This window comes from Bufo gargarizans, chromosome 4, assembly GCF_014858855.1.
Source record: "Bufo gargarizans isolate SCDJY-AF-19 chromosome 4, ASM1485885v1, whole genome shotgun sequence".
Classification (NCBI taxonomy): Eukaryota; Metazoa; Chordata; class Amphibia; order Anura; family Bufonidae; genus Bufo; species Bufo gargarizans.
The window spans coordinates 149,650,017-149,904,468 of NC_058083.1; the positions used below are offsets into that span (position 1 = coordinate 149,650,017).

At 44.4% G+C, this 254,452-nt stretch overlaps 1 protein-coding gene and 1 non-coding gene across 2 annotated transcripts; both read left to right on the forward strand.

Annotated features, from left to right (window-relative positions):
• Nucleotides 1-59,206: 59,206 nt before the first annotated feature.
• Nucleotides 59,207-236,972, forward strand: ARHGEF26 (Rho guanine nucleotide exchange factor 26). The gene is given in 16 exon segments (XM_044289881.1): nt 59,207-59,487; nt 63,407-64,210; nt 64,212-64,532; nt 68,808-68,847; nt 79,116-79,258; nt 107,878-107,934; nt 108,955-109,115; nt 142,860-143,012; nt 144,993-145,122; nt 147,663-147,737; nt 167,927-168,016; nt 178,909-179,063; nt 220,793-220,999; nt 229,146-229,213; nt 232,877-232,981; nt 233,755-236,972. Coding segments are annotated over 15 exon segments (2,577 nt in total). The 5' UTR covers nt 59,207-59,487; nt 63,407-63,481; the 3' UTR covers nt 233,898-236,972.
• On the forward strand, nt 189,365-189,466 carry LOC122937016. The gene has a single exon (XR_006389442.1). It is a non-coding gene; the product is annotated as a U6 spliceosomal RNA (small nuclear RNA).
• Nucleotides 236,973-254,452: the final 17,480 nt, after the last annotated feature.

Sequence of the window (254,452 nt, forward strand, 5' to 3'; positions counted from 1 at the left end):
GTGGGAGGCACATATGCAAACTGTTGTAATTCCTACACTGTTCACCTGGTTGTGTTGGTGTATAGAGCCAAAAATTTTACAATTGTGTCAATGTCCCAATACTTATGGACCTGACTGTATAGTGGGCAGGGAGAAGGTGCACAGGGTAAACAGAGTGCAATACGTTGTTATCCATAAGGGTCAGGGTCAGTGAGCCTGAACTCTTTAACAGATAAGGACCACTCAGTGATGTGTCAGTAACCTGACATGATTATGCATCAGGTATAACGCTAGGACTACACAATATGTGTCATGTGACTTCTTTTTGTCCAAAAGTCGCTCAACATTTGTTACAATGATAGTCAATGGTGTCACACCGTGACATGCTGTAACTGCGACACAACAGCTGCAAAACATCCAAGTTGGATTTTTGTGCATGTCGCCGTGTAGCCCTAGCCTAAATCACAATACATACTGCTGTCTGAGGCCAACGCCCCTTCCTTATCTACTACAAATATAGAAGCCCTCTCTGATCTGTGAGAAACCTAGACTACTACAGACTGGAACCGTTAAATCTTTAGCAATGAATGAAGGTTCTGTTTGGTATCCCACGACAATTGGTTCAGGTATGGAGGCCTCATGGTAATCGCTTCATTGCTGCCTTTGCTGTGGAGAAACACACTGCCCCAACTGCTAATGTGATGATCTGGGGAGCCATTGGATACAACAGTCATTCACCCCTAGTGCAGTGACCCAGTGGATTACTGCTAAAAGTTAATTGTTATGATTTAGTGTTGAATGCACTTATTTATTTATGCACTGTGCATCCTAAATGGTATGGAAAACAGTTAACACTGACAGTCTTAGCCTAGCAGAGCTAGAGTCAAGATCTTCATGTGTGAGCTTCTGCAAAGTAGGCCCAAAGAGAAGCTTCATCCAGGAAACATCATACCTAAGGCCTCATGCACACGACCGTGCTGTGTTGCCTTCCGCAATTTGCGGAACGGAACGGGCACGGCAATATAAATGCCTATTCTTGTCCGCAAATGCGGACAAGAATAGGACATGCTATATTTTTTTTGCGGTGCCGCGGAATGAAGCCACGGATGGGGACAGCACACGGAGTTCTGTCCGCATCTTTTGCGGCTCCATTGAAATGAATGGGTCCGCATCCGAGCCGCCAAAACGGCGGCTCGGATGCGGACCCAAACAACGGCCGTGTGCATGAGGCCTAAGACTGAAAATCTGCCAAGATAACACCTGAGGACTACCCCTGAGGGGAAGAGAATAGACATTCATAGAAGGACTAGAAGGCCATTCAGGATTCAAACAGTAAGGTAGTGCATGTTTATGGCAATAAGACTTTACCGCTATAGAAAGAGTATATTGCTTCGGTGCCCACCACACTTTAAATAAAGGTGAACTGGCCAGCCAGATTAAAGATCTGTTTCCTGCAACTGGGAACTGCAGAAAGAGTTAAAGGGTTATTCCGATTTTTTATTTTTTTTTATTATTTTTTTATTTTTTCACCCCCCTTGTTGAGAATAACAATTTTTCCATCAGGACTGGTTACAACCCACAATAAACCTGTCATATCACTGACAACAGGTTCATGGCCTGCCCCCTGTGCTCCACAACAAGAGCATACATGAGAATGAATCTCTCACTGGCACTGTCAGACCGTCCACCACCACTCCTGGCCTCCAGCAAACAGTTGCACCTCCCCTGCAGCCGGCTACATGTCACACTCCTGGTGATACGAAGGACACATGTCTTGCCTCTCATGGCAGGGCTTCCAACCGGAATTTTTCAGTGGGATAATGCTCGCCCGCACACAGCAAGGGTTTTCCAGGAACATCCCTGCCATATTGCAACCAGTGATGAGCAGCAGGGGCAATATTCGAATTTGCGATATTTCGCAAATATTTGGCCGAATATTCGTCATATATTCGAGAATTCAAGAATTCGTGATCTCGACATTATTTTCTTGTTTGCGAAAAATCGGCAATCGGAAAATTCTCGATAAAATGTGCGATACAAAAATTTGCGCTCAACACTACTCCTATAGACAACTTTCCTATTGGTTGCTAGGAATGTTGCCAAGTGCTGATATTCGCAATAAATTTGCAATAAATTCACAATTTGAATATTCGTAAATACTAATATATAGCACTATATTCAAAATATTCGCGAATTCTCAAAGTGGCGATAGTCGCGATTAAAATTCACAATTCGAATATTCGCGCTCAACACTAATTGCAACACTTGCTTGGCCTGCCTGGTCATCAGATTTATTGCCAATCGAGCATTTATGGGACCAGCTGGGATGCCAGCTTCAGCAACCTACAAGTGGGCAGGATCTACAGGCCTAGCTGAAACATAAGTAAGCAAATGTGCGACAGGCTACCATAACGAGTATGCCCAACTCTGTCTCATTGTGTATCCAGGCTAGAAGTGGACCAACAGGGCATTAGAGCCTCCTTTCAGTTCAGTTTTCCTCAATAAACTTATATATCATTACATTCACACATAGAAAGTTTCATTTGATTCTAACCACTCCTTCTTGGTGCTCTATTTTATTATTATTTACATTTCCTAATATATTTATATAGTGGTTAAATACATTTTTCTTGTAATAGATCATCTGCATCCCTTCACACAGCCCTAGAGTTAGGGTACTTTCACATCTGTGTTTTTAAAACCAGATCCAGCTGGTCTCCGGCATGAGTGCATGTACTGGTTTTTGTCCAACCAAAACCCGACACTCATGCTGGAAACTGTCCGGATCCACGTCGGATCCCATTGTTGTCAATGGGGTTGGCAGGTGAACATCAGTATCCAGCTATGCTGGACACGGTGAAATCCAGCAGGCTCTTATTCTGCGGGAACAACCTGCCAGATGTAAAACGCAGATGTGAAACTAGCATTAAAGGGTTTTCCACCATTCTCTTGAATAGGAGCTGAGTTGCAGTACATCAGCACGTCCACTGGAGAGTGGATAAGAGTGAATGGGAGCTAAGAAGCAGTACACCAGCCTTCTGCCTACGGCTCCATCTACTGCTGGTTTCCAGTACTCCTGGCTGCTACAAACAGCTGATCAGTGGGGGTGAGGAGTGACTTCTACCGATCGGATATTGATGATAAGGAGGATAGGTCATCAGAATGTAAAAACTGGACAACTAACACAATGCCTATGTGAAGGGAATAGCTGACTTTTTTTTATGTCTGTACTAGAAACAAGAGAGTCATATAAAGATATGAAGTGATCAACATTTTTTTTTAAAATTGAATGATAGGTAAACTTTAAAGGTGTTTTCTTGGATTTTAATATTGATGATCTATCTTCAGGATAGGTCATCAATTTCAGATCGGCGGGAGTCTGATAGCCGGAACCCCCGCTTATCAGCTGGTTGAAGGGAAGGCTGCGCTCTGTGCGAGCTCTGCCTTGCCGTCATTGTTTACCTGCTCGCCATCGACATCGCAGCGGTGAGCAGGTGTAATTACAAGCAGTCCCATTCACTTGAATGGAAGGAGCCCTCCCATAGAAGTGAATGGGACGGCTTGTGTAAGGCCGATTCATTGGCCTGTATTTGTGGGAGGGGCTTGGCCGCCTATATCAGCCGCCGGCACCCTCCCACATGTGTACGACGTACGAAGTTTTCAGGGTCCCGGAGCGTGCGTTGTACCTGTCAGTCCTGCCGAACAGGCCAGGTAAGTGGACGTCCGATTGTGCGGTCGGCCCTGTTGGTAAGCGGGCCCCGCGCTCCGGAACACTTCGCCCCCCGTCCCGCTCCCGCTCGTGTCATGGAGGTGGTGGAGCACACAGCAGACCGCGCTTCCCTCCTCCGCCGCTTCAGCTTACCTTCACAGGCGCGTCTCATGCTCCATGTCTGCCGGCGCTGCCCCGCTCCCCCACGTGGAGTGGGCGTGGCCTCCAGCGGCGGGCCGCCCCCCAGTTGAGGGGTAGCGCCCCTGCCACCGCACTGTGCCGGGGATCAAGGAGGCTCCATACGACCCTCCTTACCACAACCGGGGTGGGGCAACGTACACACGCCCCCCCCCCCCCCGTCTCTGTCTAAGCCAGGGGGCACCACCGTGTCCTCACGCGGTGGATTTGCCCAGCCGACGGTAGGTCGGCCCTCCGGACTCAGGGGGGCACCACCGCACTGGGCACTCCACCAGGGAGTGGTGGGCCTCCCACGTGGCTCGATGTTTAGGGGAACAGGGGGGAAGGCGGCGCCATGTTCAGACCCCCCCTGTTCCAGTTATGCCAGGGGGCTAAGCCGGTTCCCCACGCGGCGGACGCGCTCAGCCGGCGGAGGGTCGGCCCACAGACGGCAGGAGGGCACCCTCGCACTGGGCGCTCCGCCAGGGACCGGCGAGGCCCCCCACGCGGCATTTTCATTATCGGCAGGGGTAGGCCCTCACCACCGGGGGTCCTCCCTGCGCCGATCTAGGCCTGAGGGCTGCGCGGCTCCCCACGTGGCAGGTGTGCCCAGCCGGCGGGCGGGTCAGCCCTCGAACGGAGGGCGCCCCTGCACTGTGCACCCTGCTAGGGACACGCGTCACTCTCCACGTGGCACAAAGTCGTGTAGTGCGAGGCGTGAGCTGTTGCTCACAAGTATCCCCCCGCTTGGTCCTCTGTGTCAGGGAGCTCCGCGCTCCCCACGCGGTACAGTGGAACACGGTGGGGGATGCAATGGCCAGCGCCTCACACACACTTAAAGTCTGGCACGGGCCGCCGTGCTGCTTAGGTAGGTAGGGGTCCACCACACACGACAGACAGAGTCGGGGGGGGCGGAAAAACGTCTATCAACACCATCCCCATCCATTGTTCAAATCCACTGCCCACAGCTCGCACTCCATCAGTTTGTACCTTGCGTGTTGATTTGTTTCTTTGTGCTGCTTGTTTCCCAGGTTAGAGCAAGGAGAGAAAAAAAAAATAAAAATTTTTTCAAACATCCACACAAGAGAAGCCAGTCTAGGATTCACCCGAGTTACCACGAACAAGGTAGCGGGGGCTCACGTCAGTGGACGGGAGGTATTGATCACTAGCAAGGGAGAGGTCTCATGCACTCTTTTACGTACAGGTTTCCTTTTCCATTTAAAAACTTCCGTGAGGTTCAGAACACAGTGTTCCTCAGTCGGTAAGTAAGTCAGGTCCTGGCGTGTACCTTCAGGTGGCGGTTCCTGGCCACTCTTTCACGGCCGTCGGGGGTTAGGGTGTGTGCTTCACAGGGACAGTGCACCTTTTTCTACTACGTTGTCAAACAGCTTCACGCACTTGGTGGTCGCCCAGGGTAGCCGGTCACCTTGCATTATTTTCTCCACAGCTGTGATGTCGCACGCGTCTGATATCATGGAAGCATCAGTGGATGAGAATGCTGCAGGGACGTCCGAAGGGGGCAGCACGTTATCCCTGCGTGCTTGGACTATCCCCAAGCTGATGGCGGAGCTGACGAGACGGGGTGTTCCTTTCCCGGCGTCAGCCAGGAAGGCAGAGCTGTACCGGTTATGGAAAGACTCCTTGGTGCCCAGCGGCGGTGATCCCCCCGCAGCCACGATACAAACATCGCTGGCCCAATTACACCTCATGCTGAACAATTTGACTTCGGCCGTCACGTCCATACAGGCTAGACTCGAGTCAGTCGAGGCTCACAACTCGGCAGTGTCGGTTTCTTCACCCGAGCCTCCGGTCGCCTCCACCTCGGCGGCAGCAGACATTCGCACTGCCCAGCCAGTCCCCAACGTGGCTCCGTCTCACTTTGTCCCCATCAACATCAGAAAGGACATCCTAGAGGGTAGGGACATCAATCTCGCTTCGCTACTAATAGCCTCCAGGGACCTTTCCGACAACAAGGTCATAGCCTGCGGGGAAGTCTCGGTGGTGCTGAGAAGCCGCGACCACCGGCTCAATCGCAAACTGAACATTCCAGAGTTCGTCATGGCTTTCAGCCTTTTCAGGGACGTCATCTGTACTGCCAGGCCGGACAGGAGGGAGGAGCTAGACCTATACCTCTTTAGGGTCACTGAGTTGGGACATAGGTATGGTGGGAATGCGTTCTACGATTACCACTGTTCGTTCTCAGCCAAAGCAGCTGCAGCCCTGTCCCAGTTTCAACATGTCACAGACTGGTCCGTCTTGGACACTGAGTTGTTCTGCAGACACTTTGCAGGCCTGAAGGCTCCCTCCTGTTCGGCCTGTCAGTCTATCTTCCACTCAGTAGAGTGGTGCCATAAGTCGGCAGTCGGCACAACGTCATACCCCTCCGGCTCCTCAGCAGGACCACTCGACATCTTCAGGCCCCCCAGTTCAGTAGACAAACTAGGACGACCCATTGTCCAGTTAGGTAGGGCACAGATATGCAACAATTTTAATTACGCGTCTTGTAATTTCGGCCAGTGCCGCTTGTTGCATATCTGTACCAACTGCTTCAGGGCTCACCCCCGAGTAGCTTGTTCATTAAAATCGGTGAAGAATTATATGAGCGTGGTCGATACTAGTCGCCTACAAGTAATGTTGGAAGGTCATCACAACCCAGGATTCGTGCAGTTCCTGGTGTCAGGGTTCCATGAAGGTTTCCACACAGGGTTAATCACGACCCCAGAGGTCACACATGAGTGTGGGAACCTTCAGTCAGCCGAAAGGAATCCTGGCTCAGTAGACACACTCATAGAAGCCGAGTTAGTCAAAGGGTTCTTAATCGGTCCTTTCGAAGTACCCCCATTTCAACGGTGGAGAGTCAGTCCCGTAGGAGTCGTCACAGGCAAGTTCAGTAAGAAGGAGAGACTCATCATTGACTTGTCTGCCCCACATGGTTCACAGGTTCCCAGTCTCAATTCCCTCATTCCTTCGGAAGAAGTGGGTATGAGGTACTCTTCCATAGACCAAGCCATCGCCATCATCATGCAGACAGGTCCCGGGTCCGCATTGTCCAAAGCAGATATATCGGACGCTTTCAAATTGCTCCCCATTATGCCAGCACTCTGGCAATGGCACGGTATCAGGTGGCGAGGCCTGTATTACTTTGCCACAAAACTCACCTTCGGTTCCAAGAGCAGCCCCTGGCTCTTCGACCAGCTGGCCCAAGCCCTCCACTGGGTTCTGGTACACAAGGTGCGCTGTGAATTCGTCATCCATTACCTAGACGACTTCCTACTGATTGAGGGGCCAGGGGCTGCCCCTCTGGGGCTGGGGAAGCTACTAAGGTGTTTTTCCCAGTTGGGGGTACCTGTTTCTTCCAAAAAAGTAGAGGGCCCGTCCACCGTGATCACCTTTTTGGGCATCGAGTTGGACTCCCAACGCATGTTAGCCAGGTTACCCTCGGACAAGCTAACGAGAGTCCGAGAAGTGATCCACAGGTTTTCAGCCACGTCGGTGGTCACTAAGACTGACCTTCAGTCGCTACTGGGTATGCTGAATTTTGCTATGCGCATCATTCCGCAAGGCAGAACGTTTGTATCCCGCCTGCTGGCGCTCCTAAGCACCGCCCCAGAACAGGACAGCCCAGTGCGTCTGGACAGCCAGGCCTTAGCGGATCTCCGTATGTGGGATCATTTCCTGGACCAGTGGAACGGGGTGTCCCTATTCGTCCCCAAGCTGTCGTGCCAGTCCCCCTTAGTCTTCTCGGACGCGGCAGCCGGCACAGGGTTTGCCGCTGTTTTTGGCTCACACTGGGTTGCAGACAGATGGCCGGCCGAGGCGGTACTAATCCCAGGGTTCCTCCACTCCTCGGCACTGTTTGAGCTGTACCCCATTGTGGTAGCTGCTCACGTATGGGGCAGTCTCTGGGTGAACCAGTCCGTCCTGTTTGTGACAGATAACGCAGCCGTCGTAGACATCATAAACAGTGGATCGTCAAAATCAAGCCACGTCATGGGTTTCCTTAGGCGGTTAGTTCAGCTGTCCCTACACCACCATTTCCACGTCCATAGCGCACATGTACCAGGTGAGCGAAACCTGGCTGCCGACGCCTTATCCAGGGCTAACTTTTACCGTTTCTTTCAGATCATGCCAGAGGCAGATGCGACAGGCGCCACCGTTCCTCCTCACGAGTCCTTAATGTTAACATAACCGACCACCTTGAGACGGCCCACGCTCTGATTCGCAATTCTCTCTCGCCCAACACGACTCGAGCATACCACACCGGGTGGAAGATGTTCTGCAGGTTCCAAGGGGAGCATCCTCAGGGGGAATCCAGTTTTCCAGATTACATCCTGGCGTTTATTGGCTACTGCCACTCAGTGCACAAGCTCTCCCACAGTACAGTAAGGTCATACCTAGCGGGAGTACAACATTTTCTCTCCGTCAGTCATCCCGAACAACCATCAGTTTTCGCCATGCATGCTGTTAAAGCAGCACTCAAGGGCTTAAGTAAATGCGGGCCTCAAGGCCGAGGCAGTAGGCAAGCGGTCACCGGGCCCCTCTTCCGCAATCTATCCGACGTCCTGGACAGTAATCCGTTCGGGGTTTTGCCCAGCTTGGTACTCAAATCTGCCATCTATTTAGCCTTTTACGGCTTTCTGAGGCCCGGGGAGTTCACCTGCTCTTCCGGCAATAGCAAGTTCCTCACGGTCAGCCAGCTGGTCCAGAACTCCGAGGGGTTCACGTTACTGCTCAGGACGTCTAAGACCTCCCAGGTGGGCCCCCCTGTCCCGGTCTCCTTCTATCCCACTTCACACCAGTGGTGTCCCGTCACGGTGCTCCGTCAACTACGGTCCGCCTTGTCGGGGTCCGGGCCTAACAGCCCACTGTTACCCTTCGGGGTGGTTCCACTCACCACCCATCAGTTCGTGTCCCATGTCAGGTCATTGGTGGCCAGCCTGGGCGGTGACCCCTCCGCTATCTCAGGACATTCGTTCCGCATAGGCGCTGCATCTGCAGCCTCCAAGAATCAGGTACCAGCGCACGTAATTCAGAAATTAGGGCGTTGGCACTCGGCATGTTTCACCCGTTACATACCTCACCCCGATACCGAAATGTCAACAGCGTTTCAGAACCTGGCTTTGTAATTACGCCACAATAAAGTACTTTGCCTATCAGTATGTCTCTTGCCCTCTTTCAGGCGTCCCTCCACGACGCGGTTGCGGCACAACTCTGACCGCTTAGGGTTAGGTTCCCTAGGTAGGGGTCAGGTACGTACCTGGTGGCCACGACCACAAATTATAGTTACACCTGCTCACCGCTGCGATGTTGATGGCAAACAGGTAAACAGCGAGAAGACTGAGATCACATGGAGCGTGGCCTTCTCTTCAACAAGAGGATCTGCAGGGGTGCCGGGTATCAGACCCGATCTGATATTGATGACCTATCCTGACCTGTCTATCCATACAGATAGATGTTGTAATTCTTTTTTTGTGCGTGTGTTCAACTGTCTTGGAAATCGCTAGAAATATGGTTTGCAGTATATTGTTGGTGTTGCTGCCCTTTCCCAAATGTGGCAAATAAGTTGTTTGCCATTTTGGCCTGTGCATAAATCTTTTCTTGGCTGTAGCACAGGGCCAGTGATGACAGCGACATAATGAGCATAAGTACACTTTCAATCATAAATTCCCTGTAAATGAATACCATATGATTTAATAAACGTGTCCTCTTATTTTGAGAAGCCAAAATGAACTATGATTCATCCGCGCATGAAATCTGTTGCCAGTGTAAGCATATCTGACATTGGAACAGCTTCTGTGATTCAGAGAATGTTTTCTTTCTACTTAGATTCTTCATTTAGTGCCTTTCAATTTTATTAGCTACTGCGTAAGGGAGAAAATTCAGACACATCAATAACAGAAACTAAATAAACCAACAGAGTGATAACTATAAAGCTGCTCCATCAATAGACTGTGGGAATTTGCTAATGTCTAATGCATCTAACATAATGTGATTTCTATGAGTGTTTAAAATGCAGACTTACCACCTCCGATACAAAATATGTCGAACGCTGTTACTTACCTATGCTTCCGTGGGTCCTCTCAGTCTTTGGCTACATGCACACGAACGCTGTTTGTTTCCGTGTCCGTTCCGTTTTTTTTTTGCGGATAGGATGCAGACCCATTCATTTCAATGGGTCGGCAAAAAATGCGGACAGCACACCGTGCATAAGTATGTCCATTCCCCACAAAAAAAATGGAACATGTCCTATTCTTGTCTGTTTTAAGCATTGTTACAATCCGCAAAAAAAAAAAAAAGAACGAATGGTCAACAGCCAACCCCTTTTATGGGTCAGAGCTGACTTTAAAGGTGGCACAGCACTAAATCTGGGTAATAATGCAAAATCTGTAACAGGGTTCTGTGCAGTGAGTCCCAGTAGGAGTCGGAGCAGAGGATGGGAGTGGTGGTGGCCCTGATGAGATGATGTGTCACAGTGTAGTCCATCAGGCCGTCGCTCCCTGGAGTTGGTGCAATCAAGGAGGAGAACCCTATGTTCCGATGGGGCATTCCCTGTAGTCGTGAGCTCCCTCCTTGATGGTAGCTTGGGGGGTGTCCTTGATGTTAATATCCATGTGGGTGCTAGGCAGGGCATGTGATGGAAGAGCAATGGCCAGCATGTGGTGTTAGGAGAGTCAGTAACCAGACTAGTTTAAGGAAATAAAAGTCTTTTTAACTGCATGCACAACAGGAGTTGTAGTACATCTAGCAATTATCTGTACACAGTGCAGATTTCTCCCAGATGTCTAAGCATGGGCTGAGCAAGCAGTTTGTAGCAATAGCTCTGTAATTACTCACTCATTGGTTAAAGTCCCTATGTCTGAGATCTCTGGCTAGCAATTACAATCTGGCAACCATGGTTGTAGTGTCTAATAATCTAGGGTGCATAGGGTGTCTTAACTTGTTATCCCTTTGCAGCAGTAGGGTCTGGAACACATAAAACTGAGTTACCTTGCTGACATGCTGTGACCATGCAAATCCTCCTTAAAAACGTAATCTCCTGAAGCTCTTGGTGATGTAGAAAGCTCAAGGGCTTGCAGCTGGAGTCTGGGGGAGAGGAGCTCATAATGTCTAACCCCTACTACCACCCTTCTCAAAACTACTCTAACTGGAATCTTCTGGAACCAGGGAGAGGGGCTATCCCCCACTCTAAACTCCAGAGAGGAGGCGGGGCCAGGTTTGTCAATTCTGGCCATGCCTAGCTCATGCTGGAACATACTGAGTACAAGATGCATTAAATTAATATTACAAACTGTACAAACAAATTGCAGATACCCCATGTTGTACTGCATCTGCCCTTACAAAGTGCCATTTATAATACTGGTATCTATTTATATGCACCAGGACCAGAGTGCCACTGCTACCTCTGCGCCGTAAAGCTACCTTATTGGGTGCTATACTGTATAAGCCTACAGGAAACCAAAACCTTTCCACTCAGCTCATAATGCAAGTATAGTTGTTTATTCTCTGGATTTTCTGGCAATTTTAAGTTGGCCATACACATTACGTAAAATGTACTTTGGCCAAACCCCCGGTTTCGGTAGGACCAGGGCCGGTGCAACCATATAGGCGAACTAGGAGTTCGCCTAGGGCGCTGGCCTGCTGGGGGCGCCCTAGTGGGCTCCCCCTGACTGGGGCTGCAGCCCTGGGCGAGCGGCTCTTGAGCCGCCCCCAGCGCCGTTACAGGGGGGCCAGGAGGTGGAAGTCCTTCTAAAATATGGCAGAGCAGACATCTGCTTACCCTGATGGCAGGTGCCTTCTCTGCCAGTAAATTACCGGAGGAGAGGAGGCGGGCGGCAAGGGAGGCTGTTCTATCAGCTCCCCACTCCTCCCTCGTGCGCCCTCTGTGATGTCGGAATATGACGTCATTACGGCCCCGGCATACTAAACGGCGTGCTGGAGGACTGAGGAGCTGCATCACACTGGACTCCAGGGAGGTGAGTGTTTAAGTGAGTGTATGTATGTCTGTCTTTCTGTCAGTAAATGTATGTGTGTCTGTCATTGAGTGTCTGCGTGTGTATGTCAGTGAGTGAGTGTATATGTCTGTCGGTCAGTAAGTGTCTGTGTGTTTGTCAGTGAGTATATGTGTGTGTTTGTCTGCCAGTGAGTGAGTGTCTGTCAGTGAGTTTCTGTGTGTGTGTGTTTCAGTGGGTAGATGTATGTCTGTCAGTGAGTGTGTGTGTCTGTCTGTCAGTGAGTGTGTCTGTCTGTCTGTCAGTGAGTGTGTGTGTCTGTCTGTCAGTGAGTGTGTCTGTCTGTCTGTCAGTGAGTGTATGTGTGTCTGTCAGTGAGTGTGTCTGTCTGTCGTCAGTGAGTGTATGTGTGTCTGTCAGTGAGTTTCTGTGTACGTGTAGTGTCCCACTAGGTAGGAGTGGGCACTACACAAGGGTCAATTGGGTAACGTGTTACTTCTGCTCACAAGGGACAGTGATATTATATTTATCCATGCATTGTAATGTATTTTCTGTGTGTTTTTACATTTGTATGGTTCCCCTGTTAATGCTCAGCAGGCCTATTTGGGTGTAGTTAGACATCCTAGACACTAGAGGGAGATAGGGAGCCCCTAGTATAAATGTCCAGGCCCAGACAGGGAGGGGAGGGTCATAGTCAGGAGTCTGTGGAGACAAAAGTGAGAAGGCAACAGCCAGAGACAAGCTGAGGGCCTCTTCCTGACATGCAGCTGGATAGTCCAGGCTTCTAGTTGCCCCAGGAGGCTAGTGAAGGAGTACAGCCTGCCTGGAGACCAGTAATCCAACAAGCACAGAAGAAGTGACCCCAGTAGTAGGGATGAACCTCCTGGGAGAAACCTGCAGCTTCCCCCACCACAGGAACAGGACCACCAGCTCAGAGAAGTAAGCTCAGAGGCAGAGGTACTATAAGATAAAAGCAAGGGTCAATACGGGAGGAAGATTTTATACACCAAGGATTAAAGCCAGCATTTAGGCATCCGGGCCTTGGGATCCAGCCAGCTAGAATAGCTGAGGGGATAGTGCAGCCTAGTTCTGCGAAGCATTAACTGTTTACCCTCCAAGTATCTTGCAAGATTTATACCTGCCATATTGTGAAGTAAACCTGCTGTGGCATTTGTGATATAAGGGACTGCATTATTATCAACTGTCTGTATAAAGTTGGACTGTTTTCCAAGTAAAGCAACGTTTGGTTTACCATCTGTGTACTCCATTACTACTCCGATAAATCGGTGTGCCACCGTTACAGGCACTGGCGTCACGATCCTTAAAGGGACCTCGCCTCAGGCACTCAAAACACCTACAACATCCAGGGCACCTCATCCACCATCAGGCCTGGTCCCTATTTACAGAGTGTGCCCCAGAGGAACTTGTGTCTACCTCTCCTTCACTGACGCATGCCTGCCCGGGGTTCTCCTAAAAAAAGTGAGTAACTCTCGATTGCCCATAACCGTGACCTCACTATCGCATTACCCTGCAGGTCTGGTGTGCTGCATACATCATTCAGTGAGTGTCTGAGTGTATGTCTGTCTGTCAGTGAGTGTATGTGTGTCTGTCAGTGAGTTTCTGTGTACGTCATTCAGTGAATGTCTGAGTACGTGTGTGTCTGTCAGTGTGTGTGTCTGTCAGTGAGTTAGTGGATCTTTGCCTAGGGCGGCAAAAATCCTTGCACCGGCCCTGGGTAGGACTGGCCAGCCATCTCCAGATGTTGGAGCAGATAAGGATGGACCAAGTCGGATTTCACCTTCCCTATCCTTTTTGTTCGCTGGGAGATAAGCCAGAAGAGTATGGCAGCAGCTACTTTCCTTTTTTGCTACTGACGACACATGCTTTCTCAGCCGAACTGATCAGGCATGTGTATGATGGCATCAGAAGTGATGGCTGTTTGCTGAACGTACAATAGCTATAATATGTGAATGACCAGCCTCACTTTCTAGCAACCTTGGGAAGTTTATATTCACAAACTTATAAGAGTTATTTATTTTATTGGCTTAGGTTTTGAGTTACGACACGGGGTTTGTCTGTCGGCTACATTGCATACAGTATAGATCACAACAGACTTGTGCTTTATTGTTCTACAACCAGACTATATGCATTTACTGCTAAACATTTAGGAAGTGGCCAAGAATGAAAAGCAATGCAGGACATCTACAGTTACTGCTGCACTGTGCAGATTATTCAGATTGATTCAAATCTGGTCTTTCAAAATACCAGGAATGACTGTATTAAAGTTATGCCCACTTTGACACATTTGTATATGTCACAAAGTGGTGCATAGGCTGGCTTGCTATCACACAGTGAGAAATCTTCCCCATTAGGGTCCTACCTACTAGTATGTAAATGTATGCCTATTCAGGTGGATAAGTCTGCCATTGCTTGACATAGAAAAGCATATGATGCTGTACACTCTTTTTCAATATATACAGTACTTTGCAAAAGTTTTGGGTGTGGAAAAATGCTGCAAAGTAACAATACTTTCAAAAATAAAAGTATTATTATTTTAAATTTCAATATATTCTGCTGCAGGACAATATACAGCCAATGTCATTAAGGACTCATGCACACGACCGTATGCCGTCCAAGATATATGGCCCTTTAGCGGGCCATATGTCCCGGAGCGGCATACATCGTGCGCATGGGAGTACATGACATCATAGATTACAATGATTCTGTGCACGTCGGGCTGCCCGCGAGACTATTGTCCCGCGCTATTGATGCACAGCATCATTGTAATCTATGATGCTGTGTATTCCCGTGTGCACGATCAATGCCGCTCTGGGACATATGGCCCGCTCATGGACCGTATATCTTGGACAGCATACGGTCGTGTGCATGAGCCCTAAGGGTAAGGTAGAACAAAAAGTGCTGGAAGTGATGATATAGCCCCCACAGAGTCCTGATCCCAAAATCATCAAGTCCGTCTGAGATTACATGAAGAGACTGAAGGATTTGAGCAAGCCACAGAAGATCTGTGGCTAGGTCTCCAAGATGTTTGGAACAACGTTCTGCTGATTTTTTTTTTCATTCAATTTGCATTTGTTAATTGATAAAAATAAACTATCAACACTCTGTTTTTGAAGCCATTCCTTTGCAGCCTTTCATCCACATCTGCCTACAGTTTTTGCACAGTACTGTATATGGTTGTATTAAAAAACACAGTCGCATAGGCTTTTCAATAAAGTTTGTCTGCAGGATCCCAGTGTTAGCAGTCAATGTTATTGTGACTCCTTGGTGTATTCCTGGCAACACTATACCCAATGCTATTTATCATGTGCTGGATTTTGAACTGGATGTTAGGCTAGCCCAATCCTCCCTACACATGCACACTTGAGGAGCATGCATGTGTTCTGGATGGGGAGAAAGAATTAAGCCACTGCCAGATATCTCTGTTGGTGGATCAGTTCCCCAGAGAACAAAAGTATCAGGAATGTTGAAATGCAACAGCCTGATCCATTTCACCCTTGCTGATATCTGCAAATGGTGGAGAGTCATTTGTATTACATGGTCAGCCGGTCTTAATCTGTTAGTCACACCAGACCTGCTTATAGATATGGTCCCCTACATACACCACTGATGGTCCCCTACATACACCACTGCCCTACCTTCTAGTTTAGCAGCACAAAAAAGCTACTTACAACACCCTTCAAACTAAGTTTGGTTGACTGTACATTAGACTCTTGGCCAACTCTTTACCTTCTTTACCTTCATTTCACATAAATTAAATTCTGCTTTTAAGGCGTTCTTATTTGTAAACCGGTGCACATTAAAGGGGTTGTCTGGGTTCAGCGCTGAACCAGGACATGCCCACAATTTCACCCAGGCAGCCCCCATTTCATGCTCCGATGCTCTCCCTTGCCCTGCGCTGGATCGCACAGGGCAAGGACTTTTTCCTTATAATGACTCACTGTTGGGCGGAGGCTTCCACCTAGCAGTGCTCCCGTTTTACAGGCTAGGGCAATGCTAAAGACTGCCCATTAGTGCCGGTGATGTCACCAAGCTCACTGTTAGGCAGAAGCCTCCACCTAGAAGTCCCTATGGAGAGCCCGGTACGTCACCGAAACTCCATAAAATGCCTTTCCCCTGCGCGATTCAGCGCAGGACAAGAGAGAGCATAGGAGCATGAAATGCTCATATCAGGGGACTGCTTGGGTGCAATTGTGGGCATGTCCAGGGTTCAGAGCTGAACCCCTTTAATGTATCTTTAGTATATTACTAGTGTATTACTGAGCTGCTGACAACGAGCATCTTTAATTATATCATATATATCATTGTGTGGGAGTCGGTGATATACATATATCTATATTGAGGAGAATAAAATAGAAGAATAATTTTGCATTTCGTGTTAAAATCCTGAAAGGAGATGCCAAAAGCCCATTGAATTTCTGTATTTGGCAAAGAAATTGGTTATAATTAATTTGCCTTCCAATCAAACACCCACATTTAATCTGTTCTGATAAATGATTAGTTCCATGCAGATCACGGGGTTCTGTGTTTTTTCTTTTGCACAGTAAAAATAACTTACTACACAATATATGACATATATTTCCTTACGTATTTCTTGGAATAGCAGCACACCATTACACATGCTGACAATAGAACTCGGGATTGGGGATTATTCTGAGTTAAAGTGTCGTTATACCTACTATACATGAAAAATGGAAGCTATTTGCGCGCATTTTTGATCAAACGTGTGTCGGGCCCATCTACCAGCATCAAGGTGGCTTCTGCAAATGGGTACCTAACACTAACAGAACTGCCTCTCCTGGGCTTGACCTAAGCCTACAATGTTCAGGGCAGTGTAGGAACCAGCTACATATACGGTATACTCTGCTCAGAAGCCCTGGGCAGATGGCAGGGAGTGCTCAAGCTTAGGGTCCATTCACACGTCCGTGTGTGTTTTGCGGATCCACAGATTCGCGGATCCGCAAAACATGGACACCGGAAATGTGCATTCCACATTTTGCGGACCACACATCGCCGGCACTTAATTGAAAATGCCTAATCTTGTCCGCAAATGCGGACAACAATAGGACATGTTTTATTTTTTTCCGGAACGGAATTACGGACTCGGAAGTGCGGATCCGCAATTTCGGATCCGGGCAGCACATAGTGCGGCCCCTTAGAAATGAATGGGTCCACAATTCCGTTCCGCAAAATGCGGAACAGAATTGCGGACGTGTGAATGGAGCCTTAAGGAGGGAGTTACCCTCCAAATACACTGCAAGAAAATTTAGACTAGTTCTATTGTTTGCATGTGTAATTGTGTGCTGTCATACGTTTTTTATTTGCTGTCTGCATGCTAGCTTTATGGATGTGCACCTGTGACTTTGGATGTGCTAGTCAAAATTTTCTTCCCCCATGAGATGGGATAAGGCGATATAACAGAGTTTGGTGAAATGAAAATGATTTTTATTTTATAACCAGCATAGATATACTAAAAAGGCTACATCACAGGTGGCGGATGCACTGCGGATTTTCCACTGGATTTTGATGCAGAAATACTCGTGGCAATGCTGGGGGTTTAGCGCAGATTTCACCTTTTACATTGCAAAGGATGATATCCGCAGAAGAAATCAGCACCTACAATAGTGGATACCAAATCCATATCACATGTCAAGTTATGTGCAGATTTTTTCCCGGAAAATGTCCACAACGTGTGGATGAGATTTGTGAAAATCTCATCCACTTAGGCTACTTTCACATTTGCGTTCGGGGCTCCGCTTCTGTTTGAAGGCTCTCACAAGCGGCCCCGAACGGATCCGTCCAGCCCTAATGCATTCTGAGTGGATGCGGATCCGCTCAGAATGCATCAGTATGGCACCGTTTGTCCTCCGCTCCGCTCAGCAGGAGGACACCTGAACGCTGCTTGCAGCGTTCGGGTGTCCGCCTGGGCGTGCGGAGGCAAACGGATCCGTCCAGACTTACAATGGAAGTCAATGGGGGCGGATCCGTTTGAAGGTGACACAATATGGTGCAATTTTCAAACAGATCCGTCCCCCATTGACTTTCAATGTAAAGTCTGGACGGATCCGTCTGCGGCTACTTTCACACTTAGAATTTATTTTACAATATAATGCAGACGGATCCGTTCTGACCGGATCCATCGTCTGACACGGATCCGCTCTGAACGCAAGTGTGAAAGTAGCCTAAGCAATGTGCTGCCCGGATCCGGAATTGCGGATCTGCACTTCCGGGTCTGCAATTCCGTTCCCGAATTGCGGACAAGATTAGGCATTTTCTATTAAGTGCCGGCAATGTGCGGTCCGCAAAATGCGGAACGCACATTGCCGGTGTCCGTGTTTTGCGGATCCGTGGATCCGCAAAACACACAGACATGTGAATGAACCCTAAATGTGGTCGATTTTTAGCACACAAATCCAAAACATTTAGGGGGTCATTTATTAAACAGAAATACACCTAAATTTCTGCGGCTTCTCCCCGCTCACGCCAGGTCATGGAGCGGGCGACGAAGAGGAGGGGCCGGTAGGCCCATCTCTTTTACCATTTTCTACGCCTGGTTGAGGTGCAGAAAATGGTCTAAATGTAAGACAGCTAGGAAGCTATCTGCCACATTACTAATTCCTGACCACATTACCAAGAAATATCCACGATCTCAGCCCCTGGTTATACTTCACACCTATGGTTCTCAAATTCGTGTTTTCAAGGAATCCCCAAAAGTCATGGGGAATCAGTATCCATCTCAAGCATTATATTAATTCTGGTCTGTCTCTTATGATCACCTAGTAATAATAGTGCCAGTACCCGCGCGCCGCCGCAGACCAATGGCTCCTGCCGAGGCAGTTATAAATACACAAGTGGTGGTTGGTTGGTGGGGCTCACTGCTAGGTATGGCATGGTTAGGCAGCAGGGGTGCTGTTTGGCTGCTGGGTCCCGCCGCCGTCCGGGATGGCGCCGCAGCGTTGGTGGTCGCAGTGCCACGCCGCGCCAATTTTAGGTTAGGACCCACTCATAGAGGCAACCTTGGCGTGGTGAGTGGGCTTATGCCTTTTGATCAAAATGTACACTAATGCCTCATGCAGCATGTAGCATAGGAGGTGGTACACATGCTCTATTTAGCGCTGTCTTCTGCAATAGTAGCAGGGATGAGATCAAAGCATCAGCAGTGGATACACACTCACCAGAGCCTTTTAGATTTATTTCTATCAAGAGACTAATAGATTTTAACCAACAATATAAATAAAGTTAGTTGTTTTCGCGTTTTAAACCGTCAATTCCTTTCAGTGAGTTAAACTAGTTAATGTCCATTATGAACACAATACTATAGACAATATATATGGAGTTTAATGACACTACATATGTAATGATAGTTATTAGTAATTGATAGTGATGGAAGAACATCGACTAGGAAGGTTCGCGAACCACGCGTTCGTGGGGGGCCCCATTGACTTTAATGGTAGGCGAACCTTCAGGTCATATTTGCAGCCACCAAATACTTACTAGAAGTACACAAATAGTCCCACAACATGGACAGTGTTATACCAGAGGGGGTCATTCCCACAAAAAATATGTATTTTAATTAGGGGCCATTTTTATGCATCTTAAAGGGAAACTCTCAAAAATGTGCCCTGTTGGAGCCTAGAAGAATTTTATTTTAGCCACGGGAGTACAGGTTCCAAAAATTAGACATTCACCTGACAGAAAATAACTTGTGATTATGTGGCTGGAGGCAGGGCCGGCTCCAGGCTCATGTGGGCCCTTGGGCAATAAATCCCAGTGGGCCCTTGAGTCCCCTTGAGGCATTTTTGTACATTTACATGTCCCTCTGTGGCTCCCACATGGTATAATGACCACCAGTGGCCCCTATACAGTATAATGACCACTAATGACCACTAGTGGCCCTTCACACAGTATAATGAACCCCCAAACACAGTATAATGACCCCCAGTGGCCCCACACACAGTATAATGACCCCACAGTGGCCCTCCATTCAGAATAATAAACCCCAATCGCCCCCCATAAAGAATAATGACCCCCAGTGGGCCACACACTGGGGGTTATACTGTATGGAGGGGGGCACTGGGGGTCATTATATTGTATGGTGGTCACTGGGGGTCATTATGGGGGGCTCTGATGGTCATCATACTAAATGGAGGGTCATTGGGGATCATTATACTAAGTGGGGGGCACTGGGGGGCATTTTACTGTGTAAGGGGCCCTCACAGTGTAATGACTCCCCCAGTGGCCCCCTCACATACCTATCATTGCTGGAGCACAGGGGAGCCGGCGGTCCTGCCATTCACTAACCGCAGCTCCCTGCGCTCCTTCTCTCCTCAGGCCCGCTGCAGCAGTGAGACACACATCATGACTTCACTGCTGGGCCGGGCCTGGAGCAGAGAAGGAGCTGTGCAGTGATGTAGCTAGAACTGACTGGGTCCCACCGAAAATTTTAGTACTTTTTCACTTTAGAAAAAAGACGACTGAGGGGAGATCTAATTACTATGTATAAATATATCAGGGGTCAGTACAGAGATCTATCCCATCATCTATTTATCCCCAGGACGGTGACTGTGACGAGGGGACATCCTCTGCGTCTGGAGGAAAGAAGGTTTGTACACACATAGAAGAGGATTCTTTACGGTAAGAGCAGTGAGACTATGGAACTCTCTGCCTGAGGAGGTGGTGATGGTGAGTACAATAAAGGAATTCAAGAGGGGCCTGGATGTATTTCCGGAGCGTAATAATATTACAGGCTATAGCTACTAGACAGGGGTCGTTGATCCAGGGAGTTATTCTAAATGCCTGATTGGAGTCGGGAAGGAATTTTTTATTCCCCTAAAGTGGGGAAAATTGTCTTCTACATCACAGGTTGGTTTTTTTTGCCTTCCTCTGGATCAACTTGCAGGATAACAGGCCGAACTGGATGGACAAATGTCTTTTTTCGGCCTTATGTACTATGTTACTATGTTACTATGTACTGACAGAGAGATACCTGGTCTTGGTGGTCAGGGTTGAGGACTGTGTTTCCCAAGGATCATTTATCTACTGTGAAATACAGGGCACAGTATAATACACTAGAATCTATATACTATAAAGATATTAGCCCTACCCCCGAATAATAAAACAATTAGGGGGTCATTTATTATATAGAAATACATCTATATTAGGCGTATTTATGACACAGATTGTGGCGCAAAATCCCTTATCATCGCAATCTGCATCTTTTTCCCATTCATGCCAGGTCTAAAAAAGGTGGCATGGGCAGGGAAAGAGATACAGTTATGGCCATACAGTTTTTGGATACCACTGCCATACAGTGACCGGATAACACCTCTGTACAGTGACTGGATACCACCGCCATACAGTGACCAGATAAAAGGGTATAAGAGGGCACAGTACAGAGAATGACTAGGGGCACTGTACAGGTGTGGTAAGAGGGCACAATGCAGGGTATAATAGGGCACAGTACGAGGTTCGGGGCACAGTATGGGGTGGGTGGCACAGTACGGGGTGGGGGGCACAGTCACATGACCCTGTGACGTTAGAAGGTCCTTATGGTGAATGCGGTTCAGCCACCATAATAAGTGGCAAAAGAGTGAGACAGAGGCCCGGGGCCCTGGATGGACAGGAGGGGTGAACACAGCAAGTAGGTGGAAGGGGCTCTGAGGGAGATTCATACAAGACGTAGTGGCAGGGGGTCTGTGCAGGTGCAGCGTCTCACATATGTGTGTAAATGGGACACTTTAAACATCTGAATATATATGTATTTAAATGCAATGTATGGTATTTCCTTTTATCAGACTGGCAATGTCATTTGCACCCATTCGCCCCTAGGTGGTGCTGGCACCACATAATACAGATAGCTTGGGTGAGAGTAGACAGGAAGTTAGTTAGGAGTTAGTGAGAGGAGGAGAAGCAAGTTCATGGAGGAGAGAACAGGCATTGACCAACATGTAGTCTGCTATTTCTACACCTTGGTCATGGCCAGGCTAAGGGAGTACACCTAACATTGATCTACAGCAGCAAAGCATAAGACAGTAAGCCTATGTCTGGATATGGGGAGAGACTAGTGAGAGTAACAGCTAAACTCGGCTTATGGACCTCATTGGCACAAGTGCCTGAGAGCAACTTTCCGAGTGCCAGGACACAAATGGACAGTTAGTGCGCAGAATTGTCTTTATCACTAACTAAACTTTCCGGGTAGTAGTGAAAACCAAAAACCTTTTCAGAAGAGTATCTTGTAAATGATGTGGTAGAAGTGTTTGCCTGCCACGAGGGGACCCCCTTATTGGATAACTAACAAATATCATATTCAGTACCAGAGTGCTAGAGTTGGAACTTAAAGTAAATCCTCAATTTGCCTGTAAAGTATCAGCGTTAGAAGAATCCCTCCATTGACAACTGCCACTACCTGATATTAGGATTACCAGTGAACTTATTGTTACTTATGCTATAAAAAACTCTTTCCATTGATGAACTGTACCAACTCTCCAGAGACTATTGATTCTTCAGTAAATGTTCAACTGGTTTACAACAGCCGACTCCTCATTCTTACTACTGCTACTCTCCACATTTACACCTAACGGTGCTGGCGTCACGGACACAGGGCCCAGCCACCAAAGCACCTAACACCAATTACCATCAAGGGCACCTCAACCAACATCTGGCTGGTGTTCCCTGTAACCAAGAGTGCCCCGAAGGATTTAGTGCTGTCTTCCCATCCACTGTACGCCAGCTCAGGGAGGCATATGCTAACTGTGTGAAAGGGGCCTAAGGCTAGAGGACGGTTAGGGCCATGGAGCAGATGTAAAGGTGCAATTATTATATTTAATACAATGACGGAGATATAAAAATTGTTGCTCCAGAATAAAAATATATCGAACAACTGAACTGCACAAAAAAAATTAAAAAAATAGAGAGTAATCTGGTTGGACTGCATAGACAAGATTATTTAGGGTAATTTATCAAACTGGTGTAAAGTAGAACTGGCTTAGTTGCCTATAGAAACCAATCAGATTCCACCTTTCATTGGTGACAGCTCCTTTGGTAAATAAAAGTTGGAATCTGATTGGCTGCTATGGGCGACTAAGCCAGTTCTACTTTACACTAGTATAATAAATGACCCCAATTGTCTTTATTTCTATGTTCATTTATAATTCTGCCTATTGGCAATGACATGAAAAGCTTTGGTACTTTTCTTAAGAGAATGTTCTAACATATCATGCATTAATGCTAAGGATTCTTCTCAAAGAATTTGTTTTTGGAAATGTTCCTTGACCTGCCTGCATGGAAAGTATCACTGTATGCCAGACAACCCAAGCATTCTTCAGAAGGACACTTGGATGAGAGCAGGCCCGCTATTGTGTCACCAAAAGTCTGATGGAAGAGCTACAGGGATGCTACTGAGATCTACATTGTTTTCTTACTTCCCTTTGGTTATCGCCCCTGTGGTTGTTGTTGTTGATACTCTTTGGCAATGTGAGGTTAAAAAAAAAAATGCATTTTTAAACAGGAAATAATACAGGGTAGTTTGTATAGGACAATGCTTATAGGGCCCCATTTATCAAAACTGTCTTAGGCTCCATTCACACGTCCTCAATTCTGTTCCGCATTTTGCGGAACAGAATTGCGGACCCATTCATTTCTATGGGGCCGCACGATGTGCTGCCCGGATACGGAAATGCGGATCCGCACTTCCGGATCTGCATTTCCGTTCCCGAAAAAAATAGAACATGTCCTATTCTTGTCCGCAATTGCGGACAAGATTAGGCATTTTCTATTAAGTGCGTATCCGCAAAACACATACGGACGTGTGAATGAACCCTTAGATGCTAATAGCAACCAGAGCTCAGCCTTCATTTTACTAAAGCAGTTTAAGAAATGGATGAGGCCGTTCCATGGCCCCGCCAAAAAAATAGAACATGTCCTATTCTTATCTGTTTTGCGGACAAGAATAGGCCTTTCTAAAAATGGGCGGTATGTTCCATTTCGCAAACTGCGGAACGCACACAGGCGACATCTGTGTAGCACTGCACTGCACAATGGTGTCCTTGTAGTCTTATCACACAAACACAAGACCTCACATGGCTATGTGGACTTAAAACCTTAATGACATTGTGTGGACCAAGATGTACTGCGTGCATTTATTCAAGATGGAAACTGATCATTTGTATCCACCTCAATACACCTATTAGGACCGCATGAGCACAATAATGTATCATCATCAGGCTCGGACTGGCCCACAGGGGTACAGGGGAATTCCCCGGTGGGCCCCTGAGCAAGGTGGGCCCCTAGTCTCCCACCCCCTGCACAAGTGGCACATAACACGGTAGACTTACTGCACTACATACATATATTCAATGTACAGAACCTCAACCAGCCTATGTTCATATAAAACACTTGTTAGATTATTTATTATATTTGAATGTATCCGTACGATGGGCCCCAAAATAAATTTTTACTGGTGGGCCCTAGGTACCCCAGTCCGACACTGATTATCATTGCGAAATGAGTAATATACCGTCATTTTTTTTATCACTGAAATCTTTGTGTGGTGTCAAAGCTGGTAGTTATAAGCTGCTGCCAACAGATGGCAGAATGTGACTTCAGATAAGTGGCATATTTCAACTATTTTAGTTAGAGAATTACGGCAATAGTCAGACTATGTCTGTATGATTACCCTATGTAAAGTTTTAGATTTTTTTAACATACAAAGGCATAAAAATATTTAACCTTTTCACAAACTCCCAACGTACATTTACATTGGCGGCCGGGGCATTTAAAAATGGTGCTCGCTGGCACATGCATTGGACACCATAGCTGCATTAATGTCTGTGACCGGCGGTCAGATGTGACCACGGCATCTTCATGCCCTAAAACCCGGAAGCACATGCTTCCAGGTGTGCTCCGGCTCCCCCGATCCCCGCAGGTCTGTATGTGGCAGCCCCTGTCCTCCTGTGTGACAGGACGTTGCTGCATATTAGTTTCTATGGAGTCCCTGCCTGTGGCTAAAGCATTGGAGTCTATGAGACAAGCAATCTGATGACTGCTTGTTATAGTTCCATATGAGAACTATTAAAAAGTGTACAAAATTTTACAAAAATCTAAAAATTCAAATCACCCCCCTTTCCCAAAATTTAATTAAAAAACAATAAAAAAAATACACATCATGGGCATCGCCACATACGAAAACTGGCATACTATTAAAATATCAACTTATTCTTCTCATACGCTAAACGGCAAAATGGAAAAAAAATGTCAAAATGGCCGATATGCCCTTTTGTTTTTTTTGTCGCTTCACCTCCCACAAAAAATGTACAAAAAAATTAGCAAAAAGTTGTATCATTGAAAGGTACAGATCGCACTGCAAAAAATAAGCCCTCACACAGCTCCGTACACATACTGTAGCTACAACAAAGTTAGGCTCCTTGCAGACGAGCGGATTAGGTCCGGATGTGTTGTGGATACGTTCAGTGAAAAATGAACGCAAGTTCATTCAGTTTTGTATGCGATTGCGTTCAGTTGTTCAGTTTTTATCGGGCGGTGCAATGCGATTTAATGCGTCTTGCATGCGTGTGATAAAAAAAAAATTAGAAGGCATACAAACAACATCTCTTAGCAACCATCTGTGAAAAACGCATCGCACCCGCACGTACTTGCGGATGCGATGCGTTTTTCACTCAGCCCCATTCACTTCTATGGGGCCAAGGCTGCGTTAAAAACGCAGAATGTAGAGCATGCTGTGATTTTCACACAACGCACAAGTGATGCGTGAAAACCAATGCACAGAATGGGTCCGGATTCAGTGTGGGCGCAATGCGTTCGCATCACGCATTGCATCCGTGTGGAAAACTTGCTCGTATGCAAGGGGCCTTAGAGGGGTCAGAATATGTTGATGAAAAGTTTAAAAAAAAATTCAGTATTAAAACGCAAGAAAAATTATACATATGTGGTATTGTCATAATTGTACTGACCTGGAGAATAAAAGTCAGAAATATGAAATGGTGTAAAAAAAAAAAACATAATACTGTGGTGTAATGGTGTTTTTTTTTTTATAATTCCACCCTATTTGGAATATTTTTTCCAGCTTCCTACCATATTTTATGCAACTATATATGGTGCCATTAGAAAGTCCATCTTGTCCCACAAAAACAAGCCCTCATGGCGATGTGAATAAAAAATATAAAAATGTATGGCTTTGGGACAGCTAGGAGTAAAAAACGAAAATGAAAAAAAAAATTGAAAATTTCCCGGTAATTAAAGGGTTAGTCCTAATTATACTAATTGTCATTTTTAGATAAATGTCGCATAATTACTGTTACGGGCAGTGGGTTTGGATGCACTGTAACAACTAAGGCCTCCTTTTTTCCCCGTTTACTGGCCGTTTTTTGCGTTCCGTATACGGAACCATTAATTTCAATGATTCCGCAAAAAAAACTGAATGTACTCCGTATGCATTCCGTTTTCGTATTTCCGTTCTGTTTAAAGATAGAACATGTCCTATTATTGCCCACAAATCACGCTCCGTGGCTCCATTCAAGTCAATGGGTCTGCAAAAAAACGGAACACATACGGAAATGCATCCGTATGTCTTCCGTTTCCGTTCCGTTTTTTTGCTGAACCATCTATTGAAAATGTTATGCCCAGCCCAATTTTATCTATGTAATAACTGTATACTGTATATGCCATACAGAAAAACGGACCGGAAAAACGGAACAGAGATGAAAACACAACGAAAACAAAAAACGGAACAACGGATCCGTGAAAAACGGACCGCAAAACACTGAAAAAGCCATACAGTCATGTGCAGGAGGCCTAACCGGTTTGGCTTTGGGCTAAACCTCAAAGAGTTGTTCTGTGGTTTCCCGTCACAACCAGACAGCTGAGAAGCTCTGACAGAGGCCTTTCAGAACCTCCTCCTTGAGTTCTCTTTGTTGTGCTGTTCAGTTCCTCATCTCGTTAGCCTCTCTCAGCTGTCATGGAGTTGGACTGATTGCTTCCCTTTAAATTCCTCCCCATGGTGCATTACTGGGCGGCTTATACTACTTCCTGGAGTGTGTGTGCATGCTGATCTTGTTTTCCAGTCTGCTACAAAGTTAAGTGCTGAACATTTATCTTTTATTTTCTGTTTGCTGGATCCCAGGTGACCCTGACTCCCTCCGTGTCTGGTGTAGGGAGCCGGTGGTCGTGTCCCCTCACTATTGTAGGGTGTTCAGGGGTAATATAGTCGAGGTACGTGGATATGCAACCTTCCACCTCTGGGATCTTTGCATAGGCTGAGCAGCCAGGGAAAGTCTCAGGTCTTGTGCAGGGGTCTCCCTTTTGGTTCCTTAGCTTTGGATCCACTCAGTCATATATGCATGTTGCTTTGTCTTGTTTCCTGTACACCGTCCGTGACATTATAAGCCGCCAAAACCGTCTCAAGCATGGATCCGGTTTCACTTTTGGCTGAACGCTTCCAGGGTCTTTCATTGGAGGTAGCTGATCTCCGTAAGACTTTTTCTCAGCTTCAAGTGACCGGTTCAGCTTGCGTTCATAGAGTTTGTTCTGAGCCTAAGATCTCGCTCCCGGATACGTTCTCCGGGGGTAGTGAGAATTTTGTGCGTTTTAGAGAGGCTTGCAAACTCCATTTTCGCCTTCTTACCCATTCCTCTGGTGATGAGGAACGGAGGGTGGGGATCATTATATCGCTGCTCAGGGGTAACGCTCAGTCCTGGGCCTTTTCGCTGCCGGAGGGGGCACGGCCTCTCCGTTCAGTGGATGAATTCTTTTTAGCCCTGGGTCAGATATATGATGATCCGGATCGTATTGCTCTGGCTGAGTCTAGACTACGTCTATTATGCCAGGGTAAACAATCCGCAGAAATATACTGCTCAGAATTTCGGAGATGGGCAGTTGATACTGGTTGGAATGATGCTGCACTCCGAAGTCAATTTTGCCATGGTCTTTCAGATGGATTGAAAGATGCATTTGCCTTTCATGAGAGGCCTATTTCTTTGGACTCTGCTATGTCTCAGGCCATTCATATTGACAGGCGTCTTAGAGAGAGAGGAGAGATGTCCCCTTCCTGTCATACTCAGTCCCAGGACAGTGCAGCGGTCCCATTCTGTGTGCAGGGGTCTCAGTCGCTGTCAGCCCCTTCTGAGCAGGAGCCCATGCAGCTGGGGTTGATTGCTTCTGACAATAGAAGATTCAGCTCGCATGGAGGGTTTGTTTTTGTTGTGGAGGTATAAATCATTTGGCAAATATTTGTCCCTCTAGGAGATTCAGGCAGTTTTCTGGGAGTAATAAAGAAACAAACAGGAAAAAATCTTTTTAAAATGTTTCGTCTGTTACTATTGGCAGGGTTGAGGCGGAAATTGAAGGTTTTCCTTTTGCTTGTAGTTCCCGTTTTGTCCTGCCTGCTAGGGTGGCGCTAGAGAGCAAGAGCATTTTTTGTGAGATTTTTGTGGATAGTGGAGCAGCGGTCAATCTCATTAATAGTCAATTTGCAATAACTCATGGTTTCCAGGTGTGCACTTTGGGAAAGGATATTCCTGTTTTTGCTATTGATTCCGCTCCACTTTCTCAGAAATCATTAAAGGGCATAGTTCACAATATCCGTTTAATTGTGAGTGATGCTCATGTTGAGGATGTGTCATGTTTCGTCCTTAGCGGTTTGCCTACTCCTCTAGTGTTGGGGCTACCCTGGCTCACTAAACATAACCCCACCATTGATTGGCAAGCGAGGCAAATAAATGGTTTGAGTGACTTTTGCTGAGAGAATTGCCTCACGACATCTGTTTCTGAGGTTGCTACTAAGACTGTACCATCTTTTCTCTCTGAATTTTCGGATGTCTTCTCTGAGAGTGGAGTTCAGGATTTGCCCCCGCACAGGGAGTACGATTGCCCTATTAATCTCATCCCAGGCGCCAAACTGCCTAAATCTCGTTTATACAATCTTTCCCAACCTGAGAGGATCGCTATGCGTGCTTATATCTCTGAGAGTCTGAGAAAAGGACACATACGACCCTCGAAGTCACCTGTTGCCGCTGGTTTTTTCTTTGTTAAGAAAAAAGATGGTTCTTTAAGACCTTGTCTGGATTTCAGGGAGCTGAACAGTATCACTATTCGTGACCCTTATCCGCTTCCTCTGATCCCGGACCTGTTTAACCAGGTTGTTGGGGCTAAAGTCTTTTCCAAATTAGATCTAAGAGGGGCATACAACCTGGTCAGGGTCAGTGAAGGAGACGAATGGAAGACGGCCTTCAATACCCCTGAGGGCCATTTTGAGAATTTGGTTATGCCTTTTGGTTTGATGAATGCCCCAGCCGTTTTTCAGCATTTCGTGAACAGCATTTTTTATCATTTGATGGGAAAATTTGTATTAGTGTATTTGGATGACATTTTGATTTTTTTCTCCTGATTTCAAAACTCATAAGGAACATTTACGTCAGGTCTTGCTCATCCTGCGGGAGAATAAATTATATGCGAAACTGGAAAAATGTGTGTTTGCGGTTCCAGAAATTCAATTTCTGGGGTTTCTTCTCTCCGCTTCTGGTTTTCGCATGGACCCCGAGAAGGTCCGCGCTGTGCTTGAGTGGGAGCTTCCTGAGAATCAGAAGGCGCTGATGCGGTTTTTGGGCTTTGCCAATTATTACAGGAAGTTTATTTTGAATTATTCCTCTATTGTTAAACCACTCACTGATATGACCAGAAAGGGGGTAGATTTTTCTTCTTGGTTAGTAGAGGCGCGTAAGGCTTTTTCTAATATCAAGGAGAGTTTTGCTTCCGCTCCCATCTTGGTGCAACCTGATATTTCTTTACCCTTCATAGTTGAGGTTGATGCTTCTGAGGTGGGTGTGGGGGCGGTCTTGTCTCAGGGTTCCTCTCCTGCCAAATGGCGACCGTGTGCCTTTTTCTCGAAAAAACTCTCCTCTGCAGAGAGAAATTACGATGTGGGAGATAGGGAATTGTTGGCCATCAAGTTGGCTTTTGAGGAATGGCGCCATTGGCTAGAGGGAGCCAGACACCCTATTACCGTATTTACTGACCATAAAAATCTGGCCTACCAAGCGTCTGAACCCGAGACAGGCCAGATGGTCTTTGTTCTTTTCTAGGTTTAATTTTGGTCACGTTCCGCCCTGGAGTTAAGAATGTGAAGGCAGATGCCCTGTCACGTTGTTTTCCGGGAGGCGGGAATTTTGAAGACCCGGGTCCCATTTTGGCTGAAGGTGTGGTGGTCTCTGCTCTTTTTTCTGAATTGGAGGCAGAGGTGCAGGCAGCCCAGTCAGAGGCTCCTGATCTTTGTCCTCCTGGGAGGTTGTTTGTGCCTCTCGCTTTAAGACACAAGATTTTTAAGGAACACCACGATACGGTCCTTGCTGGACACCCGGGGGCAAGAGCCACACTGGATCTCATCGCTCGGAGATTCTGGTGGCCTGCGCTTCGTAAGTCGGTTGAGGGTTTTGTGGCAGCCTGCGAGACTTGCGCTCGTGCCAAAGTCCCTCATTCACGGCTATCAGGTCCTCTCCTTCCCTTACCCATTCCTTCCCGTCCTTGGACACATCTGTCCATGGACTTTATAACGGACCTGCCTCGTTCCTCGGGGAAGACTGTGATTCTGGTGGTGGTGGACCGTTTTAGCAAAATGGTGCATTTCATCCCTTTTCCTGGTTTGCCCAATGCTAAGACGCTGGCGCAGGCATTTATTGATCACATTGTCAAATTGCACGGTATTCCTTCAGACATAGTCTCTGATAGGGGCACGCAGTTTGTTTCCAGATTCTGGAAGGCTTTCTGTTCTCGCTTGGGGGTTTGGTTGTCATTCTCTTCTGCTTTCCACCCGCAGTCGAATGGCCAGACAGAGCGCGTCAATCAGAATCTGGAGACATATCTGCGCTGTTTTGTGGCGGAGAATCAAGAGGATTGGTGTTCTTTTTTGTCCCTTGCTGAGTTTGCTTTAAATAACCGTCGTCAGGAGTCCTCTGATAAGTCACCATTTTTTGGTGCATATGGGTTTCATCCGCAGTTTGGGACTTTCTCGGGAGAGGGGTCTTCTGGTTTACCTGATGAGGACAGATTCTCCTCGTCTTTGTCATCTATTTGGCAAAAGATTCAGGATAATCTAAAGAGCATGAGTGAGAGATATAAGCGTGTGGCAGATAAGAGATGTGTGCTTGGTCCGGACCTGAATGTTGGTGATCTGGTGTGGTTGTCTACCAAGAATATCAAATTGAAGGTTCCCTCCTGGAAGTTGGGTCCTAGGTTTATTGGGCCTTACAAAATCCTGTCTGTCATCAATCCTGTTGCCTACCGTCTTGATCTTCCTCAGACTTGGAAGATCCATAATGTTTTTCATAAGTCCTTATTGAAACCTTATGTTCAACCCATTGTACCCTCGCCTTTGCCTCCTCCTCCGATTATGGTTGATGGGAATCTTGAATTTCAGGTCTCTAGGATTGTGGATTCTCGTCTTGTCCGCGGTTCTCTTCAGTACCTTGTTCATTGGGAGGGTTATGGTCCTGAGGAGAGGATGTGGGTCCCAGTGACGGACATTAAGGCCTCTCGTCTCATCAGGGCTTTCCATAGGTCCCATCCTGAGAAGGTGGGCTCTGAGTGTCCGGAGTCCACTCGTAGAGGGAGGGGTACTGTCACAACCAGACAGCTGAGAAGCTCTGACAGAGGCCTTTCAGAACCTCCTCCTTGAGTTCTCTTTGTTGTGCTGTTCAGTTCCTCATCTCGTTAGCCTCTCTCAGCTGTCATGGAGTTGGACTGATTGCTTTCCTTTAAATTCCTCCCCATGGTGCATTACTGGGCGGCTTATACGACTTCCTGGAGTGTGTGTGCATGCTGATCTTGTTTTCCAGTCTGCTACAAAGTTAAGTGCTGAACATTTATCTGTTATTTTCTGTTTGCTGGATCCCAGGTGACCCTGACTCCCTCCGTGTCTGGTGTAGGGAGCCGGTGGTCGTGTCCCCTCACTATTGTAGGGTGTTCAGGGGTTATATAGTCGAGGTACGTAGATATGCAACCTTCCACCTCTGGGATCTTTGCATAGGCTGAGCAGCCAGGGAAAGTCTCAGGTCTTGTGCAGGGGTCTCCCTTTTGGTTCCTTAGCTTTGAATCCACTCAGTCATATATGCATGTTGCTTTGTCTTGTTTCCTGTACACCGTCCGTGACATTTCCTGGTATTCACCTTTAGGCTACGTCTACGCAACGACATTTGTCGCACGACAGATAGATCACAACGACACTGCAACATTTGTAGCGCAATATTTTGTTGCACCAATGTCGCACAACAATTTTTATAATGGCTATGTCTATGGTGTCGCACTGCAACATGCAACATGCTGCGACTGCGACACAACAGTCGCAGAAAAATCCATCTCGAATGGATTTTCTGCGACTGTTGCATTGCAGTCGCAGCATGTTGCAGTGCAACACCATAGAGTGCCATTATAGAAATTGTCGCGCGACATTAGTGCAACAAAATGTCGCGCAACAAATGTTGTTGTGTAGACGTAGCCTTAACCTTTATACAGGGCTCTGGACTTCATTGCAGGTTACCTACCAGGCCGCTACCTCTTAGAATAGACCCGGTGTAGTTGGCAGCTGACCCATGGGGTCAGAGACATTAGGGCATAACGGGGAGAACAACGACTTTGATAGGGGGAATCACGCCCTCTAGAGCGGGATCTGGATCGTGAATAGCTGGCATTTCTTTTGGCACAGACACGGATGTAGGAGGTTTCACCTTCATGAGAACGAAACTTTGTGTCATCCAGTTTCCTCAACGCATACTCCATGCCTTATTGCAAATAAACTCCACAATCCCCATACCCAGGGGCGTAGCTATAGGGGGTGCAGAGGTAGCAGTCGCTACCGGGCTCAGGAGCCTGAGGGGGCCCAAAGACCCTTGTGCCGCATGTGAAGACAATGGTATTATAGAAAGTGCATGCTGGTCAAGTTACACCGCTGGCTAGAGGTAAGGGGTTAGGTCATGGAGGGTAGGAACCCCCAAAATTCCTACCCCCCATGACCTAACCCCTTACCTCTAGCCAGCGGTGTAACTTGCTGGCTGGCTAGGCCGGGCAGAAGGAGTGTGGGAGACTGTGAGGCCTTTTTCTCCAAGCTGCTCCGGATCAGTGCTCTGGGCAGTTGGGCTCTGGGCTGGAAGTGGGCACAATAAGAAAAAAATATTTTTCATTACACCTCAGGTCAGACCACCAATCAGACCCCCAATGTTAATCAGACCTCAGCTAACAGCCCCAATAAGATCCCCAATGTTAATAAGACCTCAGATCACACCTCAGCTCAGACCCCAATATGAATGACCCCCAATCAGACTTCAGATAAGAGCCCCATGCCTCATAGCAGCCCCCAGTGCCTCTCATCAGCCCCCCAGTGCCTCTCATCAGCCCCCCAGCGCCTCTCATCAGCCAGTAATAACAGCCCCCCAATCATGTGCCAGTAATAACAGCCCCCCCAATCATGTGCCAGTAATAACAGCCCCCCCAATCATGTGCCAGTAATAACAGCCCCCCCAATCATGTGCCAGTAATAACAGCCCCCCCAATCATGTGCCAGTAATAACAGGACCCCCCCCCCCATTATGTGCCAGTAATAACAGCCCCCCCCCAATCATGTTCCAGTAATAACAGGGCCCCCTCCCAATCATGTTCTTCCCTGTTCCTGGCCACAAAGCACTGAGAGAAGGGGGGCCCAAGCTGAACTCCAGGGCCCATGAGCCTTTAGCTACGCTCCTTCCCATACCATCTTTGTGTACATCAGCATAACAGACATCTCCAGCTTCCCTCATATGATTGTTCAGATCCTGCCAACTCTCAGATGGGGGAAGACCTGAAGCAGTGTGCAGTCTGCCAGTCCTCCCACTGCCATTATAGACGCGTTCACGCGTGACTGACGAGGACAGGCGGTAAATTAGGCCCACTCCATGTGCGGCCATGTGGGGAAGGGGGGATGCTTTATATAGCAAAAGACTGGCAGCCATTGGCTGTGGAAGGATTTGGATGAGTACACTGGCCTTTTAAAGAGGTATTCCGGTAAATTAACTTAATTTTTCAAAAACTGCGTTAAGGCTGCAAGCCCTTATGATGGATCTCAATACCGGAAAACTTAGGCTACTTTCACACCTGCGTTTAGGTGCGGATCCGTCTGGTATCTGCACAGACGGATCCGCACCTATAATGCATTAGGCCTCATGCACACGACAGTATTTTTTCACGGTTCACAAAACGGGGTTCCGTTGTTCCGTGATCCATGTCTGTTTTTTCTTCCGTGTGTCTTCTGTGATTTTTGGAGGATCACCAGACATGAAGGAAAGTTCAAAAAAAAAATCGTTTTGGTGTCCGCCTGGCCGTGCAGAGCTAAACGGATCCGTCCTGACTTACAATGCAATTCAATGGGGACGGATCCGTTTGATGTTGACACAATATGGTGCAATTGCAAACGGATCCGTCCCCCATTGACTTTCAATGTAAAGGCAGGAGTCCCTATCGAAGTTTTCTCCAATCCGATGGTATATTTTAACTTGAAGCGTCCCCATCACCATGGGAACGCCTCTATGTTAGAGTATACCATCGGATTTGAGTTACATAGTGAAAACTCAGATCCGACAGTATATTCTAACACAGAGGCATTCCCATAGTGATGGGGATGCTTCAATTTAGAATATACTGAGAACTGTGTACATGACTGCCCCCTGCCGCCTGGCAGCATCCGATCTCTTACAGGGGGCTGTGATCCGCACAATTAACCCATCAGGTGCCGGACCTGAGGGGTTAATTATGCATATCATAGCCCCCTGTAAGAGATCAGGTGCTGCCAGGCAGCAGGGGGCAGACCCCCTCCCTCCCCAGTTTTGAATTCATTGGTGGCCAGTATGGCCCCCCCGGCCCCCCCTCCCTCCCCTGTATTAAATTCATTGGTGGCCAGTGCGGCCCCCCCGGCCCCCCTCCCTCCCTCCATTGTATTAAATTCATTGGTGGCCAGTGCGGCCCCCCCCGGCCCCCCCTCCCCTGTATTAAATTCATTGGTGGTCAGTGCGGCCCCGCCCTCCCCTGTATTAAATTTATTGGTGGTCAGTGTGGCCCCCCTCCCCTGTATTAAATTAATTGGTGGCCAGTGTGGCCTCCCCTCTCCCCCCCCCCATCATTGGTGGCAGCGGAGAGTTCCGATCGGAGTCCCAGTTTAATCGCTGGGGCTCCGATCGGTAACCATGGCAACCAGGACGCTACTGCAGTTCTGGCTGCCATGGTTACTTAGCAATTTTAGAAGCATTATACTTACCTGCGCTGTCTGTGACCGGCCAGGCACTCCTCCTACTGGTAAGTGAAAGGTCTGTGCAGTGCATTGCTTATAGCACAGACCTGTCACTTACCAGTAGGAGGATGGCAATCTTGTGTGCCTCCGTGTTTTTTCACGGACCCATTGACATGAATGGGTCCGTGAACCGTTGTCCGTCAAAAAAATAGGACAGGTCCTATTTTTTTGACGGACAGGAAACACGGATTACGGACACGGATGACAAACGGTGCATTTTGCGAGTTTTCAACAGACCCATTGAAAGTCAATGGGTCCACAGAAAATCACGGAAAACGGAACAACGGACACGGATGCACACAACAGTCGTGTGCATGAGGCCTAAGTGTAAGTCAAACGGATCCGTCCTGACTTACATTGAAAGTCAATGGGGGACGGATCAGTTTATAATTGCACCATATTGTGTCAGTGTAAACGGATCTGGCCCCATTGACTTACATTGTAAGTCAGGACAGATCCGTTTGGCTCCGCATCGCCAAAAGCAGTGTTTTGGTGTGTGCCTCCAGAGCGGAATGGAGGCTGAACTGGAGGCAAACTGATGCATTCTGAATGGATCCTTATCCATTCAGAATGTATTGGGGCAAAACTGATCCGTTTTGGGGCCGCTTGTGAGAGCCTTGAAACAGATCTCACAAGCGGACCCAGAAATGCCAGTGTGAAAGTAGCCTTACTGATTAACTTTTATGAATTCTTTCTGGGAGGGGGATGGTAAAAAACAGAAATACTGAGTTTTTAGACTATAAATTTGGAGGCGTTCATTTTTGCAATGATAGCACGATAACTTTATATTCTGGATCAGTATAATTACAGCAATACCAAATGCATATAGGCGGTCATTTATTATTTGTTTTACGCCAGATCTGTGTAGGGGTTTGATTTCATTTGTATCATCTTGGGGTAAATAACACTTTTTGATTGCTTTTTATTCAGTTTTTTTGGGGGGGCAAATAAAATATCATGCGCACAACCACCGTTGTTGTGGTCCGCATCCAAGCCACATTTTTTGCGGCTCGGGTGCGGCTCGGGTGCAGACCCATTCACTTCAATGGGGCCGCAAAAGATGCGGACATCACTCCGTGTGCTGTCCACATCCATTGCACCATTCCGTGGGCCCGCCCAAAAAATATAGCATGTCCTATTCTGGTCTGTTTTGCGGACAAGAGTAGGCTTTTCTACAATGGGCCGCCCGTTCTGTTCATTGCGGAAGGCACACGGGCGTCTTCAGATTTTTTCTGCGGTTTGCGGACCGCAAAAAACGGTCGTGTGCATGAGGCATAAGACAAATAATTTGTTTGTTGTTTTAAAGGACATTCATTGTCTGGGATAAATTACATGGTAATTGCATAGTACAGGTCATTATGGACATGGTGACACCAAATATGTGGAGATTTTATTTTTGAAATTTTTTCCATTTAAAAGCATTTTTTTATTCAATACATTTTTTTTTTTTACTTTTTCTAACCATTTAATGGTCTTACGAGTGAACTATAATAGGCAATCTTTTGATCCCTTGCACTATTCCTGCAGTGCATTGTATTTTAATGTCAGTGCTACACTGACATTCACCAGCAGGCTGCGCCAGAGAGGCATGGCATGCTGGGACACTCTAGAAGGTGCCAATGGGAGACAGAGGGAGTCCGCTCCCTCTGTAACTGCTTACATGGTGTAAGACCTATTGCCAGCGGCATGTAAGGGCTCGGATCGGTATTCCTGCCAGTCCGGGCCTTGAGAGCAGGAGCGCAGCTCTCATCAGGGGTGCCAACCAGAGTTTTTCTTTTTTCTGGACAATTTCTTAGAGAATCATGGACAGCCAACATTCTTCACGAATAAACTGGAAAACCATAATGAATGATAAAGATTATAAGTAATTCATGTCAATATACTGATAAGAACTCATTACCAGCATTTAATATGAGCTGTAAAATGATGATAATTACCACAAAAATAATCTAGTCAAGAGCATTCAGCCTAAAAAAAAAATAATCACAGAGATATCTATTTATGTTCATGGCCACAGGAAAAAGGCCACCTATTTTTATGGACTTTCCAGAAATTTCTGGATAGTTGGCAACCCTGGCTCTTACGGGAGAGTCAAGCACCCCCTCTAAATGGGAGACCTGTGCAGTGCTTAGATTGGGCCACTGTAAAAAGGCAGCAGCCGGGCTCAAGGCCACTGTAAAAAGGCATATTGGTGATGTAGTACCCCAGAGTGGGCCCAATCATTCCTACAACCTGCCACTGTCTCTAAATGGCTAACCAATAATGTCATCTGTATATCTGATTCCAGGTCCTTTGATATTGTTTATGCCTTAATAGTATTCCTATGTAACAGTTATTTATTGTGTTTTATGCACTGTGCCTAGTTTACCAGCAGATGGCAGTGTGTCTCGCAGTGAGCTATAGGTAGACTGGAACTAACCATTCCATTCTCTCCCCCTCTGTTCAGAGTTAGTTGAGTCTGAGTTTTGGTCCTAGCCAGAGGATAGAGAAGTAGTGCAGCGCAGCACTGGCCTAGAAGCCCAACAGGGAGCAGAGCAGGCAATCTTCAGCCAGAGTCAAGTCAGCCCTAACCCAGGGGTGGTAAGAGTTGCAGCTGAGACCCTAGAGTCTATCAAAGTGTGGTCAGAAGCCCACTGGGCACTGAACTTACTATCAGTAGCATGTAGCCAAGATGAAAGCAACATGTGGTAAGAGGACCCCTTTGTGCTGCAGCAGATTAACCCTTTAGAGGGGAGGGCTCTGGTTACTGACACCTTTGGGGGGCTATTGTTACTGGCTAGTGAGGGCAGGCGGGATTAGCCTCAGGGTGAGGGCAGTGGCGGCCATCTTAACCGAATAGTGAAATTGCAGTTTTATGCAGACTGGTTGCTAAGGGCTGAATCTTATTAAATATGGGCTAAGTCAGTCTAATAGTAACTGATTCTGGAATATCCTGTTATTAGTAGCTACATATATGAAAATTGAAATTAAGGTCTAAATGTGACAGGGCTTCTGTGACCCCACTAAACTCTTTTTTTTGGGGGGGTACTTATAATCCCTATACTGCGATATATCTATACATTATGTTATTAATCATTTTCGTTCTGTAGATAAGGCAGAAAACGTACTTTTATAATATGCTAATTACCTGTCTACCAGCAAGTAGGGCGTCTACTTGCTGGTAGCAGCTGCAAAAAAACGCCCCCTCCTCCTGTTTATTGACAGGGCCAGCCGCGATCTCCTCCTCCGGCTGGCCCTGTCTGCATTTCAAAAATCGCGCGCCTGTCTTGATTCGGCGCAGGCGCTCTGAGAGAAGGAGGCTCGCCTCCTCAGCACTCCCTCAGCCGATGACGTCGTCGAAACAGAAGACGTCATCGGCGCAGGCGCACTGAGGGAGTGCTGAGGAGGCGAGCCTCCTTCTCTCAGAGCGCCTGCGCCGAATCAAGACAGGCGCACGATTTTTGAAATGCAGACGGGACCAGCCGGAGGAGAAGATCGCGGCTGTCCCTGTCCCCTGTCAATCAACAGGAGGAGGGGGCGGTTTTTTGCGGCTGCTACCAGCAAGTAGACGCCCTACTTGCTGGTAGACAGGTAATTAGCATATTATAAAAGTATGTTTTTTGCCTTATCTACAGAACGAAAATGATTAATAACATAATGTATAGATATATCGCAGTATAGGGATTATAAGTACCCAAAAAAAAAAAAAAAAAGAGTTTAGTGGGGTGACAGAAGCCCTTTAATCCCGTCTAAGCCAGTAGCGGCTCCATAGAAGGATCATGTTACACATGCCAATGTAAGTCTATGGAGAGAGGAGGAGTGAGCAGGGGCATACACAGACAAGCGGACTACTGCCACTCTATGGGTTAAGATAAGTGTTTTATTCACACCCATACAGGCCAGTACTTCTCTGTAATGTCCTCCATGATGCTGGGGCTGATTCTGAGTGCATAAGAGAAGGTTACAGAGGAAATTTTCCTCTACTTTCTGTGTTCAGTAGAGGAGAGCTGGTCTCCATTCACCATCTCTGAGACAACGGCAAACTACACATTTAGCATACACAGGGGAAAACTGCTAGAAATGCCAGATACAAGTCATATAGTGGACAGAAATTGTGTTATTCCTCATGTATACACTCTTTATTACTGATTACTGCCAAGTGTGTTGAAAGGTTAGTGACGCTTTACCATCATATGTTTTTTTTCTAGTAACAAACTAATTTTGCTATACATAAGTTAATGTGCACTCTTCACTAATCCATTTATTTCTCTGTAAAATTGTATCCAGACCCTTATGACTAGAGTGTCTTCTGACTTTCATCAACAGGTTGCTTCCACCCTCATTTGCCAGCCTTTTACTCTATTCTTCTGACAGGTTGAAAGCCTCTACATACCATTGCGGGCAATTTAAACCCTGAACATTTCACTACCCAGGTGTCCTTAAGCTTCTTGATAAAGTATTCTCTAAGAGCCGGGGAACTCGTTACGGTCACTCAGTTAATCTTTGGTGATGATGGTTGCTGGTTCATGTTTGAAAGAAATGATGATTTCCCCTACAGTATTTTCCTATTGCAGGTATCTGGAATATTTCAAACATTTTCATGCATTCTTCAATGCCTGCCGGGATCACAGGAAACAGATGCTTCTTTCACATTAGTTTTCTTTTTACTGAACCTGTAACATGAGTGTCAATGAAACAATATCTATGGGGAAAGTTACTTTGCTAAAACAGTAATGTCTGCATTGCAGGCAACAACAAAAAGAGAGCATAACACTGAAAACATTCCTTTACATAAACCATAGTCTCATTGAGATCCACCAAAGGTTTAATAAATGACTGTATATAAAAATATAGAAAAAGAGCATCTATCTAATATGTCTCTAACATTACTAAAGCTATCAAACAAGTAACAGGCAGCACTTCCCCATGGCAATACTACTGAGAGCACGTCTTAAGGAGACTGACCACTCTCCCATCCAATAGATATTAAGTAAGGCTACTTTGACACTTGCAGCAGGACAGATCCGACAGGCTGTTCACCATGTCGGATCCGTCCTGCGGCTATTTCGCCGTGCCGCCGGACTGCCGCTCCGTCCCCATTGACTATAATGGGGACGGGGGCAGAGCTCCGGAGCAGCACGGCGGTGCACGGCGAAAGCCCGCCGGACTAAAATTACTGCATGTCAGGCTTTTTAGTCCGGCTTTCTCCGTGCACCGCCGTGCTGCGCCGGAGCTCCGCCCCGGTCCCCATTATAGTCAATGGGGACAGAGCGGCGGCACGGCGAAATAGCCGCAGGACGGATCCAACATGGTGAACAGCCTGTCGGATCCGTCCTGCCGCAAGTGTGAAAGTAGCCTTAAAGTGCAGAACAGTGCAAGCCACCTGTTGTGCACCAATGTCCTACACCTCAAGGACTTATGTAACACCCCAGAGTGGTGTTACCACTGCTGCACCCTGCTACTGTTTTTATTGGTCTAACCTGTATGTCATCTATGTATTTATTTCCAGGTCCTTTAACACTGTGCATTTATATTAATGTTATGTAACTGTTCATGTAATGTGCCTGGTTCACCAGCAGGTGGCAGCAAACATGGCAGCGCTGTATATAGGTAGAATGGAGCTTTCCATTCCATTCTAACCCCCCTCTGTAGGGAAGTGGGCTAGCCCTACTTCCTGAAGGAAGGGTGGGGACTAGTTGGAGTTTTCCCCCTGCAAGGCGAAGGGTATGCAGGAGCACGTCTCTGCTGGCCAAGGAGACTGAAGCTTAAACACCTCAGAAGCCAAGAGCATAGTTCCTTGGCCTAATCTAAGTCTGACTAAGAAGAGAGACGTGCCGCATAAATAGGAAGCCAAGTTATTCAGTCAACTTGTCAGTACAGCAGAGAGGAAGAGATAAAGCAGAGTTGAGTTTGCCTGCCAGTTCATGCTAAAGCCTGCTGAAACCAAGACAAAGCCTGAAAATTGTTGCAAGAAACGTTTATGCAAGTAAAGCTGCTGTTGAACTTCATCTCAAGGTCTGGAATAAAGTTATTTCTTCAAATCCCTCAATTATTCCCCCTATTTATTGCTTCGAAGCCAAAGCCTGGGGTCGAGTTGTATCCAGGTACGAGCATAGTGACACATAAAGAGACATTTAGGCCGCACTACACCACTCGGCATTCCTACTATACCTGGGTCGCGATATAGAGGGCCCTAGGGGGAGGCGCCCGTTGCACTTATATTTCCAAAATAAAATGTACTTCTATATAGTGTACAAGTATCTATGATATTTTATCTTTCATGTGAGGATCTATGAATGTATTGTATTATTAGCCAGTGAGAAACTAGCTACTTGCATTCTCCATGTGCAGTGCCCCAGTGGACCACTGCAAGGGTCAGGCCCCTGTCTGGTTAGTTTTGTCTAGTTTAGAGTCTGGCTCTGCCTGTTGTTGATGGCAGATGCTTTTTGAGTCTGGCTGAAGCTGATAACATGGAAATAATTTTCTCCAGGGAGAAGACTATTCCTGTGGAGTGAGAAGCTGCCAGGACATAGCAATTGTGCCAGGAGAACTCCAAATGAAAGCAGGAAAGATACCCACTGACTGGGATCACAAGGGACTATGCGTGATAGCAAAGATAAACCTTGTTTATGGCTATAAACTGTTCTGCCTGTTGAGAGAGCATACTGCTTCTGCGCCAACCACACATATTGGCTGTCCATTTGAAGATCTGCACCCCCTGATTGTGAAACTACTACTGCCATCATTGCCACTGCCTATACACAGCCACCAGGAAAGAAAATTCTGCCTGATTTATGCTTGTACAGCGGTGCCCATCATCTGCAGTAAAAAGACATTGGGGGTAATTTATTATTAGATATACGCCAATTTGAAGAGGTAGTCACCTGAAACGGTCTTCCAACAGTCTTGAAGGAGTTCCAAGAGATGCTTAGCACTTGTTGGTCCTTTTGCCTTCACTCTGCGGTCCAGCTCACCCCAAACCATCTCGATTGGGTTCAGGTCCGGTGACTATGGAGGCCAGGTCATCTGGCGCAGTACCCCATCACTCTCCTTCATGGTCAAATAGCCCTTACACAGCCTGGAGGTGTGTTTGGGGTCATTGTCCTGTTGAAAAATAAATGATGGTCCAACTAAACGCAAACCTGATGGAATAGCATGCCGCTGCAAGATGCTGTAGTAGCCATGCTGGTTCAGTATGCCTTCAATTTTGAATAAATTCCCAACAGTGTCACCGGCAAAGCACCCCCACACCATCACACCTCCTCCTCCATGCTTCACGGTGGGAACCAGGTATGTAGAGTCCATCCGTTCACCTTTACTGCGTCGCACAAAGACACGGTGGTTGGAACCAAAGATCTCAAATTTGGACTCATCAGACCAAAGCACAGATTTCCACTGGTCTAATGTCCATTCCTTGTGTTCTTTAGCCCAAACAAGTCTCTTCTGCTTGTTGCCTGTCCTTAGCAATGGTTTCCTAGCAGATATTCTACCATGAAGGCCTGATTCACACAGTCTCCTCTTAACAGTTGTTCTAGAGATGTGTCTGCTACTAGAACTCTGTGTGGCATTGACCTGGTCTCTAATCTGAGCTGCTGTTAACCTGCGATTTCTGAGGCTCGTGACTTCGGATGAACTTATCCTCCGCAGCAGAGGTGACTCTTGGTCTTCCTTTCCTGGGGCGGTCCGCATGTGAGCCAGTTTCTTTGTAGCGCTTGATGTTTTTTGTGACTGCACTTGGGGACACTTTCAAAGTTTTCCCAATTTTTCGGACTGACTGACCTTCATTTCTTAAAGTAATGATGGCCACTAGTTTTTCTTTACTTAGCTGCTTCTTTATTGCCATAATACAAATTCTAACAGTCTATTCAGTAGGACTATCAGCAATGTATCCACCTGACTTCTACACAACGCAACTGATGGTCCCAACCCCATTTATAAGGCAAGAAATCCCACTTATTAAACCTGACAGGGCACACCTACAGGGAGTGCAGAATTATTAGGCAAATGAGTATTTTGACCACATCATTCTCTTTATGCATGTTGTCTTACTCCAAGCTGTATAGGCTCGAAAGCCTACTACCAATTAAGCATATTAGGTGATGTGCATCTCTGTAATGAGAAGGGGTGTGGTCTAATGACATCAACACCCTATATCAGGTGTGCATAATTATTAGGCAACTTCCTTTCCTTTGGCAAAATGGGTCAAAAGAAGGACTTGACAGGCTCAGAAAAGTCAAAAATAGTGAGATATCTTGCAGAGGGATGCAGCACTCTTAAAATTGCAAAGCTTCTAAAGCGTGATCATCGAACAATCAAGCGTTTCATTCAAAATAGTCAACAGGGTCGCAAGAAGCGTGTGGAAAAACCAAGGCGCAAAATAACTGCCCATGAACTGAGAAAAGTCAAGCGTGCAGCTGCCAAGATGCCACTTGCCACCAGTTTGGCCATATTTCAGAGCTGCAACATCACTGGAGTGCCCAAAAGCAGAAGGTGTGCAATACTCAGAGACATGGCCAAGGTAAGAAAGGCTGAAAGACGACCACCACTGAACAAGACACACAAGCTGAAACGTCAAGACTGGGCCAAGAAATATCTCAAGACTGATTTTTCTAAGGTTTTATGGACTGATGAAATGAGAGTGAGTCTTGATGGGCCCGTGGCTGGATTGGTAAAGGGCAGACAGCTCCAGTCCGACTCAGACGCCAGCAAGGTGGAGGTGGAGTACTGGTTTGGGCTGGTATCATCAAAGATGAGCTTATGGGGCCTTTTCGGGTTGAGGATGGAGTCAAGCTCAACTCCCAGTCCTACTGCCAGTTTCTGGAAGACACCTTCTTCAAGCAGTGGTACAGGAAGAAGTCTGCATCCTTCAAGAAAAACATGATTTTCATGCAGGACAATGCTCCATCACACGCGTCCAAGTACTCCACAGCGTGGCTGGCAAGAAAGGGTATAAAAGAAGAAAATCTAATGACATGGCCTCCTTGTTCACCTGATCTGAACCCCATTGAGAACCTGTGGTCCATCATCAAATGTGAGATTTACAAGGAGGGAAAACAGTACACCTCTCTGAACAGTGTCTGGGAGGCTGTGGTTGCTGCTGCACGCAATGTTGATGGTGAACAGATCAAAACACTGACAGAATCCATGGATGGCAGGCTTTTGAGTGTCCTTGCAAAGAAAGGTGGCTATATTGGTCACTGATTTGTTTTTGTTTTGTTTTTGAATGTCAGAAATTTATATTTGTGAATGTTGAGATCTTATATTGGTTTCACTGGTAAAAATAAATAATTGAAATGGGTATATATTTGTTTTTTGTTAAGTTGCCTAATAATTATGCACAGTAATAGTCACCTGCACACACAGATATCCCCCTAAAATAGCTAAAACTAAAAACAAACTAAAAACTACTTCCAAAAATATTCAGCTTTGATATTAATGAGTTTTTTGGGTTCATTGAGAACATGGTTGTTGTTCAATAATAAAATTAATCCTCAAAAATACAACTTGCCTAATAATTCTGCACTCCCTGTATGAAGTGAAAACCATTTCAGGTGACTACCTCTTGAAGCTCATCAAGAGAATGCCAAGAGTGTGCAAAGCAGTAATCAAAGCAAAAGGTGGCTACTTTGAAGAACCTAGAATATGACATATTTTCAGTTGTTTCACACTTTTTTGTTATGTATATAATTCCACATGTGTTAATTCATAGTTTTGATGCCTTCAGTGTGAATCTGCAATTTTCCTAGAATGAGAAGGTGTGTACAAACTTTTGGTCTGTACTGTATGGCAGCAATAATTGGATAATGCCAGACTGTGCAGGGACACCCCCCCCCCCCTCCCCCTCACAACTGGTAAAATCCAGATTTATTCATAAACTTCTAATAGCAGTAACTGAGGAATGCCCTGAGTTATTGAGTTCTATGAAAAGAGACTCTAGAATTGCTATTACGGTATATAGAGAATATTATATAGATAATTATTTCATAAAGCAGATATGTCAGGAGAGGTGACAGGTCCTCTTTAAAGGAGATTAGTTACGCTGAACATGGTATCTGATCTGCAGACATTATGTTATGGAGAAGAAGTAGCCGCAGCAAGTTGATACAGTATTAAGTTTTATGGAAAAAGATTCAGTATAACTTGTATTACATTTGCAACGGGCCGCCCCCTGGGGCCCTATTAGAGGGTTGGCACCCAGGTGTAGGAATGGCCGAGTGGCATAGGGTGGCTTAAAAATGTCCCTTTACATTGAGTGAGTGTGACGGTGCTCCTACCTGGATACGGCTGGACCCCAGGCTTTGGCTCTGAAGCAAACAAAAAGGGGAATTAGTTGAGGGATAAAATAATAACTTGAGTCCAGACCTTAAGGTGCAGTTGAAAAGCAGCTTTATTTTGATAAACTTTCATCAGACACAATCTTCCAACTTTGTCTCGGTCCCAGCAGGCTTTCGCATTAAAACTCTGGCAGGTAAACTCGTCTCTGCTACATCTGTTGCTCCTTGGCTCTGCTATACTGACAGGCTTGCTGTATAACTTTGCTTTTGCTGTATGCTGCAACTTCTCTCTTTGTAGTCTGTTTCCTCCTGGCTCCTGATGCTTTAAGCTTTGGCCTCCATGACCAGCAGAGCTGAGGGTGCTCTGGCTGGCTTGGCTTGGGCACATCCAGCAGAGATGTGCCCAGCACACCCTCCCTTGGCAGGGGGTAAGCTGGAACTAACTTTCACTGGTGCCCACCCTTCCTGCAGGAAGTGGGACTCGCCACTCCTTCACAGAGGGCTCCATGGAAGGTTCCATTCTAGCTAAGTACAGCTCTGCCGTGTTTGCTGCCACCTGCTGGTGAACCAGGCATATTACACTAGAACATAACAGTTACATTAGATATAGGAATGCACATTATAGTGGACCAGAAATAAATACACAAGATGACATGATATAAGCATACACGGATAGAAGCAGGGCATAGGAGTGATAATGCCACTCTGGGGCATTACACATTGATTTAAATTTCTGTTCTTTCTATGCCCAAGAGCCCAGTGGTAGAGGTTCTACTTAGTGACTGACAGCCTTTCCTGTATGAGTCTACATACATAGATAGCTGTAAATCACCAAGTATGAGCACCCATTGGGCTCCCAACCAAGCATAGTGAAAGCCATGAGTTAAAATAAAATACAAGTTATAGTAAATCTTCTCCTGCTCTATAACATGCTTACCACAGATAGGGTTGCATGTACAACCAGACAGGGGTACTCTGGTTGTTTAAAATGAGCTACTTACCTCTTCAATCTGCAGAGATCCCCTGAGGAGCCAGTGCAGAGGATGGGAGTGGTAGTGGCCCAGATGAAGTGTTGTGTCACGGTGTACTCTTTCAAGCCGCTGCTCCCTGGGGATCATTGCAGTGGCAAAAAACTCACTGAAAAAAGTGGCCTAAGGGTCCATTCACACGTCCTGTTTTTTTTCATCCTGAAAAACGGTCCGTTTTTTGCGGATCCGTTGTTCCTGAAAATGTTTCCGTATGTCATCCGTATGTCATCCGTTTTTTGCGGATCCGCAAAAAACGGAAACATGTATACATTTCAATAATCAAATAAAGTTGTTTGGATTTCTTTGAAAAAATAATTGAAAAAAAAAAGAAAAAAAAATTTATTATGTGTTTCCAGGAACGGAATCCGCAAAAAACGGATGACATCCGAATGTCATCCGTTTTTTGCGGATCCATTGACTTTGTATTGTACCAGGATCCGATTTTTCAGGACAAGAATAGGACATGTTTTATATTTAAACGGACATGCGTAACGGAACAACGGAAACGGACAGCACACATTGTGCTGTCCGATTTTTTCCAGGACCCATTGAAAATGAATGGGTCCAGATCTGGTCCTGATCTGTTCCTGAAAAAACGGAACAGATCAGGAAAGAAAAAACGGACGTGTGAATGGACCCTAAACGGGTGAAAATGCTCCAAACCCAGACACTGTGGCGTGTCTATAACCGGGGGGGAGCAACTCCTCTGCATGTGGTCCGCAGACAACGGCAATCCCCAGCAAAAAATGCGTACAATGGAGGATGCCGGGGCGGACCGCATGCACCACAAGAACATCTTACACAAAATGATACATTGTGCAGATGAAAAATATACATACACAAATCAAAAAAAAAATGCACCAAAATGATACGCAACTGACAATACTAGCTAATTCCTCAGGCCCATGTTAAAAGATGAGAACTTTGCCAATATCTTCCAGTCAAGAACTGGTAGCTTCTGTGTCACATGGTCTGTTGTGGGTGCGGCTTCTGTGTCACATGGTCTGTTGTGGGTGCGGATCACAGCTTTATCCTACCTCACAATGCATTGGTGATACCACTATGGAGGCATGTGAGGGCCTGGCTGTGAGTTAATTGCACTGTTCAGACCCTGTTCACACACCACGGGCAGTTTAGTGGTAGGACCCCATGCGTGCTGAGACACCGTGACGTGGTGCATGAGGGGCTCCGATATGTTCCTGACTGGAGGATATTGGCAAAGTTCTCAGCTTTTAACATCGGCCCGAAGAATTACTAGTATTGTCAGTTGCGTATCATTTTGGTGCATTTTCTGCAGTGATTTTGGATCATTGCAGTGGAAATGTAGTTTTGAAGAACTAGGCCAGAAGTGAATGTATAAAAGTCTCTTTTACTAAGTGCAATGTATAACTTCAGGTACATTCAATAGCAGCTGATTCCAAGTGCAATTTTCTGGCACAAGTAAGGAATATGGAGGAAGGTTGGATTTAGCACTTGTAAATGTAGATGTCCACTATCATATCTAGACACTATTGTAACTGGCCTAGTAGTAGTCTGGGTGGTGGGTGTCTTAGCTGTAGTCCCTCACCTCACAGCAGTGTCTTTGGTGCAGGTGTTCAGCTGTTCACCCTACTGCCTGGTCTCTCAAGGACTTAATTGATGATGTGATTTACAGGAGCCAGAGCTCTAGCTTCGTCTCCTCTCTGCCTTTGTCAGGAACTCCCCCTCCTGCCAGGAAGCAGGACCAGTCCACGCCTACCAAGAGGGGAGTAATTGGGTTAGCCCTGTTCTTAGCCAACCAAATTCTTACTGGTAGTAACGGCCAAAACATGAAAAATGCAATACATAACTATCTACAACAATTGCTGGTTCCCCGATGTCTGGGGTACTGCAAATCCCGCAATGATCCAGTGCAGATGTTCTGGTGGTCCCCTGCTGGTCTCTATTTACAGGCTGCCTGTGATGTCAATCGGTGATCTCTGCAGTTGTGCACCTCATACAATCCCTTTAAGTTTTACTATAGAAAATATTAAAACTAGTTGATAACTATGTTACTGTACGATTATGTTATTAATTACATCTTGTCCATTAATATAAGGTATATAATACTAATTTCCAGGCAGAGTCACGTGTCTCTATAAAAACCAGCCACGTTATGATTTATGTGTAAATTTTAATAGCTATATCTATAAAACCATTAAAGTAATTACTTCAGTATTATATTGGAATGACTGTGTACATCGAGTAGTGACATGATCCATAGTGTTCATTATACTGGAATGTATGCAATGTATTACAGTCACATTGTTCTGTCTTCATACACGTTCACACAGTGTGCAGTCTGACATTCAGCATAAACCATTCCTGTCTTCCAAATAAGAGGACTGTGTTCTGTAGTCTAACTTGTTTATTGGTCAACAGGTTGTACTCTGCGCGGTGCGCGTGAGTCAGAGATTGTACAAGTGTGCGGTAAAACTCTACAAGAATACAAATAACATGTATAAGTATAAAGCATAGCATGTACTATAACATTTGCATTTGCAGGGACAGGCTGTTAGGGACACCAAACACTAGCTAATAGGGCCACAAAAATCATTTTAAGGACTAGTATAGGTGTGCTATTGATAGGTGTGATACACAGAGGGGTGCGATATACTTATAATATACTTTTATAATAAGTCAAAAACATATAGATCTATATAGTAATCACCTGGAAGTCAGAGGCCTAGGGGCTAGGGGCTTACTAGGACCATTTTTATATAGGGTAAGGGTCCGGACGGGGTCGCTCTTATCAGGGTGGGTGGTCTGTGCTTAGGCTATCTGGGCCAGAATAGCACCCCCCTGTAGGGCAATATCAGGGACAGTTCTTTGCCCACCCTGTCCTTCAATACCACATCATCATCTAGCCCAGGGATAAATGTTTTTTGCTTTCCCTCTGGGATTCATGGAAGTGCACTGGAACCCCCGGGATTGTGGTAGGACATATGGTTTCTGATTTGGTGCCGCCGGGCACTTGTTATTGCCTACTACATTTATGCTTTTTGCTTAACTTTAATAATTTTATTTATTTTCATTTTGAGGGATATCTTTTCCATTCACACGTCCGCAAAATGGGTCCGCATCCGTTTCGCAATTTTGCGGAACGGGTGCAGACCCATTCATTTTCAATAGGGCCGGAATGTGCTGTCCGCATCCGCATTTGCGGATCCACATCCGCATTTGCGGATCTGCACTTCCGCATCTGTGCTTCCGTTTCCACCAAAAAATAGAACATGTCCTATTCTTGTCCGCAATTGCAGACAAGATTAGGTATTTTCTATTATAGTGCCGGCGATGTGCGGTCCACAAATTGCGGAATGCACATTGCCAGTGTCCGTGTTTTGTTGATAGTAACATTATTAAAGGTTACGTTTTATCTTTATGTATATTCTAATGGATTGCCTTCCTTGTACAGTGTTATAATATACTTTCTATGTTAGAAAGTATATTACAGTGCATTTGTATTGTGCGGCAGTTGTGTGCGGTTCTGCTGCGATACTGCAGGTATATAGAGGGACAAGCGTTATTGGAACAAATAATTTCTACAGGTGTGATATATCAGTCCCCCCCAAAAAAACACTGATTGAAGCGGGGTGTTATATACCAATATACTTTCTTTATAGTGCATTTGCGTATGTGATAATTATATTGCCGATATTTCGCATTGAAAAAAATAATAAATGGAGATCGCAAATTCAAATAATACATCTGGTATGTCACTGTCCATGTTGTGGGACTATTTGTCAAGTAATTATTTCTTGGCTGCAAATATGAGCTGAAGGTTTTTCAGGTTCGCCTGCCATTAAAATGAAAGGCACCTGCCGCGAACTTGCGGTTCGTGAACATTTGATCGCATTCGCGAACCGTCCTGGCAGATGTTCGTAAATCACTAGCGATAAACACCCGGATCGTTTTAGCGCTAGTGTGAAACTAGCCTAAGGTTAATTTACAAGCACAACACCAAATATTCCTGAACTTAGAATACCGTATAACCCAAGACTTTTTTTATTTTGCAAAAATGTTGAATGTGCTTAATAAATTAGGTGAACATCAGCAACAAATTAACCGTCAGCACAAAGCTGAACGCTATGAACCAACATGAAAGACACCACGTGTCGGGAGCTATTGCAGCAGCTGCATCTCATGTAGTTAAGTGAGGCTGTACTGGGACGCCAGTTTAGGGGAGGCCGACATGAAGGGTTTTGGCGAGAGGGGGCCGGTAGTGTAAGGGTTAAGTTGTAGAGGAATTTGGTGGGTGGAGTTTGGAAGGGGACGGGCTAGAGAGTTTATATTACGAGGGGAGTGTCGGCGCCATTTTAGATTGTAGTAAAGAAAGAAGAACGAACTCCCACCCTCCCTCCCATAAAAAGGGGTTTAGCAGGTGGGGGGACATGTGGGTAGGTGGTGTTGTCTTATGTGCGGGTTTTATGTTCGTTATGTGTGTTGTGTGTCTTATGTCGCAGCAGTCTGGGCGGTGGGAGGTCCTCGAAGTTGGTGGTACGGATGCTTCAGGAGAATGGCAGGGCCTTAATGGTGGGGCTCGACTCCCATGGTTGGACAGTTGGCTCGGATGAAAGGCGTCCGTCAGGTGGTCTCCGAGCTGGTGCTTTACGGCTGGAGGCAAGATGGATGTGCCAGTTTGGGGAGTTGTGTTTAAACGAATTTTGGGCTTCAAGAACCTCCCTCGTCAGGGGTAAAAAAACTGTGTAGTTATGTTATTTATGGTTATTGTATTAATTTTAATAAACGGCTGCTGTGGCCATTAAAATCCAAATTTTGTCTCAGTGTTTTTATTTGAGGAGTTTAGAGTAATAATTGGGGTCTGAGCAGGTAGGGGAGGCCCCCGTAAAAATAGCCAATAACCTACTTATGCTCCTAAACATACGTGTACATACCGTGATGCCACTGCACAGGAATAATTACTCCAGTAAAATCACAGAGTTTGGATAATGCACATGTTATCCCAGCTGAGGTAGGGATGGCAGAGGTACTGTATCTCAACACAAATATCAAGTGATAGTGATGTCACAGAACAAGGGTACTGACTAAGCGTAAAAAACCGCACAGGCATAGATAATAATGATGCCACAGTGATAATGCCACGGGGCCTGATAATAGACATTGAAGTTGTAGGAAAGGTTATAGTACAGTAGTCATGGTCAAAGTGTATTTTTATACAAGGTTGGTGCACACAGTGATGTCACAGTATAGAAATCAAGTTTACAATGATGTCACAGCACGGAACCTCTGCCGCAAGTGTGAAAGTACCCTAAGGCCCCTTTCACACAGGCGAGTTTTCCGCACAAGTGGAATGCGTGAGGTGAACGCATTGCACCCGCACTGAATCCGGACCCATTCATTTCTATGGGGCTGTGCACATAAGCGGTAATTTTCATGCATCACTTGTGCGTTGCGTGAAAATCGCAGCAAGCTCTATATTGTGTGTTTTTCACGCAACGCAGGCCCCACAGAAGTGAATGGGGCTGCGTGAAAATCGCAAGCATCCACAAGCAAGTGCGGATGCGGTGCGATTTTCATGCACGGTTGCTAGGAGACGATCGGGATGGGGACCTGATCTTAATTATTTTCCCTTATAACATGGTAATAAGGGAAAATAATAGCTTTCTTAATACAGAATGCTAAATAACTTAGAGATGGAGGGGTTAAAAAAAAATATAATATTTAAACTCACCTCATCCACTTTCCAACCTTCTTTCTTCTTCTTTGATGACCTGGGAGGAATAGGACCTTTGGTGACGTCACTGCGCTCATCACATGGTCCATCACCATGGTGATGTACCATGTGATGGACCATGTGATGAGTGCAGTGACGTCACCAAAGGTCCTTTTCCTCCCAGGTCATCAAAGAAGAAGAAAGAAGGTGAGCCGGGCTGCACAAACAACTGGATGAGGTGAGTTTAATTATTTATAATTTTTTTTAAACCCCTCCATCACTAATTTACTTTGCATTATGTAATAAGAATGCTATTATTTTCCCTTATAACCATGTTATAAGGGAAAATAATAAAATCTACACAACACCGAACTTCTGTGAAGAAGTCCGGGTTCGGGTCTGGGTACCAAACATGCCTATTTTTCTCACGCGCGTGCAAAACGCATTAAAACGCTTTGCACTCGCGCTGAAAAATTGTGCATTTTCCTGCGACGCATCTGCATCCTATGCGGCCCTCACACGCAATGTCTGTGTGAAAGAGGCCTAATAGAAACATGTTCGCTCAACAAGGCTTAGAAAAAGAAAAAGCACATGAATAATAAACATGGCATCATAGTACAAGATTGAGGTACATAGTAATGCCATAGTGCAGGCGCAATAAACAAAGGGATTCCCTTATGTGGCAAACTGTCCAATGGGCCCCTCAGGCCTTAGCACCCAGATGTTATTGAGACCTAAGCTTCTTAAAGTTCTGCCCCTTTCCCTTATTATTATTTATTTGAAAGTGCCATTAACTCCATGGTGCTGTACATCCAGATGGGTTACACAAATATAAAAATACAAGAAACAAGAAACTATTAACAGACAGGTACAGAGGGGTAGAGGACCCTGCCCGCAAGAGCTTACAATCTACAGTGGGATGCGAAAGTTTGGGCAACCTTGTTAATCGTCATGATTTTCCTGTATAAATCGTTGGTTGTTACGATAAAAAATGTCAGTTAAATATATCATATAGGAGACACACTCAGTGATATTTGAGAAGTGAAATTAAGTTTATTGTATTTACAGAAAGTGTGCTATAATTGTTTAAACAAAATTAGGCAGGCGCATACATTTGGGCACTGTTGTCATTTTATTGATTCCAAAACCTTTAGAACTAATTATTGGAATTCAAATTGGCTTGGTAAGCTCAGTGACCCCTGACCTACATACACAGGTGAACCCAATTATGAGAAAGAGTATTTAAGGGGGTCAATTGTAAGTTTCCCTCCTCTTTTAATTTTCTCTGAAGAGTAGCAACATGGGGGTCTCAAAACAACTCTCAAATGACCTGAAGACAAAGATTGTTCACCATCATGGTTTAGGGGAAGGATACAGAAAGCGGTCTCAGAGATTTCAGCTGTCTGTTTCCACAGTTAGGAACATATTGAGGAAATGGAAGACCACAGGCTCAGTTCAAGTTAAGGCTCGAAGTGGCAGACCAAGAAAAATCTCGGATAGACAGAAGCGACGAATGGTGAGAACAGTCAGAGTCAACCCACAGACCAGCAGCAAAGACCTACAACATCATCTTGCTGCAGAGGGAGTCACTGTGCATCGTTCAACCATTCGGCGCACTTTACACAAGGAGATGCTGTATGCGAGAGTGATGCAAAGGAAGCCTTTTCTCTGCCCACAGCACAAAAAGTGCCGCTTGAGGTGGGATAAAGCACATTTGGACAAGCCAGCTTCATTTTGGAATAAGGTGCTGTGGACTAATGAAGCTAAAATTGAGTTATTTGTCCATAACAAGGGGCGTTATGCATGGAGGAAAAAGAACACAGCATTCCAAGAAAAACACCTGCTACCTACAGTAAAATATGGTGGTGGTTCCATCATGCTGTGGGACTGTGTGGCCAGTGCAAGGACTGGGAATCTTGTCAAAGTTGAGTGATGCATGGATTCCACTCAGTATCAGCAGATTCTGGAGACCAATGTCCAGGAATCAGTGACAAAGCTGAAGCTGCGACGGGGCTGGATCTTTCAACAAGACAACGACCCTAAACACTGCTCAAAATCCACTAAGGCATTTATGCAGAGGAACAAGTACAACGTTCTGGAATGGCCATCTCAGTCCCCAGACCTGAATATAATTGAAAATCTGTGGTGTGACTTAAAGAGAGCTGTCCATGCTCGGAAGCCATCAAACCTGAATGAACTAAAGATGTTTTGTAAAGAGGAATGGTCCAAAATACCTTCAACTAGAATCCAGACTCTCATTGTAACCTACAGGAAGCGTTTAGAGGCTGTAATTTCTGCAAAAGGAGGATCTACTAAATATTGATTTCATTTCTTTTTTGTGGTGCCCAAATTTATGCACCTGCCTAATTTTGTTTAAACAATTATAGCACACTTTCTGTAAATCCAATAAACTTCATTTCACTTCTCAAATATCACTGTGTGTGTCTCCAATATGATATATTTAACTGACATTTTTTATCGTAACAACCAACGATTTATACAGGAAAATCATGACGATTATAAAGGTTGCCCAAACTTTCGCATCCCACTGTATAAGGGAAGGGGAGAACACAGTAGGCGAGGGTATAGGCTGCTCATGTGGCTGTGTGGTGGCAGCATGCTATTGCAAGTTATAGGCTTTCCTGAAAAGGTGGGTTTTCGGGTTACTCTTGAATGATGTTTGGGGAGCGCCTGATGTCTATGGGTAGTGAGTTACAGAGTGAGGGCTTATTCACACGAACATAGGGGCTCCGTGTCCCTGCTGCGGACGGCATACGGTGGTTCTGCAATACACGGGTCATCAGCCATCTGCATTCTGCATCACGGATGCGGACCCATTCACTTGAATTGGTCCACAAATCCAGAGATGCAGTGCGGAACGGAGTGCTTCTGTGGTGTTCCATTCTGTGCTTCCGTTCAGCAAAAAAGTTGAACTTTTTGTGGAACGGACGGATTACGGACCCCATTCAAGTGAATAGGTCAGCGATCCGCATGCGGCTACCCTGAGGTCGGTGCAATGCGGTCCGCAGCACAGGCACAGAGCCCTTACGGAGGCCAAAGGGAGAGGCATGTGAGAAATCTTGTAGTCGATTGTGTGGAGAAAAGATGAGAGGAGAACAGAGGAGGAGGTCCTGCGAGGATCTGAGATTATGCGTGGGGACGTATCGAGAAAGCAGGTCAGAGATGTAAGGGGGAACTGGTTGTGGACGGCCTTGTATGTAGTTGTAAGGGCTGTTTCACACGAGCGGATGCCGTTGTCACTGTGATTTCGTAGTAAAGAGGTCACAGAGAGGCACGGAGCATTATCAGTCATGTTAATGCTCCGTGCCTCTGCAGTCTGCATCAGGTCTTGGCACTCTTTCACGGAGCGGATGCCACGCACGGCATCCGCTCGTGTGAAACAGCCCTAAGTATTTTAAATTGAATGTGCTGTGCAATGGGGAGCCAGTGAAGGGATTGGCAGAGGAGAAGTGAGGGGAGAGGGGGATTATCCGGGCAGCAGCATTGAGAATAAATTGAAGGGGACCAAGGGTGGTGAATGGGAGGCCACGCAGGAGGATGTTGCAGTGGTCCAGGCGGGAGATGACGAGAGCATGCACTAGAATTTTAGTTCAGTGTTTCCCAACCAGTGTGCCTCCAGCTGTTGCAAAACTACAACTCCCAGCATTCCCGCACAGCCAAAGGCTGTCCAGGCATGCTGGGAGTTGTAGTTTCGCAACAGCTGGAGGCACACTGGTCGGGAAACACTGTTTTAGTTGACTCAGGGGTGAGGAAGGTGTGAATACAAGAGATGTTCTTAAGCTGAAAACAGCCGGTGGAGGTGAGGGTTTGGATGTGTGGCTTAAATTTTTGAATAGTCTGTAAAAATAGGCGACTTTTTTCCTGTGTCCTTTAAAAAAACGAAATGTGTCAATGATCCAAGCCATTTGAAGGACACCCTGCACAATTCCACTGACTTCTTGGATGCAAGAAAGTTGTTGGTGTTGAACTGGCTGCACATCGTATTGTCCGACTTGGATCCCATAGCATTCTTAGGCCGATGTATCTGATTACTGACATCACACATTGACACAACCAGTAAGACCATGGCTGGTAAGGAAGGTATTGCACAGGTATACCATTGAGATCAGAACAGCTGGTCAGGAGATGACTGAGGTGAATTCAGGTTGAAGGCGGCTTGGTCCTTATGAAATGAGGTGCTAGGTCTTTTCCCTTTGAAGGCAGATGGAAGCAGTTTGACACCTCTGGTTGCAGCTGCTCGGATCTGGTGATGGCTTTGTTTTCAGAAATTCCATGACGCTCATACAGGGACTCATCTACTGTGAGCAGATCATGTGTTTCAATGTACAATTTGCTGTTTACATTGCTGGAGAAGAAATCCCATTGCCTGTATAATTAGAATGAAATGCAGCGTAGAAGAGGAATGTTTACTTTGGCTTAATTGGCCATTTCCTTTTATTCAGCTGGTGACTGAGAAGATGGGAATGGCTATAATGATTCCCTAGATGCCAGAGCTTTTAGTGGCCCCGCTAAGTGGCACAGGCTCATTCCACTTTGTCACCTCAATCCTCCGCTAACACTTCTTGACTGAAACGCCCCTTGTGATTGGACATGTGGTGACCTTGTCTGCCAGCTGCACCATACGGACATGTGCTCTGCATGTCAGGGGTTAATCAGATCAGATCAAGAGGCCTGTGATCAGAATTCCTGGAACCGTCGACATGTAGGACAATTGCTCGCGATTGCCAGAGCACGGAACACAAACACCATGGTGATGTCGCAACGGATTGTGCAATCGCTTGGGTCGTATTAAAGAACAGCCATGAGATGTTTGTTTCAAGAAAAATATTTCATTCAGAAGGGTGAATGTAAAATTGGTCGCGTTCCATAGACTTATTGTCTGGATGTGGCCAAATTTTTCTTCCAGTCTTGAGTGATTTCAGCTTGTGGAGATGATTTCATCAGTTTGTTGTTGGCTGTGGCTTTCAAGAAGAAAATAAAAATACAATCAAAGACTTTATTTTTCTGGTAATCTCAGGACACATGTGTGATGGACCATGGCTGAAAGTTTTGGACAATTCCTTAAGTGGCAACCCCAGAATTTGTTCCTATCAGAAGCTATTGCTTTACAAGCAGCAATGTTTCGGTTCTAGGGATGAGCGAACTTGTGTTTTCAAGTTTGGCGTACAAGGTTCAAGTTATCTAACCTACTTTCACACTTGCGTTTGGAGCGGATCCGTCTGGTATTTGTACAAACGGATCCGCTCCTATAATGCAAACGATGGGATCCGTTCAGACGGAACCGTCTGCATTATATTTCACTAAAAAAGTCTAAGTACAATTTGTATTCAGACGGATCCGTCCAGACTTTACATTGAAAGTCAATGGGGGACGGATCCGTTTGAAAAATGCACCATATTGTGTCACCTTCGAACGGATCCGTCCCCATTGACTTACATTGTAAGTCTGGACGGATCAGTTTGCCTCCGCACGGCCAGGCAGACATCCGAACGCTGCAAGCAGCATTCAGGTGTCCGCCTGCTGAGCGGAGCGGAGGCTGAACGCTGCCAGACTGATGCATTCTGAGCGGATCCGCGTCCATTCAGAATGCATTAGGGCTTCAAACGGAACTCACAAGCGGAGCCCCGAACGCTAATGTGAAAGTAGCCTAAGATTTCCGTTATGGATTCCGCTACCATGGACCATAGCTTACGGTCCTTGGTAGCGGAATCCATAATGGAATTCTTAGATAACCTGAACCTTGTACGCCGGACTTAAAAACACAAGTTTGCTAATCCCTATTCAGTTCCCTTTTTCCGCATGCGCTTCTCCTCTTCTGCAACATAGGCTGACTGAAGCCTCTGCCCACAATAGGGTGACCACCAGGACACACGCCCAGTATGGGTCCAGCAGGAGATTTGGAGAAGCCCATGGATGACACAGGAGGCATCATCCACATCAATCAGGGAAACATGGACTGGGGACAATCTAGGATACATTAAGGCTAGGTCTACACGACGGCATTTGTCGCGCGACATTTTGTTGCACCAATGTCGCACGACAATTTTTATAATGGCAGTCTATGGTGTCGCACTGCAACATGCGACATGCTGCGACTGCGACGCGACAGTCGCAGAAAATCCATTCAAGATGGATTTTTCTGCGACTGTCGCGTCGCAGTCGCAACATGTCACATGTTGCAGCGCGACACCATAGACTGCCATTATAAAAATTGTCGCGCGACATTAGTGCAACAAAATGTCGCGCGACAACTGTTGCGCCCTATCTGTCGCGCGACTTTTTGTTGCGCGACAAATGTCGTCGTGTAGACCTAGCCTAAAGGCTCCCAAAAAACAAATTAAGAAAAACCTTCATGTAACATCTGTCTGCAGTGTTTTTTGGGTTAAAAAAAAAAAGAAATCAGAACAATTGTCAGGAAAAATTCCATGAAACACTGGATTACTAAAAAAAATAAAACACCACCTAGGGGGTTCACGTGTCCTAGAATGTGGTGGGAACAACCTGACCAGGTTCCTTTTAGAATCTAATAAATTTACATTTTAAAGTTTTGGCTCCAAGCACTATGGGGGTCTTAATCCCTCTATGCTGCAGGTGGTTGCGCCAAAATCATGTTGAGGCGCGGCCTCTTCATAACTTTGGAGCTACCGCTGGTCGTGCGACATGCTTTAATCTATGCCACTTGCTGCCGTAGTTTAAGGTGATTTTCCACAGCAAAAACTAGCGTAGAAAATGATAAATCAGAGGGGCCTGCCACAGATTAGCCACAAATATAAGGACTGCATTGTTTTCCTAAATACAGACATATACCCCTCTAAGATCCCTGAATCCCCTCTAACCACCCGGGCTCATACACCGCAGCAGCAGGATGAACCCCCGCTGGAGCCGCTGCTTTCCTTCATCCTGTGACAGCACATCTGGCCATTTATTACTGTGACTCACCACCAGGTGGCGCATCATAGTGAGCGCGGTGGAGCCGTTTTCTTTGTGAGTCCCTAAATCAGTAACCTCCAGCACCACTAGGTGGCGCGTTAGGGACTGGCTGAGTACTGAGAGTGAGCGGAGGCAGAGTTTGCAGTGCAGTCCCGCAGATTCGCTGCGTTCCTGACACACAGCTCACCTACCTGTACGTGCGTTATTTGGCCGTCCCTGTGCCGCTGGACTCTGAGCCTGTCACTCCCCGAGGACATAACGTTCCCTCCGCCCTGTGCAGGTGGAGCTGCTCCTGCGGACACTTCTCCTGGAGCTCTCAGCTTTTCGCCCGCAGTGCTCGGCTTCTTCTATCTGGATGTCTGCGGGACGGGGCGGCTCCGAGCTGTCAGAAGTGCGTGATGGACACTGACTGAGGTACAAGATCACAGGTAGGTGGCCCGCCGGTCAGTGCCCCGGAGTCCCGGCATACCCTCACTGCACGACAACCACCAGCGTGTCCTCACTGCACTACAACCACCAGCGTGTCCTCACTGCACTACAACCACCAGCGTGTCCTCACTGCACTACAACCACCAGCGTGTCCTCACTGCACTACAACCATCAGCGTGCCCTCACTGCACTACAACCACCAGCGTGTCCTCACTGCACTACAACCACCAGCGTGTCCTCACTGCACTACAACCACCAGCGTGCCCTGACTGCACTACAACCACCAGCGTGTCCTTACTGCACTACAACCACCAGCATGCCCTCACTGCACTACAGCCACCAGCGTGCCCTCACTGCACTACAACCACCAGCGTGTCCTCACTGCACTACAACCACCAGCATGTCCTCACTGCATTACAACCACCAGCGTGTCCTCACTGCACTACAACCATCAGCGTGCCCTGACTGCACTACAACCACCAGCGTGCCCTGACTGCACTACAACCACCAGCCTGCCCTGACTGCACTACAACCACCAGCGTGCCCTGACTGCACTACAACCACCAGCGTGCCCTGACTGCACTACAACCACCAGCGTGCCCTGACTGCACTACAACCACCAGCGTGCCCTGACTGCACTACAACCACCAGCGTGCCCTGACTGCACTACAACCACCAGCGTGCCCTGACTGCACTACAACCACCAGCGTGCCCTCACTGCACTACAACCACCAGCATTCCCTCACTGCACTACAGATCCCAGCATGTCCTCACAGTAATGCACTACAGATCCCAGCATACCATCACATCACAGCACTGCACTACAGATCCCAGCATACCCTAACAGAAATGCACTACAGATCGCTCTGTTACTGCTGCACTTGTCACATTGCAGGTGAGGGGCGGGGTGTCCTTTCAGGTGAGGTGCTGGGTGTGCTCATGGTGAGGTGTTGGGTGTCCCCCGCAGGTGAGGTGTTGGGTGTCCCCCGCAGGTGAGGTTTGGTCTCCCGCAGGTGAGGTGTTGGGTGTTCCCCGCAGGTGAGGTGTTGGGTGTTCCCCGCAGGTGAGGTGCTGGTTGCCCCCCGCAGGTGAGGTGCTGGTTGCCCCCCGCAGGTGAGGTGCTGGTTGCCCCCCGCAGGTGAGGTGTTGGGTGTCCCTCGCAGGTGAGGTGCTGGTTGCCCCCTGCAGGTGAGGTGCTGGTTGCCCCCTGCAGGTGAGGTGCTGGTTGCCCCCTGCAGGTGAGGTGCTGGTTGCCCCCTGCAGGTGAGGTGCTCCTCTATAGGGATGATGACTGCAGAGCAGCACCCTCCCCGCCTGGCACCAGCACCTGGCACCAAGTAGGTTTCTCTTTCTTCCTTTTCATTGTTTTTAGTACAAACCAGAGAAGAAACTTTCCTTTAAAGACAGATTGGCTTTCCTTTGTCGCACAGGGTGAGGGGGGGGGGGGGGGGGGCTGTAATGTGAAGCTCTGTCAAAAAAAGGGAAACCGCTGATTTGTGAAAAGCGTATGATGGGAATTTAGAGGCCGGGGCGCGCTCCCATCCTGCAGACGTTTGTGGTATCTAATCCTGGGTGCTGAGGATTGGCTGTCAACCAGAGGAGGATAGGATCTGATGGGATTAGGGCTGAGACGATTGCTCAAATTAATCAATTAACTCGACACAAAAAAATCCTCGATGCAAATTTATTGCATCGATGATTCGTTTGTGCCATGTGACCACGGCCTGCCCGCACAGCGCTGGATCCTGACGTACACACATCGTCAGGACATTTTACTTCACTGGCGCTGCTGCTGGGCACTGATGGCTAGGAGGGGCACTGGGGGCAGCTGGTGGCATTGGGGAAGGAACTAATTGCATTGGAGGGGGAACTGATGGCAGGGGGGCTGATGAGTTTTAATAGAAAACGTACTTTTAACTAGTTTCTTCTTATTACTCGAGTACTCGCTTAATCGTTGGATTACTCAGTAGAATACTTGATTACTACAATAATGGCTAGCTGCCGCCCTAGATGGGATCACACAGTATGAGCAGCGATCAGAACTTGTACCTTCAGGCTTGTTCACAGGTGTAGGTTTGCTGCAGTGATATTTTTTGCTCTGAGCCTGACGTTTTTAGGGTCCCATACATGAATTTGGCCCTGCTGTGTTTTTACCATTAAAATAATGTCAGAATAAAACCACCTGCATCTTTTGTGATCAGCTGTGTTTTTTGCCGCTTTTATTCTGCTGGCTTTTCTGGCCTTTTGTTGCACACCACGGCCCAGACGGCTCTACTTTATACCAGTTTGATATATCCCCCCCTCTGGCTCTATACCAACTATTGGTTGGCTTATTTTAAGATTTTTACACCGCAGTCTTGCCACCTCTTATGGCCCTGCCACCTTTCCAGCTAAACTCCACCCCTTTCCACTAAGCCACACCCCCTTGTCAAGGATGTCAGAAGAAAGCTTAGATGTGCCAATTTGCACCACTTTTTAGGCAGACACATTGGTAAGTCTGGGCCAGTGTGTCTTCATGGAGGTTTTACATTATAGAGAAGATTTCAAAATGCTTGAAAAAGGCAAGAACTAAGGCTAGTATCACACTAGTGGCAAGGAACTCCGGATCCCTGCTGCCGCTAGCGCTGCCGTAGTTTTATTCCGGCCGCCTCTCGGCATGTTTGCCGTGCTGCCGCCGGACCTCCGGCCCGCCCCTGTTATAGTCAGTGGGGCCGGAGCGGTAGTCTGGGGGCAGCACGGATCCAACAGGCTGTTCACCCGCCGGGACAGCCTGCCGGAGTTCCTTGCCGCTAGTGTGAAAGTAGCCTTAAGCATGCTTAAAGGGAACCTGTCACCGGGATTTTGTGTATAGAGCTGAGGACATGGGTTGCTAGATGGCCGCTAGCACGTCTGCAATACCCAGTCCCCATAGCTCTGTGTGCTTTTATTGTGTCAAAAAATCGATTTGATACATATGCAAATTAACCTGAGATGAGTCCTGTCCCTGACTCATCTCACATACAGGACTCATCTCAGGGTAATTTGCATATGTATCAAATCGATTTTTTGACACAATAAAAGCACACAGAGCTATGGGGACTGGATATTGCGGCTGTGCTAGGGGTGATCTTGCAACCCATGTCCTCAGCTCTATACACAAAATCCCGGTGACAGGTTCCCTTTAAGTTTTGAAAAGGAGCCAAAAAGATGAAAAATGCCAGTAGCAAAACCTTATCATAATCCGCAAGTAGATCCACTCCTCACACCCAACTATTTATTTCTAATGTTACATTTTAATATCACAGATAGTTTGGTGTGAGGAGTGGATCTAGGTACCCCAGGGCATATACATTTATATATTTTTAAACCCGTGCCCGTGTGCAGGTAGCCTAATGCCGTTTTGCCCATTGACTTCTATATTAGACTCAAACAAATGCAGGTTACTAATGTAACAAAAAAAAAAAAAAAAAGGCACCAAAAGCGCTTTTAGAAAATGCAGCAAAAAAAGGGCTTTTACAAGTGCTGAAATTGTGTATAAGGGCTCATGCCCACGAACATGTGCCCCCTGTGCTGCGGACCTCAAATAGCTGTCTGCACTGCACAGGTCTCAGCCACGTGCCTGCCGTTTGGGGATGTAGACCCATTCACTTGAATGGGTCCGCAATCTGCAAGATTCAGTCCGCATCGGAAAAAAAAATGGAACATGTTCTATCTTTTTGCAGTGCGGAGGCGTGGACCAAAATCCCACAGAAGCGCTCCAACTCGGGGGATACAGTCCGAGCGTTTTATGTTCAGTTTGCGTCTACATTAATTTGCGTGCTACGTTAGTCCTACATGTGACGTATAGTCCTCGTGTACTGCAGCTTTAAAATAAGTGATTTAGAATGCTTTTTAAACACTCTACCTGATGTGATCTCTTTTCTAGGAATGGCAGGCTGTCGGAGGTTTCATGACCTTCATTAGGATTTTGGTGGCTTTTGAAGAATGAACAAACGTTGCCATGGAGGCAGAAAGTGAGGTGGAGTTTCCCAGCGATGTGAAATTTGTTCCATTGTGGAGGAAAGCTAATTCTCATGTCCCGCACGGAGAGGGACTGTACTACAGCCCCAAACCAAGACCACAGTCCTATCAGAGCCCGAATGGATTGCTCATTACAGACTTCCCTGTGGAGGACAAGCAGAGTTTCACAGTGACCCAACCTGCCGAAAGGATTACAAGTTCTCCAGAGGGCAGGATCCATCACCAAGGAGGAACTTGCTTGCACCGTCCTAATGGGAAATTGCAGCCATCATCTTCCCTATCATCTCTGGAATATAAATCATTGTCCCCAAGCCAAAAGCGTTCATCTCAGGTCTTGAAAGTGGTTTCCAATAATTCTATCACTTTTACTAACAGTGAATACCTTTCTTCTCCAAGCCAAAAACCAATGCTTTCAAGGCGGACATCTGGCAATGTTACACTGACGCCTGATCGGGAGAAGATTGTCTTTGGGTCCAGTTCTGGATTGGTATCTAATGGGATGGTTACCACTACTAACTGCAGCCAACAGGACGCAGATATTTCCGATTCTTTCTCTAGTTCTCCAAAATCTCCTTTAGAAGAAAAACAGCCTCTGCAAAGAGTCCCATCTAACCCAGAAAGGCAGTCCATCATTCTGAGCACAAACAGTGTGGTGTCTCTCAAAATAGGGGAGCGACAAATCATTCCCAAAGACTTGGCCACGGAGATCAAGGATGACCACCAATAAGAATAGCGCACAGAACAGTCAGAACATGGAGCCCAGCAGAAGGCTGCTCAAGACTCGTAGCATGGTGGAGACCAGCACAAGTGGCCGGGTGGCCTCTCCAGAAGATGGAGATGTAGAAGCAGAGACCGAAAGCCCGGGTGCACTACGTAGGGGGCTTAGGTCCACCTCGTATCGAAGGGCGGTAGTAAGTGGTGTCGATTTCAACAGTTCAGCAGATAGGAAAAAAAATAACAGAATGTCTCAGCCAATCCTCAAAGCCGTGGTAGAAGATAAAGAACGCTTCTCTAGTTTGGGAAGGATAAAAGTAAGTGGTTCCATCATTGTATCCACTAGCAGTGTTTGGCTTCTGTTAATCAATTACTAATCTAGTCATCAGTCCATGTAGTTCAGATCGGGTCCACACCTTGATAATATTCCTGGATGTATCATCCTCAGCTTCAGCTATGAACATCTGATATCTGCTGCTTGTGACTTTATTTTAAAGAGGACCTGTCGCTATTTACAACATAATTGCCCATTAAATAATAATTCTCGTAACTCTGTATTATGCCGATCCTCTGTTATTCCTCCTGAATAGAGATGAGCGATTTGATTCGTACAAATCGATTTGTTCCGTCACCGAGAGTTCTTCATCTCTACTGCTGAATATATATGCATGTGTAAATTAATAACTGGGCGGTACCATTACATTCTCAAAAGGGGTGTGTCCCTACACAGCTGTGATTGGAGAGTGTCAGACTGCGTGGAGACGCCCAGTTGTACATTTATTCATATGTTTCCAGGAGGAAGGACAGAGGAACGACGCAATGCCTAGGTCTTAGAAAAGATGATCCAGAATTCACATTTCTGGAGAAGGGACAGGTCTTCTTTGCTGCTATGCTGTTATTCACTGCAAAAATTGTGTGGTGATAGAAATTAGCTCTATATTTCTTATATTTGAGATACAGAAGGCCTCTAGACCACTCCAGCTGTTATCAAACTACAACTCTCAGCATGCGCCTTTCACTTTACAGACATTATCATCACTCGCTGTCTCCGGTGGAGCTCACAATCTAAGCTGTGTATCTGTATGTGGGAGGAAACCCAGACAAACCCAGGGAGAACATACAACTCCATGCAGATCTTGTATTTGGTTGGATTTGAACCTAGGAAACACTACTGAGTCACCGTGCTGCCCTTGGGGCTCCAAAAACAGACTAACAAGTGTGCATGTTGGGAGTTGTAGTCTCAGAACAACTGGAGTGTTGAGGGTTACTGACCCCTGATCTAGACAGTAACCTGGTTTAGTGTTTTGGGGGGATGAAGTGGATCTAGATATTTGACTAAGGGCTCGTTCACACGACCGTTGGTGTCCCGTTCCCGTATTGCAGACCGCATTTGCGGATCCGCAATACGTGGGCACTGTTCCATTGTCATTCCACATCACGGATTCGGACCCATTCATTTCAATGGGTCCGCAAATCCGGAGATGGGGAACCGTGCGGAACGGAAGTACGGAACGGAACACTAGGGAAACACTATGGAGTGCTTTCTGGGGTTCCCTTCCGTGCCTCCGCACGGAACGGAGGGATTGCGGACCCATTCTGCGATTCCCATGCGCCTGCCGCACAGGTGTCCGTGCATTGCAGACCGCAATTTGCGGTTCACGGCACGAGCACGGGACACCAACGGTCGTGTGAACGAGCCCTAAACCTGTCACTATGGCTGTTTGGGTACATGCACATGGCAGCGGATTTCATGTGGATTTTCTGCACGGGTTTTCTTGTGGTTTTTGCACCAAAATGCATGTGTGCTACTTGCCGTTTTTTTGTTGTGGATTTGCCCTCAGCTTTTGCATTGCAAAAATCTGCACAAACTGTTGACATCTGCACAAACATCTTCACCGCAGGTCAGTTTTTCGTGTTTCAAATTCTACCTACTGACGCTGTTAGGGTTGTCTCACTTCAGCAAATAGCATTGACTATGTAAAGGAAGTTAATACAAGACACTTACTAATGTAATGTGATTGTCCATATTGCTTCATTTGCTGGGTGGATTCATTTTTCCATCACATTATACACTGCTCGTTTCCATGGTTACAGACCACCCTGCAATCCATCAGTGGTGGTCATGCTTGCACACTATAGGAAAAAGCACTAGCCTATGAGTGCTCTCATGGTCCCAGCCACCAGAGAGGCCAGCACTTTTTTTTCTATATTATTCAAGCACGACCACCACTGCTGGATTGCAGGGTGGTCATAACCATGTAAACAAGAAGCGTATAATATGATGGATAAATGAATCCAGCCAGCAAAGGAGGCAATATGGACAATGACAATATATTAGTAAGTGGCTTGTATTAACTTTCTGTACATGATAAAGGCCATTTGCTGAAGTGAGACCACCCCATTAAAGGGGTTGTTTAGGCTTAAAAAAAAGGCTCTGCTTTTTCCAGAACTGTGCCAGTTCTGACTGTGAGCTGGTATTTGTATTGGTACTGAGCTACAAGACCAGACACAGCCCATGTATGACTGTGGCGCTGTTTTTGGAAAATGCAGCCTTTCCTAATCCCTGCCATCCTCTTTAATCTTCATAGAAAAAAGTGGAATCACCTTGGAAATATGTATTTTAACAGTCTCCTTAGATCTGGACATCCGCTCCATGTTTTTGGTATTGGGATTCCAGCTTATGGTGTAGGTACCAGTTCTAGCAGGTTCCCCTGGCAGACACAGTTACTGAGTATTATGTCCTCATCTGCCCTTACCGTACATGCACCCTTTATGTTAAGGGAGGACTCCAACCAATGTATTATTCCATTTACATCTAGCAGTAGAGCACAGATCATGGTAATGGCAAGGCCAAGGCTGAGAACTGTTGGGGAAAGATTTCTCCCATTTTTGGAACATAGGCGACAGATAACAGCAGGGAATAAAATAGGCTACAAGTAAGAGATGAAAATACAGCGACACTATACAAAATCACTGCAGTAGTGTACAGTAGTGCCATACGGTGCTCAGATAATGCCACCACACTGCCCTTGTGTGCAGGCTGCTTCTTCATGGATTTGTAGTAGGCCTGAATTGTGAATTGTGCTGGGAGGTCGTGAGGCACCAAGATGGCAGGTCCTCTCCTGTTTCAATAAAGGGTTGTCCTCAAAGAGACAGGAGGGGGCCGCTGTGGCTTCTTACTTTTGTATACACACCTGCTCTGAAGAAACCCACACCTCCATTCATAAAAAGCTCTCTGTGACACATCAGAAGTATTCAGGAGAGGCTCGAGAGATGGGCTGCGGAATTATACAGGGCTCTGAGCCCTTTGATTTCCCATTGGCCTCTCTTTGTGTTATTCAGTAGAGGTGAAGATGGACCATAGACTGGCATTACCAACTGTGGCTCATCTTCTCTACATCCAAATTCTTCTCCTCTGCAGAGTGCTGCCTTCCAGCTACTGTACTTGTTGGTGGCATCTTGATACCGTTGCCTGCACTGAAAATACTTGTCAGATGTTTTCTATAACCAGAGGAACACTTAAAGTAGAGCTGAGGGCCATGCTTCTCTTTAAAATACATCCTGACTGTATCCCTTTGCTGATTTGCACAAATTCACAAAATAAATCATTTGACAAATATGGAGTTGCACAAAAACTCTACTTAGGCTCACTTTAGGAGCCTACGATGAAGGCATATGTCAGAAGGATGTCCCAACGCTTACCACCACTGGAAGGCTGTGAGGTATCACACTGTGTAGGCATATAGTGGGGTATATCACTAATAGAGCTATTTACATATCTAAGTAAACTCTGAAAATACCATCCTGGATTCATATGTTACAAGAAGCCCTCCACCAAGCCTCAAGTCACAGCTCAGGGGGACAGTGTGGACTAATGTAGACCACCGTTCTCCAGCCTGTTATTCTCCAACTGTTAAAAAATAAATAAATAAAAGTGCCATATTATACATTTACTATGCTATTCTGTATGTATACCAGCCCAATGGAAGCCAGAAGGACACTATTTAGGCCTCCTTCAGTTGGAGGACGTCCAGTGGACTTGAGAGGTTTCCCGGAGTACCGTACGTGTATATGCCAAATGTAGGCTCTGAACATGATTTGAACATTACCTACCCCTTGGGTTTATATTATACTGTATTCCATCCATGTCTGTGTGGTAAACATTCTTACTTCATTAGCACATGAAAAGAGGATGAGAGGCATCAGTTTCCTCAGTAAATCTATTTTCTGGTCTTGGATTTTCCACCAATTGCATTCTGTAGATGAGTAGCCTGCAACCTGCTGATCTCTATTGCAAAACTACAACTCTTATTGTTCTCTGGCAGAAAGAGATCTTAGGGTATGCTGAAAGTTGTAGTCTTGTAACAGATGGAGAACAAGAGGTTGGAGCTGGCTGGTCTACAATACAGTAGTCCACACTGTCCTCCTGCTCTGACTGAAGGCTTGGTGAAGGGCTTCTTGTAAAGGGTGTTATCTAGGTGCTTACTTAGATATATAAATAGCTTGTTATCTCTCTTTTTCCACAGTTCGATTTATACTTCTATAATGCTTTGAATAACAACTTTTTTTTTTCTCTCTCTCAATTTCTAAAGCGCAAGATACTACGAGGACAAGGAACTTTCGATGGGGAAGGTATGTGGAAGGGATACATTTATAAAATACAAATTTATAGGGATTGTCCGGCCTTGGAGCTGACAATCCCTGGGGTCTCTCCCTGTTCCCCTGAACATTAAAAACACCCAGTCACCTGTCCACGTTCCAACCTCTGCTCTATTACCATCCATTTCTTGCCCTACAGCACAGGGAAGTGGCTTGGTCCGGTGACTGCTGTGTCCTGTCACAGGTTTCACCAGTCTTAAGTTCTCTTTGACACTTGCGTTCTTCTGTTCTGGCATAGAGTTCCGTCGTCGGGGCTATATGCCGGAAGAATCCTGATCAGGATTATCCCCATGCATTCTGAATGGAGAGTAATCCGTTCAGGATGCATCAGGATGTCTTCAGTTCCGGACCGGGTCGTTTTTTGGCCGGAGAAAATACTGCAGCATGCTGCGCTTTTTGCTCCGGCCAAAAATCCTGAACACTTGCCGCAAGGCCGGATCCGGAATTGATTCCCATTGAAAGGCATTAATCCGGATCCGGCCTTAAGCTAAACGTTGTTTCGGCGCATTACCAGATCCGACGTTTAGCTTTTTCTGAATTGTTACCATGGCTGCCAGGACGCTAAAGTCCTGTTTGCCATGGTAAAGTGTAGTGGGGAGCGGGGGAGCAGTATACTTACCGTCCCTGCGGCTCCCGGGGCACTCCAGAGTGACATCAGGGCGCCCCACGCGCATGGATGACGTGATCGCATGGATCACGTCATCCATGCGCATGGGGCGCTCTGACGTCATTCTGGAGCACCCTGGGAGCTGCACCGACGGTAAGTATACTGCTCCCCCGCTCCCCACTACTACTATGGCAACCAGGACTTTAATAGCGTCCTGGCTGCCATAGTAACACTGAACGCATTTTGAAGACGGATTCGTCTTCAAATGCTTTCAGTTCACTTGCGTTTTTCCGGATCCGGCATGTAATTCCGGCAAATGGAGTACACGACGGATCCGGACAACGCAAGTGTGAAAGAGCCCCTTAGCAGGTTGAACGCTACATTCAAACCTCTGTGAGCGATGAGGCATGCGATTGGCCATAATGGTCACGGCACCAAGGCACTTCCTGGTCCTGCGGAGACCGGAAGTGTCTGAGAACTGAGCAGCAGCTTCCTTTTATCTTCAGGGGAACATGGTTGAAGTGAGGACCCCAGGGATTGTCAGCTCCAAGGCTTGTTTGTTGTGTTGGTTGGTGGTTCTCCATTCTAGGACAATGCATATTCCATAACATTTCATTTATGGCGGTGTTTACCTTGGATTCCACAGTAATGTATGAAAATTAATGATAAAAGGGTATTGTACATGAGGGGTGTAAATCCAGATACCTAATTTTTGTTGCTAAAGTAATGATGGCCACTAATTATCGACTCTGTCACAGCCATCGATGCCAAATATCTGATTCATAATGAGACCTAGGGAAACATACAACTATACTCAAAAGTCCAAATCAGACCTACACCCGTGCCCCCCTATAAAAGGTGTACACCAAATGGGTGGGTATCGCACAGAGAATACATCATATGCCTATAGCCAGTTACCCTGGCAAGAGACATATTAAGCTTGGTGGCTCAAGAGGTCTTATTCAAACATCTTCACAGCCTTATGTGCCTTATAGGGAACCTGTCGCCATGGAAATGCCGCCAAGCTTCAGTGATAGAGCAGGAGGAGCTGAGCAGATTGATATATATCGTTTTGTGGGAAAAGATTTAGCAAACCTTTTTTATTAAGCATACAGACATAGCTGCCAGTCCTTGAGTAGCACCGCCCACTGGACTCCTAAGCAGAGACAAGGCTGGGATTTACATGAGAACATTAAAAGTTAGCCTGACTCTTTCCTGATAAAACTGTATTTCAGTCAGCTTAGCTCCTGCTCTCCAACATCCGGCATTTTCATGGGGACAGGTGAGGAACACTCAGCATCTACTTTTAATGGAGCTAAATTTTACAATAGTAACCAGGGTCAGGACCTCAGGGAAATGAGAACAACCTACAATACCTCCTGACAGCTACGGTTAAGCCACCTGACCCATCGCAGGCAATGACAACTACGCACCCGCTTCCTCCCGGATGAACCCTTGTCTACCTGTGCCTGGAGAGAGTACACCACTTTTATGGCCTGCTACCCGTCAGATTGTTCAGTATGGTTTGAAGGTGATCCAGTGTGCCTGCTGTTAGCCGGTGTGTGTTCATTTTCCTGACACATTAGTCTGTTCTCAGGATTAGACAGCAATCTAAAGCAATGGCCGGACTGGGGGGGAGGGAGTAGCCCTTTAGGGGAGGCCCCCCATGATGGGGGGTTTGTTTACGGAGGCCCGGAGGAGTGTTGGATTGGAGGGGGGTTAGAAAGGGGGGTTAGAGGGGGGAACTAGTGAGGTTAGGATAGGCCAGTTTGAGTTAGGGGGAGGAGTAAGGGGGGGTTTAAGTATTGGGGGGGATGAAGGAGAAAAGAGCCATTTTAGGTTAAAAATTAGGCTCCCATCCACCCTCCCTAGTTTTGGGGGGTCGGTTTGAGCGAGGGGAGGAGATATGTTGGGAGTTTAGTCATGTCACGGCGCCTGGGGGGGGGGGGCGTCCTTGGAGTTGGTCACTGTGGAACTTGAGGACATTGGAGGGGCCCCACGGTGGGGGCTGGACTCCCATGTGGAGCGAGATGTTGTAGTGAATTGAGGGGGTTTCATTAGGTGGTGCCTCTGAGCTGGGGGTAACGGCTGGAGGCAAGAATGGCTCACCCTGGTTCGGCAGCTTGAAGTTTTGGGGCGTCAATGACCTCCTCCCACTGGGTTAGGGCCCTTTCACACTTGCGTTGTCCGGATCCGGCATAGAGTTCCGTCGTCGGGGCTCTATGCCGGAAGAATCCTGATCAGGATTATCCTAATGCATTCTGAATGGAGAGAAATCCGTTCAGAATGCATCAGGATGTCTTCAGTTCCGGAACGGAACGTTTTTTGGCCGGAGAAAATAACGCAGCATGCTGCACTTTTTGCTCCGGCCAAAAATCCTGAAGACTTGCCGCAAGGCCGGATCCGGAATTAATGCCCATTGATCCGGATCCGGCCTTAAGCTAAACGTCGTTTCGGCGCATTGCCGGACCCGACGTTTAGCTTTTTCTGAATGGTTACCATGGCTGCAAGGACGCTAAAGTCCTGGCAGCCATGGTAAAGTGTAGCGGGGAGCTGGGGAGCAGCATACTTACCATCCGTGTGGCTCCCGGGGCGCTCCCGAGTGACGTCAGGGCGCCCCAAGCGCATGGATCACGTGATCACATGGAACACGTCATCCATGCGCACGGGGTGCTCTGACGTCATTCTGGAGCGCCCCGGGAGCCACACGGACTGTAAGTATACCGCTCCCCGCTCCTATGATGGAAACCAGGACTTTAATAGCGTCCTGGGTGCCAAAGTAACACTGAACGCATTTTGAAGACGGATCCGTCTTCAAATGCTTTCAGTACACTTGTGTTTTTCCGGATCCGGCGTGTAATTCCGGCAAGTGGAGTACACGCCGGATCCGGACAACGCAAGTGTGAAAGGGCCCTTAGGTTATTACTGTTGTTATGGTTGTGGTTATTTATGTATTTGTTATTTAAAGGGGTTCTGCACTTTCAATTAACTGATGATCTATCCTCTGGATAGATCATCAGCTTCTGATCGGCGGGGGTCCGACACCCGGGACCCCCGCCGATCAGCTGTTTGAGAAGGCAGCGGCGCTCCAGCAGCACAGCGGCCTTCTCACTGTTTACCGCCAGGCCGCCCGCCCACTGACGTCACGACTTGTATCAACTAGAGTGGGCGCGGCTAAGCTCCATTCAAGTGAACAGAGCTTAGCCGCACCCACTCTAGTTGATACAAGTCGTGACGTCAGTGGGCGGGCGGCCCGGCGGTAAACAGTGAGAAGGCCGCGGCGCTGCTGGAGCACCGCTGCCTTCTCAAACAGTTGATCGGCGGGGGTCCCGGGTGTCGGACCCCCGCCGATCAGAAGCTGATGATCTATCCAGAGGATAGATCATCAGTTAATTGAAAGTGCAGAACCCCTTTAATAAATGGCTGCTGTGGCCATTACATTCCAGTAAGTTGTCTGAGTCTTATGTAGGTTCGGTGGGTGGTGGGGAATACAAGAAAGGGCAATTAGGTGAGAAGGGGCGAACGATACATATAACAAAACAATAACAAATATAGGTGCACTCTGCAGAGTGCACCTGTATTTGTTATTGTATTGTTATATTGATTGACATACGCACTTGTTACCTTGTGTGAGATGTCTATTGTGGTACTTGTGGTTCACCGCAGGCATCCTCCACCGTATGCATTTTGCTGGGGATCGCCATTAGCAACGGGCCACAAGTGCAGGATTTGCTCCCCTGTATATATGCACGACTGCATGTAGGTTTGAGCACCTCCTGCTAATGCCACCCTGTCTTCTTAGTTTGTAGCGAACGATACATAACCAATTCCCCCGTCATGTGTATGGACTGCTAAACTTGACTCCATATTGATCTCTGTAGCCAGGTTGCATGTCATTGGTATCTCACATGTGCATTTGTAACCATATAGCACATAAGCTCTGTGCACTGTGTTTCACTACTAGAAGAGTGAGCCAAATCAGGTAACACTATAGGAGCGAATTCAGATGAACGTATCCGTCACGGTGTGTTGTCCGCATCTTTTGCGTCCCCGTTGAAAGGAATTGGTCTGCATCCTATCCGCTAAATTGCGGACTTAAATATACAGACGTGTGAATGGGCCCTAATAGAGAATAAAAGTTCTGCCTTCAGATTCTCATATTTCTTAGAAAACTCTAAAAGTATGTGCCTTTCACCTATTCCAGTGTGCGCAAATTTAAAAAATGTGTAAAAATGCCTGCCTCCACAGGAATGAGGAGCTCTGGTGTGGTCACTGGCTTCTTTTACGCTGGGTTCACACCTGAGCGTTTTACAGCGCGTACGATCGCGCTGTAAAACGCCCGACGCTCAAACAAGTACAGGAGCTTTTTTTGGCGCATTTGACGCGCGTTTGGGCCATAGACTCTTTGGACAACACTGCTGTCAATCACCCAAACGCGCGTCAAACGCGCGTTCACTATTAAAAAAAACGCGCATAAAACGCGCGACAAAAACGCGCATAGAAACGCCTAGGTGTGAACCCAGCGTTAGTGTCCGTTGCTAGGCAACAGCCTGACTAGATTCAGAGGCTACCACACAAACAAAAAGCATGAAACTTGCCCTCAAATGGGAAAGGCTTGAACAGAGTTTTCCTCTCATTGTGGTAAAAGAGGTGAGGCTTCTAGTGTTACTGACCGTCTAGTGACGGTGATTTACAGGCAGAGTGTCATCTCTGTGCATTTACTGGCAGTTACATGGAGAGCGAGCATGGCAGACATTCCTTCCCTTCTTTAGTTTTGTTTTAGCTCCAGTCTATATTGTGTTTGGTTTAGGATAGGAGACAGTGGCACTGCGGAACATCATGTTCAGTGCCCAACCTGATAGACCGAGATCCTGCGAGATTGTGAAACCACCTGGCAGGCAATAAGGAGACAAAACACGATCTTGTATTACCGCTCCTGTGTCTGCATAACATGTCCAGATACCGCGACTGACAGCTAGCTCTGCATGAGCAAGCGTCCAGGGAATGTGTCAATCACAGATAGGACCGCCATGTGCTGTTCACATCCGTATGTCCCTACTGCAGCCCCCTCCACCGCCATGTGCTGTCCACATCCGTATGTCACTGCCACAGCCCGCCTCCACCGTCGTGTGCTGTCCACATCCGTATGTCCCTGCCACAGCCCCCCTCCACCGCCATGTGCTGTCCACATCCGTATGTCCCTGCCACAGCCCCCCTCCACCGCCATGTGCTGTCCACATCCTTATGTCCCTGCCACAGCCCCCCTCCACCGCCATGTGCTGTCCACATCCGTATGTCCCTGCCACAGCCCCCCTCTGCCGCCGCGTGCTGTCCACATCCGTATGTCCCTGCCACAGCCCCCCTCCACTGCCATGTGCTGTCCACATCCGTATGTCCCTGCCACAGCCCCCCTCCACCGTCGTGTGCTGTCCACATCCGTATGTCCCTGCCACAGCCCCCCTCCACCGTCGTGTGCTGTCCACATCCGTATGTCCCTGCCACAGCCCGCCTCCACCGTCGTGTGCTGTCCACATCCGTATGTCCCTGCCACAGCCCGCCTCCACCGTCGTATGCTGTCCACATCCGTATGTCCCTGCCACTGCCCGCCTCCACTGCCATGTGCTGTCCACATCCGTATGTCCCTGCTGCAGCCCCCCTCCACTGCCATGTGCTGTCCACATCCGTATGTCCCTGCCACAGCCCGCCTCCACCGCCGTGTGCTGTCCACATCCGTATGTCCTTGCCACAGCCCGCCTCCACCGTCGTGTGCTGTCCACATCCGTATGTCCCTGCCACAGCCCGCCTCCACCGTCGTGTGCTGTCCACATCCGTATGTCCTTGCCACAGCCTGCCTCCACCGCCGTGTGCTGTCCACATCCGTATGTCCTTGCCACAGCCCCCCTCTGCCGCCATGTACTGTCCATGTGTGTATGTCCCTGCCACAGCCCCCCTCTGCCGCCGCGTGCTGTCCACATCCGTCAGTCACCGTTTGGCTGTGGGAACAGAGCCTTATGCTTTATTACATCTCCCTACATAAAGATTCAGTAAAAGAGAGTCCTCAATACATTGTATTTGCATGTCAGATCCCAGCCGTGCTCCTTGAACATATGAACTCAGAACGCACAAAGAGAAATGCAGAGAAATTGACACTGCCCCTTTAAGAGGGGATAATCTGTGTTGCCTATTGTTGTAGATATTGTAACTGTTTGGCTAATTGTAGGTGCCTGAGGAGGAGGACGGTATACATGTAATGTATGTAATACCGCGCAGCCTGCAGTCTTCTCAGAGGGCGACTGAAGTGGTTGCTAGGCTGTGACTGCTCCCATACAAACACTGCAGTGAATGTATACCGCCTGGAGGTTGGACGCTTGCCCAAAGTGCAAAGTACAAAAAAGTGACAGTACAATTTGTCACAATGGTTTGATTCTGCTGCTCAGTGTACATGTAGCCTGTGTCTGCTATAGCTGACCCTATATCAGTGCTTTGGCTGTACACATAATATTCCTCCTGCATCTGAACTAAGACCAAGGTGGTCTATTCACCCACAGCAAGCAGCCAGAACTCAGGTTTAATTTTTTTAGTACAGTTTAGGAAATGAGAGCGGAACCACGGTTTCTATGGGGACAAGATACATTTATCAAGACCGTCTGACATGAGGCCCACTGCTTTCTTCAGCTCCTACTTGTGTGTCCATGGTTAGGGAATGGCAGTGTTTGTCTTAGATTATAAAAAAATTAAAGTTATTTCCTGGAAAACTGATGGGGAGATTTATCAAAACTGGTGTAAAGGAAAACTGTCCTAGTTGCCCATAGCAACCAATCAGATACCTGTAATTTTCCGAAGGAGCTCTGAAAAATGAATGGTGGAATCTGATTGGTTGCTGTGGGCAACTAGGACAGTTTTCCTTTACACCAGTTTACGTAAATCTCCTCCACGGTTCTGTTTCATATATTCCTCCTGACCTCTGCACAGGTCACAGAGCATACCTAGAGAACAATAGGTTCAGCTAGTGATAGTGACTTGGAAAAACTTAAAAATAAATAACCCAAAATACCAATAATACATTTAACAATGAAAGATGTTTTAAACAATAGGTCATTTTATTTAAATTCCAGCCTTTGGAATTTGGCCAATCACATCATGCACTGACCTACAGAGAAAAACCCAGCTCTTTAACAGTCTTCATTTTGGCTTAAAGGGGAGGTCTGGTGGTAAAAGTATAGATTTTTTTTCAGAACAGCTTTAAAAAAAAAAAAAAAATATATATATATATATATATATATATATATATATATATATATATATATATATATACTCATCACTAGTTCCCTGCCCCCCGTTCCTGTGCTTCCCAGGTACCCCGTCAAACTCACCTTGCTGGTCTCTCTTGACGGAGGAGATGTGAAGCTCAGCCAGTCGCTGTTCTCAGCAGTGATCTGCCCCCCTGTACTGTGCTCATGCAGTCCCATAGAGACGAATGGAGTGCTCATGACCAATGTGTGCCCCCTACCCCCCTATTCTTGTCCTGGTAGTAGTACCCCCACTGATCTAATAGTTATCCCCTCTACTGTGGCGTTGCATGGAGAACTGATAGCTTGAGCCGTATCTACTATTCCAGTTCTCCTTTCCCCCACCTAAGCAATACAATCATAATGCCCCCCCCCCCCCCCCCCCCACCTCAGCGCAGTAATCACTGTACACATAGGCACCGCATGCTGTTTTTATCTCGGCATTGAGCCAGGGAAGTTTTCGTAAAGGCCACAGTATTGATATAGAAGTAAGTATACATAAAACAGATGGGACATGCTAGTCAGTTCCCAAACATTTCAATATGGATGATGTTGGGACTTTGTGTTTGCATTATACTGTGCTGGAAAAAAAAAAATGAAAAAAACCTGATGCGATATGGTGTATATACTCTGATGCAGCCATCTTTACTACCAAGGCCACGTCTGCTTTCATCACTGAACACCAATGCTTTCCATTGATGGCCTCATCAGAGTTGACAGGAGGGCTATAGAGCGTCTACTGCCCTCATGCATAGTGCGGAGACAAACAGGAACAACACCAGGTGTGGGGTGCCATTAGCTACATGGCTGTTCTCATCTGGTATTTGTGGTGGGAACACTGACCAGCCTTCCGTACGTCCGTACGTCACGGGACGTCACGGAACTAGTCCTAATGCCTTATTTGATTCTGTTAGGAAATGTGGTGTTCCTATAAGATAACGCCCACCCACCCACTGCCCGCGCTACACATCATGCTCTTCAGGGTATGAAGCTCCTTACCTGGCCAGCTCTGTCTCCAGATCTCCCCCCCCCCCCCATTGAGAATCTCTGGGACTGGATGGGGTGATGGATCTCCCATACACAGCAGCCAACAACCAACTACGGGTCCAAGTTGAAAGAGTTTGGAAAGACATATCTGAATGGCCATTACCATGTTAGGCCTCTTTCACAAGATTTCCGCGCAGGTGCAATGCGTGAGGTGAACGCATTGCACCCGCACTGAATCCGGACCCATTAATTTTTATGGGGCTGTGCACATGAGCGGTGATTTTCACGCATCACTTGTGCATTGCATGAAAATCGCAGCATGCTCTATATTGTGCGTTTTTCACGCAACGCAGGCCCCATAGAAGTTAATAGGGCTGCATGAAAATCGCAAGCATCCACAAGCAAGTGCGGATGCGGGGCGATTTTTACACATGGTTGCTAGGAGGTGATCCGGATGGGGACCCGATCATTATTATTTTCCCTTATAACATGGTTATAAGGGAAAATAATAGCATTCTTTCTACAGAATGCTTAGTAAAATAGGGCTGGAGGGGTTAAAAAAAATAAAAAATAAAAATTTAACTTACCATAATCCACTTGTTCGCGCAGCCGGGCTTCTCTTCTGTCTTCTTTGCTGTCCAGGAGGAAAAGGACCTGTGGTGACGTCACTGCGCTCATCACATGGTCCATCACATGATCCAACACCATGGCGATGGATCATGTGATGTACCATGTGATGAGCGCAGTGACGTCCCCACAGGTCCTTTTCCTCAAAGAACAAGACAGAAGAGAAGCCGGGCTGTGGGAACAAGTGGAGGAGGTGAGTTAAATTATTTATTTATTTTTAACCCCTCCAGCCCTATTTTACTTCTCTAGCATTCTGTAGTAAGAAGGCTATTATTTTCCCTTATAACCATGTTATAAGGGAAAATAATACAATTTACAGAATACTGAACCCAAACCCGAACTTCTGTGAAGAAGTACGGATTTGGTTCTGGGTACCAAACATGGCAATTTTTTTCACGTGCGTGCAAAACGCATTAAAACGCTTTGCACTCGCAGGGAAAAATCGTGCATGATCCCACAACGAAACCAGCCTGAGAGTGGCAGCAGTATCACAGCAAGGGAGATGCCACCCAGTATTAATGTGACCCTGCCTCAACCTATACCCTGCCGCAGAACCGAAAATAAAGGGGGCACCACCATGGTTGAGTAATCATTGACCAAGCGCCACTAGCAGATTATACTTTGGCAATCTAAGCTCATTCACATTAAGTTTGCCCGGTCTTCTTTTTTCAATTTATTGTAGTTTAGGTTATATTAGCAGTTACTAATATTATTCCTCTCTTTGTTTTCAGAGAACGCCGTCTTATATCAAAACTACAAGGAGAAGGCGCTGGATATCGACTCAGATGAGGAAGCTGATGGCAAAGAGCCGAAAGAAGATCGCATTGTTGTTTTGTACAAACCTTTGAGGTCCACGTGGAGTCAGCTGTCAGTGGTAAGACAATGGCCGATCATATTCTTTTTTTATTTTTATTATTATAAATAGTTTATTGCTATTGAATCATATCATTGGTAATAACTTTTACTCAAGTCAGAGGCTTTAATTTCTTCTACTTTTCCCCATAAACTATCATCCAAATACCGATATCATAAATATTCCCTTAATTTCTGACTGGGTACAGGCCAACACCATATTCCAAATATTCACAAAATGTTATTATCCATTCCCCCAACTACCCCCCTATTATTATTGCAGGAGCCGACTGAGATCATCCTCTCGGGTCCAGGAGTACACCATACCAGAGAATTAAGATCCATCCTGCCCATATCTGTTTCCATTATCTAAGCTCTTTTTTCTCCCAAAATAATACACGTTCATAATTCTTTATCCTGTTTATTAACTGTTTCCATTCCTCAAACTCAGGGTAATTTTCTGATCCACATTTTCTAACTATTATTACTCTTGCAATTAATAGCCCTTTCAACCACATTATATTTTCCTTCTTATGCCATTTATCCATGGGGAGGAATCCTGATATTGCAAGTTCTATTACTACCGCAGGTTTTACCTCCATCCTGCCACCCATCTCCTCAAATATCTTACCCCAATATTCTTGAATGATCGGGCAGCTCCATATAAGATGTATAATCTTCCAGTGACAAAAACTCCCCTAAATTTACATTCTGCCATAATGGAGTGTAATGAAGAGCTTGAGATAGCCCAAATATCTTTCTAATTGTATTCCATACATTCTGCAACATTCTACTTATCGGGCATTTTTTCCCCAGTATTACCAAATATCCTGTTTCCAAAATACTGAAGAGATCTTTCTGGGTCCCTTTACATTCGCTTATTAAATGCTGAATAAACCCATCCCCACCATAACCAGTACCCCATAGAATTTCTGCAGCCATGTAATAACCCTGCATATAAGGAAGGGCGAGACCCCCTTGCACCTCTGCTAACCGTAGATATTTTTGCTCAATCCGGACTCGCTTTCTTCCCCAGATCAAATCATTTATAATCCTTCCCAAGAAATTAAAAAAAGGGATCTTCTATCCAAATTGGGCATGCGGTCAGTATGTATAAAACTTGCAGGAGTAATACTATTTTCACTAGAGCAATTCTTTTAAATTACTATAATCCTTCAAATTAGCAGTGATTTTGATCCCCAGATACTCAAACTGTTCTGTGGGTGTCAGTATTCGAACATCGGTAACATTGCCACCAACTTGTCGGTTCAGTGGCAATAATACTGATTCTGCCCAATTTATTTCAAATCCCGAAATGACTCCAAAATCATTAACCATCCTCGTAACATAAGAAAGGGATTTCCATCCTGCTTTCAAAAAAATCAATACATCATCTGCATATAGGCTTATTTTATCTCTAATCCCACCTCCCCAAATCCTACTATCCTATCATCCATCCTGATTTTACACGCAAGTGGTTCTAGGAAGATCGCGTATACTAGAGGGGATAGAGGACAAGCCTGTCTAGTGCCTCAATATATCCAGCGCTGTTCACAAGATTCGCCGCGCCTGCGGACTTCATTCCCCATTATTGGCAGAGGCACAATAGTGTTTAATGTGCATGTGCCGGTCCGTACATCTAGCCGGCCTTGTGCCTCTGCCCATAATGGGGAATGAAGTACGCGGGTGCGGCAAATCTTGTGAATGGCGCTGGATTTCTGAAGAACCTAGGGCGGGCCAGAGGGGTGAAAGGGAAGGGGTTTCATATGCAAAGCGATGAGCGCTTGAACGCCACCCCTGGGCACCTTCAGACCTAATTTACATATTGAATAAAAGTGTTTTTTGAAGAAAATAAGCGACGGCCAGCTAAACAGTAAGTATCATTCCAATATGGGCACTATAATGCAGATCATAGTGTTCTATAATGGTCAGTTTAGGTGAAAGACTCCCTTTAAATGAGTCTGACCATACCCCCTCAACATTTATTCTAGCAGTCTATATAATAACCGCACCCACTTAATAAAGTTTTCCCCCATATTCATTTGATTCATAACCTTCCAGAGGAATTTCCACGCCCCCCTATCGAATCCTTTCGCTGCATCCATCGACAGGACGCAGCGGTCCTCCCCCTCCCCTAATTGAATATTTACCAATGCTCTACGGATATTTGTTTGGGCATGATAGCCGATCATATTCAATATTATGGGTGCATGTGGTGTTTACCTGAAGTATGAAGCATTGTGAATATGTTTGCGTAACTTTTTATTATGTAATTATAAGACTTTATTAGACTTGACGACACCTTAAAAGTTAAAGGTCATTTTAGATGAATTTACACAGCTGTAGTAGCAATTTACTTGTATAGTGCTATTTCTGGAATTGTTTCCCTTAAAGGGATTGTCTCACTTTAGCAAATGGCATTATTATGTAGAGACATTAAGACAAGGCATGTCCTAATGTATTGTGATTGCCCATATTGCTTCCTTTGCTGGTTGGATCCATTTTTACATCACATTATACACTGATGTATAGGAACAGTCTAGCAAAACCTGGTGTCCGTTCACATGGATTAGGATCCATGTAATACAGGGTTGTCCTGAATTTGCCAGAGGATGTACAGATGTAGCAGGGTTAACACTCACAACACTCTCTTAACTGAAATTTCTTAACTCATGACACTATCTTGAAACAAAAGCCATTGAAGGTGTTTGCTTAACGCATTTAGTTTAGATAACACGTCTCATAAAGCATGTGTGTGTTAACAGTACTACATCTGTATTAGTCCACTGTATGTGGCCCCTACCTAATCCGCAGCGCTGTGCGCAGATTGTATACACTCACATCTGACTTTGTGTCCATTGTGACTTTATTCCTGCATGTCGCCCACGGACAGAGGAAGCCGTTGATCTGTGGGGATGTTTTTCAGTATTGGAGGGAACCACGCATTATTTGTATGTTTTGCTACAGCTTTCTGTGAATGATACACGGATCGTCAACCTTTTTATCATCCTAAAGTCAGTGTCCTGAGGATACACAGATTTCCCTGAATCTGGATTATATAGATATAGAGTGTATACTCCTTTATACACTCGGCATCTAGTGTCCTGCAGGCAAGGCTGTGCTAGCTAGAGGAGACCTGCACGCTAGCATCTGCTGGAAATGTGGGACTTCGCTTCACGTAGTGACTATAGAAAGACAAGTCTGAATATAGTAGGTGGAATTAAAGGAGTTCTCTGAGCTTTCTTCAAAATCTCGCTGTGCTTTGTGTGGTGGAGGGAAGATAATCTACTCAGTACTTACCCCTCCGTCGTGCTGCCAGTTCCAGAGTCACCACTTCGCTCACCTGACCACCGGGACTGGATGTGGGCTCATTTGCTCAGGACCCGACTGAATGTGTTCCTTAGTCTTCCAGGTGCATACTGTAAATGCAGCTGAACAGGAGGACCTTTACCCTGGGTTCAGACCTGAGCGTTCTGAAACGAGCGCTCTGTATGCGCGATTGTACAGGGCGTTTACAATCGCGCATACAGAGACAGGCGTGCACACATTGTCGCGCGTTCCCGAATATCTATGTGCGGGAACGCGCGACAAACGCCCCCAAAAAAGCTCAAGAACTTGTTTGAGCGTCGGGCGTTTTACAGCGCGATCGTACACGCTGTAAAACGCCCAGGTGAGAACCATTCCCATAGGGAATCATTGGTTTCTCCTTGTTGAGCGTTTTACAGCGCGTAGGAACGCGCTGTAAAACGCTCAGGTGTGAACTTAGGGTCATACTTCCAGATGTTCAGGTAGATTATCGCTAACAAGCATTCGAACGTAGAGCAAAAATTTGCTGGTGTAAAGGTGCCACCGATTACCCAATAAATGAGTGAAACACTCATTCATCGGATAATAGGATCGTTGGTGCAGACACCTAAATCATCGTTTGCCGGCAGCAGATTGTGCTGTCCAAACAGCCCTCTGCTTCGGAAACAAGCGATGGCATTAGCGATCACTCCTCCCCATACTGTGGAGGTTTCCTCCACTGAAGAGCAGGCGATTGTCAGGAAGGAACGCTTACTTCCCGACAATTGCTTGCTACATGGGGCCATGAGAAGCCCACGCTCTGTGCAAGCGCAGCCTTCCCTTGTTTGTTTACCTGCTCGCCGTCGGCATCGCAACGGTGAACAGGTGTAATTGCAAGCCGTCCCATTCACTTCTATAGGACGGCTCCTTCCTATTCAAGTCTATAGGAATGAGCCTTCCCATTGAAATGAATGGGATGGCTTGTAGTTCCACCTGCTCACTGCTGCGATGTCGGCGGCGAACAGTTAAACAAGCAAGCACAGCCTTCTCTTCAACCAGCTGAGGATAGGCCATCAATGTTAAAATTTCCTTTACCCCTTTAAAGGGGTATTCCCATCTCAGACAATGGGGGCATATCGCTAGGATATACCCCCAATGTCTGATAGGTGCAGTTACCACTGCTGGGACCCGCACCTACAACGAGAACGAAGCGGGGAGCGCTGTGGCTGGAGGACCCCGGATTTCCCTGGGTCCGTCCACCACCAAGCGCTGCTCCCATAGAAGTGAATGAGAGCGCACCTCACATGCGTGGCCCATGCTCCCATTTGTTTCTATGGGGCAGATGGCAATAGCCGAGCCAGCACTAGGCTAGTTTCGGTGGCCCCATAGAAATGAATGAATGGAGGGTGGCTGTGCATGCGCAGTGCGCCCTCCTTTCATTTGCCGGCTCCTTTCTCATTGGAGGTGTGGGTCCCAACGGTGGGACCCGCACCTATCAGACAATGGGGGCATATCCTAGCGATATACCCCCATTGTCTGAGATGGGGAAAACCCCTTTAAGGCCGCTTTCACACAGTCAGTGTTTTGGTCAGTGATTTCCATCAGAATTTGTGAGCCAAAACCAGGAGTGAAGGCTACACAGAGATAAGGTATAAGGTAAAGATCTGCACCTGTTCTGTGTTTTGGACCAAAAAGTGGCTTAAGGGACAAATGCCATCAGGACCTGAATGGAAGAGCTCGCATCCAGTCCTTACAAGGGGAAGGGTGACACCCATTTATTCATACATTTCTACCGGAAATCACAGAGGAACAGTATAACGCAGAGCTCTAAGAGAAGATGCTCCAGAATTTTTATATTGGGGTTAATCTTTTTTTTTCTTTAATACCAATAGACAGACGACTCAGGAGATCTGATGGGCAATCTTTAAAGCGACCTGTAATTTACTTGTGGAGTATCTAGTAGATAGGCTGACAACGAGGTCACAAGGAATTTGCGATACTCATTGATTTCCTTCTTTTTTAGAAAATATTATAGTATTATATCACTATTATATTATAAAGGTGTATGTATGTATGTGTGTGTATGTGTATATATATATATATATATATATATATATATATATATATATAATCTTAAAACTACCAAGCACATACCGTGGCTTGTGGTCTACAGTTGGAAAGCTGTAGAGATTAATAATTTACGCCGTTCTCGTAGATGCTGGAGATTCAGAAGCTTCACCAGTAGTGGAGAAGGATTTCTGCCTGAGACATTTTTCCCATAGTTAAATCAATAGAGGTTGTACTAGGTCGCATGGCACCCATCATTTGTCTCTGCGTCCATCACAAATGAGTCTTTGTGGGTAGAGGGGAGGGTGCAGCCACATGCTGGGGAGGGCAGCGAGAGACCTTGGGAAGATCTGCGGTGGCAGAGGGACCTTTTAGTGCTCACCGTTCAGTGTGTGTAATGGTTTTTGTTAACGGGTTATTGAAATGCTGAGCCCATTGGAAGGGGCTTGTGTTTTAGTTGAGCGGGATCCAGTCTTTTCACGCTGTGTGCTGGACTCGGGAGGCAGGAGAACAGCAGCTACAGATGTGAGACGTATGTTAACTATCACTCCTGTCGTTTCACCCGTGTGGACCTCGGTCATGTCACATGCTGTGCAGACAGTCTGCTTAGGTTCATGTTTTTATTTCTACATTGATAAGGTAGAAGTCCTTGTGGCCCAAGGGGGATCTTTCAGGTTCTAGTAAGATATGTTGAAAAGTTCTTTTGGTAAAGTAATGGGGTTGCTGATGGCCTTACTCCCCTAGGCTTTGGGAACCTGGCTTTAGTATACTGCACGGCCCCCTCCAGCCTGCCGAATAGTGTAGGCTTGCTGACCACCGTGAAGGTATGATCTATGTCCTATTGGATGAGTACATGGAAGTCGTGTGTATTAAGTGAGGATAGATGCTTCCATAAGTAGCCGCATGGCCACCTGGGGTGCCGCACGAAAGCTAACACATGAGTCTTTTCACTAAATCTCTTAGTGTGTCAGCCTGATGTTTCCTCAGTTACTTGCAGAACTCACTGAGTGAGTTGAGATTGCACCCCAGCTCTGCGGACGGAGCCAAGCCCGGGTTTCAGTATTTCGTTCACAAATCCAAGTTAGCATTCATCACCATTACTGACGAGAGACCCGACCCTAGGAATCTCGTCGGTGAAATTACCCTGAGTGCATTGTGTGCTTGTATGACTTTGTCATTATACACTCTGTCATTAATTTAACCGCTTGCTTCGCATTTCGTTATGAAGTCTGCAATACGTCTGTATATAAGGCATCAAATTGGAAAGACATATGCAAACTGTTTGCTCATATTTGTGTTATTTTGGCGGTTTTAAACTATGGGGGTCATTTATGATCAGAAATACCACAAATAACCTTTACCCTGCAATCTGACTTTTCACTGCTCATGCCAAGTCTAAAAAAGTGGTCTTGGCAGGGAAAGGGACAGGCTGAGAGGCCCGACTCATTCGTCATTTTCTGTGCTTGTTTTAGGTGTAGAAAATGGTATAAATGTAAGACAGCTAGGATGCCAGCTTATATTTAGAGCGGCGCTGGATACGCTAAAGTTATGTAGAGGCCGATGCCTCTACATAACTTTGGCAGACCCACCACCAGCGCAGGGGTTGACCGCCTATATTTTTAATCCAGTTTTAAATGGCATCTGTCAGCAGATTTGCACCTATAGAACTGGCTGACCTGTTACATGTGGGCTTGGCATCTGAAGACATCTGTGTTGGTCCCATGTTCATGTGGTCGCACTGCTGAGAAAAATGACTAATATACTCTGGTGCTATATTTATACATAGATATACATACAGTATATATACAGGGGGACCTGTAGAAAAGGTCTGGAGGTGCCCTATAATGCCAATAGGTCAGTGGGGTCTGGTGTTTGGTCCACCCGCCACACCCTTCCCATGAAATTTACTCCAATTCAATACCTGTTCTTTGCACCGTTTTTGGCACCCAATAACAAGGGAGATGGCACCAAACATGGCAGATTCCCCTCTTGCCATCGGCCCATAGCAGCTGCAGTGCTGCCACTTTGAATATGCCATTAGTAATGGCCTTTTAATACCCTAAATAACTTTCCATTAATTAATTCCCCATATTCCATAACAAAGTTTTCAGGAATCTCATTTAGACTGGTGGATGATGGGATTCCACTCACAATTCCCTCTCCAAGTGTCTGCACTGTGGATTTCTTGCTGACATCTGGTCGGTCCCTGGTACTATCCGAAGCAGATAAGACTTTATTGGAATATTTCCAACTGAGACACAGAGCAATTACAGGAGCGCAACTATGTCATGTGTCGGGGGCAAAATGCGATTGTCACCCGTGTTTATGTCGTCATGTTATCTGCTTTGCTCCTCAATATTCAGCCATCGATCCGTTTTATTAGGAGCCATATTTTCTGTGTTATTGCTTTTGACTGAATTTCGTTCCAGTTGAAGATGTTCCTGTTATATCTAGTAAAACCGCTTTAGTGTTATGTTGCTATGCAATTCCCCCCTGGCAAAAGAGAGCTAGCCCCTTAAAGGGAATGCGTTACCTATATTTTTTCTGCCATTTTATACCAGATAGTGACACATATCCTTTTGTCTAAGCTTATTTTACATTCTAATTGTAGATTTATTTTTTCAGTTTTGTTGTCTATGCAGTCTTCTTGCCTGAATTGTTAAAGGGAATCTGTCACCATGTACCATAAAATACCTTATTTCTTGCAGTAGTCTTAATTTTTTGTTTCATGGTTTCATTAGCGATAAAATCCACTTTTTATGTTATGCAAATGAGTGTCCAAGGTGCCCAGAGGGGCGTTATTATCCTTCTCTGGAGCCCAGTAACTCCCCGTACAGTGCCCAGCCCGCCTTCCTTTAGAGCCCAAGCACGCCTCCTCCAGCATAAGTAACTGCCCACACCCGAACTCTCCCCTCCGCTATGTGATTATTTGGATGTAACTACGCCCACAGATTCCTTGCGTCCGCTCGGTGAAATCTCACGCAGGCGCAATACCGCGGACTGCCTGCGCGATGTAGAAGCTCATGAGGACAATAGCTTTAAATTTGTTACTGGGCTGTGCGCATGCCCAGTAACACATTTGAAGCTATTGCCCTCAGAAGCTTCTACATCGCGCAGGCGCAGTACCACGGTTTCACATAGCGGAGGGGGGCAGCGGCAAAGAGTTCGGGTGTGGGCAGTTACTTATGCTGGAGGAGGCGAGCTTGGGCTCTAAAGGAAGGCGGGCTGGGCACTGTACGGGGGAGGTACTGGCTCCAGAGAAGGATAATAACGCCCCTCTGGGCACCTTGGACACTCATTTGCATAACATATTATCACTAATGAAACCACAAAACAAAAAATGAAGACTACTGCAAGAAATAAGGTATTTTATTGTACATGGCAGTAGCAACACCTTAATATGCTCAAACCAGGTGAGAGATTCCCTTTAACATCATTTAGAGCTATGCTTTATAGGAGACACCATGGGCCATAGACACAGTGGAGAGGAGGGGGGAGAGTTCTCTGGGCATTGTACAAGGAAACAGTAGATAAGCTCTGATATCACCTACTGTAACTGGTAAATCCTGTGTTATCTATATATAGGTGATGTCTGTCATTGTCATCCTGTCTGTGCTGATAATATGATGACTGCTAAAAAGTGATCACCGCGGAACAGGAAGTCTCGACGTAGTATTATGATTAGTTGCCAGTGTGCAAACTACAGGATTTTTGGATTGTTTTTTTTTATATATATATATATATATATATATATATATATATATATATATATATATATATATATATTTTTTTTTTTATATAGATAGTGAAATAGAAACTTTGAAAAATCTCAAAAAAAAAATTAAAATAAGTTTAAAAAGCAATAGGTCATTTTGTTACTATTAAAACACCTTTAATGTAATATCTTTTGAGTTTCCAAGTCTGGAACTTAGCAACTTAGCACTCAAGTGCTGTTTTCAAATAATATCATTTGTTTGTTAATTTTGTTTGCTAATAAATACATGGGCTGTGAAAATAAATGTACTTTTCCTATGGCGCTTTACTTAGTCTCAACCCAGGGTGATCAATCAGTTCAGGAAAGAATTGAATTGAAACATCTTGAAGTTGGGGTCAATCCTTCTGCACACCTTTGGTACCCTTTAAGACTCCCCTCGACTCCTTTCTGTGCACCCATTATCTAGTGGACCATGCTCTAGTTGACAGCCACACTACGTGGTCTCCCCATCTTGTGGTCCTGTTGTGCTATATGATATTTGATGTATGATGCAGGTTAGAAGAATAACAGTAATACATAGCCGTCCTCTCCGCAACTTGTAGTAAAATTTTACTCTCTTTCCACTTCTCATCTTCTCATCGTACAGAAAGTACAGATATTTATCAGCTATATATCGGTAAATGACATATTGTACAGACACTTATCGATTTTTCTTGGAAAGTACATTGGCTTTGGGTGTATGTCAGGAAACCTATCACTGGTCACAAAGCTGAATACTTTTACTGTACCTACAGACTGTCTAAAAATGCTGCATATGAAGCTTGCGAGTGGACAAACATGCAGCGGGAAATCTTCAGGTGTTTGGTTAAACAAGCCAAACAGGTATAAGAAAAGATACCGCATAGAGATGATGCAGAATAAAACAAGGTGGTTAGTAGTATGTAAAATGAAGGCTTAGTAGGGAAAGCTCTGCGTGTTTCTAGGGTGAGCTACTGTACGAGCTGTACACATACTGCAGGTTCTCAGTCCGTGTTGTGTCAGGTACAGCCGCTCTCAGACACCAGACCTGTGGCTTTGTGTGTGACAGGAGGCAGTACCAGCAGATACCAGGGCGCAGTCTCCAGCCGCCCATGTGCTATATGAATGGTAGGGGTCCGCCAGTGCCGAACTCTTTGAGCAGCTTGTACCAGTCTGTTTACTGTATTTTTTATATTAAGTATGTGTTACCCCTCTTGATGTACAGCCCCATGGAATTTATGGCTCATTCAAATAATGATAGTCATAATAATTCACAAAATACTATTTACCGGTCAGCCATAAAATTAAAACACTAAAGGGCATCTGTCAGCAGATTTGTACATGTAAAAATTCTGTATGTACTTTAATTAACAGAGTCAGGCGCTGAAAACGTCATCACTGCCTGGTCCTGCAGAGAGAGCAGAGCCTCTAGGAGTAATGTCAACCCCCCCCCCCCCCCCCCCCCCCCCCCCCCCCTCCCGAATTGCTCCTAGAGGCTCATTTGCATATATTGAAACTTAATATTTCTCAGCAATGCGGGCACATAGGAATATGGGACCAACACAGATGCCTTCAGCTGCCAAGTGCACATCCTTTTAAAAGACACATGATGTGACAAGTGGGGAGGGACATATTAAACAGCAAGTGAACTATCAGTTCTTGAATTTCATATGTTGGAAACAGGAAAAATGGGCAAACATGGGTGTTTGTCCGACTTTTACAAGGGTCAAATTGTGATGGCTAGAGAAGTGGGTCTAAGCATCACCAAATGTCAAAAACAATGATTAGCAGGGTCATCTAGAGACTAGGAGACACTAATGGCAGGAGCATTCATTCCCCCAGTAGCTGAGATTTAGAACTCTGAATGAATGTACGGTATTAAAAGGGATTCTCTAAGACCAGGAACCCCTTTTTAGAAGACCAGGCAAGGTGCAGATGTTTAACATAAATAGTCTCACCTGTTACTGGTGCTTGGGACCCAGCGCCAAGCTCCTTTCTCTGCCGCTTCCAGTCCCTACTGGACCATAGAGTGATGTGCCACCTACACGCACTTGACCGCTGCCTCCACTGCGGTGATTGATTGGCAGTCTGTGGTGACGTGCATGTAGATGGCACCTCATACGTCCAGTCCAGAAAGAGCTTGGTACTGGACTTGGAGCACCGGTGACAGATTAGTCACAGTAATACTTTCAATAAGTTATATATATTCTGAGGCCAGTTCTTATGGTTACATATTTTGCTCAGAATTTTGCATCAGGATTTGTAAGCTAAAAGTAGAACTTACAGAAAGAAAAGTTTAATAGAAAGATTTGCTCTTTGTAAGTGTTTTGGACCCACTCCTGGGTTTGACTGAGAAGGGCGCACAAATGTATTTTTTTTTCCGCATCCAATCAACATTTTGTGCGGGTAGGATGGAGACCCATTCACTTCAGGTTGGCTGCAAAAGATGTGGGCAGCACACCCAAATGTCTGTTCCGCGGCACCCGCAAAAAGATAGATGTCCTATTCTTGTCCATTTTATAGAGGCCAGGACATTCTGTTCTGAAAAATGCAGGACACACATGCCTAGTATCTGTGTTTTGCGGATCTGCAATATGGAGACTGCATGAGCCCAAATATTAAGGCAAAAAAAACGTAATACCGCCATGTGAACGTGGCCTAAATCTGTGTTACCTGCGGAAACAATTACTGCTAATGTAGTATGTCTGTTCCATAATGACAAATGAATGGCCGGGGAGCGTTTGTAACCACATGATTATGGCCATAAGAGTTATTGGAACTTAAGGAGATTGTAAATTATTATTATTTCGTCTCTTTCTTAGATGTTCTTGGAGGCAGACAGTCTCAAGCCTAAATGAGGTCTAGAATTTCTTTTAAATTGTCCAAACGTCACGGCGCTGGATGCTGAATGTAATGCTGTGTCTTTTAAACAAAGAGCAGATTGTAGACTGTTATTCTGATGTCACTGGTGAAATATGATTTCATTTTCATTTTGGGAATTAAATCATACTTGGAGGTGCTGGAAGCAGAAATCTCTGGGACATCAGATCCTGGAAAGCCCAGTAACTTGTGTTGCTTCCAGTCTATCTGTCTATGAGAGACCTGTGCACTGGTTCAGGAAGATGGCGAATGAAAAAACTGAAATTTCTGATGACTCAATAAATCGGTTCATGTACAAGCAGAAACCAGTAAAGCAAACTGATGCAGCAATGCCGTATACAAGAATTACAAATCTGTCAGACTGATAGAAATAGCTTAGACAAATGGTTATTGTTCTTAAAGGCGTTGGTCCATCTAGAATGTTCTGTCAGTGTCATATAGACTCGGGTCCCACCTCTGGAGCTCACTCCTGTCTCCAGAAGGGGGACCCCAAAATGTACAGAGAGCAGTCACACATGCGTGGTCACCCTCTGTTCACTGCTATGGGAGTTCTGAAAATAACTGTCTGCTCAGCTATCAGTCTCATGGTGGTGAATAGAGATCAGCGAATTTCAGGTTATTAAATTCGTTTGCGCTTCGTTTACTGGTAAAAGGTGAATAGCGTTATGGATTCCGTTACCACGGACCATAGAGCAATTTTATGACGGAATGCATAACAGAATGCCTTTAGAGGCATTCCTTTTTTTTATTCCGTCATAATAGAAATCTATTGCCTGCAAAATCCATCCCGTTTCCATTATGCAGAGGAGTCCTCTCCATTTTGCAGCCCATAGACTTCTATTATAACGGAATGAATAATGGAGTGCCTCTAAACTAAAGGCATTCCGTTATGCATTCCGTCATAGAATTGCGTTATGGTCTGTGGTTATGGAATCCATAACGCAATTCACCTTTTACTAATATGAAGGTAGAAGGTACAATAGATGCTGTGTGTACAGATATATAGTATATACAACAGTGTACTGACATGTGAGGTACAAGGTATAATGGATGCTGTGTGTACAGATATATAGTATATACAGCAATGTACTGACATGTGAGGTACAAGGTACAATAGATGCTGTGTGTACAGATATATAGCATATACAACAGTGTACTGACATGAGGTACAAGGTGCAATAGATGCTGTGTGTACAGATATATAGTATATACAACAGTGTACTGATTTGTGAGGTACAAGGTATAATAGATGCTGTGTGTACAGATATATAGTATATAAAGCAGTGCACTGATATGTGAGGTATAATAGATGCAGTGTGTACAGATATATAGTATATACAGCAGTGTACTGATATGTGAGGTACAAGGTACAATAGATGCTGTGTGTACAGATATATAGTATATACAACAGTGTACTGACATGTGAGGTACAAGGTATAATGGATGCTGTGTGTACAGATATATAGTATATACAGCAGTGTACTGACATGTGAGGTACAAGGTATAATGGATGCTGTGTGTACAGATATATAGTATATACAGCAGTGTACTGATATGTGAGGTACAAGGTACAATAGATGCTGTGTGTACAGATATATAGTATATACAACAGTGTACTGACATGTGAGGTACAAGGTATAATGGATGCTGTGTGTACAGATATATAGTATATACAGCAATGTACTGACATGTGAGGTACAAGGTACAATAGATGCTGTGTGTACAGATATATAGCATATACAACAGTGTACTGACATGAGGTACAAGGTGCAATAGATGCTGTGTGTACAGATATATAGTATATACAGCAGTGTACTGATATGTGAGGTATGAGGTGTAATAGATGCAGTGTGTACAGATATATAGTATATACAGCAGTGTACTGACATGTGAGGTACAAGGTGCAATAGATGCTGTGTGTACAGATATATAGTATATACAACAGTGTACTGACATGTGAGGTACAAGGTGCAATAGATGCAGTGTGTACATATATATAGTATATACAACAGTGTACTGACATGTGAGGTACAAGGTGCAATAGATGCAGTGTGTACAGATATATAGTATATACAACAGTGTACTGACATGTGAGGTACAAGGTGCAATAGATGCAGTGTGTACAGATATATAGTATATACAACAGTGTACTGACATGTGAGGTACAAGGTATAATGGATGCTGTGTGTACAGATATATAGCATATACAACAGTGTACTGATATGAGGTATAATAGATGCAGTGTGTACAGGTATATAGTATATACAGCAGTGTACTGACATGTGAGGTACAAGGTATAATGGATGCTGTGTGTACAGATATATAGTATATACAGCAGTGTACTGACATGTAAGGTACAATAGATGCTGTGTGTACAGATATATAGTACATACAGCAGTGTACTCATATGTTAGGTATGAGGTATAATAGATGCAGTGTGTACAGATATATAGTATATACAACAGTGTACTCATATGTTAGGTATGAGGTATAATAGATGCAGTGTGTACAGATATATAGTATATACAACAGTGTACTGACATGTGAGGTACAAGGTGCAATAGATGCTGTGTGTACAGATATATAGCATATACAACAGTGTACTGATATGTGAGGTACAAGGTATAATGGATGTTGTGTGTACAGATATATAGTATATACAGCAGTGTACTGACATGTGAGGTACAAGGTGCAATAGATGCAGTGTGTACAGATATATAGTATATACATCAGTGTACTGATATGTGAGGTATAATATATGCAGTGTGTACAGATATATAGTATATACAGTAGTGTACTGATATGTGAGGTATGAGGTATAATAGATGCAGTGTGTACAGATATATAGTATATACAACAGTGTACTGACATGTGAGGTACAAGGTATAATAGATGCTGTGTGTACAGATATATAGCATATACAACAGTGTACTGACATGTGAGGTACAAGGTACAATAGATGCTGTGTGTACAGATATATAGTATATACAACAGTGTACTGATATGTGAGGTATGAGGTATAATAGATGCAGTGTGTACAGATATATAGTATATACAACAGTGTACTGACATGTGAGGTACAAGTTATAATAGATGCTGTGTGTACAGATATATAGTATATACATCAGTGTACTGACATGTGAGGTACAAGGTATAATAGATGCTGTGTGTACTGATATATAGTATATACATCAGTGTACTGATATGTGAGGTATAATATATGCAGTGTGTACAGATATATAGTATATACAGCAGTGTACTGATATGTGAGGTACAAGGTATAATAGATGCAGTGTGTACAGATATATAGTATATACAGCAGTGTACTGACATGTGAGGTACAAGGTATAATAGATGCTGTGTGTACAGATATATAGTATATACAGCAGTGTACTGATATGTTAGGTATGAGGTATAATATATGCAGTGTGTACAGATATATAGTATATACAGTAGTGTACTGATATGTGAGGTATGAGGTATAATAGATGCAGTATACAGATATATAGTATATACAGCAGTGTACTGATATGTGAGGTATAATATATGCAGTGTGTACAGATATATAGTATATACAGTAGTGTACTGATATGTGAGGTACAATAGATGCGGTGTGTACAGATATATAGTATATACAGTAGTGTACTGATATGTGAGGTATGAGGTATAATAGATGCAGTGTGTACAGATATATAGTATATACAGTAGTGTACTGATATATGAGGTATAATAGATACAGTGTGTACAGATATATAGTATATACAGCAGTGTACTGATATGTGAGGTACAATAGATGCTGTGTGTACAGATATATAGTATATACAGTAGTGTACTGATATGTGAGGTACAATAGATGCGGTGTGTACAGATATATAGTATATACAGTAGTGTACTGATATGTGAGGTATGAGGTATAATAGATGCAGTGTGTACAGATATATAGTATATACAGCAGTGCACTGATATGTGAGGTACAAGGTATAATAGATGCTGTGTGTACAGATATATAGTATATACAGCAGTGCACTGATATGTGAGGTACAAGGTATAATAGATGCTGTGTGTACAGATATATAGTATATACAGCAGTGTACTGATATGTGAGGTACAATAGATGCGGTGTGTACAGATATATAGTATATACAGTAGTGTACTGATATGTGAGGTACAATAGATGCGGTGTGTACAGATATATAGTATATACAGTAGTGTACTGATATGTGAGGTACAATAGATGCTGTGTGTACAGATATATAGTATATAAAGCAGTGCACTGACATGTGAGGTATAATAGATGCAGTGTGTACAGATATATAGTATATACAGTAGTGTACTGATATGTGAGGTATAATAGATGCAGTGTGTACAGATATATAGTATATACAGCAGTGTACTGATATGTGAGGTACAAGGTATAATAGATGCAGTATACAGATATATAGTATATACAGTAGTGTACTGATATGTGAGGTATAATAGATGCAGTGTGTACAGATATATAGTATATACAGCAGTGTACTGATATGTGAGGTACAAGGTATAATAGATGCAGTATACAGATATATAGTATATACAGTAGCGTACTGATATGTGAGGTATAATAGATGCAGTGTGTACAGATATATAGTATATACAGCAGTGTACTGATATGTGAGGTACAAGGTATAATAGATGCAGTGTGTACAGATATATAGTATATACAGCAGTGTACTGATATGTGAGGTACAAGGTATAATAGATGCTGCGTGTACAGATATATAGTATATACAGTAGTGTACTGACATGGGAGGTACAAGGTATAATAGATGCAGTGTGTACAGATATATAGTATATACAGCAGTGTACTGACATGTGAGGTACAAGGTATAATAGATGCTGTGTGTACTGATATATAGTATATACATCAGTGTACTGATGTGAGGTATAATATATGCAGTGTGTACAGATATATAGTATATACAGCAGTGTACTGATATGTGAGGTACAAGGTATAATAGATGCAGTGTGTACAGATATATAGTATATACAGCAGTGTACTGATATGTGAGGTACAAGGTATAATAGATGCTGCGTGTACAGATATATAGTATATACAGTAGTGTACTGACATGGGAGGTACAAGGTATAATAGATGCAGTGTGTACAGATATATAGTATATACAGCAGTGTACTGATATGTGAGGTACAAGGTACAATAGATGCTGTGTGTACAGATATATAGTATATACAGTAGTGTACTGACTCGTGAGGTACGAGCTGTAATTTATACCTCGTACCTCACATGTCCGTACACTGCTGTCCATGAACGGGTAGCGGGAGGGGCTATAAATGGGGCATAGGGGCCCAATTTTGATTCTTGCTATGGGGCCCAGTGATTTCTATGTACTCCCTGCTTATAATGGCCTTAAATGTTTCATAAGTTTTCCATAAGAAAAAACACTGGATGCTTGAAATCATAATATGTTGTTTTTCAAGGATGGTAGTTACATGGAGAGTGAAAAGTTTTCTGCGTCCAATAAACTATTTGCTGAAATGAGCTGAAAGAGTCATTGATTTTTGCTCTGTGCTGGAATCCATCAACAGCTCGTGTTTATTTGCCTTTTATTTCCCGACTCTTTATACCAGCCAAGCCAGAGGCCTTCGCAGTTCGGTATTTCTCCGCAGTCTTGGACTTATTTTGCAGCGTGAACTTGTACTGGTTGTATTTGCTGGAGTCGTTATGGACATGTTTCTGGCTGCCAGTTTAACCGAAGCCTTTTATCTCTCCTCTCCTCTGATGAAATTCCTGTTTCGGCTAATAAATGTCATTCTATAATGAAGTTAGAAATAGTTTCAATGTACTGTTTTATCAATTCCTCAAGGTTTCTGTTATATTTCTTCACAGTTGGTCAGATCTCTGCTTGCTGTCATTTAATAGGAACCTTCATTGTTTATTTCCAGGGGGTAAAAATATGTCCTGCTCATGTGGTCATCACACAGGTGCAAAGTTCTCCAGGGACCCCACATCAGCCACATGGTCTGCCACCGTAGTACATCACCCTTGTGGTCAGGCTATACAGGGGTATATAAATGTGAAATATAAACATATGTAGGGGCTGACTCATGTACTGAATTCTCAACAAAAATGTAGCGGCATTGTAATATGGTACTATGCAGTAATGCTGGGCGCAAGCTTCATTGGACCCTATTGGAACTTGAATATGCCACCAAGGAGGAGCTGAAACCTTGCCTTGTGAACGTGTGGGAATAAATTCAGTAGCAGGAGTCCTGCTTCGTCTTCTATGTACTGACTTGTATACTGCCTCCACCCCAGGGCTCTGATAACATTTCTTGTTAGTCATACTGCACCTCAGTGCGTGACGCCAGCATTTTTTCACCTTCTTTCAGGTCTAATTCTTTAGGTGCTTTAATGTGATTGTATGCTGAGCACCCTAAAGACACAACGCGACTGCAGCCATATTCTGTTTGACACAACACATTTTGCGAGATTGTATTTAATGACAAATTTATAGTTTTCCAGCCAAATAAATTATATGAAACTAGTAGAGCATTTTTCTGTAAAACCCGTCATTTGACCACATCTCATGAATAAGCCTTTTCAGGTCATTATTGTAAAATAATTTTGCATGGGGAAAAGGCAAATATTCAATTTTTAAGGGAGTCTGTCACCTACATAACCTGTTTTAAACTGATTTATATAGCGCTGTGGGAGGCAGATCCATAACACTGATGGTACCCGGGTTTAGTTTAGTTTAGTTTTTTAGAGCCTCCAAAGTGCCAAAAATGGCCAGCCATGTATCCTGTGTCATTCTCGTCTCTATTCATAATCCATCTCCTGTGTGCTTCAATGTCGGCGCATCCACACTGCATATCAGTATGCCTCTGCCAACAGTGGGGAATGTACTGCACATGCCCGGACCCGGCGGTGACGCGCAGAGGCGCTGGATTATGAATGGAGACGAGAATGACGCCGCAAGGTTACAGGGCTGGCCATACGATACAGAGGGGAGGAGTCAGGCGCGAGTAAGGCAGGGAGCACTGGGCACTTGCAGCACACTCTCCACCCCTGGGCACTTGCGATAGGTAATTTGCATATCTTTAAAAATTAGTTTTTGGCACTTTGAAGGCTCTGAAAAACGAAACCCGAGTACCATCAGTGTTATGGATCTGCCTCCCAAGAACATACCTAATATTTCCTTGCTACTGATGACTGGATCTCAGGCTGTGTAGCAGCTAAGGATATCAAGGACTTGTTTTAAAGCTGACAATTAGGGATGAGCAAATCACATAACACTTCGTTGAATACTGTACAGAGTGAGAGCTCAGTACAGTATTAGAATGTATTGGCTCCTATGAGCCGAAGGTATTACTTTGCGAAGTCTCGCGAGACTTCAGGTAATAACTTCAGAAATTAACTTCTACTGTTAAAAACCTTTTACCGAACTCTGTTTCGGTTCCAAGTGGTACATTGGAACCGAACCCGAGTACGGTAAAAGCGCTCGCTCTGTACAGTATTCTAACAAAGTTTTATGCGAATTGACTTCGGATGTTTCATCCGAAGCCGATTCGCTTATCCCTACTCTCAATCTAAGCTCTAAAACAAGACCAAGAACCGGATCCTTGTGAGAGCAGCATGTACTTTCAGTTCTCACTCTGAACCCTGTTTCTTTAGACTGCATCTCTTGATGTAGAACAGCTAGATTGTGAGCTTTAAAACGAGGCCTGGATCACATCTCTAGCTGCTACACAACCTGAGATAAGATAACGCAGCCTCCCTCCCCTTCAGCGTGCTGTGATCTTAGCCACCTTAGAGAAAGAGTAGGCCAGTGAGGATAGGTCATCAATATATACAGCCTGCACAACTCCTTTCATGCATTATATTAGGTTTAGGCATTTTTCATTTTTAACTTGAATTATAATGTAATGTAGGGGATGGAAAATTACATACTGCATAATTTCCAATAATTGCATCCAAAAGATGCTTGGTGGATTCTTGCGGTTTTTGTGTTTCTTTATCACATGCAATGTAGACATGTGCGGTATGTATGAACACCTCAGATCTTACAGTTTTGTACAGACAATAATTTACTTGCATAAGGACTCTAACAGAGTATTCTTTTTAGTCGCAAATTTTAATTTTCATCCAGTGTGTCATATATTGACTGATGCAGTGGCATAAAGGTAGTTGTGTGTACTGATTAGGTCCCATTCACACAACCATATTTTTGATCCACATCTGATCCGAATTTTGTGCGGATAGGATGCAGACTCATTCATTTCAATGGGTCCACAAAAAATGCGGACATGCCCTATTCTTGTCTGTTTTGCTGGACATGGACAGGCATTATTACTATGGATCCGCAAAAACCATGCAACACGGACGTCACACAGACGCCATCTGTATTTTTTGCAGATCCACGTTTTGCAGACTGCAAAATACATACAGTCGTGTGAATGCACCCTTATTAGGTTATATTTTTATACACTATATGCTGTGGGCTCTTAGGGTTCGACTACACGGTCTGGTTTCCTGATGCAGTTTTGGAAGCCAAAATCAGGTGTGAAGTCAAAAAAGAGCTTGGTTTTCCTTCCTTTGAGGGATATCTGGCTTTCACTGTGTTGAAGACCCATAGCTGGGGTTCCACGGTTATTTTGCATATCACTGTTTCCCAGGGAGCTTTGCACTTTGGATTGCTGTGTCGAGACTCTTAAATGAGGCTCCACAGTGTTTTCTGTAGCTGGTCTCCCTAAGATCAGCTATTGTTTCGTTTGAGTAGTCTCCAAGGCATTGCTCCAGGTTAGCCAGAATCCTACTCCACACTGATGAGGGGCAACACCCTGAAACAGCTGTCTGTGGATGGATAACTGGCTTAGGTCTTCCCAGTCACATCCTTAAAGCTTGTAAAAAAAACGGGACCTTGACATAGGGGCCACTTAATATGGTGGATTTGGTGATCTCTGTAATGGGGATACCCCTTTGCTTGGTTTTCCTTCCTTTGAGGGATATCTGGCTTTCACTGTGTTGAAGACCCATAGCTGGGGCTACATGGTTATTTTGTATATCACTGTTTCCCAGGGAGCTTTGCACTTTGGATTGCTGTGTCGAGACTCTTAGATGAGGCTCCACAGTGTTTTCTGTAGCTGGTCTCCCTAAGATCAGCTATTGTTTCATTTAAAAAAAGAGCAGAAGTTGTATCTGTCTTTTATACTTTCTCTCCTTTTTATGATAAACTCCTGATTTTGGCTTTCAAAACTGCACCAGGAAACCTGACCATGTAGCCATACCCATCCAAAATGATCTTGCTAACATGGCTGCTGTTTGCCATCTGCGGTGGGGTAAAGCTGTACCGGGATGTTAATCTGCTCAGTGCTGATCTTTGTGTCTGTAGCTAAACATTCTTTACAAATGAGTTTAAAGTCAAGCAATGATTTTGATGACAAGTTCACTGTAAGGCCTTTAATATCCCAGTTGTTGTGAATTCTTTTAAGCACCTGTTTGTATCTAGAAGTGGCCAGGTATGTTTGCTTTTGCTTTTTCCACGACCTGAACTTACTGATGTAAGTAGCAACAATACTTTATATGGCAACCAAATATTTAGTGTTCAACAGTATCCCAGACTACTGTTTAGTTTAAAGGGCTTGTCCATCCTGTGGGACCTCTCAGGTGAAGGACATTTACCTGTTCCCTGCTGCTCAGTTCTGGCTTCTAGAGTCCAGCGCTGTCTTCTCCGGACTTCCATGGCTGCATGTCAACATCATGTATGGATGGGGGGTCAGGTAGGCCAATGCAGCCAATGAATAGCTGCAGCAGTGCTGTGTCCCTTCAAGCAGCATGTCAGTAGTCACTTAATCGTTGGGGGCTTGTCACTGCTGCGGCCAGTCATTGTCGGACCACAGGAGTCAAAATGGGTAGGTAAATATGCTTCATCCAACAGGTCCTGCAGGGTGGGTAGGGGGTTAAAAAAAGCTGAAACAGAGCTGGACAACCCCCTCAAGAGTAAGTCCATATGGGACAGAAACATTTGATGCAGATTTTTACCACAATTTGAATCTGTGGCTAAAACAAGCATGTTTTACATGCAAATGGGTTTTATTTCGGATTTGCTGCACATCTCACAATATGCATTAGGGTCCATTCACACAGCCGTAGAATGGGTCCGGATCAGTTCTGCAACGGTGCGGAGCGATTCCGGGCCCATTTATTCTCTATGGGGCCGGAAGAGATGGGGACAGCACACAGTGTGCTGTCTGCATCCGCATTTCCAGAGTGTGGCCCCGATCTTCCGGTCCGCGTCTCCCGGGAAAAATAGAACATGTTCTATTCTTGTCTGCAATTGCAGACAAGAATAGGCAGTTCTACGGGGGTGCCGGCCGGGTGTATTGTGGATATGCGGATTGCGATACACTACGGACGTATGAATGGACCCTAAAAGATTTACAGTCCACACCACATGTCAAGTTATGCACTGGGAATCTCCGCAGCATGGGATATTTAGGCCTATGAAATTTGTTAATCCCACCCACTCTGCTACCACTGTATTCTGCATGGGATTTTACGCTTGCAAATCCAGAGAATCTGCAGCATTTCCACCACATCCAAATGATGTGAATTTTCCATCCAGATATGCAGACACAAAATCTGAACTGGAATGGAGGATCAGCAAAGTGAATTACAAAAAAGCGATTCTCATCCGCACGCGGCATAGATCTTCTGCACAGAAGCTGCCCTGCGGTCTAAGTGAATCAGTAATCGGCAGCATGTCAGTTCCTGATGCCAGTCTTCCCAGTGGATTTCACTCCTTTCACTGTAGAAAGGTGAACGCCACAGCGGAGCTGGACATGCAGTTACCGTTTTACAGATAGCCTGATGGTCTCTCATTCAGGTGCAGACTACGCACACCTTGCACAATCGGATGGAATATGAGCCATTTCCAAGGTCTTACATTATCCTCATTTTGTTTTCGGAGCAATGTTTTCAGGCTTTATGGCAGATTTGTGGGTTTTTGGGAAGGTGAAGATACTAAAAATAATAAAATATGATAATACCGTCCATCTACCCAAGTTCTTGAGGCTGAAAACAGATACTGTGCGGTTTGTGCTATTATGTGACATACAAGGAATTTCCAGGTGATCTGTTTGAGCATGAAAACAGTCAATCACCTTTTATTCCATCTGGTCACATAAAATATTATTAATGAATGTCTGTACATTTAGCTCTGGGGCACTTGTCATGTATTTGTGTGCTGCATTAAAACCGTGGGGGGACATTTATCATTTTTGGCGGTTTTGGTGTCCGTTTTAAGTCTGTCTTTGCTTTGTAAGGTTGTGCCAAATCTAAAAAAATGCACACACTAATAATATATTTGCCACAAGTGCAATGTGAAGTATGCCTATGTCTGAAAAAGCACACCAGGGGTTGAGATGCGACTTTTTAACTTCTACATTGCTGGGTGATTTTCATTTTTGCATTTTCATTTTACACTCCTTGCCTTTTCTGAGCCATAACTTTGTTATTTTTCCATTTAAATAGCTGTGTGAGGCCTTGTTTCCTGTAGGACAAGTTGTACTTTCTAATGGCATCATCTAATATTGCATACAATGTGGTGAAATTGAAAAACAATAATGCATTTCCACCACAGTTCTATGAATTGTGTTTTTATAGCCTTCCCTATGTGGTAAAACTGACATGTTCCCTTCATTCTCTGGGTCAGTACAACTACAGCGGTGCCACATTTATAGTTTTTCTTGTGTTTTAATACTTAAAAAAAAAAATTTGAAAACATTTTTATTTTATTTTTTCTTGTTTGCATCGCCAATGTCAGTCAGCTGCTTCTAAGGCTAGAAGGCTATTGTCATGTATTAAATGAGGCAGGGACTCAAGGTACAGGGAAGTAATATTACTTTGGAAAGTTTTGGTACGGCCGTATCTGAAATATTCAGTTCAATTCTGGGCACCAGTCCATAGAAAGGATGCCCTGGAGCTGAAAAAGTACAAAGGAGAGCAACTAAACTGATAAGGGGCATGGAGGGTCTTGGTTATGGGGAAAGATTAAAAGAATTACATTTATTTAGTCTTGAAAAAAAGTCTAAGGGGGGACATGATTAACCTGTACAAATATATAAATGGGCCCTACAAAAAATATGGTGAAAAGCTGTTCCATGTAAAATCTCCTCAAAAGACAAAGGGGCACTGCCTCCACCTGGAGAAGACAAAGTTCAGTCTCCAGAGATGTTAAAGTTTCTTTACTGTAAGAACTGTCAATGTGTTAAATATTCCACATGGACACAGCAGGAAGAATAAATTGTTTTCCACTACGCAGATCGCCATATGGGATAACGGTATGGGTGTTTTCGGACAAAACGAGTCTTATAATTCTTATTTATCTGCATTATTGATGATCACAGATCACTGGGTGTCTACTGTGGGAAACAGCAGGCATCCATTTATAGGTCATCAGTATCTGATTGGTGGGGGTCCAACACCTAAAGCAAAGATCATCAGTAAAAAAAAAACTTGGAAAACCCTTTTAAAGAACCTACTGCCGACATATATAGTCATACGGCGGTAGAGAAGTGGTTAAAAAGTCACACATCATAAATGATACTTCAAGGTGTTCTGATCTGAAATCCTGACCTAGTTTTCACCGAATGTTGCAAAATTTGACCAGTTGTCCCAAAAATATGCACCAAAGTTTACCCAACAAAACTGGAATGGCAGATTTGGTAAATATCCCCCTCTATCTACAATTATGGGAAAGCTTTCTATATTTTATTTTAGATTAAAGGCTCCGAGGCTCGTGTGGTGCTTGTACATTGGCTCACCCTAAGGCCTCTTTCACACGGGCGTAATTTTTTTGGCCCGGCTAAGAGCCGGGTGCGTTGCGGGAAAATGCGCGATTTTTTCTGCGCAAGTGCAAAACATTGTCATGCGTTGCACTCGCGTGAGAAAAATCGCGCATGTTTGGTACCCAAACCCGAACTTCTTCATAGAAGTTCGGGCTTGGGATTGATGTTCTGAAGATTGTATTATTTTCCCTTATAACATGGTTATAAGGGAAAATAATAGCATTCTGAATACAGAATGCATAGTAAACCAGCGCTAGAGGGGTTAAAATAAAATAAAAAATAATTTAACTCACCTTAGTCCACTTGTTCGCGAAGCCGGCATCTCCTTGTGTCTCCGCTGCTGATGAACAGGACCTGGGATGAGCTGCTCCATTAAATACCGGTTAAGGACCTTCGATGACGTCACTCCGGTCATCACATGGTACGTCACATGATCTTTTACCATGGTGATTCACCATGGTAAAAGATCATGTGATGACCGGAGTGACGTCATCGAAGGTCCTTAAGCTCTATTTAATGGAGCAGCTCATCCCAGGTCCTGTTCATCAGCAGCGGAGACACAAGGAGATGCCGGCTTCGCGAACAAGTGGACTAAGGTGAGTTAAATTATTTTTTATTTTATTTTAACCCCTCTAGCGCTGGTTTACTATGCATTCTGTATTCAGAATGCTATTATTTTCCCTTATAACCATGTTATAAGGGAAAATAATAATGATCGGGTCTCCATCCCGATGGTCTCCTAGCAACCATGCGTGCAAATCGCATGGCATCCGTACTTGCTTGCGGATGCCATCCGATTTTCACACACCCCATTCACTTCTATGGGGCCTGCGTCACGTCAAAATCGGACATTATAGAGCATGCTGCGATTTGCACTGAACGTACAAGTGATGCGTTAAAAACAACGCTCATGTGCACAGCCCCATAGAAATGAATGGGTCAGGATTCAGTGCGGGTGCCATACGTTCGCCGCACGGATCGCACCCGCACGGAAAAGTCGCCCGTGTGAAAGGGGCCTAAGGCTCTGCACTCAGCAGGCCAACATTTGTTCCTCTGTATGGCACTGTAAAGCAGAGATGTACAGAACTACTGTATGGCCCCATAGACTTCTGTGGGTGCTGGATTCTAGTTCCGTACAACTTGAAGCCTTCTGGTTACACATACATAGGTTGAAAAAAGACACAGGTCCATCAAGTTCAACCTTCCTCAGATCAATGAGACAACATTCATTGTTAGATTAACTATAACCCCAATGCCATTTACTATTAGATAGGCATCTAGACCTTTTTTCAATTCTGTGATAGTATCTGGCATTACTGCATCTTGGCATAGGGCATTCCATAGTTATTCCATCGTTTTACTGTAAAGGATCCTTTTCCATAATGAATGTCCCTGTCCACTGTAAAGTCCTTGGAACAGACATCCTGTGTCATGTGAGATCACGTCTAAGGGCTCATGCACACAACCGTATGTATTTTGCGGTCTGCAAAATACCGATGATATCCATGTGGCATCCGCATTGGATCATTTTTTGGGGGGCAGATCCATTGTAACAATGCTTGTCCTTATCAACAAAACAGACAAGAATAGGACAAGTTCTATTTTTTTGCGGAACGGACATGTGGGCATACGGAAACGGAATGCACACAGAGACATTTCAGGGTTTTTTAATGGATCCATTGAAATGAATGGTTCCACATACGGACCTGTAAAAAAAGGAACGTAAACTGAAAAAATATCTTTTGTGTGTATGAGCTCTAAGGGCTCATGCACACAAACGTATTTTCTTTCTGTGTCCGTTCTGAAGTTTTTTACAGACCGTATGCGGAACCATTCATTTCAATCGGCCGCAAGAAAAACTGAAGTTACTACATGTGCATTTTTTTTCCATTCCGCCGAAAAATAGACTATGTCCTATTATTGTCCACATTACGGACAAGGATAGAACTGTTCTATTAGGGGCCCAACATTCCGTTCTGCAAAATATGGAATGCACACGGACGTCATCTGTATTTTTTACAAATCTGTTTTTAGCGGACCGCAAAATACATATGATCTTGGGCATGAGCCCTAAGGCTTATTTTTTTCATTTGGTAACAAGTCCAATATTTCAAGCCTCTCATTGTAACTGACCTCCCATCCCATTTACTAATGTAGTCCCCCATCTGTGAACTCGCTCTCTTTTATTTCTTTTTTTTTTTTTCTTATTTATTAAATTAGATGACCATGGAAAACCTACTGACAATGGCCGATATGCCGCCTTTGTACCTAACACTTTATTTGGCACTATTCCTCCACTGTTATTTTACTGCATTGCGTTTGAACACTAGCTGCATTTATGACATTCTTATGCAACTTTTCCCTTCACAAAGATCCTTTTTGTGACTATAAAGCTGATGCAACTATTAGGATGTTACCTGGTTTATGATATTTACACGAGGGTGCATTCACATAACGTGATCCGTCAAAAGAAGAGAGAGATAAAAAATCAGGATCCAGTAAAAAAAAACGGATCCTGTTGCATCAGTTGTCATCCGTTTGAACCATTTCCGTCTGAGATCCGTTTTTTTAGACGGAAACAAAAGTACTGCATGCAGGACTTGTCTATGTCTCCCGTGTAAAAAACGGATCCTGTAAAAAAAACTAAAAACGGATCCTATGCAATCCTATGTATAGTTGATGCAACAGGATCCGTTTTTTACAGCATCCTGTTTTTTTTTTTCTCTCTCTTCTTCTGACGGATCAGAAGAACGAAAAGCTAAATGGTGATGTGAATGCGCCCTAATTCTGTACTTTGAAAGCCTACTTGATTGTAAAGTGGCCGCTGCCTACCTGGTATGACGTATCTCTGCTCCATTAGGGCAAAGCCATGATCAGTGACTAGCTTGGCTGCATTAGAATTGGCACCCTGTAGTATAAAATCCACCTGCTCACTATCTTATCAGACCATGGACCAAAAGAACAAAAAAAGCCGCTAGTGAAGAAAAAAAGATTAAAGTTCATGTATTAGGCGTAATCTGAATCTCAGCATTAACTTCTGGAAACCAAATGAATTGGGTCTTTTGACTGGTCTTCAAGTTTCTTGATAGATGATGTCTTCTAGAATTGTATTCCCCCATATCATTACTTGTCCTTTTCTTACTTTAGCTTGACCTGTTCTGAATTTACTTGTCATTATCAATTAGTTTAGCATTTTGTAAATCATTTGTACATTATGTGATGGATTGACTTAGATTGTGATTTTGTTTGTTTGTTTTCCTTGTCAATTATGGTAAAGTGAACGTGGACAACCCCTTCTTACAGTAAAGATCAGCTGCTCTTCTCCAGTTGATCTTCTGAAGCCTGAGCAGCCAGCTGTTATCACCAGGAGAAGCTGTAGACAAGCACAGCGCACACTGCCATGAAGGGGCAATCGTGTATTACACTTTTACAGCAGCTTTATCCTCAGTCACATAAAGGGGATCTCCACTAAGCCCCATCTATGATCTCTTTATATCGTAATAGGTCATATATTGATTTATTCATTCACTTCAGTGGTGCTGATCTGCAAAGCCAGATACAACCCCATGCCGGGGGGTGGCGCTGTTTTTTAAAGAAAGCGTCAGGTTTTTCTAATCCTGGAAAACCCCTTTAAGGTCTTTTGCGCCCATGCATTTCTTCAACATCTGGTTTCTTATAATGATCTTGAAGTTTTTTTTTATGTTTTTCATTAAATTGTTTAACCTCTTTACTGTCTGCATTACATTGGGCTAGCAAATTTGAAAAGTTATATCTATAAAGAAATTTCATGTAATAAAAGATAAAATAAATGCCAAACTTTATTTTTCCAGGTAAAGAAGAATGGCTTGTCACAGAGCATTGGCCAAGAAGAAAGAAAAAGACAAGAGGTATATATCTGGAGTAAAATACCGGCGCACCTATAGGTTTTTAGCACTTTTAAGCCATTTTGAACCTAAAGCTTATTATAAACATAAAACAGCTAATGGCTAAATGCTCATTCAGCTGCCAGCTAGTTCAGCCAAGCCGATGACTGTCACCTCTGACATCCTTGTGCCCCCCTAACATCACAGGGCCCTCTGCACATTATTCTATGCGCCTAATTCTGCCAAATTTGTCCGATTTTGGTAATGTGTCTGGGGAGCATGAATCTGACCGTTACAGCTACAGTTAAAGAGTTTGTCCACTTTTTTTTTTTTTTTTTAATCTATTGCTTCTATGCCCCGACTACAAACAAACCTTGTGTGAAGTCTGATCTTGTTATTTTATCCCTCTTACTAATATACAGACAGTAAGAGAGTGAGCAGAAGGAAGAGAATAGAATGAGACCAGGATCAGACTACCAAGATTTGTTTGTAGTCTGTCGCCATGGAGACACATAGGCCTTTATAGAAGCTGTATGCACAATTTTTTTTTAATTTTAGTTGCAAAATGGCTGAGAATCTGCCACCAGTGACCCCCCCTATACAACTTTGCATAGACACATAGCTGTAGTTCATTTGATTAAAACACATTTTTTTTTTGTTAATCCAAGGCTCTGTTCTTGATTTATGATACTTTTTCCTAATATTAAAATTAGGTCTTTGGAGCAATGAGGGTATCATCATTATTCTTGTTGCACCCAAACTCCACTCCCTTCTGTGGCCAGCCCCTCCCCCGCTGCTTTGTCACTGCCTGTACCTGAACAATGGTGACGGCCCTCATTGCACCAAATATCTAATTTGCATGTTAAGAAATAGTGTCATAACTCAGGAATAGGACCTGGGATCAACAAAAGAAAAACCGCATTTTAATCAGGTGAACCACAGCTACGTGTCTATGCAAACGGTTGAACAGGGAGAGTCCCTTTAAATAGCCTTTTTCTGAGTACTGTATGAAATGCTAAGCTCCTCTTGTTCTCACCCCCACAGGCAATGTTTGAGGTTATTTCATCGGAACATTCATATCTACTCAGTTTAGAGATTTTAATTCGAATGTTCAAGAATTCTAAGCAACTGAGTTCTACCATGACCAAGACTGAAAACCACCATCTCTTCTCCAATATTACAGATGTGTGTGAGGCCAGCAAAAAGTAAGATTTGTCTTGTGCATTTGCGCCGTCGGCAAATCTTCGGTAGCTTTTCTATCTCACTCATATATGATGCATCTGGATTGAAGAAGCACACATGCTATCCAACCTGTAATTTCCACCAAACTCTTCCTCACAGGGGTCTGGTGATAAATATTCTGCAGATATTTGAGATCTTCACAGTAGAGTGAAGCCTGACAAACTGATATAGATGGAGTCAGGTAGTCATTTATAAATGTCCTTATCTGACTAGCAGAATAGGGGCCCTGCAGTGTAAAAATATAACCAAAACTAAGTTTTGCAGTAATTATTTCTCAAAACCTCTATACCTTTTTAGTGTCATCATAGTACAGTACATGATATCTTTTCAAGTTAGTGAAAGGTGGACACTTTAGATAACTAATTTGTCCAACCTCTTTCCTTTCTGACGCCCCCAGTACACATCTATGCCCGGCCAAGCATGCATGTGTTCTGAATGGGGACAAGAGAGTAAATATTAGGCTCCATTCACACGTCCGCAAATGGGTCCGCATCCGTTCTGCAATATTGCGAACAGGTACGGACCTATTCATTCTCAATGAGGCAGAACGGGATGTGGAGAGCACACTATGTGCGCTCCATATCTGCATTTCAGGAGCGCGGCTTCGGACTTCCGGGCTTCGGCCCCGAACTTCTGGGCTTCGGCTTCGCAAAAAAATAGAACATATCCTATTCTTGTCCACAGTTGCGGACAAGAATAAGCTTTTCTATCGGGGAAGCCGGCCGGGTGTATTGCGGATCCGCAAAACACCATGGACGTGTGAATGGACCCTAAGGGTGCCAGATTTTCTGACTGATTATTGGTAATGAGCGTTCCTGCCTGATGAACATTCGTTGGACAGTCCAGATCTTTCAGCATGCTGAAAGATCTGGCTGAATTTGCCGGCAACAGATCGCTATTAGACAGCGCAAGCTCCGCTGTCCTGCATGGAGTGATGGCATAGCGATTGCTCCTCCCCACGTTGCGGATTACATCACTGTATGTAATAGCAGTGGTGTCCTCTGCTAGCTATCTGCAGATTGCCAGGAGAGAATGCTTCCCTCCTGACAATTTCCAGCAACATCTGGGTGTCTAATACACCCTTTAGTCAATGCCAGATACCTCTCAAAGTGGCTTATCTGTTCTGAGAACAAATGGATCATGCATATTGAAATCAGCAGCCCATTCATTCTTTCCCCTTACATCTACAGTTAGAGAAAAGTTGTGACACCACCCTACACATTAGATCAGGCATGCTCAACCTGCGGCCCTCCAGCGGTTGCAAAACTACAACTCCCAGCATGCCCGAACAGCCAACAGCTATCAGCCTACAGCAGGGTATTATGAGAGTTGTAGTTTTATAACAACGGGAGGGCCGCAGGTTGGGCATGCCTGCATTAGATGGTCAGTCATTCCAGGTTTGGCTGACCATTATCTAATGCAGGGCTGGCCAACCTGCGGCTCTCCAGCTGTTGTAAAACTACAACTCCCACCATGCTCTGCTGTAGGCTGATAGCTGTAGGAAGACATGCTGTAGGCATGCTGGGAGTTGTAGTTTTGCAACAGCTGGAGAGCCGCAGGTTGGCCATCCCTGATCTAATGAGTATGGCTAGCTTTAGTTACAGACTATACATTTAAAGTTGGTACAGTAGTAATGGGAATTATCTATGTCCTGCCTGCATGGCATTTATTTACTTGGGTGTTGGCTGTTTGGATGCTTTTTAACTCAAGTTGTTTCCCCTCCTTTTCCCCATGCTTTAGACTGCAGCTTTGCTTGTCAGACTGACTAGTGTGCAGGAAAGCAGTGCATTTAATTCTAATTTGTATTTTAGGAGGAATACGATCATTAGGCTACATGCACAAGAACGTTGTTTGTGTCTGTGTCCGTTCAGTTTTTTTTGTGGATAGGATGCATTCATTTCAATGGGTCTGCAAAAAATGCTGACAGCACACCGTGTGCTGTCCGCATCAGTATGTCCGTTCCGTAGCCCTGCAAAAAAAATACAACATGTCCTATTCTTGTCCGTTTTAGGCATTGTTGCAATGGATCTGCAAAAAAAAACGGATGGCATAAGGATGTTTTTTTTTTTTGGGCGGACCGCAAAACACATACGGTCGTGTGCATGTAGTCTAAATCACATTCAACCAGCGTCTGCTTATCCGGTAGATGCCACAAACGCATGGAGGCACTTAAAGGGATTCTGTCACCTCCCCTAAGGCAAAAAACGATTTAAAACCAGCCATGCAGCACAGCTTACCTGGATTAGGCTGTGCTGTTCAATCTTGAAATCCGTCCAGCAGTTAGTTCAAAAAACGAGTTTGATCAATGAGGAAATGCGTCCTGAAGGTGCCCAGAGGGGCGTTTTTTTCTTCTGAGAGAGCCCAGTCCCGCCCCTTTTTCAGTGCCCAGCCCGCCTTCCTTTTACTTCCTAACCGCCGCCCCCAGCCTGCCACAGCCTCCCCTTCCTCTCCTCCCCCTCCCTCTTGCCGAACGAAGTCTCGCACAGGCGCAGTACCCACTGAGGGCTGCGCCTGTGCGATCATCAGGAGACTGAGGGCGGCAGCTTCATCTTCGTCACTGGGCATGCGCCGAGCCCAGTGACGTCCGATGCTCGCTCTTCCCTCAGTCAGCAGGGAAGAGCGAGCATCGGACGTCACTGGGCTCGGCGCATGCCCAGTGACGAAGATGAAGCTGCCGCCCTCAGTCTCCTGATGATCGCACAGGCGCAGCCCTCAGTGGGTACTGCGCCTGTGCGAGACTTCGTTCGGCGTGAGGGAGGGGGAGGAGAGGCAGGAGAGGCTGTGGCAGGCTGGGGGCGGCAGTTAGAAAATACAAGGAAGGCGGGCTGGGCACTGAAAAAGGGGCGGGACTGGGCTCTCTCAGAAGAAAAAAACGCCCCTCTGGGCACCTTCAGGACGCATTTCCTCATTGATCAAACTCGTTTTTTGAACTAACTGCTGGACGGATTTCAAGATTGAACAGCACAGCCTAATCCAGGTAAGATGTGCTGCATGGCTGGTTTTAAATCGTTTTTTGCCTTAGGGGAGGTGACAGAATCCCTTTAAGTCTGAATAAGGGGGTAACTCCCATGTGAGGGTTGATGTTCCCATGAGTTTTATTTGAAGCATCTTTCTACAAGCAGGGACAGAGCCTAAATGCATTGTGTCTGGTATTCCAAAATGGTGCTATGTGCCTGCAGCGTTCCCTCCTGTATCATATATCCATTTTCAGAACAGATTTTCAAGGAACTCTGACCTCTTCAAAATGAGAATTCTTCGTTAACTCGAGGGCTCAGCTCCAGTTCACACAGCAGAGTATATTTTACATGAAAGGTGACTTGTCCTTGCTGATTGATAAATTGAAAGATGACACTTTCAGTGCTAGTAAATAGGATATTTGCTTTCAAAGCTTCTTCTTTGAAATTTGATGTTTTCCTTCTTGGTTGCACATTTTATTCCCTTTTTTTTCCGTTTTTGTGGAAGATTACAATCCATATATTCACCAGTGCATTTGAAGCTGTGGTGCTGTAGGTTTACATCCACTTTATTGAGCTGTACTTCTACATTATATTTTAAAGGGCGTGTATGCCTTTGAACATCATCGAGGTGGTCTGCTAGATGAGACCTCCGATAGGAGCTGTGACAGTCTAGTGAGTGACATTCATCCATTAGTGCAGTCAGGAGTTTCCAAGTGATGCTGTCAACACTTTCACTAAAATCGTTTGAACATACGCCATGATCTTCCCACATGGAAGTCTCTGAGTAAAAATTAGTTTGCTACAATAATGCTGTCCTTTTATTCTGCATATGAGTGGGCATCTTGGCTCATGAGATCCTACAGAGTAGCACAAGGGAATCTATCACCAGCGACCTCCCGATCCAGCTGTTTGCATAGACACATACAGCCGGGTCCATAAATATTGGGACATGGACACAATTCTAACATTTTTGGCTCTATACACCACCACATGAAATGAACAAGATGTGATCTAACTGCAGACTGTAAGCTTTAATTTGAGGGTATTTACATCCAAATCAGGAGAACGGTGTAGGAATTACAACAGTTTGCATATGTGCCTCCCACTTGTTAAGGGACCAAAGGTAATGGGACAATTGGCTTCTCAGCTGTTCCTTGGCCAGTTGTGTGTTATTCCCTCATTATCCCAATTACAATGAGCCGATAAAAGGTCCAGAGTTAATTTCAAGTGTGCTATTTGCATTTGGAATCTGTTGCTGTCAACTCTCAAGATGAGATCCAAAGAGCTGTCACTATCAGTGAAGCAAGCCATCATTAGGCTGAAAAAACTAAACAAACCCATCAGAGAGAGAGCAAAAACATTAGACGTGGCCAAAACAACAGTTTGGAACATTCTTAAAAAGAAGGAACGCACCGGTGAGCTCAGCAACACCAAAAGACCCGGAAGACCACGGAAAACAACTGTGGTGGATGACCGAATAATTTTTTCCCTGGTGAAGAAAACACCCTTCACAACAGTTGGCCAGATCAAGAACACTCTCCAGGAGGTAGGTGTATGTGTGTCTAAGTAAACAATCAAGAGAAGACTTCACCAGAGTGAATAGAGGGTTCACCACAAGATATAAACCATTGGTGAGCCTCAAAAACAGGAAGGCCAGATTAGAGTTTGCCAAACGACATCTAAAAAAGCCTTCACAGTTCTGGACAACATCCGATGGACAGATGAGACCAAGATCAACTTGTACCAGAGTGATGGGAAGAGAAGAGTATGGAGAAGGAAAGGAACTGCTCATGATCCTAAGCATACCACCTCATCAGTGAAGCATGGTGGTGGTAGTGTCATGGCGTGTGCATGTATGGCTGCCAGTGGAACTGGTTCTCTTGTATTTATTGATGATGTGACTTCTGACAAAAGCAGCAGGATGAATTCTGAAGTGTTTTTCGGGCAATATTATCTGCTCATATTCAGCCAAATGCTTCAGAACTCATTGGACGGCGCTTCACAGTGAAGATGGACAATGACCCAAAGCATACTGCAAAAGCAACCAAAGAGTTTTTTAAGGGAAAGAAGTGGAATGTTATGCAATGGCCAAGTCAATCACCTGATCTGAATCCAATTGAGCATTCATTTTACTTGCTAAAGACAAAACTGAAGGGAAAATGCCCCAAGAACAAGCAGGACCTGAAGACAGTTGCAGTAGAGCCTGGCAGAGCATCACCAGGGATGAAACCCAGCGTCTGGTGATGTCTATGCGTTCCAGACTTCAGGCTGTAATTGACTACAAAGGATTTGCAACCAAGTATTAAAAAGTGAAAGTTTGATTTATGATTATTATTCTGTCCCATTACTTTTGGTCCCTTAACAAGTGGGAGGCACATATGCAAACTGTTGTAATTCTTACACCGTTCACCTGATTTGGATGTAAATACCCTCAAATTAAAGCTGACAGTCTGCAGTTAAAGCACATCTTGTTCATTTCAAATCCATTGTGGTGGAGTATAGAGTCAAAAATGTTAGAATTGTGTCCGTGTCCCAATATTTATGGAACTGCCTGTAGCTGTGGTTCAGTTGGTTAAAACGCTGTATTTCTTTTGTTGATCCGAGCCTCCGCTCTCGAGTTATGTTGGTTTATATTAATATGCAAATTAGGCCTTTGGTGCAGTGAGGGCGTCACCATTGTTCTTGTTGCACCCTACCTTCCCTCCTTTCTGTGATCAGCCCCTCCCTCACTGGTTTGCTACTGCCTGGTCTTGTCAATCAAAACAGTGAGGGAGGGGCTGACCACAGAAAGGAATGGAACTTGGGTGCAACAAGAACAATGGTGACGCCCTCATTGCACCAAAGGTATAATTTGCAAGTATCATAAAGCCTCATTCACACGTCTGTGTTCCACGGACATGTGCTGTATGTGGTCTCTACATCAGTGTTTTAGCATGGTCCGGTTTTTTTAGCATGGATGCATGCTCTATTTTGTCCGCACTCTATTTTGTTCATGGATCTATCACTCCCAATATAGTCTATGGGTCAGTGAAAACCACAGATGTAACATGAATGCCATCTGTATTTCATCTGTGTTTTACGGATCATTAGGAAGAGATGCTTTGAAAATTATTTTTCAGCTGTGATGTGTCAATGGAAAACGGATGACACTTGGACAGCAAAAAATGGACACATGTACCCAACACGGATCCATCACGGAAATCTTCACGGAGGCATCACTGACCACCTTTTCATGGATTTAAACATGGACGTGTGAGTCTTAAAGCGGTATTCCTTTCACAACAATGGGGGCATATTGCTAGGATATGCCCCCATTGTCTGATAGGTGCGGGTCCCACCTCTGCTCCTATTCATTTCTATGGGGCAGACGGAAAAAGCCGAACCAGCGCTCGGCTATTTTCGGCAGCCGCCGTGAAATGAATGGAGGGCGACTGCGCATGCGCAGTGCGCCCTCCATTCATTTCCTCGTTCTCGTTGTAGGTACGGGTCCCAAAGGTGGGACCCGCACCTATCAGACAATGGGGGCATATCCTAGCGATATGCACCCATTGTATGTGATGGCAAAACCCCTTTAACTCAGGAACTGAGCTGCAGATATATACAACAAAAACTGTGTTTTAATCAGGGGAACCCGAGCTATGTGTCTATGCTAATAGTTGGATAGGGAAGTCACTGGTGACAGATTCCCTTTAGGAGGTTATACTGTTTGTGTCCTTTCCGGGGAGCAAATTTATGTGTAATCTTATTTTATTCATTTTAGTTTCCATAAGCAAATGACACTTTACATCACAAGCGGTGAAACAAGTAATGTGGACAAAGTCCAACACAGGGACACGCAGGACCCTAACAAAAGCTGTTACAACATCATAATGGTATCAATCATTAGCGGGACTCAAACGTCCCCACCAAATACAGAACCCCATTCAGGGAGAGCTTACAGTATGCAAATTAATTACCCGCATTCTAACTCCGAAAAGGGCAAGTGAACGCCCAAAGAAAGTAAACTTGAATGGGGGACCCAACCACACATTAGACAAAAAGGACACAGAAGGGAAGAGGAAAGGGAAAGGGAAGGGTACTAAGGGGGGCACGTTAGACAAAAATCCTACTTGAGAACGACTCAGGGACGCACCAAGTCATCAAATCTCTGAGAGTCTAAAAAGAGAATCAGAGGATTGTATCTTTTCTGGTAGATCCCACCTCTCTCCTGCCTATCTGCAATCAACTCCTCCATCCTAAGAATGTGCTTTAGTTCCTTGGCCCATTCAGACAGCGTGGGCGGGGCAGTGGATTTCCAGTGCCTTGGGATCACCATGCGCGCCGCTGCCAAGAATAGGCGTAGAGCGCCTTTCTTAACCTGCGAGATAGAGCCAGGAAGTAAGGACAGCAATGTTATCTGGGGTGTATTAGCTACAGACTGATTCGAAAAGCTGGTATAGATACTCAAAACTTTCTCCCAGAACGGTTTTATCAACTGACAGTCCCACCAGATGTGCAACATGGACCCTCTCTCCCTTTCACACCGCCAGCAGTGTTCGGGAACCGACGGAAACATCTGGTGCAGAGTAGTTGGGCAATAGTACCACCTAGATACAATTTTGTAATTCTTCTCCTTAATTTGAGACGCCATGGACAACCCATGGGAGAGTGTACACATCTTCTCCACCTCTTCCGCCGAGAAAGTAACCTGCAAATCGCTTTCCCATTTTGCGAAGTAGGGGGCTCTGTCACCATTTTGGGATTGCAGCAAAACCTGATACATGGATGATATTGTACCGCGAACGTCAATGGAGGCCAGGTAAAGTTTATCGAAATCAGACAGCTGACTTACTGCTCTGCCCTGGAACGTCTGAGCCATATAAGATCTAACCTGAGCATACCCTAACCATGAAACTTGTGCAAACACCGCATTCTGTCTAAGGCAATCAATGGAGGATAAGAGCCCCGAGGTGACTAAGTCCTTAACTCTCAAAATCCCATCCCCCACAGTCTTAATGAGAAAAGCCGATGGTCGAAGACCCGGTAAGAATGCAGGATTGCCATGCAGTGGGGTCATGGGACCTGGTCTAGCTGACACCTGTGCCATGGAGACCCATTTATCCCAGATGGAAAGAGCGTGTCTCACCAGGTATGGCCATTCCTCAGGGGGCGGACGTTTATCTAGAGCAAGCCAAGGCAGCGCTTGAAGAGGGAGAGGAGACAAGGACTGCTCCAAACCTATCCACAACTTCTGAGAACCCTTATGTAGCCAGTCCTTAAGTCTGGTTAGCACAGAGGCGCTATGATAAATGAGTATGTCTGGAAGGCCAAACCCGCCAAGGGTTTTCTGTTTAGTCAGGACTTGCTTCCCCAACCTAGGCTTGCTAGCTTGCCAGATGAACTTATTCAAACCCTTCTGCAACTCTTGGAAATACGACCGTGGCACATAAATCGGGACAGTTTGAAAGAGGTAAAGAAACCTCGGTAGGATATCCATCTTGAAGGCAGACATGCGGCCAAACCATGATAGCTTTTTGAGGGAGTATTTCTGCATGTCCTCCAGCGTTCTCCTCTGCAGAGGCAAGTAATTGAGAGTAAAAAGCAAATGTAACTGCGCAGGGATCTGGACACCCAGATACACCAAACTCTGCTCTTTCCATTTGAAGGAAAAGTTAGTTCTAAGGGCGCTTACATCCGCATCAGACAGAGAAATGTTAAGTAGCTCAGTTTTGGAGAGATTCACCTTAAAGTTGCTCAGGTGGCCAAATCTATCAAACTCCCTAAGCAAAGATGGGATTGAGATATGAGGGGATGACACATATAGGAGCAAATCGTCCGCATACAACGCCAATTTCTGATGCCTGTTCCCAACAGTAACACCTGGGATGTCCGGATTGAGGCGGATAGCTTGAGCAAGGTGTTCCATTTGCAGTACATATAGGAGAGGGGAGAGTGGACAGCCCTGACGAGTACCGTTGTGTATCTCGAAAGGAGGTGCTAGAACCCCGTTAACCCTAACTCTAGCTGTGGGATTAGTGTATAGGGCTGACACATACTCCACGAATCTGTCCCCCAATCCAAGATGTCGCAAGGAGGCTAGCATAAATCGCCAATGGACCCTGTCGAATGCCTTTTCGGCATCTACAGACATCAAACCAACAGGGATCCGGTGCTCTTGGACATGGTGGATCAAAGTAATAGTGCGTATGGTATTGTCCCTGGCTTCTCTGCCCGGGACAAAGCCCACCTGATCTAAGCTAATACATTGCGGTAGAATACGCCGCAACCTATTAGCCAAAATCTTGGAATAGACCTTAATGTCGCAATTTATCAAAGATATCGGCCTATAGTTACCACAGACCGTATTATCCTTATTGGGCTTGGGAATGACAACAACATGAGCCTCTAAGGATTGTTTAGGGAAGGGACAAGCAGGAGAGACACAATTAAACGCCTTTGCCATTAGAGGGCTAAGTAGATCAAGGAATCTTTTATAGAAAGCCCCAGTAAATCCATCCGGCCCCGGGCTCTTATGACCTTTAAGAGACTTAATCACCAGCTTTACCTCAGCCTCAGAGAAGGGTAGATCTAGATCAGCTTGCTGTTCAGGCGTGATCACGGGCAGGGCCGTCTCAGCTAGATAGGAAGATATACGACCATCTAGGTCCGAGGGCCGCATGTCCGCGAATTGGCCTCTGATATTATAAAGGGATGCATAGTATTCTCTGAAAGCTTCAGCAATATGAAGAGGATGATGCAATATCTTACCATGCGAATCCTTAATCTCAGGGATATAGGATTGCAATGATTTAGGATGGAGAAGTTTGGCCAGGGCCGAACCACATTTATCGGCATTCTCAAACAAGAAACCCTGATATCGTTCCTTAGCGTGCGCATGTCTCCTGCTGATCTCCTCCCTCAATTTTTCCCTCACTGAGGACAGTTCTGCCAACAGATCTGGAGTGCGAGAACCCTTATGACGGGACTCAAGGCGAAGTAGCTCGTCCGATAAGCTCCTGATGCGTGTCTCCCTTTCTTTTTTTAGTCTCGAACCGTGCTGGATGAAAACCCCCCTTAACACACACTTAAGTGCTTCCCACTGCAGAGGAGGAGCTGTGGAGTCATTGGCATGAGTGACCATGAAGTCTGAAATGGATTTCTCTATGGCTTGTCTACAAAGCATATCCTTCAATAAGTGTGCATTCAGCCGCCAAGTCCACTCTTTAGCTACTAAATCAGGTAGGGCCAGGGTAAGAAAAACTGGGGCATGATCTGACCACAATATCGATCCCATATCCACCTTCGGCTGATAAGACAGAGCGTGGTGGGAGATGACAAACAGATCAATCCTACTGTAGGAGTCATGAGCTGGAGAGTAGTATGTGTAGTCGCGGCTTGACGGGTTTAGCACCCTCCATACATCCACCAACCTATTGGCTCGCAATACAGAGCGGACCCTAGTAAGGGTCGAATGCGGAATCAGTGATCTACCTACAGAGGTGTCCAACAACGGATCAAGAGGTAAGTTAAAGTCCCCTCCCAGCAGTACAATACCATCCAAAAAAGGTTCCATCTTTGACATAATAGCGGCAAATGCCTTACCTTGACCCGAATTCGGAAGGTAAATATTACCTACTGTGTACACTCTCCCATGTATGACCAGCTTGACAAAGACGTACCGTCCGATACTGCAAGATCTAGAATCCAAAACAGAACATGGTAAATTCTTGTTCAACGCTATCGAGACACCTTTTGCCTTAGCATCTGGGTTTGTACTATGGAACCAAGTTGTATATGTCTTGGATCTGAAATTTGGAACATGGTGCGTCCTAAAATGTGTCTCCTGAAGAAGCAGAATCTGAGCCTTTTCTTTTTGTAACCCAGCCAGGATCATTGCCCTTTTGTCCGGAACATTAAAGCCCCTAACATTCAGGGAAACCAATTTGACCTCTGCTCTCTGGTTAGTCGGAGGCGCCATGTCCAAATTACAGGGAGGCCCTAACAGGATGAGGGACAGGAACGGGGGTGGGAAAATACACGCCGGTAAAACCACACAACAGAGAGTCCCACAAAGACACAACGGAACACAACGGAGGGGAACGGAAAGGGAAATCAGACAAGACAAGACCACAGAAAGAACACAAGACAAAAACTACAGACAGAGACAAATCCAGACAGGGGAGACACCCTAGAGTGCCAAAAAACCTCGGGACTGAGGAATAGAAACGAATAAACGTTAAATTGGGGACTGTCTTCCAACAGCAGGTGTTGAGACCTGCCTGAGAATATAAGTGGCTAACTGTGCACTCCAGCACTCCTCAGATAGATGGCGGACAGGGAAGGGGGAAAGCATTCCCTTAAGAGAGCACATAACCCCGACACAAACACATGAAACCTGAGGTAACCAAAAATAGGACTGCGGGGAAGGAATACTTGGTGAGATGGGATGCTTCTATCTAAAGGTAGAGAACCTCAACTCTAGAACATTTGGAAGAGACCGGTATTTAAAGGCTGAGTTTAAGCCAATAAAGGCTACGTAGGGCAACCATGAAGAGGGCACATCTCCCACCCCTAAACATAAACAAGAGTCACAATCAGAAAGGCCGTCTCCTGTCATCCGCCTCTCTGCCCCGTCCTGGAGAGGCAGCCTTCCAAACCGAGAATCTCGACGGAATCGGAGGGGTAATGGACCAGTCAGGTAGTTCAATATCAGGAAGGCCCAGCGCTGCTAAAAAATCGGCTAATTCAGATGGATCTCGCAGTTCATAGCGCTTGCCCCCCCTCCTGACCACCAGCTGGAACGGATAACCCCACATGTAGGGGATGTCCCTTTCCCGGAGGCATTCCAACAAGGGACGGAGAGCTCTTCTCTGCTGTAGTGTGGAGCGGGCCAAGTCCTGCAAAAGAGAGACATGAGCTCCTCTAAACTCGATCGTAGCGGTGTTACGCGCCTTCCGCATAATCTCCTCTTTAATGGAATAATAATGGAGACGGCATATCACATCCCTAGGTCTGGCAGGATCTGGATTCGGGGGACCGAGTGTCCTGTGCGCTCTGTCAATCTCTAGGTCATCCGAAATCGGCCTATTCAAGATCATCTTAAACAGTTCCTGTAGAGTACGAATAAGATCAGCAGAGGGGATAGCTTCAGGGAGACCCCGCAGCCTTATATTGTTGCGCCTACTGCGGTTTTCCACATCTTCGTGTAGGCGATAGAGCTGGCTGATGTGTAGATCTCTCTGCACCCCTCTATCCTCCAGCGTGTCTAGGCGAGAGGACAGTTCAGCCTGATGGGAAGACACATCGTCCACCCTCTCCTCCACCACTTGCAGATTCGTGGACAGGGTATGTAGTTCCTGCTTGTAAGAGGCTTCCAGGCGTGCAATAAATTGTTCCATCTCTTGCTTAGTCGGCAATTGCCGGACATGAGCTCTCCAATCCCATGGTGGCTCTTCCGAGTCCACCGTAGGGGTAGCCTGGGGTGAGGCCTGTTTTTGTGGAGACTGCGTGGCTCGTACAGACGACGAAGAGTCTCGTGGGGCCTGGCAAGATGGCGCTGACCCGCCGTCCCCGCCAAACATGGCGCCGGCCGGAGGAGGCGAGTCCTTTTTCTGGTGTACAGCGGGCGAGTGGGGCTGGCTCATGTTGCGGCGTATCGTCCCTGAATTCTCCACCTGTTTCGGGGTCTGCAGGGGTTGATAGGGGTGCAGCGACGTTCAGGTCACTAACAGCTTGCGGGAGCCCCGTGGCGCCCAAGTCACGGCCTGTTACCTTCTGGCCTTCCGAGGCGAAAAACTGCTGAATGTTCTTATGCCTCACATCCGTGGGGGTATTGACGGAACCGGCAGAGGATCCCCTTCTCGTCCGAACCATCGGAGCCAAAAATGCAGTTGCTGGTGAGCTGGAAAAGCTTGCTACAGCTCTCTCAGGGCAGGAGCTCACAGCGATGCGTGTTCACTCCGCCATAGTCAGGACACGCCCCCCCGGGGAGCAAATTTAATGGAAATAATGGAAAGGCTGTAAAGGGACTGGGACAATGATTTTTTTTTTTCTTTACAAATAAACAACAATATAAGGCAAACCTCCTCTATATATCCCACTATAAATCTCCAATTCTGTAATAGCTTTTCCTTGTGAAGTCACATAGCACTTAAAACACCCCCACCGCTTTACTGTACTGGATAAACCGCTTTCTAGACATGTCCCTATATGTCTAATAAGTACCTGCACTCTGTAAAACATGAACTTTGAGCACCGCATGCACTGTTTGCAAATGAGCTTCTTAAGAGTCATTGAGGTGGAGCCATTCGGCCCTATAAACACCTATACTGGCTTAATTGATGCCACTTAGGCAGGGATACATCATCACAGGCCGTCCAAAAACTTGCACAATCTTCTAGTTCTACAGCATGCGCAGTGTGGCTGTCTTTACCTGCATTGACTTCACAGGGACTATGTCACAAGGGACATTGTAAGGCCGGCAGGTTCCAGTGTTTGTGGGATTTACATGTAGAGGTAAATGATAATGATATCTGGGCTAGGGCTGCAGCTATCGACTGTTTTTGTAATCGGGTATTCTATCGATTAATCCAACGATTAGTCGAGTACTCTAATAACAAAAAAATGAATTTAAATAATGTTTTCTTTACAAAAACTCATCAGCTTCCACCCTGTGCCATAAGGCTCCCCCTCAGTGCCATCAGCTGCCCCCCCACCAGTGCCATCAGCTGCCCTTCCAGTGCCATCAGCTTCCCCCCCAGTGCCACCATCTCTCCCTCCTAGCCATGTCCCCAGCGCCAGTGAAATAAAATACTTACCTTTCCTGTAGGGGCGCCTCTCCACAGCTTGTCCATCTTCTTCTCTGCGCGCTGTACTGTCGTCCTGACGTCACACAGCGTGAGGTCATGGTGCGCGCTTACGTCCTGAGTAATAGCAAGAGGTTTACTCGCTCTCGGTGGTCACATGATACAAGCGAATCCTCGAGGAATTTTTAGTGCCGAGTTACTAAATCGAGTAATCATTTCAGCCCTAATCTGGGCATCAGAAAGAGTTGCAGTCAGTGCCCCAATGCAGTGACAAATGGAATGAAGGAAACAAAAAAAAAAAAAAAGGAAAGTCTATTTATATGGAGAAACCGGTTTCTGTTTTTATAGTTTTTTCCTGTAAAATATTTTGCATTGCTGTCTACAGAGCTCAGTGCTTAAAGGACAGTCTTAAAGGGCATCTGTCAGCAGATTTGTACCTATGAAACTGGCTGACCTGTTACATGTGCGCTTGGCAGCTGAAGGCATCTGTGTTGTTCTCATGTTCATATGTGCTGAGAAAATGATGTACTTTATATGCAAATGAACCTCTAGGTGCACTGGGGGCGTTGCCATTACTCCTAGAGGCTCAGCTCTCTCTACACCTGCCGTACCCTCTTGTCACGCGATCACGCCTGCATGGCCATGTCAATCAAAGTGCAGTGGGCGCAGCATTGCAGAGAACAGAGCTTAGGCCACATCAAAATGCGTCTCCATTTAATTGTTTTTATAATAAAAAGTACCATTAGCAGCACTGGTCTTCTGTTTTCTCAAAATTTGTCACTTAAGGGTACTTTCACACTAGCGTTATTCTTTTCCGGCATTGAGTTCCGTCCTAGGGGCTCAATACCGGAAAAGATCTGATCATTTTTATCCTAATGCATTCTGAATGGAGAGCAATCCGTTCAGGATGCATCAGGATGTCTTCAGTTCAGTCTTTTTGACTATTCAGAACGGAGATAATAATAATAAAAAAAATGCCGGATCCGTTTTTTCGGATGACACCAGAGAGACAAGTCCGGCATTTCAATACATTTGTCATACGGATCAGGATCCTGATCAGTCTGACAAATGCCATCAGTTTGCATAGGTTTTGACGGATCTGGCAAGTGTGAAAGTACCCTAAATTGGTTGTCAGAGTTACAAAAAAAAAAACATATAGCACTGTAAATCTGATGGTCAGCAATATATAACTGAGCTTAGCAAGTTTTAGGCAAAAAAAACATTTTTTTTCCTCATTTCCCTGGTTCTCTTCTGGATCTTTATTTCCCTGCAATAACAACAATCTCTGCCCCTCTCCCTGCTCTGCAAAGGAAGTGAATAAGTCTGCCCTGAGTGACATGTCTGCCTGCTGGGAGAATCAGCAGCATGTTGTATGTGTAGGACTACAAGTCCCAGCTGCACAAAGACACTGCTGATACACACAGGATCTTCCCCTACCTGTTCTTGTGCAATGATCTGCAGAACTCTTCTAGTCTTGTCAGCTTATGTGCCCTGCATTTGTCTCCTCACTGCCTGCAGCTACTCAGTAAAGCCTTAAGCCCTGAGTCTGTGCTCCTGAAGTATCCAGTGGGAGGGAGACACAAGGCAGACAGCAGCAGCTCAGCCAGTGCAGGGGGACGTGGCTAGAACAGTGACGTCTCCTGTACAGACACATATCTGCTCTCTCTCAGGCTTGTGCACAAAACATCATCAGAGCAGGGAGAGAAGCTGACATCACAGGTCATGTGACCGTCAGTGAAATCTGAGGAAGGAGCAACTACAGATGCAGTAAGTGCATGGTAAAGCTGTTACATTTGATTAGTTAGAAACATACAAAGAACGAAAAAATAACTCAGACAACCCCTTTAAAGAAAATGGCATTTATTATGTAGAGAAAGTTAATATAAGGCACTTACTAATGAATTGCTATTGTCCATATTGCTTCCTTTGCTGGCTTAATTTGTTTTTTTTCCCCATGAAATTATCCAATGTTCAAATCCAGGGGTTACGACCACCCTGCAATCCAGCAGTGGTGGTCGTGTTTGCACACTTTAAGAAATATCACCGGTCTCTCTGGTGGCCAGGACCGTGGGAGCACACAGAGGCACGTATGTGCAGCAGTTCATGTCATGGCCACCTCAAATCTGCTCTGCAGTGGTGGCCATAACCCCTGGAAACGAGCAGTGTATAATATGATGGAAAAATAAATCCAGCCAGCAAAGGAGGCAATATGGACAATCACAATACATTAGTAAGTGCTTTGTATTAACTTTCTCTACATGATAGATGCCATTTGTTGAAGTGAGACATCCCCTTTAAGAGGAACAGAAGTATTTACAAAATCAGACATGTCAGGAAAGCCAGCAGGTCCTCTTTACAGCAGCCAGGAGGTCCTCTATAGGGGCTTTATATAATTGTGTTGTTGTTCAGAATGCAGTTTGCTATTGTAATGTGTGCAGCAGTTTTAATATTAAGTTATATATATATTTAGTTAATTGAGTATCACGGGTACCGTGTCTAGTGAAACTTGGCACAACCAGGCAGAATATTATAGCTGAAGCTCACTGTAAATATCCGGGGCCATAAACGCTGGCTCTTATCGGTCTAGTGATCCCAGGTTTTGTCGACTGACTGCTGTTGTTGTATACTGTTTAACTGGAGAGCAGTTTATAGTGTCATCTTCTTCTTCACGGTTTTCTCTCTCGTGAGTGATAATGCATACATACTTCTAAAATGACTGCAGAGGTTTCTTGTTATGGAGTCCTGTGTGTCTCTCTCCTGTGGTATTAGATTTAATGATGTGTACACACTGCAGTTGCTATGAATAGTTTATATTTTGATGCTGTTTTTTTTAATATTGTGCCCTCACCTTTACTTATTTGCCCAGTCAGATAACGGGCATGGAGTGACCCTGGTGCTGACGTAGTGTATAGCTGCTACTCCCTGCTGCAGCTCATCTCATACTTAATGTAGGTGCAGAATAGTCTCTACTTACAATGAGGGTCACACATGTTGGGCTTACAAAGAGATTTACTGCATATAAATGCATATATATACCGTACAGACCAAAAGTTTGGACACACCTTCTCATTTAAAGAGTTTTCTTTATTTTCATGACTATATGAAAATTGTAGATTCACACTGAAGGCATCAAAACTATGAATTAACACATGTGGAATTATATACATAACAAAAAAGTGTGAAACAACTGAAAATATGTCATATTCTAGGTTCTTCAAAGTAGCCACCTTTTGCTTTGATTACTGCTTTGCACACTCTTGGCATTCTCTTGATGAGCTTCAAGAGGTAGTCACCTGAAATGGTTTTCACTTCACAGGTGTGCCCTGTCAGGTTTAATAAATGGGATTTCTTGCCTTATAAATGGGGTTGGTACCATCAGTTACGTTGTGGAGAAGTCAGGTGGATACACAGCTGATAGTCCTACTGAATAGACTGTTAGAATTTGTATTATGGCAAGAAAAAAACAGCTAAGTAAAGAAAAACAAGTGGCCATCATTACTTTAAGAAATGAAGGTCAGTCAGTCCGAAAAATTGGGAAAACTTTGAAAGTGTCCCCAAGTGCAGTCACAAAAACCATCAAGCGCTACAGAGAAACTGTCTCACATGCGGACCGCCCCAGAAAAGGAAGACCAAGAGTCGCCTCTGCTGCGGAGGATAAGTTCATCCGAGTCACCAGCCTCAGAAATCGCAGGTTAACAGCAGCTCAGATTAGAGACCGGGTCAATGCCACACAGTTCTAGCAGCAGACACATCTCTAGAACAACTGTTAAGAGGAGACTGTGTGAATCAGGCCTTCATGGTAAAATATCTGCTAGGAAACCACTGCTAAGGACAGGCAGCAAGCAGAAGAGACTTGTTTGGGCTAAAGAACACAAGGAATGGACATTAGACCAGTGGAAATCTGTGCTTTGGTCTGATAAGTCCAAATTTGAGATCTTTGGTTCCAACCACCGTGTCTTTGTGCGACGCAGAAAAGGTGAACGGATGGACTCTACATGCCTGGTTCCCACTGTGAAGCATGGAGGAGGAGGAGGAGGTGTGCTGGTGTGGGGGTGCTTTGCTAGTGACACTGTTGGGGATTTATTCAAAATTGAAGGCATACTGAACCAGCATGGCTGCCACAGCATCTTGCAGCGGCATGCTATTCCATCCGGTTAGCGTTTAGTTGGACCATCATTTATTTTTCAACAGGACAATGACCCCAAACACACCTCCAGGCTGTGTAAGGGCTATTTGACCATGAAGGAGAGTGATGGGGTGCTGCGCCAGATGACCTGGCCTCCACAGTCACCGGACCTGAACCCAATCGAGATGGTTTGGGGTGAGCTGGACCGCAGAGGGAAGGCAAAAGGGCCAACAAGTGCTAAGCATCTCTGGGAACTTCTTCAAGACTGTTGAAAGACCATTACAGGTGACTACCTCTTGAAGCTCATCAAGAGAATGCCAAGAGTGTGCAAAGCAGTAATCAAAGCAAAAGGTGAAGAACTTTGAAGAACCTAGAATATGACATATTTTCAGTTGCTTCACACTTTTTTGTTATGTATATAATTCCACATGTGTTAATTCATAGTTTTGATGCATTCAGTGTGAATCTACAATTTTCATAGTCATGAAAATAAAGAAAACTCTTTGAATGAGAAGGTGTGTCCAAACTTTTGGTCTGTACTGTATATGTATGTGTATGTGTATATATATATATATATATATATATATATATATATATATATATACGGAAACAACCACAGTACCACACCTGCCAGGAAATTATAAAAACTTCTATGCCAGGCCCATCTCAGGAGCCACTGCTCTGGTGACAACAAACACAACTCTACTGGCAGTACACGGTTGTCCGTGGTGGTAGCTATCCCACACTGCCACTGTATCTGCTTCCAACAGTAGCGCCCCTCTTTTGTGTCTACTGGTGAAAAAATCTGACTCTTTTCTGCACACCTCTTCTGTGGTGGCTCTACCTGTCCTGTACCTGACTATGGACCGCAGTCTGCCGCTCCACTCCTCTGCTTGATGCTCCATGTGCTTAGTCTGCAGCTTCCCTCTGCCACATCACCACAGGGACCTTTCTCCACTTCAGACTACAGGCAACAAGTCTTGGAGCAAAGTACACACATTTCTACCTCCTCCATGGTCCCTACCTCATGAATACCAAAGCACAGTATCCCTGTGCCCCTGCTTTTCCCAGAAGATCACCCCAGGGTTCCCACCAGGATTGCCAACCATCCAGAAATTTCTGGACAGTCCGTAAAAATAGGAGCCTTTTTGTGTCCATGATTTTTTTGAGACTGATGGTACTTGACTAGATTATTTTGATCATTTTACAGCTCACAGTACATGCTGGTGATGAGTTCTTATTAGTACATTGAGCTATGGACATGTATTACTTATAATCTTTATAATTTTTTATGGTTTTCCAATTTGTCCATAAAAAATGTTGTCCGTTTGTGATTTTGAGATAAGTTGTACAGAAAAAAGAAAAATTCTGGTTGGCAACCCTGGTTGCCACATGATGAGGCCCTCCATGTGACCAGCCTCCTGTGGAATGGTGCCCGGAGCCACAACTTTACCAACAACTAATAAAGGAAATGTAACATGACAGTAACAGTAATTCATACTACAAATATATCACAAACAACTAAATGAATTATAAAGTTTCACATAATAAACTGTTATGGTCCAAGGGTCATAATCTCACAAAATATATGATCCAGTCCATGATATTATATTCTTTTGTATTATATTATAAATCATTGACTGGTGACCCCCTCTACCCTATCGCTCTTCATAGGAGATACGACCATTTGCTACAATATCACAGACTTAGGTCTCATGCATGCAACCATAGCCTGTTTTGCGGTCTGCATATTATAGATCCGCAAAACACGGATACCGGCCGTGTGCGTTCCACATTTTTGCTTTCCCATTAAAGAGAACGGGTCCGCATCCAACCCACACAAAATGCAGATCGGATGCAGATGAAAAATACGGTCCTGTGAATGGGGCCTTAGCGTACCCTCAGAATAGTGCCGGATGTTTTTGCCTTGTAGTTTTGCAGTCCTACAAGTTTTCTGGTACAGCTGGCCATCTGGACACATGTTATCACTGTATTAGCTAACAGAACATTACTGTGTACTAGAGGAATGCAGATACCCGAGGAAATATGGAGAAGGAATTGTCCTGGCCTTCACTAAAAGAAGGCTCGGTATAAATAGCCCCTCTTGCATATGTCAGAGGGTCCTGAATGGAGCGGTCATCAATATGTGTTGGGACAAAGGGATCTTTGTAAAGCGTTGAATGCAGTCAGAATGCCTCGTCTCCTCCAGGCTGCTCCTTGGAATCTGTCCCCCTTATAATAAGGGAAGTGTTCCAAACAGTTGTCGGTTCCCAGCCGTGTGTGTAGTGGCGTCTCCTACAATGTTTGGCCGTCAGGATGCTTCCTCTCATGTCCACAACATTCCCTCGGCTGCTGCTTTTTATAACTGTCTGGTCCATTGAGGAATCGCGGCCATCAAGTGTTAGTAAATAGGACTATGGGATATGGTTCTCATCTTATCCAGTGCGTAAGAATCCTGTGTATATGGGGGTTTTATACTTTTTTATGCGACACAATGTACAGCTTTACATTTGCAGGTGACTATTAAAGGAGTTCTTCGGGACTAGCAAAAGATAGCTGCTTTCTACCAAAAACAGCACCGCGCCAAGTTGGTTGTGGTATTACGGCTCAGCCCCGTTCACTGAGCTGCAATGCCAGACTCAACCCTTTTAGGAATAATACAGCCATTTTTTGTTCGTATCCTGGACAACCTTTTTAAAGAATTTCATCTACATTGTTTTAACCCATTGATCACGGGCAGTATTTCAGTCTGTGGAATAAAGCTTGACTGTCTTTATCCAGTCACCATAGATCAGGGTTCAGGGCACATACACATAGACGCACTGGGAAGGACATGAGCCCCAGTGTGCATCATCTGGTTCCAAAGAAAAAAAATTCTGTAAAATCTATCCAAAGAATGTATTTAATGGAATCTGTTGAACAGATTGTATGGGTAATTGGGTGGGTGATATAAGGCAGAGGGTGGAACTGGCGGGGTTGCCAAAATGTACTTGACAAACTGCTTTTGGAGCTGGATGTTTACCGGTTCACGCGGCCAGTCTTATTAAATTATCATTTTATCACTATGCAGATTATAAGGCTGATTACTGGGAACAAGCGTTTCTTCGAATGCTTGTTTCCGATAATTGCTCTTAAAGGCGCTGCCGGTCACCCAGAACATGAGCAAATGCCGTAGCCATTTGATAAGTTGGGCTTTTTGGACAGACACTTGTGTTCATTGTCGTTGACGGTTTGACAAGATGCCTGTGCCGTAATGTTCTTCAAAGTGCTTGAGGGAAAAGGGTTTGCAGAATGAACATTTGTATGTTTTCTCTTGGATGCCGATTCCACAGGCTCGTTGCTGTGGGCTGAAATGTACAGTATGTGTCTTTTTCAAAGTTTTATAGAGTTTCAATGCCAAATTGAAAGTAAATGGACCGTATTCCCACAAGTTGTCTTTACAGCACTGAACTTATCCCACAGTTCACGTTTGCTATTAAGTAAGACATTTGGCATCCATCCAGGCGCGGGGTTGAGGTTACTGTATGTGGACTTTACCATGATAAAAGCTCAAACTAGAATTCGGTGACGAATGACACTCTTAGGATTGTGGGCAGGTTAATGTTTGTGGCAGTTCCTAGTAGGTTCTTATGTACGTATTCGTTATGTTTTCATTTTAGGTACTATGTATGATGTACTATTCCTACCCTTTACCATGCATGCCAGTATACAGTATATAATTTGCACACCATGGGGAGAGTCAGATTTATTAGAGAAAGCTACCATCATTTACTGGTAAATGGAAGAAGGAATGAACAGTATAGACATACATGGAGGTCACCACAAACAGGTCTGTCTCTGACTCAGGTCCAGATAGATTCATTCCTATTGACCTCTGGTTATAACTAAAGTTCAGTTTGGATCACAAGATCTTATAGATTGTACAACTATATAACCAGACTTTTAGTTTTGAGGAGCTATGGACAATTTATCCCTGCAGTGGAGGCCGCAGTGAGCTACAGCCGTGAAATCCACGATGCCCGTCTAAAAACTAAACTTCTGTCTTGTTATATTTTCATATTATGTTCCTACGCCAGTTCTCAATACTGAAGGTTCAGGTCTGGCTGGTAGATATCCCTACTAAACTAGTCCATGATATGACAACTCCCTCTGTGCAAAGCTTACTTCCTCCTACGTGGTATTTTGAATTTACCTGTGTTGTATTATCTGGTTGTCGAAACCTTGGTATCACAATTTGCTTTCTCTATTCTTGCATCATCTGTGGTGTATTTCTAGTTCTAAGGGCCCCTATACACAAGCGAGCTTGGCTGACACTCTAAAGTGTGTGGGGAGCTCCAGAATTTCCCCTCCATGGATGATGTGAGGGGAGAAGAATTGGCTGAAGTGAACTTTTTTGCCCGATTCTTTTATCCTTCTGGGACATAAGCCACTGTCAGAAGTGTCTTATAGCAGCTTTCTCCCCTCGCTCCTTTGAATACCAAATGATCATGTTTGTGTATGAGGGAGACAGGAGAGATAGCTGTCGGCTGACATCGTTTGGCCAACAGCTATTGAATGTCTATGGCTATGGCAGCTTTTAGGGTGAGTTGTAGAATTGCTACATTTGGACTTACCCTTAAAGCAATATGCATCTTTGTTTTCAGATGTGGAAGCGTAACATACTGTGCATTTTGTTTTGTGAGCATCTGATAGCTTGTCTTAAAGTGGATTAAGAGGTGCTGAGGAGCAGCAGATAGTCAGAAAGGAAGCGTTCCTGATAATCTGCCCAAATATTGCCTGTCTAAATCCACCATTAAGGTAGATTTAGACGGGCCAAGCTAATTCCGAGGAACACTTCCTTCCCAACAGTCGGCTGCTTGTTTACATGCAGCAATCACCTCCACAGTATGACGAGCTGCCCAGAAACAATAGTTTCACCCAATGAATGAACATTTTGCTCGTTCATCGGGTGGTCAGCTGCACCTTTAGGGTACTTTCACACTAGCGTTAAAGTTTTCCGGTATTGAGTTCAGTCATAGGGGCTCAATACCGGAAAAAAAACGCATCAGTTTTGTCCTAATGCATTCTGAATGGAAAGCAATCTGTTCAGTATGCATCAGGATGTCTTCTGTTCAGTCACTTTTACGATATTTGGCTGGAGAAAATACCGCAGCATGCTGCGGTATTTTCTGCGGCCAAAATTCCGGAACACCTGCCGGAATGCCGGATCCAGCATTAATTTCTATTGAAATGTATTAATGCCAAGTACGGTACAAAGTGTTCAGGAAATTGCCGCATTGATGCAGACCCGATTGGTGCAGATTTTTGCTTCGCAGGTATATAGGAGCATCATACTTGCATTTACCCCATACCATAATTAAGATCGTATAGATCGAAACGCGATGGTGGCGTCACCATCATCTATGTGACGAAACTGCATTATTTTAAATTTGCATGCAAATCAGTATGCATCTCTCTATTAAATGTACTGAGGTGAGGTTTAGTTTTGCCTTTATGTTGGGAGTCCGGTCTTTTCGGAAACATATTTATTGTGCAATTGGAAAACTGACTCCAGATATTGACATGTGAAACTGTTTAGTTGTTATAGATACGGCACACAAAGCTTAATAGATTGGGTACAAAGCCGAATTTCCCTAGAACCCTGGCAGGAAAGAGACCCCTGAGAACCATGGTGGAAACTTGTCCACCTCTAGTATTTTAGGGCTGTTGAAGGAATACTCATTAAACATGTATATGGGTCTCGTGGATTTTTCATATAATTTAGACATGGTTCCTGAATGTCTTCCATTACATCCAATAGGTCTTGGCTTTCAGGCAGCAATGCAGGATTTATTATTTTACTGCTGGTGCTGACAGAATAATTACAAAGGAGATTCCTGTAGCCATGCCAGCAATGGAGAGAAATCATTACCTCACAGTTTTAGAGGGATTTCAAAAGTGGTCCCTTGATATGATGTACGGGCCATGTATCACTGCAAAGAATCACATTATGATACTTATGTCAGAAAATAATTTGTATAAAGCAAATGCCTGCAGCATATGAATCTCCATCTGGGCTGAAACTCCAATTCTCCGCATGCACTGGAAGCTGCTGGCAGAGTATCATGGCATGCTGGGACTTCTAGTTTCACAACAAGCCTGTGATGGCTAACCTCTGGCACTCCAGCTGTGGTAAAACTACAACTCCCAAGATGCACACTTGCTTGGCTCTTCTCATAACCCCACAGAAATGAATGGAGCATGCTGGGAGTCGTAGTTTCACCTCAGCTGAGGTAAGCCATCATTGACCTAAGCTACAGGAACGGCCATGGGTCCATGCATGTCTTCTGTGCATCAGCTACAGTCTGACATGACTTCTAGTGTGAAAACACTATTCACAATGTGCTTGAGACCCACATCCATCCTAGATTTAGTACGTAAAGTTCAAGTTGTGGCAAGAGGCAAGCATGGGGGGCCTTTTGGAAAGAAAGGGTGCTCTGCTCTTGCATTAGCAGGAGCCGACACCTGCCGCCCCTTCCCCGGAGTCAAGCAACGCCCTTGCTGAGGCACCATAGTCATCCAGTGTCCATGTATTTTTGTATTTAAAGAAAAACTCATCATGCTAATTAAAAAATATTATCTAATATTATAGAGAAGGAGAAGCTGAGCTGATTAAAATATAGTTTTGTGGGAAAAGATTCAGTAAAACGTCTAATGTTTCTATTTATATCTCTGCTCCTTCTGGGCTTTGAAGTCAAGGAGGCGGCTCTATCTGTGATTGACAGCTATCTCTGTATACACAGCCATAGAGGAAAGGCTGTCAATTACTGACTGAGCAGATATATAAGTGGAAAAATTACAAGTTTTACTGAATCTTTTCTATAAAACGATATATCAATCTGCTCAGCTCCTCCTGCTCTATAACATGCTGCCTGCAGCTCAGACACCATGTTCAACGTGACGGGTTCCCTTTACCAGGAATAAGATATACAGAAATGAGACGCCAAGAAATTGGGTGTGTTTGAATTTCCATAGCTGAAAGTGTTATCTTTGCAGATTGTTTATTTTTATTGCGTTAATCAGTTGGACAATAAATAAGTCCAAGGTCCTGCAATATGCAGAGGCGTCTACCTCGGTGGAGGTGTTTCTTTTATCACTGTGTTGTCAATGAGCACACAAGTACATTATGTCTTCACACAGATTAAGGGAATATGGATTTGTAAAAATTGTTAATCCTGGATTAATTACAGAGGTATTCGGCTTCGTTTTAATCTTTTGTGATGACAGCAATTGATTCTGTGCCCTGTAAAGGTATACGAGTGGTAAAATACAACAACCCCTCCTGTTAGCCACTGTTCACATTATTGTCAGGGCTTCCATTTGCAATGGAGCCATGACAGCCTATGCCAGATGTGTATCTGAGCGGATCACGACAAATCCAGTAGGATTCCATAGACATACAGGGGCACATTTATTAGGCCCTGTGCTGGCGGTGGATCCTCTGTGGTTATGAAGAGGCACCGGCCTCTCCATAACTTCGGCGCATCCAGCGCCAGTTCTAAATGTAAGACGGCTTCCGAGCTTTCTTACATTTACACCATTTTACATGCCTGCCAGTCTGTCCCCTTTACCACCCTTGCCCACAATTTTAGACCTGACGTAGCGGGGAGAAGTAGCAGATAGCGGCTCAACTAACTATTGCACTGCCATCTGCGCCTGAAATACGCCTAATTTAGACGTATTTCAGTATAGTAAATGACCCCCATAAGGTCCATCAAGTTTTTGTCCAAGGTTTGGTATCTCTGATAGCAAGAATATTACTGCAGAATGCACTGTTCAAGCAGTTAAATATATCAGAACCCCTGGCAGAGAGCGTGAAACGCGTAGAAGAGTGAGATTTTTTTCTCGTTAATGAACGCAGGTCATCAATGTACAAGTGGAAGTGATCAGAAAATGTGTAGAGTTTCTTGTGGATTTTGCTGCGGATTTGGTGGGAATTCACAGCATAATTTGACGTGCTGCGGCTTCATTGCAGATTCTTATGTTCCACAGCGTGTGGATGAAATGTTTTAAAAATGTTATTCACTTTTCTGCAACTTTAAAATGCTGCAGATTTTCCATTTACAATTCTGTGAGCGAAAATCCAGAGCGCATACCCCCATGTGAACCATATTTCTCAAACGTATATATGAAAGCACACGTTAGACAGAAACCCAGCAAAACATGGCGAGTTGTCTCTTGTGAAGCCGTTAAAGTGGCGGCTGTATTATTTGTGAGGTGCATCCTTTGCCATCCACATTCTCTATTGTCTCCAGTGACGTACCACAGCACTTTGTCACTGGTGTGTTCAGCTCTTGCAGTTTCTGGGTGGTTCACCATGTGTGGAAATGTTCCCATCTGGTATCATTTAAGTACAGACTTGTTCTCCTTTCCTCCTGTTTTTTTAGGGATTCATATTTTCAGCTTGGGACTTGCACACCTCAGCATTTTTTTGTTAAATCTAGGTTATAGTAAAATTCAGATGTGGTGCCAACCAGAAGTGTTTATGAACATAGTATATATGGCCGATAAAAGACATTTGTCTATCTAGTTCGGCCTGTTATCCTGCAAGTTGATCCAGAGGAAGGCAAAAAAATAACTATGAGGTAGACAATTTTCCCCACTTAAGGGGAAAAAAAATTCCTTCCCGACTCCAATTGAGCAATCAGAATAACTCCTTGGATCATCGACCCCTCTCTAGCAGTTATAGCCTGTAATATTATTACACTCCAGAAATACATCCAGGCCCCTCTTGAATTCCTTTATTGTACTCACCATCACCACCTCCTCAGGCAGAGAGTTCCATAGTCTCACTGCTCTTACAGTAAAGAATCCTCTTCTATGTTTGTGTACAAACCTTCTCTCCTCCAGATGCAGAGGATGTCCCCTCGTCACAGTCACGGGGATAAATAGATGATGGGATAGATCTCTGTACTGACCTCTGATATATATTAATTAGATTTCCCCTCAGTCGTCTTTTTTCTAAAGTGAATAACCCTAATTTTGATAATCTTTCAGGGTACTGTAGTCCCCCCCCATTCCAGTTATTACTTTAGTTGCCCACCTCTGTACCCTCTCCAGCCTTGCTATGTCTGCCTTGTTCACTGGAGCCCAGAACTGTACACAGTACTCCATGTGTGGTCTGACTAATGATTTGTAAAGTGGTAGGACTATGTTCTCATCACGGGCATCTATGCCCCTTTTGATGCAAGCCATTATCTTATTGGCCTTGGCAGCAGCTGCCTGACACTGGTTTTTACAGCTTAGTTTGCTGTTCGCTAAAATTCCTAGGTCCTTTTCCATGTCAGTGTTACCGAGTGTTTTACCATTTGGTATGTATGGGTGACTTGCATTATTCCTTCCCATGTGCATAACCTTACATCTTTGACAGTGTTAAACCTCATCTGCCACTTATCTGCCCAAGTTTCCAAACTATCCAGATCCATCTGTAGCAGTATACTATCCTCTTCCGTGTTATTTACTTTACAACTGATATTTTACTGTGCAAGCCTTCTGTAAGATCATTAATAAATACATTGAAGAGAATAGGGCCCAATACTGACCCCTGAGGTACCCCACTAGTGACAGTGGCCCAATCTGAGTGTGTACCGTTAATAACCACCCTCTATTTTCTATCACTGAGCCAGTTACTTACCCACATACAGTCCAAGAATTCTCATTTTATATACTATCCTATGCGGTACAGTGTCAAATGCTTTGGAGAAGTCCAGATATATGACATCCATTGATTTGCCGCTGTCAAGTCTAGAACTTACCTCCTCATAGAAACTGATTAAATTAGTTTGACATGTCCAATGCCTCATAAAGCCATGCTGATATGGCATTATTTGCTAATTTTCCTTGAGGTACTCCAAGATCGCTTCTCTTAGAAAACCTTCAAACAGTTTATCCATGACAGATGTTAAACTTACCGGCCTATAATTTCCAGGCTCTGTTTTCAGACCCTTTTTAAATATATGCACTAAATTTGCTACGCGCCAATCTTGTGGAACACTCCCTGTCAGTATGGAGTCCTTAAATATCAGAAATAAGGGTCTGGCTATCAGTGATGGCCAGTTCGCAGTGTTTGCCAGCGAACACATGCAGGCTGCCATCTTGACTCACAAGTCCGGCGATACACAGGTAAGCCCTTACCTGTGCCGCGAGCCGGTCTGAAACAAATGCGGTCACTGGGAGCAGGCAGTTCCGAGATGAAGCCCCCCGGCGGCTGTTCTCGGAACTGCCTGCTCCCAGTGAACTCTGCAGCGAACACTGCAAACTGACCATCACTGCAGGCTATGACATTACGTAATTCTCTTAGGATACGGGGTTGTATGCCATCTGGTCCTGGCGATTTGTCTATTTTAATCTTTTTAAGACGCTGCTGTACTTCTTCCTGGGTCAGATGATCAAGTATTACTTCATCATCATCATCATATTTGATCTAGTACATTACCCTTTACAGGCACACAGTATAATATAGATACGGTGCTTCATTTACTAGATGAAAACTTACCATTTACTGACATTTACCAAAAGACGAGGCTCCTTAGGGTACAATTCAACTTTACAGAAAAAATAAAATGGCGAAACAGTTTTAATGACTGTTTTTTTACAGAGATGCCTTTCTGAAAAACAGCCATAAAGAAACGGACTCTTTGAATTGTATGGGGGCTGTTGGTCCGTGAAAACGGACAAAGTAGGAAATGTCTTATTTTTTGTCGGCCATTATTCATGGTTAAAAAAATGTCCATATGAATAGTCCCATAGGGGAAGATTTGGCAGAAAGATACACCACTTTTGTGGTATGACACAAAAGTGCTCACTGCACATTTGTGACTTTTTCAACAACATTCACACAAATTTTTTTGCACAAGTGCCGTATCTCCACAGACCTCACCACTTTCTGAAAAAAGGGGGTGTGGTGAGGGTCGGGAGGGCGACACAGCTTCATTAATAAAATCTAAGGGGCTGGCATACATTTTATTTCAGCTGCACGGACTGCCGCATGCAGTGGTCACTTGCGTATGTCTTGTCCTAAATCAGACGTGGCAGCTTGGTTGGTTGGCATAGCCTGGCGTACCTCGTTGGGCTATGACAAATCTGCCCTGTAGACTTCAGTGATTCTGCAAATGGTCTTGTGTCAGCAGTTAATAATACGGCCATCACAGGGACGTTTTTCGCTGTCATGTAAATGTTCCATTAAGCCTCATGCATGTGACGGTTTTACAGCTCTATTTTATACGGGTCCATTATATGGCTCCCATAAAAGTGTATGAGGCTACTACCGTACCTCCATGTATGAGAAACAAAAATGCTCTTTTGGTCTTCACATGTATGGAGGTATTTTCCGCTAGTAGCATTGCTTCTAAGAGACCCTAGGTGTCAAACATAGTTCCATACATATGGCTGAGCAGGGACTAGCGTTTTGGCCCCCATGCATTGCCGTACTGGCATTGCCGCACAAGCTCATATCACGATTTTTGCAACAATTTGTGCAAACTTTTTGCCAAAAGCCACAGTATAACCACAACTTGTGAATGCTTACATTGAGACTACACCCCTTGTTTTAAAGTGGCCCTGATCTAGCATGTTACAGAATGTGCCGCAGCACCTTTGGTGTGTTGTATTGGTGCCGGATGAAGCAAAATTTTATTATTATAATCTTTTAACTTATGTTACAAAAGCTTGAAAATCCATTTGCTTGTGTGTCGTTGCTGGGAAATTTTTCTTTTGTGGATATAGATCTCTCTTTCACCCTCCACTGCCTTATACAACGCTCTATATAATTTCATCAGATCTTCTAGCTTGCTCAACTTAAAACCTGCTTTTTTATCGTTGTGACCTTTGTACGAAGACACGACGTCAGAGCCGCAGTTCATATCTTACACCTGTTCATATTTATAGTCTTAAAGGGATGCATCCATATTATTATACCGCTTGCGTAATATGTTACTATTCTAAAGAACATATAAGATGTCATTAGGGCTGCAGCTAACGATTATTTGAATAATTGATAGTTGTCGATAATTTCATCGATTCATCGGGAAAAAACTCCAAAATGACAAAAAAGGGGTTTATATGATTTTACTTGAAAAATGATGTTCAAAGGCCATATTAAAACAAATTTTGGAGTTACACAATTATAAAAATGTTGCATTGCAATGTAAAAAAGACAACATATCCACATGGTCAGGACTGAGGGTAGCTCTCTTCTTACACGCTATGTTGCCTGTAGCAGAGAAGAGGCGTTCCGATGGTGTGGATGTACTTGGGATAGACAAGTATGGTCTTGCAAGTTTAACTGTTATGGGGGATCTGTGGATGGCACACTTTTATGGGGGATCTGTGGATGGCACACTTTTATGGGGGATCTGTGGATGACACACTTTTATGGGGGATCTGTGGATGACACACTTTTATGGGGGATCTGTGGATGACACACTTTTATGGGGGATCTGTGGATGACACACTTTTATGGGGGATCTGTGGATGACACACTTTTATGGGGGATCTGTGGATGACACACTTTTATGGGGGATCTGTGGATGACACTGTTATGGGGGATCTGTGGATGACACACTGTTATGGGGGATCTGTGGATGACACACTGTTATGGGGGATCTGTGGATGACACACTGTTATGGGGGATCTGTGGATGACACACTGTTATGGGGGATCTGTGGATGACACACTGACACACTGTTATGGGGGATCTGTGGATGACACACTGTTATGGGGGATCTGTGGATGACACACTGTTATGGGGGATCTGTGGATGACACACTGTTATGGGGGATCTGTGGATGACACACTGACACACTGTTATGGGGGATCTGTGGATGACACACTGTTATGGGGGATCTGTGGATGACACACTGTTATGGGGGATCTGTGGATGACACACTGTTATGGGGGATCTGTGGATGACACACTGTTATGGGGGATCTGTGGATGACACACTGTTATGGGGGATCTGTGGATGACACACTGTTATGGGGGATCTGTGGATGACACACTGTTATGGGGGATCTGTGGATGACACTATTATGGGAGATCTGTGGATGGCGCTGTTATCGAGGGGATCTGTGGATGGCACTATATAGCATCTTATGCTATATGTGTCATCCACAGATCTCCCCCATAACAGTGTCTCCTGAGTCCCAATACACCGACCCCGCCGCTCACAGCAATATCTAAAGAGTATTCCTTAACCGTTACCCTGCAGTAACTTTTACTTAAACTTTAAATCAGCGCTATGAATTGATCTTTACAAAATCAAAATTAGAGGGGCAAAGGTTTAAAAGTAATATCAGGAAGTATTACTTTACTGAGAGAGTAGTGGATGCATGGAATAGCCTTCCTGCAGAAGTGGTAGCTGCAAATACAGTGGAGGAGTTTAAGCATGCATGAGATAGGCATAAGGCCATCCTTCATATAAGATAGAGCCAGGGGCTATCCATAGTATTCAGTATATTGGGCAGACTAGATGGGCCAAATGGTTCTTATCTGCTGATACATTCTATGTTTCTATGTTTCTTTGTTAAATACAATAAAGCTCTGGTAACAGGCAGAGTGGGCGGCAGCGTAACATCACTCACTCACGTGACGCGCCTGCTCTGCCCACTTTATGAATGACGCAGGCGGAGCAGGCGCGTCACGTAAGTAAGTGGCGTTACGCCGCCGCTCTCTCTGTTACTGGCGCTTCATTGTAAGGTAAAATAAAGATGCGCTGATTTAAAGTAAACCGCCCGCCCGCATAGCAACAATTCGGCGATTATTCGATAACTGGATTCGTTGACAACGAATCCCGTTATCGAATATTATCGATAAAGTGCAGCCCTAGATGTTAGTAGACATAGTGATTTTGCTGTAGTTTGTGAGAACTTTGTGTGAGTACGCAGCACGTGTATATTCAGATGCAGCAGTGGATCTGCATCATTTGTATTGTACGTTCACCTACAGTTCAGTGTACTGTAATATGACTGATAACACTTTGTAAGCTCACGTCTAGTTGGATCAGATGACACCTGCTACGGAAAGTTCCATCTTTCTGCTGGCTTATTTAGGCTATCTGTATACAGCATAGTCCGTTTTCAGCCTCTGACCAGGTGACTAGGTATATAAACTATGAACATACAGAGAATTTCCAGTACCAAGTTAGGTTTTCTTTGCGACACCGTCACTTGCCAGTTTTAAAATGAGCAGTGTCCAAGTTTTCGAGCCAAACTGGAATCAGTACAATAGCTCATTGTTAGTATTGTTGAAAGCAATCCTTATCTGTCAGCAGCGGGCAATGCCAACTGCATAGTTCAGTTCCGACCAAGGCATGACATTTGTCTTATTGTGGCACGCAATAAAAAAGATGGAAATGGTGCTGTTATAGAGCAGTGTGTACCAATGAAAATCATTTCATATTTCGTATGATATCAGTAATTTATCCAGATTTCTCATAGAAGTGTATAGTTCCATAAGGTCAGGTCACAAGCTAAGGCCGAACCGTGCTCCCACTGCACATCCTTTTCAGATGATTCTTAAGATTGCTCCTAAAAGTTTAGTGGTTGGGCAGTTTCTTTTTGTTACAAAGGCCCCCTCGTGATTTTGGGTATCCTGCCTGCATCCGTTCTGATCTGGTTGTATTATCTGTAAAATGAACAAGATGGCACTAAAACCATTGTAAGTCAATGGGCGCCGGATACATTTTTTTTTGTTTTTTTTCCTGTCCCATTGACTTTCATTGTTTTTCATGCCGGATCAGTCTTGATCAGAATTCCATGATGCACGCAAAAACGCTGCTTGTGTCCGTTATGGGAACGCACCCAAACGGAACGGAATGCATTCTGGTGCACTCCATTCCGTTCACTTCAGTTTTGACCCCATTGACTATGAATGGGGACAAAACTGAAGCGTTTTCCTCCAGTTGTGAGATCCTATGACGGATCTCAATACCGGATAGAAAAAACGCAGATGTGAAAGTGGCCTTAATACCCCAGTGTAGGATTCTGCAGTTAGCTGGAGTTTTAGCCTTTTTTCAGTGACGTGTGAACATTTTTAATTCTACACATGGATAGTGATTTCAGATCTGGATATTTTATATGCACTCAGTTTCCTTGCTCGTGACTATTCCTGTAGCTGTTACTAATGCTGTTATATGGTAAAAAGAAGCCGCTATGACATTATTAGTCTGCTATTTCTGTTATGTAAGTTCAGTCTTGTGTGGAATGTAAGGAGTGAGAATGCTCTGATAACTGGACTGTAATAGCATTTCTTATAGATTTATTCCCGGCTCTCAGGAGAAGCTGATGTACTGAATAGCCCGGGGCCCGTCCCGACACTGTTCTTTTCACTCCATTAGGGCAGGGATTAGCATGAGTAAACATTTTATTTGGCAGACATTGATCTTCTTGCAACATCACTCCTCATTCTTCCTTTTCAGAATCCTCACATTATAAAGTACTACCTAAACCCCAGCAGCTGCTAGTTGTAGGACGGGTGAAGCATCAATGGAGCGCTTAGTGTTAGAATAAGACTATCACTGTTTTATGGAACGGCCATTGTTTGCAGCATATGTATCGCATGGCCTGACACAGTTTTGCTAGCTTATTTTTAGGTTGAAATATGTAGCTTCACATATGGTGCGTTTTTCATGCTAACCCAGCCATGTTGCACCCCGTCAGGCCCTGCACCAGGTATAACAGAGTATACATTTTCTTTTTTTGACTTATATTAAAGTGTCTTTTAATTAACTTTTTTGCATAGTGATGTACTGCCTTGTGCTCTCATTTCTACACTGACAGAATGTTGATTGTTTGTGTCTTCTAGATTTTTTAAAGAACTGGAAGGAAGACATCAAAGAAACATTCTCATTGAAGACATCAGTGACATTATGGAGAAACATGCAAAGTCTACGTTTGATCCCTATGTGAAATATTGCACAAATGAAGTCTATCAGCAAAGGACACTACAGAAATTAATGTACAGTTCACACGTTTATTTTCATCTACTTTTCATCAGCATGGCAGGTTTTTGACATGGGTGTGATGTGCAGGGCTTCCTGGGAATTTAAATTGACCCTTGAAAAAAAAAAAAAATCTAAAAGTGTCCCCATGTTGTAGGTGAGTCCAGGTTGGCAGAAAGCAAGGTCGAAATAATTAAGCAGGATTGGCAAACCATTAGACATGGTCACATTGCTGGTAGTTGGGAACATTGCAAAAGAAATACAGTATAGACTGAGCCTTTGGCTACATGCACACGACCGTGGTTTGTTTTGCGGTCCGCAAATCGCGGATCCGTAAAACACGGATGGCGTTCGTGCGAGATCCGCAATTTGCGGAACGGACAGCCTTTAATATAACTGCCTATTCTTGTCCGCAAAGCGCGGACAAGAATAGGACATGTTATATTTTTTTTGCGGGGCCACGGAACGGAGCAACGGATGTGGACAGCACACAGAGTGCTGTCCGCATCTTTTGCGGACCCATTGAAGTGAATGGGTCCGCATCCGAGCCGGCAAAACTGTGGCTCGGATGCGGACCAAAACAACGGCCGTGTACATGAGACCTTTCAGTAGGGAGGACTAACTCGTTGTAAACCCTGGTTACTTACATTGCAATGTGGATTCCACAACTAGCCCTAGTGTGTTCTCGTATAGCTAGAGGACTGCCACACATGGCATAATTGCGTGTGGAAAACTCACAGCATTTACAGTAGCAGCAAGGTAATCTCATCCACACCCCGCAGAATGTTTTCTGAATCAAAGCGGCATGTGGTACAGATTTTAAATTAAATTGACATGCTGCAGATTTCCGACACCTTTTACAATGCAAAGGATGTAATCTGCAGCATTTACGCCCCTAAATCCATAAAGAGAATCTGCACAATTTGTGTGTTTCTGCAGCAGCGGATTTGGACCAGGTCCAGCCACACTTAGGTGGCCACAGCAAAATCTGCCTGATTTGGTGCAGTTTTTCTGCCATGTGTGACTATACCCTTATAAGTTTTACATAGACTTCGAAGTTCTTACGGTGGTGGACACCTTCCTGGCAACAGTTGCAAGGGCAAGGGGCAAAGTGTGTCATACATAGGCAGTGAGTGTAGTAATATGATAAATTTCTCCTGAACAGACAGCAGATCAGGAGAAGTTTCAAGTTAGTGGACACTGGACTAGTATGGACTGACTCACCATCCAGTACGTGAATGCACCCTGAAGCAAGGGTGAAGTCTGCCACCCTTGCTTTAGGGTGCATTCACGTACTGGATGGTGAGTCAGTCCATACTAGTCCAGTGTCCACTTCACCAGAAACGGCAAGTCAAAGTAAGGCTGGTCACTTATCAGCCTTAGTAACTCTACCTCTGCAGTGAACATCACAGCATCAACCCTCATTGCAGGACCCCATCGCGTACTGACCCTGGGAGTGCCAAACCCATAGGTACCTGGCCAAATGCCAAGCAGCTCAAACGGACGTGCAAAATATGCATCAAAAGTTGTGTGAATCCAGCCTAAGGCATTTTCTTTTTTTGAGCCCCCGCCTCAAACCTTAGGTTGAGGCCTTATGCACACGACTGTTCAACACGGAAGCCGCCCTTGTGCCTTCTGCAAATTGCGGAACAGATTTTTGCGGGGCCACGGAACAGAGCAACAGATTCGGACAGCACACGGAGTGCTGTCCGCATGTTTTGCAGCCCTATTGAAGTGAATGGGTCCGCACCCGAGCCGCAAAAACTGCGGCTCGGATGCAGACTATAACAACGGTCATGTGCATGACGCCTGATGCTTACTTTGTCTTCCTCACTCCATGTAAGCAAATATAGGAATGATTGAAGCCTTGCTCGTCTAGTGTTGTTGGTTTATCATTTCCTTTATGTGCTGTAGTCATTCTTTCTTTCCACCTCTATATTATTTTTATGTCACGTTCTGGTCACTAACAATAATATATTGAACTGTTGGCCTCCTAGAGCTACAAATGCATCCTTCAGGGAGGTTTTGATGAAAATTGAAGCCCAAGAAGAATGCAGGAATCTCCCCATGATCTCGTTCCTCATCCTTCCAATGCAAAGAGTTACTCGTCTCCCACTCCTCATGGATGTAAGTTTTTTATGTGGTGCCGCTGATTATAATTCTGCACAAACGTGAATTGTAAATGACACAATATGCACATACATGTCTTCCTGAGAATTCTATTGACAAAAACCAGTGAGTGTATGGCAGATGTTTCTGCTGTCGTGTACTTTCTTTACTTTGTTTCCTATACCGCTGAGCCCATTGATTGGCTGCATCAGTGACATGTGGTACATGGAATGTCATTCCTGTAAGCAAAAACATTATGTCCCAACTGTAGCAGTGGTATTATTATTATAGCACTCTTCTTGCCAATAAAAAAATAATAATCTCTGACAACCCCTTTAAACTCAGCTTTTCCGAATGAATGCTCATTTAGGGGTGGGCGGTATAGGCGATATGCAACATAAATTTGTGCCACGATATGGATTTTGTGCATATCGCCGGACTGCGATATGACCACGGAGCGGCATCCGATCGGTTACCATGGCAGCCAGGATGCTACTGAAGTCCTGGCTGCCATGGTATGTCAGTGAGCAGCATTATACTCACGTGCGCGGTGGCCGCCGGGCGCTCCTTCTTCTGTCTGGGTGGCACATTGCTAATGCTTATAGCTCACGTGCGCCGTGGCTGCCGAGCGCTGCTTCTTCTCATAGGTCTGTGCGGCGCATTGCTAATGCTATAAGCATTAGCAATGCACCGCACAGACAGAAGAAGGAGCGCCCGGCAGCCACAGCGCACGTGAGCTATAAGCATTAGCAGTGCGCCGAACAGACAGAAGAAGGACCGCCCGGCGGCCACGGCGCACATGAGTATAATGCTGCTCACTGACATACCATGGCAGCCAGGACTTCAGTAGCGTCCTGGCCACCATGGTAACCGATCGGAACTGCTGCTGCCATCAATGATGTGGGGGGGGGGGGGGGGGGTAGGGGGCCCCTGCCACCAATGATCAATACTGGGGAGGGAGGAGGGCCCACTGCCACCGCCACCAATGATGCGGGGGGAGGAGGGGGACCCTGTGGCCACTGCCACCAATGATTAATACTGGGGAGGGGGGGTGGGTTTGAGTTACCAGAGGAGGCTTATAAGAGGGAGAGGCTGGGGGGCTACATCAGAGGCTGGGGGGCTACATCAGAGGCTGGGGGGCACATGAGAGGCTGGCTGCCATGGTCAGCTCCCTGCTGTTATGTGCACAAAGCACAGGGCAGCAGGGAGAGTGTAATGTCCTATTCACCCTAATAGAGCTCTATTAGGGTGAATATGACAAGGGTTCTAGCCCTTAAGGGAGCTAATAGTTATTAAATAAAAAGTAAAAAAAAAAAAAAGTTTAACCCCCTCCCCAAATATAGAAAACAATATATTGCGATATATATCGCACATGCTTAAAAATATATTGCAATATAGATTTTAGGCCATATCGCCCACCCCTATGCTCATTCTACTTCTTACCTATGTTTTTTTTAATCCGTGGGCAATGCTCCCATTATTCGTAGACCATTTCATGGTTAGTGCATTATCAAATCCTTGCTTGTAATACTGTAGGTCATTAATGTTTAGTACCATATGCTGTTAATAAAACGTAATTTCATCCATTATGATTATAGTCAGGGGTGCATCTACCATGAGGTGAGAACTCCTTGTGGCGCCCTTTCCTTCTAGTAGCCTCTCCGTTAGGCTTCTTATGTTTGTTATGCCTCAGACCACCAGATTAACATTCAGCATTAAAGGGGTTCTCCATCTTTATTTAACCTATGGGTAGGTCATCAGTATCTGATCAGTGGAGGTCCAACACATGGGACCCCGCCTATCAGCTGTTTGAGAAGGCCGAGGTGCAGCTTACCCTAGGCCAGTGACGTCACATTCATCAGCCATGTGGCCTAGGCGCAGCTCAGTCCCATTCAAGTGAATGGGGATCTGTCATGCCAAGCACGACCGTTATACAATGTACGACATTGTGCTTGGCTTCTTCAAACAGCTGATTGGTGGGGATGCCGGACCCCCACCCATCAGATACTGATGTGCTATTCTCCACTGACCTCTGCTATCTTTCTGATGGGGTTTACTGGCCTATAAAACATTTTTTTTTAGAAAAGGGGCATAATGGGTTCAAAAATAAAATGTGCAACACTGACCTCACCAATCCCCAACTACTGCCGTCCTAGTTGCTGCTGGGTCTCCCCCTAGTCTCTCCTTCCTGGACCTCTTGACTCACAGGAAATTCCTGCTTCAGCAGTGATCCACCTCAGCCAGTTATTCAGACATTTCTTGTCAAGAGGGACCAAGAGCCAAAAGATAGTGGGGGACCCAGTAAACATGAGAACAGCCATGTGGGGAATCCTTAAGGTTGTTGCTTGTTTTCCTTTAATTTCACTGTATTCAATACATATACATCTGAGTCATGCATCATTATTTATATTTTGCTACAATTATATTGTTTCATATACAATATCTTTCATTCTTAGTTTTTTTTTGTTATGTTAAGTAGCCATTTGTTACCGCATGCTGACATTAAAAGAAAAAACGTTAGATTTTATTCAATAATTTACTCATTTTCTTTTCTTTAGACAATTTGTCAAAAAACACCTAAAGATTCTGCTAAATATGAAGCCTGTAAAAGAGCCTTGAAAGAAGTTAGCAAGGTTGGTCTAATTTCTTATTCTTAAAGGGAACCTGTCACCAGGATTTTGTGTATAGAGCTGAGGACATGGTTTGCTAGATGGCCGCTATCACATCCGCAATACCCAGTCCACATAGCTCTGTGTGCTTTTATTGTGTAAAAAAAAAACTATTTGACACATATGCAAATTAACATAAGAGTCATATCTTACTTGTGTGACCAGAGAAGAGTCATATTTTCAAGCTCATCTCAGGTTAATTAGCAAATTTATCAAATCCTTTTTTTTACACAATAAGAGCACACAGAGCTATGAGGACTGGGTATTGCAGATGTGCTAGCGGCCATCTAGCAACCCATGTCCTCAGCTCTATACACAAAATCCCGGTGACAGGTTCCCTTTAAAGGTCTGTATCACTTATACGCTCCATTCACACATCCGCAATTCCGCTTCGCATTTTGAGGAACGGAATTGCGGACCCATTCATTTCTTTGGCGCAGCATGATGTGCTGCCCGGACACGGAATTTTGGACCCGCACTTCCGGGTCCGCAATTCTGTTACCGAAAAAAATAGAACATGTCCTATTCTTGTCCGCAATTGCGGACAAGAACAGGCATATTCTATAAGTGGATCCGCAAAACACGTTGCGGACGTGTGAATGGACCCATATTGTGCTGTGCATGCTCTCAAGTGATGCGTTATTCTGTAGCTGTGTTGTTACTTTAAACGGCAGTGGTTGTCGGTTGATGTGAAACACACTTGCCTTCAGAGGTTGTGCTGTTGAGCTACTGGAGGTACAATGCTGTAGAGCAAATGCAAAAATAGCAGCTGTCTGCCATTACTGGCCAACTACAATTTGTGAACAACCATCTGTTTAAGGGGATTCACTGTTAAACCAGGCACATTGCCTTGTATGACGAGCTCAAGATAATGATTCATTTCACTTAGAGATCTCTTGCTTCATTATGGAGATAAAAGTACTTTTAATCGATATTTAAATTAGCTATTAAAGGGGTTGTCTTATCTCCAACATTGGTGGCAGATAGGTACAATGTCAGATAGGCTTGGGTCCCAGAGGAGGGACTTGAAGTTGTACCTATCTCCAGATCGCACCACTGTGGGAGTTCTGAAAATAGCTGAGTGCACTCGTTCGGCTATTTTTGGAACTTCAATAGAAATGAATGTAGAGCATGATGCACATGCATTGTGCCCTCTCCTTCACTTCAGGGGCCCCGTTCTTGATAGGTGCAGAGATGGGACCTGCACCTGTCTGTCATTGATGGCCTATCTTAGTGATAGTCCACCAAAGTCTGAGATGGGTCTAACCCTTTAAGTGCACCATATCAGGCCACTGTGCATTTTTCTGCTCCCTATGCCAGCCACTCCCACTTCTTGAGTGCCTTAGGCCCACCCTAGTGCATTTAACTGCTTGTTTGCATATAAAAGTACTTTTCTCCAGGATGAAGCAACAGATCTCTAAGGGAAAGGTATTGTTATAGTCAGCTGAGCTGGCCCTACAAGGCATTGTGCCTGGTGTAACAGTGAATTTCCTGCTGACAGACTTCCTTCAAGTCCACCATGAGCTCAACTTCCACAGGATATAAAGTCAAATCAGAGTAGAAGTTACTGTAGCTAAGCTAAAGTGAGAAGAATCATGAATTGTCTCTGATCATTTTTGTAGCACACTCCCAATTCCAAAGTTGGGACACTGCGTGAAATGTCAATAAAAACAGAATGCAATTATTTGCAAACCTCATAGACCATATTTTATTCACAAAAGAACATGGGGTACATTTACTAAGACTGTCAATTTATATGCCGGTCTTAGTCCCTGTCCGCTGCAGCTTGATACGACTAAGTTATGTAGCTGCATGATCCGGTTGCTGTTCAACAAGATTAAATCTACGCCAGCTCCCTTGTTGGCGTAGATTTTAAGTAATTTTCTACACCAAAAACAGGCGTAGAAAATGATAAGTGAGATGGACCTGCTGGCTCGCCCTCTTTCCGCCCACGCCAAGCCCTCTTTTCTTAGAACTCGAGAAAAGAGTAGTAAGTGGTGTACACTGGGAAAAAGGCACAGATTTTTCACAAAAAATGGCGTATATGTTTTCATAAAACTCCCATAAAACACATATGGGTGGTTTAGTATTGTCTTGCTGAATTATGCAAGGCCTTCCCTGAAAGAGACATCTGTATGGGATCATATGATGTTCTAAAACCTCTATATACTTATCAGCATTAAGAGTTCCTTTCCAGATGTGTAAGCTGCCCATGCCATAGGCACTCCGGCAATCTCATAACATCAGAGATGCAGGCTTTTGAACTGCGCTCATAACAAACTGGGTGTTCCCTCTCCTGTTGAGTCCACAGGACACAGCATCCATGGTTTCTTAAAATAATTTCAAATTTTGATTCATCTGACCAGAGAACAGTGATACATTTTGCCACAGTCCATTTTAAATAAGCTTTGGCCAAGAGAAGATGGCTGCATTTCTGGATATTGTTGACATATGGCTTCTTCTTTGCATGAAACAGATTTAACTTGCATTTGTGGATTGTATGGTGGCCTGTGTTTACAGACAATGATTTCTGGAAGTTCTCCTGAGCCCATACAGTGATTTCCAGTACAAAACCATGTCTGCTTTTTAATGCATTGCCGCCTGAGGGCTATAGAACACTAGCATCCATCTGCCTTGTCCCTTGTGTACATGGATTTCTCCAGGTTCTCTGAATCTTTTGATCATATTGTGTACTGTATATGGTGAGATATTCAAAGTCTTCTCGACTTTACGTTGAGGAACATTGTTCTGAAATTGTTCCACAATTTCTAGACGCATATTTTCGCAGATTGGTGAACCTCTGCCCATCCTTGCTTCTGAGAAACTCTGCCTCTCTAACATGCTCTTTTTATACCCAGTCATGTGACTTAGTTGCAAATAGCTTTTCCAGCAGTTTTTATTAGTACCACTTACTTTTCCAACTTTTTGTGGCCCTGTCACAACTTTTTTGAGATCATGAAATGGTAAAATGTCTCACTTTCAACATCTGATATGTGCTCTATGTTCTATCAAGAATAAAATATGGGTCTATAAGATTTGTAAATCATTGCATTCAGTTTTTATTTACATTTTATACAGCATCCCAACTCTTGGAACTGGGGGTGTAATTGCTTGGTAGACCTTCCTGCATTACAGAACATTTGAGGTCACAATGTGTGTGAGAGACTTTAGTTCAAATGATAGAAGGCAAAGTTCACGTTGGCTGGAGGAAAGCCCAAATTTAATGGCCAATTACTTGAAATACTTGCAGGTGTTGCAACACAAAATTAGATAACTTGTTTAGAGATTGAGAGTTGCTGAAGTGTAACAGGATAATGCTTTGATATTAAAGGAAGTTTATTTTTACTGAGGAGGACTTAGGTTTACAAAATGTGTTTGCATGTGGGGCTCTGTGGAACTTCTATTTGAAGATTAACTTTAAGGTATTTAATCATAACTACATTACTGCAGAGTAAATGAAAGATCTTTATATAAAGCTAAGTGTATGTGCGTGTATGTTCACTAAAGGAATCCACACCGTCGCATTTACAATCACAAAATTTGGCACACGGGTACATCAGGTGTCTGGGAAGGTTTTAGACCGGGTCTCAGCTCACTAGGAAGTACCGTTCCTGAGATATTCCCAAAAAAATACATTAGCCAATAGAAGCTTGGTCACATGACCCTTATCAGCCAATAGAAGCTCACAGATCCTCCAGTCTCCACATACACAGTTTTACTCCAGGTTTCCATAACAACCCAGCCATTTATCTTCACTGCTGTAGGAGAGCTTTAAAGGAAATCTGTCACCAGGATAATCGCTATTGCATTAAAGCCATGGCCTATTAGCACTTTGTATCTTATTTCCAAAAGTGCCTTTGTTCCAGCAATAGATATTTTTATCCTCAGAAAATCCAGTTTATTTGGTATGCAAATGAGCCAGTAAGGTGCCCAGAGGGGCGTCACTCTTGCAGGAAGTAGCCCAGACAGCCCCCTGCCACAATGTGTCCACCCTCAGAATACTTAAAATCACAATCCCAGGTCCTGCTAAGCCATGCCCCCTCCCACTACTGAGCCAACGGGAATTGAAAAAATTAAGGTAAAAATCAACTTCTGTCAGCTGCAGGTGTGAGAGGGAGGGTGACTTTCTCCCTGCAGCATACACTCAGACAGCACAGTGCTGCTGTCTTAGAGGGAGCTGTTCAAAAGGACACGCCCCCGAACCGGTTAGGCCACGCTCTCTCCCACTCAGCCGACTGAGATTTAAAAAAAATGAAGTTAAAAATTAAAGGGGTTGTCCGAGTTATGAAAAAAAATAATAATATAGCACTGAAAATCTGATATATAACTGAGCTAAGCAATTTTTATGCAAAAAATATATATATTTTTCCTCATTTCCCTGGTTCTTTTCTGGGCTTTGTTTACATGCAATAAATAAAAAAAAAATCTTTGCCCCTCCCCCTGCTGTGCTAAGGGAGTGAATACAAGAGCTGCCCTGAGTGACATGTCTGCCTGCTGGGAGACTCTGCAGTATGTTGTATGTGTAGGACTACAAGTCCCAGCTGTATAATGACACTGCTAAGAGAGTGAAAACAAGAGCTGCCTTGAGTGCTGGGAGAATCAACAGCAACTTGTAAGTGTAGAACTACATGTCCCACCTGTATAATGACACTGCTAATACACACAGGATCTTCCCCCTACCTTCTTGTGCAATGCTGTCTCTAGTATATCAGCTCCAGTGCCCAGCATTATCTCCTCACTGCTGTGCAGCTGACGGGGTTAAGGATCCTAGCAGAGAGTAGACGGCAGTGAAGGGGGGGCGTGGCCAGCACAGTGACGTCTGGTTTACAGGCTTGTAAACAACCTTTATCAGAGCAGGGAGAGAAGCTGACATCACAGGTCATGTGACTCTCAGTGAAATCTGAGAAACCAGCCACTGGAGGTAAAGTGAGTGAATTGGAAAGCTGTTATATTTGCTTAGTTAGGAACATAGAAAGAACAAAAAAATAACTTGGATAACCCCTTTAACTTCTAGGTCCAGCTAAGCCACGGCCATGCCCCCTCCACTTCTCAGCTGACAGGGATTGAAAAAATTAAGGTAAAGATCAACTTCTGTCAGCTGCAAAGGTGGGAGGGAGGGTGACTTTCTCCCTGCAGCTCACACTTATGACAGCACAGTGCTGCTGTCTTAGAGTGAGCTGTTCAAAAGGACACGCCTCTGATCTAGTAAAGGCCAATGTTAAGGGGGTGGGCCCCTGTGGAGGTCACTGTCAAGGGGGTGGTATGCTGTAAAAGTCACTGTTAAAGGGAAAGGCTGCTGTAAAGGTCAAAGTTAAGGGGGTGGGCTGCTGTAGAGGTCCAATTTTAAGGGACAGGGCACTGTGGGTGGGTCAGTGTTAAGGGGTGGGGGGCTGTGGAGGTCACTGTTTTGGGAGCGGGGTACTGTAGATGTCACTGTTATAGTTGATAGTGTCGATATCTTTTAACGACACACACAAACATTCAATGAAATAGATTAAATATACCCGAGCAAAGCCGGGTCCTTCAGCTAGTGCTCTATAAAAATGAACCTGCTAACAGTTAAAGTGTACCTCAGGTGATCCACATACAAACCTCTTAGGACTGGCAACTCTGTGTATGCATTCACATTTCTAATCAAAAGCGGACAGAGAGAAAATGATTAAATAGATGGATTAAATAACTTATCAGGGGGTTGTTTGTAGCTAGAGGCAGCTTTCTAGCAAATAAAGCCCTGTGATTACAGCAGTCCCTCCATGAATTCAAGCAGGCAGGAGTTTTTTTGTCTTTCACTAGAGCGGTGTGGCCACGTGAGTGTAATAACAGGATACAGTGGAGGCAGAATAAGTGTCAAGAGTCATCTAAGATAGCAGGATTGCCAAAAACAGTGACTGTGACCGGGCAACAGCTCCACTGTATGTATATCATGGAAGACAATACACAGCGTCTGTCCAGGGTATATGTATCGTCGGTACATCATGCACTGCATAGTAATTCTACTAGAACGCAGAGCAACCCTGGGGTAAATTACAGGCTGTAATTCAGGACCAGTGTAATATTGTAAGGCAAAATACTTGTAATTTCACATACTTTCAATGTAGATTACAATCTGTATGGAAACTATAATTTCTGCTTTAAAAATGCAGGTAAAAATGGATGTGGAAGGTGATTTGAATCCACACAAGGTCTCATTGACAAGACCCACATCAGAAGGGGATGGGTCATCAGAATCTTTTAGTAATGCCTCCAAATGGCTCATGTACGTGGCCGCCTTCATGCATGAGCCATATACCGTAATTATGGCTAAGTCTGAGATTGGCTCCCATCCTGGTAGATCGGGGAGACCTTTCTCAAAGCAAGGGTTTTCTAATTTCCTAAAATGAGATACACACAGATCTTTGGCACTATAAATATGCCTCATGCATGAGCCATCAGGTGTGCAAACGGTGTATATTTTGCTCCAAAACTGTATTGGAACACATTAGGGTAAAGCAGGGAAACCTTTCCAGATCTAACTTCCCGTGACCGCCTCCTAGCTTCAGCACATAGCTACACTGTGACTGTGCGAATAAAGCTTCAGGCTTTGAAACTGGAACTGCAAGCACTTAAAGGAGTGACCTAGTCTCAGGATATAGACCATCAATATCCGATCATCTGTGTGAAGGGGCTGTGGCGCTTGTGCAAGAGTTGCATTCTCTCGAGTGTTTACCTGCACGACGTCCACCTTGTAGTGGCAGAGGAGTGCAATCACACCTTTCTCTCTCATTCACAAGAATGGGAAGAACAGCTGTAATTCCACTGCACCAGGTAAGCACTGAAGAGAACACAGCTCTTGCACTAGCGCCGCAGCCCTTGAAACAGCTGATGGACAGGGGTGCCAAGAGTCGAACCTCCACCAACATGAAATTAAGAATTGATATTGCTTATGAGCTGTGGTTTAGCACATGTTATGACTGAATACCACCCAAGGCACGCATTCCTCTCGGTGCCTCCTTATACACCTGAAGTAAAGCGACTTATTCTGGACTAGTCAGATCTTAAACCTCCAGGCTGAAGTCAGGTAATCCCTATGTGCATGCTGCAGCTACATCATGCCGTGCCTTTACTTACAAATGGTCTTCAAAGAAACGCTGCTTTGCATTGTAGAACCTCTCCCCGAGGCTTTGGCAATGATTAATATGAATGATGTTCTTTATTAATCTCTGTTTTCTAGGTTAAAAATGATCAAGTAATTCTCTAACGTGACCCATAAACAGATCTGTCATGATCGGTTAAAAAAACAGTCTAGTAAATTTGTTTCCACTTGTTAAAGGAAAGTTGTCTCGTTGAGGTAGATGTCCGCTGCCCTAAACATGCGCTGACTGAAGAGAAATAGTATTATACATTACTTTATAAGGGGTGGCAGTTAAAAATGATGGGTATTGGACATTAAAGGTCCAGTAACAACAGTCCTGGACATTTTTTGATATGTCAAAGTGTATTTCAACCTATGTTTCTAAGAAGAAAGGCATATGGTACATCTTTTTAGCTTCCACTCCATTAGGGGAGTCTTGTCTTAACCGTTTCTTAAAGGGACCTAAACGTTTGCTGAAACCATGAACTGCTTCTCGGAGTGCTCCACATCTTTGGGTTTCATTATCATGTGGAGTACACATCCCACATACTTATTCTGCATGCCGGAAGGCTGAGCAGAACTGATGAAACCTGAAGGTGCAGAGCTCTCTGGGAAGCGGTACTGCTCCCTCATGGTTTCAGCAAAGGTTTACGTCCCTTATAAAGGAAACCCCTCACCATGATTTGCCCCCAATAAACTATTGCCACCATAGTTTAGATCTTTTTAAAGTTGTAGATATTAGTCAGCTGTAGTACTGCATACTTTCTGAAGTGAACTACTATATATGCATGTATGGAAATGTCTGCTCTAGTGTTAGAGTACTTTCACACTAGCAATTATATGGGGGAGAAAAAAGAACTGGGTCGCACATCCACAGTGCTTGGCTTTGACCTAAAAAGTGTACAGCCCCCCGTATTGCATGCTGTACAAGAGGCATTAGTGTACATTTTGATCAAAAGGCATAAGCCCACTCACCACGTCAAGGAAGCCTCTATTGAGTGGGACCTACTCTGACAAAAGGGCGCAGCACGGTGCGATGACAAAGCGGCGATATCCTGGTAGGCGGCGGGACCCAGGAGTCAAAGCAGCAACCATGCTGTCTGACGATGCCACCCATGGCACTGGGTCCCACCAACCCACCAGAACAGCACCACAAAAACAAAGGCCACCGCACAGTACTGCACCATATGAACAGCTGTCTAACACAGCATGTCCATTACTATCAGGAGCTACAGGTCAATGACCACTATATGCAATCCTGTGTGATTAAAACCACCTGTGCCGAATGGGAGGGGTGCTGACACCAGTAATAAAGAAGAAAGATTCAAATAACAATTATATGGGGGAGAAAAAAGAACTGGGTCGCACATCCACAGTGCTTGGCTTTGACCTAAAAAGTGTACAGCCCCCCGTATTGCATGCTGTACAAGAGGCATTAGTGTACATTTTGATCAAAAGGCATAAGCCCACTCACCACGTCAAGGAAGCCTCTATTGAGTGGGACCTACTCTGACAAAAGGGCGCAGCACGGTGCGATGACAAAGCGGCGATATCCTGGTAGGCGGCGGGACCCAGGAGTCAAAGCAGCAACCATGCTGTCTGACGATGCCACCCATGGCACTGGGTCCCACCAACCCACCAGAACAGCACCACAAAAACAAAGGCCACCGCACAGACTGCGTTTTTATTTTCCGGCACTGAGTTCCGTCACAGGGGCTCTATACCGGAAAATAACTGATCAGGCATATCCCCATGCATTCTGAATGGAGAGTAAGGCCTCTTTCACACTTGCGTTGTCCGGATCCGGCGTGTACTCCACTTGCCGGAATTACACGCCGGATCCGGAAAAACGCAAGTGAACTGAAAGCATTTGAAGACGGATCCGTCTTCAAAATGCTTTCAGTGTTACTTTGGCAGCCAGGACGCTATTAAAGTCCTGGTTGCCATAGTAGGAGCGGGGAGCGGGGGAGCGGTATACTTACAGTCCGCGCGGCTCCCGGGGCGCTCCAGAATGACGTCACCATGCGCTTGGGTCGCCCTGACGTCACTCTGGAGCGCCCCGGGAGCCGCACGGACGGTAAGTATGCTGCTCCCCCGCTCCCCGCTACACTTTACCATGGCTGCCAGGACTTTAGCGTCCCGGCAGCCATGGTAACCACTCTAAAAAAGCTAAACGTCGGATCCGGCAATGCGCTGAAACAACGTTTAGCTTAAGGCCGGATCCGGATCAATGCCTTTCAATGGACATTAATTCCGGATCCGGCCTTGCGGCAAGTCTTCAGGATTTTTGGCCGGAGCAAAAAGCGCAGCATGCTGCGGTATTTTCTCCGGCCAAAAAACGTTCCGTTCCGGAACTGAAGACATCCTGATGCATCCTGAACGGATTTCACTCCATTCAGAATGCATTAGGATAAAACTGATCAGGATTCTTCCGGCATAAAGCCCCGACGACGGAACTCTATGCCGGAAGACAAGAACGCAGGTGTGAAAGAGCCCTAATCCGTTCAGTTTGCATCAGGATGTCGTTTTGACTGATCAGGCAAAAGATAAAACCGTAGCATGCTACGGTTTTATCTCCGGTGAAAAAAAACTGAAGACTTGCCTGAATGACAGATCCGGCATTTTTCCCCATAGGAATGTATTAGTGCCAGATCTGGCATTCAAAATACCGGAATGCCGGATCCGTCCTTCAGGCCTGCACATGCGCAGACCGGTAAAAATGTGAAAGAAAATACAAGACGGATCCGTCTGTCCGCATGACAAGCGGAGACACGGATCCGTTCTTGCAATGCATTTGTGAGACGGATCCGCCTCACAAATGCTTTCAGTCACATCCAAATCGGCGGATCCGGCGGGCAGTTCCGACAACGGAACTGCCCGCCGGATCACACTGCCGCAAGTGTGAAAGTAGCCTTAGCTGGGCTTATACGGACCAACAAAGTGTCCTCTTGAATCTTAACTCGGGCCATCCCCTGTTCCTTTGATTCACATAGGTGATGCTTCAGCATCATCCATGGGTCACACAAATTCTCACACTTGCACAGTAAAGCTGAAAACTGATGCATGAGGAGTATATTTTCTTGTGTGGGCCTTGAAATCATTTTTGTTCTGCACATGTTCTACATATTACTAGGGATGAGCGAACTCGAACTGTATAGTTCGGGTTCGTACCGAATTTTTGACACGGACCCGAACCCGGACATTTTCGTAAAAGTCCGGGTTCGGTGTTCGTCGCTTTCTTGGCGCTTTTTGAAAGGCTGCAAAGCAGCCAATCAACAAGCGTCATACTACTTGCCCCAAGAGGCCATCACAGCCATGCCTACTATTGGCATGGCTGTGATTGGCCAGAGCACCATGTGACCCAGCCTCTATTTAAGCTGGAGTCACATAGTGCCGCCCGTCACTCTGCTCTGATCAGCATAGGGAGAGGTTGCGGCTGCGACAGTAGGGCGAGATTAGGCAGATTAACTCCTCCAAAGGACTTGATTATTGATCGATCTGCAGCTGTGGGTCATTGAGCTGCTGATACTCAATTGCTCACTGTTTTTAGGCTGCCCAGACCGTTTGTCAGTCACTTTTTTCTGGGGTGATCGGCGGCCATTTTGTGTCTTGTGGTGCGCCAGCACAAGCTGCGACCAAGTGCATTTAACCCTCAATGGTGTGGTTGTTTTTTGGCTAAAGCCTACATCAGGGTGAAGCTGTCACACCAAGTGCATTTAACCAGCAATAGTCTGTTTATTTTTTGGCCATATACTACATCAGGGGCAAGCTGCGCCTGTCACCAAGTGCATTTAACCCTCAATGGTGTGGTTGTTTTTTGGCTAAAGCCTACATCAGGGTGAAGCTGTCACACCAAGTGCATTTAACCAGCAATAGTCTGTTTATTTTTTGGCCATATACTACATCAGGGGCAAGCTGCGCCTGTCACCAAGTGCATTTAACCCTCAATGGTGTGGTTGTTTTTTGGCTAAAGCCTACATCAGGGTGAAGCTGTCACACCAAGTGCATTTAACCAGCAATAGTCTGTTTATTTTTTGGCCATATACTACATCAGGGGCAAGCTGCGCCTGTCACCAAGTGCATTTAACCCTCAATGGTGTGGTTGTTTTTTGGCTAAAGCCTACATCAGGGTGAAGCTGTCACACCAAGTGCATTTAACCAGCAATAGTCTGTTTATTTTTTGGCCATATACTACATCAGGGGCAAGCTGCGCCTGTCACCAAGTGCATTTAACCCTCAGTAGTGTGGTTGGTCAAGCTGTCACACCAAGTGCATTTAACCAGCAATAGTGTGGTTATTTTTTGGCCATATCCCAGTCTAATTCTGTCAGTAAACGTATACCTGTCACCCAGCGCCTAAATACTAGGCCTCAAATTTATATCCCGCTAAATCTCTCGTTACCGCTGTCCTGTTGTGGCTGGGCAAGTTATTTAGTGTCCGTCAAAGCACATTTTTTGTTCTGGGTTGAAATACAATTCCCAATTTAGCAATTTCCTAATTTAGTGGTTTCTGCTGTATCAGAGCTATTTTAAATCTATCCCTAAAAGGGTATATAATATTCAAGGTGCACATAGGGTCATTCAGAATAACTTCACACACACGCTACTGTGCATTTCCAAGTCTAATTCTGTCAGTAAACCCATACCTGTCACCCAGCGCCTAAATACTAGGCCTCAAATTTATATTCAGCTGAATTTGAATACAATACTTTGGGCCAAATAATATTTTTGTTGTTGTGGTGAACGATAACAATGAGGAAAACATCTAGTAAGGGACGCGAACGTGGACATGGTCGTGGTGGTGTTAGTGGACCCTCTGGTGCTGGGAGAGGACGTGGCCGTTCTGCCACATCCACACGTCCTAGTGTACCAACTACCTCAGGTCCCAGTAGCCGCCAGAATTTACAGCGATATATGGTGGGGCCCAATGCCGTTCTAAGGATGGTAAGGCCTGAGCAGGTACAGGCATTAGTCAATTGGGTGGCCGACAGTGGATCCAGCACGTTCACATTATCTCCCACCCAGTCTTCTGCAGAAAGCGCACAGATGGCGCCTGAAAACCAACCCCATCAGTCTGTCACATCACCCCCATGCATACCAGGGAAACTGTCTCAGCCTCAAGTTATGCAGCAGTCTCTTATGCTGTTTGAAGACTCCGCTGGCAGGGTTTCCCAAGGGCATCCACCTAGCCCTTCCCCAGCGGTGAAAGACATAGAATGCACTGACGCACAACCACTTATGTTTCCTGATGATGAGGACATGGGAATACCACCTCAGCATGTCTCTGATGATGACGAAACACAGGTGCCAACTGCTGCGTCTTTCTGCAGTGTGCAGACTGAACAGGAGGTCAGGGATCAAGACTGGGTGGAAGACGATGCAGGGGACGATGAGGTCCTAGACCCCACATGGAATGAAGGTCGTGCCACTGACTTTCACAGTTCGGAGGAAGAGGCAGTGGTGAGACCGAGCCAACAGCGTAGCAAAAGAGGGAGCAGTGGGCAAAAGCAGAACACCCGCCCCCAAGAGACTCCGCCTACTACTGACCGCCGCCATCTGGGACCGAGCACCCCAAAGGCAGCTTCAAGGAGTTCCCTGGCATGGCACTTCTTCAAACAATGTGCTGACGACAAGACCCGAGTGGTTTGCACGCTGTGCCATCAGAGCCTGAAGCGAGGCATTAACGTTCTGAACCTGAGCACAACCTGCATGACCAGGCACCTGCATGCAAAGCATGAACTGCAGTGGAGTAAACACCTTAAAACCAAGGAAGTCACTCAGGCTCCCCCTGCTACCTCTTCTGCTGCTGCCGCCTCGGCCTATTCTGCTGCTGCCGCCTCGGCCTCTTCCTCCGCCTCTGGAGGAACGTTGGCACCTGCCGCCCAGCAAACAGGGGATGTACCACCAACACCACCACCACCTCCGTCACCAAGCATCTCAACCATGTCACACGGCAGCGTTCAGCTCTCCATCTCACAAACATTTGAGAGAAAGCGTAAATTCCCACCTAGCCACCCTCGATCCCTGGCCCTGAATGCCAGCATTTCTAAACTACTGGCCTATGAAATGCTGTCATTTAGGCTGGTGGACACAGACAGCTTCAAACAGCTCATGTCGCTTGCTGTCCCACAGTATGTTGTTCCCAGCCGGCACTACTTCTCCAAGAGAACCGTGCCTTCCCTGCACAACCAAGTATCCGATAAAATCAAGTGTGCACTGCGCAACTGCCATCTGTGGCAAGGTCCACCTAACCACAGATACGTGGACCAGTAAGCACTGGCCAGGGACGCTATATCTCCCTAACTGCACACTGGGTAAATGTAGTGGCAGCTGGGCCCCAGGCGGAGAGCTGTTTGGCGCACGTCCTTCCGCCGCCAAGGATAACAGGGCAACATTCTTTGCCTCCTGTTGCCACCTCCTCCTACTCGGCTTCCTCCTCCTCTTCTTCCACCTGCTCATCCAGTCAGCCACACACCTTCACCACCAACTTCAGCACAGCCCGGGGTAAACGTCAGCAGGCCATTCTGAAACTCATATGTTTGGGGGACAGGCCCCACACCGCACAGGAGTTGTGGCAGGGTATAGAACAACAGACCGACGAGTGGTTGCTGCCGGTGAGCCTCAAGCCCGGCCTGGTGGTGTGTGATAATGGGCGAAATCTCGTTGCAGCTCTGGGACTAGCCGGTTTGAACCACATCCCTTGCTTGGCGCATGTGCTGAATTTGGTGGTGCAGAAGTTCATTCACAACTACCCCGACATGTCAGAGCTGCTGCATAAAGTGCGGGCCGTCTGTTCGCGCTTCCGGCGTTCACATCCTGCTGCTGCTCGCCTGTCTGCGCTACAGCGTAACTTCGGCCTTCCCGCTCACCGCCTCATATGCGACGTGCCCACCAGGTGGAACTCCACCTTGCAAATGCTGGACAGACTGTGCGAGCCACAGCAGGCCATAGTGGAGTTTCGGCTGCAGCACGCACGGGTCAGTCGCACTACAGAACAGCACCACTTCACCACCAATGACTGGGCCTCCATGCGAGACCTGTGTGCCCTGTTGCGCTGTTTCGAGTACTCCACCAACATGGCCAGTGGCGATGATGCCGTTATCAGCGTTACAATACCACTTCTATGTCTCCTTGAGAAAACACTTAGGGCGATGATGGAAGAGGAGGTGGCCCAGGAGGAGGAGGAGGAGGAAGAGGGGTCATTTTTAGCACTTTCAGGCCAGTCTCTTCGAAGTGACTCAGAGGGAGGTTTTTTGCAACAGCAGAGGCCAGGTTCAAATGTGGCCAGCCAGGGCCCACTACTGGAGGACGAGGATGAGGAGGAGGTGGAGGAGGATGAGGATGAAGCATGGTCACAGCGGGGTGGCACCCAACGCAGCTCGGGCCCATCACTGGTGCGTGGCTGGGGTGAAAGGCAGGACGATGACGATACGCCTCCCACAGAGGACAGCTTGTCCTTACCCCTGGGCAGCCTGGCACACATGAGCGACTACATGCTGCAGTGCCTGCGCAACGACAGCAGAGTTGCCCACATTTTAACGTGTGCGGACTACTGGGTTGCCACCCTGCTGGATCCACGGTACAAAGACAATGTGCCCACCTTACTTCCTGCACTGGAGCGTGATAGGAAGATGCGCGAGTACAAGCGCACGTTGGTAGACGCGCTACTGAGAGCATTCCCAAATGTCACAGGGGAACATGTGGAAGCCCAAGGCCAAGGCAGAGGAGGAGCAAGAGGTCGCCAAGGCAGCTGTGTCACGGCCAGCTCCTCTGAGGGCAGGGTTAGCATGGCAGAGATGTGGAAAAGTTTTGTCAACACGCCACAGCTAACTGCACCACCACCTGATACGCAACGTGTTAGCAGGAGGCAACATTTCACTAACATGGTGGAACAGTACGTGTGCACACCCCTCCACGTACTGACTGATGGTTCGGCCCCATTCAACTTCTGGGTCTCCAAATTGTCCACGTGGCCAGAGCTAGCCTTTTATGCCTTGGAGGTGCTGGCCTGCCCGGCGGCCAGCGTTTTGTCTGAACGTGTATTCAGCACGGCAGGGGGCGTCATTACAGACAAACGCAGCCGCCTGTCTACAGCCAATGTGGACAAGCTGACGTTCATAAAAATGAACCAGGCATGGATCCCACAGGACCTGTCCATCCCTTGTGCAGATTAGACATTAACTACCTCCCCTTAACCATATATTATTGTACTCCAGGGCACTTCCTCATTCAATCCTATTTTTATTTTCATTTTACCATTATACTGCGAGGCTACCCAAAGTTCCAATGTTGGGTGACGTGAAGCCTGATTCTCTGCTATGACATGCAGACTGATTCTCTGCTGACATGAAGACAGATTCTCTGTTACGGGACCTCTCTCCTCTGCCTGGGTGCTGGGCCTAAATATATGACAATGGACTGTTGCATTGGTGGCTGACGTGAAGCCTGATTCTCTGCTATGATATGAAGACTGATTCTCTGCTGACATGAAGCCAGATTTTCTGTTACGGGACCTCTCTCCTCTGCCTGGGTGCTGGGCCTAAATATCTGACAATGGACTGTTGCATTGGTGGCTGACGTGAAGCCTGATTCTCTGCTATGATATGAAGACTGATTCTCTGCTGACATGAAGCCAGATTGTCTGTTACGGGACCTCTCTCCTCTGCCTGGGTGCTGGGCCTAAATTTATGAAAATGGACTGTTGCATTGGTGGCTGACGTGAAGCCTGATTCTCTGCTATGATATGAAGACTGATTCTCTGCTGACATGAAGCCAGATTGTCTGTTACGGGACCTCTCTCCTCTGCCTGGGTGCTGGGCCTAAATTTATGAAAATGGACTGTTGCAGTGGTGGGTGACGTGAAGCCTGATTCTCTGCTATAATATGAAGACTGATTCTCTGCTGACATGAAGCCAGATTGTCTGTTACGGGACCTCTCTCCTCTGTCTGGGTGCTGGGCCTAAATTTATGAAAATGGACTGTTACAGTGGTGGGTGACGTGAAGCCTGATTCTCTGCTATGACATGAAGACTGATTCTCTGGTGACCTGAAGCCAGATTCTGTGTTACGGAACCTCTCTCCTCTGCCTGGGTGCTTGGCCTAAATTTATGAAAATGGACTGTTACAGTGGTGGCTGACGTGAAGCCTGATTCTCTGCTATGACATGCAGACTGATTCTCTGCTGACATGAAGCCAGATTCTCTGTTACGGGACCTCTCTCCTCTGCCTGGGTGCCGGGGCCTAAATATCTGAGAATGGACTGTTCCAGTGGTGGGTGACGTGAAGCCAGATTCTCTGCTATGGGACCTCTCTCCAATTGATTTTGGTTAATTTTTATTTATTTAATTTTTATTTTAATTCATTTCCCTATCCACATTTGTTTGCAGGGGATTTACCTACATGTTGCTGCCTTTTGCAGCCCTCTAGCCCTTTCCTGGGCTGTTTTACAGCCTTTTTAGTGCCAAAAAGTTTGGGTCCCCATTGACTTCAATGGGGTTCGGGTTCGGGACGAAGTTCGGATCGGGTTCGGATCCCGAACCCGAACATTTTCGGGAAGTTCGGCCGAACTTCTCGAACCCGAACATCCAGGTGTTCGCTCAACTCTACATATTACCACTTCTGAGTCTTCGGTTTTCCCCATTCATTCAGTCACATACACAGGACATAAGGAGGTTATTTTGTAGGGCTCTGGCAGTGTCCTCCTGTTACTGCTCGGACAAAGAAGCAGGTACCATCCGGATGCTGAGTTGATGTCCTTCTTCGTCCCTTTCCAGTGCTCTTCGTTTAAGTGCCCAGTATTTTCAAGTATCATCTCTATGCTGTTAAGACTGTTTTGGGAGGCACATCAAACCTTCTTGTGATGGCACATATGGATGTGCCATCCTGGGGTAGAAGGACTACCTAATTTGATTGATCTGCAGGTACAGCCTCATGCTACCGGTGGTGACAAGGACACTATCAAAATGCAAAACTAGACCTTTGTTGAGGACTGTTTTGCCTATTCAGTGCACTTTCATTTGCACCAAAGCAAGAAATATTGATTCACATTTCCTAACGCTTGCTAACTGGGCAGGTTCACATCCCTGATGTTTAAGTGACTTGGGGTTATATTGTGATGCTTAAAGGGAATCTGTCACACTGATTTTGGACCATTATCTACAATAATAAATGAGTAGTTCTGCAGATAAGGAGTCCATATCACTATTTTTTTTATTTTCCTATTGCCCCAATATTTCCCTGTTGTCAGCTTTCAGAGTTGCGTTGAAATACATTGTCGGGACTACTGTGCATGCGCAGGGGTGTCTTCTCCATTGTGTTATGTTACCACAGCAGTCTGGACTGGGTATTTCAGTGCAGCTTTGAGTGCTGACGGCGGGGGAACGGGAAGCAGTAGGAAAATAAAAAATACTGACATAGAGTCCTTATCTGCAATACTACGCATGTATTACTGTACATAGTAGTCCAAAATTGGTATGACAGATTCTAGTTCACTGTGAGAAACACACTTGGGGTAGGAGAGTGATTTCTCCTCCTGAGCTTTGCTCTTGTAATGGGACCCCACAGCATTATAATGATTCTTAATGCTGTGTGTCACTGCCAGACCTCAGATTTACTGAATTGTACTGCTGGTATTATGCCAGTACAATTCAGTAGTAGATACTACAGTTCAGGATGGGAAATCACCCCACATAGAGCTTGTTTCCTGCAGTGAACTCGCCCATATGAAACTGGCTTAAAGGGGTTGTGTCACTTGGGCAAGTGGCATTTATTATGTAGAGAAAGTTAATACAAGGCACTTGTATTGTGATTGTCCATATTGCTTCCTTTGCTGGGTGGATTCATTTTTCCATCAAATTATACACTGCTCATTTCCATGGCTATGACCATCCTACAATCCATCAGTGGTGGTCGTGCTTGCACACTATAGGAAAAAATGTTGGCCTCTCTGGTGACTGGGATCATGGGAGCTCACATAGGCAGGGCCGGTTCTAGGTGAAATGGGGCCCTGGGGCGGAAAACAATAAGGGCCCCCCCCCCCCCCCGATTCCCCACATGTCATGTCATTGCCCCCTTCGAGTCACATTATTCCCCCCCCCCCTCCATCATGGCAGCACACTGTGGGCGGCGGGCCTTCCCTGGTGCTGCTGGCGCCTAGCAGAGTGTCAGACTGGGCTCTCTGGGCTGGGCTGTGGCTGGCTGCCAAATGCCAATGGACCGATATCCACTTGCTTGCTTTGCTAGTTGCTCCTTGCCTCAATGCCATTGCCTCCTGCTCCTTAAGTACAATCCGATTCCTCCAAGTTCTCTGCTCTGGGCGGGGGGGCGGAGCCTGTGGCAACGTAAGTCAGCCAGACGCAGACGTGCATGCCGCTGCTGCTCCAGTCTTGAAGTTGAATCTCTTAAAGAGACAAGCAGCGCAGGCACAGTCAGCAGCCGCCGGCTCCACACTTGACTCCAGAGTCCAGACACTCCAGTTTCCAGCCCAGTTAGTTTAATTAAGTGTTCTTGCATAGCAAGACCACAATGTTATCTCACATATATATTATTATTATTATTCTAGCCAAATTTGCCACCCTAACTCCTCCCACAGTTTTTACACTACATAGACAAAAATTTACCAAAACGTGCAGATTGTTCCCGATCGGATTGCTATTACTTTGTGGAACGTTTCGCCGAATGGTTCACGGAATATCGTGGTTCTTGTGGCGAAAGTTGTCCCATAGGAATGAATGGCAAAGCTAGAGTGGGAGCTGGCAAAAGCTGAAAAATCAGGACATGATTTCTAAACTGCCACCACTCCCTCATTTTCAGGCCCACCTACACAAATCTTATATCAGAACGTTCAGCTATCCCTGCTGCCACTAAAAATGTCCACGGCTAAGCAATCCACGTTTTTCCCATTGACTTTGACAGGGAAAATTTTCAAATCGCTCCCAGTCGCACTGATTTTAAACTAAAGTCACCAAACTTGGGTCACTTAGTCATGGGGTCCGACCCTTAGGTGCACCCACTCCAACCCTTAGGTGCACTCATTCTAGTCATTAGGTGCACTCACTCCAGTGATTAGGTGCACCCACCCCGACTGTTAGGTGCAACCACCCCGACCCTTAGGTGCACCCACTCCGACCCTTAGGTGCACCCACTCCGACCCTTAGGTGCACCCACTCCGACCCTTAGGTGCACCCACTCTGACCCTTAGGTGCACCCACTCTGACCCTTAGGTGCACCCACCCCAACGATTAGGTGCACCCACCCCGACCCTTAGGTGCAACCACCCCAACTTTTAGGTGCACCCACCCCGACCCTTAGGTGCAACCACCCCAACGATTAGGTGCACCCACCCCGACCCTTATGTGCAACCACCCCGACTTTTAGGTGCAACTTTTCCACAGTTACTCCAGCCAATCCAACCACACAACAGTTACTCAAGCCACTCCACCCAGTTACTCCGCCCACTCCAGTTGTAAGCTACTGGTGGAGGCAAGAACACTTCACACAATTTCCCCAGAAATTGTACCTTTTCTAGTTTATTAATTACATTACTGCCAGCGGCCGCTCGGCGCCGGCCCGTCTCTCCAGAGTCCAGACACTGTGACACCAAGACAAGAGAATCAATTATTCAATTATAGATAATATAATAGTAGTTGCGGCCGGGCCGGCGCTAGGGGCCCCTAAGGAGCGGGGGCCCGGGGGCAATTGACCCCCTTGCCTCTATAGTAGAACCGGCCCTGCACATAGGCTGGTGTTTTTTTTTATTGTATGCACGAACAACCACGCTGATGGATTGTCGGGCAGTCGTAATCGTGGAAATGAGCAGTATATAATGTGATGGAAAAATGCATCCAGCCAGCAAAGGATACAAATACATTAGTGGGTGCCTTGTATTAACGTTCTCCACATAATAAATGCTATTCGCTGAAGTGACAAAATCCCTATAAGTGTTCCCTTAATTTTTTTGGGCAGCCTATATTCATTCAGTCATTTATTCATTCATTAACTCATTCATTCTATAGTCTATAATTTACATATTCATTCTTTTGTAGCTGGTACGTCTGTGCAATGAAGGAGCAAGGAAGATGGAAAGAACAGAAATGATGGTGACCATTAACTCTCAGTTGGAGTTTAAAATAAAGGTATTTCAATTTACTCAGGAGAAATATTACTTCAAGTTTCAGTTTGTCTTAAGTAGAATCACCAGTCTGTCAGTATAGCCTCTTTCAGACAAGCGTATCCAATGTGGAATCTGTGGAAACTGCTTGTTTCACAGGGAAGCATGCCATTATAATGAATTGTAGTACTGTGTGTCTCTGCCTGACCTGGCATCTACTGAATTGTACTGACATAATGCAGTCAGTATAATTCAGTAGATGCAAGCTCAGGCAGAGACACACAGCATTATAAACCATACATTAGGATGTTATTTTTATATGTATAGTAATTAATGCTTCAACTGCTATTTATAGTAATTATAGGAATGAGAAGTGTATGTTTTTTACACCCAGGCCAGCTGCAGTAAGGTAGTTCCAGAGACTTAAATATCTGATTCTCAAATGGAAATAGTAATTTAAACATTTGGGATTGTAAAACTTCCAAAATGATCACGTTCCTCAGGTTCACGTTTTGTTCACTCGCATTGACTGGAGTTTGCCTATCTGTCTCCATGGAGTATTGCCAATAAGTCTCCCTACCATGGAGCACTTCCAGTAAGTCTCCAATCAAGGCTGGCCTCTTTAAGGAGATTCAGCACCCTACCTAAGCTGAATATTTTCTTGAAATGTCATATCAACATTCGAAAGGTTTTAATAGGAGTAGGTCCATCTACTGAGACCTCCATTAATCACTGGACAGGAAGAGTTCAGCTGTGCCCCTTTGGCTATCCTCCCTTACAGTGGACCGGTCGGCCATAACTACAGGCAACATTAGACTTTATACCATGATTGTTATTAAGTGGTTAATGAGCGCAAACAGGACATGGGACGTGTCCTAGAAAGGTACCCACAAGCCACTCTGCCTCGACCCATGATATTTAGATACAGGGCTAACGCAGCAAATGGTGTCATTGCCCCAGGTGAGTTAAAGTCTCTGCAATATGCTTTCCTGAAATCTAGCGTTTCTATTAAACTGTATAACTCAATTTGCCTTCAGGTTTTTAATGACTCTTAGGGTGGCATTACACTGCCCGATCTTCAGGCAGTGCGAGCGCTAAAGGAAGACAAAACCTCCATGGGAGCTCGATTGCATCAGCCTGATTACAGAGGCCGATACATACTGAATGTGGGAGGAACGATTGCTACTGCAGTCTCTCCTCCATCATTCTGTTCCATTCATTATTGGCAGCACTTCCCCGATTACACAGAAGGATGTGCTGCCGATAATTAGGAATCCTTCATCCTGATGAAAGATGCCGATCAACCAATGAACGAGCAGTTGCTCTATCATTGGCTGATCGTCTGCTCGATTATAATAGTCAATTATTGGGAACAGGCGTTTGTACTGGCCCAAAATCGTAGGGGTTTTCTGAAACATTATAACTGATGACCTACCCTGAGGATAGGTCACTAGTATCTGATCGGTGGGGGTCGGACACCTGGGAATCCCACTGATCAGCTTTTTGAAAAGGCACCGGCACTCCTGTGAGAGCCACCACCTTCTTACAGATTTCCCTACGTTATGTGGCCTAGGTGTACCAAGCACAGCCACTATACAACGTACGGCGCTGTGCATGCTGAGCTGCCAGAAAGCCTCAGTGCTCCCAGGAGCGCTGCTGCCTTCTCAAACAGCTGATTGGAGGGGGTCCCAGCTGTTGGAACCCCACCGATCAAATACTGTGGACCTATCCAGAGGATTTGTCTTCGTTAAAAAGTCCTGGAAAACCCTTTTAATGTTATAACCTAGTGATTCACAGCCAAACAATTTTTTAACGTGTTACATGATCTTTTATCCAGGGCAAGCGCTTAGTACATCTGAGGAACTGGTTTAGTTTCTCTGTACCCAGAAATATAAACACGAAGGGTAGGTCCAGGATTCTGCAGGCTACTGAGCTCAAATCTCCCAGTACCCTCTTTCTTCCGGGTCCTGAGAAGTGAATTATTACTGCAGATTGTTTCCGCAAACTGTTAAAGATTCCAGGAACAAACAAAATCAGGACTATAATATGACTAGTAACACAGCTAATACAGCGTAATGTAGATACAGTGGGGCAGATGTACTAATCCTGTAGATGGTGCACCAGATTTATCACAGGGGCTTAGGCTGGATGATACATCTGGTGCAGGGAAAGGCGCTTTTGTCTAATTTATTACCAACTATTTGTTGGCCTATTGGCCTATTTTATGCCAGAATTGTGGCGCAGGTTTGATGCTAGATGTTGCATCTTAGGCCACACCTATTTCTCACAAAGCCACACCCTTTTCTGGTAAGTCTCTGCCCCCTTGCGGTGCGAAGTGCAGTTTATTTCTTTAAACCTTGATGTGGCAAATTGAGACAATTGGCACCATAATCTAGGTGCGGTCACTGTGGGCCAGTGTGTATAGCATACACAGTCATACGGTACTACGCCATATTTAATTATTTGTAAATTATATACATGTGAGTTAATGAGGTTTTCCAGGAGTTTAATATTGATGACCTATGAATGGGAGCATCGCTGCAGTAACCAGACATGGCCACTAGACAGTGTATGGAGCTGTGTAGTTCTGGCGCCACAGCTCCAGAAAACACCTGATGGGTGGGGCGTGCCAGGAGTGAGACCCACTGATCTGATAGTTAATTCAAGGGATGGGATAGATATTTTAATGTACATTTATACATATTGCTTAGCAGTAAACTAACAGCGTGATGTGCGTCTATAAAATAGAAGATAAATATTCATAGAGAAGCCTGGACATCATTCCTTCTACAGACTTAGGGCTCATGCACAGGACCGTTGTTGTTTTGCGGTCCGTTTTTCACTGATCTGTTGTTCCGTATCTGAGGGGGTTTTTTTTCTCTGATTTAAGTCCTCTTCTGTTCCGTTATTCCGCAAAACATTTTTTTGCGGATCCGAAACAATAACTTATTAATCACCAAACACATGAGTAATATGGGCTGGGCATAGAATTTCTACAGTATGGATCCGCAAAATACGGATGAAATACAGATGTGTTCCATGTGTGTTCCGTATTTTTTGCAGACCCATTGACTTGAATGGTGCCTCAGACCGTGATTTGCGGACGATAATAGGACATGCACTACTTTTTTGCGGAATGGAAAAGCGGAAATGGAATGCACACGGAGTACCTTCTGTTGTTTTTGCGGACCCATTGAAGTGAATGGTTTCCGCATACTGAAGCGGAAAGAAAATACGTTTGTGTGCATGAGCCCTTATAGTGGGGATGATGAAGCATTTTCTCAGTTTACAACATACCAGCACAGTATAAATATTTTAAAGGAAACTTTCTAAATCCGTCTCTTTCTTTGCTCTTGGGGATTACAGGAATGTAAAGGTGTCAGAGAAGAATTAATCTGCGTTTTCCATTGCAATCACTTTATTTGTTTTCACTTCTTCATTTGGCCCCATTGTTAGTGTTTTCTAAATATTCTTTTTTTTTTTTTCATTATATAAACCACCAAAGATCTCCTTGCGTTGAAAGTTTAAATTATCAGAAACCTTTTTTTATCATGTTTTTTTTTTCTTTTGTCGCTTCATTTACTGGAAACACTTCATTGATTTAGCTGGTTTCCTAGCAGTATATTATAGTAGATATGGGAGACTAGACTTGTAGCTTCATCACCCTGCAGTTTACAAGACACGGTAGTATCACCTGTAGCTGAGACACTAATGGAGGCAGTCCTTTTTTGATGATAGCTAGCATCATTCCTGGCTTTCATTAAAAGAAAGACTGCTATGAGGAGGCTTTGCAAAATCTTTGCTTGTGCTGAGGTGAGCTGACCGACTTTATGTATTATATATTAATAGGGGCAAACCTATAGCTGAAACACTTCTGGGAGCACACCTGTAGCTGAAACACTTCTGGGGGCACACCTGTAGCTGAAACACTTCTGGGGGCACACCTGTAGCTGAAACACTTCTGGGGGCACACCTGTAGCTGAAACACTTCTGGGGGCACACCTGTAGCTGAAACACTTCTGGGGGCACACCTGTAGCTGAGTCACTTCTGGGGGCACACCTGTAGCTGAGTCACTTTTGGGGGCACACCTATAGCTGAGTCACTTATAGGGCCACACCTATAGCTGAGGCTCTAATGGGGGCACACCTGTAGCTAAGTCACTTTGGGGGGCACACCTATAGCTGAGTCACTTATGGGGGCACACCTGTAGCTGAGTCACTTATGGGGGCACACCTGTAGCTGAGTCACTTATGGGGGCACACCTGTAGCTGAGTCACTTATGGGGGCACACCTGTAGCTGAGTCACTTATGGGGGCACACCTGTAGCTGAGTCACTTATGGGGGCACACCTATAGCTGAGGCTCTAATGGGGGCATAACTGTAGCTGAAACACCTATGTAGCATGCTGTAACTGAAGCACTTATGGGAGCACACCTATAGCTTAGTCCAGTGATGGCTAACCTTCGGCACTCCAACTGTGGTGAAACTACGACTACCATCCTGCTCCATTTATTTCTGAGTTCTGAAAACAACCAAGCAAGTGTACATATTGGGAGTTGTAGTTTTACCACAGCTGGAGTTCCAGAGGTTAGCCATCACAGGCTTAGTCACTTATAGGGGCTCACCTGTTGCTGTGGCACTTATGAGGGAACACCTTTAGCTGAGACTCTAATGGGGGCACATATGTAGCTGAGCACTAATGTGCGCACTCCTGGAGCTGAGGTTCAGGGAAGATCATGGCTAAGAAATTCAAGGGGGGAGTAGCAAGAGCGCAAGAACATTTTTACGCAAATTTTGCAACACAAGACCGCCAGAAGAGCTGAGCTGCGCCTAGGCCACGTGACTGATAAACATGTCTTTACTGGCCTGGGAAAATGTATAAGAAGGCTGCTCTCCAGATGACCCACCTTTTGACTAATACTCAAGAGAGCACAATAAAAGTAGTAGAAAAGTCATGTGATGTTATATTAGGAGACATCTACTATGTTAGTCGGTTTCACCTCTCTAACCCCACTACTTTGTCTTAATTTGAAAGTACATGTAGAAAAATGTTGTGCTGTTCCTTTAAAAACGTTAAAGACAACAAAAGCTTCATATAGCAAAACCTGCTTTGTGGCCATGTGAAGTGTTCTGTAAGGTTGTCTAGCATTGTCTTCAGAAATCTCTGTTCATATGTAATATTCTTGTCTTACATATAGTAGGGGCCTCTCCCCGATTACAGCTCAGACAGAGTATCACCTGGGGGAAGATCCGCCACCCATTTATTCCGCTTACTTCCTATCTTTCTATGGTGTTGCCAGATGTACCGAGCAGCATGACGTTAATCCCATTGTTTACGTCTTTACGTCTTGCAAACAATTTGCCGGGCCCGAGGGATCTAAGTAATTATAAATCATTTATGAGAAAGTCAGGCTGATTAAGTTTTTAGGAATTTCATATATTGAGATATCATCATTATGTACAGACTAGCAATGAACAAATCTTTATGGCAGTCCTGAAGACGTTTCAGTTCTGAATAACTGGCTTCCACTGAAAATAGTTGTGCATAAGTATTGTCCCAGAAGAGTATGTGTTGTTCATAGCCACCAATCAGATCACCACTTTCTATTACAAATGAGCTCTGGAATATTGAAAGCAGGAGTCTGATTGGTTGCTGTGGGCAACAGTGATACTTTTTTATGCATGAGGCCCAGTATTTGTGGAATGGGGAAATAGAAAAGGAGAAATAAATGTATTCACTATGATAGGGGAAGATTCGTGAAAACTGGCTTAGTTGCCCATAGCAACCAATCTGATTCCACCTTTCATTTTCCAAAGGAGCTCTGAAAAATAAAAGTGGAATCTGATTGGTTGCTATTGGAAACTAAGACAGTTTTCTTTTATACCAATTTTCATAAATCGCCCACTTTGTGTTGGACACTGCAATGAAAAAAAAAAAGCTAAATTTACTAAAAAGCTAAATGTGCAAGAGTTTGTATATCCTTTGTATCACATTTATTATGTGTTTTAAACACTTTTTGCATCTCTCCTGCTAAAGAGGGGTGGTTTAGATGAAAAGGGTGTGTTTAAGGGGGGTGGCAGTGGCTAAAAATGCAACGAAATTTGGGCACAAAGTGAGCCAGTCGATAGTTGACGTACAGTTAGAAAAAAGGGTTGCACCATATGTATCATTCACAGGGGCGTACCTATAGGGGGTGCAGAGGTAGCAGTCGCTACCGGGCCCAGGAGCCTGAGGGGGCCCAAAGACCCTTGTGGTGCATAAGAAGACACCAGTATTATAGAAAGTGCATGCTGGTCAATTTACACCTCTGGCTCAAGGGGGTGCCGTTTCAATTTTTGCCTCGGGCAGCACGTAGGCCTTGTGCTTCCTGCCCCTGGCCACAAAGCACTGAGGGAAGGTGGGCCCCAAGCTGAACTCTTGCACCAGGGCCCATGAGCCTTTAGCTACGCCCCTGATCATTCAGCATAAGCTGCTGTAATACATGAGGCACATCTTTATACTGATCTAAGTTTACGCTGTCTAAATATTAGACAGGATTAGTAAATCTGTCCCACGTTATTACTGTGAAATGTGCAAACTAAAGACGTGCATAGTATACATGGTACTGACCTTGTATAGTCTGCCAAGAGGCTAGAATATACATACAAGTATTATACTTGTTTTTCTAACCGAGAATATACTATATATATATATATATATATATATATATATATATATATATATATCATTTTAATATCTGGAATTCTTAGGGTTCAGCTACACAGCATTTTTTGGGGCATGACATTTGTTATGCGCCCAGGTATTGTAGTGTTGCAGGGCAGCCATAGAAATGAATGGGTCACAGCGTGATTCGACGTTTACCGCGACCCCAGAATTGCAAAAAATCCAGCAATGTTGGATTTTTTTGCAATCTTAGGGTTGCAGCAAATATGTGAGTCGCATTGCAACCTCATTAATTTGGCTGCCCTCATACACGGTTAGGGCTCATGCACACGAACATGTGCAGCCCGCAAATACTGGCTCCTATTTACTTGAACAGATCCGCAAGATACGGAGCAGAAGCCCACGGAAGCACTATTGAGCACTTCCGTGGGATTTCAGTCCATGCCTCCACACTGCAAAAAAAATAGAACATGTTCTATTTTTTTGTGATGCGGACTGAATGTTGCTGATTGCGGACCCATTTAACCACTTCAACCCCGCTAGCTGAAACCCCCTTAATGACCAGGCCACTTTTTACACTTCTGCACTACACTACTTTCACCGTTTATTGCTCGGTCATGCAACTTACCACCCAAATGAATTTTACCTCCTGTTCTTCTCACTAATAGAGCTTTCATTTGGTGGTATTTCATTGCTGCTGACATTTTTACTTTTTTTGTTATTAATCAAAATTTAATGATTTTTTTGCAAAAAAATGACATTTTTCACTTTCAGTTGTAAAATTTAGCAAAAAACCCGACATCCATATATAAATTTTTCGCTAAATTTATTGTTCTACATGTCTTTGATAAAAAAAAAAATGTTTGGGTAAAAAAAAATTGTTTGGGTAAAAGTTATAGCATTTACAAACTATGGTACAAAAATGTGAATTTCCGCTTTTTGAAGCAGCTCTGACTTTCTGAGCACCTGTCATGTTTCCTGAGGTTCTACAATGCCCAGACAGTACAAACACCCCACAAATGACCCCATTTTGGAAAGTAGACACCCTAAGGTATTTACTGATGGGCATAGTGAGTTCATAGAACTTTTTATTTTTTGTCACAAGTTAGCAGAAAATGATGATTTATTTATTTTTTATTTATTTTTTCTTACAAAGTCTCATATTCCACTAACTTGTGACAAAAAATAAAAACTTCCATGAACTCACTATGCCCATCACAAAATACCTTGGAGTGTCTTCTTTCCAAAATGGGGTCACTTGTGGGGTAGTTATACTGCCCTGGCAATTTAGGGGCCCAAATGTGTGAGAAGAAGTTTGCAATCAAAATCTGTAAAAAATGACCGGTGAAATCCGAAAGGTGCACTTTGGAATGTGTGCCCCTTTGCCCACCTAGGCTGCAAAAAAGTGTCACACATGTGGTATCGCCGTACTCAGGAGAAGTTGGGGAATATGTTTTGGGGTATCATTTTACATATACCCATGCTGGGTGAGATAAATATCTTGGTCCAATGCTAACTTTGTATAAAAAAATGAGAAAAGTTGTCTTTTGCCGAGATATTTCTCTCACCCAGCATGGGTATATGTAAAATGACACCCCAAAACACATTGCCCAACTTCTCCTGAGTACGGCGATACCAGATGTGTGACACTTTTTTGCAGCCAAGGTGGGCAAAGGGGCACATATTCCAAAGTGCACCATTTTTTACACATTTTGATTGCAAAGTACTTCTCACGCATTTGGGCCCCTAGAATGCCAGGGCAGTATAACTATGCCACAAGTGCACCCCATTTTGGAAAGAAGAGAAGACACCCCAAGGTATTCCGTGAGGGGCATGGCGAGTTCCTAGAATTTTTTATTTTTTGTCACAAGTTAGCGGAAAATGATTTTTTTTTTACCTTTTTTTTTCTTACAAAGTCTCATATTCCACTAACTTGTGACAAAAAGTAAAAACTTCCATGAACTCACTATGCCCATCACAAAATAACTTGGGGTGTCTTCTTTCCAAAATGGGGTCACTTAGGGGTAGTTATACTGCCCTGGCATTCTAGGGGCCCAGATGTGTGAGAAGAAGTTTGCAATCAAAATCTGTAAAAAATGACCGGTGAAATCCGAAAGGTGCTCTTTGGAATGTGTGCCCCTTTGCCCACCTAGGCTGCAAAAAAGTGTTTTTTCTCACAAAGTCTCACATTCCGCTAACTTGGGACAAAAATTTCAATCTTTCATGGACTCAATATGCCCCTCACGGAATACCTTGGGGTGTCTTCTTTCCGAAATGGGGTCACATGTGGGGTATTTATACTGCCCTGGCTTTTTAGGGGCCCTAAAGCGTGAGAAGAAGTCTGGAATATAAATGTCTAAAAAATTACGCATTTGGATTCCGTGAGGGGTATGGCAAGTTCATGTGAGATTTTATTTTTTGACACAAGTGAGTGGAATATGAGACTTTGTAAGAAAAAACAAAACAAAAAAAAATAATATTTCCGCTAACTTGGGCCCAAAAAATGTCTGAATGGAGCCTTACAGGGGGGTGATCAATGACAGGGGGGTGATCACCCATATAGACTCCCTGATCACCCCCCTGTCATTGATCACCCCCCTGTAAGGCTCCATTCAGACGTCCGTATGATTTTTACGGATCCACGGATACATGGATCGGATCCGCAAAACACATACGGATGTCTGAATGGAGCCTTACAGGGGGGTGATCAATGACAGGGGGGTGATCACCTCATATACACTCCCTGATCACCCCCTGTCATTGATCACCCCCCTGTAAGGCTCCATTCAGACGTCCGTATGTGTTTTGCGGATCCGATCCATGTATCCATGGATCCGTAAAAATCATACGGACGTCTGAATGGAGCCTTACAGGGGGGTGATCAATGACAGGGGGGTGATCAATGACAGGGAAGTGATCAGGAAGTCTATATGCATGATCACCCCCTAATGTGATTCCCTCCTCAATGAACCTTGGTGCAGGGGCAAGTAAATCTTCTATTCTTCTTGTACAACATTTGGCTCAAAGCTTGGGTCTTGTGTTCTGAGGAGCCTCTGCCACAAGGGCCCTGGCTCGGAAACACTGCACTGGGGTTTAGCTCTGTATCTATTCTCCTAATTTTAAGTATGCGTCTCCTATGGACCTTTTTTTTTAAACAGATTGATGGCAATTACTGTTAGTAGTAACGCTCTAAAACTGAAATAAAGAGCATCTATCAGCAGATTTGTGCCTATGAAACTGGCTGACCTGTTGCATGTACACTTGGCAGCTGAAGGCATCTGTGTTGGTTCCATCCCATGTCCATATGTGCCCGCATTGCTGAGAAAAATTATCTTTTAATATATGCAAATGAGCCTCTAGGAGCAACAGGGGCGTTGCTGTTACACCTAGAGGTTCTGATTCCTCTGCAACTGTGGTGCTCTCTCCACTTTGATTGATCGGGCCAGGCAAGCGTGATCACGTTTACACTTCCTGGCCCTGTAAGTCAGTGGAGAGGGTGCGGCAGAGAGAACAGATCCTCTAGGAGTATTGGCAATGCCCCCATTGCTCCTAGAGGCTCATTTGCATATATTAAAGTCATTTTTCTCAGCAATGCGGACACATATGATCATGGGGTCAACACAGATGTCTCCAGCTGCCAAGTGCACATGTAACGGGTCAGACAGTGTCATAGGTACAAATCTGCTGACAGACCGCCTTTAACAAGAAAGCCTCAGTGCTGCTGTATTACATCACAGCAATACGTCATTGCTTCAGTAAGGACCGTTGGCTATGGATGAGTTAAAACTGACTGCTATCTTGTTATTTCTATTTCTGAACTGTCCTGTTGAGTCTTCGCGGGAAACAGAGTACTTTCATTTAGGAAAGGAGTTACCAGTGTTGGCACTGTGCCCTTCAGCTTCTTGGCACAGACTTAAGACATTTGATCATGCATTCACCAGTCCCATGGTTTGGTCAAGGACCAACAGACCCATTACTATACTCTTTGTAGTCGTTAACCCCTTGTTGTAAAACACTGGAAACACTGATAAATGTGATAAGTATTTAAACCGGACAGTTGTCAGATATTCATTCATAGTTTCTTTTGGGGTTTTTCTTTCTGTTTTCAGAACAAAATGATATCATGTTCTATTATTGATGTCTTCATTTACTGTATTTATATTGTATATCATTTATCTACAAAGGTTATACTATGAATGGGTTTTTATTACTAATAGCCCTGTATTGATATCTTATGTTGTGTCTTCTGCAGCCTTTCCCCTTAGTGTCGTCTTCTCGGTGGTTATTGAAGAGGGGGGAACTTGCATCCTTCGTAGAGGACACTGGCATTTTCTCCAAGAGGACAACAAAACAACAAGTCTACTTCTTCCTGTTCAATGACGTGCTCATTATTACGAAGAAGAAGAGGTAATTTACTTATGTTTACGTAAGATTCTGTAGTATTATCTCTTTATGACACGGTTATCAGGTTCAGTCAAAATATATAAAATAAAAAATTGAGGATCATTAAAGAGGTTGTCTAGTTTCAGGAGGAAAATGGAGAACTCAGGGGATTGACCTATAATAAACAATAGCTGATTACTTGGAATGAAATACTGTTAATGAAAAATACTATTATTACCAGCGCCAAGTCAGGTGTATGCCCAAACAGCAAAAAAGGATACAAATCAATATTGTATTGTAAATGTATTCGCAAGGCTATCGTTTTATATTGGTATATACTTCTTATTTCATATTATTACTTTCAGAGCCAGTCCCACTTATTGAATAGTTGATGAGTTAATTAACAGATTCTGCGCTGCTGCTTCGGTTCACCCGGCAGGACTGTGTTTTCCCAGCTGCAGCTGCGACAGCATGCCGACTACATGTGACTGCTGTAACCAATGGTGGACTGAAGTGCTGCAGTGTTCATATGCTGCGGCTGGGAAAACAGAGCTCTGCCGGCACAGGATCTGTCAGGTAAGTACCGTAATCATCTATACTTTATCACAGGTCGATCCCTCCTCTTGAAACCAAACAGCACCTTTTTAAAGGGATTTTTGAGTTTAGGAGAAAAAGCTTTATTTTTTTTAAAACAAAAAACAGCGCAACTCTTTTTTATGTTGGCTGTATATGTTGTTTCAGCCCATCCCTCTTCAACCCCATTAAGACTCCAAAATGCATTAATTGAATCCTTCACTTCATTTAACTATGTGGTTTTGTTGGCATTTACATGCACGGAGATACAGAAGACTTTAACAACCTTACAGTATGGATGAGCTATTGTCTGTGCATCTCTAGTGACCAAAACATACAAGGAAGTTACAAACATCCGCTAAACAGGAGATTTCCTGTATTCAAACAACAATGGCATGGAAGAGAGCCTGTAACTAGAATGAACTTTATATGTAAAGAAAGTAGAACCTGCATTCATGGCATTTCTGGTTTCAAACAAGGAGAAAGGAGGTCTTCCGACACTTGCTATAGATAATCTTTTAATAACATGGGAAGTGCTCAGGGGCCAGAAACAATTAAGGTTTTATCCTTGTTACGTACAATTTAGAGCAAATGCCCCACAACTAGAAGACGATAATGGAAACGTTTTTCATAATTGTTCCTCCAGATCATTTGCTACATTTAATTATAAGCCTTAAGCCTACAGCTGTTCTATGGCTCTCCTTAAAGGGGTTGTCCAAGTTACTTTTATTGCTGACCTATACACCTGGCACCCCCGCCGATCAGCTGTATGAAGAGAAGGCACGCGCTGTGCCAGTGCAGCCTTTTCTTCATTGTTCACCTGCTTGCCGTCGCAACCGCAAAGTTGTCCCATTCACTTCAGTGGAACAGCTCGTTCCTATACACTTGCTGCTGTTGTGACGGTGAGCAGGTGAACAATGAAGAGAAGGCTGCACTGGCACAGCAGGGGTGTCCTTGCCTATCTGATATTGATGACCAATCCTACAGGGACTCTTCCCAGTGGGCCGATGCCAAGAGGTCAGCTCTAGACCTTCTTGTGACTGCTGGCTGGGTACATAACAATCTGATGTTCTCAGCATTAATTACTGCTAGGAGCATCAGGTACTTATGCATCTGATTTGTGGCCGCAGGTCTCGACCCTGAATTCAACTGTATCTCCATCCTCAGGTGATATAGTTGAATACTGCGGTGGGGGCAGCAGTATATTGTGCTGCACTGTGGTATTTGGTTCGGTTGGGGCGGCATTTTGTGCTGCACTAAGGTATTGCTGGCCCCACCTCCAGTCAATTTGGACCCTCCAACAACATTCAACATTGGGGCTTTTTACATTTTTTCTCTCCAGGGCCAATTTAATTTCCCATTCTGCCTCTGCTTATCATAGGGTTAGATTTGGTTCCAAATCACAGATCAACTTTGGCAAAAACCTCTTCACCCAAAAAAATGTAAAATCTCCGAATGCTTTAATAAAATGGGTGACCCACTACAGCCAGTGATAGCCTGAGCTTTCATGTGCACAAGTTGGCAGGGGCCAGGAGGTACACAGACTGGTGGGGGACCCAGAAGTGTTGGAATGGGAGTGGCAAGGAGATCGTCGAGTATGAATTCTTTCATTATTTTAAAACATTCAGACCATTTTGTTTATTAAATTTGAGTGTCTAGACAACCCCTTTAACAACCCCCTATTAACAATGTTTTCTGTGATTCTTAAATACTTAGCCCAGGGCAGGGGGTTGGGTAAAATAAAGTGATTTGCAGCACTGGTCACATGTTTGATGGACATAAGATCTCTGCCAGGACCGGAGCGGCAGGACATATGAAAGGTTAGTAAGGGGGTTTTCCTTTATTTTATACTTCCCATGCTCTTGGGTCTGTTTTTTGAAAAAAAAATTGGAAGGTCCCTTAATGTGTAATAAATATGATATAATTAATAATTTTCACATGACATAAAGACATGATATTTTCACAAATATTGTGAGTAGTACAAGCAAGAATTTTATGGTGAGAATTTGCAATCATTTTCTGCCAACTTTCTGCTCATTTTCTTGACATGAAGTGCAAGGATAGAAATGAGTGGAATAGTTGGTCTGTGATTGGTGCAAATTTCCTTCTGCTTGTTTTTATTGTGAAACACTTCCCTGTCTACAGTATTTTGCTTCCCATATGATAAGTCCCCCTTAAAGGGGTTTTCTTAGAGTACAATACTGATGACCTATGTTCAGGATAGGTCATCAGTATCACATCAGTGAAGATATGACTCGCAGTACCCCTGCTTATCAAAAGTTTAAAAGGACTGAGCACTGCGGCCTCCTTACAGCATACATTGTATAGTGGTTGTGGCTAAGATGGCTGCCCAACAGCCAGTCATCTTTGCTAAGGGCAGGAGGGGGGGGGGGGGGGGTGGTTGTACCTCCTCCCTGCAGCCCCAATTGCGGTGATTAGCTCGTCAATGTTGACTGGTCAATCGCAGCTTCCTCAGTGTAAAAGCCATTGAGGGGGCTGTAGGGCTCAGATCGGGATGATTGGTGCTGTACAGAACAGCACTAATCACCTCCTCCAAGGTTACAAGGGGACATCACTATTTGGCATCCCCTCTGTGTGCAGTGATTGGCTGGTATGCTATGCAGAATAGCAAAGCCCTCTCTGGATGCTGCCATTCCAGTCTGTAACAGCGTTCTGCAGAGAGGGCTTTGTGCTTATTTTGTTACGTTTGGGTCTTGCTGGGACTTGTGGTGCACGTCTATAAACAAAAGATCTACTGCTTGTGAACTGCTGCAGGAATCATCATTATCATATTGGTGGGATCGAATTACTTGCAGCAGCTCCTAATCCCATCTCCTAAATTCCAGTCCCTGCCCCTATCCCTCTATTCCAAGTTTGCTGAGGAATACATCCCTGACAAAAAAAAAAAAAACAACTAAAAACATTCTGCTAGCTCCTGCCCTGCACAGGTTCCAGGTTTATGATAGGAGTTAGTGGGAAAATAGTGAGGGACTTAGTGCAGACACTGCTGTACCAGGATTACCATCTCTACACCAGCATACACCTATTTAAAGGGGTTGTCCGGGCTTTTAATATTAGGTCATTTAGGTCATGAATATCAGACCGGCTAGGGTCCGACTCCCCCCAAATCAGCTGTGTGCCCTCTCTCTTCCTGTTCACTGGTTCTTTGCCATAGACAGCAGCGGTGAGCAGGAAGAGAGAAGGGAGACGGCACATGCACACTGCGTGCGCCGCCTCCTTATAGGACTGATCTGCTGGCGTATCCTGTGGATATGTCCTCAGAATTAAACATCACCATTTGCTGAGTATGATGCTTATTGCTTGTCCAGATTGCCTTGCAGGCAGTGTATAATATACACACTGACTGTTCCCTACTACTGCCAGGAAAGCAGTGGTAAGAACTGCCACCCCAAAAAAAATATTTGTAAAAATGCATGAAATTTATAATGGTTTTTACACGCCCAAAAAATGCCTGCAAGTGTGCATGAAGAAAGCCCAAACGATTATTAGATATACCGTTTAATAGAATTAGAGTGATTTCTAAAAGATGACAGCCAGCATCAGAGTTGTGAAATGTTCCCTCACTTGGCTTGTACTGTTGAATATGTCCATTTTCCATTTCCAGGAATGTGTATAAAGCCAAAAGCACATTTGGAGCATAAACAAATCAAGCTTTCCCTACAAGTCGTTTTGGAAAGTTTGGGCCCAGACCTTCCTGTTTGCTGTTTACACGAAGGGACCATGAGCAGATCTCTTCTTCTTCTTTCCTCTCTAGCTCAATATATGAACACTTCTGACTAGGGAAACACTGTATTACCACATAGCTTTCAGCATTTATGCCAGTAATCTGAAATATTGAATGAGATGATGTGACAGGACCAGGGGGAAAGTGGTAGAAGGAGTGTACATTTCCACTAGGTTCCTGTCTTATACATTCTAAATAGCAGCAAGGAAAACTGTTTTCTGTGTGTAAGGTTTTATCAAAAACCTGGTTAGAAGGGCCTGGCCGCTTGGAGCAGGAGAGTTGGGTGGGTCCTTGCTCCAATTAGCCACTCCAGGTATTCATAGTAACTGTGGCTAATGACCTAAGAAGCTGGGTGTGCCATACAAGGGCAGACGGCTCACTAGCCGAGGGCCTCTGCTTCTGGGAAAACCTCTGATATGAGTAAAAGCAACTGTGTGTTTTGTTTAGGGCTCTTTCACACGGGCGGATGCCGTGCGGGTAATCTGCTGCGTGAAAGAGAGCCAAGCCCCGCTCCGGACAGCAGAGACACGGAGCATTAGCATCATTGATAATGCTCCGTGCCTCTCTGTGATCTTTTTACTACAAAATCACAGTGAGATAAAATTGTCACTGTGATTTTGTAGTAAAAAGGTCACCGTGAGGCACAGAGCATTATCAATCATGTTACTGCTCCGTGTCTCTGCTGTCCGGAGCGGGGCTTGGCTCTCTTTCACGCAGCGGATTACCTGCATGGCAATAAAAGAGCCCTTTATAGTGCTTGGTAAAAGGCTCAGTTTCCTTTAGTTAGGAACTACTTGATGTCTAGAGGTAGCGGCCAGAGTTTTCTTTTATTTTGTACGTATTTGTTTGATACTTTTGTCTGCAAAAGCCAATAAAACTGGCTGAGGCCAGTTGCACCAAACGTGCTTGGACTGTGTTTTGTGTGCCAACAGCGCCCGTCTATCCCAGGAGACTGTAATCCCGTGAGCTAATCCCGTTACCTCTCATGAGAGTTAAAGAGCATTTGCCCCTAAAATCAGAAATATATTCTATTCAGTTAAAGAGGTTATCCCATGAATAATGTAAAACATGAAAATCAGTCATATAATAGCGCACCGAGCAGAAGTTGTTGGAATCGAATGAAACTTTATATACAGTAATGACAATATAGTAGGTGATTACAATGTTGGATTGAAAAGAACATTTTATTGGGGAAAACTGTACAGTTAAAAGGTGGCTCTAGTACCCTGTTGGGTCACTTCTAGTTGGCGTAAGATGAGATACGGTTGGACATGGAGACATATAGGTTCCTTATGGTATCCTGCTGTACATTTGCCCACCGATGGTGCAGCTAGGCCTGTAGATCCTGCACACTCATAGGTTGCCAAATCTGGCATCCCAGCTAGTCCCATAAACTGGTGGCAACTGGGCAGCCAAAGAAGTGCAATCTGGTAAAGACATTCCTGGAAAACCTCTGATGTGTGTGGGCGAGCATTATCCTGCTGACAAATGCCAGTTGGAAGCCCTGCCATGAGATGCATCATATGTGACCGCAGGATGTCCTGCACATATTACTGAACTGTTAGTGTCCCTCATATCATTACTAGAGGCATGTCTAGCAGTCAACAATCACTCTCCAATAGATATACTATCCAAAAGTAGCATCTGAGAGCCTTTTTAAAGTTCATCAGGGGAAGAACTGTTATACCCTCTTGTGGAAGGCCTAGTGTCTAATATGACCACACCTGTATTAATGTGCGTGAGATATAACTGCAGGACAAGTTTTGCAGCAATCTAACATTCCTATCTGGGTTGGTATGTTTTTTTTTGTCAGTGAGTGTACATTACAATCTCTTTGTTAGGCTACTTTCACATCTGCGTTTTTGCTGTCCGGTTTTGTGATCTGTCAGGAGATGTCAAAACCACAGCTAAATGCTTTCATTATAATAATACAACCGGCTGCATCCATTCAGAACGGATCTGGTTGGGTTATATCAAGAATGAAGAAACCCGATCCGGCACTAAAACCATTGTAAGTCAATCATTTTATTGATGGCATTTTGAATGCACAGAGATACTGTGACGATATCCTGAGGCCCATTGTTGTGCTATTCATCCACGACCATCACCTCATGTTGCAGCATGATGATGCACAGCCCCATATTGCAAGGATCTGTACACAATTCCTGGAAGCTGAAAACATCCCAGTTCTTGCATGGCCAGCATATTCACCGGACATGTCGCCCATTGAGCATGTTTGGGATGCTCTGGATCGGCGTATACAACAGCGTGTTCCAGTTCCTGCCAATATTCTGCCACTTCGCACAGCTATTGAAGAGGAGTGGACTAACATTCCACAGGCCACAATCAACAACCTGATCAACTCTGTGCAACTGAGATGTGTTTCACTGTGTAAGGCAAATGGTGGCCAGGTACCCCTCCAGTAAGGCAAAACTGTGCACATTTCAGAGTGGCCTTTTATTGTGGGTAGTGTAAGGCACACCTGTGAAATATTCATGCTGTCTAATCAACACCTTGATATGCCACACCTGTGAGGGGAGATGGATTATCTCAGCAAAGGAGAAGTGCTCACTAACACAGATTTAGACAGATTTGTGAACAATATTTGAGAGTAATAGGTCTATTTACTATTAAAAAAAAAACAACACATCCATTTTTTGCTGGGTGGAATAAGATAGACATCTGCATTTTCCAGCAAAAAAAAAACACAAAAAAAACAGCAATGTAAAACTTTATGCTTGATTACAAGTGCAGTGTTGTAACTGAGTTCCTGCTGTATAGGCGGCCTCCCAAAATAGTGCCAATGTAGACTGGGGAATCCCATCCGGCAGAAGTTACTGTAATACATGAGGGAAGATCTATGGCATTCTTGAACAACACTGGGAATCCTGGACAGCATCACTGATTTATGAACACTTGTGAGGTTGAGGAGTCACACAGAAGATGACTGGGAGCTGCATGTGGATGCCAAACAACTCAGCACCAACTCCTACATACGAGTACCGACAGCTTTCTTGAGCCTAGCCAGAGTAGCTACATATTGTACTCCTCCCAACTTTTGAAAAGCCCATGGAGGGACAATATTAGGAAAGTTTTTTTGTTTTTTACACTAAACCACTCCCTTTATGAGGTTTTGAGCCAAAGCCAGAAAGGATTCAAACGGAATGGGAAATATAAAGGAGGCATTTATACTTCTCCTTCCTGCTGGATCCAATTCTAGTTTATGCCGGAAAAAAACCCGCTGGAAAATCGGCTTCAAAACCTCCTCCCAAAAACTCAGTACAAACACTAACTCTGCCAAGTGTTAACTCTGTAGTTATGCCCCTTAAGTGCCCAACAAATTAGTTATGTCCCATAGTGGCTACATGTAGTAGCTAGGCCCCCTTAGTGCCCCCACATAGTAGTTATGCCCCCTTAGTGCCCCACACAGTAGTATGTCCCTTAGTGACCACATGCAGTAGTTATACCCCCTTAGTACCCCAACACAGTAGTTATGCCCATTTAGTGTTCCTTCACATTACTTATTTCCCTAAGTGTCCTGTCACAATAGTGTTGCCCCTTAATGCCCCTCACAAGTGCTGCCAGCGGGATCCAGGATGCTTGTTTTGCTGACAAATTGTTCACTTTGTGGCTCCAGATTCAGCTTGTGTGTGTAAATTGGTGCAGTTCCGTAATGTCATAATAGAACCTGAAATCCTCCTAGTCATTTAATATAAGATCTCTTATTAATCTGATAAATAATGTCAAGTGACTTTTCATCAGAGGATGTATGTCAGCTTTCCTGGCGACACGACACCACCCAACACAATAAAGTAAGATTTCCCCCTATAAACTATTTATGAACCAATTCTTCAGAGGAAACTGGAGATGACGGACTGATGTTTCTAAACCACAGCTTCATCCAGTGGTTTTGTATTGACAGTGAATATCTCCGACAACAAACAGTACAGAAACCACCCATAAAATAGATCACATTACTGTAATAGTGATCAGACAGCTTTAAACAGACACTTTAACAATTTTTATAATATATATCAACCTAAGGATAGGACATCAGTATGGAAATTTCTGAGAGCCTCTTTAACTTCCTGTTTGCACTTTTAGCACAGACCAGGCAGCTGTTGGTGGTGACTCAGAGCAGAATACTCGCCTATGCTATCCCAGTAGTGTGGTCAATGCTTCTCACATTCTACTAATAAGTGCACTGCTCCTCTATGTGTATGTTTGTCTATTCTGTCAAGCATTCTAGTTCTCCACCTAGCAGTCATAAACTGAACTTACTTTGCTTTCCCATTTTAGACAGGGTGCTGGCTCTCTTTGCAGAGACTAGCTTTGTATGAGAACTTTTCAGTAGTGTTGCATTATCTAGATACTTAGTGATAATGGTCCATGGGAAAAAAATATGCAAAGGGTGTCTCTCAGGTAAAAATAACCGTATCGCTAGCGCCACCTTCAGGTAATGGCTCTCTATGAGTCAAAGTCTACTTTTCAACAAGCCTTGGAACATGATGTCACTGCCACTTCTGTGAGAAGGTCTGACAGACGTTCTTCTCTACCTCTTGTATGATGTTCTTTGTTTTGGTTTCACTTTATCATCTCCTTTCCTTCTGCCAGGTGCCACTTATTTAGACATAATCGTCTTCCTTTATATTCCCTCCCATACTGCCTCACTTTGCGGTTTATACAACTTCCTGGATGAAGTGTTCACTGCTGGAGGCTGCGTCTGCTGTTTGCTCAGATTAGTCCTTTACTTTGTGTTTGCTTGCTGGCTTGATTCTAGGTGACCCTGACTTGTGTGTGTAAATTGGTGCAGTTCCGTAATGTCATAATAGAACCTGAATTCCTCCTAGTCATTTAATATAAGATCTCTTATTAATCTGATAAATAATGTCAAGTGACTTTTCATCAGAGGATGTATGTCAGCTTTCCTGGCGACACGACACCACCCAACACAATAAAGTAAGATTTCCCCCTATAAACTATTTATGAACCAATTCTTCAGAGGAAACTGGAGATGACGGACTGATGTTTCTAAACCACAGCTTCATCCAGTGGTTTTGTATTGACAGTGAATATCTCCGGCAACAAACAGTACAGAAACCACCCATAAAATAGATCACATTACTGTAATAGTGATCAGACAGCTTTAAACAGACACTTCAACAATTTTTATAATATATATCAACCTAAGGATAGGACATCAGTATGGAAATTTCTGAGAGCCTCTTTAACTTCCTGTTTGCACTTTTAGCACAGACCAGGCAGCTGTTGGTGGTGACTCAGAGCAGAATACTCGCCTATGCTATCCCAGTAGTGTGGTCAATGCTTCTCACATTCTACTAATAAGTGCACTGCTCCTCTATGTGTATGTTTGTCTATTCTGTCAAGCATTCTAGTTCTCCACCTAGCAGTCATAAACTGAACTTACTTTGCTTTCCCATTTTAGACAGGGTGCTGGCTCTCTTTGCAGAGACTAGCTTTGTATGAGAACTTTTCAGTAGTGTTGCATTATCTAGATACTTAGTGATAATGGTCCATGGGAAAAAAATATGCAAAGGGTGTCTCTCAGGTAAAAATAACCGTATCGCTAGCGCCACCTTCAGGTAATGGCTCTCTATGAGTCAAAGTCTACTTTTCAACAAGCCTTGGAACATGATGTCACTGCCACTTCTGTGAGAAGGTCTGACAGACGTTCTTCTCTACCTCTTGTATGATGTTCTTTGTTTTGGTTTCACTTTATCATCTCCTTTCCTTCTGCCAGGTGCCACTTATTTAGACATAATCGTCTTCCTTTATATTCCCTCCCATACTGCCTCACTTTGCGGTTTATAAAACTTCCTGGATGAAGTGTTCACTGCTGGAGGCTGCGTCTGCTGTTTGCTCAGATTAGTCCTTTACTTTGTGTTTGCTTGCTGGCTTGATTCTAGGTGACCCTGACTCCCTCCGTATTAAGTGCAGGGAGCCGGTGGTCATGTCCCCTCACTATTATAGGGTTTTCAGGTGTCACATGCTTGCTTCGGCAGCACATATACTAAAATTGGAACGATACAGAGAAGATTAGAATGGCCCCTGCGCAAGGATGACACGCAAATTCGTGAAGTGTTCTTTTCCATCCTTCATATAAGATAGGGCCAGGGGCTATCCATAGTATTTAGTATATTGGGCAGACTAGATGGGCCAAATGGTTCTTATCTGCCGACACATTCTATGTTTCTATGTCACCCAGGCTTAGGTACATGGGCATGCAATCGTCTACCATCGAGACCCTTGTATGTGCATAGCAGTCAGGGAGATCTCATCCATGACACATGACAAGGGAAAACAGCCAAGCCAAATATCCATCCATAGACAGCTTAGCTAGGCTTCGCTATTTTCCCTTGTCACGTTCGAAGGCTTGTTGAAAAGTCAGACTTTGGCTCATAGGGAGCCACTTCCAGAAGGTGACTCTAGAAACCTCTTTGCATATATATATATTTTTCCCTATGGAGCACTGCAATAAAGTCTTCATACAATGCTGACCTCTTTAAGGCTACATTCACACAACCGTGCCGTGTTCCAATACCAATACACGGATGCTGCCCATGTGCATTCCGCAATTTGCAGAACGGTGGCCCATTATAGAAATGCCTATTCTTGTCTGCAAATCGGATAAATATAGGACATGAATTATTTTTGCAGGGCCACGGAACGGAGCAACGGATGCGGACAGCACAAGGAATGTTGTCAGCATCTTTTGCGGCACCATTGAAGTGAATGGTCATGTGAATGTAGCCTATGAGGGGAGCCAGAACCATGCCTAAGCTGCCTTCAACGCATCACACTTAGCCAGACAGAATCCTACTCCGTATTGATGAGGGGTCAACAGCCGTCTATGGATGGATATTTGGCTTGGCTGTTTTCCCTTGTCATGTTCCAAGGCTGTTAAAAAGTCAGACTTTGACTCATAGGGAGCCACTTGCACATGAGATGGTTCTCTTTCCCTAGGTTATACCTCTTTGCATTATGCTTTCCCATTGAGAGCTTTACCTCTGAGATTATTGCTACAGAATATTTAAAGGGGTTCTGCACTTTGTTTTAACTGATCATCTATCCTCTGGATAGATCATCAGTATCTGATTGGTGGGGGTCCGACCCCCGGGACCCCCGCCGATCAGCAGTTTGAGAAGGCAGCCACGCTCCAGTAGCACCGCGGCCTTCTCACTGTTTACCTCCAGCCCAGTGACGTCACGACTAGTATCAACTAGCGTGGGCGAGGCTAAGCTCTGTTCACTTAAATGAAGCTTAGCCCCGCCCATGCTAGTTGATACTAGTCGTGACATCACTGGGCCGGCGGTAAACAGTGAGAAGGGCGCGGCGCTGATGGAGCGCCGCTGCCTTCTCAAACGGCTGATCGGCGGGGGCCCCGGGTGTCGGACCGCCGCCGATCAGAAGCTCAGAGGATAGATCATCAGTTAAAACAAAGTGCAGAACCCCTTTAATATTTAAAGAGGACCTTTCACCTTTTTTTTTTAATTCAAGATAAATACCTTTACTTGTGAGGTACCATGCTGATGCTGCCACCCTGCCTGTTTTTTTAAAATATTGATCCTGCACCCAGCTGTGCCCCCCTTGTATTTTTTCCGCTCGGTATGTTAATACTGAGCATCGGTATAGGGAGCAGGAGACGCCAGGGTTTCTCAATGGGTGTCTCCTGTGCCGCAATCCAATCACAGCGGAAAACATCACAGCCATGGAAAAGATTTCTCCTAAAGTATTTATCTTGAATAATAAAAAAAAAACGTGAAAGGGCCTCTTCAATTTTCAATAGCCTAATACTTACAAAAAAGCTTTGTATAAATATTGAATTTTTAAAAGTATCCCTTTTAAATGAAAGTGTCTTTTTAAAACATGTAGTATTTTGGGTGGGCCTATTAGACTGATGTTTAGTTTCCTTCTTGTGGGAGAATAGATCAAGTCTGTATTAAAATGAAATGTTTAGCATGTGGAACATTTTTGTACTTGTAGCTGTAGTAATGGGACACTGCAGATTTTTCAGTATTCCCACTGATTAACCACACCCATGTTTGCATTAGGCAAGAGGAATGGCGCAATACAATGATGAATAATACAGTATTCATTTTATTTGTCAACTTAAGGCTACATGCACATGACCGTTGTGTGTTTTGCTGTCAGCAAATTGCAGATCCGCAAAAAACGGATGGCGTCCGCGTGCGTTCCACAATTTGCAGAACGGCACAGACAGCCATTAATATAACTATCTATTCTTGTCCAGAAAACGGACAAGAATAGGACAGGTTATATTTTTGGGGCGGACCACGAAACGGAGCACTTTGTGTGCTGTCCGCATCTTTTGCGGCCCAATTGAAGTGAATGGGTTCGCATCCAAGCCGCAAAAAATGCGGCTCGGATGCGGACCAAAACAACGTTCGTGTGCATGAGGCCTAAAGGGGATGCCTCACTTCAGCATTTATCATGAAGAGAAAGTTAATATAAGGCACTTACTAATGTATTGTGATTGTTCATATTGCTTCCTTTGCTGGATGGATTCATTATTCCATCCATTACACACTGCCCGTTTCTAGGGGCTGCAACCTCCCTACAGTCCAGCTGAGGTGGCCATGCTTGCACACTCTAGGAAAATGCATCGGCCTCACTGTTGGTCGGGTCCGCAGGAGTGCACATAGGCCGGCACTTTTTCCAGCAGTTTGCAAGCTCGGCCACCTCTGCTGGGTTGCAGGGTGCTCGTAACTGCTGGAAACAAGCTGTGTGTTATATGATGGAAAAATGAATCAAGCCAAGGTGGCAATATTCACAGTACATTAGTGCCTTGTATTCACTTTGTCTACATAATAAGTGCCATTTGCTGAAGTTAGACAACCCCTTTAAGGGGTTAAGCAGTGTGAGGGGACTTGCTCACAAGCCTTTTCACTCTGTTTAATGGAGCATTGCTTCAAGAACGGTGCAGGCGGTCTTGATGACCTCATCGCAACCTCCTGTGCCAGGTCTCAGGCGCTGTGATGACTTGATCACAAACATCTGCATTCTGGTGCAAGCATTCATGATCACTTCATTGTGCCACCTCAGGCACAGCGCAGGAGATTGTGGTGATATAATTGCAACCACGTTTGCCAGGTCTCAGACGGTGAGATGATGTGGGCAATGCCTGATGCCCTGCACAAGAGGTCACAGTGATGACATCACGACCGCCTGTGCTGTGATGTGGCAAATCAGGATGCAGGCTGGAAGGGCCTGTGACCTGCAATGTAGACGGCGGCATGAAGCGGGAGTCAGATGAGTTTCTTTTTTTTTATATATATATGTTGGCACTACGGGGGAGGAGGGTATTATACATACTGGCACTATGGAGCATTTTAATACAGAGGGCAATACAGGGGAGTTACTGCAGGTGAGCATTAGAACTACAGAGTGCACTGCAGGGGGACAGTAAAAATACTTTGGGCACTACAGGGAAGGGGATTGTAACTACAGAGGCATTATAACTAATGGGGCACTACAGGGTGAGCATTATAAATATTGGGGACACTACAGAGGGGATATTTAACTACAGGGACACTGCAGGGGCATTATAGGTACTGGGGCACTACAGGGAGGCATTATAACTAGAGATGAGCGAATTTCCAATGCAAAATTCATTCACACTTCGTTTGGTTGTAAAAGGAATTGCATTATGAATTCCTTTACTATGGACCATAACGCAATTCTATGACTGAATGCATAATGGAACGCCTTTAGAGGCGTTCCGTTATTCATTCCATCATAATAGAAGTCTATGGGCTGCAAACCGGATCCGTCCCTTTTCCGTCATGCATTCAGTCATAGTATTGTGTTAACACAATTCACCTTTTATCACCAAATAAAGTGAGAACAAATTTCAAAACATGAAATTCGCTCATCTCTAATTATAACTATAGGAGGTACTACAATGGGGCATTGTGAATGCCGGGGGTACTACAGAAAGGATTTATAAATACTGGGGGGGGGGGGGAAGGGAACTACAGGGGGCATTATGACTAAAGATGGCACTGCAGGGTGTTACAAATACTGGGGTCACTACAGGGGACAATATGGTAATGCATAGTAGTAATAATGCCCTCTGTAATGCCCCCAAGTATTTACAATGCCCCCTGGGGCTACTACAGGAGGGCTTATAATTACTGGGGGAACTATAGAGGGCATTATAACTACTGGGGGTACTATAGGGGGCTTAATACTATTGTCTTTATAGAGATGCCTTGTAAATTGGCCTTATTACCTTATAGAGGGGCCTTGTTATTACTGGGGTCACTATAGGAGGGCCTTATTTATACTGGAGGCACTATGGGCGCCTTAATACTACTTGGGGTATGGTGGGACCATTATTATTATTGAACAAAATATGGAGAGCGGGTCAGGAGAGGGAGTTGGGCTCCTTATCGGACCTATACCGAAAAAATCCAACATACATATTCAAGCCCACTAGGAGACAGAGTATTATGAGGTGGGAGTGGAGGTTCAGGATAATACACAAGGCCACATATGCCTTCGATCTTTCATACAGGGATGCCCTGTTTATTGTTAACTGTTAAGAAGAATATACTGAGACATTGGTTATATCCCACCTCTCCAACCTATAAGGAGGTGATTGGTACCATGAAATATCTCTTATACATGGAATTGATGGTACCGTTTCGGGACACCACGTGGTATCCTGAGGAACAATCTAGGGGCACCTTGGGAAGACTAATCCAGAGCCGGGAAAGGAGCTAATTATAAAAGATAGATAATATATGGAGGACTGGAGGATCTGGGTTCACCTATGGAGCAGACTATGTTTTGGGTTTGGTTGGAAAGGTTGAGGAATTTTATGGGGAAAAATAGGAAACAGGGTAATTGTCACTTATATTGAATTATTGCAGATGGTTTTCACCGAGTACTGTGATAAAAAGATACTGATACCATTGTAATCTCAATGACCATGTCAACTCATTGCTTTTTATTTGTCAACTTGTATACCTCTGCTTTTTCCTTAATAAAATATGTTTGCTACTAGTAGGGGCACTCTTGGAGCATTATTACCGTAGGGGACACTCAATAGAGTAGTGTTTGTAGGCATTGGGGAGAACAGTGGGCACAGTATTGGAGTTAGCAGCAGGATGTCATTGTGCCAAACACTGCAGAGGCGAGAAACAGCTATGTAAGAGGTACCGTATGTGGTGCTGTATTCTCCTGTATGTTTTGTAGCGCTTTATGTAATGTACATCCAAATAGGTCTCTAGCAGCATGATGGGGGAAGGGGTCTTGGAATGAGAATTTAGCATCAGAAGAGGGGGGAGTGCCATTTTAACTTTCTCCTCAGATAGCAGAGAAGCCGGATTTGGCTCTGATCATGCAGTTACAGTAGGCTCTCTTGCCACGGAGACTTTATTGTTACAGTAAATGACAAATAACGTGGCTTAAAGAAGACACATTTTATATTTGCTGTAAAATCAAGTAGAAAGTGGAAAATCCACAGCAGACTGGGCTTGTTATGAGAAAGCTTTCAAGTTCGTAATTCCAAAGTTTTTCTTTAGCTGCACCTGTGTAGCTGAGGCCTTACATTGCATATTCTGGGCATTATGGGATCAGTGTATAATTAGCACTTTTTCCACTGAGATGTAAATATATATGGAGTTCAAGGCCAGCAGTATTTAGATGTGTGGATTTTCGCTGCACAGCTTTCTTTACCATTTCTCATTCCTATGGGATTGAAGTAAATTGCTGAAGCTTTTGGCTCTGTGCCTTTTGGAGGACAGATATATTTGACAGAATGCAGCTGGAGTTTGGAGGTTGGACTTGCTCCAGGAGTTAGACAATGCAGTGGAATGCTACCTGTTTGCAGCTGGACAGAGAAATGTGTTCAGCTCAGGATAGATTGGGTGCAAGAGAGTAGCTGCTAAAAATATGACTTCTAAAAGGACATCTTAATCCGTGTTTGTTGGAAATAGCTTATACAACGTAACACAAAAGTATACTGCTGTGCTAGAGTTGTGTCTAGTATTGCAGCTGAGCGCCGCATATCCTTTTTTCTAATCTGTTTTTATTTTCTGATTGCAGATCTTTTTAAATTCCATTTTCTAAACATGATTATGGGGGGGCAGCCATCTTGCCTGAGCGGTTCTTAAAAGGGTTATCCAATTTCACAAACAGCCCCCCCCCCATGTGCCTGGCCCCTCAGAGGGAATATACTTACCCCGCTCCCCGCACCGCTCCTGGTCCCCGCACCGCTGCTGCTGTTTCTCCCTGTTACGGATGAAAACATCCAATGTCGGAGGGGAACAGTCAATGGCATGCGGGGACAGGGATGAACCTCCGTAGCGTCACCTGCAATGCTAGGGAGGCTCGTCCCTGTCCCCGCCTGCCACTGGCTGCTCCCCACCCCTTGACACCGGATGTTTTCATCCGTGTACAGGGAGAAGCAGCAGCGGTTGTGCGGGGAGCAGGGTAAGTATATTCCCTCTGAGGGGCCCGGGGGGGCTGTTTGTACCCTAACTGTAGGCCAAGCAGCAGGGCTACCACTTTCAGGTCAGCACGAATTTTCCATTTATGTTCTGCGTATTTGATTATTTTCAAAATTAACTCCATAGAAGCATGGGTCTCTTTCATTCCAACCACATGAGCCAATGGAGCAAATGGTTTTTAGTTGCCATTGTGCAACAAGGCAGCTTTTAAACTTGTTTTACTAGAGTCTATGAATTGCCTCCATTCATCTGGAACACATGAACCATCTAACTCCATCATAAGACCATTTACATCAGTACAGAAACAGACATCGCTTTCCATTGCATAGTATGCAGCTAACTTGTGTGTTGATGAAGAGATTGTGAAGTTATGGTGCCTCGTTGTAGCAAATTCCATTCCTGAAGTCTAGAAGCTGTCAGTTTTGATTTTCCTTTAGATAATGACAGATATCTTACCAGATCATCTAAATCTGATTGGCTCAGCAAGCGCGGCTGACCCTCTAGTTGTTCTGGATCAGGAAATACATTGTGACAATTAACATCATCTTTATCAGGATCAGAACCGTCTGTTTCAATTGCCGTTCCTGCTGTGGTTCAATTGCCGTTCTCTACATTGTGTGGTACTGGTTTAAGAGCAGACTCAGTCAGGATACACAATTTGTGACTTGTTTCTCTTTGAATATCCAGCTGAATGGTGATTTTTTGCTCACGCCAAACCATAGGCACTGCAAAAGCCATTCCTTTCCTTTTACCATTCAACCACTGCGTCAGCCCAGAGTAACACACAGTGCAACAAACATGAGGTGCCCAGCTTTTATCTTGATCTCCAATTTTACAGTCAAAGTAATACTTGTAAGCAAGACGCACTTGCTTTGTCAGATTCTTGCGCTGATCATAAGTAGTGTATTTGTCACATATGTAGCAGAAATTGTCTGGATCGTTAACACATTTGTTTTTATCCATTTTAAGTTTCAAAACTGATAGCACTATAACAGATCACTTTATCAAAATCTGTCCAGCTTGCCTTATATACTTACTGCTGACATCAGCCTGAGTGCATCCGGACAGGTCTGGACATTTCCATTGGAATATCTCCAAAATAATGCATTAATATTATAACTGAATAGGCTTTGCATGTATAACTTAAAATCTAGACGTGTCGGGCAAATTCCGAGTTCATATTTGGAATCAGCGTGCTCATTTTAGTATAAATCGTATGTTTGTCTCTCGGTAGCAAAATCATTGTTGTGCGGTGTTATTAAACAGAATAGAAGTTCTCTCTTACAATGAGAGGCTTAAAAAAATTGGGCTTGTTCAGCTTGGAAAAACAACACCTTAAATATATCTTATTTACATGTATATGTACATGTATGGTCAATACAAGGAACTGGCGCATTATATATTCTCAGCTAATGGCATTGGGGCTATAACAAGGCTAACAATTAATGTTATATAATTGATCTGAGAAAGGTTGAACTTGATGGGCCTGTGTCTTTTACAGTTATGTAATTGATTAGATTTTCTTCTGAAATTATTGTATAAAGTCACTTGTTAAAGTGAAAAAGGTATAGAAAAGTTGCCAACTTTTTTGCAAAGTTGAGAGATTGACCGGCACCAGCTGTATTATTACTGAGGGCACAATGGGGTTAAATTATATATACTGAGGTCACTGGGGGCCCATTACTTATACTAAGGGCGTAAAGGGGAGCATTACTAATACTGGGGGACACTAAGGGGGCCATTACTTATATTGAGGGGGGGCACTATGAGGGCCATTGCCTATGCTAGGGGCACTATGGGGGCTATTACTTATACTGGAGGGGCTCTATGGGGGCCATTGTTTATGCTGGGGCACTATGGGGGTCAATGAATGTTTAGGGGGTAGTATAGGGTAGTATGTATACTGGGGACACTACATGGGTTGGAATAAAAATAAATAAATGAAATTCATCAGTTTTTAACGGCTTTTAAAAACAGAGGCAAAACTGCAGTTTTGGCGGCTCAGATGCAGACCCATTCACTTCAATGGGGCCGTAAAAGTTGCGGATAACACTCCGTTTGCTGTCCACATCTGTTGCTCCATTCCGTGGCCCGCAAAAAAAAATATAACCTGTCCTATTCTTGTCCGCGTTTTGCGGAGAAGAATAGGCAGTTATATCAATGGCTGTCCGTGCTGTTTCCGCAAATTGAAGGACGCACATGGACGCCATCAAAGGTCGTGTGCATAAGGCCAAAAATGGATAAGTGGACAGAAAATAGATGCACACACTGATATAAAATGGACAGGCGGGAAAAACGGAGTTTCGTGTAAATGTTCCCTTATAGTTTGAGCTACTTTAATAACCCTGCATAAATTAATAGGCTAATCCCTGGACTAGAAGACCAGCAACCTGAGAACGGTTGAACTTGATGGACCTACGGTATGTCTTTTTCAGGCTTTGCAACTAACTTTACAATAATTTCATAAGAAAATCAGAAATTTCTTGGTAGAGCTGAAACTGTATAGAACAGTTGCCAACTCTCTTGCAAACTTGAGAGCTCGATCGGCACTAGCTGTTAGTCACTGACCACTGGATGGATAGCGCTGTCCTGATCTGTGAGGATAGAGATGAGCACTGAGAAGTGATATGGGAGTGCTGCAGGTGGCTTCATGATACATTATACGTGACACATGTGTGCCAGGTGATATGCCGACTGCATGCCTGATCCATGAAACGATCATTATTGTTTCTAGAAGTCATCCAGTTTGGTGAGTTGTCTTCACACTTACCTTCAGTAAAGGACACTCAGGAATGTACTGTGTTACACACAATGAGAGGAAGTTTCAGGACCGTGCTTCACAGTGCCAGGAATATTCTGTCTGTGAGGACTCCTCATTATTGTAATGTACACGTTCCTCTGGGGAGGTTTCCTAATGAATATTTCTCCTGTTCGGACTGTGAATGGTTTTCCCATTAGCAGATTCTGAATGTCCCATCATTCATACTTTTCTCTGTACAAAAATGTTCAGTACTGACAGATTGTTGTTTGGCTGATTGAAGGATTCAGGCTTGTTTTCCAGATTCTGTGCTCCACACCTGTCCCATATGGGAAAGATATTTGACGGAAATCATTGGCTCTCCTGGTATACAGCATTGTGTAAAATGTACAGCAGCCTTTTGCAATTTGGTGAACCTGTTTATCTGGTCACAGGCTTAATGTGCTGCTTCCTGTTGTTTCTATGCGTACAACCTACACGCTGATGACTTACATAATGACTGTTGCCTGTGGGATGTTGCTTGCCTCACATTTGGCAACATGTGGGCCTTGCCAGCAAAAATTCCATAACTCAGGTCATACATCTAAGAAAACAAGGAGGTTAGTACTCATTGTGAGAGTTGTGAAGATAGTTTCTAAAAATTCTAAATCATAAAATTTAGAAATTAGAATGGTTAGGGCTCATTCACACTACAATGAAAAACAGCCGTCACACAACCGTTTTCAGAGCCACTTAAATTCTATGCGGCTACTGATATGGCCATTTTTTTAATGGCCAGTAAATAGTGTCCGTCATAAAAATTGGACGTGTCGTATTTTTGGCCATTTCCTCGGTCAGACAGATCCCCATTGAAATCAATAGGGCTGTTTTTAACAGGCGCTTAGACAGCATTGAACTTGTATAATGGATATTAAAAATAGGTACAGGGCCTTTTGGCATTGAAAATAAAAAATAATCCATTTGTACGCATGGGAACACTCACACCTGACTGGAGGAAGCAGTAACTGACAGCTTGGTGACATCGCATGATCACGCTGGGTTGTTTTTTTTTAAAATTGTTGGTACTACTGGAGTTGAGGGGGAGGCATCAGCACTATAATTACTGAGGACACAATGGGGATCAATTATATTTACAGAGGGCACTGGGGGGCATTACTTATACCAGGGGCACAAAGGGTGACATTACTTATATTTGGAGGCATTAAGAGGGCCATTACTTATACTGGGGGGACACTATGGGGGCTATAACTTATATTGGGGGCGCTATGAGAGCCATTACTTATACTGGGAGGGGCACTGTAGGGGCCATTACTTATACTGGGGAGCGCACTATGGGGGCCATTACTTATACTGGGGGCGCTATGGGCCAATTCTTTATACTGGGGCATCATGAGTCCTTTAGATGTCCAGTATGGGGGGAGCATTATATATACTAAGGGTACTACGGGGTTGGGATTGAAAAAAAAAAAGCCTATGAAATTAATCTATTTTTAACGGCTGTTAAAGACTGATGCAAAACGGACATTAAAACATAGAAACATAGAATGTGTCGGCAGATAAGAACCATTTGGCCCATCTAGTCTGCCCAATATACTGAATACTATGGATAGCCCCTGGCCCTATCTTATATGAAGGATGGCCTTATGCCTATCCCATGCATGCTTAAACTCCTTCACTGTATTTGCAGCTACCACTTCTGCAGGAAGGCTATTCCATACATCCACTACTCTCTCAGTAAAGTAATACTTCCTGATATTACTTTTAAACCTTTGCCCCTCTAATTTAAAACTATGTCCTCTTGTAGCAGTTTTTCTTCTTTTAAATATTCTCTCCTCTTTTACCTTGTTGATTTCCTTTATGTATTTACAAGTTTCTATCATATCCCCTCTGTCTCGTCTTTCTTCCAAGCTATACATGTTAAGGTCCTTTTTAATCTTTCCTGGTAAGTTTTATCCTGCAATCCATGTACCAGTTTAGTAGCTCTTCTCTGAACTCTCTCCAAAGTATCAATATCCTTCTGGAGGACTCTTACTATGTTCTGTTATCCTAAATTCAGAAGCCATCAGATCTGCATTCAGAGGGTTGGTAAGGAGCTCTATGACATTGTTAATGAAGTCACATGGATTTGCTGTACAGCGGGAGCTCAAAGGCATGCAGAGAAGACACCATGTACATCTTTTCTGCATGTGCATGTACAGATTACTGGTAGTGAAGTCCATTCTGCAGATAGCACGTTTTACAGCACAAGGAGCCGAGTAGATTGATATATAGTTTTGTGGGGAAAGATGCAGCAAATCTTGTAAGGCTACTTTCACACTAGCGTTCGATCGGATCCGTTCTGAACGGATCCGATCATAATAATGCAGACGGAGGCTCCGTTCAGAACGGATCCGTCTGCATTATTTTAGCATATAAAAGCTAAGTGTGAAAATAGCCTCGTACGGATCCGTCCAGACTTTCAATGTAAAGTCAATGGGGGACGGATCCGCCTGAAGATTGAGCCATATTGTGGCATCTTCAAACGGATCCGTCCCCATTGACTTACATTGTAAGTCTGGACGGATCCGCACGGATCCGCACGCCTCCGCACGGCCAGGCGGACACCCGAACGCTGCAAGCAGCGTTCAGCTGTCCGCCTGTCCGTGCGGAGGCGAGCGGAGCGGAGGCTGAACGCCGCCAGACTGATGCAGTCTGAGCGGATCCGCTCCATTCAGACTGCATCAGGGCTGGACGGCTGCGTTCGGGTCCGCTCGTGAGCTCCTTCAAACGGAGCTCACGAGCGGACCGACGAACGCTAGTGTGAAAGTAGCCTAACATAGGGATCTAAATCTCTGCTCGCTCTTACCTTAGGAGTCCAGTGGGCGGTCCTAATCAGTGACTACTGGCTTTCTCTGTATGTAGATGTATATTCTCATACAGGGAAGGCTGTCATTTAGTGAAACCACCTTCTGGACTGCTAAGCCCAGAATCAGCAGTAATTTAAATCCATAAATTACTAGTTATACTGAATACTAGTTCCCACAAAACTATATATCAATCTGCTCAGCTCCTCCTGCTCTATAACATGCTGCCTGCAGATTACACAGTATTTTCAACATGGCGAGTTTCTTAAAATATGCCACATGCTTTTGAATTCTGAATTGTTTTGTAATGTGATTTATAGGTATCTAGATTTATACTGGGAGCTTAGGCTGTAGCATGCACACGTTCCCCAGCCTGCTGTAGAAAAGGTTTCATATATTTAATGAAATTACCAACTTGCTTTACTGGTTGAACAAGATCCCTGCAGAATGTTGATTTGTAGTAAATGGCAGTACAGGGAATGCTGCAGCAGACTAGATGGGCCAAATGGTTCTTATCTGCCGACACATTCAATGTTTCTATGTAGCATGGTGTTGGATTTCCATAAGAATCATTTTTTTCCCCAGAAATTCACAAAGATGTACAGAACGCTGGTTGAAGATTACCTTTCTACAGCTTTAGGCCACTTTCACACGGTCAGTACTTTTCATCAGTATCTATAAGCCTAAGGCCAGTTTCACATGAGTGAGTTGTCTGCGGGACCGTGATTTACCATCCTGGCTCTTTTAATAGGACCTCATGGCATTATAATGATTTATAATGCTGTGTGTCCCTGCCAGATCTCGGATCTACTGAATTGTACTGACAGCATGATGCCAGTATAATTCATTACAGATGATTTCGGGCAGGGACACATAGCATTATAAAGCCATGAGGTCCCGTTACAAGAACAGAGTCCTGGACGGGAAATAAAATGTTTCCTACAGAGAACTCACTCGTCTGAAACTGGCCAAAACCCGGAGTGGGTCCTAAACTTAGAGGAGGCACAAATCTTTCCCTTATACTTTTTCTCTGTATGTTCAGCTCTTTTTTTTAGCTTACAAATTTAGCTTACAAATACTGATGCAAAACATTGACCAAATACTGACCATGTGAAAGTGGACTTTACTAGTTATGTGTAAAATCCAGGACCCTTCTATGTAGTGTGGCAAAACCCAGCACCAGTTTGATCTTTGCTATAGGACCACCTCTCTTCTATATACAATTCTGAATGACCTGTATAGATATATATATACAGTTGCAAGAAAAAAGTATGTGAACCCTTTGGAATGATATGGATTTCTGCACAAATTGGTCATAAAATGTGATCTGATCTTCATCTAAGTCACAACAATAGACAATCACAGTCTGCTTAAATTAATAACACACAAAGAATTAAATGTTACCATGTTTTTATTGAACACACAAAGTAAACATTCACAGTGCAGGTGGAAAAAGTATGTGAACCCTTGGATTTAATAACTGGTTGAACCTCCTTTGGTAGCAATAACTTTAACCAAACGTTTCCTGTAGTTGCAGATCAGACGTGCACAACGGTCAGGTGTAATTCTTGACCATTCCTCTTTACAGAACTGTTTCAGTTCAGCAATATTTTTGGGATGTCTGGTGTGAATCGCTTTCTTGAGGTCATGCCACAGCATCTCAATCGGGTTGAGGTCAGGACTCTGACTGGGCCACTCCAGAAGGCATATTTTCTTCTGTTTAAGCCATTCTGTTGTTTATTTACTTCTATGCTTTGGGTCGTTGTCCTTTTGCAACACCCATCTTCTGTTGAGCTTCAGCTGGTGGACAGATGGCCTTAAGTTCTCCTGCAAAATGTCTTGATAAACTTGGGAATTCATTTTTCCTTCGATGATAGCAATCCGTCCAGGCCCTGACGCAGCAAAGCAGCCCCAAACCATGATGCCCCCACCACCATACTTCACCGTTGGGATGAGGTTTTGATGTTGGTGTGCCTCTTTTTCTCCACACATAGTGTTGTGTGTTTCTTCCAAACAACTCAACTTTGGTTTCATCTGTCCACAGAATATTTTGCCAGTACTGCTGTGGAACATCCAGGTACTCTTGTGCAAACTGTAAACGTGCAGCAATGTTTTTTTTTTGGACAGTAGTGGCTTCCTCTGTGGTATCCTCCCATGAAATCCATTCTTGTTTAGTGTTTCACTGTTTAGGATTCTTCTTCACCTCATTGAGCAGTCTGCACTGTGCTCTTGCAGTCATCTTTACAGGACTGCTACTCCTAGGGAGAGTAGCAGCAGTGCTGAACTTTCTCCATTTATAGACAATTTGTCTTACCGTGAACTGATAAACAGCAAGGCTTTTGGAGATACTTTTATAACCCTTTCCAGCTTTATGCAAGTCAACAATTCTTAATTGTAGGTCTTCTGAGAGCTCTTTTGTGCGAGGCATCATTCACATCAGGCAATACTTCTTGTGAAAAGCAAACCCAGAACTGGTGTGTGTTTTTTATAGGGCATGGCAGCTGTAACCAACACCTCCAATCTCATCTCATTGATTGGATTCCAGTTGGCTGACACCTCACTCCAATTAGCTCTTAGAAATGTCATTAGTCTAGGGGTTCACATACTTTTTCCACCTGCACTGTGAATGTTTACATGGTGTGTTCAATAAAAACATGGTAACAATAAATTCTTTGTGTTTTATTAGTTTAAGCAGACTGTGATTGTCTATTGTTGTGACTTAGATGAAGATCAGATCACATTTTATGACCAGTTTGTGCAGAAATCCATATAATTTCAAAGGGTTCACATACTTTTTCTTGCAACTGTGTGTGTGTGTGTGTGTGTGTGTGTGTGTGTATATATATATATATATATATATATACACAGGTTTTTTTTCTCTATCTAAACCATGACCATAAAGTTACAGCAAAAAATGCAGTAAAGCTTTGTGTTTGGCCTCCGTTTTGCAGCATGGTCATAATGTGGTTTTCTGTGCCACGTGTACATGTACCTTCAGTACATCAGCGTCTCCATGTTAAACGCTTTTTTCAACAATTGTAAAACCTCTGTGGAGCACCTCCGAATAGAACAGTAATAAACTTGCTTGTACTATACGCCATATCATGAGCCCTCAGTGACCACTGTAGTGACCACTGTAGTGACCAGCAGAAAAAGAACAGAGTGAGGGCGCTTAAACTGATTTTTCCAGTTATTGGGTAAAAAAAAAACATTTACTGAGCCAATAAGCAAAATGACACCATCGTGCATGGCATGTCAGATCTGCCTGTTGACAGATTGATGAGACACAGGCATAAGTCTTTGTATGGGCAGATTGGGAATGTTAGGTGACAACCTTAAGTTCAGCAGCACAATAAGAAATGTAGAAGAACTATTTATTTCCCCAAACAGAAGAATTATAAATCTTTCTTTACAAACATTTTTTTAGGACCTGATCCTGGTTTTAGTGTAACAAAGTAATTCGATGATGCAGTAGCGTTATATGATAAGAATTTTATGGGTTACTGAATTACCACAGTGGCCACAATGTTTCACACTAGTCACATGTGGCTTACAGGCCCATTTTAAATTACCGTATATGCCGGCGTATAAGACGACTGGGCGTATAAGACGACCCCCAACTTTTACACTGAAAATATAGAGTTTGGGATATACTCACCGTATAAGACTACCCCTTTTTCAACACACAGCAGTACATTACTGCATCCCACCACCATCCCTGGGTACCTCTGCCATCCTTGAATCCCACCACCATCTCTGGGTACCACTGCCATCCCTGGGTACCACCGCCATCCCTGCATCCCACCACCATCCCTAGATACCACTGCCATCCCTGCATCCCACCACCATCCCTAGGTACCACCGACATCCCATGGTATCACCACCATCCCTGCATCCCACCACCTTCCTTGTCCTCCCTCCCTGCCTCCCAGACCCTAAACATGTGCCACCTATACCCTGAACATGTTTTTGTTATGTTATTCTTCATATTCACATATGCACATCTGCGCCGCACTTAGATACGCCGCACGGAGATCTCGCACATGCGCAGGAGCGAGATGCGAGCGGCCGCGAGGATCCCGTGTATCCACGCTCACCGCATGAAATCTCGCACATGCGTAGGAGCGAGATGCGAGAGGCTGGGAGGATGGCGGTACAAGGAGCATACAAGGTACAGAGCAGGGGGAGGCATACAAGGTACAGAGCAGGGGGCGGTATACAAGGCACAGCGCAGGGGGGGGGGGGGCATATGCCGTGGGTTACATCGCAGCTCTCAGCTGCTGGGGATACAAGGCAATAGCCCGGGCTCTCTCTGTTGATAATTCGGGCGTCCCGGCACTGCAGCGCCCGCCATACCCGGCGTATAAGACGACCCCCCACTCTAGAAAATATTTTCTAGGGCTCAAAAGTAGTCTTATACGCCAGTATATACAGTAGATTTTGGAGTTATGGGTTCTTAGCACTGTTGTGAGGCTCATACTCTATGTCCTGGTAGATTACTTCTGCTCAATAGATTCATCTGTGATGTTTTGCAGCTGCAGAGATTGCCACAGGAGGAGCTGGTTACATGTTGGCTCTTACTAACAGGTTGCTCACATATAAGTTATGTAAAATAAGTAGACAAGGTCCTAGACATCTGCAGGGATATGTATTCCTATCTCTAGTTCTATTACTGGCCAGCACCATTGTCTCACTCAGGGTCATGACATTACCACTGAGTCCATACTTTGCATGGTCATCCAGCACGTTTCCTCTTTAGTAGGAGAGGGGGGAGATTGAGATCACTTCCTTGATCTTAGACTTTCCTTAATTAACTAATCTGCAATGAGTAAATTGTGGTACACGGTAGGGTATGATCCACATGGTGTAAGCCCTCTCTCCTGCAAAATGCTACCGCTACCCAGACACAGGCTCTTATATTAGCATTAGGGATGAGCGAATCGACTTCGGATAAAACATCTGAAGTCGATTCGCATAATACTGTACGGAGCAGGAGCTCCGTACAGTATTAGAATGTATTGGCTCTGATGAGTTATTGCTTCGTGAAGTCTCATGAGACTTCGCACAATAACTTCATAAATTAATTTGTACTGTAAAAAAACATTTCCCGAACTCTGGTTCGGTTCCAAGGGTTTTTAACATTAACATCATTAACAGATGTTAATGTTAAAATGTTAATACTTATAGTGTGTAATATAATGTTCACTTGAAGCACACAAGCATCGGCTCAGTTTTGGCTCCAACATTCCACATAAAGGCGCTATCCCACAAAAAGTATTTCTCACCAATTCACATGATTGGAACAAAGGAAATAAAATGTCCTTGTGTTAGAACGGAGGGGAAACAATCTCATCAGTTATGTCACTAGTGCTTTAGTACTTTTCAAATAAACCAGACAGGTTCTCCAGAGAAGATTGGATTATAAGTGTCGTTTCAACTGCACGACTTAGTAGACCCAAGAACTGAACAGATACTTAAAAGTAATACCATTGGTTCAGTTCAGCTACTGTATGCGGAAGCCACCATCTGATGTTACCCCTGATGAAAGTAGGTGTTGCTAACTTTTAGATGCCCTTGCTGCTTGTTTGTTCCCCCCACAATTTACAGCTGAATGCTGGCAGTATTGTTCAGAGAACCTTCTAAAAAATTAATTGTCCCCAAACAGATTGCTTCCTTAAAGCCCTTTGGAGCTAGATATGAAGATATGAACCTCTGTAGTTCAGAGCCTCAATCATAATGCCATTCAGCTCATGCTTTCCCAACTACCTTTTCTTTATCTTTTTGTTAAAACCCAACTAAAGACAGAATCCCCCCTCAAAGTGAACCTCCAGTTAAACCTAAAAAAGCATTTAGTATAATCAAAAAATGACTCGGCTCCAGTGGTTGATTGAGAATGGTTTTCTGTCTTCCTGGAATATGTGCCAAATGGGAAGGTTTTTGGTGGTCGGTCTTCTATTATAATCAGTAAAAATATGAGCAGTTTTTAATAAAGAAAATATATAGAAGAGTATTTTATTCATCTAAAGTCATACATTGTACCATATGTCAGTATGAGTACAAAAAGGGGAAAGTAATGTTCATGTCAGGGGCCCTAGACATTTGAAATATTTTAGATGACTTGGCACCAACGCATTCTCTAAACCCTGTTAAATCTGCAGGCAGATTACTATAAGTACATTAGGAAATGTACATTTTACTATGTATTGAGCTTTAATTACTAAAACTTATTTTGATGGGTAGAAGGTAGAGGGGTGTCATACATTAAACATATCATATCCAGACTGGTCACATGAGATAGTACTGGGCCGTGTTGGCGGTCATCACTAAATTTATGTAAAGTATTTTACACACTCAAGTAATATAATACTACTGAGGTATTTAGGCAAATTCGGAAACTTGGGTGGAGATGTGTAAATGAATGAAATGAAAGGTTTAGCACTTAGGATGTGAGAACAAATCTGCTATACGAATGGGATGAAGAACCGAAATACACTGGTCAACTGGAGACTAAAGTGCAGCCATATAGCTGCTGCCAAATCTATAAAGGTTACGTGGTACATAATAAAGGGGCATAGAGACGCAGGAAGAAAGCATAGGCTTGGTATAAATCCATTATTCCACACATTTAAAGCGTTTTTTTGTTTTGTTTTTTTACTCACATATTTGGAGGACTTTCTTTTCTTTCTGTGAGTGGACAGCAGCTCATCAAGTGCCTGCATCTCCCAGTATACATTGCAATTGGCTCTTGTTAACCCCTTTCTCCCCTGCATGGAAAATAGTCCCCCACATATAATAAAAAGTGTTTTTTTCATGATCTGTACGAGGGACACAGAAAACAAAGGTACCATTGTGATGAGGGTCAAAGAGTCTATAACCTGATCTGAGCGATTTTAAAACGCTCAGATTAGGTGAAAGACTCCCTTTAAATGTTGCTTTCATATCGTTTCATTAACTTTTTTGGGAATAATACTATTGTCCTGGCCCTCATATTCCTCACCAATAGAGAATATTATTCACCAACTTTTTTTTGGGGAGGAGAGGCAATTCTTGGTGCCCAAGGTGTTCAGATGGGGATCGGTCACATTTACTATGGGGAGGGAGGGTTGAACATAAATGCTTTTTGGGCTGAGACTTTTGAAGAGGTGTCAAGAAAAGTCAGACCACTCTCCCTCTCTCCGGTGATTGTTTTTTTAAGAGAAGATTCAATGTTAAAGGGATTCTGTCACCTCTCATAACACAAATTCAGATTTTTAACCAGTCATGCTCCACAGATTACCTTGAATCGGCTTTGCTGTTCTATACTGTAATCCGTCCAGTAGTTTTGCTGAAAAACGACTTTTATAATTATGCTAATTAATCCTGAAGGTGCCCAGAGGGGCGTTATGTTCCACTTTGTGTGCCCAGTAACGCCCCCCTGCAGTGCCCAAAACGCCTTCCTCCTGACTCCCTAACGGCCCACAGCGTCTCATCCCTCTCCTCCCCCTCCCTGACGGCCGAGCAAAGTCTCGCGCAGACGCAGTACCCACTGAGGGCTGCGCCAGTGCAATTTGCTTAAGACTAAGGGCAGGAGCTTCATCGTCGTCACTGGGCATGCGCCGAGCCCAGTGACGTCCGATGCTCGCTCCTTCCTCAGTCTCCAGCAAATTGCACTGGCGCAGCCCTCAGTGGGTACTGCGTCTGCGCGAGACTTCGCTCGGCCGTCAGGGAGGAGGAGGAGAGGGATGAGACGCTGTGGGCGGTTAGGGATTAAGGAGGAAGGCGTTTTGGGCACACAAAGTGGAACATAACGCCCCTCTGGGCACCTTCAGGATTAATTAGCATAATGATAGTTTTTCAGCAAAACTACTGGACGGATTACCGTATAGAACAGCAAAGCCGATTCAAGGTAATCTGTGGAGCATGACTGGTACTAAAATCTGAATTTGTGTTATGAGAGGTGACAGAATCCCTTTAAGATAAAACAGATCATTATTAAAGTTTGATTTCTGACTTGATTGGTCATAGTGCAACAGTGAATGTCATCAAAAGTGCTTGTGAAGAATGGGTAAACCTAATAAAGCTGACAGTGGCATATGGAGAAGTCTGGTACAAACAACTATACAAGGATGAGAAGAGATTTCAGGACATATACGTAGAGGAGGTGGTGTAACAAAAACTATCCTTAAAGGGCATCTGTCAGCAGACTTGTACCTATGAAACTGGCTGACCTGTTACATGTGCACTTGGCAGCTGAAGGCATCTGTGTTAGTCCCATGTTCATATGTACCTGTTTTAGTATGTGCAAGTGAGCCTCTGGGAGGCTAAGGCTGTCCGCAGCTGCCGTGCCCTCTGCATTTTGACTGACAGAGCCAGGCAGTGTAAGCATGATCACGCCTGACCCTGACCTATGCGCGTCAGTCTCCGGTACAGGTGCAGTACAGGTGAGAACTACCGCTCCAACCTCCCTTTCCTCCTTCAGCCTCAGCAGTGACCGCTGGGTTACATGCTGCTTGGGTACACGTCACCGCTGAAGACTATCATTGGCTACAGTGGTGCATGTGCCCCCTTCTGTCCTGAAGTTTACAGAACAGGGACCTGAAGACCCCTGAAGGGAGCTGGAATGGAGCGGTAGGGAGCAGGTGAGTATGATTTTTTTTTTCAACAGGTATATCAGAATAAAAGTTAAAAGTTAAAAAATAAAATAAAAAAAGCTGGAATTCTAAGAGTCTCCTTTTTGTCTTCTTATCTCTCTACTTTATTATATCCTATCCTTGCTATATTTGATAATATACTATCATGCACTTCATCTTTATGGAATAAGAACCTTATCCAGAAACCCTGAAGTCAGAGTCATTACTAGTAGGGGTGTGGAGTTTGCAATGGGACCTGGGCTGTCTGCGACATACGAGGACGCCACTGATAGTTAGAAGGAACATCAAGTTGCATCCCTATTCTCATGTTCTTCCATATAAGAGATTTTACATTAGACGTGTAAATAACACTTACTAAATAACAGGCAACCAAATAATCTTTCTATTTATATTCTCTTCCAGATTGATAAGGTCACTAACAGTGTCAATATATATTCCATATCGGTGCAGGACTTGGCTCAGTTCACATTGAACCATTGAGAAAGAAAGCACGCAGGTGCCCTAAAAATCCCTTTTTTTAGTGGTACAAAATGCCAGTGTGTGTAAGGATCCTAAAGCAGCAGGGAGGAAGATTATTTTACTAGTGAACCTAAAGAAGTAGCAGTTGAGTTGTGTGAGCACATACTTCACAGAACCTGGTATTTCAGATCATTCTCTTCTTTTGCCGTTAATTACATTCCCGGCTTGGAGAGAAGTTTGACTGAGGGGCCCCTGAGCTAAAATGTCTGTCTCCTACACTTTGTGTAGTGTTTATATGAAGGAGCACTCAACCTTTAGCAGTTGGCAGCAGATCAGGAATCGCAGATGTTACAGTGAATTTCATCTTAGTGTTTTGATTTCCTTCCAATGTGTTTCCTATCTGTAAATCTGTAAACAGGTAGTGAGCTAATGAGAAATGCTCCCAGAATAGCAAAAGGAAGAATTACCTTTCTCCTGTGCATCCTGTCCTCATAGCTGCTCTTTTCTGACTTTGCATGCAGTATATAGCAAATATTCATATACCTTACTTTCATACATAGCCACTCTTAAAGGGGCTCTGCGGGAACAAAGAAAATGAATGTACTTAAATATTACTTTATTATGAATATATTCCCAAATACCTTTCATTAGTTATAATGACTAGTTTTGTCTGAGGGGCAATAATCAGAAGAAATAAAATGGCCACCGTCCTATTAGTACACACAAAACCTGTCCTAATCCCACAGCGGGACAAGTTACTTTGCAACACTGAGGTAAAGAGCTGCCTCATCCTCCTCTCTGCTCTACTTGTCAGGGATTGTGATCCTAAATACAGTTGATAAGATCTTCTGCTGAATCTCTGTAGAATGGAGTTCATGAGGAGACATGAAGTTCAGGGAGGAGTTGAGGATGTGACTAATAAGCAGCACCAGTGGCGGATTATAATTGGGGCGTTTGGGTCGGTAGCCTCGGGCCCGGCATCGCTGGGGGGCCCAACGACCCAAACGCCCACAAACTACGGCGGGGCACGGGAGCGCATAGTTCCCTGCCCCGCCGCCGATCACTGCCATAGGCTTCAGGCCTGCTAGGCCTGAAGCCTATGCGGTAGTAAAATCCCGGTGCAGGCGGGCGTGATTACGTCATCACGCAGTGCCTGTGCCCGGACGCAGCACACTGACGTGTGTGCGCACGCCTGCACCATCTACGAGTGAGCGCCGGCTGGGACACAGGTAAGTATTAGCTTTTATTTTTTTATTTTTTTGTGTGCCAACTGCCGACTTTGGGGGACATTACTGAAGGAACAGGGGGGGGCAAACTACTACGCGGGGGCAAATTACTAGTATGGGGGAAATTAATACTGTGGGGGTAGTGTGGGAGACAATTAATACTGTAGGGGCAAATTACTACCATGGGGGGAATTAATACTGTGAGGGCAGTGTGGCGAAATTAATACTGTGGGGGGCTATTTACTTAGTGGATGGCAGTGTGGGGGCAAATTATCTAATGGGGGGCAGTGTGGGGGGTTATTACTTGATGGGGCAGTGTGGGGGGCAAATTACTTAATGATGGGGCAGTGTGGGGGGCAAATCACCTAATGGATGGCAGTGTCTGGGCAAATCACTTAATGGATGGCAGTGTGGGAGCAAATAACTTAATGGATGTCAGTGTGGGGGCAAATTACTTAATGGATGGCAGTGTCAGGTAAAATGATCTAATGGGGGGCAGTGTGTGGTGTTATTACTTGATGGGGGCAGTGTGGGCAGCAAATTACTTTGTGGGTGAAATTACTACATGGGAGGCAGTGTGGGGGAAATTACTGTATGGAGCAGTGTGGGGGAACTTACTATATGGGGGAAATGACTATATGGGGCAGTGTGGGGGAAATGACTATATGGGGCAGTGTGGGGGAAATGACTATATGGGGCAGTGTGGGGGAAATGACTATATGGGGCAGTGTGGGGGAAATGACTATATGGGGCAGTGTGGGGGAAATGACTATATGGGGCAGTGTGGGGGAAATGACTATATGGGGCAGTGTGGGGGAAATGACTATATGGGGCAGTGTGTGGGAAATGACTATTTGGGGGCAGTGTGGGGGAAATTATTATATGGGGGCAGTGTGGGGGAAATTACTATTTGGGGGCAGTGTGGGGGAAATTACTATTTGGGGGCAGTGAGGGGGAAATTACTATTTGGGGCAGTGTGGAAGAAATTATTATATGGGGGCAGTGTGGAAGAAATTATTATATGGGGGCAGTGTGGTGGAAATTACTATTTGGGGCAGTGTGGAAGAAATTACTGTATGGAGCAGTGTGGTGGAAATTACTATTTGGGGGCAGTGTGGGGGAAATTACTATTTGGGGGCAGTGTGGGGGAAATTACTATTTGGGGGCAGTGTGGGGGAAATTACTTTATGGGGGCAGTGTGGGGGAAATTACTTTATGGGGGCGGTGTGGAGGAAATTACTATATGGGAGCAGTGTGGGGGAAATTACTATATAGGGCAGTGTGGGGGAAATTTCGCTGGGGGACATTATTTTTGGGGACACTATACAGGTATTATTACCTGGAACACAATATAGGGTGTTATTATTACTGGGGGCACTCTAGGGGACATTATAATTGCTGTAGACACTATAGGGACCTTTGGGGTAATTTATCAAACTGGTGTAAAGTATAACTGGGTTAGTTACCCATAGCAGCCAATCAGATTCCAGCTTTCATTTTTCACAGCTCCTTTGGAAAATTTAAGGTGGAATCTGATTGGTTGCTGTGGGCACCTAAGCCAGTTGTAATTTACACCAGTTTGATAAATGACCCCAATTATGAGAACTCTAACGTGTCTGTGTAACAAACTCTGTAGAGACGAGATGCGGCTGAAAGAATTTGTCATGGCGGTCTGGGTCAAACGGAGGAGAAGATGAAAGAGAGGATCTACATGACAGGAGATGTCACTGGATGTAACAGGTATGTGGTGCTGTATTCCCCTATATGTAGAGCTACTCACCACTGTGACCTGCGTCTCATCTTCTCCTCCAAGTCTTTTTTTTATCATAATCGTATGTGTTTTAAATTTGGCAACTAAAATTTGTATTTGTCACCTACAGTCCTATGTAACAGCCTAGATAACAGTGATTACTTTCTGTGTACAGATAATGTAGTAGATGTTCCATGCAGTCCTATGTAACACCCCACATAACACAATAGTTCACTGTGTTATGTGGGTTGTTACATAGGACTGCAGGTAACATCTATGACATCTGTACACAGAGAGTTATGAAATGGTGGGGGTCTGACTCCTGGCACCCCTGCCAATCAGCTGTTTGAGGAGACCGCGATGTCCCAGTGAGCGCCGCAGCCTCTTTGCTCATTACCAAGCACAGCGCTGTCCATTTGATAGCACTGCGCTCGGTATTACAGCTCAGCCGCAATCACTCAGATGAGACAGAGCTGCACCTAGACCATGTGAACGATAAATATGGCCTAGGAAGAGACGTTGGCGCTTACGAAGCACAGCAGCCTCTTCATATAGAAAAAAAGCCTAAGACTAAAATGGAGGGGGGGGGGGGGGGCCCGAATTGGGTAGACAGCCCCGGGCCTATCATGCACTTAATCCGCCCCTGAGCAGCACTACTTATATGCAGTCTCCATTGCCACAGTCTGTCCTGTCTGTCCTCTCTCTACTTCATGTCTCCTCATAAACTCCATTCCTACAGAGCTTCAGCTAAAGATCAGCTATATTCAGGATCATAATCCCTGACAAACAGAGAGGGGGATGAGGCGCTCTTTATCTCAGTGTTAACATAGTAACATAGTACATAAGGCCGAAAAAAGACATTTGTCCATCCAGTTCGGCCTGTCATCCTGCAAGTTGATCCAGAGGAAGGCAAAAAAACCCTGTGAGGTAGAAGCCAATTTTCCTCACTTTAGGGGAATAAAAATTCCTTCCCGACTCCAATCAGGCAATCAGAATAAATCCCTGGATCAACGATATCTCTCTAGTAGCTATAGCCTGTAATATTATTATGCTACAGAAATACATCCAGGCCCCTCTTGAATTCCTTTATTGTACTCACCATCACCACCTCCTCAGGCAGAGAGTTCCATAGTCTCACTGCTCTTACCGTAAAGAATCCTCTTCTATGTTTGTGTACAAACCTTCTTTCCTCCAGACGCAGAGGATGCCCCCTCGTCACAGTCACCGTCCTGGGAATAAATAGATGACGGGATAGATCTCTGTACTGACCCCTGATATATTTATACATATTAATTAGATCTCCTCTCAGTCGTCTTTTTTCTAAAGTGAATAACCCTAATTTTGATAATCTTTCAGGGTACTGTAGTTGCCCCATTCCAGTTATTACTTTAGTTGCCCTCCTCTGGACCCTCTCCAGCTCTGCTATGTCTGCTTTGTTCACTGGAGCCCAGAACTGTACACAGTACTCCATGTGTGGTCTGACTAATGATTTGTAAAGTGGTAGGACTATGTTCTCATCACGGGAATCTATGCCCCTTCTGATGCAACCCATTATCTTATTGGCCTTGGCAGCAGCTGCCTGACACTGGTTTTTGCAGCTTAGTTTGCTGTTTATTAAAATTCCTAGATCTTTTTCCATGTCAGTGTTACCGAGTGTTTTAGCATTTAATAAGTACGGGTGACTTGCATTATTCCTTCCCATGTGCATAACTTTACATTTGTCAGTGTTAAACCTCATCTGCCACTTCTCTGCCCAAGCCTCCAGTCTATCCAGATCCCTCTGTAGTAGTATACTGTCCTCTTCAGTGTTAATTACTTTGCACAGTTTAGTGTCATCTGCAAAAATTGATATTTTACTATGCAAGCCTTCTACAAGATCATTAATAAATATATTGAAGAGAATAGGGCCTAATACTGATCCCTGAGGTACCCCACTAGTGACAGTGACCCAATCTGAGTATTTACCATTAATAACCACCCTCTGTTTTCTATCACTGAGCCAGTTACTTACCCACTTACAGACGTTTTCTCCCAGTCCGAGCATTCTCATTTTATATACTAACCTTTTATGTGGTACAGTGTCAAATGCCTTGGAGAAGTCCAGATACACCACATCCATTGATTCGCCGCTGTCAAGTCTAGAACTTACCTCCTCATAGAAACTGATTAAATTTGTTTGACATGATCGATCCCTCACAAAGCCATGCTGATATGGCGTTATTTGCTTATTTCCGTTAAGATGCTCTAACATAGCATCTCTCAGAAAACCTTCAAACAGTTTACCCACAACAGATGTCAAACTTACCGGCCTATAGTTTCCAGGCTCTGTTTTTGGACCCTTTTTGAATATTGGCACCACATTTGCCATGCGCCAATCCTGTGGGACATTCCCTGTCAATATAGAATCTGCAAATATCAGAAATAAGGGTCTGGCTATGACATTACTTAATTCCCTTAGGATACGGGGGTGTATGCCATCCGGTCCTAGCGATTTGTCTATTTTAATCTTTCTAAGTCGCTGTTGCACTTCTTCCTGGGTCAGACAGGACACTTTTAATGAGGAATTTATTTCAACATTCGGCATGTCATCTGACAGTTTATTTTCCTCAGTGAATACATTGGAGAAAAAAATATTTAACAGCTTTGCTTTCTCCTCGTCGCTCTCTGCGACTTCCCCCTCATTACTCTTTAACGGGCCGACACCTTCAGATTTATACTTTTTAACATTTATATAATTGAAGAACATTTTAGGGTTAGTTTTACTCTCTTTGGCAATTAATCTCTCAGTCTCTAGTTTGGCCGCTTTTATTTGTTTTTTGCATGTTCTATTTTTTTCCTTATAGTTTTTCAGTGCTTCCGTGCTACCCTCCTGTTTTAGTGTTTTATATGCTTTCTTTTTGTCATTTATTGCTTTCTTTACAGTTCTGTTTATCCACATTGGTTTCTTTTTGTTCCTTAACCTTTTATTCCCATACGGTATGTACCTCTCACAATGAGATTTTAGGATGCTTTTAAAGATATCCCATTTTGTGGCTGTATTTTTATTTGTGAGGACTTTATCCCATTTAGTTAGGCCTATGGCCTCTCTTAGTTGGCTAAATTTAGCTTTTTTGAAGTTTGGTATTTTTGTTCCTCCCTGTAGAAACACTCTTTTGAATGATAATTGGAAGGTTATTACTTTGTGGTCACTATTTCCCAGGTGTCCCCCAACCTGCACGTCTGTTGTTCTGTCAGGCCTATTGGTTAATACTAAGTCCAGTATGGCCGTCCCTCTAGTCGGGTCCTGAACCAGTTGGGAGAGGTAATTGTCTTTAGTTATTGCCAAGAACCTGTTTCCTTTATGAGATATACAAGTTTCAGTTTCCCAGTCTATATGAAGTAACTTGTTGTGAAGTAACTTGTCTTCCTTTGTGATTAGGACAGGTTTTGTGGGTACTAATAGGACAGCGGCCATTTTGTTCCCCCCCCCCCCCCCCCCCCGATGATTGTTCCCTACACAAAACAAGCCATTATACTTAATGAAAGGTATTTGGGAATATATTTAATTACCCCTTTAAAGTGGCATACCTGTTCATATGTGCCCACATTGCTGAGTAAAATAATGTTTTAATATGTGCAAATTAGCCTCTTGGAGCAATGGGGGCGTTGTCATTACACCTAGAGGCTCTGCTGTCTATGCAGCTGCCTTGCCCTCTGCACTTTGATTAACAGGGCCAGACAGTAAAAACATCATTAAACCTGGCTCTGTCAATCAAAGTTGAAAGGGCCTGGGATTTTCAGAGAGAGCAGAGCCTCTAGGTGTAATGGCAACGCCCCTGTTGCTCGTAGAGGCTCATTTTCATATATTAAAACTACATTTTTCTCAGCAATGTGGGTACATATGAACATGGGACCAACACAGGTGCCATCAGCCAGTGTCATAGGTACAAATCTGTTGACAGATGCCCTTTAACCTCTTACGGACACAGGGCGTACCTGTAGGCACCCTGGGTCAATCCCGACGGGGGTCCTGTGACCCCCCTCCCCCATATAGGCGATCGCTGCGAACCGCAGGTCAATTTAGACCTGCGGTTTGCAGAGCTTTTGGAAGTTTCTGATCCCCGTGGGGGGAGGGTGCGGGCAGGGTGGGGGGTGCTCGCGCGCGCGATCATCCGCCCGCACTGCCTCTCATTTTCAGGATGGCCGAGCGGTTAGCAAGCAGAGTGTCAGCACATTGCTGACACTCTGCTTGAAATGGCTGACATCATCACACAGATGTCAGCCATTTAACCCCTACCATGCCGCAGTCCGTAGAGACCGCTGTATGGAAGGGGTTAACAGGGAGGGAGCTCCCTCCCTCTCCCATCGGGGGCTGCTGTGCCTTTTCAGCCCCTGATTCTTGATGGGATCACAGAGGGAGGGGGCCCTGTTGTGGCAGCGACTGGTGGTTACCATGGCAACCGGACGCCTTCACAGGCTTCTGGCTGTCCGTGGTGCTGATCAGACTTCTGCTAAAGGCAGAAGTCTGATCAGACTAAGTAAAGTGAAAATACAGTACAATACACTATATAGTGTACTGTATTGTATTATACAGACATAAGACCCACTGGATCTTCAAGAACTAAGTAGGTCTGGGTCAAAAAATGTAAAAAAGAAGTGAAAAATAAAAAAACATTTATCACTTATTAAAATTCCCTACACATGTTTGATATCACCGCGTCCGTAACGACCTGATCTATAAAACGGTCATGTTACTTTCCCTGCACGGTGAACGCCATAAAAAATAAAAATAAAAACTATGATGAAATTCTAATTTTTGCCCACCTTTCTTCCCAAAAAAGGTAATAAAAGTGATCACAAAAGTCGTATGTACGCCAAAATAGTACCAATCAAACCGCCACCTCATCCTGCTAAAAATGAGCCCCTACTTGAGACAATAGCCCAAAAAATATAAAAGAAACTATGGCTCTCAGACTAAAACATGATTTTTTTGTTTCAAAAAAGCTTTTTTATGTTTAACATAAAAAAAGTTGATATATTAGGTATTGCCACGTCCATAAGAACCTGCTCTATAAAAATACCATATGACCTAAACCCTCAGGTGAACACCGTAAAAAAAAAAACGGTGTCAAAAAAGCCATTTTTGTCAGCTTACATCACAAAAAGTGTAATAGCAAGCGATCAAAAAGTCGTATGCCCCCCAAAATAGTTCCAATCTAAACGTCATCTCATCCCACAAAAATGATACCCTACCTAGGACAATCGCCCAAAAACTGAAAAAAACTATGACTCTCAGACTATGGAGACACTAAAACATGATTTATTTATTTTTTTCAAAAATGATATTATTGTGTAAAACTTAAAAAAATAAAAAAGTATACATATTAGGTATCGCCACGTCCGTAACGACCGGCTCTATAAAAATATCATATGACATAAAAACTGTGCTAAAAAAACATTTGTTTTGTGACCTTACGTCACTAAAAGTGCAACACCATGCGATCAAAAAGGCATATGCCCCCCACAATGGTGCCAATCTAACCGTCGCCTCATCCTGCAAAAAAAGATTCCCTACATAAGACAATCGCCCAAAAAATAAAAAAAACTATGGCTCTCGGACTATGGAGACACTAAAACACGTTTTCTTTTGTGTCAAAAATGATATTATTGTGTAAAACCTAAATAAATAAAAAAAAAAGGTATACAGGTATTGCCACGTCCGTTAGAACCTGCTCTATAAAAATACCACATGACCTAACCCCTCAGGTGAACACTGTAAAAAAAAAAAATGTCAAAAAAGCTATTTTTTGGTTACCTTGCATCACAAAAAGTGTAATAGCAAGTGATCAAAAAGTCATATGCACCTAAAAATAGTGCCAATCTAACCATCCTCTCAAGCTGCAAAAATGATACCGAACTTAAGACAATCGCCTAAAAACTGAAAAAACTTTGGCTCTCAGACTATGGAGACACTAAAACATGATTATTTTTTGTTTCAAAAATGATATTATTGTGAAAAACCTAAATAAATAAAATAAAGATATACATATTAGGTATCGCCGCGTCCGTAAGAACCTGCTCTATAAAAATAGCACATGATCTAACCTGTCAGATGAACGTTGTAAATAATACAAAATAAAAACGGTGCCAAAACCATTTTAATTTTCCATTTTAATCATTTTTTTCAGGTAACAAAGCAAGGGTTAACAGCCAAACAAAACTCAATATTTTTTGCCCTGATTCTGTAGTTTACAGAAATGACCGATAAGTGTTCGTAAACTGCTGTATGGCCAGACGTCAGGGCGCAGAAGGAAGGGAACGCCATGTGGTCTTTGGAAGGCAGTTTTTGCTGGACTAGTTTTTTTACACCATGTCCCATTTGAAGCCCCCCCCCCCCCCCATGCACCCCTAGAGTAGAAACTCCAAAAAGTGACACCATTTAAGAAACTACACACCTCAAGGTATTCAAAACTCATTTTACAAACTTTGTTAACCCTTTAAGTGTTCCACGAGAGTTAATGGCAAATGGAAATGAAATTTCAGAATTTCTATTTTTTGTTACTTTGCCATTTTTTGTAATATAGAGCAGCCAAAAATCATATGTAACCTAACATAGTACAAACAAAACTGCCACCTTATCCCGTAGTTTCCAAAATGGGGTCACTTTTTTGGAGTTTCTACTCTAGGGGTGCATCAGGGGGCTTCAAATGGGACATGGTGTCTAAAAACCAATCCAGCAAAATCTGCCTTCCAGAAACCATATGGTGTTCCTTTCCTTCTGCACCCTGCCGTGTGCCCGTACAGTACTTTACAACCACATATGGGGTGTTTCTATAAACTACAGAATCAGGGCAATAAATATTGAGTTTTGTTTGGCTGTTAACCCTTGCTGGAAAAATTTTATTTAAAAAATGGCCTGGTCCTTAAGGTGAAAATGAGCCCATTCCGTAAGGGGTTAAGGGATATATAGACATTTTTGACTTGCCTATATAAGATCTCATAAATAACTCGTAGGTGAGGTCTCATCATCTGGACCCCAAAGATATCAGAGCTCCTTTTGCCCCTGTTGCTCTATAGGCAGTTATGAATGCTAGAAATATGCTATAACATTCTAAAATTATATAAAAATGTACCCAATTACTAATAACTATTTATTTAAAATTTCAGTGTTAAAAAACCCAAAGTGGTGTTAACATTGTGCAATGGTGGTTCCAAGTATCTGTTATCAGTGGGCCAGAAACGCAGAAGTTGCCAGTGTAAGTCACTGATTCAGATGTGTTCTGTATTTTGCAGTGATGAGAGCTACAATGTGACAGACTATTCCATGCTGGACCAGCTCCATGTTGAGCAGTGTGACAATGAAGAACCATGTTCTCCTTTAAAGAACAGTACGCCCATCCTTTACTCAAGACAGAGCTCAGCGAACCATCTGTTCACACTCACCATCCGAAGCAATTATGCTGGAGACGAGGTGGAGATGCTGTTGGGAGTCGATACCCTGTAAGTAAAGATCCACCATAGTGTTGCATGACTTGCTAATTCCAGTTTTTAACTGCAGCCTTAAAGGCTATGTGCACCTTTGTGGCAATTTTTTTTATTTTTTTATTGCATTTTACTCATTTTTGGCTACAAATCCTTTTTTTTTATTGGTCTTTATTAAACAATGTCCGCTGTTTTTGTCATAAAGGGTTAACTCTGCAGCTAGGCTAGAACTTATCTTACTTTCACTTTTACTCTGAGCTGACATCTGACTGCTATGTATAGACTTATCTCAGAACTCCTGTGCTGATAAACACTCATTTAAGCCATACAATCATCAGTTTGATAAGAATTTAGATGTATTGAGTGTTTATGAGGTTAGGAGATCAGAGATAACATCTACACCTGAACCTCAGATGGGATTCAGTGAAAAATAGAAAGGAAAGTGACAAGTCTGCAAACAACTGAAAATTAACCCCTGTATCTCAAAAACTGCTGACAACTTTTACTAAAGACTAATAAAAAAAGTTTTCAGCCTAGAATGAGTTGAAAACAATCATAATATTATTTTATCCTTTTTTTTATTTATGTAAAGAGATAAAAAATGTATTCGCAGCTCTATGTGCGGAATCAGCCAAGCACACTCGTTTGGCTAACTCCAATAAGGCTCCATTCGCACGCAAATTGCGGGTCTGCAACACACCAGCCCGGCACCCCCATAGAAATGCCTATTCTTGTCCGCAAGCTGCGGACAAGAATAGGACATGTTCTTTCTTTTGCGGAGCTGCATCTTTTGCGGAGCTGCATCCATTCCGTCCCCATAGAGAATGAATGGGTCCGCACCCGTTCCGCAAAATTGCGGAACGGATGCGGAACCATTCTGCAGACGTGTGAATGGAGCCTTAGAGTGAATGGAGAGAGCCACATGGTTACCTTTCCATTCATTCTCCACCTGGATGTAGAGGCCAGAGGCCTCCTCTCTGTCTAGGTGAGGCAGAGTTTGGGGTACCGCAGTGCTGAAGATAGGTGTGGGTCCCAAAACTGGAACCACCATCTATTAGACATTTATGGTACACATTGTGGATTCGATTGTAAGCCCTTGCGGGCAGCTTCCTCTCTCTTTCTGTACCAGTTTTTAACTCATCTTGTTCATGCCTATTGTACTTGTTTTTTTATGTATGTATACATGGTATACCCCATATCATATGTACAGTGCCATAGAATGAATAATGCTTTAATAATAATCAATAATAGTAATAATATGTTAATCATCAAATATTTGAGTTGGGAATATTCCTTTATGTACTGTTTAGGTTGCTTATAAAATATTTCTACTGGGATGATTCCACCTGCGATTTTTCTGCGCGAGTGCAAAACATTAAAATGCGTTTTGCACTCGCGTGAGAAAAATCGCGCATGTTTGGTACCCAAACCCGAACTTCTTCACAGAAGTTCGGGTCTGGGATCGGTGTTCTGTAGATTGTATTATTTTCCCTTATAACATGGTTATAAGCAAAAATAATAGCATTCTGAATACAGAATGCATAGTAAAATAGCGCTGGAGGGGTTAAAAATAATAATAATTTAACTCACCTTAGTCCACTTGATCGCGTAGCCCGGCATCTCTTCTGTCTCCTTTGCTGAACAGGACCTGTGGTGAGCAGTCCTTTCAGGAACAGGACCTGTGGTGACGTCACTCCGGTCACTACATGATCCATCACCACGGTAAAAGATTATGTGATGGAACATGTGATGACCGGAGTGACGTCACAACAGGTCCTGTTCCTGAAATGAAGGCTCACCACAGGTCCTGTTCAGCAAAGGAGACAGACGAGATGCCGGGCAGCGTGATCGATGGACTAAGGTGAGTTAAATAATGAAAAAAAATGTTTTAACCCCTTCAGCACTATTTTACTATGCATTCTATATTCAAAATGCTATTATTTTCTCTTATAACCATGTTATAAGGAAAAATAATAATGATTGGGTCTCCATCCCGATCGTCTCCTAGCAACCGTGCGTGAAAATCGCACCGCATCCGCACTTTTCATGCAACCCCATTCATTTCTATGGGGCCTGCGTTACGTGAAAAACACACAATATAGAGCATGCTGCGATTTTCACACAACGCATAAGTGATGCATGAAAATCACTGCTCATGGAAATGAATGGGTCGGTATTCAGTGCGGGTGCAGTGCGTTCAACTCGCGCATTGCATCTGCGTGGAATACTCGCCCGTGTGAAAGGGGCCGTTCTGCAGATAATGAAACTCGACTCAACCCTGTGCATTCTTTTGCTGGAATCTCTGGCCTTGTGGGTGTGGAGCACATATTTATCCCGGACCTCTACGATCCTCTAAGCAGTAGTGAAGTTGTCAGAATAGCTAAATTAGATATACCGTACTGTGGAAAGAGATAAATGGTGTTGAGGATCTTAAGCAATGACCCTGACTTTAGGTATCTGGTCTACCTACCCAGTAGTATAATGCCATATAAATTGTGCTCCATTGAGGAGCTGAAATGTTGTGAATAGATAAATCCCACACTTGGCTGAGAGTTACTATAGTGCAGCTTTATTTATTGTACTTTTGCCTGGGGCTCTTACATAGATGCCAGATATATTGTGGGTATATAGCAAAGAGCACCATTCATTTCTTTGGAAGCAGTGGAGATAGCCGAGCACTGTACTCCTTCTATAACTGGAATACCCCTTAAAGATGAGAGTCAGACATAATTTATCTGATGTATCTCATCCAAAAGCGAATGCATCGCGGTAATACCTCTTCCCAAAATGTAATTGGTATTGACAGGGTAGACCCTCCTATTAGTGGCGGGATCCTACAAACATAAGCTATAAAATAGGGAAGCCTTTTGGTTTATTTACTTTTAACACATGGGTGCAGTACACAAGACCTGATTTTGCACTATTAGTGATACCTTTATATTTTGTACATTTGTATTCATATTACATTAGCATTCCAATTGTGATCTTGTGCAAGTGTGTGCTTTTTATTATAATCTTTATTTATATAGTGCCACCATATTCCACAGCGCTTTACAATTCAGTTGGGTTCATGTGCAAAACAAAAATCATACATAGCAACAAACAAGTCAACAATTAAAACATGAGCAATCAGGGGCGGATTAAGTGCATGATAGGCCCGGGGCTGTCTACCCAATTTGGACCCCCCTCCATTTTAGTTTTAGTTTTTTTTCTGTATGAAGAGGCTGCGGTGCTTCATAAGCGCCAAAGTCTCTTCCTAGTCCATATCACATTGTTTACATGGTCTAGGTGCAGCTCTGTCCCAGTGCTATCAAATGGACAGCGCTTTGCTTGGTAGTGAGCAAAGAGGCTATGGCGCTCACTTTAACATCACGGTCTCCTCAAACAGCTGATTGGCGGGGGTGCCAGGAGTCGGACCCCCACCATCTCATAACTCTCTGAGTACAGATGTCATAGATGTTACCTGCAGTCCTATGTAACACCCCACATAACACAGTGAACTATTTTGTTATGTGGGGTGTTACATAGGACTGCATGGAACATCTACGACATTATCTGCAAACAGAAAGTTATCACTGTTATCTGGGCTGTTACATCGGACTGCAGATGACAAATTTTAGTTGCCAAATTTAAAATACATACGATTATGATAAAAAGAGACTTGGAGGAGAAGATGAGACGCAGGTCACAGTGGTGAGCCAGCTCTACATATAGGGGAATACAGCACTAAATACCTCTTACATCCAGTGACATCTGCTGTCATATAGATCTTCTTTTTCCTCTTCTCCTCCGTTTGAACCAGACCACCATGACAAATTCTATCAGCTGTATCTCATCTCTACAGAGTTTGTTACAGACACGGTAGATTTCCCATAATTGGGGTCATTTATCAAACTGGTGTAAATTACAACTGGCTTAGGTGCCCATAGAAACCGATCAGATTCCAAAGTCTATGGTGTACCAATATGCCTTAGACTTTTCTGCCATTCAGCAGCGCAGGGCGCATTATGAATATCACAGGCAGCACACTGAATGTAGGCAGGCTATTGTAGATAAATGATAAAGTACATGGAAGATATTCTATATTGGACTGTAGTATTCAAGGTAAATTGCTGTGTTGGTACTTTGCGATAAATAAGTGGGTTTATGTTGCAGTTTGGGCGTTCGTTAGTCGGAACACGGATGTGTTCTCAGACCTCCCTGGATGCACTTCCATAATCCAGCATGACATTGAGCCTCTGAGCCTCAGGCAAAAGTCTGATTAAAACCATACCGGGTGCCGCTCGGCGACAAGCCATATCGGAGGAGGTGCAGCTAATGTTGCAGCTAGACGTCATTGAGGAGTTAAAAAGTGAGTGGGCCAGTCCTATAGTATTGATGTCAAGCCGGACGGGACGTTTCAGTTTTGTAACTACTTTCTAAAACTTAACGAGGTTTCCAAATTCGATGCGTATCCCATGCCCCGGGTGGATGAGCTCATCGAGAGGTTAGGACAAGTCCGGTATTTTTCAGTTTTGGACCTCACGAAAAGGTACTGACAGGTGCCGTTAACGGAGGCTGCCAAAGCGAAAACTGCCTTCATCACACCTGAGGGTCTGTATCAATATAAGGTCTTACCCTTTGGTCAGCATGGACATTGTGCTTCGTCTACATTGTCGGTACACTTTGACTTACCGGGACAATATTGTCATCCACAGTACCGACTGGGAAAGTCACCTACCCCAAAGTGCAGGCTGTAGCGATAGGGTTAGAAGAGACTAAGTACTTGGGCTATGTCATTGGGCGCGGAGTCATCAAACCCCAAGTGAACAAAATAGAGGCGATACAGAATTGGCCCCGACTTGTCACCACTAGGCAAATATTCATTCCTGGGAATGGTGGGCTATTACAAGGGGGCAGTTCAGTCTCCAGAAGCGTCAAAGCTTCTTTACTGTAAGAACTGTGAATCTGTGGAATAGACTTCCTCAGGACGTGGTCACAGCCAGTCTTCTCAGAGATTCCCTTTTCGTGTATTGTGATTGTCCAATACATTTCTTAGATTTCTGTCATACATATGGTACGTAGTGAATGCTACACCCCGTCCCTATCACAGATCGCAGAGACATCTGCTCTGAGTTTTTATACTTTTACCAAGTAATTGTTATGGGGACTGTAGGGAGTGTATTCTTTGTATCTTGAGTTTTTATAGGGAAGGCAGCTCTATTCTTCTCTTGGTGCCCCAGGTATCTGTTTTCTATCAGCTCATCCCTGAACTTAACCCTCCTGGTCTGATGGAGTGTTAATGACAAAGTGTCAGTAAATTCTAAGTGTTAAGCGAGTTATCATCTCTGGAATCATGACAATCTTATCGCCAGCTACAACATTAGCCTTTTGCAGCCCTTGAAAGTTTTTGGGAGGGCATTTCTCATTTGCAGTGGTTTTTGTGTACATTTTAAGTTAGTTTTTGCTTTGTAAGGCTATGCCAAATTTATAAAATAGCGCACAGTAATAATATATCTGGTGCAAGTGCAATGTGGGGTTGCCCATCATGGAAATGCGACTTTTTAAAAAGTCACACATCATAAATGAGACTTAAGCTGAAATCCTGACCTACTTTTCACTTCCATTTTGAAAAGTGGCAACTAGACTCATCAAATGTTGCTAAATTTGATCAAATGTCACACGTAGGCATCACTTGTGACTTTTTTTTACGCTACAAAACTAGTGTAGCAAATTTGATAAATTACTCCCTGTGTGTTCCTGTCTTCCTGCACATGGAAGTGACTGAAATGCTGCCATACAATCTAGGAAATTAAACAGTTTCTGGAGAATATTCAGCCAAGGATCTAAGTGATAATGTTCGCCTTGATGATCTGGGGGATATAATATCTCCTTATGGAGAGCACCTAATCGGCATGAGGTGTCTTATAGGCCAGGCAATGCTCCTCTGAAATTCTGAGGAGAAGGTATGCAAATGAGCACTTAGCAAGCTGTTATCCAAGTCATGTCTCAAGGCCTGTTTAAAAGGTTAGGATAGCTACCTTACATCTGGTGGCATTAGAGGCAGCGCTTGCTAAGAAGTGATTTGCATGCCCTCTTCCCTTCATGATGATCCACACTGCAGGGCAAGGAGCGTCACTGTTGCTTATCCTATTATAAATGCTTCTATGAGCCAATAATGATTTTTATGATTCGGCATGAAAAATAAGGCTTTCAGGAAAAAAAACTGCACTGAGGAAGGTGTTCCTGATTATGATCCAATCCATATTTACCTGGAAATATACCCGCCTTATTACAGTCATCTGAAAGCAGCCTAATGTAGTAGTCCTTAAAAAGACAACATTGCAGGAAAAGACTGAACCCTCCTGTGTATGAGTGCTTAGAAGATATTTAGAGGGTTTTCAGCACAGGTAGCAGAAATGGAGCTCTTTACCTGGCTGACATATCCCCAGATAAGACCAGTGCAATGAAGAAGGGAAGAGATCTTCCTGTACTTTTAATAAAACAGTGAGTGGGAAACCATACACGGACATCAGCATCCTAAAAATAATTCTCAGCGATAAGGTATTCAATCCAGTGAAGCTTCAGATAAAATCATTATCAGAACTATCGATGGAAACATACTAGAAACTTTTCATATGTCATAGCAACATATCAAGGGTTTTGATCAGTGGAGGTCTAAGTTCTGAGACCCTTTGCAGGTGCTAGAACAAGGAAAGAGAAGTGCACACTCTTACCCTTACTGCAAGAGATGGAACTGAGAAAATGAGTTTTCTTAACCAGCCAACCCCTTACGAGTTTTTACCGTGTAGTACAGAGATAGACAGCTGGTGGCCATTGGTTTCTATATTCCATATATGTAAGGTACACTATGCTGCCCTGTGTACGTGTGATGTCTTGCACTGTCTATGAAGTATCAGCTGCAGTGATTAGAAGGTACTTTGCAGAGGTGGTGGCACATGCACAGTTTTCTTCCATTTATAAAACAGGAGATATGGGAACTACATTCACTCTGCAGTTTTCATATCTACCATAGACTACAGTGGAGGGTGATTAGGTACAGTATGTGCTGCACCCAAGGGACACATGGCATATGTGTGTAAGGTACAATCCCTAGAGTGAGTCATTGTCTGCAGTTTTGGAACCATAATATGGTAGGCCGGGAGTACTTTTCTGGTCTGGGAGCTACAATGTTGGATTCTACCACTTTCAAGGGCCACAATAAAGCTTAAAGGCTATGAACACCTTTGGAGGCAATTTTTTTTTTAAGATTCCATGTTACTCATTTTTGGCTAATCATTTTTTCCCATTGCCCTTTATTAAAAATATTAAGCTGTTCTGTCACAAAGGGTTAACTGTTTTTCTAGCTGTGTGACTGGTACTTTTACTTTCATTTTGTGCCCATTGTCTAATAACCCATCGTCTATAATGAGTGTATAAGGTCAGAGAGTAGAGATAAGGAGCCTGTCTGCTCCTGGTCTGACGGAAAAGACAGAAAATCTAAAGGGTGCTACTAGAGCATTTCAGGTCTGTACAGGAAAAAAGATTCCATAATAAAGACCAATAAAAAATATATTTTTAGCTGAAAATGAGTACAATGCAATAATAAAAAAAAGGCCCCCAAAGGTGTATATAGCCTTTAAAGGGGGGGGGGGGGGGGGTCAACTGAGACATTTATGACATATCATAAATATCTGACTGATGGGGATTCCACTTTTGGGACTTTACACTTATCTGGGGAACAGTCAAGCATTCTGCAACTCTCACATACTACTTTGCATGTATTGTGTGATCATCTTGCCACCTCGCCAGCTCTCTGCAGTATCAAACAGGAGACCGGGGTACCCAATTTGCCTGATACATGGGGTTCCCAGAAATAGTACCCTTTTATATAAAATATTTATGGCATGTCCTGTGGATATTTGACTTTCATTGACAGCCAGGTTTTTCAAGCCTTTCTCTTTCATGATGGTTAGGGCTGCCTATAATGGCATCACAGGCCACACGTGGTCTTTGGGCGACATATTTTAAACTTGAAGCATGAGTTGCATATGGTAAGTTGTTTAATTGTTTTTTCCATTGCTAAGTTTTAGTTTATCTTCTTTGCTTTGTCTTCACTCTAGTTGTATAAAAAGCAGCGCTATGAGCAGCACAGTTTTTTTTATTACAAACTCATGTATTACAGGAGTGACCGAGCACGTTGGATCACCGCACTGGGTCAGAGCACAGAAAAGGCATGCACCGATAGAACTAGTAAGGAGCGACATTTTCTTTTACTGTCTCACACCGCCCCCTGTTGTTTATTTAGAAAATTGTTGTTAAATTACAGAAAATATGCTGGTTTAAGGTGCATACCCACAAAAGCACCATATACTTGAGATAGTAACACAGGACATCTAAAAGATACCCATAAGAGGAGGTTAAAAAAGTGACCACTCAGCAGCCCCCCAAAAAATGTCACTATTTATGTATAATATTCACAAATCCTATTTATATACGGAAGTAGTTAATTAAATCTGTTAACGGAATATTAACTCCTAGATAGACACAAAATACATGCTAATAATTCTGTTAATTATTGCATGGTTAGGCTAAGTTGACCTCTGCTGCCACGGTTCTGATAGGAGCTTCCCCTAAAAAAAGAACTAAGGGGCTCATCTATCAAACAGAAATACGCCTAAATTATGCATATTTCTGGCGCAGGTTGCGGTACAAAGGTCACCAAATTTTTATTCAGCTGGAAACCCCATTTAACTGAACGTTATCATTTATTTCTAAATGTATTTAAAGGCTTTGTACACCTTTTGGAGGGATTTTTTGTTTATTGCATGTTACTCATTTTTGGTAATTGACCTTTATTAAAGGGGTTGTCCAGGTTCAGAGCTGAACCCGGACATACTCATATTTTCACCCAGGCAGCCCCCCTGAGGCTAGCATCGAAGCATCTCATGCTCCAAAGCGCTCCCTTGCCCTGCGCTAAATCACGCAGGGCAAGGGCTCTTTTGTTTTCAATAACCCACTGCCGGGCGGAAACTTCCGCCCGGCAGTGTGTTCGGGTGACGTCACCGGCTCTGATGGGCAGGCTTTAGCGCTGCCCTAGCAGTTTTACTGGCTAGGGCAGCGCTAAATCCTGCCCATCAGTGCCGGTGACGTCACCGGGGTTCCTGTCAGCCCCATGGAGAGCCCCGGTACGTTACCGGATCTCCAGAAAATGCCTTTGCCCTGCGCGATTTAGTGCAGGGCAAAGGAGAGCATGGGAGCATGAACTGCTCCGATGCTGAAGTCAGGGGGGCTGGCTGGGTGAAAATGGCCAGCTTTGAACCCGGACAACCCCTTTAAAAATATTGAGCCGTTCTGTCACAAAGGGTTAACTGTTTTTCTAAAAGTGTGACTGGTACTTTCACTTTGTGCCAGTCATCTAATAAACCTTATCTCTAAACTACTAAGGCTACTTTCACACCTGCGCTTTTTCTTTCTGGTTTAGAGATCCGCCATAGGATCTCAAAACCAGAGGAAAACGCTTCAGTTTTGTCCCCATTCATTGTCAATGGGGACAAAACTGAACTGAATGGAACGGGGGACACCAGAATGCATTCCGTTCTGTTTAGTTGCATTCCCGTACTGGACGTAAAACTGCTGCAAGCAATGTTTGTGTGTGCATCATGGGATACTGAGCAAGATGGATCCAACATGAAACACAATGTAAGGCCTCTTTCACACTTGCGTTGTCCGGATCCGGAAAAACGCAAGTGTACTGAAAGCATTTGAAGACGGATCCGTCTTCAAAATGCTTTCAGTGTTACTATGGCAGCCAGGACGCTATTAAAGTCCTGGTTGCCATAGTAGGAGCGGGGAGCGGGGGAGCGGTATACTTACAGTCCGCGCGGCTCCCGGGGCGCTCCAGAATGACGTCAGAGCGCCCCATGCGCATGGATGACGTGCCATGCGATCACGTCATCCATGTGTGTGGGGCGTCCTGACGTCACTCTGGAGCGCCCCAGGAGCCGCACGGACGGTAAGTATGCTGCTCCCCCGCTCCCCGCTACACTTTACCATGGCTGCCAGGACTTTAGCGTCCCGGCAGCCATGGTAACCACTCTAAAAAAGCTAAACGTTGGATCCGGCAATGCGCCGAAACGACGTTTAGCTTAAGGCCGGATCCGGATCAATGCCTTTCAATGGGCATTAATTCCGGATCCGGCCTTGCGTCAAGTCTTCAGGATTTTTGGCCGGAGCAAAAAGCGCAGCATGCTGCGGTATTTTCTCCGGCCAAAAAACGTTCCGTTCCGGAACTGAAGACATCCTGATGCATCCTGAACGGATTTCACTCCATTCAGAATGCATTGGGATAATCCTGATCAGGATTCTTCCGGCATAGAGCCCCGACGACGGAACTCTATGCCGGAAGATAATAATGCAAGTGTGAAAGAGCCCTAAGCCAGGGCAATCTACAAGATGCCTATAAAGGTTTTGACAGTCAGAACTTCTGTCCCACTGCATCTCCCCAGTTGTCCAATTCAGTGGATGCTTTGTACAGTTCCTCAACTTAGGCTACTTTCACACTAGAGGCACGGACCTCCAGCAGGCTGTTCCATCGGGTGAACAGCCTGTCGGATCCATCCTGCCACTAGTGAATGTGTGCCCCTGGACTGCTGCTCCGTCCCCATTGACTATAATGGGGGCAGAGGCACGACAGCGCACGGCGAGAGGCTGCCGGAATAAAACTACGACATGCCTGACATTTATTCCGGCAGCCTCTCGCAGTGTGCTGCCGTGCCTCCGCACCGCCCCCATTATAGTCTATGGGGACGGAGCGGCAGTCCAGGGGCACACTGTCACAAGCGGCAGGACAGATCCGACAGGTTGTTCACCCGACGGAACAGCCTGCCAGAGGTCCGTGCCGCTAGTGTGAAAGTAGCCTTAAATTTTGGAGCACATACATAACTTAAGGCCCCTTGCAGACGAGCAATACGGATTAGGTCCAGATGCGTTCTGGATGGGTTCAGTTAAAAATGCGCGATTTCGCAAGCAAATTCATTCAGTTTTGCCTGTGATTGCGTTCAGCTTTTATCGCACGGGTGAAATGCGCATTGATGCGTTTTTCGCACGCGTGATAAAAAAACGGAAGGTTTATAAACAAAATCTCTTAGCAACCATCCATTAAAAAATGCAACGCATCCGCACTTGCATTCACTTCTATGGGGCCAGCGTTGTGTGAAAAACGCGGAATATAGAACATGCTGCAATTTTCACGCAACGCACAAGTGATGCGTGAAAAACAACGCTCATGTACACAGACCCATTGAAATGAATGGGTCCGGATTCCGCGCGGACGTAATGCGTTCGCATCACGCATTGCACCCGCGCGGAAAACTCTCTTGTGTTTAAAGGGGTCTAAAACTACCAAGTCCCTACAGCATCAATGACCATTAATAGAGCAGCAATACTCCCCTGACGTGTCTGCGGTCCCCCTAAAATAACAATTTTGTAGCATTGTTTTCTTGCATTGTGGCATTTCTCTGTTATTCCTACTGAAAAATATGGATGTATTGACATCTGGGTGTTGTCATGGTTATCAGAGAGACATGTCACTACACAAAGTGCTAATGGTGTCAGGCTGCATCTGTACACACCATCGTTGATATGGGGGAACGATTACACCCAGCGTTCAGTACATTTATACATTTCCAGGAGAAATAAGATAGGAAAACCACAATAGCTTGCAGTTTGATGTGGTATTTATACAGCATCAGTGTGACTGAACTTCACGAATATTACTATTATCATCTCTGAAGCAGATACACGTAAACCTAAATAATGTATAAATTATTAGCAGGATAGCAATATTCTTGCATGTCTTGTTTTTGTAATATTATTCAAGTAAAATAGTTTATTTTTGCGATTTTTCTTTTACAGCTTTAACACAAGTGGAGATTATCCGGACCTATACTGCCAAGCAGCCAGATGAGCTGTCCCTGCAAGTTGCTGATGTCGTCCTCATTTACCAGAAAGTCAATGATGGTAAGTTAGACAGGCAAAAAACACATAAACTCATTGTTTAAATTTACATAAATTCCCAGCAGCCAGTCCATGTGGGGGTGCTCATGCTGCATATAATAAATGCTTGTCTGAGCTTTTGACCCCTTTGGACTTTGGGCCAGACTGGTGGTCTCCAGCCTCTAGATTTCTAGCTGTTGTGAAGCTGCTACTTCTAGCATGCACTTCTGTGCGCCTTAAAGTGGTGATAAAAAAACACAGGCCACGCCCCCTTTGCTCCTTAGAAGCTAATTTGCATATATTAAAACATCATTTTTATCAGCAATGTGAGCACATATGAACATGGGACCAACACAGGTGTCTTCAGCTGCCCAGCGCACATGTAACAGGTCAGCCAGTGTCATAGGTACAAATCTGCTGACACATGCCCTTTAAGGGCTTGTCCCAGAATGACAACTTGCCTATCCACAGTATAGATCATAAGAGACTGACCTAGAATGAGAACAGGGGGCCCCTCGTCCTCCATTTAAATAGAGCCGTGGTACAACACTCAAATAGGACTCTTCTTGAAATTGTTGAGATTTCCAACAGTCAAACTCCCACCGATCAGGCACTTATCACCTACCCTGTGAACAGTCGTTCGGGGACATGCCCTCTCACTTTATCTGGGGTCTGTTTGTAGCGGGTACAAGTCATGTTGTTTTGTATCCACTCTTGCATGTAATTTACTATATAGCAAAATTACATTTTTGTCTTCCTTTAAGTAGTAATATCTTCCATTTACATTTTCTGCTCAGGATGGTATGAAGGTGAACGGCTGAGGGATGGCGAAAGAGGCTGGTTCCCCCTTGAATGTGCTAAAGAAATAACATGCAAAGCTACAATAGAGAAGAACATGGAACGGATGGGACGATTGCTGGCGCTGGAAACGAATGTGTAGAAGTAAAGGCGTAGCATTTTTCTTACTGCAGGATTTGCACTATAGTAGCAGCACTGTGTAGAGAAATAAGAGGGACGAGGAGTGACCACTGACCTAGGACTTCTGCATGGACGAAAGAAGAGCTATGACACGGCCAGGTTGGTTTACTTAACCAGACAAGTGCTGGACTGCCTATGTGAGAACTCCCTGCTTATCAGTCCACACATTTGTAGCCTCTCTTTATCTCTGGGAGAAAATTTTATATTGAGAACTTGAAACATAGCAAGGCAGGAAATGACTATGAAGAAACCCGATCGTGGAGACTTCACACCTTCATTCACATTCCATGGGATTATCCTGCACTGTCCTCGCACTGAGAGGTCCCGCGGACTACGCTCGGTGGATATTAGAGGGGCTGTTATGAATGACAATTCAGATAAGCTGTGTATTTTACCACTACAGTGCGACAGGCGAGGTTGAGAATGTTCATGTTTTGGAGCAATGTTGTTCTGAATTACTAGGGAATTATGACTACTTGTCAAAGGAGAACTTAACTTTGGTTAGGAAAGAAGGTTTCCTTATTTCAGAAACAGCAGCACTCCTGTCTGTGGATTGTTTCTGGTATTTGCAGTTCAGACTCATTTGCTTGATCAAGACTTAGTAGTAGCCCATGGACATGAGTTGCATTTGTTCCTACAATAAGAGAGCCTATTATTTAATACAACCCCTGTATATAACAGTGTATCCCTCCTCTCCTGACTCAAGGCCAGCTGTCAAGTCATCACAAGAAGCATCGTCAGCACCAAAAGGGAAAATAAGGGCCCATTTACCTGGCCTGATACCCAGGGCAATGATTGGGAACGAACCATTCATTTACAACCATTGGCCATGACCAGTTACACGCCGCAGCAATCCTCCGCTCTGTATTAGAATGCACAATCATTTGTCGCCTAGATTCATTTTTTGCCGGCAGCACATTCCTACTTACACACAGGGATATGCCGTCTACAAAGGCTGATTTGTATGTTCCACAGATCACCCAGCAAACAAGTGCTCTGCTTGTTTGTCAGGTGATCAGCAGCACAAGTACACGAGGCAGTTATCGGGAACGAGCTTTCCTACAAACATCTGTTCCTGATCATCTGAACTAGGAGCAATGGGGGTGTTGCCCCTACTCCTAGAGGCTGTGTTCTCCCTCCGCTGGGCACACCCTCATCATCCAGGCAGGATGAGGTGAGCGCTGCTTGGCCCTGTCAGTCAGCATGATGAGGGTGTGCCCAGAGGAGGGAGAGCAGAGCCTCTAGTAGTAGGGGAAACACCCCCATTGCTCTAGAGGCTCACTTGCATTTAACAAACATAGAGGGACATAGACAGACGGGACAAAGACTGTTATCTTCAGCTGACATCAGCACATATGTAAAGACTTGCAATTTTAACAAATCAAATCTATAACTGCTTATGAGCAGACGTAAATTTTAGCAAAAATTTGTGCCATATTCTCCTAAATGAGGTCTTCTTTGGAGGTCATGAGGACTTTTCTCATCGCTTGCTATGACCTACAGGATTTTAGTGGTGCCGTGTGAGACAAAAACTGGCATACACTGCATTATAATTGTGGGCTATTGTCTTTTTAGAAGTGAGTGCTTGTATTAATAGAAGGGTACATGCATCACACATCAAGTGACATGCACAGCACATAGCAGTGTACATACGAACATCAGTCATCACTGGGATTACAGACCATTGGCAAAATATGTTAAAAACATGACAATGAATAAAAGTCTATAGGAATTTAGGGGGTCATTTATTAAGATACCGGTCTTAATAACCCCTATATCTGGTGGTGGATCTGCTGAAGTTATGAAGAGGTGCATCCAGCGCCAATCTAAATGTAAGACAGCTTCCTTGCTGTCTTACATTTAGACCATTTTGTACACCTAAAACAGGCATAGAAAATGATGAATTAGACGGGCCTGCTGGTCCACGTGACGCCCACTTTTTTATACATAGCGTGAGTGGGGAAAAGTCGCAGATTGTGGTGCAACTAACTGTTGTGCCGCAATCTGCGCCTGAAATACACCTTATATAAGCATATTTCAGGATAATAAATGACCCCCCTTAGTTCTGTATTAGAAGGTCAGATATTTTTTTAACTAGCGAGTTGTCTACATTCAGAAAATGTACAATTACATGTAAACAATAATTGCTAAATATTTTCACTGTTTTCTTATTATTGCAATCGTTGTGTTTTTACCCCAAGAGCATCTACGCTGCTAATGATCGGCAGATTTCTGATAATCCTTCAGTCTGGTAGATTTGTCCAGTCAATGGAAATGAAACAATTTATTGTCATTATTTGATTGCTGCATGCTATTACATATAGAGATAATTTATCAAATTTGAAACATTATATGATAATTACTCTGAGGCCTTTAGAATGAAAAAATTGACATCAGCATTCCTGCCAAAATCTGTTTTATTGTGCCTCATCCAAAACACCATGCCACTTTTTCGCCCTTTTTCAAGCCTTGAAATAGGCTTCTTAGAGGCCAAAATGGTGCATACAGATTTTGGTAGGAATGCTGACATCCATTTTTGTTTTATTTGTGTTATTCAGGACTGATATTGCTGAACTATAGTGGACTGTAGCTGACATCTGTGCTGTTTCCACCTCTACATCTATAATAGGCCCTTAAAGCGTACCTGAATTTTCAAAAAAGGTTACATAATAATGGCTGTGCTTCTTTGTACAATCATAACAGTTATGGAATAGTTATGTTTGGGCTTACCTAAAGTGTCTTTCAGCTGCACAGCTAGATCCATTTCACTTAAAAGCAGGGGCCATCTTCCTTCTGCCAGCACTGTACTGCTGTGATATCCTTTCCCTTACTTCCCACTATGTTTCAAAAAAGGTTACATAATAATGGCTGTGCTTCTTTGTACAATCATAACAGTTATGGAATAGTTATGTTTGGGCTTACCTAAAGTGTCTTTCAGCTGCACAGCTAGATCCATTTCACTTAAAAGCAGGGGCCATCTTCCTTCTGCCAGCACTGTACTGCTGTGATATCCTTTCCCTTACTTCCCACTATGTTTGTTTTCAGCTCCTGAGCTCACAGAACATATAAGGAGGGATAATTCACACGTACGGACACACACGAGGCTCCTGAGATGTTCAGAAGCAGTTATTTTGTTAGGCCCATGATTTCAGCTAGCGCTGACATGGCCCCACTTCCTCTAAGCTGTCTTCTAAATCTCTGTTATTAGGGACGGATTTTGCTTGACAACAGACAGTGGAGTGCAATTTAGGGGGAAGTGAGACCATGACTTTACAGGGTTTTTTTTCAGGTGGATGCAGGCAGATTTTTTAAAAGAAGTGATTTAGAAATTTGCTAGTGTTGCCATTCTCTATTAAATGAAATTGCATGAAAATACAGTGACCAAGTCACCATGTTACAATCTTCTGTCCCATTATAACATACAGGGTATCACCCATTAAAGGGATATCTCCTCAACATGCCCATTCAACAAATCTGTTAATATTTTATGACTACAACAATCAAGGCCAATTAGTCATTCTGATCATTGGCGAGAGTCAAGGTGGCACTGATCATGTGAAGAACTGGCAAATGCACATTTATTGGATGATGCTGCCAGCTAAATCATTTTTTCTGGGTAGCAGATTGCTCTATGGCAGGCATGCTCAACCTGTGGCCCTCCAGCTGTTGCAAAACTACAACTCCCAGCATGCCCGAACAGCCTACAGCAGGGCATTGTGGGAGTTGTAGTTTTACAACAGCTGGAGGGCCACAGGTTGAGCATGCCTGCTCTATATAAATGGGGATCTGCCAGAAACAGTGATTCTCTATGAGGATCGTGATCGCTCATTCCCATACTTTCACTTCCTATGACAAGTATTCAGGAACTAATGGTTCGTTGTCTGCCCAGTCGGCCTTTACAAATCAAACCCAATGGGAAAACTACAACTTGAAACAATTAGCACTAATCTATGGACTTGTACATCTGCAATACATGATGGAACTTGTGATTGTACTTCTGTTCTTGGTATGACAACTCATCATATGATATATATGACGTTATAAGAGATCATATCTTGCCCGCCAAGATCAGGATATTCTAGGGCTATTGGAGGATATTTTAGGACTAGTTCCTCCACAAGAAAACTGTATTGGGGTTACGCTTTAAGGAACATTGTTTACAACGCCTTATGATGCCTTGCTGTGTATGGTAAAAGTAGTGAATGTTCTAAACCTAGCAGCCATGCACCATGTGCCTTATTGCTCTTGTAAATGTATGTACGTTTTAAACTGGAGACCTGTCACTGTTTAATTCCTATGTTAGATTACTTCCATTGTATTCCAGTTCTAATACAGAATACTGTGATGTTTTATCATTTGTGCAACTGTACAAAAAAGATGTTCATAATGTAAATACATGAGCTGTGTGGTTGTGAATTCTTATTGGCATGGATGCCATCAATGCATTTCCTATAAGGAGAACTAAATATGGGAATGGGCACATGGAAGAGGACATTATGTTCATGGTGAACTTGGATTATCCTGTTACACCGTTAGGCCTCATGCACACAACCGTGGTTTGGGTCTGCATCCGAGCCACATTTTTTTGCAGGTCTGATGCGGAACCATTCACTTCAATGGGACCGCAAAACATGCGGATGAGGCCTTACACTGTTTTTTCTGCACAAACATCCACACCTAAATACACACCGTGTGCAAGTAGCCTTAAAGAGGGGCTCTCCACTCCTGTCATCTGTTTGGTAAATAATAATGACAATTCTGGAGCATCTGCACAGTGTCAGAATGCTTCTAATTTGTTATATTATGAGGAATACTTTAGAGCAGGGGTGCACAACCTGAGGCCCGGGGACCACATGCGGCTCTCAATACTATTCTGTGCGGCCCCCAATTATCTGGTAACAGACATGTATGTCTATGTCTTTGGCTTTTTCATGTATTCTCCCATTTGATGGGAATCCTGGAGCTGTAACCAGACATTTATAGTTTCTACAATACACCATAAATACAGTATTTCAGTTGGTAATACCGCTTTAACTTTTATTTTCGGCCCTTGGGTTTCTTTCAGTCTGACAGTGTGGCCCCCAGCTAGAAAAGGTTGTGCACTGATGCTTTAGAGTTTCCCTTGTCAAAGGAGTAACACCCAGTTGTCGATGTATTTATACATTTCTAGAAGAAAAAACGGAGAGACATTACAATACAGTAATAATAAAAGACCCAGTATTGTTATTAAATGAGGAATATAAAACATAAATGTAATAAAGCACATATGTTAACCTAGGTATATTTTTCACCAAAATATTGTGCTTTCCCTATTTTTAGTTGCGCCAAATTTATGATTTGGATTTATGATGCAAATCAAGACACAATCCAGTTGCAGTGAGATTGATACTTCTACCCTGGTGTACCAGAAAAATTAAAATGGAGATGTCCTCAGCTGCTGTCCAAGGCACGGGTAAACTCTACTGTCATGCACGGAGGCACTAATAGACAATCTGTGCATGCGCTTCAGTTAAACAGACGTTTTACCAGTGAAATGCCCATGCAAATTGATTTAGGCTACTTTCACACTAGCGTTAATATTTTTTAGTATTGAGATCCGTCATAGGGTCTCAATACCGTAAAAAAAACCACTTCCGTTTTGTCCCCATTCATTGTCAATGAGTACAAAACCTAACTGAACAGAACGGAATGCTCCAAAATGCACTCCGTTCCGTTCTCATACCGGAGGGCAAACCGCAGCATGCTGTAGTTTGCTTTCCGTCCTGGGATGCAGAGCAAGAAGTCATGACCCACAATGCAAGTCAATGGGAACGGCTCCATTTTCTCTGACACAATAGAAAACTGATCCGTCCACCATTGACTTTCAATGGAGTTCATGACGGATCAGTCTTGGCTATGTTACAGATAATACAACCAGATCCATTCATAACGGATGCAGACGGTTGTATTATCAGTAACGGAAGCGTTTTTGCAGAACCCTGCCGGAAAGTAGTGTTAAAGTAGCCTTAGAGGGTTTTTTTCAGGATTTAAATAATGATGACTAGGGATGAGCGAAATAGACTTCGGATGGTACATCCAAAGTCGATTCGCAAAAAACTTTGTTGTAATACTGTACAGAGTTCCCGCTCCGTACAGTATTAGAATGTATTGGCTCCAATGAACCGAAGTTATTACTTTGTGAAGTCGCGCCAGGTAATAACTTCTGGAATTATTACTGTAAAAAACCTTGGTACCGAACTTGGGTTACCGCAGGTTCCAAGGTACCACTAGGAACCGAACCCAAGTTCGTTACAAAGTTTTTTCAATAAAAAATATGTACATAAAAAATAATTGATGTGAAACACCGTTTCCGTGTTGATTTTTTAATTCTGGACGTGTGTTTTGACCTTTTTAGTAGTTATTTTATAGTTACATCCACACAGTTCGCTAGATTAGTTTGGAATATTATTTGTCAGTTAATAGTTCCTTAAACCATGCAATGCCGAATGGCAAATGGCTCACTGATCGTGTACGTATATACCCATGCGGTAAAGTTCTAACTCACAGTTAATTTGCCTGGCACAGTTACATTGCCCCGCACATGCTGTGGTTGTTACTCACGTATTCGATGGAAGTTGGCGTTATTGTGCTTTCACCCAGCTTTGGATCGTGATGTCTTTAGCTATATTGCTCTTCACTGCATATCTTTTCGCGCATGCGCATCAGGATTGCCGGTACGCCAAATGTGTTGTCCAATATTGCGCTGTGCTCTGGATGAGAATTTTCAGTGTCCGAAGTAAGACTGCCATCAGACGCGTTTCGGAACTAATAGTTCCTTCCTCAGTAGTAAAACAGCCACGTGCCATGAGCACAGGGCCACAGATATAGTGTCTCCATACAGTGTCATATTATGTATTCCATTAGCTGATGGAAAAAAATGTCTCTGACTTTAAAAGATTGCCCTGTGAAGTCAGGAGGGATATGAAGGTAGAGTAGTGTATTCTCCATTAACCCCTTAGTGACCACAATGTGTTTTTACAGCGGTCACTAAGTGGCTTTAGGCTGGGGAGCCGCTTTTTTACGGCGGCCCAGTCTAAGCGCTGCACGGGACCCGACTCTCACATGAGAGCCGCGGCCCTGCTCTCACAGCCCGGACCAGTGCCGATCCAGGCTGTTTAACACTTTCCATGCTGCGGGCAATGGCGCCCGCCGCATGTAAAGCGGTGACAGAGGGAGCAGACTCCCTCTGTCCTATAGGCACCCCGCAAATGTGATTGCGGGGTGCCGATGTGTTTGAAGGCTACCTGGCATCTGTTGTAGGCTCTGATACCGGCTGTAGAAACTTCCAGCAGGCTGTGCCTCTCTGGCGCAGCCTGCTGGTCAATGTTAAAATAGCATTGCTATTAAAAGGCAATGCATTATAGGGATAATGGATTGCATTTTAAAAGCAATCAAAATACTGTCTGTTATAGTCCCCTTGTGGGACTATTAAGTGGTAGGAAAAAAAAAAAAAAATATATATATATATATATATATATATATATATATATATTTATTAAATAGAAAAATTCCATCAAAAAAATTACACTTTTTTATTTTATTGAAAATACTCTTTTTAATAAATGTATATTTAGTATTGCCGCATACGTAATGACCTGGACTACATAAATATCACATAAATTTTCCCCTACGGTGAATGACTTAAAAAAAAAAGAAAAAGAGAATTGCTAATTTATGCTTAGTTGCAAGTGATAAAAATGCGCCATTTACTCCAAAGTTATACCTATGAAAAATACAAGTCGTCCTGCAAAAATCAAGCCCTCATTCAACTCCATAGAAATAAAAATAAAAAAGTAATGGGTCTTGGGAAGCGCCGCTCCGTCCCCATTGACTATAATGGGGACGGGGGCTGAGCTCCGATGCAGCACGGCGGTGCACGATGAAGCCGCCGGACTAAAAAGTCGGACATGCAGGACTTTTTAGTCCGGCGGCTTTCGCCATGCTGGGGACGGAGCGGCGGCTCGGCGAAACAGCGGAAGGACGGATCCGACAGGGAGATCAGCCTGCCGGATCCGTCCTGTCGCAAGTGTGAAGGAGCCCTTAGATACACACCAGACAGTATCATACATGATAGGATTAGAAACACAGCTCAGCAGGCAGTATCACATAGGATATAAGATACACAGCTCGGCAGACAGTATCACACAGGATAGGATTAGATACACAGCTCAGCGGGCAGTGAGGCGGAGTGCTGTAGAGGTCACTGTTATGGGGGATACTGTCGATATCTTTTAACGACACACAGAAACATAAAACGAAATAGATAATATATACGGGCAAAGCAGGGTCCTTCTGCTAGTCTCTACATATATAAAAATGAGTTTCTGTCTGGATGTTCTTTATGCGCGACCAAACGACCAGACCGATCTTCACTAAATTTGGCAGACAGGTACAGCAGGTGTCCAGGAGTCTCAGCTCTCTAGGATGGCTTCTCCTTTTTTACGCCTAATGAAGGAAACATCATTGTGACCAAACAATTACATTTTTGTTTCATCTGACCATAGCACAGAAGACCAGAAGTCTTCTTCTTTGTCCAGATAAGCTTTTGCAAAAAGGCCAAGCGAGCTTTTGTGTGCCTTAGTTACTTTCGTTCAACCAGTAAGTAATAAGTCAAAATTTGCCAGGGGTATGAATAATTATGGGCAGCACTGTGTGTCTATCTATCTATCTATATATGTATGTATATATACACACACACACAGTACAGACCAAAAGTAAAGTTTGGACACACCTTCTCATTCAAAGAGTTTTCTTTATTTTCATGACTATGAAAATTGTAGATTCACACTGAAGGCATCAAAACTATGAATTAACACATGTGGAATTATATACATAACAAAACGTGTGAAACAACTGAGAATATGTCATATTCTAGGTTCTTCAAAGTAGCCACCTTTTGCTTTGATTACTGCTTTGCACACTCTTGATGAGCTTCAAGAGGTAGTCACCTGAAATGGTTTTCACTTCACAGGTGTGCCCTGTCAGGTTTAATAAGTGGGATTTCTTGCCTTATAAATGGGGTTGGGACCATCAGTTGCGTTGTGGAGAAGTCAGGTGGATACACAGCTGATCGTCCTACTGAATAGACTGTTAGAATTTGTATTATGGCAAGAAAAAAGCAGCTAAGTAAAGAAAAAGGAGTGGCCATCATTACTTTAAGAAATGAAGGTCAGTCCGTCCGAAAAATTGGGAAAACTTTGAGTGTCCCCAAGTGCAGTCACAAAAACCATCAAGCGCTACAAACAAACTGGCTCACATGCGTACCGCCCCAGGAAAGGAAGACCAAGAGTCACCTCTGCTGCGGAGGATAAGTTCATCCGAGTCACCAGTCTCAGAAATCGCAGGTTAACAGCAGCTCAGATTAGAGACCAGGTCAATGCCACACAGAGTTCTAGCAGCAGACACATCTCTAGAACAACTGTTAAGAGGAGACTGTGTGAATCAGGCCTTCATGGTACAATATCTACTAGGAAACCACTGCTAAGGACAGGCAACAAGCAGAAGAGACTTGTTTGGGCTAAAGAACACAAGGAATGGACATTAGACCAGTGGAAATCTGTGCTTTGGTCTGAGGAGTCCAAATTTGAGATCTTTGGTTCCAACCACAGTGTCTTTGTGCGACGCAGAAAAGGTGAACAGATGGACTCTACATGACTGGTTCCCACCAGGAAGCATGGAGGAGGAGGTGTGATGGTGTGGGGGTGCTTTGCTTGTGACACTGTTGGGGATTTATTCAAAATTGAAGGCATACTGAACCAGCATGGCTACCACAGCATCTTGCAGCGGCATGCTATTCCATCCGGTTTGCGTTTAGTTGGACCATCATTTATTTTTCAACAGGACAATGACCCCAAACACACCTCCAGGCTGTGTAAGAGCTATTTGACCATGAAGGAGAGTGATGGGGTGCTGGCCTCCACAGTCACCGGACCTGAACCCAATCGAGATGGTTTGGGGTGAGCTGGACCGCAGAGTGAAGGCAAAAGGGCCAACAAGTGCTAAGCATCTCTGGGAACTCCTTCAGGCTGGGTTCAGACCTGAGCGTTTTACAGCGCTATAAAACGCTCAACAGGCAAGAACCAATTATTCCCTATGGGCATGGTTCTCACCTGAGCGTTTTACAGCGCGTACGATCGCGCTGTATAGCGCCCGACACCCCAAGAAGTACATGAGCTTCTTTGGGGCGTCTTGTCGCATATTCCCGTACATAGACTTTAGCGGGAACGCGCGACAATGGGCGTTCGCTTGTCTCTGTATGCGCGATTGCAAACGCCCGTACAATCGCGCATACAGAGCGCTCCATCGCGAACGCTCAGGTCTGAACCCAGCGTCAAGACTGTTGGAAGACCATTTCAGGTGACTACCTCTTGAAGCTCATCAAGAGAATGCCAAGAGTGTGCAAAGCAGTAATCAAAGCAAAAGGTGGCTACTTTGAAGAACCTCGAATATGACATATTCTCAGTTGTTTCACACTTTTTTGTTATGTATATAATTCCACATGTGTTAATTCATAGTTTTGATGCCTTCAGTGTGAATCTACAATTTTCATAGTCATGAAAATAAAGAAAACTCTTTGAATGAGATTGTGTGTCCAAACTTTTGGTCTGTACTGTATCTAAGAAAGACTAGCAGAAAAACCCAGCTGCGCACGGGTATATTTCATTTAATGTTTCTGTGTGTCGTTAAAAGCTATCAACAGTATCCTCCATAATAGTTAACTCTACAGTACCCCACCCCCTTAACAGTAAACTCCACAGCCCCTCACCCCTTAACACTGAGACCCCCCCCCCCCCACAGTGCCCTGCCTCCTTAAAATGGGACCTCCACAGAAGCCCATCCCCTTAACGTTGGCCTTCATAGCAGTCCACCCCTTTAACAGTGAGTTTCACAGCACCCCACTCCCTTAACAGTGACCTCCTCAGGGGCAAGCCCCCTTAGTGACCTATACAGCATCCCGCCCCTTAACACTGACCTCCATAGGGGACCATCCCCTTATATGTGACCTCCACTGTTCCCTGCCCCCTTAACAGAGACCTCCACAGCACCCGTCCCATTAACAGAGTCTGTCCATTAACTGTGACCTCACAGTACCCTGCTGCCTTAAGTGACCTCCACAGCAGCTTGCCCCCTTAACAGTAACATCCACAGTGAACGCCCCCTTAACAGTGGAGCCTTTAAGGCTAGGGCTACATGACGACATGTGTTGCGCACAATTTTTATAATGATAGGCTATGATGTCGCACTGTGACATGCTGAAACTGCAACACAGCAGTCGCAAAAAAAAATCCATGCAAGATGGATGTGTGCAGCAGCGTAGTTGTTCCCTATGTGTCATGCGACTTATTGTTGTCCTGTTGCCCTAGCCAGTGATAGGAAAACTGCGGCTCTCCAGCTGTTGCAAAACTACAACTCCCACGATGCCCTGCTGTAGGCAGTCTTTGCATGCTGGGAGTTGTAGTTCTGCAACAGCTGGAGAGCCGCAGTTTGCCTAAAGCCTCAATTCACACGTCAGTGTTTTGGTCAGTGATTTCCATCAGTGATTTTGAGCCAAAACCACGATTGGAGCCTCCACAGACATGAGGTATAAGGGAATGATCTACACCTAGTTTGAGCTCACAATCACTGATAGAAATCGCTGAACAAAACACTGACGTGTGAATGAAGCATAAAGCTGACCTACAGAAGTGAACAAAAATGGCTGATTTGTTATGCAAACCTGGAGTAAAACTGTGTGTATGTGGAGACTAAGGTCCTGGACAAGTGACCATGTGCAAGTCAGTTGGGATATGAAGAGAAAGACTTGCAAGATAATTATTTGGGAATATTTCAGGAACGGTACGTCCTAGAGAGCTGAGACCCGGTCTAAAACCTTCCCGGATACCTGATGTACCTGTGTACCAAATCTGGTAAAGATTGCTCCAGTCTTTTGGTCACGCATAAAGAACAGACATTCAGAGAGACAGAAACTCTTTTTTATAAATATAAGAGATTTAAAATTATACATATTATATTCATTGCCTAGATCATGAAAAATTAACAATGTGAGGCTACTTTACACTGGCGTTTCTGGGTCCGCTTGTGAGATCCGTTTCAAGGCTCTCACAAGCGGTCCAAAACGGATCAGTTCAGCCCCAATGCATTCTGAATTAATAGGGATCCGTTCAGAATGCATCAGTTTGGCTGCGTTCGGTCTCCATTCCGCTTTTGAGGCGGACACCAAAACACAGCTTGCAGCATTTTGGTGTCCGCCTGATGATGCGGAGCCAAACGGATCCGTCCTGACTTACAATGTAAGTCAATAGAGACAGATCCGTTTTTACTGACACAATATGGTGCAATTAAAAACGGATTCCTTCCCCAATGACTTTCAATGTAAGGCAGGACTCATCCGTTTTGACAGACTTTTTTTTTGAAAGAATAATGCAAACAGATCCGTTCTAAACGGATACAAGCGTTTGCATTATCGGTGCGGATCCATCTGTGCAGATACAAGACGGATCGGCACCAAACACAGGTGTGAAAGTAGCCGGACTTTTACATGCAACAATCCATTAGAGAATTTTACTTTAAAGGCTATGGACACCTTCGGGGTATTTTTATTTTATGATTGCATTCATTTTAGGCTAAAAATCTTTTTTTTTATTTGTATTTATTACAAAATTTCTGCAGTTTTTGTCCTACAGAGTTAAGTTTCAGAATAGCTACACAAACTCTTGCTTTCTATTTTACACTAAATCAAACAGCATAACGGTTCATATATAGCTCTTATCTCTGAACTCGTGACAGCTCATAAACTCTAATAGCTAAATTCTTACAAGGCCGAATGCACACACGTGAACGGTCCATAGTATCCCGGCCTGGATTCCTGCTGACTGCAGGAGCGCACAGCGTCATTGGTTGCTATGACGCCGTGGGCTTCGTGCCGCCGCTGCACTACAGTAAATACACTCGTATAGATCATACGAGTGTATTACTGTACAGCAGCGGTGGCATGAAGCGCCCAGCGTCATAGCAACCAATGACGCAGTGCGCTCCTGCTCCCAGCAGGATGCCAGGCCGGGATACCACGGTCCGAGCATGGCCGTGTGAATTCGGCCTGAAACTGATAATATGACTTAAATGAGCGTTTGAGGTATCTGAAATTCAGAGATAAGGGCTATAACAGTACATCCAGAATTCAGAACAGCAACATCAGGGGACAGAAAGTGACAGTGCGAATAGACTGATACTTAACCCTGTAGCACAAAAACTGTTAATTTATTTTTATTTTTATAAAGACCAATTGAATAGATGATTTTAGCCTAAAATGAGTAAAATGCAAATCACAATAATTACAATTCATCAGTAATCAGGTTTTCTGGAAGTATCCATGACAGCACACCCTGAGCCTGACTTCTTCTGTTAGGACAGGAAAAAAAAGAGTGAGGTTTAAATCCCCATCCATTCCCTCCATCACCAGTGTATTTTTAACAGAAACCCAGGGATAAAAAGGGAATAAAATAATTTCATTTTATTGTCTCCATTTTGAACCTGTAAGGGCTGTTTCACACGAGCCCATGCCGTGCGTGACATCCGCTCAGTGAATGACAGCCAAGACCTGATGCGGACAGCAGAAGCACGGAGCATTAACATGATTGATAATGCTCCGTGCCTCTCTGTGACCTCTTTACTACGAAATCACAGTGAGATAAAGTTGTCACCGTGATTTCGTAGTAAAGAGATCACAGAGAGGCACGGAGGATTATCAATCATGTTAATGCTCCGTGCTTCTGCTGTCCGCATCAGGTCTTGGCTGTCATTCACGCAGCGGATGTCACGCACGGCATCCTCTCGTGTGAAACAGCCCTAACAAGTTATAAATTTGTTTAAAGGCTTTGAATGTATTATTGTCCTGAATTTCCTTCTTTTTTTTTTCCCCTTTTTACTAGATACAGGCGGGAGTATTGTCCCTGCCTTTCCGCTCTCTTGGGAACTGGTTCTATTATGCCTAAGTTTAACAATTATTTGTATTAATCCTTTGTGTAACAAAGAGAAGGAGGGAGATTGGTTACAGTGAATTTTTGAGGGGAAGGAGAATTTAATTTAATTTGGTATCCTTCTCTAGGTTGGTTATCCAAGAATCAGTTGTCTATGAAGGAACTGATCTTGCCCCCTACCTGAATGGTGTCATTGCTTAGAAGAATAAGAAGCCTCCCCCTTGCTGGGGTTAAATAGGAAATTCCTTTCTTTACCCCCTTTGGCACAACTCCAACTCCCAGATTTTCCTGTCTTTTTTCTCCTCACGCTGATATTGTCTGCCTCGAAAATCTGTCTTTTCCCCCAAAACCTATCTTCAGGAAAACGCCTTTTACGTTCGGTGGCATTCTCTAGAATTTTATTGAGGTCAGGGCCGAACACATGTTGAACATAGAAAGGAAGAGATAGTCTATTTTTAGATGTAACATCCCCCCCACCAAGTCTTAAGCCACAAGACACATCTGGTAGGATTAGAAAATAACGCCGTGTGGGCAGAGAGCCAAAAAACTAGTTGCCATTTTTAATAAAGGCAGACTATCTAATATCTGATCCCTAGGAGTTTTGTTGACCAAGTGTATCTCCAGTTGCTCTAAACATAAATTGAAGGTATGAGCTACACAAGTGGCAGCTACTCTTGGCTTAAATAATTGTGATGAGCAGCATAGGCAATATTCATTTCCACGATATTCCGTGACATTTTGGCCTAATATTCGCCATACATTCTCAAATTCTAGAATTTGTGATCTCCACTCATTTTCTTGATTGCGAAAATCGGCAATGTAATATCCGCATATTACATATGCAATACAGGTGTGGGTCACTTTTGCTACATTTTTCAAACTGCTAGAAGTTTCCAGAGACTGGAGAAAATGGTTGGCAGCAACTTTTGTGAGTTTGAGGAAAAACTCCTGATCACTGTGTTTGATTACATTTCACATGCATGGCAGAACAATAGCTTTATACACTCACCTAAAGAATTATTAGGAACACCTGTTCTATTTCTCATTAATGCGATTATCTAGTCAACCAATCACATGGCAGTTGCTTCAATGCATGTAGGGTTGTGGTCCTGGTCAAGACAATCTCCTGAACTCCAAACTGAATGTCAGAATGGGAAAGAAAGGCGATTTAAGCAATTTTGAGCGTGGCATGGTTGTTGGTGCCAGACGGGCCGGTCTGAGTATTTCACAATCTGCTCAGTTACTGGGATTTTCACGCACAACCATTTCTAGGGTTTACAAAGAATGGTGTGAAAAGGGAAAAACATCCAGTATGCGGCAGTCCTGTGGGCGAAAATGCCTTGTTGATGCTAGAGGTCAGCGGAGAATGGGCCGACTGATTCAAGCTGATAGAAGAGCAACGTTGACTGAAAGAACCACTCGTTACAACCGAGGTATGCAGCAAAGCATTTGTGAAGCCACAACACGCACAACCTTGAGGCGGATGGGCTACAACAGCAGAAGACCCCACCGGGTACCACTCATCTCCACTACAAATAGGAAAAAGAGGATACAATTTGCACGAGCTCGCCAAAATTGGACTGTTGAAGACTGGAAAAATGTTGCCTGGTCTGAGGAGTCCGAATTTGGCGTAAACAGAATGAGAACATGTATCCATCATGCCTTGTTACCACTGTGCAGGCTGGTGGTGGTGGAGTAATGGTGTGGGGGATTTTTTTCTGGGCCCACTTTAGGCCCCTTAGTGCCAATTGGCCATCGTTTAAATGCCACGGGCTACCTGAGCATTTTTTCTGACCATGTCCATCCCTTCATGACCACCATGTATCCATCCTCTGATGGCTACTTCCAGCAGGATAATGCACCATGTCACAAAGCTCGAATCATTTCAAATTGGTTTCTTGAACATGACAATGAGTTCACTGTACTAAAATGGCCCCCACAGTCACCAGATCTCAAACCAATAGAGCATCTTTGGGATGTGGTGGAACGGGAGCTTCGTGCCCTGGATGTGCATCCCTCAAATCTCCATGAACTGCAAGATGCTATCCTATCAATATGGCCAATATCTCTAAAGAATGCTATCAGCACCTTGTTGAATCAATGCCACATAGAATTAAGGCAGTTCTGAAGGCAAAAGGGGGTCCAACACCGTATTAGTATGGTGTTCCTAATAATTCTTTAGGTGAGTGTATACAGATAGAGTACTCCAATATATTTGCTCCAAATCAGCACTAATGATGCGCATATTCTTTGGCGCAATACATGCAACTCCACATTTTAATCAGGTCTGAGTAGATATTACCGATTGGTGCACTAAGTATTGTTGTGACATCACAGCACTATGTCTGTAGAATGTATGTATGGACAGCAGAGAAACAGTAATTCCTATCACACTACCTAACACCCTGTACTGGAACCAGCTACACTATATCACTATCTAACCTACACTGACTATCTCCCACTAACTATCTGTATTATATATAAGCTAACTATCTAATGTAATTAGATAAGGAATAGGATCCAGATGAAAGCACAGAGCACAGCAATGACACTGCTCTCTCTCTCAGAACTGCAAAAAAATGGCTGCTGGGGAGTTTCTTATATAGTAAGGGATAGGCAATTTTCCTATTGGTTGCTAGGGGTGTTGCTAAGCTCTGACAAAGACATTGCAGCCTTCTCATTGGCTTACAAGCAAGAAGCAGGGAGGGTACTGATGAAAAAAAATCTAGACTATTCGTGATTATGAAGATATAGCACTATATTCTACATCTTCGCAAACTCTCAAAGTGCAGATTTCGCAATAAAAATTTGCGATCAACAAACTATTAAGTAAGGCTGCAGTGGCTTCACATGTCTTTTGTTAATAAACTTTCTGCCTTTCTATCCATGTGATTTTTAAGCTGAGCTGTGTCCTCAAAAGGGAAGGACCGTACATTTGGCCACTTTAGCAACTAAGGAGTCTACTCTGGGTACTGGATTCCAGTCTGCGCAAACTTCCTCATCAAATGGGTAATGCCTGTTAATACCCTTTTCAGGTTTGTCCCATTCCACCTGGAATAATTTTTATGCATTGCGCTGGACCGGAAAGATGGATTTGCATTTCTCCCCCCCAGACCCCTGAATATTTCCTCCTGCACAGAATTAGTTTTTTAATCTCCATCTGATTAGTTGCTCTGATTGCCTTTATAAACTCATCCTGATTGAGCAAAAAGCTTTTGTATTTATTGTCTTCATCAGAAGAACCATGTTTTTTTTCACATGCCTCAAAATCAAATAATTACCCATTATCAGAGTCACTACCCACATTCTGAAATTCTTTAACGGTAACAGGAAGAGGCCAAATCCCAAGATGTAAGGGCAGATGGAACTTCATTTCTGACCAATACTCTAATATCTTCAAGGAAACTGGACGACTCCCCCTTCACCACTTTAGCCATACATTACTTACATAAAGGTTTAGATCCTGAGCTTGGCAAGTGTTTGGAGCATATCCCACATTTCCTTGTTTTAGCTTTAACATTGGAGGACAACTCCTATTCTCCCTGTAATATGTGAGGATGAGAAGGATCAGTCATAGCAAGGTGTAATGCGTAAAGAAGGGGCCTGATGTCAGGCAAGTCACACCACCCTGGCTTGCTGCAGGCTCAGATCCAGAACGCGGTGTGGTAGGGGCACTCTTCTTTCCACCGCACCTGTCCACTGGTTTTCACAGCACTTGCTTGCTGGATTGAATCGCCACAGGTCATCTCGCAGGTGCTGTGCGTCTTATATACAAAAAGGTATGTGCAAAGATCTGTGGCACTGGAAGTGGCTTCATGACACATGTTCCCACCTCCCAGCATCTCACATCATCACCCGGCAGCCGGAGGGATGGTTTCACAGTGTCACTCTGGCTGCCATCTTTCCACCCCGCATGTAACCCCTCTGGGCTGCTGCTGGAGGGATCATTGCCGGTGATACCACCCCTGCAGCGCCTGGGCACAGACCATAACAAGAGGAGGGAGAGCCACACCGTCGGATCCCACCTAGGTCTGCACAAAAGAAGGTACTTGCAGCCAGGAACCCCATAGAGCTCCCAGCACCTATCTGGTCTTCCTTCCTTTGGCAGGACAGGACAAAACACTGGTGATGGAGGAAAGGGGTGGGGATTGTTTTTTCCTGTCCTATCAGAGGAAGTCTATGTTTTTTCCCCAATAGTCTCCATGACAGCACAATTATCCCTAAAGGTGTTTATACCCTTTAAAAGTATGTCCCCACCTGGGGTTCTAAGTGTATAGCAATGTGCAAGTCCACCTTCTGAGCTGTATGCTCTCCCCACTGCAGGATCCGCATTCCTATTCTCAACATAGTTATCTTCCATTCACTTAAAGGCAGCCTATATGCTTCTACGCTGCTTGTCAGAGAAGACTATAGCCTGTGCAGTAGCATAGCCATGTACAACAAAGATGAGAAGACTGCTTCTGAGGATTCATTTGTGAGCAAGCAAGTACTATTTCTTTTCACTACCCAAGACTCCATGGTACTGTACAATTATCTACTGTAACTACTTGCAGGGAATTTGCTGGGGACTATATTTACAGCTGCCAGAAGGGGAAGGAGACAGACTGACTGTGGTGGTGTGTGTCTGGATAGACACAGAGTGCATGCAAAGGGTTTTAGGAGTTGTAGACAGGAAGCCAAGAACTGGGTCGTGGCCCATCAGCCCTCTCACAACACAGATTCGCAATAGTGCTGAGGGGGATACAGAGAAGGATAAAAGATAAAAAGGTACATTTTTGGAGTATAAACAGCATAAAAAAAAATAGCTCTTTGGGACTTTTTTTTTTATATATAAAATTGATTTGTGGAATAACACTTTTAAGGGTACAAAATAATTTACAGGATGCAGCTGTTTCCGCATTTACGTGTGGATTTTGCTGAAGATTTCACCCTATGCCAGGGGTCAGCAGCCTCCGGCACGCCAGCCTACACACTTGCTCAACTATTCTCAGAAATTACATAGACGAGAATGGAGCATGCTGGGAGTTGTAGTGTCACAACAGCTGGCGTGCCGAAGGTTGCTGATCCCCTATCCATTGCAAAGGATAAAATATGTGATGGTTAGGAGCACCATAAATTGACATGGTGTAAACTTAAAATCCACACCACAAATCAGTTTACACTATGCTAGTACTATTTGCAGCACACAAGCACCTCTGTCCCCTGTGAAAATACCCTAAAGGAATGTTTTCTTGAAGTATTCCAGTTGGCACTTGACAACCTGGGGGAACCATCTTCATCAACCAGCTATCACATTGAACATCACACAAACCAGATAGATACTGGGCAGACTGGAATCTCTCATCATTTTATGAAAGCTGCGTCAGTGAGCAGTGGGGATAAAAAAAGACAAAACCGCCATAAATCAGAAAATATGTTACTTTACTGAATACAGAAAACACAGGGTCTTGAAGTGTAATAACTGCATTAACATTGAAATTAAGTCACACGTTTTGGCATTGGGAAAAGCCATTCAATCCTCACTAGACCGCCTAATCTTTCTCAATGAAGGGGTCTTCCAGGCTATGTTCAGGATAAGCCATTTATATCCAATCATCCTTCACCCCCAATCAGCTTTTCCCTGCATCCTCCGGCACCAGAACCAGCACTTTGAATGGAGCTGTCCTTGGCCAAGACACGGTGCTACAGCTCCACTCCCATTCATTTCAATAGGAAAATGGCTGCAGTAACGCAGCACGGCCATTTCACTTTGAACAGCGCTGTGCTTCCTGTGCTATTTCCAGTTGGTTGGAGCAGCTGATCAGTGGGGGTGCGGAGTGTTGGACCCTCCCTGATCGGATATTACTGACCCACCTGGTCTTCAGTATCAAGAGCCTGGAAAACCCCTTTAAGCTGTAACTATCTTTGTGCAGCTTTCTTTTGTAAAGAAAGGGTTTCCCTGCAGATCTGTATGATGCTAGAGCAGAGCGGAAGGTAGTGCAAGGAAAGACTGATGCACAGAGCTGTAGTGGAATGGCACTTTCCTAGCACTGCTGCCATGTTGTTCTAGCGAGCAGCCCCACCGATCAGACATCAATGTCTATGTCGGCCTCGTTAATGGGCCTTTAAGAACCTTTATTTTCTTACTGGATAAATAAATGTTTTAATGTTATGATTCCTACAAGTATCATAGAGTGCTCTTCTATATTCCGAATGAAGGTTACATTTTCAACCAGCTACTGTAGTATAGTGCAGAACTGGTGGGGGCAGATTAAAGTCTCCCAATCTGGCATCCAATTTAATATACTACATTTTATTATTATCTGAACTGCTTTCTTTACAGCCATAGTAATCTCACATTACCACCTCAGGGGCTTTTCTGGTGCTGACTTCCAAATGAACAGCACATGGAAGACTATTGGCGGACTACAGGCTACTATAAGATACGCTGACATTTCCCTTTATACACACCTGTGAAGAGAGTCGGATTCATTTAGGGAAGTCCCTATAAGCAGTTCTCCAA